The sequence below is a fragment of the Polyodon spathula genome, chromosome 13 (assembly GCF_017654505.1).
Source record: "Polyodon spathula isolate WHYD16114869_AA chromosome 13, ASM1765450v1, whole genome shotgun sequence".
In the NCBI taxonomy this organism is placed as follows: Eukaryota; Metazoa; Chordata; class Actinopteri; order Acipenseriformes; family Polyodontidae; genus Polyodon; species Polyodon spathula.
Window position 1 is genome coordinate 4107549 of NC_054546.1, and position 288358 is coordinate 4395906.

The following is a 288358-nucleotide window of genomic DNA, read 5'->3' on the forward strand; positions in this document are numbered from 1 at the left end:
TAATGACCAACTGTAACCATGCAAGGTGCACCATCCCTTTTATAAAACAGCCAAGAGACTAAACATTTAGTACCTACAGTACAGCTCTGTAATGTAAAAAGTGCTAATCCTTACCATATGTGCAATATACGTTTATATTATCACATGCTTAAATTAAAAATTATGATGAATTGCTACACAAAAGATTACCCTACCATGTGCTGACCCTTGTTACACGTGATGTTTAAAAAGTCCCACGAAGCTAAAAATTGTGTTTCCCAGGCTACACAAAATACCCAGAGCGGAATACAGAACAAATAGTTCTACTTAAATATTTATCATAACTAAATTGCTGATGATATTAAACGTTTTTCTTTGCACTTCATATTTGTATATTTCAAATGTTAATTTATATATATTTATATATATATATATATATATATATATATATATATATATATATATATATATATTTTAAAGCATTTTGTATGTAATGACCTTTAATGATTAACATTTGTAATAGTGATTGAAATATAGGCTATCAATCCATAACCCTGGCTATGAAGAAAAAGGTGCTTAGTTAAGGCATTTATCAGGGAAACTTGTGTTACTACAAAACGAAATCCCATACTCTAACTTGCTTTTATAAATTTAACAAAAAGTTGAACGCACTTTCTTTTGTTATATTTTTGTGTTGTTTAGGGGTAGGTAACTTAACTGAAGTTTCTACAGAATGAACTGTGCAACAAAGCTACCTGACAACTGTGCTTTATACGTTTACGAAGTGCTTACAATTGTGCTTTACTTTATAATACAATTAGTAAAGAAAATAAACAAGCTAATCAATATTGCCAATTATTGCATGTATGATTTATTTATATATATATATATATATATATATATATATATATATATATACACACACACACACACACACACACACATACATACACACATATACACACACATACATACACACTCACTCCAAAAGCATTCTTTAAGTGTTTTATATCATACTCATGTGGGCATATATGAGCCTTTTAAATAACTGAAATGTGCTAAATTGTGTATAATGTTGCATGTAAATTAAACTAAACATAAAATGTTCAGCTTGGAATGCACTCCATGACTGTTCCGGGGCCTACTGCTGTAGCTCTTGCCTGTCGCACCCTTCTTTCTGCTTACAGGCCCATCTCCGTTAAATACATTCTGAAATTAATCTACTTAATCATTGAATATAAACCCTTACTTTTTGCTAGAGTTCAGCAATATTCCGGTATAGCTGTGGTCTCCGTGGCTGAGGGTCACCACTAGCGTGTCGTTGATAATCTGATCGATGAACACTGGGATCCTGTAGCCGGCTCGCAGCTCCTGTGCCGCAGCCTCCATATTTTCTGGGGTGAGGTGTCCGGCTTGGCGCTGCTCAATCCCGGCTACGGCTGCCACGCTCGCCTCGGTCTGTACTCCGTCTCCCTTCTTCTCAGCACGGGAGGCTACACCAGGGCACGGAATGACGCCATCACCTCAACCAAGGCAATTACACCACGACTGCCAGTGGTGACATCACAAAGAAAACAACACTTAAACGATAGCTCACGCAAATGAAGAGATAAAGAACTAAAGTTTAATAATGAGGTTTGTTACAAAACTTCAGAATAATGTTAACATTTCGATCATGTATGTATCAGTGCAGTACGAAACAATGGCGGTGGCATGGATTGTGCTTTTACTATCTTTTTACTTTTGATATTACCCATGTCTTAAAAAAATAAATACTTGACGGGGCCAGTTGTTACAACGTATTTCTTTTTTCCATCAGAATTAAGTTGGTAATGCTATTGGCCTACTAATACCTAAACAGTTTGAAAGATGTATTTATATTTTTAATCACAAAAGGGTAACAATGAACAAACCCAGCAATTAATATTAATAATTCAAAATGAACGTGGAGTGAAACATCCACATGCTCAAAAGCATCCGTGGAGGACTCCAGTGATTTGCTCATTTTCGGCTCATTTTATTTGTCCTGAAGGCTTGGTACAGGTTAAAGTAGCTGGTTAAGATGGTACAAAACAAAAAAAAAGTCCTTTAAAACCAATTTTACTGTAAAGTTCTAGTTAACTGTTTGCTGTCTACACTCTTAAATCTGTTTGCTGTCTTCCTTGTCTACGATTGTCCATACCTGCTGGACGTCAAGAGACTAGTAAACAATGTGTTTACAACTCCCAAGTCTCAACTGTTCCAAGCTAAGCAACAGTTGCATGGTCAAAAGATAGACGCTACCCCAGAATATACTGTACATGTAGCCACATTGGGCCACTGCATATGTTTATAGATGTGGCAGGGAAGCGGTCTGCTTCAGCACGAAATCGAACTGTAGATAATCCCAACGAAACAATACATGCTGCCTCTTTAAGTATTGACTAAACAGTAACAGATGGGTCTCAGTGTTCAGTGCTGCAGCTTTTTGAAGAAGAAAGATTCACAAGTGAAAAAATCCTCTGTAGGTCAAAGGATGCATAAGCGCAAATCGCCTTTAAATAAGAATACGTTAAGAATATGCTATGCAATTGTACAATTGCCGTTCATTACCCCAGTAGCTAATACAACGTTATTCTACATGCTGCTGTTAACACACGCTAACTATTTCTTCCATACAAAATAGTAGTTGTTATACATTTCTAAAAGATAAAAAAACAACACAACAACAACAAAAAAAACACGGTTTAAATACAAGAAAGTGAACGATCACGGCGTTATACAATTCTGAGTATGTTGTCCTTATAATAACATCACAAAGTGGAAATACAAATATGACAATAAAGAAGAAAGAAAACTAAAAAAAAGATTACCAGTTCCATCACGAGCTTCATATCAGAGAAGCTGAATAACCACATCCAGAAACAAGGGCCCTGAGTTTACAGAAAACGCCCCATAGTGGTCGGATTACAAAGGTCCTTGACTGAGACTGTACAGAAGGTTGAGTGACTTTTTCATATTGGGAGGCTTTTTTTTTTTTCTTCAGTTGTATATCTCTGAATAAAATGTAGTTGAATCTACTCGGTATTAGAATAGTAATAAGCTTTTAGGCAAGCACAGATGAAGGTCATCTTATTTACACTTCTATAGTACTTATTTATTAGTGACATAAAGGTCATCTTATTTACACTTCTATAGTACTTATTTATTAGTGGCATAACCTATTATAATTGTGTCAAGTTAAGTGTGCATTTTTTATCAATTAAGCAAGAAGAGTTTAATTACATTGGAATAATAAGTGCATTCTTTTTCATTAGTTAGTAAATGCTACACGTACACATAGCACATCATTAAAACTTCATTCACTCTCATGTTTCAGTTCCCCGAATGAAGTATATAGAATCTGGTAATACAAAAATGAAAAGAAATTCAATGCTGTAAAGAGTTCTAAAGAAAGAATTTTAAAGAAGGTAGAATGTTAACTAAACCAGACCCATTTCTCAATGTGGTTAAGTGGGATCATTGAACTGGCAGTGCAATTACATCTCATGTTTATCACATACAAAACACACTAAGCAGAAAATAATTGAATTAGTTTTCTTTCTTTTTTTTTATTTACAACTGGGAAAAAATAACACAAAACTGGTCTGGTACCTGTAACTATAACAAGAAACAAACATTCTTTACACAAACAATAAAATTGCAGTTTATGAGGATTTTGCATTAGAAAACACAAGGATATCAACTTTAAATTTCACGAGGATTGCTCGCCAGTAAAAGCAGTAAAACGATACTCCAGTGGAACGTCTCTCCAGTTTTCTCTGAACAACATTAGACTGCAGCTTTTGAGCATACACAGAGAAAAATATATATTATAGATATATAATATATATATATATATATATATATATATATATATATATATATATATATATATATATATATATATATATATATATATATATATATATATATATATATATATATATATAGATATAGATATAGATATAGATTAGTTCAATGTTAATGTTGTTCCTTTTCTGTTCTTGTTAAATTAATTTCCTCTTGGGCTGTTCCTTTTGATTTCCTTCTTCTTTTCTGCATCATTTTGATGCGTGCTCTAATCTCACGCTCTAATTATATATCTCAGGCAGCTCTGTAGGCCAACAGGTAAAAACAAACAGTATAGGACTGTTAATCTATAACAGTGTTTGGTTCATCCATTAAAGGGGCATGTCCTGTCAACAGAATTCTCAATAGTTTTTTCAGTGGTATAATATTTACTTATTGCTCAAGTATAAAGAAGCTATGAGGGCTGCAATTTAATATATTAACCCTTACCTCGCTTCTTCAATTTCCTTTAAATAATTCCTAGTAAGGAGTTTCTTAATGTGGACATGCTCTTCAAGTGAACCTTGTTTGATGCATTAACAACTGTCTAACATATGATAAAAATCTGGATCCATTGCATATGGAGTGTTTTTTAAAACCTGTAAGAAGGCAACATACAAAATACAGTAATGTTTAAACCCCAAAGCCTTACTGTTTATATTCTATCACACTAGTTTGTTTAGTTATTTGGTACTTTTCATAATTAAAATATAATACTAGGGTACATAACATCATGCAATCCAAATAAATCTACTCACTCTCTTTGTTGCTCAATTAATGCTTACTTTTCCTTTAGATCCTTTAATAATAATATACGTTCCTGTGCTTTTGTATGACTTTATCAAAAAGTGGAAAGTATATAAAGTGGAAGTTCTGGAAATGTATGTTTTAGTGGAATCTTTTTCCTGAAAGATGAGTTCATAATTTAATAATTAAGAAAATCTAAATATTTGACTGTATACTAGGCATCAGTTAGACAGAAGACCAATGTCAGTAGCATTAAACTTGAGGGCTTATTACACAATTAACCGACTGACTGGGTCATTTTTTGACTCTGACTTTATATTGGAATACAGAATAGCAACACCAAAAGTATTAAGGCATACTGCACTAAACTTACTTGCTGCAGTTTTACTTCACTCTATGAAGAGCACGCATTTTGGTTATCCATATGATGTATCTGAATGTGTGGTAATTCACATTGACTGTTGCCACAGGCAGAATTAATCAGCTTTTTAACTTGAAAAACAATTTAAAATACTTTGTTCAAAACATAAGATAAATTCACAGCAGCCTTGCATGCTAACAAAACATTTAAAACCTTAAATAGCCATGTGGAGGTCTTTCTTTTAAATCTTTATATAAAAAGGTTATTACTGTAACTGTTGAGGCAGATCCACAACACGCTCCATATAGACTTTCATCTCTGTAAGCTTTGTATCTGGCCCATAGAAGTGGTTTCTATATCCTGAAACTGCATATATTAACTTACTGCTGCTAACTATCACTTTTCCATATGAATGCAGCAATACAATCTCCATCTCCTTTATGAATGAGTAAGTAGCCTCACATATCATTTTAATTGCTTTTTTACACTTCCTTTACTACTTTTTTTTCCTTAGCTGTTCTGGTATCTGTTGCTCCCATATTTAATTATGAATGTGTTTTTCTAAATCTTTCTGGAACTGAGCAGGGATCCTCATTACATTCATATCATGTGATAATTTATCCTTATTCTACACATATATAGAAATGCTAAACGCAAGTTCAAAACCAGGTAAAGGCAGTGTTAAAGAACAATTATAAATCCACTCAATTCTGCCTGGAAGTTCACCTACACATGGAAAAAAAAAAAAAAAAAACAGCAAATCACAATATTGAGGAGTGCTTGGTTGTGTTTTGTCTTTTCCTTAATCATTTGCCAAAGATTATTAAGGTCAAACAGATGGAATGTCAGAAGCGTCGCACATTTTTGTGCTCTGAGCCCACCTACTGGATATTTTACACATTACACATGGAAGAACAAATAGGTCATTTTAAAACTTAAAAACCACCTACACTGTAGTTCTAAAATTATACTACACTCAAAGTACAGTAACAACTACGCATTTAAGCAATGCAAACTGGCAACGGGGGCAGGTATAAAAGACAACAGAAAGTACAGTAAATCTACTGGTATTCATTGAGATCAAATGGAAATTGTTTATTTCTATTTGAAGTAACTGAATCAAAAACAAAAACACTCAACAGTAAGAAAAAGATTAATGCCTGAAATAATTTACTTTCTAAGTGGTAGGTGGTGCTGTGAGCTCCTGAAATACTGAAAGTGACAATTGCTGCACTGATCTTTGCTTTATTATAACAAGCCTGATGTTATGGGAGGTTGCAGAAAGCTTGCAATGTTTAAAGATGCATTTTTGTGTTTAGGTTGCTTTCTTTACCCGTGTAATATGATTGTACTCTCAATTTGCTGATGCTGTAGAATTATAATGAGAGAAACATAGAATAGTCCAAAGAGAATCCAAATTAGTGAGCTACAGTTTAAACAAATGCTTTGCAGTCCATTCTAAATCTCAACTTCAACTTTGGGCCCCTACTAATATTTCATAAACCACCGATACTGTATTGCTGTCACTAAACAGACCTTTTTGGTAAACTGACAATAACAGTCTATCTGGGGCCTTTGCTTTGGTACAAGTTGACCCCACTTAAATCCACCTGAATTTTTAAATAAAGGAGGTCAGGATATTCTACTTAACCTTCTATTTTTTGTGTAAAAATGTTTCATCTTACACCTTTATCTCAACACATGTGGTATTAGTGGAAACCCTGAATGTATGTGTTTGTGGTTGTAGATAAATAATCTCTTGCTGCCAGTAATAACATTACAGTGAATTTAATTTGTAAAAACAACCAGCTCAATACACATGACTTTAAGGGATACTGTTTAAGCTATACAATACAGCATCAGTCCAATAATGGCAATTGCATTTCTATCACCTTTAACTACTTGGTGTTTTATCAAAAAACTCATTTAAACTCACTAGTCTGTTTCCAGAGTTCGCTGACTGCTTTTCTGGGTGAGGGATGCTTGTCAATCTGTCTCCTGTAATTTCTAAAATAGCACAGGCCTCTTTCTGCGCCTTATAAGCAAACCCTGTATCAAGATAAAGCAGGGCTGTGAGGTCTGATATGGAAGAATGAACTGCATACTGAGTTAAAAAAATCTGACAAAGAAAATATACTGACATTATGTAAATCCATTCTGAAACTGTTCCAGGAAATGTACTACAAAAACACCTTTTGTCCTGTCATCAGTCTGTATCACTTCTTCATCATTTCACACGAAGCTGCTATAATAAATAATTCTACTGCAGCAATGACATACACACCTTACAGAAATAGTCTCTCCATTGACCCACCCAGGCTCTTGGGAGATTTTCTCTGCTTCAGAGAGAATACAGTAGCTGGTTGATGAGGGATAGCTAATGGATAGATGCATTAGGACTCGGATTACTGAACTTGTGTAGTTAGATATAAATCTAAATAATATAAAAGTTATGTTCATACATACCTGGAAAGGATTTTCTTGTATAAATAGGTTTTCCTGCCATGGCGCATCTTAAATTGAAGAATAGCTTGCAGTCCTTGATGTACAACATTTTCAGGAGAGAACTCAATAGGACATTGTCTCAAGCTCAAAGTGTAATCAAATTACTTTAAAAGACAATAAACATGTTTTTGTATAGTAGTAAAATATTTTTAAATAGTATTAATTCAAATATTACAGTTTCTCACCTACTTTGAATGATGATTAAAAAAAAAAAAACTTTTATCCACCCCGATTCGGAACGGAGCTGCAGACGCGTTTCGGCGAACTGCCTCCCTCTATACCTAACATAGCTATGTTTAACTTAAGTGTGTTTTGCAATTAACATGGTGCTGTTCTACAATGTTTAGGCATGTGCGTGAGGTACAGATAGGGTGAGGGTCTAGATCAGTGATTCCTGAATCCCAGCCCTGGTCCTGGGAACCCCTGTGTCTGCTGGCTTTCATTCTAACCATGCTCTAAATTACTTAACTTGACCCTTACTTGAACTGATAATTTGCTTAATTAGACCCTTTTAATTGTTTTCAGCTCTTAAATTGTTGCAGATTTCAAGTTAGTTACAACATTGTATAAGTAACGAACTCTGCAAATATTTAAGAGCTGAAAACAATTAAAAAGGTAAAATTAGGCAAATTATCAGTTCAATTAAGTAATTGAGAGCTCAGGGTTGGGAATGACTGGTCTAGATACCTGCATAACATTTCATAACAACTCACCCAGTTCTACAGGTAGTTCATTAATGGGATTCCCTTCCAAAAGTAAGGTTTTCAGGCAGCTTTAAAATGATCAGAAACACATAGACATGGGGTCATATCATTATCATAACAAAGTATTAGTATTAATTAATCATTTAGCAGATACTTTTATCCAAAGCAACTTACTTACAGACTTGGGGTGAACTAACTAAGCATCATCAGTTTTGCAAAAAATAGCCTTTCATTCAGGTTGGACAGTTAAGAAAATAAGTGATCTGATGATCTGATCTAATTTTCCTTCGACGTACAAACTAGGGCAAAAGAAAGGGAATTATTAATATTGAGATTTATATCATGCTAAAATATTGTGTTTTTGGCTAAATTGATGTTGTTAAGTCTATCCTCATCCATTTGTTTTCAGTGTTCCTGTTGGTATCCCGTTTATAATGGTATTATTAGAGAAAGACATGTTCAGCTAAGTAGAACTGTTAAGCTGTTGAAAGCTTGTGATTATTTATTGTTTAGTTAGTCCAATAAAAGGTATCACATCTCCTTCTCTTTGAAAACGGACTGAAACGCATTACATGAGAAAACAAAAATAGCTATAGCACCTTACAGGAATACTGTCTATTTTGTGTTCTACACCCACATATTCTTACATTCAAATATGAATTAACCTATTATTTAACTTTTTCTTAACTACATTTATCTGCCTTAAAAATAAACCTAGTTCTGACCTCAGCGAAACTCAAACGATATAGGCTCCTGATATTAAAACGTACTTATTGGTATTTTCCTTTTGCAATTTTAAATTCACCAGAGTAGGACCCCAGCGCACGAACTGCAGCGCCATACATGCGGCCACTACCGCCTGAAATGTAATAAAAATGAAAACAATTTAAATATGACTTCAATTGTTAAAGTTAACGCATGTAGACACTCGTTTCTATGGTGACATCGCTGGCTAGTGAAAACGTTTAACTACGGCGTCAGGAGCAGACCAAAATAGGCAATATGCGCACACGTAACAATGGTGATTCCTACGTGGCGGAAGGCTTACTGTACTACAAATCAGACACATTTGGTGTACATTATTTAAAAACAATTTAAAAACACGAAAAAACGGAAAAAACAACAACAATTTGAGAATGTAGGAACAAAATCAAATCAAAAGTGACTTGGTTCCTGTTTATCTATGTTTCAACTGATTCTATAAAACAAACAAAAAAGTCAATAGACTGTTCATAAAGCACTGGCGTTAAACACTGCCGTATAATTTCTGTGCTGATTGTTACAAATACAGTCCAGTAGTATTATTTTAAGTGAGAAGAATATAATCGAATAACCAAATCACGTTTTTTTTTTTTTTTTTTTTTTGTGATAATTATAAGACAATAGCGATACCTGTTGAAATGAGGTAGGATACAATCTGAATTACTGGCACCGCACACTGGCAGCTACATTGATACACATGCGTAAGAGGTGCAATTATAAGTGCGAAAGGTATTATCATTGTTCAAAATTAAATAATTAATTAAAAACGTTCGACCAGCTCCGGGTTCACGGGCCCGTGCGCAGCTGTATCACCTGCTATTGCTCCACCACTGTCCACAGAAGGAGGACTTTGAGCAACATGGTGCATTCGACCACATTTCATTTTTTTTTGTCTACACAAAGACATGTACGCGGTAAAGTTACATAATTTTCTGTCCATTATTTACCATTTTTAATGTTACCAACTGACCTATATTGCACAGGTTGTGCTGTTTAATTATTTGCCAGTGCATTACAGTATTGATAGTGCATATTCTGAAACTGGCCATTTACAACCACAATACTTTATGCTGCATGAACAGAATGTCAAAACCCTGCATTGTGGTTATTACAAAAACACTGCCGTTTATTTTCAAGGAATTATTAAAACCCAGGTGGTGACCAATAATAAATACAATAATTCTGTTGTTTTATTTGTATCATATTTTTCAAAGCGTTGAAAACCAAACAATAGACATGTATAAAGATTAGTTCAATGTTAATTAAAATCTGAGATGTTTAATATTCATACATTCACGGTTAAGTCAGAAGATTTAAGGGTTAACGCGTTTCCAGGATCTGGCGCCACCTATCCCCAAGCTGCACAGTGTACAGTATTACAGACAGGTGGCATGCTTCCCCACTCATACGTACACGCGATCATTAAAGCATCTGCTCTAAAGAAAAGGGCTGTTGTTTTTGTTACGCTGCTGAAGCATTCACTCTTGGAACAAGAAAGAAAATCTATTTCAATCGGCACTGCCCTGTAAACGTGTGAGCAGCATATATAGAAAGAATAAAGCCAATAAAAAGACGTCTCTTAGAGCGTCCCCTTTACTGTTATTTTCTTGGAAAGCACTCAAAGGTTTTTTTTTTTTTTTTTTTTTAATTCAATTCCGGCAAGCAGAGTAGCTCAAATGGAAAAATGACTTTGGTGATGACTGGCTTAAAGCAATGCTATTTTTAAAGGTGTACTGCACAGCTCTGCTAGTTCTTTATGAAGTAAGGAATGCCATCTGAGCTGCATAAATGTTTCACTGGAGCAAGTGGAAAAAAAGGATGGGAGCTAATAGTTCTTCCAAGAGGCCAGTCTTTGATGAAAAGGAGGATGGTATGTTCAAGCTATGTCTTTATCTTTTTTTGTTTAAGTTTATAGCTGAAAACATTTGAACTTTTCACTTTAGGAAAAGTAATGCATGTTGGTCATGGCAAGTAAATCAATACTACCTATGTTATTTAATATTATATCCTTGATATGGCACAGTAAAAAGGGTTTTAAAACATGCCATAGTACATCCCTGTATTGTTTTTAAATTTAAAAAGTAAAGTCTGCCAAATTGTGGGCCTTGTTTCCTTCAATCTTTTCTTTTAAACCTAAAATGTTATTGTATAGTACACAATGCATAACTCAAGTATAGGCAGTTATTTTTGCATCCATGCAAAGCTACACTGTGTTAAAACCATGTTTTAAACTTAATATCAATATTATATCAATATAAATATCAATGTTAAATACTGCACTGTTTTTGCTAAGAAAGCTTGTCTTACTGCACATCTGCATTTGATGTAACTGTCAACATGACACACATGAGAATCTACAATGTACCTGGTTTGGAGGCTGGCAGTGCTACTCTTAAAACTGCATCACAGGTTAAATGTTAACACCCATACAGCAGGGGAGAATGCAGTTATAACAGGTTTTAAACACACATTAATATTTCTGTCCATGTATTAATGAGCCACTGCTGTCACTGCTGTAGAGCAACATCTCGTTACTGCCATTGCCTGGAACCCTCGTAATAAAGAACAAAGGAGGGTTCGTCATTTGCTGCATCAAGTGAGGAGCCCTTAATGTTAACATTTACCCAAATAAAAGAAGACGTATGGAAACACAACAGGTGAGATAGCACACAAGTGCTTGACTTATTGGAGGCATTAGTTTAGTACCTTTAAACACTTTAGAAGTAGGTTATATCAATGAAACTCCCACCTTAGTAAAGAAAATATAAACCCAATAGAATAGAGGAACCTTGTTTTCTAAGAGTGTAGCTTCACTTTGTCATAACAAGTTTTTTTTTTTCTGATATTCGTTCTTAGCTTTCTAAGTAATGCATAAAGTAGTCTGATTTATGTCATTGTCTAATTTGCTATATATGCTTGGCATAGTCTCTGTTTGTTTACTGAAGGCCTGTCAAGTAACACATTTGTTTTAAGTGCGTCTCTGTCATTACAGAAGAAGCTAAACAATAGTGAACAGCAGGCCAGACTGAATGGGGTTGACACAGAGCTATATTTTCTATGTTAAAATAAGCTTTGAACCATGTGTTACTGTAACTAGCTATCATGACAGCTTGTATGGTTTACTAAAATATCCATGTTTTATATAAAAAGGGCTAATTCTGCAGTGAAAAGACAAATGCTTGATATCAGTGTGCATATATTTTTCTTTCCTGTTTTAATCCCTGTCCCATATTTGGTTTCTGTACATGTTTACTTGTGATTTGAAACTTTAAAAGAAGTCATATAGTATATTTGCATGTTTATGGAACTAGAGATCAGTTAAGGACCCTGCATGAATCGTGTTACACAGCAATGCACACCTGGAAACAGGTGTGTCTCGTCCAGGTTTGAAGGTGAGGTCCCTCAGCTGATATAGGTCTAGTGGACTCCTCAAGTGGAAACACACATTTTACATATATTTTACTCTAAGAGATTTTCTAATTTTGCTTACATTCTTCATTTTATTTGGCCAGTCAATACTGTAAAAGTACTTCTGTGTTTCGGGATCTAGAACAATGCGCCAGTCTGCTTGTTATTGCAGACTGTAATTTTTCTTTGAGTTCAGTTTGGGCTCTGTCATCTGTTTTTGAAAAATTTTTGAGATGCTACTTTAAAATACAAATCCAATTAAACTGTGACCTAGAAAGGCACCCTGAGCCCGGCTCTTATCTTCAGCAGAGACAGACTTTGTTCTGCAATAAATCAGCGAGGGTTTGTTAACAATGCCTCAAAGGAAGTAACAAACAGCAGCGCTATTGAGCATATGGTACGAAAACCCCCCATATGAATATTGCAAATAAAAATAAAATACATGATTCATTTATTTTTCATCACACAAACGACAGGTTATTAGAGAGGACATTAAAAAGAAAGATTGGATCTGAGAGATCTGAAAAAAATGTATTTCTTTTAGATCAAATTGCAGCCTGCCTTCAGTTCCAGAAATGATATTAGTTTAGCTTTTAGGAAAGCAGCATATGGCGTACATTAGAGGCAGTATTATTATAGTATCACTTGGCAAGAATAGTCATAATCAAGTTGTCAGATTTATGGCTCGCAGAGCTGCCAAATGGCTGATTTAGCAGATTGTTTGATTAATGCTGAGAACCAATATCAAATTGATTAGGATACTATATCATTAGTCACTATATGGACATTTATAATATCTCCGAGTGGGGGTATATGGACGGGTCTAGTTTTCCTTTCATTGAAGAATTGATCCCAGTTAAGATCACTGTCCCACTTGCTGTAATGAAAGAGGTACTTTAAATCAGCAGTGGAATCTTTGTAGAGAACCATAATGCAATTATTAATGGACTGGTGTCTTAGAATAATGAGGAAATCATTTAGCAACAATGGACCTCTGTTCTTTAGTCTCTTTTCAATTTTAAGAAACTAAAACACACACAAATAAGTGTTGTTATAATTCCTTCAGCTTGACTAGCCTGTTTTTGTACTGTAGAAGGAAAATAGTTTTCATTAACTGAAGGTGTTTTGTTTTTTTTGTCCAAATGACCCAGAATCACTTCACCAAATGAGCCAAGACCCACTGGGAGTGATTTTTGGAGGGTTGTTTGTGTCTTTTTTGCATCTCTCCAAACAATATTCTCAATATTCAGTTATACATCTATTTACTCAGCTGGTTAAAGCAAGGACATTATTATTATTAAGAAAACACCAAGAGATCTATTCATAGGGTCTTTTTTAGCAGATCTGAACAGCAAAGGTGTTAAAGTTAGTTGTCAAGAAAAGAAAATCATTAAAAACCATCCTGGTGTTTTTCATAAACAGACAGAAATACACTTAAGACTTGCACTGTTAGATGGCTGATTTTAGTAACCTTGGCACACAAATAGCTTAGCACACAATTATGTAAGCGTGGGAAATTTAGATTGACTACTGCTTACATAAATTGAGAAGACACCTGGTAGTGTGTATTTAGAACCTCACCACAGACTCCATGGTTAAAGTACATCACATTCATAGAGTGAATACAGAAGTTCTTCAGTGTTGAGCCTCAGAGGAGCAATATCTTAATAATTTCAACTCCCCACTGTTTTACTCCACTATAAGTACATTTCCAGTACAGGATTGGTTCTCTGGGAGCTATTGCTTTCAAATCTGTCATTTGACAGGGCCACATTTCAAAGCCATTATCCACTTTGCTTCAGCCGTACCCAGTGGTGAAAGGTCTCTCCTTCACGGAATGTAGCAGTGGTTTTGGTGACCATTGGGATCTATTCACTATTTCTCCATAAAGAGTCTATTTGCTATGGAATGCTTCCTTGCGTTTCCTTCTTATGCTCTTGACTCTTTTACATACGTGTCATAGAAGATGCTAATTGTGAATATGCTTGGATTGCCAGTTGTGAAATGTAGGATTTCACACATCTCCCGAATCATCCTGTTAAGAAATACTGAGATATACCGTTAATTCTTTGTGGCATTGTTCAGTTTCTTAGAACCATTTCTATAAATGAATCATGTTACATCATCAATCAGGTTCTTGCTTCTTTTGTGTTTTATATTAAGTCTCTATGATTTAGCCTGGGCCTGTGGTTACATCACCTGTGTTGTGGATTAAATGAAAACATGCTGGTTCTACAGGTGGCATCGTCCATAACTGTAAAACAATCAACAATTGAATTCTAAGATGTGTTGTGATACTAAAAGAAACTAATACAAATCACAAGTATCTCTTTCAACGAGGTTTGTCATTTTACTAGTTTCCATTAGTATTTTATACACCTAGAGAAAATACTATGCTGTTACATTGCACACAGATGAATCCTGGCTCCACATTGAACGTCAGCAATGGATAATATTTAAAGAAAAAACAACTAAGATTGATTGGGTTGAGGCATAGCATTTTACAAGATGAGATATATATATATATATATATATATATATATATATATATATATATATATATATATATATATATATACACACACACACACAATATTATGGTAAAATAAATAAATAAATAAAAACCTTACATACAAAAAGAAATGTAGAAAAAGTTAATACATTCAGTTAATATAACTATAAATGGATTGCAAAATAAATATATCCATTCCTTTTGTCTGTTTTAGAATATTTTGATTGATTCTAGTTCTATCCGAAACATCTGTTACTTTTGGTCTCTAAAGTGTTGCACAACTAACATTTCACTCTGTGTGCAATTAAAATAGAGGTCAAACAAGTAAACTTTTAGCTTCTTGGTCAGAAGTAACAACATATACCCCAGACCTTTTACAAAGCTTAAGCTTGTGAGTTATTTGAAGAATGTGTTTTTGATTTTTGAATACAGTTTAATCTTAATTAAACAATTTTAGACTGTTGTTAAAGACATTTTTAAATAACTCCCAAGTTCAAGCATTGTATGTAAAAGCAACCTTACTGCTGTCTGTTTGTACAGTGTCAATGTTTAAAAAATCCCCTTAGGTAAAGCATGATACAGATACATAGGGAGTACAATTTGTGTCAACACAGCATGTCGTTATTGTACCTGTCGGACTCCAGTTTCACACAATTGCTGCTTCTGGAGCCTTACCAAGCTATTCCCTAATCGTGTCTTCCAAGATGCACAATCGTGAACATGCTAGCTTACAACTGTAGCTCTTTCTGCTCCAGAACTCAGCTTTTATGCTAAATGTATAAATATAAATAGCATGCTTCAACAAACATTTCCTTTGTTATTCTGTAATAATGAGGTTCCAATTTCAGTTCCGTAAACTATATTCTACTACCTAGTGAATAATCACATATACAGTAGAAAAGCCGTAGCTTATGCAAGACCGTAGAAAAGGGTGGGGATCAAAATTTCTTCTCAGTTACACAGTTATTTTTTTCTATGCACAGACAAAGAATGCACACAACTCAGTGGAAAGAAAACAAACACAGAACTAAGTAACAGATTAAGTATTGATTTAAAAAAAAAAGAAAAAAGTATTTTAAATTGACCACAGTGGATTTCAGTTTTAAGATATGTTGATGAACATAGCAGTCTTGAAGACCAATACTGATTTAAAAATAATGTCCAATAGCTAAAGGACAGTATGATAATCTGTGTGAGATGTGGGTACTGTACTGTATAATAGTAATCAAGACCACTTTGAGTTGTTCACCTCAATGCACTTCTCTCTACACTTCTTTCCACTCTTCTCTCCACTCATAAGCAGTACTAGTTTTGCAATTGCATGACTTCCACATACAGAACTCATGCACTAGCAAAACTAGCAATGCTTATGTTGAGAGCATTAGTAAATCTACACCAGTTCCTGAATAACTGGGCCATGAAATGTTGACAAGGGAGGTTTGAAAATTCATTTATTGAACCCATATGAGATTTGGTTTGATTTACAGGCTAAATCTGACTGTTCCAGAAAATCATGTGTATAGTTATGCTCTGTGCTCTATGAGATATATATATTATATATATATATATATATATATATACTATATTATATATATATATATATAGATATATATATATATATATACCGAATTAGGTTGACTGGTGTATGTTTCAACTGGCTGGAATCCATCTTAAGAAAAGAAATTCGGAATTCGGAAGTCACTGAAACATACATAGAAAGAGTATGAGGTTTTCTACTTGAGGAAAATGTATGTGCATGTACAGCATAAACGATTGAATGTGTGGGTTTGTGTACTAGGGATGTGTGTCAAGTTACATCGTTTAAGAATGATTACTATTGAAATACAAAATATACCTTTAAAAGTACCTTTTTTATATATATATGGGCAGGGCGTGTGGCCCCTGTGTGTGTGTGTGTGTGTGCCTTTATTTTATAGCAAGTCATTAAAATCTGTAACACGTTAAAGTAGAAAAATATCCCAGGAGTAAAGAATATGTTGTGTAGGCCTTGCTTTACCCCAGTGAATTAACTACAAAACAAGGGATGACAAATAGCAGTTCAAGTTAAACATTGTTTTTGTTTATTCCCAGTTTCTAAATAGCACATAAAGTTGACACTGCATTTTTTTTTATTTTTTACTTTTTCATTGGCCAGTGGCCATAAACACGTTTTCAGAAAGTAATTACTTGAGGTTTTCTTGTACCTTTTTGTACTGTAGATGAAGAAGGAAACGAAAACTGAAATTGAACTTTGAATACTTCAAATAAAACAAACGTGGAAATGATGTTGTAAAATGAATGGGATACAACTCACCATGTTGGTTCTCGTTTATTACATTCACCATAACAAAAAGGCGCAACAAAAAATATGTAATATATAAAATCTATATAAACTTTCGCACGTTCAAGTTCTGGTGAGGTGGTAAATAAGTGTAAGGTACTGTCATTCCTAGTGAATATGAATTACATTTTTGTATCCAAATACATGTCAAAAAATATTTCATTCAAATATATATATATATATATATATATATATATATATATATATATATATATATATATATATATATATAAACAGAACGTATTTGTTAAACAATAGTCTCGGTTAGGTGTTATGCCACAATACGGCATCTAAAGATCTCCAGGTACATAGTTATGGTACCAGACACCAAGCAGTAGATGTCATCTTGGGTTTCGTAGTTCCAAAGCATAAGGTCAGGAAGGAGAGGGGAGCCTCTCCCCTCGGATGGAATTACCACAAAGTACAGACATGGTATTAGATTATATCTATATATATATATATAATATATAAATATCTATATATATATATATAGATTATATATATACACAACACACACACACACACACACACACACACACACACACACACACACACACACACATATATATATATATATATATATATATATATATATATATATATATATAGTTCTTGTAGTTTTAAGTTCTGCTCCCAGGCCGACCCCGTGTGTGTTTGTTTTGGCCTCTATAAAGCATTTGCGGATATGGGTCACTGCGGTTTGAGTACTACTGAAGAGCTTGCTAGTGTTGTTCAAATGTCCTCCTCAGTGTGCTCTTGATGACTCAGGGGTCTTTGTCAGGTCTTTTCCCTGTTCCTTTGGGAGGACTCACATGGTCTTGAATCGCTTTGACTTTGAATATTATTGCTGCCAAAGTGACATGGAGTAGTCAACCTTTAGCTCTGAGCTTGATGCCAGGCAGACACATGGAACTCAGTCTGGTTATGTGATTTTTGGCTTGGTTCTGGTGAGGACCTGGTCAGGATCATGTATTTTCATATTCATGAACATGTTCTGCAGTGGGCATCCTTGTCTTTTTTTTAAAGAACCATAGGCCTTGTGTCAGCAGTCTTGCATGAAGTGAATTTTGAAAGTGGAGGTGTCATCCTTAATAATCACATTGTTTTTTTTTATATTCAAGTCTTATCAAATTAAGTTTATTAATAAATACAAAGTGATACATTTAAAAAAAAAATTCCCTGTCTTGCCTGACCACAGACAGCATCAGTTTGCATTGATGTAAAGTCAACATATAGATGACTTAGAAGCTGTATCTGTTGTCTCTGACGTGGGCATCAGTTTCCATTTCAATTATGTTTTTCCCAGGACATTCTTAAAAGGGTTTATCTGGTAGAAATACAGTTCCTCTTGGGTCCCATTAAGCTACACTTTCTAGAAAGTACTATGAAGACTGAACAGCCATGTCTCATCGCCACAATAACAATAGGGGTTTTTCATTCGTCCACTGCTTCCCATATGTCCACAATCCACAGAGAAAAATAAATACTAATGATACATAGTGATATACAGTATACAACTATTATGTGTATAAAAAGAAAAAAAAATCTAGCAATATTTATTTATTTATTTATTTATTTATTTATCTCTGTTAAAATAACAGTATTTATGGTTGCACTTTATTTTTCTCTCTGGTGTGAAATCAACATTATTATGTTAGGGAGGCAAAACCGCTAGGGACTGTTTCTCTTTATCACAATACAGCGGACCCTACTGACTAGGCGCCTAAAAGAGGAATCTGGCTTGATTGTGGAATCGGAGGACGCCCACTGAACCTTCTGTTCTCCTGAGCTGTGTGGGGAACTGCTGCAGTGAGAGGAAAAAATAGTTGGACATTCTAAATCGGGGAGAAAATTAGGGGTAAAATAATTGGGCACTCTAAATAAAAAATAAAGACCAAGCAGAAAATGAAATGTGAAAAGGGGCTCTTATACTCCTGCTGCTAAAGCCTGATACAATGTAATAAAATGTATTTAAAAAGCCTGATCAGCACTCTCTTAAAAGTGCCCCTATTTATCACTAATGGTGTCTCATCACTAATTTTCACACCCTTTATCTTGACCCATGCCATGACTTCAAGTTTTCACAGTAATTATTCTTATTATTGTACTCTTTTAGGTTTTGACATACACACCATAATTATAGGGGGATTGGCTATGGTGTGTTGTTGTGTATTATATACATGTTGTGATTCTGAGCACCAGACAGTGTTCTTATATACCACTTACTGCCAAGCTTGTTAGCTCTTGAACTCCAGCCAGGACAGCTGGCACTTACCTAGAGTGATGCTTGTGAGTTTACCAGTTGCTTGTTTGGAACGTAAAAGAAAGTAGAGTATGGACTGTGAGTGTGTGTAATAGAACAAGACCTTGTGTCAACTTTTGATATTGCTGCAACAAAAAATAAATGATGCAGAAATAAAAATATAAAAGTTACATAACTGCATAAGAGTCCTCAGAAGACATCGGACAAAAAAACAAACAAACAAACAAAATAATTGTATGGAAGTCACTGTGTACTCTTGATAAACATACTCTTATTAAATGTGTTTGTATCTGATTAGTAACTGAACCAAAGCAAAACAAATGCCTTTGAGGTGGAGCTGTGTCCTGAATGTCCTGCTGTAATCACTGGGCTACAGAAAATGAAATAAAGCCTGTGCCAAAGAAGCGTACAAATAATATTCACTTTGCTTGTAACTACCAGAACAGGAAATAATTTCCTATTACTGAAACATATTGTGAGGACAGCAAAGACACTACCAGTTCCTATAGTATGTAAGTAAGGTTTTGCTAATAGTATATTCTATGTGAAGAAGCTCGCTAAGGAATATGTTTTGTTAGAAACTCTTATTATACATTGTAAGCTATGCGAAAAAATACATATAAGATACATACAGTATACCAGTAATGCTTAATATGTAGGGTGAGCCTACATATTAAATATATAAAACATCTACTAAAATAAGTTGGACATACTGTATATGTTAACTTGTAATATATAATCCTATATGTAATCCTACAGTATTTTCTTGCTTTGGATTTTTCCTGGTACCCCACTTGTGCAATTTACAGTGACAGGCAAAAAAAAAAACCTTAGCATATTCCTTTGCTGTGTGAAATATTGAAATTATCAGTGCTTATAATTAAATCCATTGATGCAAGTACATGTCATTTTAGCTTACCAAAGTATTTTAAGTAAGTGGCTTATACTGAAGGTGTAGAATTTAAATTTCATGTGTCAAAGTACTAAACTCTCTGAGCAGTACTGATGGTACCTAGTCAAAGCAAGAACCTGTTTCCTCCTAATACAATCACAGCCATTTCTTCCAGGCTTCAAAAGAGTTAGACTTTTCTAATATAGCCTCATATAATAAATGGCTCTATGTGCATTATAGAACCTTGTCTGTTAAAGTGGCATCTTTGCTGGCAGATTGCATTTGGAAATGTAATTTCAACCTTTTTACACAAGTGTGCATGAAAGCAAGTCCTGGCTTTAAATGTAACCCAGTTTTTGAAGCTTCATCCATCTGAAATGTGCATTTGAGCCAGATTCCCCTGTCTAGCTTTATTTGTGTTGTGGCTATGAGGCAACAAGGAAGAAACAATAGGGAGAGTGCATTCTTTCAGGATTCATTACTTTCAGAGTCTTGGCAGTGCGATTGTCATGACCCCAATACAGAACAGCTGTATTGATTACTCTTCAGGGCTAGCAGTAATGATTTAAAGGTTAGTTACTGTTTGAAACACCTTGACAACATCCTTGACAAAAGCAATAAAGATTGTATGGATTATGACTGTAGCATACGCATATAAATAAAAAACTAAATGAATAAATTACACACAGTACTAATGTTCACACTGGCTGTATGAATCAATATGAATTAGTAATGTCAGCAAAGATAATGCATAAATCTTGAGAGTCTACAGTGTGGTATCCAGTGTTTTGGAGGCAAAATATTTTCATGGTTACGCAGTGCTCTCAAATATTTTTCATTGTCTCGTTTAAGTGTGTTCTGTGTCGGCTAGAGTTAGAGCTCTAATTCCGATTGTACTAATACACGATGTACATGAGTTTGATTTCCTAGACAGTACAAGAGCACTGTAAACATTTTGTCAAGGGCAAAGAAACGTAGATCAGTAGGTTGAAAGACAGTGTCTTCTACAGTTTTTAAAGTATTTTGTTTTACATGTTTTTAGGAAGGTTAACTTATAAGCCCTTGCTAAGAAAATTATCTCTAGGGTTGAATATGGGGTGATCCCTTTTTCCATTTCTGTATTGCTTTCTTAGCTATAACAGATTGAAGATGTGTTGTAGTGTATAACCTTCTACTGTTAGTAGTTACAGGAACATGCCTTTTGGGCTCAGCTAATAAATAAACTGGCTCAATACAAAGGATGCCATGCATTTGAGACCCTATTCCATAACTAACCAGACAGTGCGCGGAAGCAATCAAAAAGGCAAACGAACGCTTGGGTATATAGCCAAAACTTTACATCCAAGAAGGTTATGATGTTGAGGTTGAATAATGCAAAAAAGAGCAACCAGACTAATCCCAGGGTTTAAAGGAATGAGCTGTGAAGATGAATCTATTTAGCCTGAAACCAAAGAATTAGTGGGGACATAACTGAAGTCTTCAAAATCAAAACAAATGCCTTAACCACAATACAGAAACCAGGACCAGAGGACACAGCTGGAAATTAAACAGGGTTAGACTTAGGACAGAGGGAAGGATACACTTCTACACACAAAGAGCAGTGAGAGTATAGAATGGGTTACCGAGTCATGTTGTTGAGGCAGAATCAGTTGGATCCTTTAAAACCCAAGTTGATAAAGTTTTGAGATCAATCAGTTACTTGGAACAGGGCAAGCTTATATATGGACCGAAAGGCCTCCTCTCGTTCGTACATTTTCTTATGTTTTTAAATAGATTGAGACAGATTAGTTTCTGTGGATATACAGATGAACCTGTTCATCTGTTAGTGTATCTGTATATAACAATGATGTTGTGAGTGATATGTCACTGTAAAAGCAGGTTGTATCTCTAAGCTGTAACAGTCAATAGCCATTGTATGTCACTCACAGGATATATATTTCCGGTTATTTTTAAGATAACTGTTCTTAAATTATAGCACAGACGACTTATTTGACAGCAGATATATTATTAGCCTGTCAATTAATGACACCCACTGGGATAAATAATAACAGGCTTAAACTTAATGTTTAGTTAATGAGCAAAAACACTTCCAGTCGGGATAGTCAAGGAGGAATGTTGGAAGAAAATACTGACTTAAAAATGAGCAATGGAAATGTGACTAGTGAAACACCAGGAGCATTCTCATCAATTGGCATTTGTTGTAACCAAAAAAAAAAACAAAAGGCTTGTTCTTTAATTTCTTTTCAAGTAGGTCAAAGGGAGAAGTAACATGAATTACTACCATTTTGTTTCATATACAGTAGAAATAAAATATAATTTCCCCCCACGCTATTCCATTACCACAAAATAACAAAGACAGTTACTATCAGTTGAAGCACCAACCCATTTTGATCCATCCTCCTCCACAGGACTTTCTCTTTTGTACCCACCATGCTTGCTTTTATTTCCGAATGCTAAGGGAAGTCTTTATGTCCTCTTCAGAAACTGTTTGACCATGACCTATCCTTAAAAGTGTGGGAAATGCTTTACTATGCCAGTTCTTGCTATATTATGTCATATACCGGGTTTCCTTGGACTGCAGCACTTATTGGGATGTTTTGTATGTATTCCACATAAAGGTTTATACCACTTCTTAGAGTATTGGATGGTACAGAGGTTAATCTGACTAGCTTTATAACCACAGGCACATGTGACCAATTGTACAGGCTGTCAAACCCTCTCGTGGCCCTTTGTGAGTGACCTGAAGATAAAGGACCAGATTCTCAAGTGTGTTTTATAATAATAATAATAATAAAAAAAGTGCTTATGACAAATTCAAGTGTTAAGAGCTTGTAGCCCAAACTGTGATCTGAACGGAGCAAGGTGAAGTGATGCTGAGTGGTGCAACTTTGCTAGCCAAGGATAGAGACTCACTGATGACTTCCCACTGCTTGGCATTAAGGTTATCAGAGTAGTACTGCAGCATTTTCAGTAATGGCATTCAGACTGAGTTAAACTATGACACTGAACAAGTCATTTCACCCTCTGGTGCCTCAGGGACAGGGTCACTCAGCTGTAAAACCACATAAGTGCAGGATGTCAAGAAAATGAGACAAGGAGTTCCAATTAAGCTATTGGAAATCATAAAATTATGATAGGAAAAGCACAATTAAAACAATAACAACATACTATTACTACTACTACCAGTACTACTACTACTACCACTACCACTACCACTACTACTACTACTACTACTACTACCACTACTACTACCACTACTACTACTACTACTACTACTACTACTACTACTACTACTACTACTACTACTACTACTACTACTACTACTACTACTACTACTACTACTACTACTACTACTACCACTACCACTACTACTACTACCACTACTACTACCTACTACTACCACTACTACTACTACTACTACTACTACTACTACTACTACTACTACTACTACTACTACTACTACTACTACTACTACTACTACTACTACTACTACTACCACTACTACTACCACTACTACTACTACTACTACTACTACTACTACCACTACCACTACTACTACTACCACTACTACTACCACTACCACTACTGTTCAGTGGCTGAACAGATATACAGCCCTTTGTGGTGGAGTCAATTCCTGAATGCATTTTGAGCGATTCATGCTTTTTATTGTTTTTTATCTTTTTCAAAAAGGCATGGACAGTACTTTTAAGAGCACAAAAATCAATTCAACAAAGTAATGGCTGACAGCCATGGTAAACCAATCAGAATGCAGGTGTTGCTCCTTTTGTCTATATGTTTGGAACTCTATAGGGGCAACAGGCATAACATGAACTGGAATTGGGTGAATGAGACAGTCAGGCTTGATTACTGTATATGAAAGAACTGCAAGATGCTTTTGTCTTTTTGAACATCGTTCCCCTTGATGTTGCCTTTGAACATGCAAGATCAAAATAACAATAATACAAAGGCTAAATGTTATGTTTTCAGTCTACACGGTCAGGAAGTCATGAATGGGGATGGAATTATAACGTTGCAACCTTTTGTATTTGTATCCAGAATGCAAAATCTTTTTTTTTTCTGACTTAATATTGTGAGGTTCAGCATATTGAAATTGATTTAAAAGTGATGGAGAACAACAATATTGGTCTTCCACTGAAGAACAAGGCATTTCTAAAAAGAAGACCTACGTAAGAACTGTTTGGCCATGGATAGTGATCCTCCCTTATCTCTCAGAGGATGCAGCATCAAGAATAGGCATCAAATATGCCTGCACAGCAATGAGGATGAGCTTGTATTACCACTGCATGTGCTATTACTACACTGTAGACACGTTCTTACAAGCCAGTATCAGTAACTGTCCTGTGTGCCCCTCTGTGAAACAGAAAGATATCCATTCTTGGTTTTTCATGATAGGGTTTAAATGGCCTGTTCTGCTCTAGTCTGTATAAGATCAAGAGTCCTGAAGGATACAGAGCTGAAACCTCAGTACGCACCAGCCCCTTCGTTTCTATTTCTGGCTTCCTCCTTCTGTTGTGACACCCAGTGGATAGTGAGACCAGCCCCATCCAGATGTCTGAAGAAAACCAGGCTAAGATACGCTAGCTTGATTAGCTATTCCGCCCTTGTCTGAAGCACTCAAGGTATTTATAGCAGCACATGTCTTCTACTGCTGGGAAGATGGATGAAGGCACACTTTTACTGCTCGGACACAGGGAAATATAAACGAAGAATTACTTTAAAGTAGTTCATTCATTTAGGCTGCCTGTGTTTTTGGTTTAATTGTGATTTTTGTTTAAAAATCTTCATTGTTGAAACTTTACTGTGGGGGAATGTTTATTATTCCAGATAAGAGTCAGAACTGAAGGTAAATTGAAATCATTCCGCCGAACGAGCTAGGTAACCGTACCAGGACCATTTAGTCAAACCTAGGGCATGGTGGCAGGATTGTATACTGTAAATGATTGTTCACTGAATGGTAGTTTATGCTTGATGGATCAAGCGTACAGTATATGTATCCATATCCTTATATTGACAAAAATGAGTATGAAAACTAGGGCTGGACGATAGTGTTTTTTTTTTTTACTATCAATGCATCGTTTTCATAAAGACCCGATGCATCGATGCATCATTTTTTCATAACGCAAAAGAAACGTCAATAATTAGTACATATATTTTTGTTCAAACATATAATAAACTGTGTTCCACCTTGTTTGTACATCCTGTATTAACTTGAGTGGTGCTATTTCTGTGTTCAGAATTTTGGTTTGTTTCCTATTTAAAGCGCTTGGCCATGTTGTCATGAGCACAAGCTTTTGTAGCCACTTCAAACTCTGTGTTTAACTGATTAATCGCTTTTGCTAAATTCACAGCTGTGTGTCTCTCGTGTAATTTTCATGTTGCTAATACTTTTGACTCAAGTTCCCAGTTTTGCTTAATGTAATGGCAGGTGACTGTTAAAAATGCTTCTTGTGCCATGCTTGTCCATACACTCCTGACTTAAATCCTGTCAAAGCTTTTCCTTTGCACGTTTGTGATCCAGAGTAATGAATTTGGAGATTGTCTTTCGACATGGCATTTCATAGCCCGGAGCAGGATTTTTAAATGCAGCTCCCTCTACTATACTAACAGGTCTGATATCTTGTGTGACAAAGGCCACTATCAGGCCTGTTATTTCTTTTGCTGTGACACTTTTTGGATCAACTTTCTTTCCAAAATAAGCTCTCACTGAAGGTGTTGCTTCCTTTTGTTTTTTACTTGTGTTCCCACTGTCATGTTTTGTCAGATGCTGTTTTACATTTTACCTTTCCATTTAGTTTTTTGTAAGAAACTTCCAAACGTCTAACGGAATTATTCAAAATTAAATTAAATCGACATTTAACTAGACCTCTAGTCTCTTCTCTAGGTTTTTTTTTTTTTTTTTTTTTGTCATGCTTACTCTGAAAACTGCATAGTGGACAATAATTATTATTATTTAAAGGAACTAAAGGAAAGGCAAGGAATAAGAGTGTAGATTTAAATTTTGCCGGTCCCAATAAAAAACGGTCTATTAGAACTGATAGATGCATTTTTTTTTCCATCGATGGTTATTCCAACAATTCAATGCATCGATACATTGTCCCAGCCCTAATCAAAACTGACATTTATACAGTTCATGTGTGTATTGTGCATATTGAAAGGAATAAGCACAATAAAAAGCCCCTTGTGAATTTGTATTGGAATCCTATGACTTTTTCATGTGACTATTTCTCTCCACAACTGTGTGACATGCCTTGAGCCTGCAGTTCACATAAATAATATATGTGCATCTTGGGAAAGCAGTAAGCTGACAGGTTCTGAAATTATTTGTAAGTGTTTGTGTGTGGCTATGTGTAAATACATGTGCTTGAATTAGTAAAGAACTGTGTGCATTCATTTCTTCCTCTCATCTTGAATATGCAAAACAAAACAAAAAAAAGAGTGCTACCTGTAGTTGCCTTTTATGTTTTATGTTTTATGTTATTTTTTTTTTTACAATTCCCAAAGCAAGGCACATAGAATATTTACAATTAATGCTTCTTTGGTGCAAATTGTAATTAACACTCTCCAGTATCATTGAGTTGTACTGTATCCTGTAAATAGGAGAGCCAGTGGTTTCTTTTTTATACACATTTACATAGAGATTGCAATCAATCCACTGTTGCACACATTTTGTTATTTTGTTTTAATTAGTGTGCGTTGTATGTGCTTATAGTAGGTATGGTTCTTTCAGCAGAGTTTTAGCAAAGGGATGCATTGGTATAGAAATCAGATGTTTTCATGGACGGGTGAATCCATGAGATGCATAGTCTGACAGATTTGGATGTAAAGAATGAGGGATGATGTAGGAGAATGTGAATATTCTGACATAGGGTTAAGGATGAATGGATGGCAGGCAGAGTGGATATGGAAATTATATTGTGCAAAAAGTAGAAATGCTTTGTAAATGTGTCACATAATATTACAGCGTAATAGTAAAATGTCTTTGACATGTATTTAAAATGCAAATATACGAAAGGCCTCAAGTTTCCAGTAGGTCACATAACCATGAAATAAAGAAGAAATATAAAGAAATATTTTATCAGCCTCAGTTTCAGACAACAGGTGAGCAGTTTCTCATTTACAGAGGTCACACATTAGCTGTTAATGCACCCTTCAAAGAGCAGACAACAGTATGAACCAGATCTCGCTCTGGGGCTGCTACGGGCAAACAAAACATTTCAAAAGTGACAGGCTTTTCTGGCTAATTTAAAAAAAAAACAAACAAACAAAAAAAAAAAAAAAAAGTGCTATGGATTTATTTGCCTAAACTATTATGTCAAATTGGCCTATTGTGATGAGAGCTTGTTGAACTTTCTTGTTAACATGATCACATTTAATAATGCTGGAACACAACAGTCACCCCTGTGTTTACCATCTGTTCAGAAAGTAGGGTTACATAACACAATCGAGTCCCCTGAAGCCAAACCTTGCAGTGCTGGACACTTTGTAGAGTCATTAGAATTGAAGTGTGTCATTAAGATTGCTGTCAAACATGTCGGTACAACGTTTACCTGTCAGTAAAATTGGGCACATTAGTGTTTGATAAATAATGACTAACAATAGGAGCAGGTAAGTATTCTACTTGAATCTAAAGACCACACACTGTACCATGGACAGTGTAACCTTGGCAATCCTGTGTAGTATTGTTTGATCTTAATACAAGAGTGAGAAGCTGGTGTACTGGACTATTATAGAGTCCATGTACTGTTGTTCCCTAAAGGTTTGGGCTTTGACATACATATTCTTTTGTAAAATTACTGACAAAAAAGAGGTGAAATGTCCCCTGCAGCTATGTTACTATATTCAGTGGCGAAAACAAGATGTGTTACTTGCAGGAGGTCAAAGTCAGTATTTAGAACAGTTTCAGTGTGAGGTTGTTAATTACCACCACCACGCCACATTAGTTAGGAGGCTAATCATGATTTTCTTGCTTCATTTTATGGTACAATCGAAACATGAACAAGTTAACTTACTGAGTTATATGAATAAGTTATGATTAATTATTAACATATCTGGAATCTGGTGAAAAAGGCTAGATTCACTCTACATTTGTTGGTCTCTTTTGGGACGTGTTAGGAGTGCGCCCAAGAATGGAGTGTAATGTAAAGTTGTAAAAACTAATATAGTTGTGCATACAAGGATAAGTGTCAAATCTAAAATGAATATGTGCTGAAATATTTAGCTTTTTCAAAAAATGTAAGGGTGCATTAAAAATGAATTAATATACACTAAGACCTCAGTAAGAGCAGATGTAGAAAGAATTTTATTTTATTCATTTCAGGGATATATAGATAGGTATCTGCACTGTACTAAAAAAAGTAATATTCTGAGCCATAATAATAAGAAAGGCCAGTTGATCTGTACAATATCCAGTGTCTGATCTTTGTCTGTTACAGCATCTAGTTTGGCTCGGTTCCTGAGTGTGGCATTTGTATGTTCCAGGTATTACTGTAATCATATCATGTGCTCCTCATTGACATCAGTTGACATCAATATGTCTATGAAATTAGTGCGCTGATGTAATGCTTTCCAAATAGCCACAGCCAAATGAGCAGTAATCCAATCACAATCCTAATGAGATTAAGGTTGTAATCTGAGCAGTAACATCTCATTATACAATGTGAGTCAGTGAACTACCCCATTCAGTAATAAATAAATAAATAATGTTAAAAATCACACATTTGTAGAAAACATAAACCAATATGAAAATCCATCAGTATTTTACGAAACATGAAAGTGGTGGATCTGCTGATACTGTTGCACCTAAACAACAAAATCCATAACATGTGTTAGAAATGATTGGACTGCATGTAATTGTTATGAAAAGTTGCCTATAGCATTGAATTGGCAGTGCCGTAACTTAATTTTCAGAAAAGGGAATCACTCTGAATAAAGTTACCAATCTAGATATAAATAGACTTTTATCTTAAGAACTTGTAAGTAATCTTAAGCTGTTTCTTTCTCATTTTAGAATTGTAATGGTGTTTGTTTCCTTTCAGATGCAAATTGTGTTAGTGACGATTTGGAGCAAATTGCTTTGAGTATCGAGACCAAAGTTTATTTTAAGCATTCTCTAGATGAATAAAGTACAGTTCAGGAGAACTACTGTAGCTGGAGAACATTAAGTCAAAATCTGATTTTGGAAAAAGAGCAAAAGTGACACAAATAATTTAACATTTAATTATTTTAAATAAAAGCCTCTTGATATTTTCATTCAGTGTTCCAGTACAGCTGTGACGGGGCATGTCCCTTCTTGTTGCTTCAGGACTCATTATTTTATCGAGCTCATAGATGTTGTCTGTGATTTCTAAGATGCATTTGCCCATATATTCTAATTTGTGGAATGAATACAGAGGGGCAGCCTTAATATTGAAGGTGGCTTAATATTGCCATCAAGTGGAGCAAATGGGGTCTGTAAAAAAAGGTGTAATTTTTACTGAGGTGGCTTTAAAGAAAGGTTTTGAATTAGCTTGGTGGAACATGTTAATGGAACTGCAAATAGTCGGAAGAACAACCATTGGGTGAAACAGCTAAAGAGGAACAGCTAGTCTGGTTTTGAAAATAAATTGCTGCTAATGAAAATCAAGTACTGCAGAAAGAGAATTTGGGCTTCATCTAACCTTCCAATTGATTGTGTATTCATTCTGCATTGTGAACCGTTGGTAAGTGATATTTAACATGGCAACCCCAATTCTGAGAAGCATCTGTTTGAATAAATTAGAATAAAAGCTAGGGATGGATCAACTGCAGTCGTTCTTTTAGAAAAATATCCATTAACTATATCGATATATGAGAGAGAGAGAGAAGGAACTATTATATTTTTCTAATTCTACTCCCTAATTGGAAAACTGAACCTGGGTACAACCCCAATTGCAGCATCTCAGTGTGCACGTCTCGGTTTGTTAACATGCCTTCCTCAGCACTCCACAGAGACCAGCAATACACCACAATTTAATTTAAGATTCACTGGATTGCCTCAAAGCAATTATGAGAATCCAATTCTATATTGAGACCTCTAATATATGCTGTCCTATTTTTCTAAATTAATTTAATATTAGCCACTTGTGGGTTTATTATTATTATTTATTTATTGGGTTATTTTTTGGTGTCCTGTCCTGAAGATGGCTTACACAGTAATACAAAAAATATGCACACAGTGTGAATTCTGTTCTAAAATAAAGAAGAACTAGGAATACAAAGTTAATAGTGGCATTGCACTGTGCTATCATAAATACTTGAATTTTTCACTGCGACTCTGAAACCACACATTGCACATCATTCCAGTTTGTGTTCACCTATAACATGATAAATGTGATATCACAATATCCAGTAGATGTTATAACAATCCATAATGTAGGATTGTTATTAAGTTCTTTAATAACTGATAAGCTTCAACACATCTCCCGCTGCTTGAAAAATGAAATGCAATCTTCATCAGAAATTGAACCAGCTTCTGCTGTGATTATTGAATTTCTGAACAGAGCAAAGGTTAATGAAATGGAAATAAACTATATAGAGCATTTCAAGGTGTCGTTGAAATCTTAATGTAAAACACCTTTTGTGCCCTGTGGGGAAGATCCGGTTGCTTTTAATTAACAGTTAATTATCAGTCTTAAGTAACCCAGTATTCTTTTTTTAATCAATTCTGAAGTTATCCCTATGCACTTTGTTGTTCTACCTGTGGAGTAGAACAGCTGTAGCTTATATTAATGACTCCTCATGAAGACATTTGTGCCTTGTCTTCAGATCTCTGTGGGACATACGATTTCTCTTTGTTGACCACCACTTCATTATCCACCTGAGAAGCCGTACCGTACACCAAAACTGTCTCAAAATGAGCTTTGCTGATGTACAATCTAAACCCTTTTCTACATGTTCAAGTCCGAAATGAAAAAGTTTATCACTCCTTGAGAGTGAATAATTTAATAATTTAATAGGAAAGTTGTAAAGAAATATTTGCAGGGGAATTGTAGGTCAGCCTGCTTTATTGCTATCTTATGATTAATAGATTACAGTGGTAGCTGCATTGCAGATACCCTAGTTTTAAAGTTTCCAGAAGAAGGGAATACAACTAAAGCTGTTAATGCTTTTGGTCACGAATGATCCTTCAAAAGCAATATGTGTCCCACATAAGGTGGCACATTTTACTTCTTCAAATGTCTTAGCCATTCACTTACCATGTAAACTAAACTCAGAGACATTAATCAAAGTTATTTCTTTAGTTTATTTGCACAATTACTACATTACAATCACATTGTTTAAGTGTGCAAGACAGTCCCTAGAAAAAAAAAAAAATTATAGTTTTGACACAATCATTAAATGCCTGCGTTTGTATTTATTTTCTTTATTTAGTGAATATGAGAGAAAACTACAAGAGCTGTCTGAGCCTGACATTTTCATGTTAAAATCTGCAGTTTGTGGTTTCTCATGTACAACATCAAATGAAACCATTCCTCAAATGTAAGGCGCTGTAAAATAGGATAAGAGATGTAACACGGGATGTTTTACCATGTGGGAGGGAACTGAAATTACCATTACCACGAACCAGACCAACTTTAACTGAAAAAAAGAAGGATTTGGAACCACAAAAATATCTGTGTTAGGAGCATGAAAGCAACAGAAGGGAAGAAAAGGTGTATTTCCTATTTTAGTAACTGAAGCATCTCACCTAGATATTTACATATTTCAAAGCATATCGAAGTATACAAGTCCTTCTCGTTATTGGGGATATGATCTGTTACTGTGATATATATAGATAGTGCTCCCTCGCTATAAGGCTCTCCCTCGATTATAACACGCCTCGGATATAACACTTCTACAGCATGTCCCCCAATTCCCTATACTAGTGATTCATGCAATATGTACAGTAAATACAGTACCAGTGTTCAAACTATAAACAATTTCTCAGTCTAACTTCCGTTTCTGTTTCTCCCTTTTGATACAGTATGTGTACTGAAACTGTTGCACTGGCACTTTATAACACAGCCACCTTATTCAGCATTCATTCTCTAACTAAATATTAGATTAGGTCTATTACGTGGTTATCTTTCCTAATGTATTTACTTTTGCTGCAAGAGGAGGTGCAGCTTTCTCCGAGAGACGAGATGCTTCAGCTTTGCTTCAGCCCCTCTCCGGCAGCCAAACTTGGGGCGAGCTCATTCTCTCTTCCCCTCTCCTGACCCGCTCTCCTTGTCGCACTTGGTTTGCTTGTCTGTCGTTTCGAACTGAACTCCCGACCGCCATTTAGCCAGGCTATTTATAGTTTAAAAACTGCAAATTAAAATGAGCCAGTATTTTTTGTTGTGTTTTGTTGGTAAAAAATATAGCGTTGATTACATGGTGCTTTCATAGAAAGTTACATTTTTGCTTCACTATATGTGCATTATAGAGAGAGGGTTATTTTTTTTGTGTTTTAGTTAGATGTGTGTTGTTATTTGTCTCGCAGTGTCCCCCACTCCTTCCCCTGTTTATAATGCTCTTCTGCCCTTCTGTTATAACACTAATATTGTGTCCCCCGCAAGACCGGCGTTATAGCGAGGGGCCACTGTGTGTGTGTGTGTGTGTGTGTGTGTGTGTGTGTGTGTGTGTGTGTGTGTGTGTGTGTGTGTGTGTGTGTGTATATATATATATATATATATATATATATATATATATATATATATATATATATATATATATATATATATATATATATAAATCAGGTGCTATTGACCAGTATAAAACTAATAAAATGAATTGGTGTTTTGTTTTCTTGCAGTGAATTTTGACCATTTCCAAATTCTTCGGGCCATTGGAAAAGGAAGCTTTGGGAAGGTAAGAATATCATTGACTTACTGCATTATGCATTTGATGTTGCCATATTTTCAATATTAACATTCTTTACAATAATGCCTCATATCAAGGCTGATATCAAGCCTTGACTGATCCTTGCCGAATGGAAATATTTATGCAGACTATATACAGCTACAAAGTGAAAATCTAACTACATTAACTTTGGACCCAAGGTAATTTTACAGCACTAATTAACTAGCATATTCATTATATAAAAAAGGAAGCATAAATAGCTTTATTAAGTAGGCCCTAAGTAATTACATTTTAATTTAAATTAGTCATAAATACTGTTGCTTCACCGGTTAATTATTTTCTAGTGTTTTTTTTTTTAATTGTTCATGTCCAATTGGGTCTTGGGAGATTTAAATCTGCCCTAAAATAGCATTTTGAATAGTGTTACAGATTTCATTACACATTCTGGGTCTCATTTATTTAATAATAATGCTAAAAGTGACTCACTAAGAGATCTGCCATGGGCTTTGAACATTACATATACTGTAAGTAAAATGCCGTGTGAATTGAGTAACTTAAGCAATAATAGCTTAAATTCCATTGAATGTTTTATTCCTGCAGAAACGTAGACTTGCCATGACCACCCAATTCCGTCTGCTATATAACAGTATTATACCCCACTGTGTGTTTTTTTTACAACAAATTGGAAAACATGTAAGAAAATGAAGATTTTTTTTTTAGGTGCTGTATACCCTAATCATTTTAAAAATCTTTTTAGTGAATTGTTGATTGTCTGTTGCGCTCCCATACTGGTGTTTATTGAATTTGCAAATAGTAAATACATACAGTACGCTGAGATTATGCAAAAGTATTGTTGTAATGTAAATTACAGCGTTGTTTGTCCTGAAGTTGTGTTTGACAAACTTGTACTACAGGGGTCAAACGAAGGGTGCAGAACTATGAGAAACAGACCACTTCAGTTCAAACATGATGATAGTAAGGAAAAATAGCCCAGTATAAAACACACGTCTTACAAGACTTGCTAAAGAGATTCTGTATGTAGCTGAATTACAAAGCATTGCCATAAAAGGGGCTGACTGCCATTAATTTAGCATTTCTGGGCTTTATTCAAATAATTCCCTTTAAGGAAAGGCTTCTTTCAGCAACACATCAGAGTCTGCTGCAGAATATATTACCATCTGAATGTCTGTTATTTTTAGCCATTAACCATTTGCCTGGAGCCATTGCCTTTTTTCACTTTTTTTTTTTTTTTTTCACAGAGTTGCTCCCAAAACGTGACCGTATTTGTTTTCCTTTAATGTGTGTTTAACCAAAACTCTTTGTATCTGTTTCCAACACTGTTGCATTTTTCCAAAGTAAGCCCATTGTGAACAGGTTTCGATTCAGTTATTTTAGCTGCTTGGACCTGCACACTCCACATTTTCCTTTTGCCATGTCTAAATATGAAGAATACAAAAACAGTCTGCATTGTGTTTCACCTTCAGCTCCTAGGCTAACCAGTTACACTGCAGGTAATGAGTTCCTTATAGCACTGCGGCTTCTTAATTCCAGTAGCCTATGGCAAATGAGTCTTAATTAAGAAAGCCTCGCCATTCTCATATATATTGAAATGCAACTGCAAAAGATGTTGGTATGACTGTAAGATTGCCTTGAATTCTGCCATTTATTGTGATAATAAGGCTTCAATTGCACCAACACTGCAGGGCTTCATCTTAACTGTGCAATCAATGCACCACTGACACAACCTTTAAAGGCCAATTACCACTCTGTCAGGCTGGCATAAGATCTCTGATTCTTTCCATCCTCTTCATGCTGCTTGTGAAGAACAAGGTGGCAATGTGGTGCCAATGGTTCTGCTTTGCTGAGATCGCTGTGGACTGGAATGACCTTCACCCTTGCAACTCACTTTAGCACAGTTTGCAGTGTCCTGTGTATGTTAAAGGTATTGTCCTGCCCCAGGGTTTCTTTCCAATTAGTCAAATCATCCAGTCTCATTAAAGTTCACCAGCCAGCAGCGTAGCCAAACTACTTGAGCGACATGATATAACCAGGGCCCGTTGCTTCTATGAAGCAGTCTGCAGTGGCACAAGCAGATCACAAGTTTTATGTCACTGTTATACCAAGAAGATAGACGGTACTGTAAACCCATTTAAATTATTGAGTGGGAGTAATGAAACAGTTCATATTTGACATTCAGCTTCAATTAAGTTCGAATTAGCTCTCTGTGGTGAAATAGAAAAGGAATTAGATACAGCAACACTACACGATAAACTCTTTAACGGGGTTCTGGAGGGCACAAAGTTACTAAATTTAACCATGGAGAACTTAATTCAGACTTAATGGATTTGATAGGAAATTAGTGGTGTCAGCGTATCCCAATTAGATTGGGCAGCTCCTGAATGCCTCAAAGCATTCCACTTGGAAACTCTGACAGACACACAATATGCCCAGGTGTCCTGGTCAGGCTCCCATGAGACTAATTTTCTCAATCCCACCAAACATGTTTAGTTTGCATTCACGATTGACAGTTTAGCTGGAGGCTGAGAGAAGAAGACAGCCTTTTCATAATAATAGCAGACAGTTATTGATCACCAGCCTTGGTCATTCACTAGATATTTTTCTAATTGGTCTGATGCCCTGGACTCTGGCAGTATAAGTAATTTAATGGGAACAGGACTGAGTTTGTGCTGAAATTGAAATTCTTGTACCAACTCCTTATAGTGGGAGGAATTGATTAGCTCCCAATGGGAAGTCCTTGACTGTACAAATCACTCACTGTTCCATCTAAGTTGTTTCAAGATCGGATGCACACTGGCAGTAATCAAATAACAGCAGATTACCTGGAAAATATAAAACTGACTGTAAACTTTGATGGAGATTTATTAGAACACCATTTCAGTGTGGTTACTGTTTCAGTGCCCCTCAAATTTAGTTTTACATAAAAAAAAACTTTAATTAAAATCTGACCAATTTGGTGAATTATCAAAAGGGGAACTAACCATGGAGCCTTATTATCAGCTGTCAAGATCTTCAATGTCTTGTATTTATATTCAAGCAGTAATTATTCATTTTTTAGCATTAAATTACACCTTAGTTCTGCGCATAGTCATAATACAGCAATTTCCTAATGACCGCCTTATTTATCTGGAGATGGGCCTTTTAGATAGAACTAGAATTGGATTACATGCTTGTGATTTGTCCTGGGAGCAGTTTTTTTCTCTTTCACTTACTGCAGAGTCAAAGTCTCTCTTCATCAAACCAAACCATAGATCAAATAATCCATAGCAGCCCTTTTTTGTTATTTCTCTATAACATGCTCTACTGAACTGGATAATACAACTACCGTACGTGACCCAGTTTCTATTCTTTGACGTGATTATATTATATACTGTACCTTATGCATACTGAAGTTTTGTAAGTGGAGGTGCACTGCAAAATCAGTGACCTACAGATTGGTCCTCAGCTCTCCACACAGGGGAGAACTAGCTGTATTTATTATTTACCGATCCCCTTCAATAGCCTATAACCCCCTTTGACATGCCTTTCCCTGTCTGTTTCACTCTAGTAAAGACTGAATAGTGCTTGATTAAAGACACTGAGCACATCCCTGTTGTCCAGCCTGCAACATAAAGCAATGGCTAACAGCATCTCAGGTATGCTGTACAGCTTTGCCCAAGGACTACAAAACTCCAATAACACATTATGACATGTTTCACTGGTTGGCACATATGCTGTGTGTGCTTTGAATCAGTGATACTCAGTTAGAAGTATTTATGGTCCACCTAGGAATTACATAAGGAATTAGATAAGAAGATGTAGACAGACAATTGTTAATTCAGGATTTGTCCTGAATTATTCAATGGAATTTAAATGATCGATTAAGGCTTACACATTACAACCCAATGTATTCCGTACGTGGAGAATGACCACAAAATGATAGTTGCTTCCAGGCAAACTCTGTTGTACATGCTAAATTCAGCTCTTCGGAATTTAAAAATGCTTCTATTTTTTCAGGGCATAACCTTATGATTTTGAACCTAAGGCTGTTTTTTAAGCTCATGCCTTATTTCGGTTATATCAGCAGTCTTGTAAATGAGAGTTAACTCACAAATGTCAGTGGATTAAAAGAATAACAGAAAATCTTGATTTTTCTGAATGACAGAAGGATTTGACAATCAGTAAAAATGACTCACTCACAAAACGCTGCAGTAGGGTAATGTAACTAATGGTGTAATACATTTCCTGTATGCTACGGGCTGCATGGATTTTACAGCAAGCTTACTCCTGACTGAGCTCAAATATTTGAATTGAAAACACTGATATTTTATTGCAGAGATTCAGAAATATTTAGAGGTACAAACATTATAGATATAGGGTGTTTGTAATTTGTTTTTTAAATCTCATAAGCAGACACTGTTTTCACTGTTTGGAATTCCTGTCTATAGTAACTTCTAGCAGGCTGTGTGCAGGCTAACCATAATTAATTCGACAGAAATGCATAACTCTCATTCCAGCAGTCTGGGAAGTGAAATCCCTATTCATGTATTTTTGCACTTAAAAAAAAATTACATTAATTAAAGCTGAGCTGAAATTCAAGGATGGGAGTAAAACCTACTCCTGCAATTTATTTATTTATTTATTAGTTGGTGCCCATGTCCCGTTCTTTTCTAATATTTTGCTTACCGTACTTCAGTTTGTGATCTGCCGGGACCAGCTGGAGTCTTTCAATCTCCTCCTTTTGTTTCACCACCATATTGCAGGCTGTCTCCCTGAGACAAATGAGGGGTGGGGGCAGTTCATCCTGCTCTTTAAGGTTTTGGGGCTACCTGTCTCCCTGAACATGCAAGTCCAGTTGCACATGTATTAAAACTATGTCATGTGTCATGTTCAATCAATTAACAATAAGAAAATCCATTATACTTTAAATACAGAGAAATGCATAATACAGTAAAAAACAATGCATAATACATTAAATAGTGAAAAATGCATGATACATGAAATAGTAGCAACAGCACAGCAGCTAATAGCAGACAACAGGCTAAAAGAACATGGAAAGCAAGAGAGAACAGGTGGGTCTTGAGAGTTGATTTAAAGCAAGCGACGGTGGGAGCATCACACACCAAAGCTGGGAGAGAATTCCAAAGAGTTGGAACCATGAAGAGTGGTGCACTTTTGCTTGGGGATGACAAGCAGGCCAGAGTCAGAGGACCTCACCTTGCTGGCAGGGACATAGCAGATTAGCAGGTTGAGGCGGTACTCAGGATCTGTGCAGCTTGGCAAAACTGGGGGGAATGTGATCACGTTTTTTACATCTGGTAAGGATTCTGGCAGCGGCATTCTGAACCAGCTGCAGTTGGTTTATGATGCTTGCCGACCACCAGGGCAGCTATATTTAGATTCTTAAGTTGAGTTTTGGATCCTACTAGAAGGAGTTCCGATTTGCTAGAGCTCAGCTGAAGAAAAGGCCTTGATGTCTTGAATGCAAGCCACGAGCCGGACCATGGCATAAGGGCTTTCAGGGTTGAGTTTTAAGTAGAGCTGGGTATCGTCAGCATAGGAGTTAAACTTGAGACTGTGTTGGTGGATGAGGTGACCCAAGGGAAGCTATTGAAGAGAAGCAGCCCAAGAACAGATCCTTGGGGGACACCACAACACTACAACACTACTGCATCCAGCATAGAAAACAGACTGCATGCGTCTGGATAGGTAAAAGGACATTCAGGAGAGACAGGTTCCAGAGATCCCAGCACACTTCTGAAGGCGGTCAAGAAGAATGCCATGATCTAATGGTGTCAAAAGCGGCTGTAGTTCAAGGATTACAAGCACAGAGGGAGCACCAGCATCAGCATTAAGCAGGAGATCATTCACAATCCGGAAAAGAACAGTTTCACTACTGTGATGTTGAGTAAAGTTACTGAAGACAGCACTGCCCTGGAGTGTTGACCATGTTACTGAATGCATATACTTAACAATTAACTTGCCTTGAAAATGCTAGCTTAATGGCTTATCATTTTTCAGAATCTTTTTTTTTTTTCTTCTGGTTGACATCCTAGGGTAGTATAAAATTAAACAAACTTAAACATGTAAAGCTATAGTAAACTAAAGTCTCAATTTAATTTTAAAATGAGTTCAGTCAGTTTATTAATTGATAGCACTAGCTCACCCTGCTGAACAACAGAGGCAGCTTTACTGCAACACAGCTTTATTTAGTCCGTGGTTATTGCATACAAAGCATGTTATTGCACACAAAGTTGTGCTGAAGCTGCTGGTACTTTTAGCAATGACCTGACCTAGAAAATAAAACTTACTGTTCCTGGCTGCACTCAATATAAACCCTGAATACCTTCTCCTTCGCCAGGCAAATCCCAGGAGTGCCGTTCTGTGACAACAATTGATATGGGTTCTAACTGTAGTGTAATAATGTAGGGATGAGAATGCTTTAAAAAGTAACAGTCTCTACGACCTTGGCAAAACTATAATCCATTACAATGACAGCTACAGTTAAGGGAAAATTGGGGGGAATATGAGGAATATTTAAATGAGTTTGGAATTTATTTAAGACAGGTAAATTGGAATTGACAGTGGTCTTTAAGAAATATCGAATACATTTGTAAACTAAACTAAACTTAAATATTAGCTTTGCCATGAGAAAACAACCACATTTAAAATTAAATAAACACTTTTTAAATGGGCAGAGCTGAACGGAGCAGAAAGAAAGCCGTTGCTGAATCTCTGAAATGAACTTCCCCTCGGCCCCATTATTTTCTTTCCACTCTAATGAGAATCGTGCAGCGAATAGCACTCTACTGCAATGGGTTTCAGCCTGTGGTACGCACAGCACCACTGGTGCACACCGGCAGTGTTACAGAGACATTATAAATGATGGTGAGGGGTATTCGTTGTGAACTTTCAAAGTTACTGATGATGATCTGTGCTGTTGATTGTGGTGAACTCTTGTCAAATAATTGTTAGTGATAATCCAGGTTGTAATGCGGCAGGTCTCTGTTTTACAACAGCTGTTTAAAATTGTTACTGGTACACGGGTGGTCCCAGCAGGAGGCACTGGTCCCTGAGATGAAAATGTTGAAAATCACTGCTCTATTGTATATCAGAAAAGCACATTGTTTTGGGATTTCGCATAGAAAAAAAGTATGTCATTATCATTTTGAAAGGGAAACATAGACTTCATGCTTGTCTGACAAGACAGGTTGGGTGTTTAATGTAGAGGAATATATTCAAAATAGCAGTTGTCGTCAAATAGATGCTATCAAGCCAGCTATGTGTCTTGTACATATTTACCAGCATCCTATAATATCTGTCATCTCAGACTTGGAGTGCAGGTAAACAGAGATAGATGCATCCTTAAATTGTGATTCACTGACATTATGCCAGAGCTGGATGGTTGAGAGAAGAGCAGGCTGACCTTGATAGTCACAGGCCGAGTTTAACTCCGAGTTGTGATTAGCACAATTTATTCACAAAGGAAAGCAAACCCATTGAAGTTACCAAACCAAAAATAAACAACTAAGACATTTAATTTCTGGGGCTTTCTAGTAATTATAAATCGTTTAGTATTTGTTTGAGGCAACTTTGCTGTATCAAACCCCAAGTCACCCCTGGTGTGCCATGCAGTGGCCTAAAACCAAGTTCCAAGCCAAAGTGGCTTCGAGTTCCCTCAGCTTAAGCCTTACAAACTTGTAGTTAGTCTCTCTAATATACAATAATATAGATGAAGGTAGAGAAGTTATGGGTGTACAAACCTGCATTTAAAGGCTATGTGTAGATTCATCATTTGACTTGCAATAGCTTTGATTTGTTGTATCTGCTTACGTTGTACAGCAGATCAGTGGTCCTCAAAGCTGTGCCTGTCGGTTCCCTTGACAGCAGCTGACACAATCTGGAACACTGCAGTACTGATCTAGCAGTAGAGGAACGAAAGCCATTACAATCTATGACTCTGGGCTCTCCATCTCTGCTTTTATTCCATTTGATAAATGTGTTGTTTTTTAACATAGTTTATATATTTTGGAATAAGTGCAGTAGTTTGTTTAATGTAGAGAAAAAGAGAAATGATTATTCCCTGGACCTTCTGACAAATACACAGATGCCCCATTGGCCAGAAAACTGTGAGGACCACAGACTGTTGTGCATTAGAGGGTTATCGTTAATAATCGTTATCTGAGTTAATAATCCCCATGGGCTGTTAAACAATTGCTTGTCATCTGTATCTGCTGGTATTGTTAAATAAAGATCACCAATACAAAGATTCAATAATAATCCCCTGTGATAAGAAGCAGCTGAAAATGGGGTATGTTCTCACTATTGCAGTAGTAAATAAATTGTGTATTCATCACAAAGCTTCTTATTGTGAGAGGTTGCAATTAATTGTTGAAATTAAGAGTAAGCTCATTGGTTTTTGTGCTCAGTGAGACAGAAAAAAAAAACAAATCTCAATTGAGTCTCTCCTCACTGGTTGTGGTTTACACAAATCTCACTGAAGCATTATTCTGTAGAACAGCAGGAGGTTTTCAGTGAGAAGAAGTTAATGGAGGGTTTATCTCAGATAGCGGTATTTACATTTCAAAGACCAGACTGTGTAAATAATCCTCTTTTACATGTTCGAAATGACTGCGAGCGCTTCCCATTCGCAGATATACAGAACTGTTACTTCAGCAGCAGCTAGCATGGTATCCACTGAATAGCTGAGATAAATAAATACCTACAGTAATTATTTTGGTATTTTGTTTACTGAGCACATTAATTTAAAGAAACAGCCATATGTCAATAATATAGTAATGTATACAAACATATACTGGCATGTGAATACCTTGTATGTGCTCAGAATCTGCATCTGCAGTGAATTCCCTACACAGCTTGTTAAAATAATGAAGTATATGGAATCATAATACTAATGCTGCAGGTTCAGTTTTTATTAGGATTTTTACCAATCCAAATTAATTACACTTTTATTTTTTGGTAACATTCAAACCCCAGGGGTAGAAGTCAAGTAAATAGGACAGCTCATTATTCCATGGTGGTCCGTTGGCTTTTGCTCTATCACTTTGTAGCTCTCTGTGCTCTTAGTGTGCTTATAGTTGTCACGTCAAAGGTGTGGACTGTGCAAATTCATATGCTAATACCTTTGCAGGGCAATTTGATTGTATTTAAATTCATGCTGGTAGCATTTTATAGCTAGCTATATTCAAAGTAGTCCAATAACATGCATTTATGCAATTAAATTTCTGCTCTGGTTGTGTATTCATTTCCAGAAACCATATCGTGTTTGTGTGTGTTTTTTTTGTTTTGTTTTTTTTACTTGAGATTTAAGTTATTACTAGTAAGGGGGTGATTTGAAGTAAAATAAATAAGAATGATAATCAAATGGGTTGTTTAAAAAAGTGCAAGACATTTTTAAGACTTTAAAAGCAAATTAATTGGTTTTGTCTTAGAGTGGTTATCCCTCAGCCAGTCTCACTGTCTCCTTTGCTTTCAATGGGAAATGTTTTACTGACAAATTAATCAGTAAAATGATGATCCTTGATGACTGTAATGATAGTAACAATACATGCTATATATATATATACACACACACACACACACACACACACACACACACACATATATATATATATATATATATGCTCAGACTTGTACTATGTTCATAAAGCTAATATAGTAACCATTACATTCAGTTTAATAAATGCATATTAATGCTAAAGCTTTATAAATGTATTGCTTTAAAACTGGTACGTTCAATAAATTAGCAGAAGGGAGATGTTGGACCTTTTGTACAATGGTTAAAGGCATACATCTACATTTTCTTACTTGTGTGTTTTATAATATTCCCAATTGTCTTTTCTGCTTATTTACCAGAAACTAGCATCCTCTTTCAACCACAGCCTTGCTTTAAGGCACTGATATCCCCTTAAGACATGCTCATTTTACCCACCAATATCCTTTGTTCTTGTTTTTAGGTCTGCATTGTGCAGAAGAGAGACACTGAGAAGATGTACGCTATGAAGTATATGAACAAACAGCAGTGCATCGAGAGAGACGAGGTCCGGAATGTCTTTAGAGAGCTGGAGATCCTACAGGAAATTGAACATGTATTTTTAGTAAATCTCTGGTGACTATCCTGTGTTTTTAAACTTTGTTGTATTGCCTGCTGTGAAAGAAGTTAGATGACCAAGGTGATAGAAACAATGCACACTTGGACAACACAAACCCTCAAAACTTTACAATAACATTATATTCAGATTCAGTGTGTTCATTTAATATTATCAGCTCCTGTACCATCTATTTAAAATGAATCAAAATCAACCACCGAAGCTTTGAGCTAGCTTGCAGTATTTTTAGTGGTTCAGCCCTTTTCAAACAAAAATAAATACATAAATGACTTTCTCACATAGTCCACTATAAATGGATATCATTACTGTTTGGTGGTTGTATGGAACTTCTATTATCTTTAGTGAATAGAGAGCACATCCATCCCATTTTACCAATAATGAACAATGAATGCTAAGTTTTAAAACACTGCTGTAGTCCATTACAGTGTTGTTCTTCTCATTCATTTCCAGCCATTCTGCACCTGAAACTCTTACACAAAAATAGATGCCTAGCACCCCCATTTTCTAACAACAGTATTATTACCTGAAGTGTGTGGCTTGGTAATGCTCTTCTTTATAGTCAACTGCCCAAGTGGGTCATTACCCGCTTCATTGAGTTGTGCTGCTAAATTCAGTTTGGCTCCCTCTGCTCTGGGAGTCTGTAGGGCAGAGTGTATACTGTGCCATTATATGCAGCTGATGCAGTGATGGGTGGTATGCAAACTTTGCTGCAAGTGCTCCAAAAATCTGCAGAGGGCTTCATTTTCAGGTCAGATGCTGTTCTCACCCTACAGCACCTTGATTCCATAGTGACTAGAGAGTGTGGCGACAATGTTTAAATTATACAAATAAATTTGTTGCATATTATTATTATTATTATTTTTATTAGCTGGATTATACAATATCTTTTGAACTGCTTACGTAGTTTTTTAGGAGCAAAGATACCATCCATATACTGTATCTACTTTACCTGCAGAAACATTTCTGAAATGAATATGAGAGCTTGTGAAATGTCCCTTTTAAAGAAGCCATTCTACAGTATGCCTTTTGAATTTGCCAACCAAAGTCCTTGGTTTTTTAAGCCAGTAGCCTTCACAGCATTGTTAACAAATTCTGTTTGTCTTTTCAAATGCAAAACTGCATTTGCAGAGAGATATGACAAATTAAGACTCTCAAAATGCGTTTTTCACTCTATGCTAGGTTAAAAACATGCCAGCTATTACTTAGGATGGGCTGACCCAATTGAATAATGAAATGCATCCCCAGTGTATTTATATGATAGATCATACTGTATGCACAGTGCTATTTATATGACAATGGTAAACACCACAGAATTGCATGTTAGCACTATTCACAGAGGAACTCTGGTGTTGCATTCTAAGTTTCAAAACTCGAAATATATATTATATATAATATATTATATATATATATATATATATATATATATATATATATATATATATATGTGTGTGTGTGTGTATATATATATATATATATATATATATATATATATATATATATATATATATATATATAAACACTCTGTATGCAGCAAACACACTGACGTTTTCGTGATTAGATTCAGTGTGTGAACTGATTTCATTTCATTAATAATGTATTTGACTTAGTGTTATGAATCATCCAGCATTCTAAGTTGCAACATTCATAAATAATAAAGCCCTTGTCTTCTAATGGGGGCTTTTATAGCTATCCTTTCCTACATATTCAGTGTTGTCAGACAAGTTGAACATTACTTCAAGAACTGTTCAGATTATGATCCTGGGCTTGTTACCGGACCAAGCTTGAAAGGTATATGTGGAAATGAAATGTTCTGTTGAACTAAGTATTTGTGACATTTTAGTGGAAATGGAGAGGGGAAAGAGGATTACATTTAGGGTGCATTGAGGCGTTACTCAGGGCTGTGAATCTCTATGCATGGTGATGTATCTGTGAATCTCTGTGCATGGTGATGTATCTGTGAATCTCTATGCATGGTGATGTATCTGTGTGATTTAAAGGGCATTGGGGAAACAACTGGCCTTTTCTCTTTCGTACTTTCATTACTTGAGCACCCATCCTTGTCATTGTAGTGTTACCATTTGCATCTACAAACACCTATTTGTGCAGTGTATTAAACTGGAGTAGTTACAGGAGGTGTTTAAGAACAGGGCATGGAGCATGTCTGAATTGTGCTATCAGAAACCAAAACATAGCAAGTGAGAAAGAAATGTTTTTACTCCCTACTCCTTGCTTACCTTTTTTTAGAGAAATTAATGAATTCAGTCCTAGGGAAACTTGCCTTACATAGTATAATGTACTGTATACGTTGACATCTCCCTGAATCCTTGATTAATTTAATTTTGAATATCTGGGATGTGCCATTTATTATTCTGTTCATTCTAGACCAAAACCTTGTGCAAGATCCTCCGCCAGTGAGCTAGATGCTTCTAGAAAGCACTTAAAGAAATGTACTATAATACTTTTTTCCTTGTGATTGAGGTGCATTGTTTTAAAAAATGCTCCCTTAAAATGATCTTTTCCATACTTGTACCTTTCTTTTACTAAGAACTCACACTGGAATACGCAGAAACAGGAGAGTGTACAAGGACCAGCTCCTGCATGATGACAGTACAATAAAAAGCCCATGGAGCATCTGGTATTCAACCAAGCCAGACCATTTAAAGGATTACAGAGTGGTTATAGACATTAGCCAATGTTAACCTCATCCTGCTTTAGCAGTAGGTGGCAGGATATAGTTTAAACCAAATGAGATTATAACCTTCCTGTAGGTAATTAGGTCCACATCCTTGTTGGTAATGGTGGATATGGAATTGTGGCTATTAAATAATAAAATAAGAATAGTGATAAGTGTTGTTCCAAATAACATACAATTGCATCAACAGCTTATTCCTATCAAAAACCACAAAAAAAAGGGGGCTGGGGGTTCTTTTGACTTGAGTTAATGCTTTGAAGAACTTCAAGTACAGTTTTATCATCAGATCTTAATACTGTATAATTTTCAGGGCATATATTTTAGCCAGTTGCAACTCTGCTACTGTATCAATATTACAGTCAGCATACCGGAAAGCATACTGTACAGAGTCTCCCTCTATACAGTATGTACGGTACAGTGTATGTACAGTATGCACAATACAGTATGTACAGTATGTATGGTACAGTGTATGTACAGTATGCACGGTACAGTGTATGTACCGTATGCACGGTACAGTATATACAGCATGCACGGTACAGTGTATGTACAGTATGCACGGTACAGTGTATATACAGTATGCATGGTACAGTGCTCTCTTTTTAGGTCATGTTGCATGGGGCTCTGTGGCGGAGATGGCTGCAAGGGTGACGTCAGACCAGGGAAATGAAACAGAACACAGGTACTACAGGGCGAAACTGCCACAGCAGATTATTCAGTAAATTATAAAACAAAACATTTTAAACAAAATACACAAAATAAATGTGCACATTGGCCAAAACAAAATAAACACTAACAAATGATATTATACAAAAAACGAGTGCCTTGGTTCTCTTACAAAAACGAGTGCCTTGGTTCTCTTACAAAAACGAGTGCCTTGGTTCTCTTACAAAAACGAGTGCCTTGGTTCTCTTACAGAAACGAGTGCCTTGGTTCTCTTACTGGTAGCATTTACTCTCGCTCTCAACTCTATACACTCCTCCTCTAATGAGCCTGGAATGGGTCTTTTATTCTGTGACTGGAGCCTTAATTACCCATTAAACAATTACCTTATTAAGGCTCCAACCACATTCCCATTAGCTTATCTGGATGGGGATTCAACCTCATCCACGCCAACTACATTTTACAAGAACGGCTTTTCACCGGTCTCAAATAATAAATACTAATGTCGAACGGCCTTCATCCACCCACACACAAACACAATATAATAATAATAATAATAATAATAATAATAATAATACAAACAGATACACAATACACACAAGGGGTGGGCATGATTAATTTATGTGTAAAAATCATAACGCAAGTGGCTTCACGTGTAATCTTCCTGTCTATTTCTCTACAGCTTGACTCAGTGTTTCACATACTGAGCGATATACCAGCATGTCTGTCAGAATGTGTCTCCTCTTCCCTCTTGCAGAATTTGTGAGAGTGAAGTGGTCATTTCAGCTCTTTTCTCTACCTAATTAGAAGCTAGTTCCCTCCATTGACAGACAAACCACCACCAATACAAGGTTATACACAAACTTTTGGTTTTACTTACTGTACATAAGGTTATATACAGTCTATTGGTTTTATATACTGTATACAAGGTTATACACAGTCTTTTGTGTTTGGACAGACTCGTGTCTACAGCATAAATATTTTTTTCTGTGAGCTGCTGACAGATACTGAATCTTCACTGTAGCTTCGCTATAGCTAATAATATATTCTAATCAGTACACCATTTGGCAGGTTTTATGTTGAGTAGTCAATATACAGTAGCTTGTGCTACAGTTACAGTAATGGTATAAGGCTACTGTATAGCAACAAAAGTGCAAAAAACAACATAGTAACCATGAGGGTTCTGGAACCAGAGCACACTCCCTCTAGAAATGGGAACACATAATGAAAGAAAAGAATGCGTTGTATCTACACAAACTCCACACACCTGTTTTTTGGTCTGATACAAATCTAGTTATAAATAGAACTACAGTATTTTCTTCCATACACAGACCCTGGTATTAAAAAAATTCAAACTTCCATCTAAGTCTACCCTGAGATGGTTCTAATTTGTATTCCACTGCTGTTGGCTCCCACATTTGAAGCATTACAAACCCAGAAAACTGTCACCACTCCATGATTATGTTTTGCACAGTGAGCAGGCTGGAGAATACATACTTTAATCCCCCCTCCCTTTGTAACAATGCAGATGAAAAACCGTGGGGAGATTTCCACGTTTCAGTTCTACATATAGTCTGTGAATCTGTGCTTGGGGCAAAATTGAGGGTTGTAATGTTGTGACTGTAGGTCTGGGGTGAGTATTTCTAGTAATGTAGTCATTGACATATTTCTTATCTCCTTGTAGGTACTCATTCCAGGATGAGGAAGACATGTTCATAGTGGTTGATTTGCTCTTAGGCGGTGACCTGCGCTATCATTTACAGCAAAACATCCAATTTACAGAAGAAGCAGTCAAGCTGTACATCTGTGAAATGACCCTGGCTTTAGACTATTTACAGAGTCAGCACATAATCCACAGGTAGCATAATGGTGTTTATTATTTACCCAAGATTAGCTAACCATGGTTTTACAGTACTGGCTACCTTAGGAATGCCAGTCTTCTCTTTTACATCATACATTACGTGAAACATCTAGTTGATGGGCACGTGTGGAGTTCATTTTTAGTGGCATGCATGCTGCCTAAGTTTTGCGTTACAGTCCAAGACACCCACACAAGTCTATATCTTTTGAGGTTTTGGTATTGAATAAACTAGAGTTAGATTTTAACAATTAATACAGCAGTATTTTGATGGACAGAGCAGTGATCAGGTAAATAGGTTTAGGGAAGTTGTACAGCATGTGGTTGTGATCTGTCCCATTCAGTGGTTATCTAAAGTATGTTCTGTACCATCAGTACTGACTGTTTTTTGTATGTGTCTTCAGTAACAATGGTTCTGCAGCATACTTGCTTTGCTGAGCCCTGCGTGAAGCTTTTTTAACTTCCTGCTGAGAGGACAATGACTCATGACCATGATCCCTGCTAGTGTGAGATATTGGGGTCTGTTTTAATGATCTAAACAGTGACAGATATTAATACCTTTGCTCTTTATATGAATACATCTGATATTTCATCCTGACTGATTTATTGATCCATTTATTACCATTACATCCATAAAGTAAAAAAGAAAAATAAATCGGATTTGTGCACTGCCACTGTTTAGTTGACCATTGCAATACACCTCAATACCTCTGCAAGAAGAAAAAAAAAAGTCATGCAGTGAATGAATTACACCTGTGTTCTACATCAATCCACCAGCCCTAATTACTGCAAAACTTGACACATTTGAATCTGTTAGACTGCTGGTTTTAGTACCTAGACCTTCTTCGTTCCCTATAGACCTTCATTATTTATTAAAATAGATGAAAGTATAATAAACACCCAGTGTACGTAGAGTATAGTCCTTCCTTTTTTCTTTGTTTGTTACATCAGTACATGCCCTCTATTGCAATAATCCAATATCCTAGAAGATCAGCAGGAAGCCTCCAGGTCAGTGTTTTCTGTTCCATATTATAGTTGTTGACAAGCAGATAGCATGCAATGATTTGGTTGCACCAACTTAGATAAAGTGTAACCTAGCAACACTCTGTCATACAGCTTGTGAGGAAACGTAATGCAGAACCAAGCATTCTGAATACATACGTCGACTTTGCTTCTAGGGTTTGAAAAAAATCTATATATATATATATATATATATATATATATATATATATATATATATATATATATATATATATATATATATATATCATACTCCTGCTTTATAAAAATTATATGGTGCTTATTTGCTTGAACAGTATGAATTATTGCATTTTTGTGAAATGTGAAAAAAAACCCTAAAACATTTTGACACTAACAAGCCTAGTCGTGACAACAGAGACAAATTTCCTTTAACAGAGATTGGCATGTACTGTATACACTTTCAAAAACACTGCTTTTTTATCTTGTGATAATTAAAAAAAAATTCTAATCAGGTACTCAATTAAGTCCTCAACTGGTCTGTTCATAACTCAAAGCTGTTTTCTTTTAATTATATTTGGTTCTTGTGTTTTTTCTTTAGGGATCTGAAACCAGACAATATCCTTCTGGATGAACAAGGTGAGACTGTACTCTCTCTCTCTCTCTCTCTCTCTCTCTCTCTCTCTCTCTCTCTCTCTCTCTCTCTCTCTCTCTCTCTCTCTCTCTCTCTATATATATATATATATATATATATATATATATATATATATATATATATATAGTATACAATGTTTGTCAGGAACGCTGTCCTATTTTCTCAGGACACATTTCTTTCCCAAAATGTTTTAGGCAATCCAGGTCATTTTGAAAGAATCAGCTCAGGTCTGTAGACTCATGAGCCAGAAATAAACGGTCCAAGGTGACACACTGGACGTCAATGAGTAGAGAAAATATCCAGCTACCTTTACTTTTCTCTATCAATGTTTCCCTGCAAATGACAGATTCAGTTTAATGGCTGATGCGTGACTTGCAACAAATTTCAGCACTACTTGCTCCTAGCAAGTGTAGCCAGCTGTCATTCCCCATATTACAACCTGCCTTTAGGCAATCATTGCTTTTCTCAATTGTCAAAACAGTTTGCCAAAAAAAGAAATATGTTTTCCTTCTTTCTAATATATTATAAGGGATCCAAATCTGCAGTAAGCCCCAGTAGAACTGTTTACATATGGGATTGACAAAAGAAGAAAAATACTTATTGCTTTTGAACGGAGAGGAGTTATTTTAGTCTTTACTAAATGAAGGTGACATGGCTTTAACAGATCTTCAGTTGGAGGGTGTGATGTCTGCAGACAGGAGTACATGTTCTTCTAGATTTCTAAGACCCCACAGCTGTGTGTACACACTGCCTCGCCGAACAGCACAGTATTGCAGCATTTTTTGCTTAATAAAAATAAATTGATGCCTTTTGAGAGATCAGTGATGAAGCCAGACAGACAACACTCAATAAACTAACATGCTCTTCAAGGTACAGTATAAATTAAAGAATTAATATGGTATGATTCAGTACATTGTTTGCAAACATCTGTTTATCAATTCTGTCTGTGCAAAATGTGCACCATCACTGTACAGTGCATAGATTGAGAAAAAAACAAAATGCTAGAAACTATTGTTTATGATACATGTTTATAATTTTAATCACATATCAATGGCTAAAATAACGTGCCTTGAGACCTCATCACCAGACACTGTAATTGTGTATTCTTTAAGAACATTTTTTAGTTTTTGTAGAGGTATTTGTAAATAGTTGGCTGATGATTTAGTAATTCTTTGTCATTAAAAATGGTTGTGGTTTCACATAATGCAAAAGGCTTTTCTTTTTTTAGGCCATGCACACCTCACTGACTTCAACATAGCAACAATAATAAAAGATGGTGAAAGAGCAACTGCTTTAGCTGGAACAAAACCATATATGGGTAAGACACAAATCCAGTTAATTAGCCTGCCTTTTTATAGACATCAAAATAAATGGGTTTTAGCTACAGAGCTTTGGTTGCAAATCATTGTCTAGCTTTTTCCTTTCTGCCTGACAGCATATGCCTCAACATCATAGCTCAAGTGACATTTATTCCTGGCAGCACCTGTCTGCTGTCCAGCAAGTTACAGGAATTCTTGATTGGTGGCTTTTTTTATAACCTCGGGTTGTTTCTCAGTTGGTATTTCAGGATGTTTTAGTTATAAATGTGTAAACCTTAGTAACCTACTTGGTACTACCCCAAGCTAAAAGCACTATAGAAACCTGAGGAAATGGAACTCTGGTTATCCCCCTTTATAGTTATGCTGCTTTATAACTGGCTCCAAGGTATTAAGGCCAACCTTAACCTTATAAAGGCGTGGGGGCACTTTGTTTCCTTGAATGAAAACCTTGCAGTTAGAATTACCAGAAGTATAGACTTGTTTGGAAAATTCATATAGCTGGAAACTTCCCTTGATAATTTCCATTGTATCTGGTTTTATAGTTCACTGTTCTTAGGCAGTTAGATTCTTTAAATCTACTTAGCATGTTTACTTCTATATGAGACGATTTGTTAAAATCAAGTTAATATGAAAATAGCTGTTTCTATTTATTGTGTCTGTCTGTGGTTGTTTATAAAAACACCAATCTCACATTTATACATCTGGCTGCAGTGCTGCTTTGAAAACTAAAATTTAGGCTGAATAAGACATCCTTTTTGGGAGTTTCTCAAGTGGCTTGAGAACCTTTGTATTCCACTTTCCCATTCACAAAGGGATTTCATTACTGGATTTTTATGTATTCTTAAGTTTATTAATAGATTTTTTTTCCACTTGGAAGAAAAAAAGAAAATGGTTCTAATGACTTGTTGGAGTAAAAGTCTTTGTAAATGTTTTTTTTAAGCACCTGAAATATTCCACTCCTTTGTGAACGGGGGCACTGGATATGCTTTCCAAGTGGACTGGTGGTCTCTTGGAGTCACCGCTTATGAAGTTCTTCGGGGATGGGTAATGTATCTTACAGCTGAAAGTAGATGCACTTTGATACCAAGGGTTGGTAGGCAGAACTGACTAAAACTATTGACTTGTTTGTGTAATCTCTCCCTCCCAGAGACCCTATGATATCCATTCCAATAGCACAGTGGAGTCTCTGCTGCAGTTATTCAGCACAGTGAGTGTGCAATATGCGTCCGTTTGGTCTAAAGACATGGTGGCACTGCTGAGGAAGGTAATTATTATCAGTTACTAGCAGTAATAATACTACTAGTATAATTAAAGCTTGTGGGTTTACTAGGCACATTTAAGAGATTTTATGGTTGACATTGAGGCAAGAGAGTCAACAGATCACCGTTTCACCATTTTCTTTTTTTTTTTTTTTTGCACAGGCACATGGTCAAATAACATGGCCTACCAGCAGGCAATTTAAAAATATTTCATTCATCATAAAAAGGAAGAGAAGGATACACAATTGCATTCCCATGATCATTTGGTGTGTTGTTTGTTTCTGTCATTCTGTTTATTCTGTTATGACCTAGTATACCTCAGGCACAGCAACATCACATGTTTTGTAACCTCCACTGTTCACTCACAAATAGAGCACTGTTACCTGCATTGCCTCACAATGCTGCCCGTTCAGAATTAAAAAAAATGTAGTTATCATTATCATTGCACTGTTACTAAAATGTTATGAAAAAATGCCATACTAAATCTAAGTGCCCCACATTACTTACAGTTAGGTATGTATTTGTTTCCTTGTTTCTATTAACATTTATGTTTGTATCCATTGTTTATCACCCAAGATTGATCCCATTCAGTGTCCTTACCTCATCGCCGAGTGGAACTATAAAGCTGGCTGACTAGCACCCTCTCATGGTTTAATAATCTCAGATGACCTAAAGTCTAGTTGAACAATAAAGCAATCCTGTATGTGTTTGTAATTAGAATTGAAGTAGACACATTATTGGAAGATGCTTTTGCTTTTATAAGTTGAGCCCTTGAATACAATAAGTACAGTAATGAAAATATATTAACACATGTATACACCAGTAGTATGTTCATAATCATGGTGAATCAGTTCACCACTGTCAGTATTTATACTCCTTGATATTTAGAATACTTTACAACACTGGTATATTGAGACTGGAACAATACAAACACATGTGTCCCTAGCCAACAGTCAAAACAAGACACATCTCATGTCAAGCGTATAATGAAAAAGCCCTCAAATCGGATTACACTGTACTTTAATTCTATTACTGCTTTTGTATGAGAAGTGCATGAGAAATCAAATGTTCATTAAGAAGCTTCTGCCTTTGTGTTTTTCAGTTACTTACTGTGAACCCTGAGCACCGCTTCTCCTGCCTCACGGATATGCAGAGCTCTCCGCTCCTGTCAGACGTGAACTGGGATGCTGTGTATGAAAAGAAGGAGGAAGCTGGCTTTGTACCAAATGTAAGAATGTAAACAATGCAGATACATACACTATCCTGGCTCCAACAAGTATAAGGACTGAGAAATAAACACCTTTATTGATCCTTTTAGTCAACTCTTTTCCTTTTAGAGAAAGTGGTAATACACAATGGCACACATAGAGACTCAGTGGAAGCCAAGATCTTTTTTAAGATGTTACATGTCTTCACAATATCCACAGCAGAAACCCAAATATTGTATGTGTTAAAGTGTTGTTATGAGAAGATAAAGTAGCTAAAGTGATATAAGATTGTTAAGTATGGTGAAGTAATTTTTTTATTGATGGGGTTTTAGGTTTCAGTCTTCAAAAGCCTTTTGTTCAGTTTTGCTCTGCTGTTTTCACAGAAAGGCCGGCTTCATTGTGATCCTACCTTTGAACTTGAAGAGATGATCCTGGAGTCCAGACCCCTTCATAAGAAAAAAAAGAGGCTAGCGAAGAACAAGTCAAGGGAAAACAGCAAGGACAGCTCCCAGTCAGTGAGTCAGACGTGTCTTATATCAAAACTACATGAAACACTCAACAATGCTTCACGCAGAAATCACATTTTCAACTTCTTTCAACTGCTAAATTATGAATTTGTTTCTTGTAAAATACCCATTGGCTTTAATTGTGAATAATGTACTTGTGCTTGTTTTTAATATGTGTTGATTGCACATTATTTAGGTAGGTGGTCTAAATAGGGTATAAATGCCTGCATGTTTGTAGAAGTGGAACATTGCAAGTAAGAATGAGTTTATCAGCACCACCTACTGAAACTTTTCCTGATCATAATCTGATGATTTTAAAATGAGAACTTCATCATACACTAATACAGCTGTGAGTGGTTTTTGGAGGAGTGTGTAAAACATTTAAAGTAATAAACAAATGAGTTGTGCAGCTGACTTAAAGCACTTGTACTAAGACAGACACATTATGAAATCCTTGTCCTTTTTTTAAAGGAAAACGATTATCTTCAGGAGTGTCTAGAGGTTGTACAACAAGAATTTATGATCTTCAATAGAGAAAAGTAAGTATTGACAAATAAATAACTGTCTGCAGATGTCAGATCACCAGACTACAACATAAAAAATTTAATGAGACCTACTGAATCTTACATTGAAAACACGTGTAGCACACAACCAGTTTATTACCCCTTACAGTGAAAAATATAATTGGGATACCATTTATTTACCAATGCATTTCTTAAATAAACCATTGGCAGACCACAGCATTCATCATAATGCAATAGCAAACTGGTACTGCATGGTACTGCAATTTCCGCATGCTTGCATTCTAGGACAACATAAATGGCTGTGCTCCTAACAAAAGTCAATTTTGTGGTCTTTCTCTTTGCAATTCCCCCAAAACAGGTTGAAAAGGGGACAGGAAGAGTCGAGTCAGTCGGAATGCCAGCCGGAAGCTGAGGGAGCTGCTGCAGATGACAGGGAGGCTGAGAGCTCCACTCTGAACATGTGCAGCTCTGTGTGTTCATCCTCAAGCTAGAACCAGAGTCACCTGCCTTTACCCAGGCTGCACGCTAGAATAATGTCCTTGCCAATACAATTCTCAGCCTTTCTTTTTGCAGCTGTTATTAGAATTAACCATGACTGCCTTTAAATCTAACTTTGTAGCAACAACAAAAAAGTAGTCTTCGAACAATTACATTTGTGAGGTCAAAAGAGCAACAGCTGTCTATGCAGCATCAAGCATGGTGGTGAAACGGGCTTGCCAAGACACACAGGGCGTAGCCAACCTGAAACATGTTAATAAGAGCTCCAGGGTTCATGAGAGACACTGTAGAAGACCTCTCTGTGTTCTTTGATTATTACCCACTTGTTTAGGTCAGCATGGTTTAGAACAAGGGCAGGGGAATTGTACATCCCAGAAGCCACTGGCGTGTTGCTCTTGTGTGTCAGTAATCCATAAGAACATAAGGAATTCTAGAACGAGAAAAAAGCCATTTGGCCCACTTATGCTCACTTGCTTAATGCAAGTGTGGTCCATTAACACTCAGGAGAGGAAAAACAAAACCCCCCTAACCATTTAGTTAGTAGGGGAAATGAAACCTCTTGGAGTCCGTGGCTAGATGGACCGCCCTTCCTCCAAACGGCTAGCTAAAGGTCTTATTATGGTCACAGAGAGGGTTATACAGTATTGTTCATGACAGCATCCATAGGCTCTGCTTCAACAACTGTGTCTGGGAGCCTTTTCCGGTGGTTCAGCACCTGTCTGTGAAAAAGCTCCTTCTCCCCTCAGTTCTGAATATGCCCTTCTTCAGCTTCCACCTGTGGCCTCTGGTTCTGTTCTCTGTGACCTGTGTCGACAGTTACTTTGTTAAACCCCTTGACAATTTGAAATACCTCTATTAAGTTGCCTCTGGCTCTCCTTATTTCTAGGCTGTACAGATTTAGCTCCTTCAGTCTATCTTCATATGACATACCCTTCAGTCCTGGAATTAATCATGTTGCTCTCCTATGTACTCTCTCCAATGCCTCAATGTCTTTCTTATGATATGGGGACCAGAACTGGACACAATATTCTAGGTGTGGTCGTACCAGTGCATTGTATCATTTTAATATAAATGTGTGTGCATGGTCCCCTCTACTCGAGTTCGCTGTTTTACAGCCAGGCCATTTACAAATCAGTGCCATTGAAGTACCCATTTGAGATGACTGTTGAAAAAAAAATTCTCTTAATGAACTGGTTCAGAAAAAAAAAGAAAAAAAAGAAAAAAGAAAACATAAAATATATCCCTTTTAAATTGTTGGTCCCTATTGCCAAAACTTTGAGGACAATTTAAAGGAATGCATCAGTAATGACTGTTTTTAAAATATTTTGCATTAATATTAATCAAGCCTGACATTCATGAAAGTCATTTTAGTCTGTTTTAGATCATTTTTCAAAGAAAATCTTTAATCTACTGGTCCTTAAAAAAATAGTCCTTAAAGTTCTGTGACTAGGGCCTTTTAAACAAATATTGTGTAACATTGATATTTTAAAAAAAAGTGGTGTTTGGTTTGCTTTTTATATAAAATAAATTCCATTATTGTTGCACTTTATTATATGCAGGTACTTTCTAAAATTCCTTATCAATTGCAATATCTTAATTCTTTGATCCCATGGAAAAGACATAGGTCTATGAAATATTATGAAAACTTTTTTAGTCAGGTAGAAAGGTGAATAAGCTTTTATTTTACTTTCTCTGGCCACTAGAGGGCGCCATGGAGTGTGGTGCTGTCATCTAATGATATCTACATTTTATGGTTCATTGGCATGGGTAAAAGAGAAAATAAAATCTATACAGAGATGTCTTCAAAGCGCACATGAGTAGCTGGTTGCAGTTAACAGGATATTGATCATCTTCATGGAGAGTATGCTTGAGTAAAGCAGGACTGACCTTTTTATAATACCACACTTTCTCTGGGATCAAAGAATGATTATTAATTATTAATAACATCTGGATCTAAAGATGTTTGGAGATCTCTAAACTTGATATTGCTCAAGAATGATCTTACCTTTCTCATGTCACACATATTTACAATATAAAGCGTCTTGTTTTTAGAACTTGGCAATGGCTTATTTCACTAGTTGTTTTTTGGGTAGAAATGTTTCTGCTACCGTCAGATCTCAGATGAAAGTAATTGAATAGTCTATAATTTCTAGATATTATATTATTACAGCAACAGTAGTTTAAGTTAACTAAACAGGTTTGCTTGTTTCCAAAATTTGTCAGAGTTACCATGATGTGTTTAGTTAATATTATATTGCACTGCTCTTCAAGAGCTCACTTGGGTTATGTATAACTTTGTATGTAATATCATAGTTAATGTATTGCTTAAATGAATCAAAATCTGCTTTGTAATCTTGTTATAGAAAAGGTGGAAGTGGCTTTTTGCCAGCAATCAGGTAGATGGTGTTGTAGATAAGGGTCTTGTTTAGTATTGTTGATCTCAGATAGACCTCTCCCTTTGAAATACAAAGGGTTTATATTCAAACATAACATAACTTTGCTAAGAAATGGATAGTGCAACTTAAAAATAATCAGTCCTGATTTTGGATAAGTTGCAAAAAGTGTTTAAGGAGGTGTGAGCTGGTTATTTCTGGATTTTCAGAATCACTCAGCATCACGCACCTTAAATTTCAATCCTAACGACATTATATGTAAATATTAAGAGCATCATTTTTCCTCCACAGTTTTATGTGGAAAACATTCTTATATAGGTTTAACAAATAAAGGCGTATGAAGCCAAATTTTCATACAATCTTGTTTTCAAACTTTTTCAAGTGTGCAGGCACAACTTGCAGGCAACAAACGCCAAAGCTTTTTTACCATTTACATAATCATTTCTAAGGAAAATCAAGTATGTGTCTGTCTTGTGGGCAGCATAGCCAATGTTTATTTCTGCAAGTATATACATTTGCGTTTGTTCAAACCTGCATGTATTGTGAGAACCTCGAAAAGGGGCCATGGAGAATATAAGAAAATGTAGACTTTGCAAGAAAATAGTTGTGGTTCATGCAAAAGGATGCCATTATCAGGAATAGACTTATATGAAAGAGAATTGACAGACTGGTTGTGTAATTCAGTAAAATACAGTTTGGCTGCACAAATAATGTCCCTTTTACAGTATTTTACCTGCAATCCGTTATTGGACTAGACAAATCCCATATTGCATGCAACGTACACCAGCGAGCAGTACGTTTCCTTGTAGTTGGGAAACTTTGAACTGGCATTTTGGCATGGCATAGGCAACAACATTGTGCGCATATGAGCACAGACTGTCATACATTATCTCGCACAATTATAGAAAAGCCTACACAATTAATTATCTGTCCATCAGAGGTCAACTAGGGTTTTAAACACATTGCTTACAATTTATGTACAATGTTCCCAATATTGTGTTGAGTACATGGCATGGTATTTAGATGTTTACAGTTCATTGTGGCATCTAGCATTAGTCTGTTTCAAACCAACACTGTTGGAATAAAAGTACCTCTTAACTGAGATTAAATAATTATAAGACAATGATGAAATGCTGACAATTTAGCAATGCAAGGAATGTATGTACTTCAGTGTAATTATGTAAGTATATTTACTGTTTGTACTTTTTAATGCATGACGGGATTGGTACTTGCAATGTAAACAATTTTTGAAAACAATGTATTTATGTATCAATGAATGTGAGATTTTTAATACTGAAACACAATATAGATACAGTATTATATATATATATATATATATATATATATATATATATATATATATATATATATATATATATAGACACACACACACACACACACATACACACACATTGATATCCTTGCTGTAATGAGAAAGTAAACTAGCTCTTGTAACATGTTAACTGTGGTGTCGTATTTTCTGTATAAATTACATCAGTTTCAGTTAAACAAAGGGACTGGAAAAAAAAAAAGAAAAATGTGGAAAGAATCAATTTAATACTAATCACAGGTCGAACTAAAAGAACTGAGCAACACAAAGAAGCTGGTCACATCCATATATTAATTTGTTTATAAAACAGCTATGCATGTGTTATGAGATATTCTGAATATATTTAACAAGGACTATGAATTACAATACAGTTACAAGATTGTGTCATGTTGGAAAGTAATTATAAGGTTTCTTTTAAATGCCTTAGTTATATTAATATATACAGTTATTTAGTAAAGTGAAGAGCGTCATTTATAACACATTATAGATTGCATTATTTTTTGTTTTTGAGATCCTTAAACTCAAATTATTTTGGCATCAGTAATGTGCTTTGGAACGGAAAGCACAGTCTGGCACTGAAACATAATTTGAGCACGTGGTTAATTGTGCTTGTCTGACATCCTTACATAATGACACTTGATTAGTTTGCAGGCTTTAATTACAGGCTGTTTGTGATGAGATAGCCCCATTGATTCATCCTCGTCACTTACTTAATGGAGAAAAATATAGTCTACTTTGAACTGGTCCTTGATCCCTTTGATTGCAAGGATGCATCTTAGGAAACATGCTTCACGACCAGCTTGGGTAAAGCAGAATGGAAGCAGATTGTTAAAGAGCCTCATTAAAATCAGTTTTGTTTTATCTCTGCTAGTAAAGAACAAGCATTGGGAAATCACAGTGTTCCCTGTTAGTGCTTTTGCAATGCCTTTGTGAACAAAATTATTTGCATTTGCACAGCACTGTTGGAGCATCAATTATATACAGCTATTCCTATAAAGTACTCAGACCCTCCTATCTATATTCTTGCCTGAAAGTAGAAGTTATTATACAATATGCAGTAATGAGTTCAAACACAAACAACAAAGTGATTAATTCACTGCGTCTTGATACAATATTTAGAAGGTATAAAAAAAAGACAGCAAATGACGTCATCAGTTTCTGTGCACAGATGTGGTAGTAGTTCATTTCTCTGTTATTACATAGTGCTCAGGAGTTTTATATATATATATATATATATATATATATATATATATATATATATATATATATATATATATATCCACTAGATATATTACAGAAACTTACCAGGTACTTCAGTGTGAATTGTGACATTATTGTTGCTATGTTCAAGACAACCACAAGATGGTAGTGTTATAATAATATCTATTATTCACTTTCAAAGTTCTGTTTAAAGTGTTAAATGTCATCGGGCCCCAGTTCAAAAAATTTTTATGATGCTCTGAAACAATCTCGGTACTCTATATTGTTAGTGGAGAACTGCCTTTCATTTCCGGACACGTAACCCTAACTCTAATGCACAAACCTGAACAATTAACACTACATCTTTTCTCTCCTGCTAAACATGTTGTGACATTTTTAGATTTTGTATTCTTTGCTTGTGTAGACATTCAGTTTCTTTCTTTGTTATCCTTTTGGTGTGTAGAGATGTTCTTCTGTGTTCTGGTCTCAGATATTAACATGTGGACTATTGTCGTATGCTGGTAGATGTATTCCTCCTTCCAGCCTGTGTAGAAATGGTTCTGGTGACCTTGGCTCGTATCATTTAGTCATAACAGCTTCTGTATTGCTTCTCCTTCTCCTCATCTGTCTTAAACTTCACTGCCTGATATTATTCTTCTGGATAGTAACCTATAACCTATAATGCACAACTTCAGCCTTTATCTGCCCTGGTATCATATTGAAGAGCAAGAGACAATGTTCATATTCTATAGCTGCATGTCGCCTAGTAAAGAACTGTTTTGATAGTTATGTTCTTTTCTGAAGTGGCTGATCCTTTTCTGTTCTGTGTACTCCCTGGGACCTGTTCTTGAAACATTTACCATGTTAATATGAGTACTGTATCTGGTTTGGTGGGGAAATTGTCTTTTATTTCTTGTCCCTAATTCCTTAACCCTAACCCTAACCTTACCCCATTTCATGAATTCATTTCACTGTGCTATCTGCTCACACAGCATACACACTATGGAAGATACGGCACTGGACATTCACATATCCTTACAGATATTTCTATGTCATGGAGAGAACCTGTTGAACACGTTGCGTTGAATCCAAGTGCATTTAAATTAATGCATTAAATACATACCCATTTATTTTAATTTAATTTAATTAATTATTTTTATTTAGTGTCCAATTATAATTTCCCCCCCAATTATGAATGCCCAATCGCTTTTCTCCTCACCTCAGAAATTCCCCACATGGCTCAGGAGACCTGAAGATTCAGTGGGCGTCCTCCAATCCCATGACCAAGCCAGCTTCCTTTTTCATCCATGAACTCGAGAGCGGATGTCAGCGACCTACTGACCTCTGGAGGACAAAGGCCAGCCCTGCAGGTGTCCTCTCTGATTTTACTGGCACCTGGCCAGCAGGGAGAAACAATCTCTGCCAGTTTTGCTCCCCTAACCCACAGGAGTGCCAGAGCCAATGTGACGCTCCCTTCGGCGTCCACAGCGAAGACGGTCCTGCTTCGCACAGCCAGGACGCAAACCTGCGTTGTATGACTGACCCTGCACACCACGTGGCTGTGCTTCTAAAAGGTGAGCCACTTGGGATCCCTCATGCCCATTTATTTTAGCCCCTTTTCATAGTTACTGCATGTATAACATGCACCGCTGTTGCAGATCTGCCCCCTGCTGATGACATCCAGTTAAAAAGTATTAATACTCATGCAATCAAGATAGAAAGCATAATGAAGCCAGGAATGGCAAAGCACAAAGTAGAAGAATGGTAAAACAAAATTAAACATGGGTCCTTTATGGTATACTATAGAAACTGAGCTGGTTAAGTAAGGTGCAAAATCACTCTACAGATTTCCTATGGTATACTTTTCAATTGTAATGTTGTTCTCTAACTAAAAATATATACAGTGTAAAGAATACAAAACTATGAATTGCAAGTACTGGCAGTTATTTTTAAAGCCTTTAATTGATAGTTTACATGTAACGTCAAATGAAATGGTCATATGAGATAAACAAAGTGACAGAGAGACTGGAAGGTAGAGTAGTTTAAGTACATTGGTTTTTGTCATACCAGTAAACACCAGCCCATTTGGATCCTAGTTTAAAAGGTAAACATGTTTGTAAAATACAGCTTTCGAAAGAAAACAAGGAAACTTAGTAGTGGTATGTTGGTTTTAAAAACTGTTACTTTAGTAGGAAGTTGCAGAGTACAAATTTCAAATTTATAAAGGTAGAAGAACAAGAACAACTTACATTTAAAACGACAAATAATGTTCAAGACGACAGTCGTTCAATGCATTGACTGTATGTTTTTTTACAGCACCAATTTAAAAATCTATTTAAAAAAAAAAAAAAAAAAATCAAAACATCATGTCCACAGAACAAAGGGGGTTTGTTTTCCTTGTGATAATGCACTTTGCAGCCAGGAGCAAGGACTGGTTCTAAAATCTAGACAAGACTACCATCAAGAAGCTCCAAATGTACATGGGGAACATAAATACAATCTACAATACAATCACAATGTAAACAGGGAGACGTTCCAGTGCTACAACTTGGGACATACGTTCATTTTATGTTTACCACTAATATCATATAATGCATGGTGTGACTCATGGACAGATACAAACATACTGACAACTGTTTTCCTGAAACATTTTTTTAACTTTAGTCCTCAGACTTGGGGGTTAACCTGGAGCTAATACCAAGATGAGCAATTAAAGCTTGAATCTAATAATGTTAAACCTTTCAATTAAGTTTGGCCTGGATGAAATAAAAATCATAGCAGTACTATGGCCATTTAAAAAACATGTTGCTATAGCGACACTATCATTTTGATTTAATTCTGCACCTAGACATTTTAGCTAGGAAAAAAAGTATTTTAAGAAAATTCAAACTCATGAAAAAATAAAATAAAAAAATAACTATAATTATAGATAACGCATTAATCCCAACTGATTATTGTAAATCATTTGTGATAATTAACCTGTTAGTCTTTTACAGCAGAGGGTACACGTCTGTTAACAAACAACACAGTAAGTGGAGTACATTAAAGCTATTATCGTTTAGCTTAGCATCTAACTGTGTTCTGAAATCTATGCATATGAATAAAGTTAGCATTAAAGCACACCAGAATATTTATACCAAGTACTATAATTATGTATATACTGTAACTATGAGCAGTTCTTTCTACATGCATGCCGTTATACAATTGCAAAAATCATACTGCTTTGGGTTATAGGCTACAACGTTATATAAAAATGAATGTTTGCCTGGAGACTTTTGGCAGTTGATATGAGTATTGCACGAGCAAGCAGAGGTGGCAGTGGGGGGTGGGGGGTCTTTTTGCTTTTCCTGATAATAATCTTGGCAGTGTTTTCATACTGGAAATGACTAGCCAATATATTGTACGAGCTGTTGGTCTGAAGAAATGAATATCAAAGATCATGAAAGCGAGGTAATATTAGATCGGCCTCCAGGGGGAGCAACAATCCGCTGTGTAGTGCGTCTGGGAATATGGTCATCCATCTGATTTCCTGCAACACACATCATTTAGCAATAACATAATGAGTTGAACATAATTGTATTACAGCTATGTTCTTTAAAGCTGCATGAACACATACCCTGTGAATAAATGTGTATGAATATACAGTATAGCCAGATGAAAATATCATTTTCACTTCCAATGATAACTTGTGTTGGTGCATTTTGAAAAAGAAAGATGTGTAGTCCAATGTATAAAGATCCTTGTTTAACATCAATGTGTTCTATTCAGTGGTCAGTGACTCTTTGTTAACCCACAGCTGTGGAAGAACAGCAGCCTGCTTGTCTTATAAACCACTGTTTTGCTATTATTTTATTCTTTTGTCTACACGTTTGTGCCTAGGAGGTGTGCATTTCTTTAAGTTCTAATAAATTTTACAGACTTTACAATAGACGATGATTAGGTAATGTTGTGGCGATTCTGGTGTCAGTAATATTATTACTTTTAATTATTTTAAAATCTGCTTTCACGGACAGTAGCTTGAAAGAGAGGAGCAGCTGGACCAGGACTATTTCTTCCAGTTGTGTTGGTTGTCCATGTATGCACTGTTTAGTTAGAAGGAGATTGCGACTCTGTTCTAGAATCTATGTAAGTAACAAGTTTCAATCCACGCTCACCTCCTTTACTGCCTTTGGGGTTTTGCTGAGAGTTAGATATCGCTACTTTCGAGAAAGTAAAGTACAGTGTGGTCAGACACATTCTACAGATAAATATGAGACATCTAAGGAACTATTGTGGAACAACTGTATTACATACTTATTTAATTACTGGTACCTTAACTCTTGCATGTATTGTTGCAGTGTGGTCAAGCAGCTTTAAAGAGCAACTAGTTATCTACAGTAAGGTAAACATTTTAAGCTCTATGTATCTTGTTTCATGTACTATTGGAGCAGGATTGGAAATTAGACCCCTATTGCATATCAGTTTGATCCATTCCAGGTTTGACACAGTCTATCTGGACCTGGCCTTAAATAAAGTAAAATCTGGAATGGTTGAAACTGCTATGTAATAGAAGAGAGGGCACTACCTAAAAAAAAAAAAAAAAAAAAAAAAAAAAAAAAAAAAAAAAAAAAACAACCTCCAATACTTACGACGTTACCAGGTTTATTTACCACAAAAATGTCATTTAGTGTTGTTGCAGAGTGGACAGATCTTTCAGAAATCCACGACAGAACTTCACATATTACATTCACAAATACAATCACAAATGCATTATCCATGTAAAGTATGAATACCAGATAAAGTAAATCCAGACTGATGCAGGTTCCGCAGGGGAGCCATCTGGGCCTTGCCAGGGCACGATGACCCTCTGCATGACGGAGTGGATGCCACGGCTTTGGTTGCCATAGTGACGTCATGGACTGGCCCGTCATAAAGGCCTCTTGGTACACCGCGGATGTCAGCCATCTTTCAAAGGTAAACAAGAAAGCATAAGATTTATACAATTGTGCAACTTTAGCCTTTGTACTGCGAATGATGAAAATCATTTATCATCTATCCATCCATCCATCCATTATCAATAACCGCTTAATCCTTTACAGGGTCGTGGTGAGCTGGAGCCTAAACCATTTATCATCTAGGAGTCATTAAAATATCCGACAGGCCTGTAGACTCCTTGGTCAATTACAAATTGTTGGGTGTATTTTTTTTTTCTAACACTTCATTTAGTGATAACTCAGCAACCAGGCTTCAAGAATGGAATGACCATTTATACGTGGGTAGAAGGTCTGGCAGTATAGACACTGACCAGTTCTGGTAACCATGTGACCGGGCAGAGCACAATTCATTATTACAAGTAGAGACAACTCACTGTTATCCAGCAGTGGTACTGCATGCTAGCAGATTCAAAAAGTAAATATAGGACAGAGATCTATTTATATTCTTGCCCCACCTCTGTTTTCTTTGTATATACTGCCTATGGGCAATATTATGCGTAGCTATGGGGTTAATTTTCATTGTCACGCTGATGATACACAGCTATATTTATCCTTGAAACAGGGTGACACCTCGGTTGTCTTGCTGAGATAAAAAAAAAAAAAAAAAAAAAAAGGATGCTGAAAATGTTTTAATGGTAAACTCAGATAAAACAGAAGTGATGGTTCTGGAACCTCAGAAGCAATTAAATAATATGTCTGATTTACTCTTTGGTGGCTTCTGTTATGAACTTACAGACAAAATGAGAAATTTGATCTTTCCATTGAGGCACACATCAGGAATATTACAAAAATGTATCATCAAAGAAATACCAAATTGAGAAGTATAGGACAATAATTCTTGCCCTATTCTCTGGTACCCATTAGCAATGTTATATCTCGACTGCATCAGGGCTGATTCAGGATACATTTTAAGGTGTTGCCTTTAACTTATAAGGTTTTAAATGGCGTTGCACCATCACATTTAAACAACCTTTTAATATCATATATTCTTAGACGCCCACTGAGATCACAGAATGTCAGGTTGCTTACTGTCCAACAAATAAAAAATAAAATTAAAAAAATAAATAAAATCAAATACAGGTGGTAGAGCATTCAGTTATAGGGCCCAATACTCTGGAATGATCTGCTTAGCTCTGTAAGGGAAGCACCGAGTTCATTGCTTTTAAAACAAGATTAAAAACACACTTTTATAATGTAGCGTTTTTATACTAAAATTATGTTCCTTTCATTCTCTGCCTTATTTTACTGTTCTATGTGTTTTTATTGCTTTTCTTCTTTTTTATTGCTTTTATTTTATTCATATTTGTCAACATTTTTTTATTGTGAAAATAATAAAGATTATTATTATTATTATTATTATATTATTATTATTATTATTATTATTATTATTATTATTATTCTATTGTTGAGTCTACAGAGATTTCAACAGTTGACATAAAACAAGAACCTATATAAAAACACATTTCAAATCATTTAGCTTTCACCCCACAGTCTAATAATCTTCACAATGAGAAGCATCTGTCAAATATCAAAGATCCCCTTCAAGATCCTCTTACCCTGTTCCTTGCTTTTATTCTTTTGTAAACAAAGTCTGGGAAGGTCTTTCTAGGGATAAAACGTCCAGACCCTTCTGTGACACGGAGTTTCCCATCTTCTAAGACTATTTTGCCTTGACTCATTACAACCACTGGAGCCCCAAGGCACTCCATCCCTTCAAAGATATTGTATTCAATTGCCTGGAAAAAAGAAGACAGACAACTTGTCCTGAAATTCTGATTGTAGCCATACACAGGTTTTTGCATCTTTTAAACAGTAATATTATGAAAAAATATGGGCTAACAGTGATGGCTTATCTATCCACCGTTATCATCATATTAACAATATTATTTTTTTATTTTATTTAAGCAGAGTTCATGAATGCAAAAATATAAAAAGCAAACGGCGTACCAAGTGATGTGTTTTTGCTGAGATGATCTTGGTTTCTTTGGGATTCCAGATGACCAGGTCAGCGTCTGAGCCGAGTGCGACCCGCCCTTTCCGGGGGTACAGGTTAAAGATCTTGGCCGCGTTGGTACTCGTTACCGCTACAAACTCATTTTCATCCATCTTCCCCGTTGTCTTAGAAATGGAGCAGAAATGTGTTGAGTGCAGAGTCTGCAAGTGTGTTGTATAATGCATGTACTGGACACACACTTGCCAAAGTAGTCACCAGTTTAACCTCACTTACCAGTCCCTGTTTGATTATATTTTGTAGACAAACTGTTACCAGTGGTGTTTAAGCAAGGCATATACCTGTAAAGGCTTGCCTGTAACTCACCTAGTCTATAACATTGGCTTTACTGGTCTTGTCATTTTTCTTGTGTTGATCATACGAAGAAACATCTGTAATGCCTGGTAACCTACTGATGACCTAAACTCCAGGAGGAGTACCAGATATATCCCAATGCACCCCAGGTTATGTATGCAATACAGTCTGACAGGGTGTCCGTATACGTTGAATATACAGATGCCTCTGGGCATTGTGCGGCACAAAACGAAGTAGACTGCTTCCAACCACCAAGAAGTTTGCATATTCAACATATATGGGGCCTGAAAGGCCTCATTGCATTTATAATCCAGTTATTTTTTTCCCTGAGCAGAACAGATGGGAAGAATAAAAATAAATTCATTGCTGTCTTGGATTTAAATAATTGACAGATTGACAGATTCCCCAGTTTTGTTTTCATTTAGACAGTGGTTTATTCCAGCTCGGAGACGAATGTAGCTTGAAATGTTATATTCTTCTCCATGAGCATGTCTTATATTTCCATATAAATCCCTTAGTATTTCATAAAAATGTTCTTAAGATGTGCATATTTTGTAACATTTATTTTTTATTTTTTTGCTGGTAATTGGTCACTCAGTTTTATAGTTACTGTACATCTGTAACTGTAAACAAGATGGGTACCGATACTTTAAATTCTGTGAGGTAGCGCAGTCATTTCGAATATGTGAAAAGACTCCAGCCTTCCACATCCATCCAACATACGGACAGCTGGAACCTTGCTCAACCAATCACATTTGATTGTTTCACGTTCCATTGCCAGCCCTGGATTATAAATCTGCATAATCTACAAGTAAAACACATGAGAAATAAGCATCCTTTTACTTAACTAGTGGACAAAATAAATACAACACACTTTTAATATGGCATACAGTGATTGCAGTGCAAATATGGGTTGGGCATGATTGATTAAATAACATACCACAGATCTGTCCCAGATTATCGACATCCTTTCTTCAATCCCATTAGTCCCCTCAGGAATGAGTGTGAAGTTATCTTTGCCTACTGCTTTCTGGGCTGTTGAAAATGTGCAGTGGGCGCTGCCAGTTACTTGAAGATCTCCACTATTGAAAAGTAAGTGTAATACAATACAGGTCAATATATAATTCTGTACAGTCTGTAATGGAACCTATAATAAAAACATATTTATTACTAAAAAGTATTCCCCGTACAGTGCTTGTACTTGGTCAAGTAAAGACCCCTTAAAGCGAGGCATCTCTTCTGTGTTCACCACCTTACTGCAGACAGAAAACCTTCTGTACTATACATGTGCTAAATTCTATAATGCCCAGAATTAGGGGGAAAATGGATGCTACAGTAGTTTAACCAATCCAATTAAATAAGGGAAATTGAAGGAAACCAGCTTGTGATAGAAAGACAATGATTCTTGTTGGTAAATCTCCCTCCCGACCTGTGAGGTTTCTAAATAACGGGAACAGAATACCCTGGACAGCTTGGCCTGACACTTTGTTCATAGGGTTAAAAGGAAGTCTGCATTTAGAAAAAGGGGCGGAACATCGTTACATTAACTCACTGACCCGGAAGGGGAATGATGTGGCAGCAGCAGATTGGAGGAGCGGCTGCAATCATTTACCAAGGGGTCATGAGTGACGGTTTAAGTAGGATGAAGCGACGTAATCTGTTCCTTCGTTTTGGTTAGAGAAAAGAACCCGGAAGGACCTGTTTTGTGTATCTTGAGTGTTTGTTTGTTTGTCTTTAATTTTGTATTGTTATTAGTAGAGAGATAACACGTTCCGGAGCTGTCATCAAAGGGCCAGCACAAACCTGGAACAGCACTGCACTTGTATCACAAATGACTGTATTTGCAACACGAGCACTAATTCACATTCTAACATACTTGTGTATGTGTTTCGTGTCGTTGTATAAAGAACAGGACCATTATTTCGGGACACACCCGGGGATTACAATTTAAGTAATACATGCCACTGATTTACTATAATTTATTATTTACTGTTTGTTTTGCCGTCAGGCACTGGACATACAAGCCCATTAAACAACTTTGTACCTGAATTATGATTGTCTGTCTGTACATTGATCACCTGCACTTGCTCACTGTTAACCACTTTGCCACAGTGCTTTACCAGGGAATGTTAGAAAAGCTAACACATAATAACAAATATAGGGAAGTTATAGAAACATGACATGGATATACAGTAGGTAGTTATTTTTCAATGACAGTTGATAGGAAATACCGACCAGGACAGCAATGAGTTCAGGTAGTCTGGAGTCGTGGTGTCTTGGCTCAGTGGAGGGGATGTGACGAAGGCAGCAGCTTTCGCCCAGTTCTTACTCCAGTAGTGGGATCCATCAGTACCAAGACTAGCTGAGATTGCTTCTCCATAAACGACCATGCCTGAGGTACCATTGACAAAAGAGAATAGGACAGTATTACCATGTATTGTACAGTATGGTTCAGACCTCATATTTTAAGCGCTGGATGCCTTTTTGCTTTGGTCTAAAGATATAACGCATTCACCCAGAAACAAAAATAACTGAATTGTTATCCCCTGCTTTAATAAATGGAAACACAGACCTTAACTACCATGAAAAATATGATAAATAACCCAGAGCACATTATACCTTTCCTTTTGGCCTGGGCTATGGTATCTGCAGCACCTTTGCTCATAACTTTTGTGACATACAGTGGACAGTTGGCTTGCTTAGCGATGGTTATTGCACGATACACAGCTTCAGTCTCAACCTAGAGAAGAAAACACCAGAGCACACATAAGAGCAATGTCCTCTTGAGTAAAATACTGTACATGTCCTTCTGTACATCCTTAACTGCTTTCCTTTCAGCTGTACAACAGAGCCCCTACCTCCTCTGGTCGGCTAAGAACATGCCCTTCAGGACCAGTGATCCCAGACTCGAGCAATCGCTTCTGCTCCTGGAGAGACAGAACAGAAGTGTGATCCAATCAGAAAGAGCAACAAAAAGCAACCTTTCAAAGCACAGCCAGGTGTCAGGTCTTTGCAGCTGGTTTATAATGAATGTGATGGTGCTTTAATCAGCTGATTGAAAACCATGCAGGTAATAAAACGTTCACCTCAATGCAAGGCCTGTTAAATCTGGGTTTCAAAAACGACATAACACAAACTGTGGTCAATTACATTTGCATCTGTTAACATCAACCAAGGTGTAAAGAATCAACTGGAAGGGCCTGTATACTTAATCTGATCATGTCTTTTTCTGTTTGCATCCCTCCATATATTGTGGTCCTTTATACTACAGACAGCATATAAGACATTATTGTTATGGATCCCGTTTGCTGCATTAATGTCATTCTGCTACCATTTGTGATATAGGACACATATAGCACGGCATCTTAACTATGGTCCTGGCTACTGCTTATGAAAGGACAGCACTGTACTTTTCTGTACAGGGTATATTTATGAATGGCAGTTTCTGACATGTCACCCTCCCCTGAGGCTCCAAGGGCTCACTAATAACTGTCACATTTTGCACTTCAATAGTTTTACTTTCTAACACAGCTCCAAGCCTTTTATACACAAGTCTGCTGCGGAGTTCTGTTGCCATGTGAAACTTTGCATTGGTCACATCTCTCAGCAAATCTCACCAATTGTTTTTTTTTTTTTTTTTTTTTTTTAATCCAAATATGTTCAAAGTCAAATAAATAAATAAATAAATAAATAATAAATAATTTTCAAATAAATATAACATACAATCAGAAAGGATCTTTTTAAGGAAAGCTGAAACATACCTCCTCAATGATGTCCCCATTTTCTGCATGCACCTGAGCAATGGCCCCCAGGTCTCTGATAATTCCAAATATCTCGTACATCTGTTTGTAGGAAACAAAACAGAACACTTTATTTACATATATAGCTCACTTTATATAAAGTGTGCACAATGTTCAAAGTAGAGTTCCTTGTACCTGGGAATCAGTGCACTGGTATTTGTCTTTGTAGGCCATGAACACAAGAAAGGAATTCACCCCTGTTAAATAACAAAGACAGAACAAGACCATGAATCCAAACACACATAAGTCTATGTGCTGAAGTGGAAAGCATTCTCTATGCTATTTTACACAAAAGGCGTATTTGTAATTGTACTAAGAAACGGCAACTCTGCTGTTTTCTGTTTCCTATATTGATATTTAATATTTAATGCAAAACTGTGCTGGATTGATGCCTACAAACCACTAGCAGGCTGCAATGCTGTATGGGAAGATGGGGGTTCTTTGCTGTCTTTGTGAATTAATTAGTATGGGCTTCATGGAAATAACCTTTGGGGCTGTGCAAAAGTCAGTCTCTTCAAGTGAACATGCTCAATAGCAAAGACAGAGTTGAGCAGGCAGAAGGCAATCCAAGTAAAAAAAAAACCTAATAAAACACTGCATGACTTTAAATCATTGTGGAAAACACAGCTCTCCAAGGTTAATCAAATTGTTCCACACTATTTAAATGGATAATGTTTTAAATCTATATCACAAGCTGGAAAAATACCTAGCATTTCTTAAATTATATTTCAAGCCAGAATAATCCTAATTGTATTTTTCTCCTCTCAGTACTTTTTATCACTACAAAAATAATAATAATAATAATAATAATAATAATAATAATAATAATAATATTATATAATAATAATAATAATAATAATTTACAGAAAGCCAGCCTTCATTTACATTTAGAGGCCATTGCCTGTCCTGCAATTCCTCTAACAGTAGCTTGTCTGATATTCAGGGAACTTAATAAGAAGAAACCCTGAAAAATGCCAACCGTGTACTTCAGCCTTCTATTATTCATACTGAACCCTCTCCATACTTACTATTACTGCTGCAGTCTTTGCTAATATATATATATAAACAAAATGGCTACATCTGTATTTAGAACTGCCAGAGTCCAGATCAGTTAAAATGATCCTAGTTTATTTTTTCCAAATTTTATTTTCAAGACCATAACATTTTCAAAAAGACCATTTTTTTCCTTTTACATAATTCTTAATCTATGTACTCCAAAGAAATATAATACCGCTTACTTTTACATTTCAGAAGACAGCGGTGCGTACCAATCTAGCATACCTTTGTCCTTGATTAAAGCTTCAAGTTCTTCTGTGAGGTTTTCATGCCAGCGTGTGATATCTACATGCAGAGAATAATCACAGCAGGATTTGCTATCAGCCAGCTCTCGCCACTGATCATAAGCAACAAGGAGACTTGTTCCAGGCTCTGGGAGGACGTGGTCAACTGTAGGAACAGGAACACATTCAGTACAGTCTCAGCCACAGTACACAATGTATTACATTTAATAGTGCACTGTCCCATAAGGATATTACAATAGTTTTTTTTGTATTATATTTCAGAAGGTTGTTTATATGGCCTGCAGTTATACCACACTGGGGCTTGATCTTATCAACTTTCAGAAGCAACTCAATTATGTGTGACCTACAAAGGGTGACTGCCAAGAAATATCAAGTACAGAAGGCAGTGTTGGAAGCACTCTTCCTTCTAGGTCACGGCTCAGTCATTGTCCTATCAGCTATTAGAGACCACTGTGCAGTGATAGGAGCCATTTGCTGGGTAAGACATTAAGCTGGGGTCTCGTATATTGCCCTCTTTCTTGGAATAGCAGGTGTCATGGTTATTTTCCAGTATAGGTCCATGCATTGCAGTAATAAAAGCATTTCACATCTACCCTAGCTAATTTTAAAACAGATCTTTAATTCCACCACCACTGTGAATGGAGGCAAGGCAGCTTGTAAACACAATGCTACACCTCAAGATCTATCCACCTTAGATGTCTTCAAATACAATATAAATGATGATGAACAAGACAAGACTTTAGAAATAAAGACAGTTTTGGAGATCATTAAACTGACAAGCAGTCTCTGGTTTTGGAGCAGTCATGGTACAGTAGATGCCCTGTATCCTCATGCCTTCTGCATGGGAACAGTATCTGGTGAAGTGATGAATTACTTATCAGGTACAGCCCACTATAGTGATTATTAATGCTTAAATACAAAATGTATTGTAGCAAGTGAAGACCAAGGAATCCTATTTGTAACATTGAACATGAGTAACTGTACTTTGATAGGGTCTTGATCAATGACATTTTAAGAAATAAATTAAGTTGTTGTTTGTGGAATAAAATACAAACTGTGGCATATTTAGCAGTTCTTTAATAAAAACTATCTGACAGCCCATGGAGACCCATTATAAATTGATTTAACAATAAAAGACATGTTTTCCTTAAGGCTTTTTATCAGCTTGAATGAACTGGTCAAGTATCACCTTATCCTCTCTCTCTCTCCAAGCAATGCTTGCTATGGAGATGATGAATTAGCTTTCAGTCTACATTGCAGCACAGAATTTGTTTTCCTGATTATTTATTACATACTGATCATGGTGGTTCCTCCTGCCAGCGCTGCCTTTGTTCCGTGGTAGAAGCCATCGGCTGGGGTCATTCCCAGGTACGGCATGTGAAGACTGGTGTTGACATCTATTCCACCTGGGATCACCAAGTGACCATAGGCATCTATTGACTTCACCCCTCCAGGAACAACAAGGTTTTCTCCTATTTGTCTGAAAATCAAATCCATTAATTCTTCAGTTGCTTTGGTTCACTATTCTTGTTAAGTTAGATCAACACAATTCTGGTATCTGTTTATTTGTATGCAGTTTACTTGAATATTGACCTACAGCAGAGCTGACGCCATCCACATGTCAAACTGTATGTATATGTAGGGCATACCTGAACATAGGTATAGGAGAAGTGATGTTCAGTACTGCCAAATCAAAAAAAAAAAAAAAAAAAAAAAAGAAAAAGAACAAGCCATACCAATTATATTAGTTTCATGCATGGTTATGTGCAGTATGCATTCCTTGTAGAGGCCAGAGCTTGAATTCAGCTTAGATGACAAGCAAAATTAGTCTGGAGGTTACAACCTCTCATATAAACAAAAGAAAAACACAAAATTGAAGTTTCAGTTAGTTTCTGTGGTCAAATTGACTTACTGACAAGGACAACACAGAAAAAAAGTTGGCTTCTCTCAGTGACTTGCTTACAGAAATATCAATCTTTTTTCTAACAAGACATGGTTTGTATGGTTCTATAGGAAGCATGGAAGACATATTATATTGCTGATGAATACTTACTTTATTATCCCATCTTCTATGTATATATCTGCATGAAAAGACTGGTCATCGTTGACTATCTTCCCACCCTTGATAATCAGCCGGTCACTCTAGGTAAAATACAAAATTACGTGAAGTTTGGACCAAGTGTCATTTAGCTACTGTTTTGAACACAGTATTGTGGAGTCTCTTTAGTACATATGTAAAACTATGTAAACTGTCAGGATGACCCCATTTTAACGATTTAAGATCCACTGCTATTTTGGTCAGTTCAATACACTTCATTTTAAACCAGTTTAACAGTGTAGGTGTGTTTAAAGGGCCTATTACTACCAAGGACTAGTTAAAAAGCACAATGTAATTCAAAATGACACCCATCCAGCATGTCACAAAGCCACCTAAAAGGAGACTTGCCTCTGACTCAAAGACACTGCCGGGGCACTGCAGTCACTGTGCACAGTGAGCTCCCAGACAGCTAGCAACACAAAGGGAACATATTTCATGTCTTGCTGGGGATGATGGCACTAATTTGAAATGCTGCACATTCAAATTCTTTGAAGCAAATTCGATACAAACAATGGCAAGAAGAAGAGAAACAACGATGTTCTGTGCCCCCATTTAACTTCAACGAAGAACAAACCTTGTACAATTGTTGCCATATAAAATGTCAGAAAATATCAATGTTTGGTGCATTTAATTATTAAATTATGGACATGTTTGATCCCTCCTTTCCTAGCTCTTGGCATTCAAACTCTTTAAAATCAGACTGCCAACTGTGCCAAATTGGGCGGAAGTGAGATGGTTTTGTTTTGTCAAGTTAACAACAATCCATTAGGGAGATGGGCAGACTCTGCATGAAAACACACCGACACCCTGTTTTCATGTTTTAGTCTCTAATATATATATATATATATATATATATATATATATATATATATATATATATATATATATATATATATATATATATATGCATGGGCTGTCTTTTATTTTGCTTCAGCAGGAAAAAATGTATTTAGGAAAAGATATCTTCTTACGCCCATCACGCAGCCCATCTAAGAAATTAAAATATTAGGTGGGATCTATTTTTTAAGCAAACGGTCAAATACACATCAGTGGAGCCGAAAAAACAAAACAAACAAACAAACAAAAAAAACATGTAATTGCACATTTGTTAAGTTACTGAATATCAAGTAACTTTCATTTAGCCTTATTAGTTTCAATTTAAATGACATTATACAAATCAGGTTTCAATACCAGTTTAGCTTATCCCTGAGATGTGTTTTATGCAGTATTGAAACAATAATTCCACGGTGAACTATAATATGTATTTCATTTTACACTTGTGTATTATATTAAATAGCTACACAATACTACCGTCCTCGGCATGTTTAAGAATCGATGGTGGTATTGTTTAAAGTTCACATGCTGTTGAATTAATCACACCCGACCATGAAGTATTCACTACAATAAACACTTGCTTACTGTAAATGAGGAATTACATAACATTATTGAGGGGAATCTTTATACAACGACACTCATATTTGTCTATCTTCAATCTGGTATTAGGGTATCTTGATGAAGAATAAAGAGTAACACATCTCCGTATTAAATCCCTAAATCATGGCTGTCACTGTTTTCAATGGCTTCCTACCGTTATCCGAGGAATGTTCTTCTTTCCTTGGTAAGACATGCCGGTCGGTTAGAGAACAACACCGATTTCAGTATCAGAGATTTAGTAAAAATAAGACAACAACTCAGTTTATTTTGTGTATAAAAATGAGTATAACGCGATATATCGGCTACAATATTTCTTCGTTTTTCGTGTTCTTCGTCTGCTCGCCGAAATAGCGATGTTATGTACAGTATATGTGCGCTGTTGTTGGTTGTGAGTAAATGGTTCTGAGCTCCCCCCTCTTCTCACAATGCTGGCTCGCTTACCATCTGTCTGATTAACATTCCAGACTCGCCCCAGCGGTTAATAGCAGGCAGCCAGGCCTTTCACATGGATTTTCTTTTAGCTAACTGCAAACAAAAAGAAGGTCCGCACGTCTCAAACACAGCCAAATCTAGGGCTATATACCATTATCCATTCAAACATAAAAGCATATCGCGTCATGATTTAGTATGTTCCATATTTATGCGGTAGCAATTGCACATTATTATCGTTATTATTACAGCTCAGCAGATTCATGCACTTGTGTGTGTGTGTGTGTGTGTGTGTGTGTGTGTGTGTGTGTGTGTTATATATATATATATATATATATATATATATATATATATATATATATATATATATATATATATATATTCCTGTAAATTCTGTGTTTTCAGTGTACTAAACGTGTGAGATGAACAAGGCTCATTTCTTGTTCATTTTATATAGAGTAATGCACTTTACATACACCATCCACTGACCAAGATTTAATCTTCCTAATTGTAATAATAATATCACCTGCTGATACACGTTTTATTATGAATCATTTATTAAGGCAAAAGGTATTGGCCACAAAAAGCAAGACCAATCAAATACATTGAGTGTTCCGGGTTTAAGTTTGATTCTATTGGTTATGCTTCCATTGGGGAAATATAGGTGATTATAGGGATACTCCAGTCTTCCTCTGCATAACCATTCATGTTCCAAAATCTGTATTTCAATAGCAGTCACACTGTGGTATCAGTTGGAGCCAGGCAGAGGGAGCCATAGGGCAAACTTAAGATCTTCTGCTAGGTACAGTATCTGGCTGTGATTATTAGCTAAAGAACAAACATTTGCATGCGACAGGGGAACCAGACGGGACAGAACAGCTGGCGGTTAGTCAGTGATGAGGGGGTCATCTGTATTCTGTACGCAGGTGAAGAGATGCAGCGTTTTGAGGATAACGGTTTAATGTGAAAGGAATAATTTAAAGGCATTCTATGAGGAACAAAAATGTAATGCAAACTTGGAAGCACTGAAAAAGACTTCTAGTCAGCATGTTTGTCGTTTAGTAGAGTTTTCGCATTTCTTAATCCAGCACTATTGTTTATAATTATGGATGAACCAGCAGATGTACAATGTTCTTTATTTTGTATATTTTTGAAACTTTAATCAACACTCGGGTGCACTTGCAGCAACGTGTCATTATTTACATATATTTAGATTACGCTTCAATTAGCTGAGTGGAATAATGAGGCTTAAAGTGGCTCACAGATATTAATGAAATTAAGAGGTCCAACATGTTTTTAAACATGTAGTATTCCATAATAACAGTTACAATGTGTATATTTGTGTTGGCATGCAAGCAATATTTCACCTTAATTATGAATTAATTTATTTTTTAATACAAATAATCGAGTCGACAAATAGCTCCACACATGGAATTTGGCTAGACTGATAACACAATAAATTGTAACTAATACCCAAGAAGCTATAGAGCCTATTCAATTCCCATTTGGCTCAAAAGTCAATAAACAGCCATCTGATCTGCTTCTAATACTGGCTGCTGTAAGACACCATTGATAACATAATAATAGATAACCTACCTGGAGTTTACACAGTCCATATACAATGCCACATCCAGCCCTAAATTCATTAGCTTTATTGCTCATTACTTCACATTAACTCCTAAATAAAACATTGTACATTTAATGTGTACTACTTGCAGATACATGATATATTACACCATTTTAAACTCAGATGGTATATACAGTAACACGTTTCGGAAGCCTTCTTAACCAATATATATATATATTATATATAATATATATATATATCTATATATATCTATATTATATATATATATATATATATATATATAATGATTCTGACTTTTAGAAAATTTTATGTATTATTTCCCTTGGAATCGACGAGCCCCCATGATCTCCTCCACTCCCTATAACACCATTTCAAGGTGAAGTGTGCGTTTGTCCCTCGGGGGTAAGGACTGGTTCCGCTCGACCTGGAGGTTCACTGAAGCTGGAAGCCTCACTGACATCACCGCCAGTTTCACTCACAGCATCCATCCGACTCTATGGAAAATGCTTGGCTGTTGTCCTTACGATTAAGTTTCTTGGCACCTCTTCTCTCGACACTAAACGAATCAAAGTCGATGGATTTGTTCTCAAAAGCTCCCTCCACGTTACAGAACATGCCACCAAATTTAATTCTTGGTTTTGGACTGCTGGTCCCAAGTTTTGACAACAATGATCCATCTTTTTCTCTTGCTTGCGGTTTTCTTTCGCCATTTTCTTGTTGTGATGTTGTTAAATTTCGCTATGCTTGGGATTAACTTGATTTAAAGCGGCGAGCATGTACAGTATATTAACACGCAGGAGACGCCTTCCTTACAAGAGCTGGTGATGAACTGTCCAAGGGGTGTGGTGCTGAACCCACTGTACTCGGAATTCGAGAGAGAGAGAGCTGTCCCGAAAATCAGGGCGGGGGCGTAAAGGTCGTGTGCACAATACAGCTGTGAAAAGTTTACTGAATTTCTTATACGAGTAAACCCTGTTGTCTTGTTAAATTAATGCTTAAGGAATCATCCAATGTTTTAAAACTTTCTTACCAAAGTGAGACACGAATCAACCAAAAATAAAACGAACACCTTTTAACATGTTGGTCAAATTTCAACTAAAGGAGCGAATATTCTTCTTGAGGAAAATTGTTTTTTACGAATAGAGTTTAGATTAACGTTGTTTCTTAACAGTTCATTACAATCTGATCTCCCGGGGCAAATTGAAAATGTACTATTTAGCCTCAGTGAGCAACATCGCGGTATAAATACATACAAAATAGAATACATTAAAATAAAAGTAATAGTCTTTGTTGAAAGATATTCACATAAACAAATGTCCAGGCTGAGCTGATGAGTTGGCATGCATACTATCATTTTACTTATATATTAACAAAAACCCCCCAAAAAACTAAAAAAACATGCTTTAAATAACACACTGAAATACATCCAAAGTGTCATGAAGCAATAAAATGATTAAGTTTTATTAAAAATGTACAATATAATATATATATATATATATATATATATATAGATCTATTATATATATATCATATATATATATATATATTACAAATGAATAGAAAGAGCTAATATACATGGATCACAATACAAAAATATATGTAAAATTTGCAGTTGATCAACAAATAATCCTGGTTTTAGGGCTGAAAATTACTGCTTTATCACTTAACCATACATTACATATTTAGGATTAAGGAGTATTAAGAGGTTAATACTATAGATAATATATATCACATAAACACATTACTTCTGGCCTGTTCTGGCCAAAAGTGAACACTTCTTTGTTGTGTATATAACTCTTGCAGAAATTTACAATAGACCCTTTTTATAAAATGTACAAGAAATAAACATGATTTAATATAAATATTCATTATATGGTTTCCTGAGTCTAAACTAAATCCATAAACACGTAGCATGTAAATTAACCTTTTAAGTGCTGACACTGCGTTGTCAAAGTGTGGCTTCCTTTGACCAAAACATGCAGGGGATCTGGCACAACAGCATGTTTTGAAAGTTGAATGTTTTTGTTCTCAAGCTGTGTAAGGCACTCACAGGGTTTAGTGAAGGCTTTTAATTATTGTGTAGAATACTTCAAAGAACAGCTTCTGTCTTTTAACAGCTTCAACAATATGTTTACACTTGCCAACACACACCATTGAGTACATTGATGTTAGCTATTGGAGTCTGAAGCTTAAATGGATTTTAGTTTAGACACACTCAGAGACACTTGTTTATCTTTAGGTTTAAATGATGACTTTTCTGTTGTACTTTTACGTTGTACATATACCAATTTTAAGTTATGTCACAACGCAGGACATGGAATCTAAACAACCCTTTTTTGGTAAATCAAATCCACATGTGGATGTGATGCTGTTTCACTAGACTCTTCAGTCATCTTTAGAACACATTTGGTGCTTGTGAGTGCCACATGACTAGTGGAAATAATGGAAAACAACACATTTGTCCTTTAAATGATCTCTGTGCAAATATCATCCTGTAAACAAATAAACATATTTCTGTACCAATCACCACTTCATGTTAAATGCCTGCATTTTTTAAAAATTTCTTTAGTTTTTTTCTTCTCAATCAAATGCTTATTCAACTTGGTAGTCAAGAACATTCATTTTGTTCTGCGCAAAATACTGTCGAATGACACCATGATAAACACATATATACAACATGCAAAAGCACGGCCTGAGTATTAAATGAAATGTGTTACATTTATATTACTTGCCTTCTCATCATATGCATATAAAAATGCACCCTATGCTGAAGTATATCATAGAAAAACATATCAAAACATTCGCAACACTGTTAGTATTTTCCAAGCAGGCCAATAACTTAAGGTCCCCATGAGAAGAATTTAAATTAAGGCAGTTTTAGAAGTACTTGCATCACTACATTCAATCATTCTATTAACCAGCAAGCTTATAGAGCACACATAGAGTACATGTTTATAGGCAACAAAACCCAAACCTTGTGTTGTTTGACAAACAGACACATGGACATGTATCACAGCCTATAATACAAAGTAAGATACATCTACAATAATAATGCAATGAGAATTCAGGTACCATAGTTTAAAACAACATAGCCACTGTAAATAAATGTGTAGATCATTTGCTAAATTAGTATTGTTTTTAATTGGACTAAATGGCCTTTTGATTACAAATTATACCCACAGAGACGTCACATGTATTATTTACCAGACTATGGCAGGTTTCATTACAACCCTCTTGGACGTTCTAACTTTTATGTTCTCAAGTGATTGATGAGACTGTTGGGGCTGGAACAACACATAATAGCCCGCTGCTTCAGACTGATAATGCTTCTTAGAGAGATGGTAATCTTCACTGTCCAACAGTCCACAACAAGTTTGTTTTATTATATAATCAGACCCAGTGAATGACCTGGTTGGTAAGATTTCAGTGTTGATGGGGGAACTGGCAGTTTTCCACAGCTGGTAAGAAAGTAAGACAGCAGACCGGTCTAAAGTAGTATTCTCCTAGAAGAGACATTAAGTACAATGTCACACAGAGAATTACATGATACACTAGGATATGTATATTACAATGATCTAATAAGCCACATTATATGTTACTTTTTTCAGTTGTAAATATTATTGCTGAATTTAACTGAACTTCAAGTTCATTGATTGCATATCTATCAATCTGTCATTTGCCACACTCAAGCTAAATTTATTGAAAGTCTATATATGTGGGATGAGATCTATTGCATTCTTGTGATGTAATTGTTGATAAAGAGAAAACTTCAGTTGATTCAGTGCCCTGGGGAGCAGGATTACACTTTTCATACATTTCAGTGGATGTGGCTGGAGTTCAGTGCTTGATTACAATCCTCAGCTTCATGAGCAAAATTTTAGGATCTATAGTAATGTCTCTCTCTCTCTCTCTCTCTCTCTCTCTCTCTCTCTCTCTCTCTCTCTCTCTCTCTCTCTATATATATATATATATATATATATATATATATTTATTATTCTGATTGAAAGTGAACCATGTATTGTATATAATAACAGTGAAATCCCTCTACAGTCCAATCACATATTAATTAAGTTTCAAGCATATTCAAATTAATGTTAAAAAGTATTATGATAAGTAATCTGCATGCACTGGTCAAGATGGATTGTGTATAGTACATCATTTTAAAATTTCCTCTCCGCTGATTCACCTCTTGTTAGTCCACTAAAGGACTCACCCCACCATTAAGGAAGCTGTAACACTATACTGCTATAGAACATGCCATTTTGTCAGAGAGATTACATTTCACAGTATTCCACAGGCTCCTGTAGTGGATAATTTATAATACATCAAGCATTGTCTATGCAATTTCCAATTCACATATTCCCATTCACCAGATGGGAACAGACTGGCTGTCACAGTCCATCTCTGTCCATTCTGCTGGACCGGTTTAGGCCATAGGCATTGCCAGCACAATGTGAGTAAATTAAGAGTGATTTCATTGTACATTATTTAATTCTGTTTCAGAGAATGAAGACATTGAACTTTTTAAATAAAATGTGGCACTACTTTCGGCAAATGTTCTGCAAAGTCCTTAAGGGTTTCTTAGATTTACAGCTTGCTGCAGAACTGCAATAAAATGAGGAGAGATGGGCACATAGCATCACCAGATGTACTGGCCTCCTTTCAATGGCATCAGATGTAGACATCCAACAAATGATTCATAGATGTTTTTAAAACAGACTTGTGATGTCATCTACAACACCTGCAATTGTAATACTGAATACTGTTTGAGTTACACCCTCAAGCAAGTTGTTATATTAAATTATTCCATGACTATATCAAGGGCTTGTCCTCTTAATTACTTGTATCTATTCTGTTTCAGTGCTTTTGGGTCATGCTATCTGACGGTCAAAAGCTAATTCTAACACTAATTCTTTATAATTATGAAAGTGGGAGACTTTTACATTTAATTTACCAGAAAATATTATCTGTATGTGATTGGGAATAAAAGACGTCTATGTCTAGGTTTCTATAACAATTGTATCCCATTTGCTGTTAAACTGATGCCTTTATAAATTTTACAGCATATCTAATTTAACGGAGCTCAGGTGGATACTGCAAGCTGACAATTTTGAATCTCAGTATAGACAGTATTGAGAGTTCAATCAATTCTCCTTCAGTAAATGTGACACTGCTCTAAACACAACAGCTGTCATGGGATTGAATAGAAATGTCTTTTTTATGTTAATAACAGTGTTTAACCCTGAATGGTTAGTAAGGCACCCAAACACAAAATCATCTTCATTTTACAATTGTAATTGTTTGTTTGTTTCTTTTTTTATTTATTTATTTTTTATTTTTTACAATTTTTTTCTTCAGATTTTATAATTGGATGGAACGAATAACCATTTGGATTAAAAAGCTTTAAGAATAAGTTTTCCTTATATTGGACAGCATAATAATTTAAGTACTGTTTACTTGACCAGTTAACATACCGGTACCTTTTATGGGTATATTCTACTGGTAATTTTCTTCACAGGGCTTTATAGACGTCAGATTCAAATTTCCAGAAGTTTAAATGCCCTATTACCATATTATTATTATATTACCATATAATAATATGCCATATTACACCATAATGAACAGTAAGTGCATCAAACACATTATCCTCAATGTTTTAGGACTGAAAAAGAAACTTGAAAAAAAAAAAAAAAAATCAAGGAGTGTCATGGCCAATCAGCTTCTAAGCTGTGTTAACCTTCTAAAGATGGCCAAAAAATCTTAAAGCACACTTTAAACAAAAAACAAAATTCCAAGCAACCTTCAGCAACCCAGTCAATAATAATAATAATAATAATAATAATAATAATAATAATAATAATAATAATAATAATAATAATGTTGTAAATATGTTGATGTTAAGCTACTTGATTTTATGCTACAGCTGCTGACAAGCCTTTAATAAAATGACTTAAATGTATATTTCATGCATGTGTTTGTTGAGAGTATGTGCCTGAAATCACATACCAATCTAAGGCAGGAACTCCACCTGGTGGACAATACTGATAGACTTTAACCTCCCATGTAAGAGCCTACACTCTATAAGCAATGTGAATCTGGCAGAATTTGCACATTTTTTCATTTCTTATTTTTTTAAATTAACGAAACAGTGGATGATAGAAATCCCACCGTCCTAACATGTATAAACTCCAAACAACAATATGTGGTTAATAATAAGTGGGGCAAAAGCCATGCAGGATTAAACAGATGTAAAGAGCAGCTGTATTTTATCTTACCTTGAAGGATAATCTTCTGTCAGGTGTACTTATATCATGACAGACAGTCATCCAGTATAAGCAGAAAGCCTGCATGATTTGGTTTCAGTAGAAAAGTAATTCTTCTGATTCATTTACTGATTTACATTACATATAAATTCTGTTACAGTCCTGATTTCATCATTTACATTTTTCTCAACTGGAGGCCCTTGCCTTTTGTCGATGAGCGAGACCTAACTGATTTTCCTTTTGCTAGTTCTTTGATCTTAGTTTCAGAAACACCACACAACTGAGGTAAAGATCTCCATATTGAGCCTTCTCTGCTTCAGAATCCTGTGAAATGCTGCTGTACAGTCACTCAGAGGAACACATACACCTCTTTGATAAAAATCTTCTGATATATTTATTAAAAATGTGTTCAATATCCTGTTTTTCGAGCTCTACTTTGACTGTTGGTCGGCTTATTGTCAGATGAAAGAGACTTGCTTAGATGACTCATTCATCTTGTCATTCTTTCAATAAAATCAACTGTTTTCAAGCTGAGGAAGGCTGTCATCATTAGCTTTACATGCTTACTGAGATTACTCTGGGTAAACAGGTTGGAAATAGGGTATGTCTATTTTATTTGTTCATGCTTCTATACAAAAGCAGCTGTATTTACTATCCTGCTCAGCAGGGAAAATCATCAATTTAAGAGTTCTTAAATTGCATTCACTAAAAGCCAAGATTTCTTAATCAGCACCTTCATACTGTTATTGCTTTCCTGGTCTTTGATATAAAAAAAAATGTTTCATCACAACATCAGCTTCTCTGGTCCTGTCTCTTCCAAAGCCACAATTGTTTTTCAAGGTAAACACACACTCCATTGTCGCTGTGTATACAGAGTTTGCCTCTTCTTTTGTAAGAGTAACAAAAAAGCCCCATGGCTCTCCTGGCTTCTCTCCATCTGATTTTTCTTCTTTGAAGATCACAAGTGTCTTTCCAAATTTTGATATTTTCCTCTTTGCCAATGAGTTGCAACTTTAGTAAGAGACACACATGTCTATGTTCACCTGTTGGCTAAAAAAACAACAACACTGCTTTAATACAGACAGATACATATGTAGCATACTCTTACTCTGTATGTGAAAATGGACTGTCCCTCACATGCCTAACTGATATGTGTTCTGTAATAAATACAAGCTGCAACTCCCTGTTGCTTGTCACAATAAACAAGACAGCAAGAAGTTTGCTAGTGGATGCTGGAGAACAGAGTTTTACCCTCAACTGCTCTAAAAGATTCTGACGGCAAGAATCATTAAGGAATGGTCAAATCTATTAACATATAGTAAACTTCATTGGAGGCTTGATGGGGCAGACCTACACTAAAGCTTTGCAGTGGACTGGGAAGCTCTACTGCAGAGAGGTAACAATGAGTTAATTTCGGAATCTGATAACTTCATCTTTAACCCACTATGAAGAACCGGTAATGTGTTCTTTTAGAAATGGAAGACATACCTTCTCTGGCAGAGTGGAAGAACTATGACCAAAGAATGAAAGCTAAAGAAAAAAACAAAAATAAAAATAAAAACTGAAAAATGAACGTGAAAATGAAAGGAAAGAACAGAGAGAAAATAAGAGTTTAGAAAAGGAAGTAAAAGGCTTGATTAAAAATGTACAGAGGGATAGTTAAGCAGTGTGGTGGTAGCAAGTTTTTACATTTTTAAAATCACAATTTTATTGCATGTTGCACATATAAAACTATAATTACCACTGTATTTCTCAAAATACATATGTAATCACATTTAAAAAAATGCTAATATAACACTGTAACTACCTTGTTAAGAATCATAGCATGCAATATATTTAATTTATATCATTTGTCTCACTACCCCTGGTAGTTTATTACATTCCAATCCCACCCCATTTAGCACTGTAGATAATTCTTCTCACATCTTATTTTTCAAAGTTACACACAAAGCTAATGTGCATACATATGCAGGATAAAATATTTTCATTACTGTATCCAAGACCCAACATGGGTTGAAAGGGTCTGGATTCATTGATGAAACCTGGGGCAGTGTATAATTTGAAAGCGTATACCATTTAAAATGAAAAGACAATCTGTGTTTCTGCCAGTACATCTATCAGTAAAAGCTAGGCAGCCCAAATTCCATTCCATCAACTACACACGTGAAAAGTGAAGGGTGGTACTCAGTAACATGTTGATATTTACAAATATGCTTTTTAATCAGTGTAATATATTTACCTTTTCTTCCAGTTCCTTTATCTGTCGTTTCTGTGCTTCTATTCTTTCTTCAAGTTCTTTAGTTTTCTGCAAAATGTTAACAAAGGTACTTTTATAGCGGTTATTCAGAGAGTGGGAGCTTATTCTTCATAGAAATCGGACCTATTTTATTTATCTTATTTATTTTATCTCTCTAATTTTGGACGTTTAGAAGACTGCACAGCACTTAAGGTGACATTCAACAAATTATTAAATAAACAATGTATTGATTCCTTACTACAAACTCCCTTGTGTTATTTATACTACAAGTTATCAACAAATGGGTATACGATGCTCTTCTGCCTAATATGTTTGCTCACAGGGATGAACACGTCATCATAGAGTTATTACTTTATTGTTTGTTTTTTTAGCAGATGGTACCGGGACGCTCCGAAGGATGAGGCTGTGCTCCCAACTATTTTTACTCAAATTATTTTTCTTCAACCATTGTTTGGGTTCAATGTTTTTTGAAATCTGTAAGATTGTATTAAAAACAAAGGTAGTTATTTAACAGAAGATTGTTCTGATAGAAAGCATTGTCTTCTCAATGTGTGAGATTGATTGGTGTGAGTCAGGAGGCATGTGTCTTTCTGTCTTTCTGCACAGGGGTAATGGCTGTCTGGATTATATATGGCCCTTGCACTGTATGCTGTTGAAGTGAAACAGACATTGATAGGCAAAATCTTAAATAATGTATAAGAGTTAGTTTGGAGAGCTGATCCCAGACAGAGGGACTGTCTATGGCCTTCTGGTATTAGCAGTGCTTATCAGAACAACAACTAAAAAAGTCAACATTCTAACGCAGATACTGTGGTCCTGAAAGTGACTATAACCTCCAGGCAGGCAGCACCAGGTCACATTTCATATTACAAACTTCAGGATTCCTTTCAGAAATTCAGAGAGATGGTAGAACCTTACATACGATTAGATTGCAATTCTGGAACGTTGCAATCTAATCGTATGTAAGGTGCGACAGGGGAAGTGCACCTGTTGTGCGTGATGAACCAGCTCCATCCTCTCCCTCAGGATCTGAGCGTCCCGCTCTCTCAGCTCACTCATGACCTGCCGCTTCCACTGCTCCACCGCTCTTTTCAGAGTCCCCCTCTCCTCTTCGGACAGGATCTCAGACATCTTAGCACCATCCTCCTGTTGCAGTGCATCGTACAGCATGGCCTCCAACTCAAGGATCCGCTAACACAGCATTCATTGAACGATAAAAAACAAATACTGTAAGTGTCTCACATCTCTATCATCCTATTCATTGTCACTTAAAAAGCTTAGCCGCTTATTGTAAATTAGGGTGTTTAAATCATAAATGTAAGCTTGTTTCTTTGTTAAGCATGCAGATCATTTCAAATATCGTCATGAGTTAAGAATGTCTAATGTCTACCATGTCTCTCTAAAAATACTGCTCTGATCTATGTGGCATATTTGTACAGTGCAACCAAGGACAATAAGTTTAGTACAGCAGTAGGAATGCATTTCATAACCACACTGTACCTTAGCAGGAAGAGTTTATGACGTACAAATGAAGCTGCAGCAATTATCTAAACTCAGTGAATTAAATGAAGACGAATGGGAACACATGGGGAATAAATAAAGCCTATTAAAAGACAACCCTAATTGGGAAAAATGCTAATATTTTCTTCACCTTGTGAGCCTGATCCATCGATTGCTTCCTGTAGTCTAGTTCTTCATCCAAATATCCTTTCTGTTTACTGAAGAGCGCCTTAGACATGAAAAGGAATTCAATTGCTTACTAATTCAAATTAAGAACAAAACCGAATGAAGATAAGGATTTTACAAAGTCAAATACTTTTTCATTTTCAAGATCCAGCATTTTTTGTTGCAAAGCCGATTTAATGACTTCTATTTGTTGGAGCCACTACAAAAAAAAAAAAAAAAAAAAAAGAAGAAAAAAATTAAAACCAGAGGATTAGGCTTTTCAAAGCCTTTATCAGCAATGTGTAAAAGAATACCCCCATGAAAACTGACTAATCTGTTTGATGGGCTTATATTGTTTCTACCTTTAATAATTTTTTAATAAAAAAAAATATTGAAGAGGAAAAAAATGCTTCTATATTTTCCAAACAAAAAAAGTAACATGACTTTCCTTATGCAACCAAATACAAAATGCATTACTGACATGTAATGAGACAGTTTGTTTAAAATTTCCCAGCAGTTTCTTAAAGTTTTTTTTCTATGCATTTTAAATCCCAATCATATCATACATATTGAAATTGAATTGAAATTGAAATGATTAAAATGAGTGTTACCTTCTCAGCTAAGGTCAAGATCGTTCTTGCTTGAATGACGACTACTTGCTCTTCATTGGTCAAGTTCTGCATGTAAGGCACAGAAATATTACACATGATCAATTTAATTATTTATTAAATATATTCATAAAAATACTGCTACTATTAGAAATATGCACAATATATAAATGCAACATACACTTACTGCGTTATCTCCTAAAATATCCAACTTTTTCATCAGATCAGCTACTACAATATCCTAATAGAAGAGAGAAAAAAAGAATCTAACTTCTATACTTCATTTAAACATTAATTTCTTTAATAGCTGATACTGACATTGCTCACTTACCATAAGCCCCTCTGCCTCACAGTACACCTGGAGCGGACTCCTCCCCTCTGTGAATGGAATGTGGTGAAAGTTGATCCCAGGTGATCTTCTCTCTCGTTCCTATAATAAAACGGTGGCTTTCATTTATACAGAAATGCAGTTGTGGATTGGCATCTCTAAAGCCAGGTGTGCACAGTAGGATTTTTGTTTCTCATATCATATACAATGCCTGCATAATGCCTTGTTCTAATGAAATAAAAATAAAGGCATATTGAAATGCAGGATGGACGTGAGCCTTCAGTACAAATAGACCAATTCGAAATTCAACAGAACAAGGATCATGAAAGAACAGTGTCTTTATCTTACTTCAAGTTCTAGGATACGGAACTCTAAAAGTTCGTTTTGGTCTTTAACATCCTGGATGTCATGTTTTAGGCGTGTCTCCTCCGTCTCCGTTTGCTTAATCTACAAGAAAAAAAAGAGAAAGAAAAGAAGATCACCGCCTGTCAAAGTGCTGCTATAGCACATAATGCGATGAGTCAAAATATCTCAGATTTAACTTGTAAAGGAATGAATAACATACTGTAAGACAATACATGCTTAACATTACTGTGACTGACCTTCTCCACAAGCTCTTGATTTCTTTGATACAGAGCTTGCTTCTCCTCAATCCATTTCATGTCCTTTTAAACAACAAATGTGCATGTTTGTTAATTAATATACTTATTTCAGATTAATAATGGGTCTGGTATGCAATGATCTTAATTCTTGGCCATTGCAGTGATTATGAAAATATGAAAACAGAACAATTATAATGCGCTTCAAACTGATTAAAAGGGGAGATGACACAGACTAACTAGCGGGTCCCAAAAAATATAGAGTTTTACGTCCCAATGTGTTGCTACAACTGGTAAAATAATGTCGTTTTTCTTTTTATTGTTAACATCCTGGCAACTTTTTACACTTACAACTTTACAGTCCGTTTCAAAGCTTTTTTCAAAATGGACGATATAGTGCTCTGGGGTTTGAGATCTATCCTAAATAAAAAAAAAAAAAAAAAAAAAAAAAAAAACTTAACATAACAAGTGCTTTGTCTGTTTTGTTCCGTACCCCATCATGGATTGATATTGCTGTGGGTAATAATCCTGACATTATCAGTGACCAGTGTCTAAAATGTATTTGGCTATGAAGTGTTTATTTTATTTGAAAGATCATGTTTTGACTAGACATGCATTCCTAATAATTCAAGCTTTCAAGGAAAAAATAAAATTAAAAATTCATTACCTGCCCTTGCTCTGCCAATGTTTTCTCAAGATCTTCTATTTTGGTTTGAAATCGAACTATTTCAGCTTGCAGTTGTTCGCGTGTCTTATAGACAAAAAGGAAAGATTTATAAATTATGGTATGACTGTGTAACTTGAATTGGCAGATGCATACATAGTTACAGAATAGAAATAAATATGCATGCTTTATCCCTGCTATCACACCTTTTTTTTCAATTTGAGAACCTAGGACACTGATTGGTGACATCTGGAAACAAAAACATATCTCAGGTGGGATACCGCAAACTCTCCACCCAGGTTAAAACACAGTAAGTTAAGTTACCTTAACTTCTCTTTCTGCATCTAATGTTCCTCCAACCTGTTCTTGCAATAGTGCATATGCCCGCTGGAGAGCCTGGTACTCCATAGTTAACTGGCGGAAACGCAGTTCAGTTTCTTCTTTGGCCATGCCCTGTCATATTGAACAGAAACAGGGGCTGCAGATCTCGTGACAATATTAAAGCCCTATTAAAAGTATTAGAATTACTTCACAGCATGGATATAATAGATGTAACACAGTGAGAGCTATTACTTCTTCAATGTCATCATCAGGGGTACAGGGTGTCCTGTCGGTTTGACATGAGATTGAAGAACCATCAGAATCCAAGGAGCCGTCTTCATCATACCCAAAGAATGTCTCCACCACTGGCTTCACAGGGCAACAGAGAATGTTAGTGGCTTTGGAAGTTAGTGTTCTCACATCAATTAGTGCTAACTGCAAAAATATTTTGTTTCAATTTGTTTTTATTTAACAATATCATTCATATAGATTAAAAAAAAAATCTGGTACTGTATATTTTGTTCTAATTAACATTAACATTAACATTTATTAATGGACAGTTTCTTCTCACCTTAAATGGCTTTACAATTTTCTTTCTCTGTCTTCGGTACCTCAGTATCTTGTCACGCTCCTATTAGGGAATACGATGCTCTTAAGACATTCAGAATAAGAATTTAAAAGGTCATGCTTAGACAGTTTTCAGTGTATAACAGATGAAAACACAAGTAACATAATGCAGGTGTAGAGTATCAGGTCACCACAACCAACACCCAGACACTCACAGTTTCTTATGTTTACTGGCTGATCAATTAGATGTTGTTACTTTATAAATATAGACTTAGATCTTTGGTAATACAATTCAAACTTACTATGACACTCTTGACATACCCAGCAGTTTCCATTGCCTGAAATAAATTCAAACAAAATTGATCTTCATGATCTCCCTCATTTAAATATCAGATGAGTTTTGAATACACATCTACCTTGCAGCTGTAAATACTTGCCCAGTGAGAGATGTTGTTTTCTAAAAGATATCACAATGAAATTTTACGAAGCAGACTTTTTTTTATTCGGTTTGTGTGATATGTCCTAGCATGCATGCACAGACAGCATGTGCAGTGTACACTGTAATTACAATTAGTTTACAAGTCATTTGTTTTGCAGTTAGGTTTTATTCCATCTTCAGTTTAGATAAATGTATTGATCTGTGGCTGCACTTCAATCAAGGTTCTAACAAATGACAAGTAAGAAAGAATAAGAATAATTTTAAAAGACAATAAATAATAAGTCATGTCATTTAGATACCTTAGAAAGATCATCAATGATATTCTGCTGTTCAATAACCTGCAGCCTCAGAAATTCAATCTCTTGCTCTTCTTGACTTTGATCGAGGTCATTCAAGGAGCTTGGACGTCTAATCGTTCCCACTCTCTCCCTCTGGACAGGTAATCAAACCATTGCATTATAAATCCATTCACATAATGCTTGCTCCATTATTACAGGATGCTTTTGAATGCAGTATCAGTATATGTATATTATTGATGATTAAATTGGGTATTTGAAACTACAGGCAGTCATTCTAAAGAAATTGGTACTCTAGGTGGGTAATGTGACACAATGTTAGTTTTCATGATACAAATTGAGCAACTGTTAAACACAAACACAAACACACATCCATTTCCCAGGTATAGTGTATATAGGCCACAAGAACAAATGCTTTTGTCAATGCTTGCCACATACCATAACTTACACTGGATCAGATGAGCCATTTTATTTTTAAATCTACATACTACATGTAGGCCTGCAACCTAAAAATATACCAAGTATGGAAACAACTGTAGCTTAGTATTGTGCAATGTGAATAATTAGATCACTTCTGAGAAAAAAAAACAAAAATCCTGCAGTTTGGCCCTATTTACAGCCAGTCAGCTTACCATTTCCATATTCTCCTGGGTGACAAATTTCAGTTTGTTCTCCACACGACGTAAGGCAAGGGTGAACTCTTCATTCTTTCTGCTCAGTCGTTTGTTTTTATCCAGGATCGGTTTGTATTGACTCTCTGCTTCACGCAGCCGTTTGAGCTAAAACATCAAGAAAGAGTTAGGAATGAAAACAGAGGCAGCAGCTCGGCTCAGAACTGAACACAAATGAACCGGCAGTTTCATGTGTGACATATAAATACATACACTGATGCAGCACTCAAAACAAACATTTATACTGGACGTGCGTCAATCATAATCGTACCGTTTTCAGCTACTGTTATATTTCCTTATGCATTCTATTTTAAACATTCTATTGTCTTGCGCAGCAAATAAAGTTTTTAAATAATTTTTGCACATTTCATCAGGAAAAGGTACTCCAAAAAATTTTTGAACACAGAATATGTTTCTTCAGTACTACTGTACCATTGCAATATTTTAATGGCTGTGTCATATTACCATCAGATTGATTTCATAGAATGATGTCATTCTGCTGTATAATTTCACACTTGGTGCAGTATTATAAAGGTTGTTCTGAGCTAGTATGTCATGTTCACACCAAGTGACCAGAAGGCCCATATTCAAACTGACGTTACTCCTGGTCAAACGGTCCTGTCTGCCCTTCTAAGAGTTTCCCGTAGTAGATGTATAGCAAAGTGTAATAAAGCACAGTGAAAGCACAGTAAAGCATAGTGTAGGCAATTGTAAAGCCCAAAGAGGTATGCTAAAGCAATTTTTTTAAAAATATGGTAAGCTATGGTAAATGCATAGTCTAACCATTGAAAAAGTAAGGGAAAACTGCAAAAGTTCTGTGTAAATGTACAGTGGTAAACTTTTATAAGGGTATACTATGTCCAGGAACCTGTATATTTAAAATATATAAACACCAGTAATCACTTTCCACTTATACTTTCACTCTTTGATTTTGCAAACAATACGTAGGCACATTAAATACTCCCCCTTACGTTTGAATGCAAATGAAGACATGTCCCAATTCGGTATAATGATGATATCACCCAAAGGCAAGAATATGCTCACCTTAAAGTAAAGTGACTATTATTATATTTCAATTATTCAGAACATCATTTTAGTTTTTAGTGTTTTTAATCTGAAGCTGACATTTTGTTACAGAGAGAATGAAAAGGTCACAAAGATTTGCCATTGAGATTTGCTAGATCTACATATTCTATGAGCTGATTGAAACTTTAAACACACATTACTATTCAAATGGGCTATTCAGCATTGGCAGCCATTACAGAAAACATTTTTAATGAAAAACATAATTAATTGTTTTGGTTGGAACAGATAGCTACCCACTATGGTGTCATTTTTACAACACTAAATGAAAGACAGCTGATGGTTCAAATGTCTGGGGTTTCTTGTAATTAGTTTAAGAAGAAATAATACAGTCAGTTTAATTAAGAATATATTCAACAAATTTGTTAATTCCAAAAAAAAAGTCCAGTAACCTTTTAACCTTTTAAATCATTACGCAGAAGGCACTGAAAATTGCAATCCCAGTGCAAAAAAGCACTTTTCACCAACACACTTAACCACATGTAAAAGGCTATATATTTGTATATGCAATACTCTGAAATTACCAGTTTCATAATAAAATAAAAATCATTTTATTTAATCAGTTAAAAACAAAGGGTCCTGCAGCCCCTTTCTAAGTGCCACTGTATTGACTGCCTAGTATGGGCACCATTTGTCTCATGGAAGGTTTCCATTGTCAAGAACCTACTCAAGGGGACACACAATACATCATGGCAGTTGGCTTCTTTCAAATGTCTTTTAAATGGGCCAGTATTGGAGGACTGTTTACCAAACCACAAGTAGACTGTAAACACAATGAATGTCACCGAGGAGCCTCATGCTTACAAGTTCGTTTCTTTCCTCCGACAGCAGTGTGTTTCGATCTTCCAGCTTTCTGATGATTGAGCTCAATTCAGCAATTTTAAGCTGGAATCTCCGTGCATCTTTTTCATCCAACTGTTGTTCCTGAAATAAAGATCAACTGCAAATAACTGAGCATCGGTTCGTTTCCCAATGGACTGTCCACTGACCCCGACCAAAGAGGCTGCAGTGCTAGTCCGTGCAAGTATTTGACACAGTCAAATGTTAACTATGCCTTTATTTGATGGTTTTGTGAACAAAAGAAAAAAAAAAAAAAGAAAGAATATAACATGCATAAACAGAAATGCCAAAATGACATGTGATCTAATTTAAAGAACTTAATATGGTCGGCCCGCCCAGATGTCACTGTTACACAAACTACTTTAAGTAGTTCAAATATCTTGTTAAAAATGGCCCAGTCATGATTTTCTGTGAGAAGGAATTTTTCTTCTTGTTATTCGCATGTTGGGGAGGGCTAAGATTGGATGTGTGACTAGGCCTGCTTTTAAAATATGTAAATGTGCTTAATGAGTCTGGAAAGAGACTAGAAGTTAGGAGATTCAAATGCCACCTACTGCTAATGTGATCATGCAGTTTTTTTTTTTTGTTATAGAGATATTTCTATATTCTAAGCATTAACATTTGCAGCAAACATAAATCAAATTAATGAAAGGCTTCGTGAATTTAAGTAGAGGAAAAGGCCACAGATAACATTTAAATAATGTCTTATACTGAAGGCATGACAGAGTGTAGATTCAGAGTACAGATTAAGCTTACTGTTTTAATGCTACCATGTTAAAATAGTGACTTATGGCATTTATATATTTACTTTCAAAAATATACATTTAGTTTGAGCTGCTGTATTCTAAAAAAATGAAAATAACTAATAATGGGTAAATCTATGATCCTAATAAATAAATACAAATAATAATTATACAAAAAAATAAAGAATTCCTTATTCAACCGGTGCAGGAGAGCCTGTCTAATTCATTAAGAAAAAATAATTACTATTGGAAAGAAATCTTGATGAGGCAACATGAGAACAGTTATCATATGTCACAGACATATGAGTGTTAGTTAAAAACTAAAGAGCTTTTTATAGTAGCAGCAAATGAATGCAGAAGGAGCAATATGGCACAGTTTCACATAGCTTTTCTACAGACCACAATGTGTCTTTGAATAATAACACACTTCACTGGAGCTTGTCAAGTCTTTTGCCCTGGTGTTTAATTGCAACAGTTTTGTGAACTGAGACTTTTTTTTTTATTGTAAAAGGATGGTAAAAAAAAAAAAAAAACAATATCAGAACCTGACTATTCAACACATGGGGGTTTACATTGAACATGTATTAGAATCGAAAATGGAACCCTGAGCATTATTAATAAAGCATATAGCAGATTTACCATTATTCTACAGTTCAATTAGTATGATTACAAAATGCAATAATACTGAAAGAAAAAATATGATAAGGTTAGGCTTCCCTAGCCATTTTATTGTAAGATAAATGCTCTAGCTTTGCTGGCTCCTCCTCATCAAGATTTTTGCGGCTGGTTTAGTGGAAGATCAGGTGAAAGTGCTTACAGGACTTCCTGAGTGATCTGAGGCGTCTCCTGCACCACTTGTATAAGGAACCTCTCGTTTCGGGCTACTCAGATGTCGATCAGCCTCTCTGAATTGGACAAGTTGTTCATCTAAAGCCTCTTTTTGGAGCTGGAGTCTCTGAGCTTGCCCAGCTTGAACCCCCAGCTCTTTTTCCAGCACGTAGACTGCTCTGTCTTTTAATTTAATCTCATCCATCTATAAGGAGAACAGAACAGAATCACAAATGCATGCACTGTAAAGCTCTTACAGTTACCATGGAAACCGTAAAGGTAAGCATACTACTGTAGATCACAATGCTAAAGATAGTAACACCTTCCATCTATACAGCTCTGAAGCACATATAGAAACACATTATTATTATTATTATTATTATTATTATATAGTAAGGAATGGTAGACAGTGAATGGTTTGGATAAGGAAAGATATCCTGTTTTGGATATGTGTCACCAAAGGCCAGCACTAAGATGGTCAGAGCTTCTCATGCTGGTTCTGGTTCTAGACATATGAAGATGGGGATGAGGTGAAAGGAAACTTTCAATTCAGTAATGGGTACAATTTTCTCTTTCATAAATAGAAACAGTTTTATGTGGTTTAACATCATGTTGGTAAATTTGAACAAACAATCATTTTCACTTGTATTGGCCTTTGGTTCATGTAAAACTAAGCAGGGATTGGTCTAAAAAAATAAATCTCTAGTCATCAATAATAAAGAGTCACACTGATATCATAGGAAAGTTACTAACATGCATAATATTACTAAATGACTGCACTGTAATTGTATGATCTGTACAATTCAATCACAGCCTTAATTTTGAAAACTGTTGGAAGGAAATGAGTGTATGTGTAAACACCTATATAGAAACTGATCTGTTGAGAAGGGTGACAAAACATATCCACAACATCTGTGTAAGCTTATGTGTGCTACTGGTTGTTGTCTAGAAGCTGTAATAAATCCACATTGGATTACATACCCTGAATGGGTGACAGTACTTATGATAGGTTTTCTTTCTTTAGCAACTGTACTTTAAAAAATAAACAGCTCAAAGAACTCCTATATTGAGCTGCATTCACAAAATTATATCCTAAAGCTACTGGATCTAAAAAAAAAAAAAAAAACTGTTCAGTTTCAAATGTAATCAGCTCTTCTTCATCTAATGCTGTTAAGGAAATGTTATTTGCAGACCTTTCTAGTCATAAACAAGCAACAGAGTGCTCATAAAAACATACTTTCATCAAAAGCATTTACTTTCTTATGAATCGGAAATGCTTTCAGTAAATAGAAATTCAATTTGGAATTGTGGTTAGAACAAGCAATTATCGTACTGCCATACCACATTCCAGGAACTGCACAAAAAGCATCTTTTACGTTTAAATATGACTGTCTACCGGTGAAAGGCAGTCTATTCACCCAGCAGTTGAAACATTTACTTGTAAACTTTTCACCTCTGTTTTGAATGTTTCAGAGACTCATAAGAGAATCATTCATTATAAGGTAGATGGAGTCAAGGCAGCGATGACATTTTAAAACGTGCTTTAAAACTTACAGTAATGTTACTTTAAATTTATTGAAATGGAGTTATAGAAAATAACATGTAGTGCTTCCAGAGAAGATAAAATATTACAACATACTGATGATCAATTAATGATTTTTTTGTAAAAACAAGTTTTAGTGAAATGGTTTCCCAAGGCAATTAAAAATCATGCCGTTTACATTTAGAAAAGGTTTATCTCTTTAAAAACAAAAAAAGACAGTAAAACAGCAGTACTGACTTCTCATGTGACACCATTCATTCATTTTTCAAGAATGAAATACCCACTTAAATATTCAGCTCAGCATTTGAGTAAATATTCAAACCAGTCAATGTGACATGTACTGTATCATGTGTACAAATTCCTTAAAACACTGAAGACAGTTCATCATCTTGTAGCACCAATTATAATTAATATTAATGGAAAAAGACAACTTATTCAGAATGTCACTCACCCATCAAAGTGAAATTTCTCATTCCATTGTAAGCAATGTGTCACCACTTACTGTATGTAAAGCTTTTTAATGTTCAGGTGCCAAGGCACGAGAGGGAAGGTGCTACCAAACCAAAAGTTTCATTATAGAGAAGAGTCTTCTTCTTCTTCTTCTTCTTCTTCTTCTTCTTCTTCTTCTTCTTCTTCTTCTTCTTCTGTGTGCGCACTGCATTTCCACTTGTTTTCTCATGGTTCTTTTCACTTTTATTATTTGCACTTCTACTGAAATGCTGTATTAAAATGGTTGAGTAATGTTCAATTGTTCTGGCGTGTTCCTTCTAAACCAGTTTCCACTGTGTTGTTCCTACTTTTTCTACAGCCTTATCTTTTTTTTTTAACTAACTTTGCAACATGTAAATTAATTAAATAGTTTCAGTGTCTCACTGTACATATAACAATTATATAGGGGGCCCAAGACCAGGCCCACTTAACTGGTCTTTTGTTATTAACATAAATATGTCCTTGATGTAATGTCATGGCATATGCAGAGATGGAAATAAGACTCCCAATGCATAGCAGTTTGCTCCGATCCTGGTTTTTCTATGAGTTTAATAAGACACACCTGAGCTTGTTACCTACACACTGTGGCTAGTCAAGCTCATAGTAAAACCTGGAATTTCCATCTCTGCATAGGTATTGAATTTATGGATCCAATGTTTGAGTGCTGTTTGTTTTCAGTTTCAAATTTAACCGATTTGTGATAGTTCAGAGACAACAGCCTCACAGAAAATCCAGCCAAACCTTTTATTATCAGCAGGCTACTTCTCAAAAGCTTTTCTATAGAAATCTGTCATCACAGACAGCGGATCTTTGCTCCAGTTGTTATCTTGATGATTATCCCAGGGTTTGTTCGATTGTACCGCGTCTTGTTTCTTGAACATGCAATGATACAGAACATATTAGGGACTCTATCCACAAAAAACCCAGTTATCCTCCACCACGTTTCCTAAGCTTTCTTCCAGTTAATAAAAACGTACTAGATTTTCACACTGGAGTCATGATGTGTGATCCCTTAGCAGGCTTCCTTGAATCAAAAGTGCTGCATGTGGAGTTCTTTCAGTGAAATTTTTATATTTGATGAAATACATGCATGTGTGTTATTGATTTGACAATGGATTTGTTACATTATTGCTGTAATACGGACCTTTTGTAAAGATGTTGCATTACAGAGGTTTATCATGGAAATTGCAATTTGAATGAATTAATGAGTGATGTAGAAAGGTGTGCGATAAAACAGAATACACTGTAATGCTAATCAGATGTAATTGTCCTTATCCTGTGGTCCACAAACCCTTCTGTTTTTAATTTAACAAAATCAGTACACAGTACATGCACTTATAATTTAGCTTATTCAGCAGTTCAAGCAACCCAGTTAAGGTTCATAAATTAAGTGTAAGGCTCGACGCAGTCAACATGCTAATATAATTAATGACACTCTGGACTGTCATTCATGTATTTAAGTGGGGCAATGTGGAGAGCATGGGTGGACTTGGAGGTTCTTCATAAAAATTACAGAAATATATAATAAAATGAAATAGAAAAATAAAATGCATTATTATTATTATTATTATTATTATTATTATTATTATTATTATTATTATTATTATTATTAAATGGCTTTTTAACAATTGTATGCCAAATTATAGAATTTCATAAGAATGAACCCCCTTTCATTTATCCAGTCCTGTGTTAGCAAATTGTGATAAACCACACGGATTACTGTGTGCCTGAAAATGTTCTACTGAACTAATATTATTTATGAAGTAAAAAAGGATGTCACTGCAGACATAGAACCGATGCCGTGATCAAACAGAAAGCACTTGACAACAGCAATGATTTTTTCAAGCAATAAATACAAAAATAATCCAGAAGCCTTGAAAATCCAGGAAACAGATCTTATTTCAGGGATTTTGCTGCATCTACACCACTATAAATCATCCTCTGCTGTGCACACTACACTACTTCATGCTCAGCAGTTCTCTCTGGCAGTTCAGGGTAGATAGTACAGTGGAAAATAACACAGTACAGCTAACAGAATGCAGTCTAGGCTTTACAAAATATATATGAATGAGGATACCTGACTATACTATGGTGTTTTGTCAATAGTATGGAATATGATATGAACTTTGCATAGGGGAAACAGGAGTGTATTCTAAAAAGGTTTTTCTTATAGCAGATAGTCTCCATTTTATAAAATATAAAGAATAAAACAAGCTTAAAATGTTTAATAGCCCTGGTAGTCATGTATTGCACAAAGCAGCAATTATTTGTGCTGTTTGATCCTTCCTTTCTGCAAATGAATGTCCAATTAGCTCTGTGAAAGTTTATGAAGTAAACATTTGAATGCACAGAATATTTGAAATGGTGTTTATATACCATAACAATTTCTGAACAGTCACAATGTATTAAGCAATGTTTAAATTTAACAATATGTAGAGAAGCCCAGGCTGGTTAAAAAGACGTTCAACCATGTGACCCAAATAGCTCTTGTAAAAAAGAAAATCAATATGTTCTGCAGAATTTACAATAATATTTCAGAGCAGACATAACTAAGTCTTGGACTTAAACTTACTACTAAAACCCACTCTAAAACATATTACAGTTGATTATCCACAAGTAGCCATGTTTTGTCAGCTTTTCTAAGAACAGTTGAAGCAATCAGCTGAATAAGTAGAGAAGTGAGGTAAAGAAAGATGTATATTATTAAGCGTTCTTCTGCAATTAATGGGCTATTCCCCTATTGATCTACTTCAATACTTTAATACAATACATACAAGTACCAATTTGTTTTTCAAATCAACACTGTTACTGTATGGACATACAATTGGAAGATTACCACCTCCCCCCATTGAGCACACACACGATATGGTTTCTCTTACATTGAAATTCAACACATCACTTATTGTCCAGTTCTGCATGATCTGCCAGCAAGTCAATACATCACATGAGTGGTTAAGCAGAGTTCTCCATAGAAACATCTAACGGCTGTGTGCTGTTCTTAGGCAAGCATTGAGGGTTGTATTATTTTTCAAATAAAGCAATTTTAATTGTATTATGTGTTCCCTACACTCATTAAAAGTGATGGGTCATTAGCCTGGCTTGTGCGATACGACAGTACATTTAAGAGTGAGTGTGGAGGGATGAGTAATCATATCTAATGTTATTTAAAACACAACTACTAAAGTACATTAATAAAAGTAAAGAAATCAACACATACCAGTCTCCGGATTTCCCTTTCACATTCCCTTTTGATTCTGGAGATCTCCTCCTGGTGCAGATGGTAGACACTCCTTATCTCTACAGCCTTCATTTTGTCAGCTTGAATTGCCAGAGTCAAAGTCTCCTCCATTTGTTTCTTAACTCCCTTGAGCTCAGAAATCTCCTGCTGCATTCGAATCTTCTCAAACTCAAACAGCTTCTTGGCCTCCTCCTTAGCCTCAATGAAAAGCACCGTTTTCACCTTGTCAGTGGTTCCATCCCGTAAGGCATTGACAAGCGCTTGCAGCCGCTGGATCTCGCTGTCCTTGATTTTGATGACCCGGAGAAGCTCGGATTCATGCTGTCTTAACAATGTCTCTCTAACAGAGTACAGTTCCTTCATTTTATCTTCGTGAAGTTTGGCTTTGAGTTCCGTCACGACCACTGTAAACTTGTGTTGCTCATGCTTCACTTCCTGTGTTTTCTCTCTTTCCAACTTGCTCACCTAAAAAATGAAACATCATAATAAGTGTGACAAGTCACACACACACACACACACACACACACACACACACACACACACACACACACACACACACACACGTCTTCTTCAATGTATTCCTGGTGACGAAACACCACATACAATACATTACAATTCCAAAGCAGCAAGATAGGGCAGAAGATGAAAATTACCAGAAAACTAAAACTAAAAAAGCAATTTCAAGTACGGTACCTGGCATACTTTTACTGATATTTAACATATGTCATGTCTATAGAATTTAGCATCTCAGTCTTGTGAATGCATCTGGTGAAATGTAACACATCTGATCTACCTCTAAATTGAATATCTCTCAAGCAGAGCCTGTATGCCTTCCTTTTATAAGGTGAGTTTTCTCACCGGGGTCCTAACCCCTTATTCATTTCATCTTTATCTACCACTTTTGATGCCATCTTCATGTAAACTGTATGCATTTCTATTTCTGACATAAACTGGATCCTCTGCAGGAAAAAAAAAAAGTTCCAAGTTATTTTCCATGTATGTAATCACTGTGCCTAAATTGAAGGGCTTAGATGGCCCTTCACAAATCGAATGTGTGAACATGGCTGAAATACAGCTACTGCTTCAGTTACTGCATGGTTCAGCATTAGGATCTTCCACACAGTATCACAAGGTCTACACTAAGAACCAGTGAGCACTGGGATACAGGGTGGTGCAGATCCAGAACTGTGAAATTAGTCCAACATAATACGTGGTTAGTTTTGCAATGAAACACCGTTAAGAAACTATCGTCTCAATGTACTGTAAACATCCATGTATATTCTAATAAACCTTGTAAAACTGAGCTCTGTAGATGTACACATGAAGTTACACATGGCCAAGATAGTATATACACACAATGGAGCGTATCTCATGTCAAGAGTTGCACTGTGTAAAAACAATGTAGAAAAAAAATGTAGAAACAACACAGGATCTTTACTTTGTAAGCCAATAGCCAATCCCTCTTTCCTTTCTATACTTGTATTGCTTCCTACTTGTTGTTTGGGGCTGTTGTTGTAATGCTGTTATAAACAATCATTACAATATTAAAAGACATCTTACAGTACTTGGTTAAAAAAAAAAAAAAAAAAAACAAGTATACTTAAGACTTATAATTCAGCAGCGGGGAACAACATATGTCAAATTCATCCCTTTGTGTTTGTGTTTCATGAATTCTTTATCCTTTTTACTGCATTTTGCTACAAATCTCCAATGGGATTATGGGACTTGTGATAATGTTAGTAATGCTAAAAAACAAGAAATAAAATACAATAGATTGTAAATCCTTCTCCATCATTCCATTAGAAGCACTTGCTCATTTTACCAGGATAATTTCCTGAGTACGGTGGAAACAACAGATTTCCAAATGTCTAGAAAAAGCAATTACTGTAAACTTACTGTGACTTTATTGCTTGTTTCCTGCATCACTCATCCTTGCTTTACTACCCCAGTTATCAGAGTTCTAATTTAGTCTTGGCTGCAGTTCTAGGGAGTTTTGATTGCTTGTCGCTCTGCTTTGAAATATTACAGCAACTTGTCACAAAATGGTTATAAATCAGGGATATCAGCAGTGCTTTTGATCAAGTGTGCTGTGCATCAGCCTCTTCTAGTTCATCAACAGATGACAACAAAGTACATATTTATTCACCTTTGTATATGTACTAGAATTTAGGAAGGTATACTTTACATAAAGAAACAGTTTCACCTCTATATTTTGTTAAGATTTTATTCAAGATTTAGGTTTGGAGCCTCAAGAAACAGCGTGTGAATATTAATCCAATTCAGCTGCTGCAGTTTGTCTATTGCCACAGGGAATGTGCCCGGGATGTTTATTGAATACAAAACGAGTTGCTCTGTTAAGGTGCTGTGCAGCAACGCAAGTGTCTAAACCCTTACAAACTAGTTGTACATATTAAAAATGTATTCTTGATTATAAAGGCAGTCTTCATAATCATAGCATATTGATAATGCACAAATTCATTGTGAATGTTTCATGCATAAATGAGTGACTCTGAACAAGTCTAGAATGTAATCCACTGCTAACTGCTAACCAAACAAACAGGGTTCCAAAACAAGTTGCACTTGATTGGGAGTAGTGAAGGATATTTCAATTAAGCATTCATGTTTATTACTACATATGTTAATATTCCTCTTGAAGAATATTAAGTGATGTAGAAAAGTTGCATCTAACCTTACAGTATCTGTACTACATTATGATGATCTATACTAACCTCAATTAAAGCCAATAAAGCCAATAAAACACAATTGGCGATCAATATATTGTATACTTAATAAGTGGGGTAATTCAACTGACCTAACATATTATAAAGGTCTTACTTAAAATCTCTCTGAATATCAAAATGTTCATCCCCCTAGATCAAGGATAGATGCTTGTGTTTATCCTTTATTAACAGATGGCCTATTCAACCTGCAGCCTCAAAAGGTTTAAGCTGATATTTCAATGCTGGATGTGTGTGTATTTTGGAGAGTATAACAACATGTTTACAGCACCATTTTAAAACTATTGATTTATGTATTATTCAGGTAAATGTGTATTTTTAACTTACCGGACTACCTTCAACAAAAATAAAAACGTTGCTTCCGCTTTATGGATAGACAGATGATTTATCAATGGAACATTACATTATGACATGTGAACATTTCTTCTCCACAGCATGATTGAACAGAATGCTATTTGCTGGTATAACAGAACAATGGGTGTAATTGATCATTTTACTGCAGCGTAAAAACAGTCTAACTCTAGAAGTAAGTCTATAGGGTAACATTAAGTCATCTGAAAAACACTATGCTCTGCCTAAATGATGTCACCTGAGAGTCACTTATAAAGCAAGTTTGATGTGAGAGGCTGGAAATTAATGCAATGATTGTTGTATTTTTATAAAAATGCCCCATTAGACATTACAACGTGTTTTCAGCTGAAGAACTACATGCTGCATCTGAAATTGAAATTCAGTTTATTTTCTTATCATTGTGCAAGCGATCCTTATTTCTACTTTGCATTGACAAATATTTCATAAATCAGTGGTGCAACTGAAAAACTCTTCTATAAACTCTTCCATAATCAACACCTAGAGACTTCAGTGATGCATTGTATTTATTAGCTAGTGCATATGTGACACAGAGATTTTCTTTTATCATTACACACAGCTTGCCCCTCAAATGCTAATAGAATACTGTAGCTATTTCACAAGTGAGGGTGGCTAAATAACCCCGAATCCCTGGAGGGGTTTATAATAACGTATTGCTCACGTAATGCTGGGATAATATAATATATTCTTAATATCATTTCCAAATCAGGACTGTTTGTGGTAGTAAAATATATGGTGCTATTTGTAAAAGAAAAGAAAAAAAGACAAATAGTGAAAACAGCGAATTGGTGAAGCCAATTAACTGTCAACATGGCTGTGGCGGGAATTAAGCAAATCCATGAATCGAACTGTCTTTCGGGGCTGTGTAAGATAAGGGGATTGGTATTGGAATGTGGAAAGCCTTTCATTTATAAAGCAGATATCAAAGCGGGCTTGTTAAACAAAACAATGTGCCAGCTGTAAACAGACAGGCTCATGATAGACCTCCATCAGCAATATCAAGCACCTTTGCCATACATATTTTGTTCCTATAGGATTATCTGTTATCATAAGATTGAGAGGGATCACAGCATCTGTAAAGCATGACCTGACTTGTGACAGTAACTATGGATGACATTTAAACCTTTGTAAAGATACACACAGTTTTATCTTGCACTAGAGATTATAAAAACTTACTTTCTTAAGGAGGTATTGTCTATACCTTTCCAGTATAATTTAGTTACATCTTCATTGCTGGTCTTTTATCCTTCACCATCAACTTTAAAGCAAACTGAAAGTCTGGCTTATAACAGGCGGTACGGCAGCAGTTCAAAGCAGAGGAATAAAGAAGAAAAAGATGCGCACCTTACTCTTTTCATGCTGGAGTTCGATTTGAATGTCTGTCAGTTTGGCCCTGAGCTCTTCATTGGCAGCTTGTAAAGCAGCTAAGGCATCAGGTTTGTCTCCCTTAGCTCGGCTGCCTGCACCCTTCTTTGACATGGTGAGATGGTGTGATCCCCAGCAGAGAGAACCCTCCGTTCTGAGGCTTGAGGTTTCTCTTCCCTGCTGCTTTTCATCTACATTTTCTTTCCCACCTAAAATACGGCAAGGATAAAATCACAGGGATTAGCAATTAACTAACTATGGACATGGTAATGAGAGCAGTGGTTTTATATATAATTATATGGTATTAGCAGTTAGGAAAGTCTACTCACTAATTGCAACACATTTTATACCACAGACAATCAATGTGGCTTTGAAATAAATCCAAATGGTCAGGCCCTGTTCAATGCAGGTAAACAGATATGTAATAGAAAATGAGTTATGAGGTAGAATGTAAAAGAGCTGCTGGCAGATTGATCACTGAGTTCTGTCTGAGAATTGTCTGTGAATTTTAATTGGAAAGATAGTAGATTTGCAAAACTAACAGAAGTATATCTGTATATAGTGGGATGACTGGTAAATATATATATATATATATATCTATATATATATATATATATATAATAATATAATATATATATATATATATATATATATACTATAATTTTAGCTTTATAGCAAGTAGCAAAACAACAACAAAAAAAACTGAGTACAACATTTACATGAACAGTATAGGAATATACCAGTAAGGTTCTATTGGCTGGTTCATTTACTTGAATTGTTTGCTTATTACACTCACTAACCCTAACCTTAAAACACTATCTAGTTTCATACATACTTAGTATGTAGGTCTTCAACAGAATACTAAATCAGACAATTTCAACGTGCTTACACTATGTGCTAGTGCCTTGACCTCAGTATATCCCACTAACCCTTTCTAACTGAAAATCCGACAAAGCCAAGGAAAGGTTTTACCAGTGGATTAGCAGGTTCAGTGCCACCAATTGGGCTTATTCTTTGCAGCAACAAGAAAAATAATCTGATCTGTTTTATTTTAAATGATCTATTTATCTGTCGACAAAATAATACTGGGCATTGTACAGGCTTTCATTTAGTAATAAAGACGGTCATTAGGTGTAAGCATTTGCAACTGACCTTAAGACAAAATGCATAAATAAAACAAATATAATAGTGCAGTTTCTGTGCTTGCTGTTAACCACATAGATTTTCTATAATCAGGGTGTGCTGGAACTTGCACTACAGGGGATTTTATTTCATTTCCCCAATAACTTCTCCAATAAGTTCACAGATTTTTATACTGAACACTTGGTCTCTTTATCAGTCTAGTGCATTAGCAGAAATGGTGAATGATTCCCAGAAAGTGCAGTGACATGCTCTCTTGGAAATGTATTATGGATGCACCCTTGTAAGTCAATGCAAAAAACAACCTAATAATGTAACAGTATTTAGTATAATATAGAATATCAAAATAGCTTGTGTTTTAAAACACCCACTGTATGTTCTATAATATTTAGTTAAAAAAGACATGGCTATGCCCCAAGACAATCAATGTCTACTATAGGATAACTTACAGTAGAAGCAAATAAACGCTATTGCTGTACATGCCAGAAGTTACCTGGCTTAACCTTAAAAGCAGTAACTGACTTTAAAAAAAGATGATGTTAACATATATTTATTTGATATATGTTAGCCTGAAAATCTGCATCAGGATTTAAAATGTTAGTATTTATATATTTTGCAGGTATGATACTATTTATTATTTGTCCAACATCAATGACCTTTTTGTACCAAAGAGGACTGACATTCCAAGTCTGACTGGGGACATCAATAAAGGTTACTTGCTGTCTAATGCAGCCACAATTGATATATTTAACTGAAAGGTCCTGCTAGTGTAAGAATGCCATGTTAGTGTTTATTAGAAATATAGTGATACTGATGTGTGTTCTGTGACCCTGTCTAGGAATTTATCATTAAGATCCATGCAAATTTAGTTTGCATTACCATGTTTCAAAATGAGCCAATGCATCTCTGTACTGCTTGTAAACAATCTAATATTGCGTTTTCATGTAATGCAAATTAATCCAATGTGCAGTATTGCACACATCTGTGCCATTTCTGGATATAATATGTAAAGTACTTTGTGAATATTTGAGAAGGTCACTGAATGCATTATCAAATGGCCTTGGATCCAACGACTGAAACTAGAGGATGAAGGTGTATGAACAAAACAGCAGGAACCCAAGAGAACACAGTCCTGCTTAATTAGGCTTACAGTATATTGAAACAGATAACAGTAATCTTTCATTATACATTATACAGTATGCAATTAATCACAAATGATATATTAAGACACAGGCGGGCATCAAAGTCTTAACACCGCTAATGTTACAAAATGAAAGGTTAATTAAAGGTCACATAATGTAAGTGTGCTTACACGTTATATATTATATATATATATATATATTATATATATAGTATATATATATACTACTAATAATATATCTTTATATATATTATATATATTTTTGAATTAGACTGGAAATGTGCTGTACAGTACATGCATAGATATTCTGTAAACGACAAAATTGTAGTTAAAACATAAATATGATTACATTTATAATCAATGTAAGATAGTGTAACATTTTTGGAAAAAAAGGATGCTTCTATAGATAGTATTCCAAGGTCCATGACTGTAGCTTAATGCCAATGCCGGTCTCACATATATATCTATATATATTCTATATATATATAATATATATTATATATATATATATATATATATATATATATATGTGACTGCATTATGAAACGCAAAAACTTTTGCTCAGAACAAACTGCTAACATTGTATAGCACTATATCAAGATATATTTAGTGACAAATGCCATAATTAATCAATATGCTGTTTATTGGAAAACATGGATTGAGAATTGATTAGCAGTTTGCTATGCATGTGGACTGGCAGAGCTATACTGGTATTTTTTTCTGAAAAGAGACTAATATTGCAGATAGCAGACTGTTTGGTTCAAATTGCATGTACTGCTTACAATTGATAGAGACATTGCGTCTACAAGTTTCTTGCCCAGCATTGACTGCAAGCTAAAAAGATAACAATGCTGTGGACCAGAAGGGGCCAGGCTGTAAGACTTTGGAATGCAAAGCATAAAGGGGCTAAAAGGCTCCCAGGGACTGGCATTGGACCCAGAGGTTCTCAGAGAGATCGAAAGAGATAATGCCACTGGGATCAAAGGGGCAGATTTATGGACCTTTTTTCTCCAGGAGTGTGAAGAATGCACTGAGTTCAGAGGTTGTCACACTAGACTACACACACACACACACATACATACAGACACACACACACACACTAAATTAACAGAATAATGTGTTGTACCTTGACCATTGGTTAAGTGTCAGAGAAAGGGGTATTTAATGTCATGCAAACATTGTAATGATGAGTATTCTGTTTGTCCTGTACCTGGGACCAGACTCCCTGCATATTTCAATAAACCTGGCAACTGACTGAAGAAAAGGACTCTGTGCATTTTCTTGAATCTACTTACTCACCATCTATTTTTTTTGTAAGTTACTTCACTGTTCATATACATTAATCTCATACCACATACGAAACAAGATTAAGAAAACCACATCTTTGAAATATGGCTTACCTTAACTAGAACAAAATAAGGGAGTAGATGGATGACCAATTGTATAGTGTAATGCTGAATAAATGTAGAATTGTTTTTAGAGTCCTCGGCAACACCACTAGCATTGAACATGAACGATCCATGGCTTTGTGTGTGTTTGTGTGTCTGTGTGTGTGTGTGTGTGTGTGTGTGTATATATATATATATATATATATATATATATATATATATATATATATATATATATATATACACACACACACAGACACACACACACACACAAACACACACAAATAACCTAATTATATTTAATTTTAGTTGTTGTTCTACTTATATTTAATTTTAGTTGTTGTTCTACTTGTAATTATTTTCCCTATGCAAAAGAAATTGTCTAGCAAGTTCCTAGTGATGTCTTATTGGTTAATTTAGACTAAAATTAGATTTTTACTTAAGTAAATTGACCTATTTAAATTACTAAATTGTATAAGCAGTCAAACGAATAAGCTTCTCTGAGTGTTATTGAGAACTTAAACCCTGAAGTGCAATAGACCTGACATTTTGTCTTGGCAGTACAATTTGTAATAAATTCTTGGTATCTTGTCAGTCTTCTGAGTGGAGTGTAACCATCACTCTACACATAGCAGACGTCGCTTTTATTTTTCAAACCCTGACCTTTAACAAAAAAACAAAAATGACTGAGTAGATGTGGGTTGCACATTAATGGTAACATCTAAAAATAACTTTTTTTTTATTAGCAGTACTGCAGTACAAAATTATATGGTGTTTAACAGTTTAATTATTTTATAAGTGATTACACAACAATTTAGATTGTAACTTTGCATGAAGGTAATATTCATTTACAGATTTTAAAGTAGGTCTGTTAATTCTATCTGTACACTTGAAAGTAGGCTTTCTATTATAAATGTGTTAATTAAAAAATGTGTTAAAGAAATGTTTGTGCTGAGAATGTAAATTACCTAATGATTTACCGAGTTAGATGTTACAGTTGGCACAGATTACCTTGAAAAAAATAATACAATGGCAAAAGTTTTTGTACTCTAAACATGCATGGCTGGGGTTATGGCTATGTAAAACAGATGACTTTGTTAATTTGGCCCCTCCTTACTAAAGAAGTCTGACACAAGTCCACCACTGATACAGTGTTACAGCTCAGCTCTTAAATGCAATCAATCCTGTTACTGGTTTCATCCTGTTACCAAGACCTTTATAAAAACGCACCTCATTAAAACACAGAGATCTGCAGGCTACCCAGGGTAACAATGTGTCACGTCTACTATGCATTCACATACTGATCTTTATGTATAGGGACTGACTGATAACTATACTACTGTACTCCAACCCTCCAGGTTCTTCACTAGAGCGCTAGAGTGCTCTACAGTAAATAGGGTTATCTGTTAAAGTTATCTATAAAGTATAGCCTAATTTTGGATGTCATTTTACCATTAACCATTGAATGTCATTAATACCTGTAGCCATACACAGCCTTGATGTCAGATCTCAGAATCAAGATAGGGTCTCTAGGTAGAACTTGGGTGGGGATTCTCAAAGGAAAATATGGTTGGTGGCTCAATCAGAGACAGAGTGCCCCATTATGGTGCACAGAGGCACTGTGTTGTATGAGGGCTGTATTGTCTTTCTGACATTATTATTAGTCTGTGTTAGGGTTAGGCTCTAAAAGAACTAACAGTGTGAGAGTCTTTAGTCTACATGTTAGTAGAAATATATACAGTAAAATCTCAGTGAGGGCCTTTTTTTAAAGATTTAAATGTCAGCTGTATTTAGTTCTGCCACCATTTCTGGAGGTCTATTTGTTAAACGCCAGAATGTCAACAGTTAGGACAAAATGAATATTATTATTCAATGTGATAAGTAAAGTTTACATAAGCTATGTGTATAAATAACTACTGTATATCTAATTCAATGGCAAATGGTTGCAATAACTGATTGCATGGTTGTGTTTTTTTTTATTCAGATTCCCTCTAACTCCCCTTTATATTTGACTAGGACTGAGCTATTGTTTCTTGATAATTATGCACAGATATTTTCACTGTGGTAATTAATGACTTGCACAAATGACTGGAAAAGTAAAATGGACACTGTGACATGTTACTGTTCTGTTAAACATTCTAAAGCAAATGTGTTTATTGGCAGAATGCACCTGGCATCTATCACATTAAGAGTAGAATTAGATTTAAATGTCATTGATGACACCCTTGCATTCATTTGGATTTCTGCAACTACTGCAGTACTTTAATTTTAAAATGCAGGGCTTGGGGGGTCAGTGCTGACTCTACAGATACAGATACTCTCCTGTACAGGGTATGCCAACATCAGCACATATTTTAACAATATTATTGTCTTAAAAGTTCCTTTTAGCTTTTCATTTTACCTTTGAATTCGTCTACCATTTCACTGCTGGTGCAATATAATGTCAGATTTGAACAATACACCTGTCTCTGTGCTTTAATGTTATATTGATGCACTGTAGGACATTTGATCCATATCAGGCTATTGAACCAAAATGCAAAATGCAAAATGCAAAAAAAACAAAAAAAAAACAAATGTGCAAAACAAACAAACAAACAGCAAAGCGTGGATATATAACAAAATATTAGATGTTGGTCCAAAATAACATCAATACGAGGTACATATTTTTATCATAATATGCTTTATCCTTTTGTAGATTGTAAATTCATGCCACTCTAACACTAATGGAAAAAGTGAAAGAAAAAAAAATATTGAAATAGAAACCTCTGTTCCAGAGCGACTTGGAAAAGATGCAGCTCCACAAGTTAACCAAAAATGTCATGTCATTCACAAAGCAAAACAAACAATGTATTATGGGTGAGCAACAACAACACGGAAAACTAGGCACTGCTTTACTGTATAACCATGACATGCCATTTGCCAAGCTGTAAAACTGTCTATAAAAATGTTGTTGGAGGAGTTTCCACAATACTTCACACAGTATATGCAGTTTGCATCTGCAGAAGTCTATGAGATGGTATCAGGCGGTATTATTAAGACAGTAACACAATAACACATATAGATGTCAGTTAGTGTGCACTCTATAACCCATGGCTATCATTTGGTGTCTCCATCTGACAAGCTTCATTACTGAATGGTTTTCCCACAACAGCAATGATAAGTTTCTTAGTTGTGTCATATTCACTGTGTTCATACACACCCACACATCTTCAAACATCTAGAGTTTATAGTACATTATAAACTATCAGCTATCATTGCCATAGAAGTTGGGAACAGTATTAACAGTAAAAGAGGAAGTAGACTGTCTCTAACGTAAAGAACAAATAATTAAAAATGTATTCAGTCAAGCTTAATCATATTCTTCGATAGACGTCTTCCATTTAGAAAAAAATGGTTTGGTAATAAAACTAATTATCTGATATTAACTGGAACAATTTGACTACTTTGATCATATTAAAACACTTGATTGATTGAAAAGAATTGATTGATATCGTTAATTTACAAGAGTGAAATGTCAATCACGGCTATTAAAATGACAATCACTATTTTAGTGGTTTCATTATGCATTTAAATACTGTAATTCCAGTAGGTTAAACATAATGCTATATAAAGGCAAAGCCTATTTTTTTTTAATTTTTTATTTTTTAGAATAAGAACTGGTTTCAGATAACTATGTTATACTGTATGTTGTAACTATGATATATAACTTACGGTATATATCATATATGACAACAGTCTAGTGGATATGGTGCCTGTGAAAAGTAGTAGTTATACTGTTTTTCTATAGCTTGCCTAAATATAATATTTTTTTTTACAAACTGAGATTAAACCAAATGATCTCTTTCAGTTCAGTTTTTTCAGGTACACTGACTCAAGGAATGACAACACTTAAACAATACCTAAACAATAATTAATATTAAATATAAATAAAGCCATGCTCCTTCTTTGTGTCCAGTTTTGTAATCAAGTTACGAAAGCAGCAAATGGCTACTGTACTAATGTGGATTTGTAAATGTGGACATTGATTTTTATATATACACTAGTTCCATTTATATAGTCCACATGTGATTAACGTTAAGGTATTGGAAGATATTGGAAATTTGATTACATGGTCCACTGATTTGATCCTCCTTGTATTTTCCATTTTTCTTGCATGGTTCATATGTACTTTGACCACTTTTGCTACAGGGTATGCAAACATGGTTGAGAGTCGGCACTTGCATTGAAGTCTAAGTTTCCATCAAACTTTTGCAGTAATCTCTACTGGCTTGATCTTCAACTTTGTTTCATTTGAGATATGTCAAGCCCTGTAAAGATTTTTCAAAAACAGTGCAACTGATCAAACTTCTATTGAACTCCTGAGCATTGCGTGAAATAAAAGTTGTTTAGTAACATATTATAACATCTTAATTATTGTGTACAGCACAGTATTTCCAGTTTGTACACATCACTTACTAAAGTACACTGTGTTTGCAAATAGGCTCTAAGTATCTATTGTCTAGACAGAACACATTATCAAAAAAGAATAATTGAAAATGACAGGCTTAACAGAAACAGCTGCATGAGAAACAATTTCTTTTTTTATGGATTTTGTTTACCACAGACCATAAAAGCAGATCTATAAAGCCGGAAAACCAAGACAAGTTTGATGTTTTGATTACCATCTGTAAAAATCTTTATAGTACTACTCAGCCTTGAATTAGTGCCTAAAAATAAGTTTCCCAAACCTGTTATAGCAGCCGATGGGAGGCAGGACTATTATGTCTGATTTCAGCTTCCTTCACGTTCTAGAATACTGAACAGCAGTGTGGAACTGGCCAGTAAACCTGCTAGGGTCTTTGTATAATGTACCATGAAGCTGTATCTCTATCAAAAACATTTATGAAATGTGACATTGTGTATTGTATTGTCCCCAAAACAATTCTACAATCAGAGTTGATCTTATATGAATAAAATACTACTACTACTACTAATAATAATAATAATAATAATAAAATAAAATAAAAGTCTTTGATTCAGCTATGTAACACATACAGTAAGTATACAGTAATGTGTTATAAATGATAAATGGGTGAAACAATTACTAGGTCTTTACTTACTGTTGGGTAAGGACACAGTGTTTAATTGCATTGGTTTACAGAAGAGCAACAGGCATGGCATTGTTCATGGTAGATGAATAAAAATATTCAAACTGTATTTGGTTTATGGGTTTTGGTGCTTTCCTGTCCAAAATATATAGTAAGCTTGATTTAAAAAAAACAAACAAACTAATAACATAATTTATAAGTATCATGTATCAGTTGAAAATAATATTTTGTATGTGTTTTTTTTTTTTAATAAGCAATAAAAAATTAAATTACATAGCATAAAAAAAAAAAAAAAACATACTGTAAATTAAAACTGTGATATACAATCCCATTTCCCTGTTCAAAATATCACATTTGTATTTTAAATAATTAGGTAAAATGAACCATACAAAGTTGGCAAAGTCCTTCTTTTCTCTTCTTTTCATTATCGAAACAGTGGCTGATCTACATACTGCTGTTCTGAAACTCATTAATAAGTGGTGGAGAGGAAGGAGGGTGTCTAATCATTAAAATAGACTATAATGTGTTAAAAGGCATTATTTGATCAAGGTAACTACAGAAGCAATTTTTCAGAACCAATTTCAAACCATCTATTTTTAGGCGGTTCAAAATAAAGCAGTAATTGTCTGACATGGGCTGACTGACCCACTATCCTAAATCTAATTAAACCAAAAAGGGTCTTCGGAATGCTGTATATTATTATTATTATATTATTATTATTATTATTATTATTATTATTATTATTATTATTATTATTATTATTATTATTTTTGACATACTCATACAAACCAATGTTTGACATGGAGTGATAACATAGTCTAACATGCCCATGCTCTCATCAGCATCTCCTCTGGTGCTAATGTATGCTCAATGTTGCCGATTACAAATTAAAGCTGTAACCCAACATCAATCAGAGTGTCACATGACAAGCTTGCATGCCAGAGAGTAATGGCTTCTGCTCTTCATTGTTGCACAGGAAGGAGGTTACTGATGCTGTATTTATTCTGAGCTTCAGTTTATAATATGTAACTGGAAATTAATTACATTCCTTTTATCTTCACTTTTGTTCAATCTAATGCTATTTCAAGCCTATACCTGTACTATTAGTATTGGAAAAAATACAACTTATAATATTCATTTTTTATAATGTTTTGGTTAACAAGTCATACTCAATTGAGAGTTCAGCTTTGTTCCAATCAACTTGCATAGTTTAATTTAACCTAAGTATTCAATTAAGTATTTAAGGACCTGGTTGGAACAAGGTCCTGGATTAAAATGGACAAGAGAACCACAAGTGAGTACCATTGCCAGGGGTTTTCCAAAAAGTTCAGTACAAAAAAAATAAACACCAATAAGGCGGTACCTGTTGTATGCTTAAAAACAAATTAGTTACATATTTAAAAATAAATATAATATTGCTCAGGAATAAAGGAAGACATTCACAACACAATACAGCACAACAGGATATAACACTACTGATTTAGATTACATTACTTTACTACTCAGAAGATACAGAGGTTAAGATGGACAAGCAGCTCTTTCTATGGCCTGCAAGTGTTTTCCATATTCAACATCACTGGAACACAATACGGTCCCTGACAGTACTTACTGTGTTTTAGGCATGAACCAATTAAACATTACATACTGCCCACATAATCTGAGTTTGAATTTACTTAGATCCCTTGCAAAAATACTGTACTGTAGTGCTGTAGGCAGAATCACAATTAGAATTGGGCAAAAGCCTCATCACACAGCTTTAAGACGGTAAGTCTTTTGTGAATTATTAAACCCTGTCTGTATTGATATGATACATTATTAGACACCCATCTTATTCTGGAAGACCTCATAAAAGATAAATCATTATTTAATACGACTTAAATGTAAGTTATTTTGTATCGATTCTTCCCTATTATTCCCCGGTGACTTTCATTGGGAGTCACTAACTGTTACAGCTGTCCTGCAGATGAGATGAGTTCTCAATGGCAACATTCAAGCCTTGTTTCCACTGAAGAAGCGAACAATAACCCATCTCATTTATGTGAATTCTGTACCAACTCTGAGAGCTTCTGCCCAACATTATATATTTATATAATTATATTATGTTCTTTAGAAGTCGTTTGCAAGCTGCGTGTTACTAAGATGCAAACTTATGCAACCTATGACAGATAGAAGAAAACTCAATTATATGAATGTATTTTGATGCAGGTTTTCATCAGTAAAAACAAAACCATTTTACGTATAAATCCTCATTGGTATGAGATGCACTCTTACAAAACTGAACATACTGAAAAATACACACATTGCAATGAATGTGTAGTGTGAATGATCCACTAATTATTTACTTATATGATTCAAATAAAGTATTATATAAATATGATTCAAATAAAGTATTATATGCAGTTGAACTGGTGGCATAGCAAAGCAACATACTTCAGAGGCATGACTGTGTACAAAGGCTCTTTTTGCGGTCTAATGCTTCCTTTTGCAATGCTGCAGTCTGCACTTTGGCAGTCATCTACATACATTAGGAAGAAAATGAAGCTTAATGACAATAAATGACATTTATAAACTGCAAGGGAGAACACAGCTGCAGCACAGACACTTTCCCTTGAATGTAACAGGTTAAAGATTTGCTAACTACTAACTGACAGATGCAAAACGGCATATATATATATATATATATATATATATAGATATATATATATATATATATATATAGAACAGTATTTTTTTCTGTTTTTCAAATAGTTAATGATTAGATATATATGTACTGTAGTATATATACGATCTAACACATAAAACCAGGGAATACAAAATAAATAAAAATAATAATATTATGTATTACATACAATTTTGTCCAACAAAAAGAAAATCATGTTTAAAAACTGTTCTAATGCTTAAAGAATATTTACAGTAGAAGATGCTGTAGCTGATTCAGCCAGGTATAATAACACATAGAAAGGCCTGGATCCGTAACAGGTTTTCAAAGCACTGCAGACCACACATCTCAGATTAAATCAGCAACATCACTTAGACATTTTTAAAGCATTTTAACATTAACAATCTTTTTATTATTATTATTATTATTATTATTATTATTATTATTATTATTATTTTTTTTTCTGAAAACCAAAAATGCAAAGACCAACCTTAAAGCCATGATGCTGTTATGCTGTCTGCCTGCTTTATCTGGGCAGCTGTTCTAATATTTGAAGTAGTGCCATTGGTTGTGTGCAGCAATATACATTCTAAAAAAAAAAAAACAAACCTGTAGGCTGTTCCTACCAGATACATTTAAAGGGACTTTAACCATTCACAACGAGCATCACATTAAAAATAAAACAATCCATTACAGCAGCATAAAATTTAATGCTGCATTTCAAATTGCTTGAATAATGCAAGGACTGGATAATGATTCATAAAAAAAAAAAAAAACAGCCCAGGGTAGCATTTCAAATCAACCAAACCGGGTAATCTGCTTACCATGTACACCCCCCCAAAAGTAAAGAATTAGGCCAGCAGAAGCGCAGACAGACTGAGGACGTATTTCACGCACAGGCTGCAGTTTCCCAGTGATGCACTGTGAGCCCTGCTCCCTCCTGGGAGAATGAGCTCATTGCTCGCTTCCAACAGCCGCTCCTCAGCCATTGCAGTGTCACTGCAGCGAGCAGCCGAGTGCTGGCACGTCATCAGAAAAACACCCAGCAAAAAAAAAAAAAAAGTCTGATACCACAGATAACCAGGATTAGGGAAATCTTGAGAATGCCATACATGAGAAAAATGAGGCTTATCATCTGTATTCAAATGGATGCGCAGAATATTTTACTATACATGCGACTGTGCCCGTGTGTGGCTTGTAGATGTGCAAGAGTACAGCGTGCTACCATGCTTTTGCAATATTATTATTAATATTATTAAGTGCAATTAGTGTGATTTTTAAAATTTTATATATATATATATATGGACACACAACTGATTGTTACCAATTTCACGCATAGTTAATAAGTGCCATACAATCATTTGCAAGGTAATAAAGACAACAAAGCCTAATTTCAAAATTTAGTCTTTGTTAACATAATTTGTGTAACACACTAATATTGGGTTTGCCTTGCAAGGCGAGTCAGTAGAATAGTACAATAGTTTTTTTTTTTTTTTTTTTTTTTTTTAAATCAAAACAATACTACAGTTATAATGTTCCATCAACATGGTTTTTGTACTGTTTTCCACCATGGCCTCACTGTTTTGCTCATCTGAAATGGTCAACATTAAACAATGGGCTACTGTTGCAGCGGCTATATTTGGAATAGCTCAATAAATACACTGATGCTCAAATTTTTTTAGTCCACAAAATGAAGTGTGTGTCATTTTAATCTGGTATCTACCGTAGATCACTGACATACATTTGAATCTAATTATCTAAGGCCACATGATGATTTGCGAAAAAGTCAAGCTGTTTCTATCTCGTCCCATGCATTCTGCCTTCTTGTGTATTTTAAATGAGTGGGTTGGTTGTATTTCATACATTTCCTAGTTGTAATCTAGACTGCCACCTGGACTTCAAATCACTTTCAACTCCCTCTGCTGTTGAAATCAGAGAATGTTTTGAAAGGACAACCCAGGCGTGACGGAACTCTTCCTGGGCCAATCAAAACACGCGTTTCCGCATGTCAACAGTAACTGCATCACTGTGTTTACGTTGAGCATTCCTTTTTGATTTCTTCTAGAGAGAAGGGTTATTATTAACATTATTATTAATTAGATTTATATGTGTCGCTTTTCCATTCTTTAATTACTATTGTTGTTATTATTTGTTCTTCTGAATTGTACGAAGGGCTGATGTAAACATGTCTGCGGACAAGCTAAGTAGCCAGGAGGAGAATCTGCAGGGTAAGTGAAGTGAGCAGGCAGTGCTTCCCTTCTATTGCTCGCTCACTGTGCTGTAAGCAGAATGAGGCCTCGAGCTGCAATGTGGACCTATTGGAATTGTTTAATGACACGTTTTAATTGCATATATTTGTGTCTCTGTGTGATCACGAAACAGCATGAAAAACTTTCGCGTTATTAATATTTGGGTTGTATGCGTTATATGGGTTTATTCAGGAGAACATACGAGTTAATGTATTCAGCCTGGAAACATGATAACCTGTATTTTAAGTATTTATTAAATTACAAGTCAAGTTCTTGTTTAAAATAAACCATGTTTTAAAGGGTACAATTACATTACGAAGTCGTGTCGTGTGTTTTACTTGTAGGACATTCAGTCTTATTTTTTATTGAAGTCTTTGACGTCATTATTAGTGCAGCAACATATAGGATCAGCCCTATTGAGGGACAAGTTTGAATGACATTTTGACGGCCTGAAAAATATGTAGAAACGAGAACAATACCTGATCCTGCATAAAGTTGTTCAAAGCACGCTTATATATATATATATATATATATATATTAATACCCCAGCCTGGTCTTAGATCTTTAAAACGGACTGCTGCAGTGTCATGGAAAGATTGATGCGGCAGTTTGCAAAGTACAGATGGTGCTATTATTACAGTATGCTCAGCATTGTACCAGTGCTTGTCTTTAGAGGGGCCTTTGGATACACAGTGCCAATAATAAACTGATTACGAAACAGTGTTCTGAAATTTCAGGGTAAGCACAGTAGTGTGCAGTTATTATTGCTTGACCATTCATGACACTAGTTTCCTACAGAATGGGGTTTAATTGTTTCAGTCGTTACTTTATTGATTAAAAGCAAGAAGTAACTATTTATGAAATCACAAGATGTTAAGAATATAGTTTGCATTTTAGGTGCTAGTTACTGTGAATAACTTAGTCTGTTGTTTTTTTAAAAGTACTTCTAAATACAGTAGATATACAAAAATGCAGGACTATGCCTATTTAAGAAGTTTGATGCAATATCAGCAGTGCATTTAAATTTACAAATGAACAGGTTCACAGAAAGGTTTGTTGGGTGGACTGGAGGAAGTGTATGGCTTTGAACCTTTTGTTTTTAGCAAACATCTGCCCCAGTAATGAAGCAGAGTATTTAAAAATGTACTGTAGCAGCGGATTGGGCATTATGTAAACTGCACAACAGAAGCTGCCATTCCAGTGTATTGTAATGGTGGGTCAATCTGAGACTGTTTGGGACTGGACGGTGTGGAGTGCGGGGTGGGCTGTTTGTGCAGGACCGACAGTTGGACCATGTGTATGTAAATGTACCCCAGTGTGTGTGAGGCAGTAGGGCTGGGGTGGGTCACTAGTTAGGAGTTGACTGCGTGCAGCTTGGTGTCATTTTGTTGCTGCTGGGGAGTGTAAAGGAGCTAAATCCATTTTCAGAAAGATCAAGTATTGAACAACACTTAAGAGCCAAAAATAATTCCTAGTAGTGTCGTGAGTACCGCTGCTGAGAACCCGCTACACGCTGCCGGCACAGAATTTTACACAATTTTATGATGGCTTATATAATGCAATTTTATTACTTTGGAAAGGAACATGCCTGAGAACAAATGTTAATGGTGCATATTTAGTAAAAGTGCTCTATATAGATTAACAATATTCTTATTTGTTTAGTGTTCTCTGTTATTTACGGTTTTTGCAAATATGTTTTTGTATGAAGGATCAGCAAAACACATACGGTTGTTTTGACCTTGCAAATTCTAACTTGTTTCCTATTTGATGCAGAACAAAAATAACCTTGGCTTTTATTTCTCCAGCAGGGTGTTTATGAGGATGTAATAGGAGGGAGTGGTTTCCATTTCTCATTCCAGTTGGTTGTCAAAGTGCCTTGATGTAGAAAGGCATATGATTGTCAACTCAGTCTAACTGCACACAGAGGTAGCAAATAATTTACCAAAGAGACATATAACAAGTAAACATGTTTTGATTTTCCCCAGCCATGCTTTATATACAATTTCACATTCATAGCAACCTCTTCATATATTCATTGTAAAGGGGTGTAGCTGTTATTGCAACAGCATCTTGTATTTGTAATGTTGTTTTCATGTTCAAACAGGCTCTTGGGTGGAACTGCACTTCAGTGGAAATGCCAATGGCAATGGCAGCCCTGCAGAAAATGGAGGGCAGGAGCAGGTGCAGGCTTCCATTCACAATGGTGATCTGGAAAAAATGCTTCTAGATGCTCAGCATGAATCTGGCAGAAGCAGTTCCAGAGGAAGTTCTCACAGTGACAGGTACAAAAAAAGCGGTCATAATGTTTTGTAGGCAGAAGGGTAGAGTGCAAAGATTTGATGATACACTTAGATGAACGAATGTATGTAACTCCGATTAGATGTAGATTCACATTACGTAAAAGCTTATACCATTACAGAAATCCAGGTGTTACTGTGAACAATTTTTTGTACATCACTGCCTAAAGCTGAGAGGTTATATAACACAAATAGTTCTAAAATTAGTCAACAAGAAACACCAATAGCATACTATGATGGGATGCGTCAGCAAGGAGACTCAAAGACCAGAAACACTGTAGTTTAACACTGGTTAATAATACTGTTTTGTATTATTCTAGATGCTGCTTTTTAGGGTTTGAAGATTTACACTGTCAATATCAAATTGGACTTAAAGCAATATTTAATTAAGTAACTAAAGTGAAATATTTGGGAGAAAATTACATGTCAGCTTTGCATCTCCTATACATAGTGTTAGCTGTGCAAGTAGCTTTGCATAATATGTAGATTTCCTTGAATTAAATATTTAATCTTTCTTTTATTTATTTAGTCCACCAAGATCACAGACTCCACTCCACCTGCGCAGATGTTCAGAGGTCCCCAGTGTAGAAAAGAACAGCTTTCAGGTAGAACAAGAATAGCTTATATATTGTGCTGGGTGAAGCCTGTTGATGCATCATTGTCATTGTTCTTACACACACACACACATATGCAAAAGAGGTATTACTGTTTATTCTTAAAAAATACTGAAATATTTTACTTTGTGTCAGTCCGAAGAGGATTATCTTGAAAGAAGGAAAGAAGTAGAAAATCTTATGAAGAAAAATGCTGATTGGATTTGGGACTGGTCAAGCCGACCAGAAAATATTGCACCAAAGTAAGTTGCTTATCAGTCACAATAAGCTTATTGCTTATTGTGACTTGAATGAACTTGTTCTCTGATTCTGAGGTCACCCTTGGCCTGCCTGACCTTGTTCGGTCCTCATGAGTGCCAGTTTCTTCAAATTGTTTGATGGTCTTGGCCACAGCAGTTACAGACACTTGCAAAGTTCTTGCGATTTGTCTTAAAGATTGACCTTCATTTCTTAAAGTAATTACGGTCTTTTTTCTTTGCTTAACTGAGCATATTTTGCCATTTTCTGCTCCCTTACATTCAGGAATGACAAACTTGTGCCTATGCTACCTATATTTATAGTAATCATGGACCCTCACCTGTTAACAATAATTGGTGACAAAAGGTTAATTAGGTAACATGCTAGTTAACTCAGAGAACATCTAACAAAGACACTTTTATACTTAGGCCAGTGTTCTAACACCGTGTTATACACATTTCAGACTTTTAACTGACTTGGGCTTCAGACTGAAATCCCCTTGCTTTGGGTGACCATTTCATTAAAATTGACAAGGTTTACATTTTCATTTAAAAATAAAATTTTTGAATGCAATTCACTTATGATTATCAGCTTATATAAGTACATGTATCATATAATGACATATTAAGTGTTTATAGACAAGTTTATACAGTTAAAAGCATAGATAATCATGAAAAACCTGGTTTCAAGCAGGTGTACTCAAACTTTTGACTGGTTTTATGTATATATATATATATATATATATATATATATATATATATATATATATATATATATATATATATATATATATGTGTATGTGTGTGTGTGTGTGTGTGTGTGTGTGTGTGTGTGTGTATATATATATATATATATATATATATATATATATATATATATAATATATATAAATTTCTAAATTTGATAATTCCAGAAATGTCCTGTTGATGGCAGCAAAGAGAATACTCATATACAGGGATTGGACAATAAAATAGAAACAACTATATTGTCAATAGGGTGTGTGCCACTGTGGACACCCAGGATAGGACTGGTCTAATGTGATGACACTTGCACGGTGTAAATTGTTCTAAAGGCATATGACCATGATTATCACACTTCTCAAATGAGGACCTGCCTATACTGTATATTTGGTACTACAGCTACAGGTTTTTCAGATTTGCTATAAGCTAGATAAGCATTCATTTTAAGACTCTTGTTTGAGAATTGTAACATAACTGGCATATCTTTCTTGAAGTCAGGCTGTGTTAATACAGCTGATCAGTTAAGGGCAGTACATTGAAAATTATCACATTAACAACTACTTTCACATAACACCAATTATAATCATGGACTGCTTAATGTTACCATAGTACCCTGGTTTAGTGTTAATCAGAGTATGAGAAACAAGCTGCACATTTTAGGGTTGTTTCAATTATTACAGTATTTAAGAAAAAAAAGAGAAAATAATACAACTTTACTTTTCTTATTTCTCTTCACAAAAAAAGGGAATTCCTGTTCAAACATCCAAAACGGCCAGTGACCTTGAGTATGAGGAACACCAGTATTATGAAGAAAGGAGGAATTTTTTCTGCAGAATTTTTGAAGGTGTTCCTTCCTTCTTTGATTATTTCTCACATACTTGCTGTTGGCCTGGGGTAAGTAAAAATTCAAAAAATCATGTGTTACTCTACACGTATTTGTGAATAGAGAAATCATGCACAGCTGTTTCTTTATTTAAATAGGATTTTACCTTTTACATTGAATGTTTTGAAAAGATAAAAAAATGAGGAGTTGCGAAATCAAATTACTGTTACATTTTTATTTTTTATTTTTTATGAAGGATCTTCATTGGGAGACGTTTAAGAACCTCCACGAGTACCTTCTAAATGTGACCTGTTGTCAGACTTCATTTACCACTGAGAGCTTGGCATGCCTTCGTGTAACGCTTTGTAGACATGGGTACAAGTGCTTCTGTGAATTACAGAAACGTGCTTGCTGACTGCTGCACTGCTTGTGTTCCTTCGTGAATGCTATTTACTAATTACTAGCCTAACATCTGGACTCAGTTGATGTCCATGTGATACATCTTTAATTGTGACTGTGAATATCATTTTATATATATATATATATTTTTTTTTTTTAAATAGTGATCTCATTTAATAAAGTAGTGCACATGTCAAGCACTGAGGTATTTACATAGTGTTCATTGTGCTGGGTGTTGGTGACTATATAAGCTCTGTCATCAGTACAACCATTTATGTAATTTCTTTGAATACAGGTGAAAAATCAAAGGGGTGTGTGTTTGTATGTTGCCAGATATGTTCAGACCTAAAAAAAATCAAGGACAAGGGAGGACCCAAACAAGGGCAAGTATTTAATGTTGCATTTAAAAAAAAAAAAAAAAAAAAAAGGTTTATTTCTCACAAATGAACAGTGCTGTGACTTGAAACCGTGTGATTCAATGTGTCTGACGAGATGTGCAACTAAATACTGGCTGTTATAATGCTTTATTATTTAGTTACTCAGATTGTTGCTTTTACCAGTTTTATAAATATTACTGTACCAACAGCTGGCATGAACTTGAATATAGAACTATTAAAGAACAAAAATACTGTGAGATACTTGGATCCAGTGTTGAAAGTGGGATTTCCTACATCCATATCCACACAGTAGAAGAGTACAATGTAATGTTTGTTTGAATGATTTTTTCCTGCCAGAACTGGAACTTGGTGACTGCTGCCATGTTTATGTATCTATTAAAATATAAAAAAGTAAAAAAAAAAAAAAAAAGATCATAATCTCAATTAAGCAAAAGTACATATCTATCTAAAACTACTGTATAAGGGTAAACCCCTGACATGCATTGTGCATTAAAATAATTAATTATAATGAATGAATCATGAATGAATCAGAAAAAAAAAAAAAAGCAGTTGATTTTTTTTTTTTTTTAAATCCTGAAGCAGGTTATTAAGATTATGGAAAGTTTTAGGGAAAACATGTACTACTGTTGCTTTAGCTATTTTTATTGTTTCTTTTTTTGTTAAATATCAGCATCTTGATATTCCTGCTATTGACACAATATTGTTAAATGGTATAATTTTATGTAATACAGATACATGTTTAAAAGCAGGATTGTTAAAGGTATTGTACTCCGATTTATCTTAAGTTTAGGTTTTTATTTTTTTAAAGATCAGTCAGAAAGGGAAACGTTACTGATTTATGAAATATACAAAAAAGTCAAAGATGACAATTTTGAAAGCATTTTGCCAAATGTACATTTTTATTTATAAAAGCAAAGAATATACCTACAGTGTGTCACCTTTTAAACTGCAACTTTTGAATTACTTTAAAATGTATATTACACATTTGTTTTTAATAGCTATTTTATGTCTGATATTGACAATTATGCTATTAAGCAAAGTGGTTTAAAAACCATGCCCAATGCAAGCTATTACATATAAAGTTAAACCCCAGAGATAAGAGCAAGGCATTTAGCTGTGGCCAAATGATCTCTGATTCAAATATCACTTTGCTGTTGACAGATACAAATGATAATATTCTTGTTCATGAGACATTTACAGAATGATTGCCTTATATTTAGTAATATACAAATATACACATTGTTCTGCAACCAGACTGCTAGTCCTTTGGCTTTCCAAAAAGGACAGCAAGTTGCATTTATTTCAATGTTATGATATAAAATAAGAAAGTGGCGCAAACATCATGAATATTATTTCTAAACCAGTGTAATGTAATTCATGTTATAGAAATAATTACAAATAACAATTGGTGTTTAATCATTTTGGAGCATTTATGTATTATTTTTTTGTGTTTGTTAAAAATAAAAACAAATTCAAGGAGATCGCCAGGTTTAGTTTTTAACCCATTTTACTGAGACAAAAAGCTGTATAAATGTATTAAATGTTACACATTTATTATATTCAGCTACTGGCATGGTAATCCAATTTAAACTGAAGAATACTCAACTAAAATGCATTTGTTGTCAGTTTTTACTGTTTTATGACAAGGACTGCTTTGTTGTTCCAATGCTTATTAGAAACTATTTATAACAATTTAACACCATCTGCTTACAACTGTTTGTACAAAAACACAACCAAGTTGGATACTGATACTTGTAATTGAAAATAATACTTATTTATATAATTTACATGAAATATACCATTCATTTTAAACAAGTACATTCTTGACATATAAGAACTGTTCACTATGTATCCACAAGATGGCATAACATACAGTTTGTGCATCACATAGAAATACAGTAATACCACATTCAGTAACTTGGTCAGCACTATGCTGTACTGAAAGGATAGACTGGACAGTAATATGGTCTTTATTTTTATCAAGTGACTAATTTCCATTACGTTTCGAGGCGTAAATGACAACTGACATGTTAAAGGTGTGTCCTAAGGTGGAGCTTTGGATAGCTTGACTAATTAGGCATAGTTATTCACAGAATATGGGCAAAGATTTATGAAGTTTGGCCACTACTGGATGAGTGGTTTCCACCCTACTGCAATATAATTCACACAGAATGTGCAGCGGTTTGTATCTGAATTCAGCAAATTATTAATGTGTTTATTGACTTTTTTATTGGCTTTAATTTATATTTTTCAGTTAACTGCTTATGGGTGAACTATAGGGGACAACGTAAGGTAACAATCAACTATTTTGATAATATTAATCTTAATATAATTTCCTGGTTTTGGTACCACATTCTTAGTTTTTAAGGCATGTTCTTAAGTGTTTGCTACCGTTATCACAAAACATTTCAGCAGCAGTGACAATGGGAGTTGTGGCCCTTTCCCCTGAAACAACAGAAACACTTAAAAATGAAGGTTCAACCCAATAAAATAATTAACATGATTCTGGTTAAAGCCATCTGGTCGAATTTGGAGATTGCAAACATAAGATCTACATGAGCCCCAGCACAATATTCCCCTGGAGACATGCCATCGCTCTTTCTATACAGTAGTGTTATATGCAAAAAATAACAACACACAATGCTACAGTAGTGCATTTAGTGCAGAATGCTGTTCATGTAGCATAACCACACTCCTCACCATGGAGATGTGCTCCATTCAATACTCAATCCCCATTCCGCTGCTCTGGAATCCTATTCATAGTACTATTCCAAAGCAGTACTAAACCCCTTTCACACCAACATGCTCTACCTGCATCAGGACCCGGTGTTTTGCAGGTCAGCTACATGATTTCACACACTTTTGATAAATCAGGGTTGATTTGGGTGACAGACACAAGTAAACAATACCTGCATCAATGTCCCGGAAGCAGCTTGTTACAGACGCTTCTATCCAAGCTTCTCTGGATTGAACTGTTGGCCCAAATGTTGATTAGAGCAAATGTTTTTTTCATTACTGCTGCAATCTGGCTCATGGTGGTGTCTCAAGCAACACAAATATGGCAAAACAGAATAAACAAAAAATGTTCCTTGCAGAAGTGAAACCTTCACGCAGGCGTGGCTGTTTGTTATTTCGTTGACCTACATGCATTTTGTCTCGCTCAACCCGTGTCAAAGCATGTCAGCCCACATCCTGAGGTGGGTTCCTGGGACTCTGGCAAGACCCAGGTATGTGGTTTCACACTACACAGGATTGTGACCTGGGTAGCTAGAACCCTGGTGGAAGTGCTAGTGTGAAAGGGGCTCTAGATACCCGATTTCAGCATGGGAACACATTCAACTGAACATGTTGCAATAATATCTACATAATATCAGAGTATGAACACAGAATGGATTTGTACAACCTTCCTGTCCCCCCCCCCCTTTTGTCTTCATCTAAGGGTTTTTTTTTTTTGTCCCAGTATGTGCAGCATCAGCCAACCAGTATTTTATGGTAAATGCTTTTTAAATAAATTTTCATTGAAAAGAGTTAATACCACCACTGATAAGACCTCCACAAGCATACAGTTAACAGCTTCAGTATTGAAATAAGTTAACAGATGGCTTAATATTTTAATGGCTTTCTGTTATAAAATGACACTCCAAATTTACAAGTAACATTCTCTGTCAGCACACTTTACATACTTTCTGTGGAGTCCAGGGAAAAAAAAAAAGGTAATCTTGTTTAATGCTGGTTTCCAAATACTACTGTTAAGTCCTAGTTAAGCAGACAAGTTCAAATAAACAGTTCTAAGTTCAGGTAAACACAATCAAATTTATTTAAACTTTGGTCAAAATAATAAAAACAAGTGTATACAATTTCACCATGTTAGTTTAGCATCATCATTAAATCAGGGAACAAGGTCAATGAGAATGCTTAATTGACCAAAAACTTCCCGAACTTAGATTTAAAAAATAGTGTCACAACCAATATACAATATATTGACAACTTATCTGTACCCTCAAATAACTAATTTTAAAAACCTAAAAATGTGCACTTGCAAAGCACAATGTTAACCACAGTGGCACCCTATTGGCAACAATTAAGGGGCACATATTGTTCATTACTAGCAATATTCCATTTCAAATTAGTCATCATAAAGGCTATCACTATTTTATAAATGAAAATGTATTACTTTCACAACTTCTTTGAACAGGGAGGCACTCAGCACTTAACTCTTACATTTTTAAATAGACTGCCTGTTGAAGAGCCACTAATAGCAGCAGTTCAATGTTCTGGAGAGGAAACAAAAACAGTTTATTAAAAAGAAAAAAAAAATGTATACAAATAATGCACAAAAGGTATGTCACAGAGTCAAACATTTAAGTGGCAACTTGGACTTTTAACTTAAGTTATGGTAGTCTTATAAATTGTTTTGTAACTTGGTGGAGTCTATTTTAATAATCTAAATGCAATGAAGTTAAATATTGCCACCCCTTTACTCTTTATTAATCTCACTAGTGTTTTTTTTTTTTTTTTTTTTTTTTTTTAACCCAGCTTATTAACAGCATTATATAGTAAAAACAAAGGGAAATGGGGTTCACAAAAGAACATTTTACAAATTTGAGACCATATTATTATCTTCCACAGTTCAGATCATTAAAATAGACCCACATGAAGGCATTAAGGCTGCTGATTCCTTTTTTGTTTTCTACAGCTCATTCAGCCTCCACCTAGATTTACAACTACGGATACGCAATTATTGTTATTATTTACACTTAAACTGACAATCAGCTTATAATGGCACAACTGCAGCTTCAAGTAGTTCATTATATGACTTTCCTACATGCTACCAAAATAGACAGCGTAGGGTAACTTTTTTTTGTTATTGTTTTACCCCATTGAAATTTGCATTCACAATGTCAACACATGCAAAGAAATAAAATAGATGTAAGAATGTAATACATTTTATTTTAAAATCACACCTCATTAGTTTGTTATTTTTATTAAGTGGTTGACATCAGATGGTGTGGTTACAGATCATCAGTGAGTAAATGTTACTAACTCTCTATAAGCTATATATATATATATATATATATATATATATATATATATATATATATATATATATATATATATATATATATAAACCTGTACACTGACCAAACTGGAGACCAGTCTGAACTGCTTAAAATGTAGAACACCTAGGCCTATAAGGAAAACCAAGGAGGAATGTTAACAGGCATCAAATACAACAAGTTTTAGAAAGGCCCATAATTACAGTAAAGAGACTACACTTTTGACAATACAATGTCATTCCTTGGGCATTTCATAATTTGGTCTGTAAATCATAAAAAGGCTCAGACTTGAATAAATACATTATTTTATTTATTTATTTTGTTTACCTCTGAGTACTGTCCATCAATTCTGCTTCTGTTGGGCCTCTCCTGTTTTGAGAACACATAACTATGTCCTCCACTGAATGCAGAAATAAACCATTGACTCAAAGAAATAGGCCAGCTTTTCTCCATTAGCTACAAAAGGAGATGAGTGCGTTGAATTCTTCACTAGGAGGACAAGATGATCTTTTCTTTTAGATAAACAAATAGGCTTAACTATGCAAGAACGAAACTGTGCCCTCATGACTTTCCAAGCCAATTTTAATTCATTTTATCCTGGAATATATACAGGTTGTTGGTGGCAGCTACAGCAATGACATTTTCTTTAGGGTGCCAGGCTGTGTGGAGGATCTTCTTGTTGAAGTCCAGACTGTCAACGCTTATCTCATCCTTCTTCCTCTTGCCACCAGTACACACTTTGCGTGGCTTCAAGATGCCGCGGGGTTTGCTGCTCTCTCGGGATGCCTCAAGAGTCATATCCCTCCTGGTGTTTCTATCAAACATTCTGAAGAAGTTATTGTAAGAGCCAGTCATAATAGCACTGCAAGAAGAAAAAAAGAAAACACATTTGAGATTTTATGAGATAACACTTCTATCACTCACGTACAAAAAAATGTATATTGTTTTCCAATTTTTAATTTTTAACTATGTCCATCAACGTGTAAATGTCTCCAAAATGTGTAACGTATAGTAAAACTTGCAACACACACACAAAAATAAAAAAATGATTTAAAGGGTTTATTGTGTTTAATATGACTCACAGGAATATATTGTATATGTTTTTTTTTTCTTCTTACCTATCAGTTCCATTCCAACAGCATTCAAATTTGTCAAAAATGCAGTCGTTTTCATACAGTGAACAGAGTTTGCTGCGAAGGTATTCATGGACCTGTAAAAATACAATCATGGTAAAAAAAATAACTTGTATTAAAATACTTATCAATTATAAAAGTGTTTTCAGAGCAAAATAAAAATATCAATAAGCACAACTGAATACAAAATTATTTTAAAATGAGAAATACAATTACAGAAGTAAGCTTGTTTACAGCATGAACAATTTTACCAGAGAATACTGAAACATACATAGACAGATGACAGTTGAGTGTTTATTAAAATAATCCTACCTGGTATGTTTCTACTGGTCTACTTTCCATGTTCAGATCCCACACCTTGACCGAGAGATAGTCTCTTGTCATCATGTATCGGCCACTATGACTGAACTTTACATCAGATATTGATGAGATGATTTCAGAAAAGAATGATCTGCTGCTTGGATCTTCTGGTTCCTCAAAAACTAAAATACATTTTTTTTATAACATTTTAATTTCTATCACTGTATTCTACGTATACAGTAACAAGGTAAAATAGCAAATAAATAGCTGTTGTAAGCTTTAAGACCAAAGAATAAACCATTTTACAAGACAAAAACAATTCTATTGGAATGTGAACGGCTAAATTCAGCCATGGTCCCATGTTCCAGAAATGTTGACCAATAATATTTATAGCCAAATGCAGTATAATCCCCTACTTCCTGAACCAGTTGTTGGTCTGTATTTTCACTATAATTTAGTGAAATTCATGATATTATAACAATAAAAAACAACAGGATCCTTCAAAAATCCTTTGTCTTTTGATGCTAAACATCTGTTGAAAAGGATATCTACAAAACTGAAACACAGTACACAGGCAGTGTTCAGGGCGCATTACCTGGAAGGGGGGGGGGGGGGCTCAAGGATCGTTAAGCTTCCAAACACTTACATTTTGTATGCCGGTCACAGAGGGCTGCTGCACGCATGTCACACAGTCGTATAGTTCCCTTGCTACTGCTGTAGACAAATACATTGCATTGATTCGGATGACACTCTGCTGCTGTTATGACTTCTGTCAATTCTTCCATGTTGGCAGGCTTAATGTCTACAATGTCTAAAGGTCATTCTGTAAGGACAAAACTATTCAAGATGTCAAGTTTCCTTTTTAAAATACACAATATATATGGACAAAGCAATGTTGAATGCTCCGATACATGTTCAGATATCGGTACTGTATACTAAATTAAATATGTACTGTGAAAGTACATGAAGCCGGTTTGCAACAAAGTACATTCCGCAAAAACCTACTAAACCATTACATCCAGCGCTTGGGTACCAAAACTCCCCCGCACCCCAAATGTTCACTTTCTTTTAAAAATGTAAACTGCTCTCCTTTATTAGAAGACAGAACCCTTTGTTTAGCTGCAAGTTTCCCCACTAGGTGGCTAATGGAGAACACCATCAAGAGGTATTCAGTTAGAAAATCCCAGACAATATACAAAGTTAAATAAACATATACATATTCATATATGTTACTTTACATAACATACATAATATAGTATTATTACTATTTGTGTCAGCTTATTTTGTATTTATTATAGAGAGGTAGATTATACAATTTCTACTGCAAAGTTCACAAGTTCCAAAGAAATCTCTACCTCTTATTGAAACCTGTATAATTTGTCCTCATCTCAGAAGAAATTAATGAGCATTTATGTCTAAATCACGCATTACTAGCTAAAACGAGAAGTGACCAATTAAAAAAAAAAAAAAAAAAAAGACATTTTAAAATGGGTTAACCAGAAAAGGATACTAAAACTTCGATCTGTGATTTCTAAGTGCCAGAGGTTTATTCTTAGGTCATCTGCAGAAAGGTAAGTTTCATGATCACTATTTACTGAAATCGAGTTAATATGATATGTGTGTGCATTTGCAAATATTCTTCGGGGACTTGCTTCTACCATCAAGTCCATGGGCTGCAAAACAGGCACCTGGAACAGAAAGAAAGGAAAAAGTATTTTAGTAACACATATTCTCAGTCATGGCAGTAAAAACAGGATTAAGTAGATTACTATGGCCTACATCCACCACCATCTGTACAAGACAAACATAAATACTTCCCTACGGTCTTCTCCACAAAATCCCAGTTCTGTTTTTCAATACATACTAAAAATGTTAAGTTAAAAAATAAAAAAAACACAAGGTAAAACTATTTTGAACAACATGTAGACATATCATCCCTTAACTAAAAAGTATTATTCAAGGTCTTAAATTTCTTGGATTAAACCTTAACTAATCTATGCCTACTGTCTCTATCCATGGTCATGTTGTATAGTATTGTTTCTCCAGGTAAAAGAAAACATGGACTTACACGTAGTGATGTAATTCTAAAGGGATCTCTAAGTCTGCCATCTTCCTCTTTCAAGTTATAACCCTCTGCCTTTTTGTCCCTTTCACTGATTTTCCACAATTTAATAGTTTTGTCTGAAAAATAAATATATATAATTAGTAGTCTCCGCATATAGGAACACCTCATAAGAGAACACCCTCGTGGTTATTTTCCCCATTGTAAATGCTCCATCTAAAAGGAACTTCATTTAAAATAACCTCTTTTTGGAACCTCTAGTGATTCGTTCACAACTGATACAGTACTGTTTTGTAACTTGAAACTCACTGTCACCATTAAAACAAATTCAAATGGTTTATTAAATCTTTTTAAATGTGACTTATCGCCAGAGTGTCTTCAAGCTTTCTGATTGGTTTATTCAATCTTTCCAGAACCGCTGTCATATCACTGCCTCGTTTTGTATTTTGATTTCCACAAGTGCACTTCATCGCTACAAAATTGCATTTAAAAAAATGGCAAAAAGCACCGCTGTTTCTCTTGCTACCAAAGCTGGAAATTGTTCGATCTCCATAAAAAAAGCCAAAAGAATCAGACTCAAGTCGCAGAGCAATTTGGCGTTTTCTGTTCTGGTGAGTTGCTTCACCATTCTGTTAAATAATTTTGTGCATGTCTTGAATATTGCTCCTGTACAGGTATTCATAACTAATCTAGAGCTGCTGCATTTTTTAAGATGTGTAGGGGTGCTGTGTTAATTTAGGTATGACTTATGTTTATTAACGTTAGTTTGTCTGTTACTTTAATATTATAGTTTATTAACATACACTTGTCTTGATTTTCTTTTACTTATTCTGCTCATTTCATATGTTGATGCACATGCGTCATGACATGCAATACATATGTATTTATTCATTCATATTGTGCCTGGTGGTCAACTCCATCTTAAAGAACACTTTGGTTCTGAGAAAACTCTGCTTGCTTGAACCCGAGGGGTGCTCTCTTAGCTGGAGACTAAATAATAACAACTATATATATAATTTCAGTAGTAGAATCCTTAATTTATTATGTCCACGAAAAATGCAGGTGCTATGGTTGTAAACTCTGACATACACTAGATACCAAACAATTTAAAATAACTACAATTTATATCAGACACATATCACAGCCCAAACCATATGCTGCATGGGGTGTGGAGATCGACAGAAACATGCTCCTAATGTGTGTCGACATAAAACCGTGTAAAATAACTAAGAAGTTGTAAAACAACAACAGTGGTTTATTTAAATCAAGGATTAATATTATTCTTATTGTTGTTGTTATTATTATTATTGTCATCATCATCATCATTCAGCACTGTCCAAATCTATCAATGTTTTGACGAATTAGAAAGTACTAAAAACCCAAATATCAATACAAAATAAAATAAAAAAAAACAACAAGTGTTGAAATCTCTTACCATTAGTAGACAGCAGGGAGTGAGCAGCATTTTGTTGGGGTAACCACCTAATTTTATTAATTTTTTCCTCAATTTCTAGACTTTTCAAATAGTCAAATTCAGGTTCATGACTCTGGAAAGTGCTGTAAACATTGTATTCACCTCTGGAATGAGGACGGTTTTTACTCTACAAGACAAAATACATATTGGTAAAAAAAAAAAAAAAAAAAACACACACAAACATCTACAGGTATACTTCACACAAGCGAGAACAATACCTATATAGTACCACTTTATTATTGTTTTACTATTTCCTTACCATTGACTTTGTATCTGCCTGTGTGACCAAACAGGTAAACACTATGAAACATCAAGAGGTCAAATTAATCATGTGCTATAACTGCACTGCACTTCCCCCCCCCCCCCCCAACCCCCAATGGGACTGATCTCGGAATATTAACGAAATCACCATAGGGAGGCAACATCAATGAAATAAATCTGTTCAAAAACACAATATAAACAGACGATCAAGCCTTGTCTAAATACACAAAGTTAATAAACTCTAAACCAAGATCACACTCCACATACAGATGACAGTCTGACTAGATTTAGAGTACAGCACCTTCATGGAATGAATACTAACCTCCTGTTCTCTTTGAAATATGACAACTCTACCCCCCTTGTCTCCAGTTGCAAGCAGGTCTCCAGAGTAGTTGAATTCAACTGTTGAAATAATATCAGCTGTAGAGAAGAAAAAACAAAAAAGATTATTAATATACTATTAAAATTGACTAACAAAAGCATTCCTGTTATTGCAAAATTTAAGTCAGGTGCATTTTTCCAATCCAACCCCACTGATACCAACACCAAGCGATGCAGTCATTTACTGAACAGCTTCCGTTATTTATTTTCCTGTTCATAATCATTTTGATATAGCTTTTTTTTTTGAGGTATGGACTTCTCAAAAAGTTACAGTATCTGCAGTACACTCCGATATCTAGACAGACCGAAGAAAATCTAGTAGGAAACAGGTTTGCAACTATAACGATAATTAAATTATTTATTGATTGGGATCCCACAATAACAAATCAATAACATTTTAATTAAATCAAGTATTCCATTAAATTAAAAAATAATTTACTGTCGAGAATGTAATCTGTGTTGTTGCTTCTAAAAGTTACTGAGAATATATGTCTGTGAACAAATACTGGATGACGATGCAGAGATCAACATTAACCTGTAGAAAAAAAGTTCTAGGGGAATAACTAGACTTTCTACATTAAAACCATACCATGCATTAAAAGGGAAAGGGGCCTTTTCAAAAATGCATTGCGTATTTCATTTACACAGTCCATGGTCAACCTCTACATTATGACAACAAAAATCTCAAACGACAACACCAATAAAACACACCAATTTAATTTTACTGGACAACAGTGAGTCTAACTTCACCTAAGTATGCAAGTTTGAACTACACACCAGTGTCAAATTTCAGCCCATTCTAACATAAAACGTCTGCAGCGACAAAGTAAAATACTTTTATAATACGTCATTTTTCTTCAATAGTTTTGTGTTAAGCATTAATCAAGCTAGAGAGTTATTTGATACTACAGTTTACTTTCTCATTTTCTGGGTATTTTATTTTCTCAGAAACAAAATAGCCCCAGGTAAATCATAAATCAGTGAGTCTACTATACAGCAAAAAGGGAGGGAATTGTGAAGCTAAAAATATAACCATTTGTCACCAATTCTGACCTCCTTGTCCTCATTTCGTAGATTACTACGTTGTAGTTAAAATAATAATAATAATAATAATAATAATAATAATAATAATAATAAATCATGCAACAGAGCCCTCATTTTTTAGTTTCTGCCTTGTACTGTATGCAGCAAAAGTGCTAAAATGCTTGCTAATTCATGGGAAATTTCAGGGAGAAAAAAAGACAAAAACAAGCACAGTATACCCCCCACACCAAGAATATGTTCATACAAATGTTACAATCCCATGCATACACTTTACTGGTTTAGCCAACTGGTTGTCAATACAGAGAAAAAAAAGAGATCACATCCACAATTTATGGAATAACTTCTTGTGCAAACACTTTATCAAATTAAGTTATATGTCTAAGCTAAAAATGGTAGGTTTAAAATTCTTATGCATACAAGTGTTTGTCTGAGAAACTATCATTCATATACTGACAGGACCTGCAAATGTTTTATAACGGTAGTGGCTTCTGCTTTAGGAATGGCAAAATGGAATCAGCTGATCGGCCCTGGGACATGGAAGTACTCCGCAAAACACATGTACAAGTCCCCACCTCAAATGGTTGCAGTAGTGAACAGAAGAGTTCACATTTCTTGCACAATACCCAAAACAATTTACCTAGAGTCAAATAATACACTTGCGTAAGGAGTATAAGGGCGTCTGCTAATAAATATATAATAACAAATACCCCTTGTTAGGTCTTTATCACCAGGACACCAAAAAGTCACATAACCACTGGGTCATCATGATCTCGATCTCTAATTATTATATATAATCTCTCCTCACAGGGGATTACTAAGAATAACCATCCATCCAGTACTGCAACTGATAACACATTCTGTAAACAATGTGGACAAACTAACCTGGGTTTAAAACAGTATGGTTCAACAACAGATGGAAAACCCTTGTAGTTTTGACAGACTAGGATTGAGAGGTGTTGGTTTATAAAGGTCAGTGTGAGTGTGTGTAATAAATTGAAGATAACCACTAAATAAAGAAATAGGCTAAATAAATACATGAACACTAAATAAATCTGTACAATATTTTAACTGATTAAATAAATCAAATTAAAAAAAGCTAAACATGCAGGGAATTCTAACAGAAAGCTACAGCAACGGCACCAACTACAAGACCACACAAACATTGACCCTTACATTAGGCACTCTCTGCATTTGGCATTTATGAAATGTTTACTGGTAATACCATCTGCTTAAAAAAAAAAATCAATATTCAAGTCTACCCAAAATATTAAATCAAATTTAATATTGATCTTACTTTAAGTTAACTGTTAGAAATGAAATATAAGAAAGCATGCTTCAAAAAAGTTGGATAATAGTTCCATAATTTTATTTTCCAATACTTCATCTTTGTGCCTTTCAGTTTGCTCTTTTACCTTGGTCAAAAGATGAGGCTGACATCAGTGTGCTAGCACCAGCAGTGGAAGATTTAAATGCCTGCAAGAAACTGCAGGGAAAGCATTTCATCTTCTGCAGAATGCAAACGTAGTTTGGATTTCCTCATTTGATAAAGCCACAATATGGGTGGGCCAGCAGCCCTTCCTTTTGCAAGATTTCCTTCTGCTCCACAGTGTGGAGGCATCTAGGCAAACTGTACCAAATAAATGATCAAAACCAGAAAAAAAAGGGCATGACAAGGCTGAATTTCACATTGACAGTGAGGTGTCAGTCCACATCGCTATTCCCAAGATGCTGCCTGTACAGAGAGCGTACACTGATCTGAGCTAGCTAGCCGATTCTCTGCCAATAAATCACACTTGGTGGGAAAAAAACAGTGCAGGTACAGGCTTGGCAGGCTGCATTTAGCTGTACTGAGATATCACACAATTGATGCATAAAGTTCACAGAAGTGCATTACTATAGGTCATTCCTAACAAAGGAAGCAATCAATTTTCTTGAACCAAACCCTCCGTGTTGTGTCGTCGTCTCTCACTCTCCCAGGACAGTTGTGGTAGCTCTTCTTTATTCCCCCCCCAGGTCGAGCAAGAAAGCTTGAATTAGAAATAGCCTTATCCATATCTAGCACCTGCTGTTCCTCAGAAGCTAGCTGGACATTTCAAGCCATCTGTGTCATACATCGTTCTCCAAATCGCACAGCAGAAATCAATTTTTCTCACACCATACAGTGACAACTAGATGTATGGTTTTTTATTGGCTTATAATGACAAGATCACTCCAATCTGTGTTTTTTTTTTCTTTTTTACAGATAATCAAATACATATATATTGTATAGATAGTAAGATCTGAAAAATAATAATAAAACACAGTGTGTTCATATTTGTGTACATATTTATATGTTTACACAATAGTACTACTAAACATTTTCTGTTTCATTGTTGGAAATCATGATGAAGACTAAGCTAAATTAGAGTCATACTGTACATCAGACAAATCTATTATTGCAGGCTCAGTTTTCTGCCAGCGTGTACTGGACTATTCAGTGTTAACAAAAAATAGTAAAATACACTGAATCTTTTGATCACATATGAATATTGGTGTACTGAAGTCAAAAGCTCATTATAGACATAAGTGTCGATGTTTTTTTCATCCGACTTACTACACTTGGACATCATCACCCATTATGCAAAGTTATATATTCAAAATAATGTAAAAGGTGAGTGATTTAGTATTGTGTGTGCTCCTCTGAGAGAAACATCAAAAACTCTTGAAGACCTCGAAATATTTATCTTAACAATCTGATTTAAATCCTGACTGTAAACCAGTGGAGGACATAGAACAAGCTGCGAAAAAGACTGTGTGATTATTTATTTATTTTTTTTAAAAGGTGAAAAAAGTAAAGGGACACAGTAAAATACATTTTACGCAGTGTTTAAATAACTGGAGAGTAGATTACACAATGACCCATGCAGAACTCTAAAATGGCGTGCAAAAAGACAAATCTGACAGTCTGCTATCAGATCCAGACATCAATAAACATAAACATCTCTGGAGCACATTTGTACACAAAAGTAGTAACACAAACCACAAATTGGATGCGTTTTATATACTGTATTGTGTATTATAGTGGACAGTGTTAAAAAAAAAAAAACTATTTCAATAGTTACTGCTACAAGTCGTTACATCTCTAGAAACGCCCTGTACTAAACATATGATTCAAAGCATTTAGTCATAAAACAAAAAGATCAAATGTTTGAAAACGGGGGTTATTTTTTATTTTATTTATTTATTTAAAGACAACCTAAATAATAACAAACAACCCTAGCAGAGGGCAGGGAAACGTATCATTGACTTTGCCTCCAGGCCACCAACTTTCCCAGCTGGTCATTAATTGTTTGAGAACTGCGGTTCTCAAACAATTTTCTTTGGTGGCCACACTGCAGTTTTTTCCGATAATGAGTTAGCTAATCGTTTAACATCTACATAGTTTTCAATCATTTCTGTAATAAAGCTAAATCACAACACTCCCTGTCTACTCGATCTTAATTCCAAGACCCTTCTAACAATAAACTGGAGATATAAAACAGGTAGTTGCAAGCTTTATGTATTATTATTATTATTATTATTATTATTATACTGGGTGTCTGTCAGCAGACAAAATAAAACAATCAATCACTTGCTGCACAATTCAGAGCTAAATTGAAAACATACTTTTGCATAGTAAAACTCCATAACAAATCATAAATATACCCTTGTTAAACAAAGGCATAGAACTATGCAAACAAGCCCAGAATTACTGGCTCACACAGAAATATAGCAACAAACCAAAAAAAACAAACAAAACTAACAGTAACCTAAACCTTTCCAAAACGTTTACATTTACGAAGACTTTTTGCACAAAACTTGAACAGTAAAAAGAACCAGTTAGTATAACACACTTTTCAGATAAAAAAAATAATTTTGATTAAACCTGTGATCACTTGACACCCCAGAACATCTTGAAAACATAACCTACACATTCCACAATGGATCTCGAGATTAAAACATTCAGAATTACAATATAGTAATTAAAGTTAACTTTAACCCCATGAAATAGTGCCAAAAGTTGTTAGTGGACTGCGTGTGGATCTGACTCGCTACTTGCAAAGGTTCAGCAGTTCTTTAAATGGTAAGTCTGCAGGCTCAACTAAAGCACCTTTCACACTGGCACTTCTACCCGGGTTCTGGCTACCTGGGTCACAATCCCGCGTAGTTTAAACCATGTGCCTGGGTCATACCCAGGTTAACCCAGGTCCCAGCAACCCACCTCAGGGTGTGGGTAGACACGCTTTGACCGGGGTTGAACAAGACAAAATCCATGACGGCATATGAAATAACAAACAGCCACGTCTGCGTGAAAGTTTCACTTCTGCAAGGAATGTTTTTATTCTGTTTTGCCATTTCATCTAATCAACATTTGGGCCGACTGTTCAATCCACAGAATCTTGGATGGAAGCGTGTGTAACAAGCTGCTTCCAGGGTTCTGATATGTGTATTGTTTACTTGCGTCTGTCACCCAGGTCAACCCGGCTTTATCAAAAGCAGTGCTAAATCGTGTAGCCGAATTGCATGACACCAGATTCTGACCTGAGTACAGCATGCCAGCTTGCTTCACTTTGGCAGTTTCAGCACCATAGTAGGGAACAGGGACAAGAAAAGAAAATCAACTTCAGCCAGGGTCTTGCAGTCCTCTGCAAACTGGTACACGGCTAGTGTTGATAGGGTTAATATTCTTTTTCACAGTGGATTCAACCTCATCCATGGTTTTCACGGAAGCCTTACTGGCAAGAACTTATTGGTTGCCAAAACAGTGAGACATAAAAAGCTTTGCATAGCTGCTGCTCTGTCGGCTGTCAAGCCACACCAAATTTAACGAGGCATTCGTACATTCTGGCTCCAACAGACTTAAAAATGTGCTTGCCACTTGGACAATCAGAAAGGGTTGCCAAACCTAAAATTCTCTCACAAAAACAAGGGTCATCAAAATAAAAAAGCAAACACATACGACTACATGGGCATTCTTAGTGACACTGGTGCTCTTAAGACACAGGTTGCAAAGGGTGGCAAGTGACTTTTTCAGCTTTTTCATATTGGATGAAATTAGCCAAAATGTGTGTGCTCCTCTGTAACGTGTCCTCGCTCAGTGGCGCTTCTCTGAAAAGTGTATTGTCAGGTTGTACAGTCAGAACATTTTTTTTTCCCCCTCAAGTTCTCTGTTGCTGGCTTTGCCCCAAAAGAAAAGTAGCCATCCACATTAGACCCGCCTGACTCAATCTGTTGGCTCTTTTGTTTTTGCAGTTCAGTTTTTGCTCCATTTAACAACTGCTTACGTTTCTGAAAGTCATTATCATAGTTCTTTGGAACTTCACCCACATGTGTGTTAACACTTACGAATATCAATTTTTATTTATTTATTTTTTTAAAACTTTGTTGACTTGCTTTCTCATTTTTTACATAAAAAGCTGCACATCATTTTAATTCGTACTGTGGAAGGTAATTGCTTCTCATCAGCTTGTATCCAACTAATTTCAAGAGTCTTCCTCTCCTTTCTCAAATGCAAACACCCGCTGAAATTGCCTATAGGTATATTGCAGCTAAGGCTTAAACTCTGATTATTCTTTAGTAATGTGCTGCCCACTATGCATATTAGGTTACACTAGATAAGGGGCCCGTGATAAAAGTTTAGTTGCACACCTTTGGATTAAGTAGTTGAAGGTGGGCTGCGTGGGAGCTGTGGTAGTTGCACAACATCACGTGGTGGCTTCATTTGAGAAAAGTTGCACTAGAATACAGCATCACTAACTGGCATTATGTGCAGAACTTAAAACACCTGTCATAGCATTAGTTAACAGAGTGTAGGGCTATCACACTAGAGTCGGGTAGCAATGATTGTGACTGCTAAGTGCAAAGTGTGTTGTGCAGCATTTCTCACTTTTACCAACTGTAACCGTCTTAACTCTTTCAGGGCTAGTTTCGGGTAGGAAATAGATAGCACAGGTTCATACTTTATACAGTACTAGATAGAAGCCATTTTCAACCAAAAACCTTGACATCCTCTCTTACCGTTTGTTCAAATTACAAAGGTCCCCTGCCCCAATCAATGTTCGTTTTTAATTCCGATTGAATTGTTCACTACCCGCTAAAGTGATGAGCAGTAATCTATTATTACAAATGGTAACCTCACATTTTACCAGACCGTTTCCTCTGTTGTGTGGCCTTTCCAATCCAGGAACCAGACAATACCAAACTAACAGTATACTAAATACTATAGGGTCACTGGCTGGTAACAGAAACAAAAACAGGTTACAATGGTAGCTAGCCAAACTAAATTCTGTGCACAACTTTGTGAACATGTTAAGGGCCTTTCCTCCACATTTCATAAACGAACATGTGGTATTTATTTAAAAAAAAAAAAAAACTAAAAAAAAAACTACCACACGATAGAAAATAATATCTATGCCTTTGCTTAAAAAGCCATACACAAAACACACAGGAAAGTTAGTTAGTAACGAGCAGACATAGTTATTTTGTGTGCTTTATTTCACAGAATGGACGCAGCACTTAGACGTCATGAGAATTACGAGAAACTTGCCATGGTTATATAAAGATCTTCCAAAGCTAGCATTGGCATTTATCTGAGGGATGCAATCTGCAACAGAACCGCAAGAGTTCAGGAATTTGCAAAAATCTGACCCTCGGGAACCCACACCCGACCTTTGACAGTGACCACGCCAATGCCCTAATTCAACAGCAAAGGTAACACTGACGAATGTCTGAAAACACACAAAGCTTACCTTCTGCCACATCTTCGTCTATGGCACCTTTCACTTGTGAGAAACACCACTGGAAATCATTCCCTCCTCCAACTCCTAAAATACAAGCAATGGAAATCATACCGATTAGATAATGTTTCGTAACAGTGCCCTTTTGCAGCTCTCTCCCCGTGTACACAGACAGCGCTGCCGGTTAGGCCCTGCAAATAGTAAAAGGCCTTTCCCGCTCGGGTGTTAAAGTTAACAGCTTACCTGCCATTGCTTCCTCCGGGAGCAGATCTGGCGTCGCCTGGGGTTCTGCGGAACTGTACTTAGGAGTTTACTTTGGGTTTGCAACAGGGCTAAAGCTGCAGGGGAAAGCGATTAAAGAACCAGGCATCCGAGCCGCCAGAGCTCTCTGTGATTTTTTTTTTTTTTTTTTTTTCAAAATGGCGCACATTGCAAGTCGACATGATACGATGACGTCATTTAATAGACACTTTAAAAAGCCAGCTTCAGATAAATGATGCTTCCTGAGACAACAGGAAAGCTGTGTGTGGGAAGACAGATTCCTGGAAAATATATATTATATATTATATATATATATATATATAATATAATATATATATATATATATATATATATATATATATATCCCACGCGCGTACTCCTTGGAAGGGTTCGAGTCATGAGTGGACTTGTTATTTGTACAAAATACATGGGCTGTACGGTTTTTTACGTAAATACGCAGTTTAAAAAAAAAAGAAAAAAAAAAAAATAGTTACATACATGTGCTATGCTTTTGGACTTTTTGTGCCCTAACAAAAGAATAATCAGCACAGCAAAATAACTGGAATCTTTGGGTCTTGATCATGAGGCGATTTATACCTATTGGTGAAGTGTTTCAAAGTACTGCATGTTTGGTTTCGTAAATTTTAGAAAACCGAAACACCGGTTGGCATCGCATGATGCAATTGCGCCATCTGGTGGATTAGACTGACACTATAAAAGTTTAATGAGCTTTCTCTTTCCTGTTGCAGAACTGTAGCGCTGCGGGCAACATGAGTTCAAAACTAATACCGTTTACTCTTTCTCGTAATCTTAGATATACACAAAAAAAAAAAAAAAAAAAAAATTTGAAGGGCGTCTTTTTATTGTTTTGTTTGGAACGTAAATGGAACGTCTTCTTATTTATGCGTCATACAGTTCTGCGGGACTTGTGTGCTATCTGGATTTGTGCGTGTGAGGGCTGGAAAGTAAGAGTAAATCTGGCTTTAGAAACATATTACGCCAGGAACAAAGGATATTATTAAAATCTACGCATGCGTAGTATTCATGTGTGTGGGGTTGCACTTTCAGATGTAGCTGCACAATTGAATTAAATGTGACCCACACAAAACACAAGAATGTATTTTAAACCCCATTATAATACCTTTCTGTCTGACTATACTTAATTCAAACCATCAAGATGACAAGCAAAAACTGCTTGTTATTGAAAGAATTCTAATTTTAGCGTTTCAGCAATTTTGTTTATCAGGTCAGTTGAAAGGATTTTTTTATTATTTTTTCTCATTTGAGAAGTGAGTGTATTTTCATTTGAGCTGAGTATTTTCATGCTACAATACTAGACAGTTTGTCTTTTGGCTCCTACAGCCAAGACTGACAGCAGCTGTCAAAAGATAATCAAGGCTAGGGGATAGAACACCAACCCATCCTATTTTGAAATAATAATAAATATTATTATTTAAATCCTAAAATAAATATTAATACAAACCTAATAATACAAATCTGAAAATGTAATCACTAGCATAACTGTGAACTGTCAGACCTTAACATTCAAAAGAATATGAATATGTCTCTTTTGGGTATTACATTTATATCTTTGGTCTCAAATGAACTGGAAATTTACAATTGTATACAAATAAAATAATCTACATAAAAATTGTTCTCTTGGATATTTTAATTTTGGGTTTTATATCACAGAGACAGGAATACGGTCTTTACTTCAAACTGCAGTAATCAATCAGATTTCCCCAGCATTAAGCAACACATATTGATGCACTGATGGCTTTGTGTTTTAATGTAGCAACCTCATAATGAACTGATGTTACCGCCACTGTTTTAGGATTGTTTATTATATCATGTCCTATTATATGTCCATTTTTGTGTTGGCTTTGAAATAGGGCCCCGATTTATTCAGTTCAATTAACTTTCCACCTGAGAAATACTGTACATAGAGGGAAAATGCATGTGGGTTGCATACACTTTGAATTGACCTCACTTTACCTGCTTGTAATAGGTTAATTCAGTAGGGCCTGGTTGCTAACATATCCAAGATCATCTTTATATATTTATCTTAGGGCTGAGGCTCGTTTTCACCCTTTTAAACACAGCACACCCAGACACAGAACTCCACTTAGCACTTGCGTGCACTTTTATTAACACAAAACAAAGATAAACAAAACAAAACACAACTCCCATATGGAGTACTAAACTATACTTTTTCCCATGTTTATAACTAGATCGGGTGGCTAAGCTGTTTACCGATAACATAAGAACATAAGAAAGTTTACAAACGAGAGGAGGCCATTCGGCCCATCTTGCTCGTTTGGTTGTTAGTAGCTTATTGATCCCCAAATCTCATCAAGCAGCTTCTTGAAGGATCCCAGGGTGTCAGCTTCAACAACATTACTGGGGAGTTGATTCCAGACCCTCACAATTCTCTGTGTAAAAAAGTGCCTCCTATTTTCTGTTCTGAATGCCCCTTTGTCTAAACTCCATTTGTGACCCCTGGTCCTTGTTTCTTTTTTCAGGCTGAAAAAGTCCCTTGGGTCGACACTGTCAATACCTTTTAGAATTTTGAATGCTTGAATTAGGTTGCCACGTAGTCTTCTTTGTTCAAGACTGAACAGATTCAATTTTTTAGCCTGTCTGCATATGACATGCCTTTTAAGCCCGGAATAATTCTGGTCGCTCTTCTTTGCACTCTTTCTAGAGCAGCAATATCTTTTTTATAAACGAGGTGACCAGAACTGCACACAATATTCAAGATGAGGTCTTACTAGTGCATTGTACAGTTTTAACATTACTTCCCTTGATTTAAATTCAACACTTTTCACAATGTATCCGAGCATCTTGTTAGCCTTTTTTATAGCTTCCCCACATTGTCTAGATGAAGACATTTCTGAGTCAACAAAAACTCCTAGGTCTTTTTCATAGATTCCTTCTCCAATTTCAGTATCTCCCATATGATATTTATAATGTACATTTTTATTTCCTGCGTGCAGTACCTTACACTTTTCTCTGTTAAATGTCATTTGCCATGTGTCTGCCCAGTTCTGAATCTTGTCTAGATCATTTTGAATGACCTTTGCTGCTGCAACAGTGTTTGCCACTCCTCCTACTTTTGTGTCGTCTGCAAATTTAACAAGTTTGCTTACTATACCAGAATCTAAATCATTAATGTAGATTAGGAATAGCAGAGGACCTAATACTGATCCCTGTGGTACACCGCTGGTTACCACACTCCATTCTGAGGTTTTTCCTCTAATCAGTACTTTCTGTTTTCTACATGTTAACCACTCCCTAATCCATGTACATGTGTTTCCTTGAATCCCAACTGCGTTCAGTTTGAGAATTAATCTTTTGTGCGGGACTTTGTCAAAAGCTTTCTGGAAATCTAAATAAACCATGTCATATGCTTTGCAATTATCCATTATCGATGTTGCATCCTCAAAAAAATCAAGCAAGTTAGTTAGACACGATCTCCCTTTCCTAAAACCATGTTGACTGTCTCCCAGGACCCTGTTACCATATAGGTAATTTTCCATTTTGGATCTTATTATAGTTTCCATAAGTTTGCATATAATAGAAGTCAGGCTTACTGGTCTGTAGTTACCTGGTTCAGTTTTGTTTCCCTTTTTGTGGATCGGTATTACGTTTGCAATTTTCCAGTCTGTCGGTACCACCCCTGTGTCAAGAGACTGCTGCATGATCTTGGTTAGCGGTTTGTAAATTACTTCTTTCATTTCTTTGAGTACTACTGGGAGGATCTCATCCGGCCCAGGGGATTTGTTTATTTTAAGAGCTCCTAGTCCCTTTAACACTTCTGCCTCAGTTATGCTAAAGTTATTTAAAACTGGATAGGAACTGGATGACATGTGGGGCATGTTGTCAGTATCTTCCTTTGTAAAAACTTGTGAAAAGTAATCATTTAATATATTTGCTATTTTTTTTTTTCTTCCTCTACGATTTTGCCATTTGTATCTCTTAAACATTTAATCTCCTCTTTGAATGTTCGCTTGCTGTTGTAATATTGGAAAAACATTTTGGAATTGGTTTTAGCTCCCTTAGCAATGTTCATTTCTATTTCTCTCTTGGCCTTTCTAACTTCCTTTTTGACTTGCGTTTGCAGTTCTGTGTACTCTTTCTGCGTACTTTCTTTTTGGTCCTTTTTTAATGCTCTGTAAAGTGCCTTTTTTCGCTGAATATTTTTTTTAATTGATCTATTAAACCATTTTGGCAATTTAGTTTTACATTTAGATTTGTCTACTTTAGGGATATAATTGTTTTGCGCCTCTAGTACTACATTTTTGAAGAACAACCATCCTTCTTCTGTGGGTGTTTTCTGTATTTTACTCCAGTCTACTTCTGTTAGTCTCTGTTTCATACCTTCATAGTTTGCTTTTCTAAAATTGTAAACCTTAGCTTTAGTCATTACTTTTGGGGATTTAAAAAACACTTCAAATGAGACCATGTTGTGGTCTGAGTTTGCCAGTGGTTCTCTGACCTCTGTTGTAGTTATTTTATCTTTGTTATTTGAAAAGACTAAATCAAGGCATGCCTCCCCTCTAGTCGGTGCCTTGACAAATTGTGTTAGGAAGCAGTCATTTGTCATTTCCACCATTTCTATTTCATCCTTCGCGCTACCCACCGGGTTTTCCCATTTTATTTGGGGGAAGTTGAAATCCCCCATTAGTATGGCTTCTCCTTTGCTACACGCATTTCTAATGTCATTGTATAACAGATTATTGTGCTCACCGTCTGAATCTGGCGATCTATAGCATGCTCCTATTATTATGCCCTTTGAAATTTTGTCCGTTATTCTGACCCATATTGATTCGGTTTTATTTTCTTTGTCCAAGTTTAACACCTGGGCTTCAAGACTGTTTCTTATGTATAGCGCTACCCCTCCTCCTCTTCTGTCCTGCCTGTCTTTCCTATACAGTGTATACCCACAAATATTATATTTGTCCCCATCGCTCTCAGATAACCACGTTTCTTTAACACCTATCACATCATAATTACCTGTTAGTGCAGTAGCTTCAAGTTCTAGAATTTTGTTTCTGATACTTCTAGCATTTAGATAAATACATTTAATGGTTGTCTTACCCGAGTTGTTGTTCTTGTTTTGATGCGGTCTCCCTTCTGTTTTTTTGTTGATTTCTCCCCCCTTCCTTTCTAATTTAAATGCTTCTGAACCTGCTCGAGGATCTTTTCTCCGAGTAGACTGGTTCCCTTGTTATTTAAATGCAGTCCGTCCCGTCTATACAGATAGTCCTCGTTGTAGAATGTGGTCCAATGATCAAGATAGGTGAAGCCTTCCCGTGTGCACCACGTCTTCAGCCATGCGTTTTGATTAATTATTTCCAGCTGTCCATATGGTCCTTTGCAAGGTGCCGGTAGTATACCAGAAAATACCACAGTTTTGGTTTTCTCTTTTAATTTCCTTCCTAGCTCTCTGAATTTGTTTTGCAGGGATTTTGGTCTGTCTCTTCCAATGTTGTTTGTACCGATGTGGACGACTACTATCGGGTCGTCTCCTGTTCGTTCTAGGAGCCTGTCCACGTTCGCAGTGATGTGCTTGACCGAGGCTCCCGGAAGGCAGCACACTGTTGTAGTAAGGGGGTCCAAACTGCGAATTGAACTTGCTGTGTTTCTCAATATGGAGTCCCCAACAATCATGACCTCCCTTCTTTTTGCTGTCTGGTCACCACTGTCAATGGGATCCTGGATGTTGTTCCTTTCATTCTCTTGTTGTTGGTTCTGTTCATCAAAATTCTGAAGTGACTCAAATCTGTTGGTTGTTTTGATTTCTGGTGGTTGTGTTTGACGAAGTTTCTTTTTTTCCCTGCTTCTGCCTACCTGAACCCAGCTGTTCTGACCTTCTATCTCCCTGGTGGCTTTCAGTCTGTTAGGAGTGATGCAGACTTCCATGAATTGTGGGTGTGCCAGTTCCTCAAGATCCTGTTGCTGTCTCACTTCTTCCAGCTCCATTTCTAGCATACTTACTAGTTTATGCAAATCCTGGATCGCGCGGCACTTTACGCACACTTGGTTTAGCTCTGCTGGGTTTTCTCGGATTTCCCACACTTATTACTCATTATTGCACACACAAAATGTTTACACAGCCTCTTGCCTGCCCACAGACTGCCCTGAACAAACATTTTTCCTGTTTATATACCTTCCTGCAAATTACAGGCAGGTAATATTCATTAAATATTTGAGCCAGGTGAATCTCATCCTGGCTCCCTCCTGTGGCATTCTGGGAGATATAGTCCTTTAGCCCCTCCTGGACAACATTTTTAATCTCCACCAAGTCTGTCACACTACATAAATCAAAACACATTACCAGGATGACCAAAGACAGCCTTAAAGATGTACTGGCCTTGGGCAAACAACTAAGTTGCTAAAGAAAGCCAAATAAAGTTTATCAAGTTAAAGCAACATTGATTTACTATCTAGTATTTCAGCGCAATCTGTTAGTGTTTTTTTTTTTTTTTTTTACTTATGAACAGATGGCCAGTCAAAGCTTGCGTTTTCTTGTAAAGACCTTTTTTTTTTTTTTCCTAAGCAAAGTCAGAAAATTTGTTGTGTATTTTGTTGACTGTTTTGTAAGGTAACACATGCTTAAACAAATCATGTCATTGTGGCTTTATGGTACATATTGGCTCCAATGTAAAATCTTAGCTTAAAACAAAAACAATATGTCTTTGACGAATTGGCAAGAAAAGTATAAGAGTCTAGACGAATGTTCTTTGAGCCATGGCTGATGTACTTGATGATTCAATATTTTACAAGTTTGGTTGACTAACAATTAGGCCATGTTGGCAGAAAATTGTAGTTGTGCTATTTGGGGGACCTTTTATGCTTCTCAGTGAGAGCATTATACAACTAAAGAACCATTGTACTTGTAGTAGCTCCGTCTTCAACTGTGTTGATTTTTGATATATGCCTAGTTCAAAATACTTTTTATAAATAGTCTCCACATGGTCTTCAAAGCTTTCTCTCCTCTCGTCTATGCAAAATCACAGGTCTGGTAGATCCAAGTTATACATTTTAGAATGCAGTTTAAATAATGAATGTTCCTAATTATTGGAATAAATTGCTGCATTATTTTTCTTGTCGTTCTCAAGGGGAGAGTTATGACTGCTGCTTTTTTCGTCTTTCTTCCCAGCACTTGGTCTTATTAGAAAAAATAATGATGTAAATCCATGTAGCAGAGGTCATTCCTTATGAAGATTCACAATGCAGCATCTTACATTGATTGGAAAATGATCTAATATTCGGCTGTTTTTTGTTATTAGAATTTCTTAAAGAGCCAAATGGCGATAGTCAACATTAAGGATGTTATATTGGTGAGAGAGACAGTTGTCTCCAAATATTCTAAATGCATCCTCTAGTTATAGACGTTGCTACTGTATATGACAAGTCACTGCTTCGTCTTTGTGAATCGGTCACGCAGTCATTCAGTGACAGGCTCCTTTTTCTTTGCTATCAATGGACTGTACTGTGTTGTGTTTATCCTTTTGGACCCAAATGAAATCAACTGTCAGCAAATACAATGATCATCTAGAGGCTGATGTGAGTATAGGCGTAGTGCAAAGAATTCTAGCTGCACAATTCAAATTGTCTAGCGGCTAGGCAATCATTTTGCACTGCTTCCTATGTATACTTAAGAGTAAATTACTCAACACACACAAATAATGAGCTGCAATCATGATAATGAGGATCACAATGTGCACCTCCTGTGCATCGGGGTATTTAGCGGCCACACTTGGAGAAAGTGTTAATGCTGTCGATGTTACCGGGAGGACAGTCAATCAGGTGATTGAAAGGTGAAATTCAGCTATTGCTCAGTGCTAGACAGAATAAGCCAGCGAGCTGAGCTGCTGGAGTGCCATGATATATTGACCTTTTAATAATAGTATGGATGTAGGGATCTCAAAACATGCAAAATATATGCAGTACTTTTAGATTAAAAGGTGGAAACTGTTCTCCGAAATAATTTTAAATAAATGGACTTAATTACTAGCATGCACTATTTATAACATTTTAGCAGTACAATCTAGTTCAGGTTAAACAATGTCCTGGAAATGACAATAATATTAATAATACTATTTGACTTCCATTTAAGGTCAGCTGTGATTACTACTTCAGTGAACTGACACCACTGTACACTGTGTTCTTGGCTACCACATGCAGTTAAATACAAATGTGGTAATGTCAATGAGGAAATGGTTTTAGCCATTGAATTTAAGCTTTGTATTACAACTTTTAATGCTTTATTTAGCTAAAACATTAATTATAACATTAAATGTTGATGAGCAACACTGCTGTGAACCATTATCTAACAATATCACAGTAAATCTTTTTTGTGACCTGCGTCTAGGTAAAAATAAATAAATAAATAAATAAATACAACTGGAGTTTGCTTTAATTGAATTTAACTAATTTAATAAATTGAATCTAATGAGTACAAAATATATACCAATTATGTATTTAACTAGATCTGGTATTGTTAATGCCTCAGTCATACCATTTGTTGGAATGACCTGCTCTAAAAAATAGCTAACTTTAATTATACTTATGCAGCATCTTTGCTGTCTTAGACAACTGCAGGAATGGGGGTTGTTAACCACCTTTGCATTGTTGAATGACAAAGTAGAGAGGACATCTTCACAAACTCTGGAATCTGAGAAAAAGGACAGGCTTGAAGGCGGGCATAATATGAAGCAATTGCACATGATTGGTTCACCAAACAACTCTACAGACCCAGGCACAACACAGTAGGAAACACAGTGACTCAGAATTGAGCAGGTATGAAGATAAAGCATTTTCCACATCTGTCCCAGAAGTAGTGAACCTGGTTCTGGGGTCAGCATGAGAAGTACATACTTCCCTGAAAATCATCTTTGCAGTTTACTGTCAGTGAGCCAATTTGACATCCCAAAGCTTTGCAGGGAGCACAGTGACTGCATACATCATGTAGAATGAGATTAGGGTCCTTAAACTAAAGTCTAAAGTAAAGTACTAACTCAGCTTGATGCAGTTTCTCTAAAAGAAGAGCGGTAAGAGGTTTCCCAGGGATATGAAAATACAGCCACTGTTCCCCTTGCATCTTTATTTTTAGGTTAATACCGTACAAAGCTGTCCAACCATTTTGTCTAAAAGGGTTATTCCGATGACCAAGGAGTTTTTAAAGTGACATACTCGGAAAAAACTATTTGAGAGACTAATTGTAAATTTCGCTTACTAAAACAAAAAAAAAATCTGCCTAAAGTGTAGCAAAGAAAAAATAAACGATTAAAGAGAAAGAAAAATGAGGGTTTACCACATTATAGTATAACATTTATAATGTGTATTGTGTGAATTATTTTAGTATTTTTTTAAATGTAGGTAATTGTGATGGGATTGCCATCCCCTTGGGGTTGTTATGTGTGTGTGTTATTTGTATTTATTATATATATATTTGTGTTTGTGTGCAGATAGACAAAAGGTGTCCAAGATTATTTATTATTTGAGACCGGCTGGAGCCTTAATATGGTAATTGTTTGATTAATAGGTAATTAAGGTGCCAGCCACAAAATATAAAAGACCCACTCTGGGCTCATGATGGAGAGAGTGTCGGAGGAGAGACAAGACAGGAGTCTATGAAATATAAATCAATAAATCATATAAAGTCTGTGAAGTATAAATCAATTGCTGTAGTAATATTAGTAATATGTAATAATATGTTTGTCTATTTTGTTAATTATTGTGTTCTTGTTTAAACTGTTTATTTTGTTATTTGATAAAGATATGGCGTCCGTTTTAGCCGTTTTTAGTGCTGTTTATACTCCTTCCTGAACCTGACGTCACCACCCACATGCACCACTCTAGCAATCCTGCCACAGTAATGTATTATAACAACTTGATAAAGACTTGCTAGATTCTACTCGGAACATATTCCCCAAGTTTCCACATGAACTGCTATTTCAAGGAGTGCTCACAGATATATTATATTCAAATCAAAAACATTTAGGATGAATCCGATTGTTTAGTTGAAGCAGAGACAGTGACGTGGGGGTAGCTTCACATGAATAATGTATTGTTTTATTACAGGAATAAACTGAACACAAGCTGTGTGTATGTATATTTTCATACTGTGCGTGTATATGATTATCTCTAGAGAACTTTATACAATTGACACAGCATTAGAGCAGGTTATATAACAATGTGTCTTTGTACTTGGCTTTTTGATTTAGACAAATAATGCATTAGAAGTTCAGTATGACAGTAGTAGCATATTTAATGAACCTCTATGTACTGTGAATGAGACAGCTGTATCTACATTTAATAATATCAGTATACCTGCATATACAACTATGAGCTTTGTAAAATATGGGCATTTATGTACAGAGTAAATAATAATTCTCTAAGCTTCAGACATGTGTAGCTGGGAGTGATACATATCAAGCTGTATGAATATGGTTTAATAAGAATGATATTGCTTACATATTATGCGCCCTTGCTAGTCTGGTCAATATCCTTTATCATTCAAGAGAAGAGGAATGACCTGTTAATGCCCAGTTTTACAAACATCAGTATCTGTATGAAAGTGGAGGAAGTTGAGTATTGTCCTGTGATGTACTGCTCTGTGGCTGGCCTACATACCCAGCATGCAGCACTGTCCAGATTCCCTTACATTATCTGAAGTGTTGAAACATCGGAACTCTATGGAAAGTATATAACAAAAAATAGTGAATTGATGTATTTTTAAAGGAAATATTATTTCTGTAGACACATTTAAAAAGATACTAATAATACTGTCAATAATAATAACAGTAATATCCACAAAAACATAAAATCCAATTTTGCACACACTTGCAAAATAAAAAAAGAACAAAATGTTAACAACAGATGGCAGTATTCAGACAAAAATGGAAATATCTGGTGTAAAACACACCTTTCAATTCTGTCTGTTGCTTCATTACAGACCACAATGACTTTTTCTTAGGGCTTCAACAACAATTTAAGCAGTAGTTTAAATATAGTTCCTCAAAGGGCATGTTTGAAGGAGACAAAGTTTAATCTGTATTTCTATCATAAAGAATTATGACAACAGCTTCACATAATTGTTATTTATGCTGACAGGTATATTTATGCAGGAGTTTGTTTGCTCAATTAATTATATATACATCGTGCAACTTGCATTTTTTTCCCCCTAAAAGCCCAATACATTCCCTACTGAATAATGAAATAAACCTTGTGTTTCTGTAATGGCAGTGTAACAGGAGAAATGAGTAGAAATATTAATAAATATTCACTATATAAAGTAAATCAATATGCCATTACAATAGAATAGATGGACCTTAATCATGATGGAAATATGAAGTGAAGATATTTAAAAGAGATGGGTGTATATCGAAATAAATAATGGGAAGAAAAATATAAATTAAATTTCTTGCTCTGGGAAGTGATGGGAGATTAGAAATGTCTAGACTTTTTAAAGTTAAAATGTCTGTTGCAGTATAACAAATTATATTGATACTCATTAGTATTCAGCAGTGAGTGTTTGCAACTGGAAGGGGCCTTTATGCATTTGTACAGTTTATGTATATCAACATCACCCTCATGCTCTCCGTACATTTAAATGTTGTGAATATTAACTGATAGGCAAACTGTCCTGATCCAAAAAAACAACACCTTGCTGGTAACACTATGCATATGGTGGAGGTTGAAGAGGTTTGAATGACAAGAGGGGGCGTTTGCAATGAATAGCTCCTATAAAGCAGATACATTATATGGAATCATGAGTGTGGAAGGAGCAAGAGTTCAACCACAAAGCTGTACATTTGAAATGTAACACAGTTGAATACCATGCATTCATGTTCATTTGCAATAAACAATCCCATTTTGATTCAAGATTCAAGAGAATACCAACATTGATCCCAAGGCTGACAATGGTTGGAATTTGTCAGATATATACTGTGTGTGTGTGTGTGTGTGTGTGTGTGTGTGTATGTATGTATATATATATATATATATATATATATATATATATATATATATATATATATATATATATATATATATATATATATATATATATAATGGTTTGCAGAAGTATCCACTCCCTACCAATAATGTCATATTTTGTTGAATTACAAATAATCTATGCACAGTTTTTCAAACAAACTTTTTTTATTCAAAGCTGTAGTAGTTAAACTGTTATATGAGGAGGAGTTTAAATGTCAGCAAAACTTGCAAAGAAAATGTACAAAATTAAATTTACTGGTTGCATAAGTATTCAGCCCCTTAAGTCAGTACTTGGTAGAAGCACCTTTTGCAGCAATTACTGCTATGGACAGGTTGCTACTAGCTTTGCACAGTAGGATTATGACATTTTTGCCCATTCTTCATGGGAAAATTAATCCAGTTCTAATAAGTTTGTTGGGGATCATCAATGGACTGCAATCTTCAAGCCTCGCTATCAGTTTGATTGGATTCAAGTCAGGACTTTGACTGGGCCACTCAAGAACATTAATTCTAGTCTTGTTCAACCACTCCAGTGTGGCTTTGGCTTTGTGTTTCAGGTCATTGTCCTGCTGAAATGTGAATTTCCTCCCCAGTTTCAGAATCTTGGCTGACTCAAACAGGTTTTCCTCAAGAATTTGCCTGTACTTTGCACCATCCATTCTCCCCTCTATCCTGACAAGCTTCCCAGTCTTTGCTGAAGAGAAGCATCTACATAACACAATGCTGCTACCACCATGCTTGACAGCTGGGATGGTGATGACTGGGTGATGTGTAGTGTTGGGCTTGCACCAGACAATGCTTGGAATTTAGACCAGAAAGTTACATTTTTGTCTTGTTTGACCGCAAAACCTTTTTCCACATGTCTGCAGTATCATCTACATGCTTTTTCACAAACTCCATACATGCTTTAAAATGAGGTATTTTGAGTAAAGGCTTCTTTCTTTCCACCTGTCCATACAGGTCAGCTTTGTGTAGGGACCGGCTTATTGTTGACCGACTCCAATCTCAGACACACAACTTTGCGATCGCTCAGGGTTGTTGGCTTCAGAGTGACATCCCAAACCAGTTTGACCGGCTGCTCAGTTTGGGAGGGTGACCTGATCTGGGTAATGTCTGGGTAGTATGATGCATCTTCCACTTCTTAATGATGGACTTCACTGTGCTGAGGGGGTTAATCAGCACATTTTAAACTTTCTTTTACCCTTCTACTGCTCTGTGCATCTCTACCACGTTATCCCTGACTTGTTTTGAAAGTTCCTTGGTCTTCATGGTTGCTTTGTTGGATCACTATGTGAGTTGCACCATTAAAGTCTTTATATACCTGTGGGAAATTATCTACAAGTTAAACCACTTTGAGTACACACTCGCTGAAACAGTTTCACAAATTTCGTGACATTTCAAACAAATCATTTGCACCTGAGCTGATTTAGGGCAGCAGTAGCAAAGGGGTTGAATACTTATGCAACTGAGGTTAATCTGTTTTTCTCTGTAAATCTTAATTATTAATGTAGAACAACTCAATCATATACCGTATTCTTTTTTTTTTTCTTTACAAAGCTTTTTACTGCCGGTATTAAAAAGTGCGAAAGCAATAACAAATACATTATCAAATATATATAATAAAATATTTATTTGGAATATACTGTAGCTCATTATTGAAGTGTCTCATTTCAATGTTTTCTTTTCACTTGGGAGTGGTAGTACAGTATACACATCCAATATGATAGCTGGTGCCGTGGTACCAAACTCCACCATGAGAGACTGACTGGAAAACTGCCTTAAAGTCACGCTATGTGGACACTGATGGATGATCAATCAGACAGCAATGTCTAACCACCAGCAACATTTTTCTTATGTTCCTGACTGAGAGAGCAGTTTGGGTGTTTGTGAAGAAATGCTCAGGACTTGTAAGTAAAATCTTGGCTGCTAATTTGCGAGCTGCATGCTTCACTTCAAGCTCTGACTGGTACCAATAATCTGGGAAATAAGAGAACCTGATGGTGATCATCCACTATTTATACTTGACAGTTTTGTAATCAATACTTCTAGCATCTACATCAGATGCCACCATGCGATTGCATTAGTTGTGTAACATGAAAATATGCTGTGGCATGTATAATCATTCAATAATGACTTATCTGGTTTAGACTAAAAAATAAGCTACAAATAGAAGTTGTAGCCTGAGAGCACATTCAGGAAACTGGGATCACTGGCGTGACATGATGAATGTGCATCCGGCCCGATGCCCCACTTCAGGATGGTGTCCTCAGCATGGTCTGTTTTAAGTAACTGTTTTGACAGTGGTGATCCAACTTTGAGAAGAATTGCTACCACTGTCCAGCATGAACTATTGTTGAGTTTTCCAATTTCTGATTGTAAAGAAATGCAATTCATACACCTTAAAAATTTGCATCTAAATAGGTATATACAAATGTGTAGCATAGCATTAAAGTGCATTGTATTGGGCCACTTACTTGGGACACATTTGCTCATGCTACTGCTGTACTTAATAACCAAGGCTTCAGTACTCTGTGGTACAGTATATTGTATGTTTAAACATCCAGTACAGTACATGTTGAACTAGTATTATGTATTTGAAAATGCTTAATGGTTAATGGCGTCTTCAAGTCACGGTCCAGGCAATTAGCCTCGTGTGAATTGGTGTTGAAACATAAATGGTGCATTGCAATATAACAATATAACAAACTGAGAGATGCGCTTCCCCAACGTCCAAAAGAATATAGTGTTATGTCAAATGATCAATTCCACTATTACACTAGTGTAGCATTTAAAAAATAAAGTTGTGTTTGAAACCTTGTGCAGCATTATTAATTGTTAATTTACCAAATGTGATGATATATACGTGGTATAAGTATCCTTGTTTATAGACTTTGCCATAGTCCTTTGGTACACCTTCAGAAAATGAGCCTTAGGGTACAAAACATAAGAAATGCTGGGACCGAGGAGAGGCCATGGCCTATGAAAGATCATTCCTTTACAGTTCATCATTTTTACCAGAATAGCATTTAATTCTTTGAACCCAGTATCTGAACCCTTCAGTCCTCCCATTTTATTACCAGAGTAAAAATATTACCCTCTAATTTAGTATTCTGTGAAGAATCTGAAGTAATAACTTCACATGGTAGCTATACGCTAGTATTTTTAGATTGCAATCTGTGGTTTTAATACAAATTTCTTTTATTTTGTACTTGTCCTCATAGCTCATACCTTAGATGAGCTGAATTCACTGGTTCTCGATTCAAGATTGCTCATTGAGTAGACAGGAATGTTCACCTGAACAAGGGGAACGCCTTGCAGGGCTAGAACATGGAACTGTTTCACCATGTCAGATTGGTCAGGTCTGTCCGTTCTGCTCGTCTCACAAAATGAATCCTATAGCTGAAATCAATATTATTTTTAGGTACTAAAAATACTGTACTATTACATACTGTATCGTGGTAAATGTGTTTGAGGCTGTGTAACCAATGGTTCAAGGGCAAAAAGCTGCTTTTAATACTCTTTTGCCTTGCAGTCTAATCAAGGCCTCTTCATCATGATTGAGTTTCTATCTATATTATCGTGTATAAGATACAATTTAAATAATTTGGGGCTGCTGGTTTCTAGCCAATTTGCTTACTGCTGGAGCCATTAAGAAGCAGTATGTGGTGCAAATATGAACAGCACTTAATGTCATTTTCCATGTTCTTGAAACTGATGCCCAGAAATCATAGGGGATCATTATCAAATAAAATGAGCTTTAACCCAACTTGCATTAGTGTTTCAGGAATGTTCTTTTGCTACCTTTTATCGCCAGTTTCCTAGCTACCTAAAAAAAGTTACATGATTTTTTTTTTCTTTGCTTTTGAACTGTTGGCAAAACCACGAATAATGTAGCTGAAATGGTTGGAATTGATTAAAAAGGAAAACTGAGCAATTCTTTCTGCAAGATGATTGTACTGGATAGGATTGTTGGAACTTTGTTTTTATAATTCAAATAGGAGAATAGCATCAAACCTCCATCTTGCAAAGTAAACACATATTTAAGCCACATCAAGCATGTGTATGACGCAGGGCTTTGGACACTGTAGCAGTCTGCTGGGCTAAATCTCCAGAAGTCAAGTAAACCACCTCCGAAAGAGGCTGGAGAAACACAATCATCATTAAGAGAAGTATAAACCAAACAATGAAAGCAGTGTGCAGTCAATCAGGGCTGTTCTATTAAGAAAGTGCCTCTTCAAAACATGAAGGAAAATAAAATGGTTTGGCTGTTTGGATCATTAAGTAACAAGTCCTCTAGAGACCTCTGTCTTAACATTTCTGAGAGCTAAAACCACAGCAAAAAAACTATATTGCAAGCTTTATGCCTTTTCTCACATGATTGAAGTTATTCCATTTCAAAACAGAACATTGACACCAAATGGCCCATGGGAGTAAGTATAGCACGCCATTTAATGGGCATGTCACCCTTTCGGTAACACTTAACAAAATGGAAAATCATTGATGTTGCTGTATACAGTGCTCATAAACAGATTCCTAAAAGGGCCTGCAGAGCCTTCTGGGATGTCACGTTGATCAAGCAAAAAAAGTTACACCTGTTCCCTGATCCGGGGTCACTGTAATCTCATTGGCTCCAGATCATCTCTAATATCTGCCTCATTGTAATCTCATTGGCTCCAGATCTTCTCAGGGTTGACGTGGTTTGAAATTCTCTGATTTAGAATGTTTTTGTTAACAACAACCGCTACCCACAGTGACAGCACAGTTTTAAGGTAAGGGGTTGAAACTAGACTGGGCAGAGATTTGTGCTCCTCTAATTGAGTTGTTCTTATTTCGGTATTGATATGGCAAGCCTTTAAATATTTTACAATTCACTAGTTGTTTCTAAAGTTGAGAAAACATATAACTATGTAAAGCAGAAGAGGAAATGAAATGTACAAATGGGGGTGTGCTACTCATACAATTGTATTTGATAGATGTGAGATTGAAGTGGGGGGGCTGTTCTAATAGTCTAAACAGGAATCTAAATAATACTGATATTGCTGTTTTTTTTTTTTTCTACAAGCGGTGATTAAAAGTAATGACTATTATAATGCATTAAAGACCAAGGTAGCACCAGCTTACTGTGTACTGCATGTATTTGACATCCTCGCTGATAAAGACTATACACATTGTATGTTTTGTTTGTTTTGTTTTTTTTTTGTATAAATTTAGCGTGCCCAATTATTTTACCCCCAATTTGCTCCCCAATGTGGAATGTCTAATATTTTTTTCCCCCTCACTGCAGCAATTCCCCACACAGCTCACGAGAATTGAAGGTTCAGTGGGCATCCTCTGATCCCACAACTGAGCCAGTTTCCTCTTTAGAAATGTGAGCTAAGTCGATGTCAGCAAGCTACCGACCTCTGGAGGACAAAGGCCAGCCCTGCAGGTGTCCACTGTTGAGTTCATTGGATGTCTGGCCAGCAGGGTTCGCTGTAGCGCGATGAGTAGAAACAGTCCTTGCTGGTTTTCCCTCTCTAGTCCATGGGAGTGCCAGGGCCAATTCAACGCACCATTCGGAATCCCCAACATTTTTTAAAGTAAAATTTGATTAAAATGTGCCTTATTTTAGAGGTAGAGGACTTCAATCATAGTAGAAAATTGCATACTGTATGAGTACACATTGCTTTGAGCAACAACAAGAAAGAAAGAAAAAAACATTACTGCAGAAGCAATCTGTATCCTGAAAATATAAATGAGCAATCATACAGAAGAAGGGAGAATGAAAATCCATATCCAAAAAGCATGCTGTTATATAGCTAGAGGGGATATTTCTGCCATGAAAAAATAATATTGATTAGTCTTCATATCTTATCCTGATTGTATTAAAGAACTGTAAACTCTCAAAAATGATATTATTTTGCAAAGTATTTCTGCATATTTCTCTGTTGAATATGGTGGATAACTCAAGACATGATTTGATTGTTTTTTCTATATTGTTTTTTTTTTGTTTTTGTTTTTTACCAGTAGATGAGAAAAGTATGTGGCATTTAGTAGTTATGTGTTACCAATGACTGGATCTATTGTTTCATGTTAGAAAATTGTTGAATGATAGCATGATTGAGAATTGCCATGCATAGTATCCTTACAGACAAACACACTGTATGTTGCAATTACAAAGTAAAGCATTAGGGACATACTGTATAGCATTAGTATGTCTGAACTGAATTTTGTAATCACTGTTATTGAAAGTATATACAATATCTTCATCCTACATAGATTTTTTTTTTTTTTTATGGACGTTGGTGTCATACATTTTGTGTAATATGCATTTTGTGCTTAAAACATAATTACCTGTTTAATTGGTATTTCTTAAACCTTAGTGTAAAAAAGGAAATGCCAACAAGTTGTGTCTTGTTGATCAACATGAGGCCATTATAACAGATGTACTGTAATATTCATCTGGACAATTCTCTAAAATGTGTCTCTTGTAGAAGTAACGGCTTATTTTGCAGAAAGGATATATTAAGTGATGAAGAAGAAGAGCAATTGCCCAGACAAACAGATGCATCATACTGCCACTTCTCATCCCCTGAAAGCTCATGGTTTTCTGCTTGGGATGCTGTTTACTTGCAGTCCAAACTGAAGAAGATGGTAATCTTTTCTTTTGTGAGCAGTTCTTTGGCTGCACTGTGGCTTTTCAAGTCAGTAGCATTTCCCATTCTCTTTTTACTTTTGCTTTGTTGCATTGTTCCCTTTCATACGCCAGATTTTCAAACAGGTATTTCTGTTTACTATTCAGGGATTTGAGTCTTTTTTTTATAAACTGTGTACATGTTTATGTAGAAGTATGTGTCAGTCAATACATCAAAAGTCAGTGGCTTGCAATTGGAATTATGTTTGGATTTGAACAATCGATACAGGGCATTGAATAAAATGCTTTTGCCTGCAACAATAAAATAAGACTTGCAATAGGGGTGAAACAACTGTATTTTAACTTGAATATTTAATTGCATGGAAATTAAGGAGAAACATAAAAACAGCACTGTATCGTTAACCTAGGGTTTCAACTACAGGTGAAATGATCTTTCAAGTGATTTATATATCATTTAGGAGCATAAGGGAATTAGTGTGATTATAACATAGCACAGCCCAAACCTGTTGTTGCCAACAGCATTTATTCATTGTGTCAGGCTATTATGGCTACATGTATTAAAATTTCAAATGTGTACTACAGTATATCGTTTAATGACTTATAAAGAATATTATAAAGAAGGCCAAAAATATAACTCAATATTCTGTCCTTTCCTCTGAATAATTATCAGAACAGTCCATATATTTCCATGAGCTTCTATAAGGCTAGCAACTCTATAATTGTAGCAAGTCCACATGATCTTTGACCCAGACCTTAAACCCAATTAAATATTACAATGAAACAGGTCATTACTGTCCTGTTAGTTTACTGAGAGGCAATGATTGCAGTACAAATACATTACCTAAGGCTTCTTTATATGTATGTTCTGCAACATACACATACAAATACCTATATAACTTATCTGCAAAGAGAGCTGTTGGTATAGCAATATCTTTTTAAATCGGTGATCCAGCCAAATAGTTTTAAGACATAAACTGACCCTTTTGTTCAATAGCTGGACCTTCATCAAGATAAATATGTGCCCTGGACTAATTCAAATATTATTACTTTATTCTGTACTGACTTTATTTCCAAAGTAATAATTATGACTTATAAATGTATAAACAGTGCTAGTCCTCAAAGGAGTATCTAAATGTCCCTAGCTTTATAACATGGCACATTCCGCATTTTATCACCGCTGCAGATGGGAATACGTTTCTAAGGTGGCTTCCGTAACTCTCCATTTGAATCAAATGTACTTTTAAACCTATAAGATACAAATGGAATTTGCACAGGTTATATCTGTTACATTAAATAAAATGAGACATTCTGTGTTTACTGAGGATAATATATATTTTTAGAAGTTCAAAATGAATGACTTTCAACTACAACACAGGAAATGATTAGGAATCAGAATCAGTAACTTTTCAACTATCGATCTGAATTTGAAATGGCTCTATAGCCTGAATTTCAAATTCAAAATATATAATTTATATTAACACACCTACAAAAACCCACACCATTTACAGTACCTGTACAGGTATATTGTAAGAACAGCTGAAAAACAGTCTAAAGCTTTTTTTTTCTGCATGCATTCACAGTAAAAGGGTAATGCGTTGGGAGAGATTAATCACAATTATTTGGTAACACATAAACTGGTACAATTTTGGCAGCTATCAGTGTCTATTTTTATTTAACAGTACTTGCAGCATCCATGTGAAGTATCAGTCACATTTCTATTTTCTTTGTTTCAATAATGAGGGTCTTACACAGAAGCATGTCACAATATATGATTCAGAAGGTGGCCAGCAACAAACTGCCTTTTAATCTTTTAAATAAGGAACCTAGTCACAAGGATGAAAATAACACTATCTTTACTGTGCAACAATATGTAATGCTTTGACAATAACTATCGTACCATAATGAGAATGGTTGAAAAGACAGCTGCTGTCTTTAGATCTGAATACGAAGCATCTGAATACTGCTTCTTTTCTGAGTAAGCGATTCAATGAAATTTATGTTTCACAGTTTTTTTTGTAATTGTCCCACATGCCTGTGTGGCATTATAAGATAAGAACAGAGACATGGGTCTTATAGCAGCAATTAATCTGTATGCTCCTGTTAACGGGAGCAGCAGAAGATGTGTCACTCTGGTTTGAGAGATTTATGACTGTTTATGTGAAGGCAGTTTCTCTGCATTTTGTGTTTTTAGATGCTTTCCCTTTATTTATTTTTTTCTTATTATATTAGTTCTCTGTCTCAGTTAACAGACTCACAATCAAGCATTTGCATTGTTGTGATTAAATACATGTTTGTGTGGAATAAGGCTTCATTTTTGATACCTAGCATTGTGATAAACTCTGCAAATTGATAACATCGTAAAATGTGAGACATTCCCTAGTGGCTATTACAGACTGCAACCCATTAAAGGGCATACACAAGTTATAATAAACCAGCTAAGTTACGTGCTACCTGAAAATCCTAAAAATATATTTTTTTAACTCGGGACGCTGCAGCAGTGCAGGAAAAATAATTAAAGTAAGGATGCAGTGTAGGTAGATTAAAATATTTAACAAACTGAATTCAATGTTGCAGAAGTTAGCTGATATGGCAGTGAAGAATGAATTACCCTATTTGAGTCATTTCACCAGCTTGTCTATGAATCTGTATGTGTGTGTGTGTGTATTTATGTATGTGTATATATATATATATATATATATATATATATATATATATATATATATATATATATATACACACACATATATATATATATATATATATATATATATATATATATATATATATATATATATATATATATATATATATATATATATATATATATGTGTGTATTACACACAGTAAATCTATAAACCCTTTTCATGCTTCAGATGGCTCTAATCTTGAATTTACAGTATGGGATGGGATGAAATGAATGTCATTGATATGCTTGTTACCATATGGATGAAATTGCAAGTGGCAAAAAACCCCAAAATATCTGCATGTATAACCTTCCAAGTGTGCCTTTCAGAGTCCTCTCTAATGAAATATGAAATCTATATCGCAACTATGCAAAACAAGAGGATCCATTTGGCTGTTGTAAAATCACTCTTCTAATCAAGCACCTGCCAGCTCTTCACGGTTCGAAAAAATACGAACACTGAATACATTATTGAGATGAAATGCACATGAATTTTATTTGCAAATTAGGAATTTGTTTGGTTCATTTTAGGATCTTCTGACATCCTTTTGATTACAACATGTCCACATACCTCTACAGCAATTCATTATTTTCTGGACCTAAATGATACGTTAATGTGAAATGCATGTCTTATATTAAAATGAACATATTTATTAATGGTTATTAATAAAATAATGAGGGCATGTTTTGACTGACGTGAGAGATTGTACTTCATACATGAAACCCTTAAGAAAAAGCATGCGACTGTAGTTAGTTATCGGTAGTATAATTACCATGGTATCAACACACAACAATCCTATTCCTGTATGCTTTGTCTTACTTGCTGGTCCTGTACTTATTCCTGCTTGCAAACAATATGTGTCATATATTGCATAAGGCTGTATGTACAGCAACTATAACAAATCAGTGCACACCCAATAAAGGGTTGAAGCCAATCATTATCACACTTCTTTACATCAAATAGCATATCAAAGTTACATCCAAGTGTTGTTCTCTTAGGATACAACAGAAGTCTGAAGCAACTCAGCCAGTATCAGGGTGGTATTTCTAATGTTGAATATGTGCAAGAGTTGTTGGATGTAGTGCCCATATTACCAGACCACAGACAATCCCTGTCAGTTTATTAGTGCACGATGCAGAAATTACCATTCATCAGAGCTCCTTAGATGATTATAATGAATACTTTGGGAAGACTATAGCAGCTGGATGATAATTCCAAGGGCTGCATTTTGAAAATCAATATCACTGGTACATAAAGAAAGATAATTAAAAAAATGAATCGAGATACATGATAAATATACTAAATACAGAAGAAACATCCCCCATTAGCTTTTAACTTAGCGTTCTACTGTAAATCTCCCATATTTTTCTATATGTAACATAATTTTTCAACTCCTTCATTCGCACCCTCTCAAATACATTAAAAAGCCTCTTGGTTGTCCTAGTTCCAATCGATTGTTACATTTTTTATCACCATGTATAATGTAACTCTTTGGCAATTTTTTTTTTTACTCTCATAAAAAAAGAACAGATCGAACACAGCAAATTTTTCAATACACTCATTTTATAATCGATTTTGACATCATTATCTTTGCTACAAATACTTAATTGGCAGGAAATGTAAATCAATTAATAACATCATCTGAATGGAAGCCAGCCACCTTCCAGAATGATTACTGTGAAACTGGTACTACTCAATTATATTCTCATCCCATCTGTCTAGAGACATACAGTATTTGGAAAAGTAGTTGTATTTCTGAAAGGAGTAAACGGCCTTAATTAAATATGTAATTATCGAACCGTTTATAAATACAAACTACATCTGCAGCCCTTATCGTTCGTCGTTTGTTTGGTCCCTCTCCTCCCATGCCTCAACCTTGCAGCATGCCTGGTCTAGTGCCACTTGTCCTGCCCGCTGGCATTAGACATTCGTCTAATTCATATACTTCATTCATCATAGTTTGTCAGCATAAGGATGGCTAACGAGCACCAAATATCAATGTCATCTTTCATAGGCATGTTTATCTGTCAGATCAATACATTGTTCATTAATTCCATTGGCGTGTCTCCTTTCTGAAATGCTTTATTCAATTGAAATGCAATGTGCCTGGCAACCAGAATGTGTTAATATTTGGCTTTTCCTGATTTTATAGTGAGTCCCAGTTATGAACAATCTTCCTCCAACTATCTACTCTGAATCATCATGGTGACCAAGACATCTCTGATCAAGGTCACTGAAAAAAAAACATTACTGTAAAAAAAATAACTTGGTAAAGGAATAAGATATTTCAATACTCAATACAAAAACTACTGAGACAAACATTTGCTGTTTTAAACCATCTACATACAGTACATATGTATTATAGTTTAGTGGTGTCCCTTATAAACGTTTACCATGTTGTATTTGCATGGCAATGGTGCAGTTTACTCTTCCTTCCCTATGCTGTTTAATATAATAATGTGGTGTGCTTTACCAGATGTGATGTTAAAGTATTTAAAATGAATACCTCTGGTGGAAATGTAGTTTTTTAATTCAAAGCGAACGACATCTAATAATTGGTAATTAGCACTGGCAGCCTTCTCTCACTTCCTCTTACACTTTCTTTCTCAGTTGCCTCTCTTTATAGGAAATCTCCATTGTATATTCTAATTATAGGCAGATGTTTCATTAACCCCCTAATAAGCACTGATGAAGCTGTCAGCTCTTTCTCTCTCAGCAAGTGAGATACTTTTTTTTTTAAATGATATGATGGTTGATACAAGTGTAAGTTTGACCATACTCATATAACAAAACCTAAAGAGAGAACAAATACATCTTTGGTTAATTTTCCATAAACCATGGCATACACATCTAAAAGCAAAATATTTAAATTGCAGTTAGTGGTACAAAGATTTCTTATGCAGACAGGTAGAACGATATGAAAGACGAATATATAATTTTAATTAGGTTGAGAAATTAAAATAGAAATACTGAGATTATAATTGAAAATCCTTTTTTCATCAGCAGTACAAATTTCGATTTAAAAGGACAGTAAAAACTTACAAACTTCCCACATTTCTAATAATCATTTGCCTGTCTGGATGTCTTGATACACAATATCATGGATGATATGATTGGGGGGGGGGCATTTATATACATTTAGGACATATACAAATACAAAGCAAGCATCAAAGACTGAACATAATATGCTTTCAATATGACATCACTGAACACATGGTCATTAAAAAAGGGAAAAGAAAGATAACAAACTCTTTCATTGAATATCAATTGGAATTATACAAGAACGTCTGTTATTCTCATTCCACTGGATAATATGCAGGGCATTATTTCCCATTGTCTGATTGTCCATCAAAAAAATAAAAGCAAAAAAAACAACAACTTCAGATTGGTAAAGAACAGTTATCCCATCATTCTATATGACAATGATCTTAGTCATGCTGCTGAGAATGTGTCTGTCTATAGATTCTACCAACTAAAAGTGCATGTATAGGAGTAATGTCAATGTGAAATGAAGGTGGCTATATGAACACAGATTTACTGTCCTTGCTGCATTTTATTAACTCTGGCATTTTGCACAGTGCTGTCCTTCACAATTATTTCACAGAATCTGATGTAAAGTGACATGTTCCATTGAATCTGTTTGATTTTTGTTTTGTCACTCAAGACATATAATTCAAGACACATCTATCTATTTTTGTGCATATTCTCCTTTATCAAATAACTCATCTGGACATATGAAGAGGTGGACAGAAGTGGACAGCAAGTGCTACACCAAACAAACCATTAATGCTGGAGTGCAACTTTAAAGAAGAGCTGACAGGGTTAGATGATGAATGTTGTTTCATGCATAATAATAATAAAAACATTATTCAAGAAAATCCATACAGGTTCAGTAACCAGGGATGTATTTGGATTTGCAAGTCAGTTTCAAACAGCATTAATCATAACCTTAAAAGTTCTTCCAACACTATAATTAAACATTTTATCCAACACTTGATAAATTCAGTTTTCTTGCTACATCTTTTGTTTCATTCCTCCTGTGGAGGACAAACAGCTATTAGCATAACTAATCCACTAACTAATCCTCTTCTGGTTAGTTGTTCAAGAATGGGGTGGCAGATGGCATTTCCAAACCCAAGCTCTTTGTTGGGAAGACTTCAAATCATTGTCTTTGTTCATTTGTATCCTAGAGGAAAATGTTTTGAAGATTCCTCCAGGAGAAAAGGAACATGTGAATTAAACACGTGATTCAATATAGACACACCTCATCTCCTTGTCGTTAATGTTCTTCCTTATGGATGAAAAGGCTAATCGCTGGTGTTTAGAAAATGAGTGTGCTCGTCATTCAATGTGAAAATGCATGCTAGCAGATTTAAAATGCAACTGCAGGCCCACTTGCTTCACTGAACTGAGATTGTTTTTTATTATCTGCGCTGAGTAATTCTGTCCATTCTGATCTATCATTACTGAAGGAATCAGATGCAGTATTGAATTGGGGTCATTGACTTAAAAAGTTAACTGACATATCCTGATTAGTTTGATTTCTTGCAGTGCAGTACAAAAATGTATTTACTGCATGAAGGTTATATTATTTCCTTGAAAAAAAATGATCATGTTAAGATGTAAATATAAATTTTTCTTTATAGTTTGTAGGTTGTTTGGGTATCAGCACTTGTCTGACGAGGTGATCCAGTAAGATGTAGTAGTTACTACGTGCAGTACCATTACCAGATGGTGTACTTTAGGTATGTAGAAGCTTTATCATAATGTAAGTAGGGTTACTGAAATAAAGCTCATGGCTTTAAGAAAACCTAGTTAAGGGGTGCCCATCCATTGTTTACTTGTTGGGGTCTCCCTGTTTAGACATCAGGGGCTTAATTGTATAGCAAGTTCCAGACTTTGACTTATTTTTGAAAACTCACATTGATTTATAATCTATACAGTGCATTTGATTCATGGCACAAGTGTATCTCTTTTTTTATTTATTTATTTATTTATTTATTTTTTACCAAGCAAAACAGGACTAAAAACTACAAGCAAACAATTGCTGTAAATATTTGGATGTGACACTTTTGACTAACTGTATTTTGTCTCTTTCAGCTACTTTAAAGATACTGCACTTTTTCCCTCCCTGTTTTCTCTCCTGTTTATTTTAGTAATATTCTGTTTGTTATGACTAATTATAAAATGGATTGGATAAATTAAGTGTTTTGATTGACTGAACAAGATCACATGACCTGCGGTAATAATTGTCTTACCGCACAGCTATGACATCATAGACCATCTTACTTACCTGATCTATTAATATTACTATGCCTTAACAGTAACAATTAAAATTTATAAACTCTATTTCCTCATTCAACCAAGTATACACAATTTATATAAAGTGTTCTGTTTTCACTGATTATGAAGGTTTGAAATCTAACACATTTTATATGTACAGCTGCCATCCTCAGAACAAGTAATGCCCAGATGATTTACTTTCTAAAAGACCTAACAGTCAGCAAATTCCTCTCTACAAGATTGAAATAACAGAACAGAATGCAGGTTAAACTTTTAAAAGCTTATGAAGTTTGATGTTTCAGCTTAAATTGATCTAGCTATCTAGTGACATTGATGAGGAACAAGCTATTGATGCACAGATATAATGATGAATACAATTCACAATTAGGATTATAGGGTTAAATGACTGAAATCACATGTTTGTTTTGCATTTTGTTATCATAGAGAATGCATCAAACATTGTGTATGCTGTTCTACAGAATATGCCAATCTGGTGTGTGTTGGTGGATTTATTAATGCAAGAGCATAGGGAATAAATTACTTCATTATTCAAATGTAAATACTTGCGATATTTAAAATATGCAATTCTGATTCAAGATGGGTTTTCTGATATTATGATACATCTTTTGTAGTGAATGTACTGCCTATGGTGATGTTTAATGCATTAAATGAAGAAAAAAAATAAAAATTCTGACCACTAAACAATGTCTTTAAAATCCTACACAGCTGGGTGGGGGTTTTCATGACAAGTCTCTTTATGATGTAGTCCCTCTATAGATGTACTGCAGTACTAAAGAAAACTAAAGATATATTCTTGGCATAAATATTTGATAGCACTGCGCTTAGGGATAATAAAGTCAGCATCCAGGACAGCTGTCGTGCTGATCAAACCCTATTCAAGTCAATTGATCTTTTTAATTAAATTTGCTGCAATGAAAGTCTAAGCCGTCTTACACAAATTCTCACAGATCTGACTTTAAAGATGCATAAAACAGGCTGAACTCACAGAGGATCTGCCATTGCTGCTGTCGAGAAGAATCAATAGAGTACCAGATGGATTTGTGGCATAAGGCAGATACTGAGGTTACTAAATGGTACAATCGTCTTTATCGTATTATTTAACCCACAATTACCTAAATGTCTTTAAGGTTTCTTAAGCCTTTACACTAATTTAATAGGTGGAGCTACAAGCAAAAAATAAATGCATGTTGTTTTCACACTAGGCTGTAATACAGCAGCGAGACCTCCCTCGGGCTAGTCTCGCTACTATTTGTCTTCGCATTACAGGAATATGGAGTGATTCCCCAGACTCCTGAATTAACCAATGCTACCCCAAAGGTAGCATTTCTACTAAATTAAGCCTGAAGTATTGTATTGTATTTTAAGGCAAGAAAAGTGCAGTAAAAGTACAGCTAGCCATTGTCTGCACTGCACACACTTGTTCCTACAAAACAAGAACAAAAACACAAGAGGGAGAAGGATTGACTACAGCAAAAACTACAGGAAAGACTTCTTCTTCAGAGGGAATTGAACTAGTGGGGACATGACCGCCAAACTGCATCTTCTGGGTTAAATGGGTATTGTCCCTTATGGAAAAAACAAAAACAAAACATATATATTTTAATATATGGTAGAAAAGTATGATCCTTATATTTTTCATATATAGAAATTGGCCCCTTTTTAAATATTTAAAATATATGGGATACATTTAAAATATGTTTTAGTCTGTAATCCATATATTTATTCTATATGTTCAAAATATATGGTGCACCATATATTTTCATTAGTTTGTAATCCATATAAAATAAATATATGCATTACAGGCTAAAATATATTTGAAATATATCAAAATGGGCCAATTTCTATATATGACAAATATAAGGATCATACTTTTCTACCATATCTAAAAAATATATTATTTTATATAATTTTTTTTTATTTTTAGATCTAACTCACATGTAAAAATTATATATACATTTTATATATATATATATATATATATATATATATATATATATATATATATATATATATATTGTTTTGTTCGTTTTTTAAATGCTTCCTGTTGTTCAATAATATGTATTGTTTGTGCCATCAGGGTGTAGTCATAACTTGCACCCTGTGTCTGCTGGGTTAGCTCACCATAACCCTGTAAAGGATTAAGCAGTTAATGATAATGGATGGATGAATAAGCAGTGAATCATGGATGTGGCCTACATACAGTGACACTCTTTTGTCAGACCATCAGAATGACTGTGGGGCCTTGATCTGATAAGCAGGCACAAACAGCTTTCACTTCCCTAGTGGGAGTACAGTACAGTACAGGCCTTATCTGTCTTGTTTTGGAGCTTTCATAAAACATCTGTAATGTTTTCCAATCACTGGCCATTGTATAGATACCAGAGATTTATGGCTATTTTTAGCGTGCTCCCATTATAGTGGTAAAAATACACAGTATCAAAAATGTGAAATGCTATTAAGGCACTGTTGGTCACAGAGTGCCAGGCACTTTAAGATTTTTAGCCACAGCGTTTTTCTAGTACAATCCAAGTACTGTACACAAGTAAGAGGAAATACATGAGTGGCTCCTCGGCGCACTGCTAATCATCAACTCTTCTTCTGTTTTTACCAGTTTTTAAAGTGCATAGTGAGTAGTTCAGGGCAACCCTGAAAAACTATTTCATAAATTACTTTTTAATTTGCTTAAGCTATTGCTGTTATTTGCTTTTATTGCATTTTTTTTTTTTTTCTTGGTTTCGGTCCAGTTTGCAATGAAGAAAAGCACCGATTTACACAGCTGTGTTTACAAACTAAGTTTCAACAGCATCCTCCTGTTTGATTATCATAGTGTTCTTTGTTCTTCAGTCATAACACCTGTCTGCTGTTTTCATTCTCACTATTTTTCTTTTGTCAGAATTGATGATAAGGCCTTTGACGAACTCCCTCCAGTGTTCCATGTCATTCTCCATGCTCAAAACCTGTTGCAGCTGATCTCACATCTTTTCAGATGTGTTTATCTCATCTTTTGCACTCTAATTCACTGTCCATTCATACAGCACTGGAGAGCCAGCTTTGGCATATTTGGTTCATGTGCAAAAATACTCCTCATTTTCTGTCTTCCTTTTGACCTTCACAGCCTTTAACAGAATGCTAGTACTGTGTGCAACATAATCCACTACCATCCACTAACACTGCAATTCATAAGGTCTAACTTTCATTTTTGATTTGAATATTTCAGTTTTGTCAAACACAACTATAACCCAGCCAATTGTGTCCTTGAGTTTTCCATTTCCAAGAGTCCCAAGAAAATGAATTCATCCATCTGGTCTACGTTTTACCCATTCAACCTGCAATACGAGTTCCCTATAATAAGCTTTCTTCATTACCATGATTGACCTGCACAGAATGACAAAAATAGACAGCTGGTATTTTGAAAATGATTGTAATGTTCAGCATGGTTACAGAATAGGTACATTTATTGATCTGGGACCTAAAATAAAATATCACAACTGAGTTTTATTTCACAGGTTTGACCCACAAAAAACACTGGCCTTCATTTAATCAGTTTGGGTGTTTTCTGGTCCTGTAATAAAGGTATTCCCTTACAAGTAGCTGACTGAATGATACTCTTTTCTTCTGTTATAAACTGAATGTTGGTATGAGAGGGACATTGGTAGAATTGCCTCTCAACACCAAAGATTAGAGCGTCAAACTTTAATGCAAATGCCTACAGCAGCACACACTGGATTGTTTTATTTTTTGTGGCACTTTCCGAGTCTGTATAATCAACTTTATTACCATTGTTCAGATCTAACTTATACTATATATATTATTGGTAGAAATGTACTTGTTTATACCACATATTCAACAATCTTACTGTGAAAGAACAGTCATATGATATTCTTCAGTTACAATTAAAGGTCAACAAGTGGTAATCATCATGAAGACAAGACACTCAATTTGGCCCTTGTGACTGATTTGTCACTTATGTGCAGATTTACTTGCTGTAAGTACATGCTAAATGAGACATACTTTTGTTCCAGATCTGCTTATGCAGATGTAAGTAAAGATGACCCACATAAATTGTGCCAATTAAACATTTGTATGGCTGCATGCAAGCTTTAATCACCATTAATATTAATATTTTGAAGTAGGGCTCAAAGACATGACCCATGTTAGCATTTATGTTACTGCACAGTTGAATGAATACAAAGAAAAAGGCCAAGTGTAATAACAGCTGACTTGGTGGACTCTTACTCAGGGCAGAAGGCTTTATATGTTTACCATTAAAAACATTGTACCATTTGGGTACAGCATTACAAAGCAAACCCTACTTGGCAACTGTTCATTTTATGTGTCAATAATAAGTAACACATTTAATCTAAGTAGATTCTATTGTACTATAAGTTAATAATTCAGGTTTAGGGTGTCTCTCATTGTACAAGAGATGTCCTCTCATGCAATTTGGGTGAGAACCAAGTTGAATGGTTCTGGCTGCTGTTGTTGTTTTAACTTTGGAATTATGCTGTAGTGTTATATGTATCAGATTATACTATATCTGTTCAGACATTTTATGTGATAAATACAGTAGATGATTATCAAAATTTTTCATTTTTGAACTTGGTACTACTTGGCGACTCTCTTTATTTTTTGGGAAAATAAATAGATTAACGACTGCTTTATTTCACAAATGGGTGAACACCACAGAAGTCGTATCATAAAGGTGCATTGTGCTATGTATGTATTGTCATTATAAGGTCATCTTTTTAATCTTTTCAGTTGTACAAAATAGGGATTGGAAAGTCATCAGTGAACCAGCATTAGAATTTTTCTTTGAATAGAACATGCATAAAATAATACAAGACATTTCACAAGAATATAACAGCAGGGATTGGAACAGATTGCAAATGAATGTTTTTCCATTCACCCCTCACTCACCTACTTGTCAGTAGCATCTTGCTTTCACTCTGCCAAACACAGCAACTGTCAAAAGAACCATAGTTAATGTTCCATCTATTTTTGTTTCATCATGAGTCCTAAAGTACGTACAACACAGGTGCTGCTTTGCATTGTTACTGTTATAAAATTGAAGTTTGACTGCTGCAGTTCCCTTTCTGTAGATCAGCCACCTGCTTTATCCCACTGCCACCTAGTTATATCCATCATTTGGGTGTATGTAGCCAACTCAATTCAAGTGGAAACATATAATTTTATGCACAGCTGTGTTTCAACCTTACATCATTCTGTTTTAAATTAGTATATTTGCACACGAGTTTTACCTGAAGATAATTATTTCCCCAGTAGCACAGAAAGAAAAGAGAACACAGTTTTATGTTGAATGTAATAGTTACCCGTCCCTGCTAGTTTTGTCTCCCAAACCATGTGGGAGTGCCAGAGCCGATGCGACTTTGCACAGCCAGGACGCAAACCTGCGCTCACCTGACTGTATGACTGTAAACTATGGAGCCACTCGGGGACCCTGAGGATTGAATCTTTGTCTCCAGATTCAGTGACCAAAGCATGCTTTGCCAAAAGAGCTGGGCACCATTTGCATACAGCAGTGACAGATGCATCTTTATATTGCTCAACTCAAGTCAGCTACTGCAGATAATTCATTATATTGCAGCCTGTAGTTTTGCATGTATGTATGTATGTATGTATTTATTTATTTCCTGAACAAGTTGAGTCTGCTGATGAAATGACCAATGTGTGAACCAATGGTGATGACTCAGGTTTCTCCAGAACTGGCATTGTAATGAAAAGAAGGAAAGGCATGTTTTTGGCTAGGTCAGGAAAAGTCCCTTGGAGTCACAGTGACTTGTCATTTTACATTTCAGCTACATTGAAGGAGAGAACTGATAGGTTCAAACAATGTCATCTATACCACACTTCGCTATGTAACTAATAATCTGCCACCATCTTTTTATTTTACTAAATTGCAGGCATTTCTATGTGTTTTAATGTCTTGATTGCAGTCTTACTGTATGTGTCAACTTATTAATCCACTGCTAATACAAATCGAAATAATTTAAACGCTTCTTTTAGTGGAGCAGTTTTAAGCCTACAATATACTGTAGGTTTATACTTAACTCCAGATGCTTAGTGTGATATAAAAGCAGCATATTTCTAATGACTCATTAACTAAAACCATGTGCCATAGAGCTACCGATTGATAGAACAAAATGAAGGTTTTTCAGGTAAGCCTAGATGCTTTCTGTTGAAAAACTATAACCACAAAACACCAGCTATATCCGAACTGAATTTCCAAAAACTGGTTCTGTACTGATTCCTACTGCAGATGAAACTCAGGCTTTCTGTTGACCTTGCAATTTTAAAAGCCACCTGTAAAGGACATCTGTTTTTTTGAATGTTGCTGATGTTTTGCTTACTAAGCTGTTATCTTCAGATTCACAGCTGTAACAATTAGGACTTATTCGGGGTGCTGTTGCTAGTGATTTCCAGCACTCACAATTGGAATGAGTTGAAACCACAGTTAAGTTTGTTCCAGCTTTCATTGAAGAAATTAAATCTCTTCATCCTTTTGTACTGCGTAATTCTATTGATTTTGCTGTAAAATATATTGATGATGACATTTATGTTGTCACGGTAGCTTTAAAACTGTCTGTTCTTCATAATTTCTACTTTCTGTCCTAATAACAGTCAATGCACACAAAGAGAGGAGTTTACATTTTTGCATTTACATTTACAGGCTAAAGTACAAGGGTATAGTTATTTCTATCATTGCCTTTAACAGGTATCATCATTTCACCTATTTAACATCACCTATTTAAATCTGTTGGTTGCATTTTCTGATGCAATTGAAGTAGCCACATGTAACCACTAGTAGTAAAAGATGTTGTGAAATTGCAATGTTGACCACCCCGTCACAAAGACCTGCTTGTCATATTCGAATATATAAAGTTGCTTATTTGGGGTATCCAGGGGCAATGCTTTCCTGAGGTTTATCTGTGCAAGAGGATTGAGATAGAACTGTTGTGGTTTGTGGAGGTATCACAGTTAATGTGTTGCTGATGGTGACATTAACTACACCCTTCAAGCCATACTATAATACAGTAGAACACAGATACACACATTCAAAGATTTCCCTGTCTTGTTCCAGAGACTTTAGACACAATCACAGAGATGAATTAGCTACAGCATGAAGGGAGCAGAAAAGCACTCCTCAAGACAATATGCAATGACTGTTCAAGGCTTTCATGAATGCTCAGGCTGAATATAGCATGCCTAAGCCTTAATAACTATATTTATCTCATTAGAAGTATTTTTTTACCACAAGACGATATGCACTTTGAGGAAATATAGATGACCCCAAATTCAGTGAAGGACATATTTTTGTAAAGTGATAAATTGTACTTAAAGATGGTCAAGTATGAGATAATCATAACAGTTAAAAGAGGTAACAGGCAAACAAAACATGACTACAAACGTCAGGTTACATAAAAGTGACCCTGGGTTCCGCTATTGTGTCTAAGTGCATTACATTGCCTACAACATCGCTAACACTTTCTTCAGAATTTCCACAGCATATGGATTCAATGGATAATGCATGGTGCACATGTTTGTAACACATTTGCAAGAATATTGTAATATGTTTTCAATTCTTTGCTCTATCACCCCTTCAGTACCTTTAAAGATAATGTCATTGTTTATTTAAAGTGTTTCCAGTATTACATCTAATTTTATATTTATTATTTGTTTATTTAGTAGTTTTTATCCATGGGAACTTATAGAGACTAGGGTGTGTGAATTATGCATCAGCTGCAGAGTCACTTACAGCAACGTCTCACCCGAAACACAGAGCACAAGGAGGCTAAATGACTCGCTCAAGGTCACACAGCGAGTCAGGGAGTGAGCAGGGATTTGAACCGGGGACCTCATGATTACAAGATCTTTTCTTTAACCACTGGACCACACTTCTTCCTCTTTGTAAGTCAGAAGTGAGCTATTTAAGAATTTATTATTACTGAAACCCTTGGTATACCAGCTGCAGAAATAATTCTTTGTCTCCTGATGATTTAAAATATTCCTTTTGAAGAAACATGAAGTTAAAACGAATTAGTTCCAGATCAAAAGTGGCACTTGGTTTGTAGGCTGATGAGCAGTTCCAATATAATAATTTGAAAAGTTCTAGACAGGGAAGAATTATGTTAATGATAATGATAATTAACACTGTGATGTACATGAATGGCTAGGATCAGATACAGAAATGACCTTTTCACTAAGGGTTACAATACATTTGACCAATTCAAAATAATTGGAAATCCACTTGTTAGAGTTTTATGTTGGTTTAATAAGGTTCTGAGAGGAAATACTTTTTCAAATAGTTATTTTTTTCCTGCTTCAAACAGGGGAAAAATATCCAAGCAAAGAAACATAATATATTGTTCTGACAGGCAGGGAGCCGAGGAAATGAAATGCTTTCAATCACAGGACTGTTCTTACATGTTTTTAGCAATGCAAAAAAGACAACAGCACTATGCAATGGTTATTTTATTTAATTGCCATTCCAACAGTCATGAAGTGCTTATTTCAAGATTCACTTCAAATTTTGATAGACAACACATTAATCCCTATTTTTGTATGATTTTCTGACCATTACTACCAATACTGGTGCCACAAATAACCTCTGACAACTAGATTCAGAAAATATTAAGGAGACGATTACATTTTTCATCAGTGCACTACGTATTTATTTTTTATGGTGCATACAATACTGAAACTGTCAGGTAGCAATATGTAATGCAGAAAATATTAAACAGACACTATTAACTCAAAGTGCAGATTGAACATATATTTGTAAATTGGTATAAAACCATGTCAGTAAGCAGATCAAATGTCTCTTTTTAATTTTCCAAACACAACCATTACACACACTGTACTCTGTACTTTTACTGAAACCAATTTGAGCTTGGACCCCGGGCAAGGTTGAGCAGTGTATCCTAATTTTGAAACATTTTGCTCGAGAGCATGAGATTCATATATAGGTTGGATGCTACAGGAAATCATGATGTGCATGATGTGCCACCTGCAAGAGCACACAGTTTGTAGTTAATCTCCAGGCAATGTCATTAATGAAAAGTGATGTGCTACAGCTATATGTCTTCCAGGATTATCTCACTTTGAGATAGCCTTCCCTATTAAAATACATTTAATACATTCTTCTGTTTTTTTTTTTTTCCGTTATGACATGTTGGTTGTTAATTTTAAATTAGTACAGGCTACAATACATCTCAGTACAGAAGTGTCCTAGTGGCAATAAAGAAAAGAAAAAAAAAAGAAAGTATCTCCTATGTAGGACTTTTTTTTAATAAAAAGTCTTACGTAGGAGAGATAAAGTCCAACATAGGAGATTTCTTTTTTTGACACTAGGACGTTTCCGTATCTGAGTGTGCGGAGAGTAATACATACATTTACAAAATGTCTTGGATAAAATAAATGCTGAGATTGGCTGAACAAGATCACATGATCGTGCAGTAAGAATTGTCATACACGGCTATGGCTAAATAGATCTATTTAGAGCTAAATAGATATTTGACATTTTAATATTCCTTTATAGTCAAACACAAACAGAAATTAAATAGAAATGTAAATAAATAAAAAACAATTAAAAGATAAAGTGACTGCAGTGAATTTATTTTCTTTACATCGTAAAATCTTCACCTCCTCTGGTGGTTGAATGTAGTCGGCCTATGGGCTATGGCCTTGTGCTTCATAGTACTCCCAGGCATGTGTAAGATATGTTTTACTGCATACCCTGTTGTAGATTATTGCTTATTGATGCAAACTGTCACACAATCATTAAAATGTATGCTAAATGATAAAGTAAATCAAATTATAAAAACAGAAAGACAATAGTTTGACAATAATAATTGTACAAACATTGTCTTTTACCTCTGTTGCTGAAAATGTTTGCTAATTCCTTATATTCATCTTCTTTTCTATTGCAGCTTTTATATTCCTTCATATTCCGTTCAATATCCATCCATTTATCACGAAAAAAAACCCAAAAATGATCAATCGCAAAGTTTTCCCATGCATCCACTTGTCTGTAGCTCTACTTCTTATTTAGCAAAATGGTGAGTGAAATCATGTGATTAGAAAATGCAATATCATTGGCTGAATGCACTTAAAAAATGGTCTATTCTAGCAACTCAGTTGTGAATTGACAGCTTGAGTTGTCAATTAGTGACAGATGGTTTTTATTGTCAATTTGAGTTGCCAAGAAAATAATGATTAAAATATTGCCTGTGTATCTCCAGTCTTATGGCTAGTTTAAGACTGTTGAATTACACAGGGAATTATTAATCAAATTCCCTAAAGGAGTTTTTTTTTCCTAAAAGGTCAGCTTACTATGCCTTAAAGTAACTCTCAATTAACACTGACTTTTGAATTCATCTTAAAGAATTGCTGTTACTCAGGATTTCGAATCTAGCAATCAGCCTGGTACACAGCAGCATACTACAGTTGTGAACTAAAGTGATTTGTCTATGGCATACATTTTTTAACTGCAGTGAAAAGACAAAAAAAAAAGTGTAAAGATAACTAGGCAAGAAGAGGTTTCATATAGACGCACTTCAATACAGTATGTTGTGAGTCATATCTTATTTTATGAAACACCCTGTCTTGTCTACAAAGAACTAAGAAACTTAACAAAGAATATGGGGTGAAAGCCAATCAAAAAAGGAAACAGTCTCCATAAAATGTAATCCCAATGCTCTTTTTTTTTAAGAAGAAAGAGAATATTTTATATTTGATCTCAGTAAAGAACTACCTTATCAATGATTATTCTTTATTCTTAGCACAACAAACAGTTTAAGAGATCTATGGACTGATTAAGAATAAACAATGCACTACAATCCTGATTCTGCACTCCACTCCATGGACAGCTAACTAACTCATAGCTATCAGTAGAAAAGTTATATAATAATGAAAGCTTTATATAAAAACATTTTTTACTTACCGTAACACTAGCGTAACATCCTTCTCATGAATCCCACATTGTTTTGGTATAGCTTATTTGTTTTTTATTTTTTCTTTGACTTTTGTGTACTTCATTTAGCTTCCCCCCCTGACTCAGAAAGTTTCATGTGTGCATCATTGAATCATAAATCTGTGTGGTTCTAATAATTGTGACCAGTTGGTTTCACAGACCATGATTTGCACTAGTCTTGGACTACCGCCTTACCTAAGTGAACAGTGGCTAGTATGAAAATAGTGCTAATTGTTTTTACTTGTGGTAGTAAAAACAATAAAGGATTTGTGAGAATGTCATCATACAAGCTACTAAAGGTTAGTAGCTGCGTATGTGAGTGTATTTTCATTTAATTGGGCATCACCCAAACCATTTAAACGTCTTTCTATTATTCCAAAAACTGTTCCAGATGCCTTAATACTGGAGTTTTGCCGCAATAGAGAATATCGCTCAGGATTAGAACAAACCTCTGAGGCATGTTTTGTTATGCTAAATCTTTTGCTGGTACAGAGTAATAAAGCTTGGTGCTACATTGAGACCAGGTTACATTGAAGGCTCTAAACTAATTTTTTATGCAGGGGATTTAGAAAACAAATAGTTTGTTGTATTGCTGGCAGAGGGGAAACTCAAAAGAACTGCAGACTGCGGTATTTATTTGGATGTATTTCATCTAAAGGAAGGATCAATTCTTACCCTATTTTTGAAAAAATATTTTTTTTTCTTGAATTTGAAAAATGTTCCTACCTAATTTTTTATCTTCAGTTGCATGATACACATTCCAAAAAAAAAAAAAAAAAAAAAAAAAAAAAAACAGGTCTATGAGGTCAACAAATACTGTCCTAAGTGCCCTAAAATCCTACAAATTGACCTTGGCAATGCAGAACAGCTTTCTAATAATGTGTGCTTGTGTAAATAGTTGTATGTAATGCCTCTGCCCACTGTTCCCCTTTGAGACTTCTCATAATTGCTTACCCTACACATCCTGATTTAGTTCCCTGTGTTAATTACCTTATTGATTAACTTCTATTGGGCAACACTGCACAGAAATTACTTGTTACTGGAAATGATTTAAGCTGTTAGCAATAACAGCAGTTTTCAGTTCACAGCTATGTGCTCAAGAAGAATATAAATGTTTTAGATTATACTGTATGTATGGTACTTAAAATGAACATCACATTTATAAATAAACCCTCTTGTATTTGACCATAATAAAAAGACGATTACCAGAGAAATGTTCTATGTTAAACTTAACAGTTCCCTGCACTTCCTAATATTGCTGAGACAAACTGTTACCATGCCATACTTGATGATTATTATTATTATTATATTATTATTAATATATAATAATAATAATAATAATAATAATAATAATAATAAAATACAAACAAATAAACATTTCAACTATGTGTATGTAATTGTTGGCTTCATTTCACGTATGACACTCTACAGTTCTTCATTTCCTAGTTAAAGGCTGAATTATGTTTATCAGTTTCAGCAAAATGAGAAGAGACATACTCTGTGAAGTAGGTTAGATATATGAAATGAGGGCAGTGTGTAGATGATTCAGGGAATCAGCTAGAATTTGAAGTCCCACAAGTGCAATTTCAAAAACAGAAGAGAAAATAAAACATCAGTCGCCCCCCTGTCACCCGTTAACTTTTTTTATTAAAGCACGTGTCCTGATTCGGATTGTACAATGACTTTTTTCACACTTGCTGGAATATCTGCTCTGTCTTTTGCATTGGCATTAAGGAAACATGATTTCTACAAATAATTTAATGCATGCATGATTTAGTATTAAAAGCTGCTGCCACATTTTTAGGATGCATTTTGTACATTTGCGTCCAGATGATATATAAATGATGCTACAAACCATAAAAATCAGATTGAAGACTTTTTGCCCATGGCCTCATCCTTAAGGCTACTTTTTCTTTGTTTGTTACCGAGCCAACACCTTGCAAAAAACAAGACCACCCAGAATGACGAATGCCAATTCCCCCTGGAAACGAAGACAACTCTGGGGATCCAAGGTTAGGTTTTTGTTTTTAAAGGAGAAGGAAAAGGTATTAATTAGCAATGCAAAAATGATTATTTAGGGTATGTGTAAAAAAGGTGTGGGAAACTGTGAGTGAGTGACATGGCAGTTGAAACTCCACAAAAGGACCTGGGTTTGACTTACGATATTTATAAGGGATTGCAATACACTTGCAACCAAGTGCTGCTTCCTCTCTAGGGCAGTTCCACTCCAGGGACCTCACTGACACATCCTCAGTATGTTTATTGTGAGATAAAATCCCTTAAGCTATTTCCTCTTTGGGTTTTTAAAACCAAGACCCTGGTTCCATACACAGTGGTCAAGTGGTTCTTTGATTATTCACCCTGGTTCAGCACTCCCTCCAAATTCACCTTCACCACTAATTTCTAGAAAATAAAGTAATTGCTTTCCAGCTCCTTTTTATAGCACATTGGTGGGTCTAATTGATCATCAATGAATCAATTAGCACCTGGCCACATCCCACATATGTTTTAGCAGGGAGGGAATTCTGACCCCAACCTTGACACATTTAACAAAACTTTATTTCTAAAATAAATATCAATAAACATTTTAGTCTATATCTTTTTTGGAATCTCCGCTGTCAGGTACGTCCATATCCAGTGCTGCAACAATGACTGAGTCCTCACAATTAACCATTCTGAATAATACATGGTGCTGTATATATTTTCCCACTCAATCTTCATCTAAGGCTTTATAGGTGGAAGCCTATGTTGTCTGGTGGTTAAAGAAACAGACTTGTAACCAAGAGGTCTCCGTTTCAAATCCCAGCTCAGCCACTGACTCATTGTGTGACCTTGAGCATGTCACTTAACTTCCTTGTGCTCTGTCTTTCAGGTGAGTTGTTGCTGTAAGTGACTCTGCAGCTGATGCATAGTTCACACACCCTAGTCTTTGCCACCTTGGATAAAGGTGTGTGCTAAATAAACAAATAATAAAAGTAATTGAGGAAGAGTACCCCTCTGAAATAATTTAAAGACCACACAGATTCATCCAACCAGTGTTGGCACTCATAGTGACTCTATTGCAGTGGGGGGGGGATCAACTGTATATTTATAGTACTGTACAATATTGATAATTCAAGATATTTTCTTATTTGATAAATGGTGCAGCTTTAGAAAAAGAGAGCAGACACTTTTATATTGTATTGTATGTGTGGGGGGATAGTGGATGGGGAAGAGGTATATTCAGATCTGCATAGTCTTTTTTCAATCAAACACTGTGTGACAGATTCTAGCTTTAGCTATCCAAGACACCTGAGCTGTCCAACCCGAAAATTAAAAGCTTTGTACTTTTGTTTTTGCCTGCCTTCTGAATGCCTGTTAGGGATATTTCTCACATTGAGTAAAGTATGTCTTCCAGGATGCCACTTATATGAAATCAGAGAAATATTTTTGTCGAGTCATACTTTTTATCATCTTATTAATAATAATAATAATAATAATAATAATAATAATAATAATAATAATAATAATGAAGTGTCATTGAAAGATGAGATCATAAGGATCTCGTTGTATGTTTAACTCATGTCTCTTGCTGTGATGGTCTTCTGTTGTGGTGCAGAAGATAAACAAATTACAGAAGACGAAATATGTGCAGGAATCTGCCTCAGAGTCCCACAGCTATGTGAAAGCACCTATTGTCCTTTATTGGGCTCAAGGCTTGCTATTGTAACAAAATTGATGACAATAAAACTGCAGTTTACAGCCTCCATTGTGTAAGATTTTTCATTATATTTATGACAGGGATCTATTATGGTATAGATATTAAATCTTTATTATTTTACTTTTTAAAGGATAAAGTACTACTTTTATATATGTGGTAGATATCTATCGAATTGTGGAAATAAGTTATTTTGTGTATGTTTATGATTTCAGGTAAATGTGGAATTAACTGCTTTGTTGTGCTAGAAGGATAAGACCAGAGTATGTTTCACATTTTAACTAAATTTAACCTATTATTATTTTGATCCAATACGTGCCACTAGTATTATCAGAAATAGACAACTGATCAAGTTACCTCGACTCCCGGAGAGTGCCCACGGACTGACTCACCTATCATCCATAATGATCCTAGAGGCATTAGGGGCTTATTATTCTTATCTTACCAATAGAGTTAAGCAATCTCTTTTACAAGACTGTCATGGGCGGAGTTTACATGCACAAGTCATGACAGTTTTCCTCACGACGAGTTTGCCCTACTTTCCGGGAAATGCGTTGCTATGCATTTCTGATTAAGGAAAATAATCGTCCTTATCAATGCAGATTCAATTCATAGTCATTTAGGGGAGGGGGTATTTAAATGTCCATGCCTGCTTACTAAGTAGGAAAAGAACGTCTCTGAATATCGTGAGGAGAGCTCTGTGCATTGCCATGAAGATAAAAACATTTTAAAAGAGAAATTAATTCACGTGTTGATTAATTCACCTTTCTGCTGGAGATTATGTAAGATTAAATCAGAAGAACAAGATTTGACTGCTGAAATCTTTTCTGCTCCATTTACCTGGATTTTTACAGCTATTTTTCTCGTGAAAAATCGATTCACCTTGCCCTTAAAACTGCCAAAACGACGCCCTTTTGCTGTTTCATGATGTATTCGCGTGTCAACGCCACAGAGTCATGATTGTAGAATTGATTTTCATGTGTATGTAAACCAAGCCATGGTTAATTGTTTACTCTATTTTATTCTATACATGTTTGCACATGCTTTGTCTCTTCATTCACACACAATTTAATTGCTCTTAAGGTTTGTTATGATATGTATTATTTAATATTTAATGTGTGAATGAAAAATGCCATGCTGGGTTATGAATACAAATATTAAACTCCTATATAATACTGACAATTAGACATACTTATATTACAGTTTGGATCTTTGAAAACTAAGCAAACTGTTTGAAAAATAGAATTGTATTCCTAAAAATTTTATATTTGTAATTGATTTTGTGTAATAGAACTGTGGTGGTGTCCAGTTAGGTTAATAACATTTCTGTTGTTCAATCCGACCATTAAACTTGTTTGTGCAGGACTAAATTCTTTACACCAGTGGTTTTCAGACTTTTCCTTGCACCTGTCATGTTGATGAAGGACAAGCAACTAAGCCACACAGGGGGTGATGTAAGGATATGCACACAGTAATTTGTAGGTTCAAAACCCCCATAATGCACCCGCAAAGTCTGATTTTACCGGTCGCTAATAATGCGTAGGAGGTTAAGAATGGTGTTCACATAGCATTCTGCACCCGTTAGAAAATGTTCACTTCACCATCATTAAGCCATTAAAATTATATTGAAATGCATTCAATGAAAAACAAAAGAGCATGGAATTGGGCAGGATCTGGATACTAAGCAGACACAAACATTATAATGTGATGTAAGGATATTGCCTTGCACTTAGGCAATTACTTACTTTACACCTTTTCTTACACCTCTTCTGCGCCTATACTTATATCCCCGATAGGCAGAAAGTGCTATTATTGAGCTAGTCACATTTTTTTTTTTATTATCCACTTTTGTTTTTCAAATGGCCATATCTTAAAAAACGAATGATTCAAATATTAAAATGAAATCAATACATGGAAGTTTTATAACTAATAGCCTATATAATGACATATATACAACATTGCCATTTTACAACCACTTACATGGTTTAATAGCCTCATGTAATTGCTAAATACACCTCTAGTAACCCCTTACCCCCGAGTTTCAGAATTATGTTGCTATGCAGTGCTAGTCTATAGTTTTTTGTTCTCAAAGGGCAATTAAAATTCTGGAATGCTACAAGCTTACTGCACAATTCTTAAATCATTTATCCTGTTTACAATGTTGCTTCTTCTTGGATTGAAAATAAATAATTGCCTTTATGATTAATATGATACAAATATATTTAGTTGAGTGCTTATCATGGGTTAAAACAGGGGCTCAGGTTCATCTATGTTTCTTTCATAATCAGGGCATTTACCATCAAGGGTTTTTGTCAACCAAGAGTTTTTTTTTTCTTCTGTGGTTCATTGTTTCTTTTGTCTGGGGTGTTTTTCTATAGCAGATTCAGGGAGGTATTTAAAATGATTGTGTACAGCGTGCGCTGTGAAACGAGACTTGGTCAAAAGCAAATGGAACCTATTTACCTCTTAATTGATTTCCAGTCTAACTGTCAAGGTCCTCTTAATGGGGTTGAGGTCTCTTTTGGAAGCTACAGAAAAGTGGATAAACGGTATTCATTCTGAGAGTTGAAATATGTACAGGGGCAAGGACTCTCAGGGTATAGTGTCTTGCTGAGTGATGAATTAGGTTTCTGGCATACCAGTACAAGCCATGGAGGGCACACTGAAGCTGACGTTGAAGCCCATATGGTCATATCACATGGCTGATATATTATTCTATATAGATAGGCATATACAATGTTATATTAGAGATTAATAATACATGACAAACTGAACAGGTAAAAGTAGTGTGTATGCAGTATATATTTTTTTTCTTCAGCTGCAATGTGACATTCCAAACTGCTCATATTCATTTTGTTTCAGGCTGGGATCCTCAAGGCCAAGTAGAGGCTGAGGTGAATGACAATGTTGTGAACTTCAAAGTTGAGATCAATATCAATAACTACTAATAAAAAAACAAAGTCTAACGTACACCTCTATTTATTAGGTAATTTGAGCATAAATGTCTTCAAACAGAAGTGTAAATATTATATATTGTAGCTTCTATTAACCCTTTGCTTTAGAGTTGTCTTTTCTAACTTATATATTACTCCTCTGCTTTCTAGTATTTCTAAAGAAACTTAAGAGAAGGTTACAATACTGCTGGTCATATTCTGTTAACTTAAAGAGTATATAGTGGGGTTCCAAAAAATATAGGGTTATACGTCCACAACTATTTAAATAATGTACCTGTATTTTTTTTTCTTTCCACTGTTAACATAGCTGCCAAGTCTCCTGATTTTGTTGGAAGACTCCCAATATGAAGATTGATCTCCCGTCTACTGTGTGTGTGTGTGTGTACGTTACTGCATGGGGCTCATGCACTGCACCCCCCTCCCCTTCTATGCACAACATAACATTCTGTCATAGCGATGCCTGCAAAAACTTGGATTGGATTGCAGCCGCTTTACTGTGTCAATGAGAAGCTGTAAAAACCTCTTAAGTAAAAAGTTCCTATTACAGAGTAATGAAGCAACTCCTGTTATTGCAGCACAGCAATGCAGATTGTGAAAGAGTGTTCTCCATCACAAGGAAAAACAGGACTGAGCCTCGTAGCGAACTTAATAATGAGGTGCTGAAGGGGCTTTTGTCAACCAAAGTGAAAGTGCTGTCTGAGTGCGCTTGTTTCGAGTAAAAGCCCAGTGAGGCCTTGATAAAGAAGGTCAAGTCTGCCAAGCAAACATGCTTTGCAGGGCAAACAGTAAAAAAGGTATAAATATATATTTACTATATGCTTAAGAATCCTTATACAGTACAATGTTATTGCCAGATGCTGTAGCATAGTAATTACTTCATACACATACAAATGAAAGCACACAGTATGCTGTAATAGTGAAAAACATAACATAAGTGTATGTGAAAAGCAAACCACTTTTATAATGTCTATAGCTGCTGATGCAGGAAGAAACATAAATTACAACTTGCAGATTTCACATGTATTTGTTACAATACTGTGCAATTCGTTAATACTAAAGGAATTATAGGTACTGTAAAGGCTACATTTTAATGCCGTTGTCTTGATTTTACTTAGCTTTCATATCTACTCATCATCATGGATTTTTTTTTTTTATTTGTTTGTGCTTTAAAATATTTCAGTTAAATAACCTCTCTTGTCTCTGTCTTTGGTTCAGCTCAAAACAGGACTGAGTGATGTTCATATTCCCTTACAAATTCCATAACACCTCAGGCTTTGCAGGCTTTGCAGGCTTTCTTTACTCTGCTAAGAAGTAATGATTTTGGCACATACTAAAGTTAAATGTAAAGTAAAGAAAATGGATTCCAAAACACTTGGAAGTGCACTACAGAACAGTCACATTTCATCCTTGCACAGGATAATAAGTTATATCTTCATATACACTGTTTTGTTCCTTGGCACACAGCTTGTAAATAAAAGCAATAAAAAAATCCACTGTAGTTTGACAGCACACATTTCTACAATAAAGTTGAGAACTCTATTAAATTGCTCATTCCAAAATCTATAAATTTCTACAATACAGTATGCAAATCAGAAGATTCATCTCTTAGCAGTCTGTAAAATGTGGTTATATTGTAAAAAGCCATTTCTGAAGTAGGTAACACTAAATATTTTTGACTAGAAGTCTATAAGTTTATTTTACTATTTCTGCATATATTATGATTGAGTGTTTTACAGTTCTAGATAAACTCATTTTAGAAATGTTTTCTTTTCTTATTGAAAGGATACCTTTTGAAACCACATTTTATTTGATGGCATGTTTGCTTAGCAATTTCAAGCCACTCAATACGTATCTATCAATTTAGGCACTTGAATTGAGTTGCATTAAATTCTTTTCTTTCACAAACTGTAATGGAGTTTGATTTCTCATCAGTCTAGTCAGTGTTTCATACTGACTGTCAGCAGCCTATATTGTTGATATATCGCTTGTTAATTTACTTGGTTGTCTTGTCAGTGTACCCTGTGCTTAATCATTTAGTGTAAGGGATAAAACGCTTTACATGGTTCCTAATCTGTCAAAATTGTCAATATATCATGTATATTCCTATATAACATAGACCTTTGTTGTTGCCAAGTCTAAAAAGGCCACTATGTTAATCTAGTATGTAGACTTTCTTCTGGCTATTATGATAATCTTAAAAAAAGATTACCACCAGGCTGTTTTAATTTATGCTATGGTTAGATAATAGACTAGTCTATTAGCCTGCAATGGGAAGTCATCCATCATTCTGAGTCAGTTGATTCATTTTGTGTTGGTCTACTTGCTAGCTATCCCGTCATTCGATACTATTGAAGGCTGATCAATCTATTCTGCAGTGAGTACATTTACCAGTATGTCTTTCATAGTGTACATTTTCTATTATTTTACTTATAACAGAGGGCCAATTACAATTCATATGGCAGCCTATTTGTTGAATGCATATCTTCCTAAATTATTATATTCTTTCCAAAATAACCACATGATTGCAACTCACTTCACTCATTCCTAATTACTTTTTCAAAACGTGCTGATCATGCTTTATTTAGATAGTGTGAATATGTTACATGTTACACTGTTACATGTAGAAGGTGCCTTAGGTGTATTACTAGAATTAGTTAATTATACAGTATATTCAAATTGCAGATTGACACCCTCACACTCAGCACTGGGGGTTTTAAGTTACCAGGGAATGCTTCATTTACACAGTTGCTTGACAAGACTTGGCTTGAGAGCAAAAGAGAGCCGTAGTCATTGGTCACTGTTAGAATGTGAGTCGTATGCATTTTCTGTGTGAAAGTTAGAAATGTCCAAGTGTCCTGTAACCAGCCAGAAAAATGAAAAGATGTTGATGGGAAGGTCATTCTTTGGCTGTTGTAGACGAGGGATGAATATAAGCAGCCAATGAAACAATTTTTATTAACCGGACGTGAAAGGCCACATGTGTAACGGAAGCATTAGTTCTGAATCAATTGTTACTTCGTATTTCACCTTAGTCTTCAAGTGTTAATTAATTGCAGTGTTCATGCATAAGAAACGTGAAACAAAGCTGTGGTAGTTCAGTTTAACTTCACTCCAGCTGCCTTGTACAGATGTTACACCTTAAATACTGATGAGGTTCATTTATTACTGCCTGCATCTGGGCCGCAATGCAAAAGGGATTTATTTTAGGACTCAAGCTCTTGACTGGAGCTATGTTTTAAGACTGTGCTGGCCCTCTTGAAAACCATTCAGATTTATAAATACAATTTGAAACCGTGATTAATAATACGGCAGTTTAATAAGAGAACCTTTTACCAAAATTGCATGTATCATTATTTTAGTAATTTAACCTTTATTTATATCAAAATAAATGCTGTTGCTTTTTTTTTTCTTCAAAACATTCTACTTTGGGTCTTCACTGGGTCTTCCACTTTAATTAATACAGATTTGAAATACATTCACATATATATATATATATATATATATATATATATATATATATATATATATATATATATATATATATATATATACACAAAAAGATTTTACACCATAGAGAAAATAAAAGTGCTGACCACAGCCTTGTACTGTAGCATTTCCTTACAGTTGTACAGTCATTTGTGTAACTCTTGCAGAACCCCACGGTAGTATGAGAAATTTTGAGCAGCTGGCATGAAAAAAACTTAACTGCACCAAGCAACTTTGTTTTCACTGGTATGCGCTGTCCTGTAGCTGTTTACCATTCGATGAAGACTAGTACTTCAGTGAATTAGGCAATAATACATTAGGGAGTAACACATTATGGGGTAGATGTAAGGATACCCACAAAGTGATTTGCGGGTGCAAAACCCCCAATAATTCTGCCATAAATCATGTTTAGCAGCCATAAAGTCTGATTTAGCGGCATGTGTGAAGAAAGATGTTCATCTGATTTTCTGCACCCTCTTTCAAATTTTCACTTTGCCATCATTAATCCATTAAAATGATGCTGAAATGCATTCAGATGAAGAAAAGAGCATGGAATTGGACAGGATACTAAGCTATAATGTGATGTAAGGATTTTGCCGTGGACAATGAAATTGCTGACCCTTCAAAAACTTTACACCTCTTCTTACAAGATGCAAACTGTAGGACCACGTAATTAAGAGCTGTATCAAAGCACATACGGTGCAGAGACCTGTCATTGGCTTCAGGATGGCTGCGGTGGTACACCCACCCACCTCTGTGCTTTCCCAAACAACTCTGCTTCAGCGCCTATACCTACTTCTCTCTGTACACCATAACTCCATCACTGCAAATCGCCGCAAGTGCGGCTGCTAAATAGATCGATGTGCTCATTATTGTGATTGCGGGTCAGTATTTGTGTGCGTTGAGTAATTTGCTTTGCTCTTAAGCTTACATACGAAGCAGTGCAAAATTATTTTCTGGCTGCAATGCATTCTGAATTTTGCATCTACACTTATTTGCACTGTGCCTATACTTATATCTACCCCTATATATATATATATATATATATATATATATATATATATATATATATATATATATAAAAACCCATTACTGTAATTTGATCACATTTTTCACTAACCTGTAATGCAGACATGTAACAAAATGTAGTAGCATTTTACATTGTATGTGAAAAAGTTACTTTTAGTTACTTTAAAAAAAATAGGACTACTGCTAATGGAAGATGTGAAAATTAGAAAGCACTTAAATAGTGTGTGCCAAACCATACTTATCACTTGCATACACTTTTCATATCATCTTGCTAGAAAAATCTTAAAATAGTATTTCAAGCTGCAGTCTGACCAAACCGAAAAAAAATATATCTGTAAAATATAAATTAGCCTGAGAAGTAACTACTTGTAACAATAACTGTAACTATTTATCCTTTTTTCAAAGCAATAACTTACTAAGTTTTGTTCAAGTAATGGATTCCTTTTCAAAAGTAACTTCCCCAACACTGACTATTTAGAGAATGTGGAATTTGGATTTGTATATAATAATTACTTCACAATTAGGGTATATGAAAAAGGTATATGACAAACTGGAAACTATGGACATAATATAATTAAATAAAAATAACCTACACAATTTACCTTATTTTCCCACATGTATGTATGCAGTTATGTAGCTCCACTAAGGAACTGGGCAGTAGCCATTTGTTTTGAGTGATGTGTTGTCCTTCCTGCATGTTTTAATTATGTATAAGAAATATTATTATCTGTAGTGCTATAATGAAATATGACTGTGGGACTATAAATATGGTTCAGTTATCCTGCAAAAACAGTAAAGCTGAAACTATAAAGCTTAAATATTTAACTTACAATATACAACTTCATAAATAATACAGATTTTCCTGATGAAGTGTGGGGATTGAAGAAAACAGAACGTTATCTCCCTTGGGTAACATGAGTACTGAAGAATGTTTAACATTATTGCAAAATCACCATTTATATATCCCAAGTGACACAATAATAGGTTAATTAGTAAAACTGAGATATTTTAGTTACATTTTCAAGTGTATATTATTGTTTATGCAAAATTATTGTAATGGGTTTTAAAATGAAATATTATTGGAGACTATGAAACATAGTCATATATTTAAAGTGAAACCCTGACTGTCATCATTATGGAAAGTCATTTTTGGGCTAAAAAAGGAAATTGATGCCCTAACCCTCAGTTGGCACTCATTTCTAGAAACTGAATAGCATTGTGGGTAACCACTTCTCATGTGAGAAAACTCGTCTATTAATATCCTCTGCATTTACTGTATTTGCAGAGTGGGCAATGATCTCTTCAAGGAAACCAAGATAATAAGCAAGCAATCAGTTTGAGAGGGCTGCAAGTACTCTGCATTAATTCACCTGCCCAGTGTAGACATATTGTTTATAAATAATTATTTGTGAGAGGTGTTAATGTTCCTTCTGTTTGTTTGGTTTTTTTCATGATTATTTTCTGGGACATGTTCTGTATTCTTGTCTCACTTCAGTCCCTAGTGGGGCTATTAGTGCTGGTTCTCAGGACTATTTCCCAATAACAGCAGTGCAACCTTCAAGATTAATCGCTTGAGTAAAGTGCAGCCAGTACTGATTGATCTTGAAGTGTGTTTTCCAAAAACCTAAGGGACAATTTAACATGTTTAGAGATTCACACAAGCATTTACTTTTCTTGGGAAACATCCATTTTCACATCAGCAGGTATGCGTATTCTCTCTCTGTATTGCAGTAGAATAAACTTCAGGAAACAGATTGAGAATTGTAAAGTACAATACAAGGACAATGTATGTACTGGATTGGATGTTGCTTTACAGTTTGGGAAGAAAGTGGTATGCTGCTCAGAAAGAGTGCTTTTCTACATAGGCTACAACTGTCCCCCATATGATATATTATTTTAAATGCATTGTCAGTAGAAATGCAAAACATATGTATTTCATACCATTCTTAAGATGTTTCTTATTTTAATATTGTAGAAAACTTTGGTTGAAGAATGGAGGCTGGGAGAAATGCATGGACTGTCCCACACAACCTACTGATCTATCTCCTATTGAAGTATCGTGTGATGGACAACAAAGACACCTGGAATCTAGGCAACCACACAGAGCTGAACAGCTGTGGCTATCTCTGCATGATGTGCTTGGCTTAAATTGAAAATTGACTTAAACGTTGAGTGATTGAATGGCATGTACTGTATCTGCTCATTCAAGTCAATGATACATTTGACATAGTTTGTAAATTGTTTTAATGATTTAGTCGTCTGACCTTAGAGCATAGAATTACAGATGAATAAGAGAGTATGGAGGAAATCAGCAGAAAGAATTCTAAGAAAAAATTCTAAAAGGTATTGACAATGTCGACCCAAGGGACTTTTTCGACCTGAAAAAAGAAATAAGGACCAGGGGTCACAAATTGAGATTAGACAAAGGGGCATTCAGAACAGAAAATAGGAGGCACTTTTTTACACAGAGAATCGTGAGGGTCTGGAACCAACTCCCCAGTAATGTTTTTGAAGCTGACACCCTGGGATCCTTCAAGAAGCTGCTTGATGAGATTCTGGGATCAATAAGCTACTAACAACCAAATGAGCAAGATGGGCCGAATGGCCTCCTCTCGTTTGTAAACTTTCTTGTGTTCTTATTAATTGATTTTAACAGAATCAGTTTGCATACTACTGTACTGTTAGGATTTAATCAATCTTCCCCTATATGATTGGTGTTCTGTTGTTTGAAATGCATTATCTGTAGAAATGCATTTAAAACCATTATACCGGTTATACCATTCTTGGGATGTTTCTTGTTTTACTCCAAAACTTCATATACTATATATCCCTACTATATAAGTGGGCTTCTTCTTTTATTATGGAATATATTCCCCTAATCCCCCCCCCCCCACATTTCATATTCAATTGCAAAAGAAGAAAATCAATTACCCACTTGTGAACAAAAGTTTTCAATTAAAATCTTGCTATGATATACTGTAGAAATAAACTTTGTTGTGGCTAAATACTGTATAGATGTGATAACATCTTGACTACACACTGCAAATATTGTTTTCTAAGTATTCTTAGAAAAACAATGCACAACGCGAATGTTCCTGAATAGTTCAATATTTACCCCGAAAGAGACTAAATGTTAAATTGCATAATACTTCGTTTTTTTATGTCCACCTGTCAAAGACATTCTATTTGCACCATCAGACAGGTGAAATGTCGTCTTCTTGTACTGGACAGAATGATCTTTAGCAGACATATTTCTGATCTTCGATGCAGCTGGTCTCTTTTTTGTTGCAGGCATTTTAAAGAAATCGTGCAGCTCTATGCAGTGTGTTCAATCATTTACCGGAAGCAAACTAATCAATCATTTACCCAGCTGCTAGGTTCCAAATGCAGTATAAAAAACAGGTAGTGTGTCAATAAGGCAAACGTTTCCTGTATTTCTATTTAAGCAATAAAAATATGTATATCTACACTGTTCTTTCAGGAATGGGAATTTACAAGGCAATGGATACATTGCATGGAACATGCTGCATGCTTTAAAATAAAAAGATCAAATAGAACATTTTAATTGGCTTTCCACCTGAATCAAAGGAACCCAAATGTATTTTATAACAGAAATATTGAGAAAAATAATTTGCATTTTTACATTAATTAACTCACCCTTTCATAGTGCTATGCATTAGTTATGTGGAAAGTCTGTCATGCATCTAAGTAATTCAGTCTATTTTCTACATCAGGTTCCTGCAAATCATTATGATTGATGGTGTTGAAAATCCAAGGTGAGAGTTGCTAATAATGTGTGAAACAACAGACAATTCTGAAATACTTTTTTTGACATTATCTTTTGATTAAGATCAAAGAGCTGAACCATTTAAAAAACAACTATAAAAATAACAAGTCTAATTACATTGCAGTGGCAAGGGTGTAGGGATTTGGCACAAAACCAGACCAAAGGAAATCCAGCCAAAATGATTGTGACTGAGCCATCCTACTTTCAGTGTGAGTAGGACAGTTCTCAATTCACAGCACAGTGGGTGCCTATACATTTCGAATCAATGTAAAAACCTGCTGTTATGCATATCTAGTCCCACACAAACATTTATAAAATATCATAAAATAGCTATTCATGTCCTTCTGGATCACTGCACCAGAAAAGCACATGTCTTCTGTAGGTAGTTTTATCTCTAAGTCCCCTTGATTACAATATGATTACATATGAACCAACGCACACTTTTCTACTTAATCATTTACTTCATATTGAATTTAAATGAAGCAAACATTAATACATGATTTTGTAGCGCTCTGGCTGTCTATGATAACATTGTTTCATTTTCATGAGTAATTCATTTTATGATTGGGGTATAATAATAATGTCAAAAAAATGATATATGAAATTAATTCTAGGTAATAATATTGGGATTTGATTTTTCAGAGCAGATGTCTGTAAAAGTTTAGTCTGTAAAAATATGTAAAATGCCAAGGATGGTCCTTTTTTGATGATTTAAATGACCACAGTATTTGGAAACCTCACATCGCACTGGTACAGCATATTAGAAATTGAGAATTTGTGTCACAATTTTTACGTCCCAATATCATGCATGGGTGCAAGATAAATAATTTGATTAAGGACTGTAATAATTTGATGAGGTACCATATTGCATTCTGTAGGTAGGGAACATATGTATAAAGCCTATGGCTAAAGGAATGACAATATCCTGGAAATCCCAGGTAAAATCCAGAACTAGTGTTCTGGGGTTAATTAATACATTAATACCTCACTTGATTTGTAAGTGCATCTTAGTTAAGAGTCAAGATCAGTCTCCTAATTCTTTAACTAAACTGGAGCACAGCAATTTCCCACAACAGCTCATGAGAACCTAAGGTCTGTGGGCATCCTTCCATAACACTTAGCTCTTTACACCTAGGAGCTTGACATTATCTTAATTCCCACCAATGTTTTAGCAGTGGATATGAGAAAGCCTGTCAGAAAACATAAATGTTTACGGAAATATATACGTATTCTCATTTTGTTGACCATTAATGTACTGTGGGTGTTGTCGAGTGATTGAAAACGAGACATTTTGTGTTTGAATTGAGAGTGATGGTGAAGTGATATATAGTTGTAATCAAAAGTTTACATATCCAATGGAAATTTATAATTTCTACAAATTTCTCAAAAACTAATAATTATAGGAAAAATCTTCTGTAGCAAAGGTTTTGCTTTTGTGGAGGAGGAAAAAAGTTACAAGAAATAGATGTCTGCAATTATTTATTTCAGCAATATTTTTGCAAAACTCTAAAGATTATATTTCAAAATTATTCATACCCTGACAAGGAAAATAAAATGAATAGCTAGTTGGGCACCTTTAGCAATAATCTCTTTTAAACGATTAAGATATTTGTCAATGCTTCTTTAATGAATTTTGACCATTCTTCAACGCAATATGGTTGCAGTTGATTCCAATTCAAAGGACTTCTCTTGTGCACAGTCTTCTTCAACTCATGCCAAAGATTCTCAATCAAATAGAGATCTGGACTTTGACCAGGCCATTCCAGAACCTTGATTTTATTCTTCTTTAACCATTCTGAAGTAGATTTTGATGTGTACTTTAGATCGCTGTTGTGTTGGAACGTCCAGTTGCACTTTAAACCAATATCACTTTCGATATCTTTGGCAGTCAATCTCGATTATCCTTCCTCACAATTCTTCTACTTGTTCTTGGTGAAAGAACATTTTCTTCCAGACCGAGGGAGTGTTGTGACAGTACCATGAGTCTTGCACTTGTTGATAATAGAAACAATAGTTGAAATACTCAAATGCTTGGAAATCTTCTTGTATCCTTCTCCAGCTTTATTATAATAAATAATTTTCTGCCCAAGGTCTTCAGATAACACTTTACTTTTTTCCCTTATTGACTTATTGGTAATGACAGGAATCATCCTTTGCCTAACCCTCTTATACTCACTAAGAATCTTCACCTACAATGCAGCATTTTCTAGAATTGGGTTCTGGATTATCATATTGAAATTTCTAACACATTGTAGACAATATTATCATAGCATCAAAGGATATGAATTTAGTTTTGAATTAGCATTTTTGCAGTTTTGCAAAAATATTGCTAAAATAAATAATTGTAGACATCTGTTCCTTGTAACTTTTTTCCTCATCCACAAAAGTTCCTAACTTTCTTTGTTTTCGAGAAATTTCTAAAAATTATACATTTTCATTGGGGTATGTAAAGTTTTGACTGCAACTACAAGTCTCAATCCAGTGCCTGTCTGTAAACAATCATTTGATCAAACATAACAACTCCAAAAAGCACACAAAACAAACCTATTTCCACATATAATTACACCAACACTAATCCCCCCTGTGGTATGTTTAAAAGAAAACAGTAAAGAAATGAAAAAGGAAAAAATAAACACTTAAATGCTGAATACAGTAATTACATGTCCTTTCTCTTGAAAAATCTATCCAGTGTAGATTGCTTCTCACACCCGTTGCCTGGTTGCAGTTTATGTGAAGATGACAGGCAACGATTGCATTTGTCATGCATGATTTGTACTACAATAGGTAATCTTTGAATTAGTGTGATCTTTGAATTAGTCAACCATGGTCTTTGTTTTCACTGAGAGAATAATACACTTAACACAGTGTCAGTCAGTATTGAGATCATTGTATCCTCATCGATCCTGTATGTGATCTTTCTAATAGGGCTAATTTGCATTGAAAAATCAGTTCTTGCTGTTGGGATGGTTAAAAACAGGTGTTCGTTATAAAAACGGTTTGCTATAGTGAAGTTAGCCTGTATACATATATGAAAATTAAAACATAGGGTTAAATTGTTCTGAAGGGATACCTAATCATTCCTGAGTAATTCCATTAATGGTGGAAATCTGCATTAAAGATTTGTTTTTTATAGTAACTGAATAAGTCATACAGAACTACAGTGTAGGCTACCTTACATCATCCTTCTCCAATGTTTTGTTCGACTCCTGCACTGTAAATTGGCTTGTTATTCTCTTTAAGGTATTCATTTGTGAAAGGCAAAATGTTGACAGCTGTGGAAAATTAAGATATAGATCTGCAGCCCAAGTTGGGCAATGAGAATGAACCTTGTTCTTATGTGTTTCCTTTAACCCTTCCCTGGTCTCTGAAGACACAAGCAATTCTGTAATACCTGCAGCCTTCTAAGGACAAATGATTATAAGCACCTGTTGTCTCGATTTTCACAAGTGAAATAGATGATAATGTAAGTCTATTATTAAATATACATACCCTAAGAAATTATACCACAATTTCATTCTCAGATTGTTTTCTGTCCCTTGTATACAGGGTATTGGACTCTTGTTTCTTTGGGCCATAGTCAATCAGATTTGCTAATGGCCATTAGCTAAACATTTGAAACTTATCAGGTGCACCTTACAGGTGAACTGGATTAATGGTAACAATGTTGTAACCGTGAAAGTAATATTAAAAAGAAAGGACAGTACACGTTATCAAGCCACCTTTTATAGGAAGTGGCATTTAAACCCTTTGGAATCTATACTATCTAAAATAACAATTAGTTGATACCAAGATCCCTGTGCTGTACATTATATGTAATGCTTGTTTCTGATAAGCCAAACTCACATGACTGATTGTTTGAAGTCACTGGTTTAACACCAAGGACACAGGGTGTTTAATAAAATGAACAACACTTCTAGTATTCTGCGTAATGTCCCTTGGTGATTATAGATTTTATAGTCACTAAGGGGAGTTCAGACTGAACATTCCCCTATTCAGCAATTGCATATTACCTATTGTACTCTGATGAGTTGTCTGTCACACTACAGGGGAGGTGGTCAAAGGTTAATGAATGTAATGCACACTACAAGCTACTCTGTATCCCAGACAAATCATGGAGGAGTTTGAATATATGCCACCCAAATCAAATATTGATTAAAGTGGCCTTTTAATAGTCTAATGAAATGTAAACACAAGGATTTATGAATAAAGAAACAATATACTGCAACCAAACAATACCAGAGAAACCGATTCTCCGCTTCATTGATATTTCACTCACAAAATATAATCAATTGCCAATACAATTTAGAATCATAAGGTCACCAGTTGGCAAAGTCTTAATTATTTCTCAGAATACCCCTAGGAAATTAGGTGTCCAATTACAGAAACAAATCAAGAAAGACTAAGGGAAAAATACACATAGGGACACTCTAATTGTGTCCTAAATAGTGATTGTAAGGAATACAAATAACCAGGGCATATTCTTCTATTAATCTAAGCCTGTGTTTTTAAGTATTTTAATTTCCTTGACTGTTCCCTACATGTTATTTGATAGATGACTTAATGATTGTATATGTTGTTGTATTGCTTTGTGTACTGTGGTTTGTAAGATGGAACACAATTATTGGACATATTTACCACCACCACTAAGTTAACACCAGTTTAATTTATGTTAAAAGATTTTAAAAAAGGGGTCCCTACTGGCTAGGCATCTCATGAGCTGAAGCAGACACCTGCAGCGCTGGCCATTGTCCTGCAGAGCCTCGTGTGTGGTGGGGGGGACCGGTGGATGCCCACTGATCTTCCATTCTCCTGAGCCGTTGTGTGGAATTATTGAGGTGAAGGAGCATGATTAGACAGTCTAAATTGGAAAGAAAATTGGGAATAAAATAATTGGGAACTAAAATGTAAAAACAAATAAATAAATCAATAAATAAATAAATGTTTCTTTAAAATAATTGTTTCGTTCTAGTGTTGTTACCTTTTATTTTTAATTTTACTGGTTCATAAAATATGATGCAAACAGTGTATTTAGGTTTACCCAAATGTACTGTATGTTTTTGCTGTGCTTTGCCCACAACTCCAAAAATGTGTTCTTCAATGCATTACATTTAATTTAGTTATGCCCTATGCTATATCTGTTGTATCGAGCTAACTGTCACATTCCGGCCAATGCCTGAACTCCATGGAATTGAGATTCAGAAACCCATACTGTAAAATCACAAGAGAAGCAATGACTGAATGGCTGCATGGATAATTGGTAATTTAATGGTTCAGGTTATTCATGCTTGACTACCCAGACAAGAATACAAACCCAGTGGGCAAAGGATAGGCAATGGCAACCAGGGAATGTCTGAATCATCTTCTATTTTAATTTTTAAACCACATTCTGCATCATCATTGATCAGTTAGTAAAATGTCAATGTAGTGCAATTTTAGGGCTGCCCACACTGACTGAGGAACACGATTTACACTTACTGTTTCAAGTGTACAGATGTGAGTCCTCCTGGGAAAATGTCACCTTCTATAGCAGACTAATGATGTCCCTTTCAATTCGTATTTGAATTACAAAGGCATATGTTTAAATTGTATTTAATTTTCAGCCTTACGTTTCATTACAAGTGATTAGTGGCCTGTATGTTATGACATCTGATTGCATGCACATACCCATTACCTTACCCATTAAAACCCATTAGTTGCTCACTAACTCACACATTATCACACATTAATAGAAACAAATAACACTCGTTTTCCACCTTTGCCACTTTAGCACTGACTGGACTATTATGCAAATTGAGAAGCAACCTACACATCATTTATGAATCATGTTCCAATTACCAGAGAACATGCAGGGTAGATCAGATGCCCTCTTACTTTAACATTGAGCCTCTGCTTTGTCTTATTTTGGAGAAATAATCTAGAACTTGGACCAGCTATATCATGTTAAAACCATACTATACCATGCTTTTTAATGGTTAAGACTTGATTTTTAACATCGTCAACACTCATTTTCTCTTGTAAACCATTTCCAAATCATGCCTAGAATATGGCAAAACAGCCAAACCATGATAATATTTCCCTTGTAACACTGCGCACATAAGGGCCTCACTTATGCAATAAAACACATATGATGTACACTAGACATACTGTCTGGTCACCTCACTACAAAAAGGATATTGCTGCTCTAGAGTGCAAATAAGAGCGAGCAGAATTATTCCGAGTTTAATAGGCATGTCATATGCAGACAGGGTAAAATAATTGAATCTATGCAGTCTTGAACAAAGAAGATGACTCGGCGACCTGATTCAAGCATTCAAAATTCTAAAAGGTATTGACAATGTCAACCAAAGGGACTTTTTCAACCTGAAAAAAGAAATAAGGACCAGGGGTCACAAGTGGGGATTAGATAAAAGGGCATTCAGAAAAGAAAATAGGAGGCACTTTTTTTACACAGAGAATCATGGTTATCTGGAACCAACTCCCCAGTAATGTTATTGAAGCTGATACCCTGGGATCCTTCAGTAAGCTGCTTGATAAGATTCTGGGATCAATAGACTAATAACAAACAAACGAGCAAGATGGGCTGAATGGCCTCCTTTCATTTGTAAACGTTCTTATGTACCGATTGTTTGTCATGACAATTATTTTTTATTGTTAACAAGCCATAGTAACTTTATTAACTATCCTTTCTTATATTTGATGTAATTGGATCTTACATTGTTGACAGAGTTTTGACAGAAATACTTTACCCTAATTTTTTTATTAAAAATTTGTAGATTCATAGACTGAATAAATGGAAGAATAAGCAGCAAATCCTTACAATTGGTACCAGTGACAAAAAAAGTCACAGTTTCACTATATAGATTATTATTTTTTACATAGCAATAACCTATTATAAAAAATAATAACAAAAAAAAAAACATTTAGAGTTGAACATTTCAACATGCATTACTGTCAAACGCTAAACTTGTAACCCACATTTTAACATGTTTGTTTTGTCCAGATGTGTAGCATTCAGTTTCTGAATATTTGATGTTTCAATGATCAAAGACTTGCTTGATATAGTAACAGTTTTTTTTTAAATTTGAATTTCAAACAGACTGGTTCAGTGAAAAACAGATGTTTAAAAAGAAAGATTGTATGACGCGAACATATACCAATATTTATATGGGGGGCTGGACCACCATCTGGAATTAAATTTATTTTAACTAAGGAAACCAAACACATGTAATACAATATTTTACATTGAATTTACAGTTTAAGCTCTGCTGGTATGCAAAGGGTCAGCTACTGGTATCATCACTTTGTCTAAGCACTGCAAGAACACACAAGATAGCTGAAATGCCTGGCATGAATTCACTTGGGGTATGTACAATCCAGCTGTTGCTTATCTATCCAAAGTAGAGTATTAGCAAAAACAAGCCGTGGGGAAAACAATGACACAAAACAAAGAAATGCCCACAGAGGGCACTATTGAAGCCCATATCACATGATTAATTTACAATGAGTGTAAGCATCACAGGGAACGAATGAATGAGCTAAGGCCTCACACAGATCTATAGCTTCTCAGAGTTCTTTATGTGCATATGTCCTATATGCACATATAGGATTCAACAGCAGCCCCTATGTGCAATTGTTCCATCATTGTGTTTTAGTAACAAAGTTCAGCACTCCGTGTTGCCTAAAAAAGCCACTGCGTGATGTGTGGATGTACTGTACACCATGCCAAGCAATGTATGCCAGGTCTTTGAACTTTATAATACCCTATTATGTCCATCAATAATACACAGTAATGTGTGTAAACACTAAGCATCGTGTGCTTGTTTGACAGTTCTAGGTGGCTACCTCCAGAGTGCGGCTTCTTCTCACACATCGTTTGCTGTTTTAAGCTTGCAAGCTAAACAAATCATTGTACAATTAATGAGCATGTTATTCAGGAAGGGCGTACAATTGTTTGCCGAAATGCTTTCAGGACTTTGTAAAGTACGGTTCACACAACTCCACAATAGATTATTAGCATAATAAGGTGGTTCAAGAAAAGGGTTTGATAACCAGGAGGGCCCCGGTTCAGATTCTGGCTCACTCACTTCACCTCCTTGTGCTCTGTCTTTCGGGTGAGATGGTTTTCTAAGTGACTCTGTAGCTGATGCATAGTTCACACACCCTAGTCTCTGTAAGTTGCCTTGGATAAAGGCGTCTGCTAAATAAACAAATAATAGAAAATAAACCAAAAGTGGCAGTATTTATATTAAGAAATAAACTATGTTTGCCTGTGATGCAGATACTGTTTGGGGTTAAGAGATTACTGTATATACATGTACTCATGTTTTTCATTTGGCAGCACTAGCTTTAAGTACCCTTGAGCTCCTAACAAAATTAGAGGCAGCTTTTATGTTCCATTAGAGGCTATTTTCCAGCAAATGGATCAATAAAGTACAACACTGTATTTTTTTGTCATCATCAGTTATGTGTCCCTGCTTGAAAGTTATATGAACTTTTTTCTTTAATAACTATTCATCAATTATTAAGTGCTGCATTGTTAAAATGTATCCAGCTGCTAGATAGCTGGTGTCTGCCAAAAGAAAATGGAGAACTTTAAGAGCGATCAGAAGGCTATTATACTGTAGGTATCAAAGGCTTCTTTAAGGTGAAGTACCTTTAAATGCTACTATCATGTATTATGCACTTTCCACTGTATTTAATGTATTATGCTTTTTTTTTTTTTTTTACTGTATATAATGTATTATGCATTTCTCTGTATTTGAAGTATTATGGATTTTCTTGTTGTTACTGCGTCTTATAAAGTACTTTGTGATGATGGTCCACTATGAAAGGCACTATATAAAATAAAGATTGATTGATTGATTGATTGATAAAAAGGCATGTCCTCTGGCTTATCCACATTAAGAATACTTTGGCAGAGTATACATTTATAGTTGTTGTAACAATACTTTTCTCACATTTGTAAATGTTACAGTTTTTAACCAGATGGAAAGATACAAAAAAAAAACAAAAAAAAACTTATAAGCTTCAATGAAATCACTGAAAGACAGGATGAACAAAAGATGAGTATTGCTGATCTGTTAGAAAAGGAATACCTTGTCTGGCATGTTTAGTTGAGCCATTGGGCCCTATTCACAAAACTGGAAGACTGTCCCCTTTTGATTCACTTAATAACATCTGCTGATTCATTCAACTTTTTTTTTTTAACTATATTAATTTATTAAAAACAGTACATCAAAATAAAACACTGATAAAACTTTCCTTGAAACACTCCTTATTAAAGTCCTTAAAGCCTATTGAGGTAAAGCAGAAAGGAATATCCTCTTGGGACCTATTCACAAAGCTAACTCAGAAGGTATGTGATATGCTTCTTTAGAAGCAATCTAGAACATTTTTGTATATCAAACAGGATTATTTAAAGCTTTGCGAACAATATCTAAAATGTTTATCTAAAATGTATATCTATTTTTTTTTGTTCTGTTTAGCTTTCAAAGACATGTGTTTATGTGACCTCAGCTTAACACATTTGGAGCTGTGTAGAACCAGACTATATTCACAAACTCTGTTCTCTGGAAAGATATTTGTGACACAATGTTCCTCTCACCAGCTGCCCATTGATTTATGGAGCATAAATTCACTTGGAACTCCCACACACAAGGTAAAAATGGATGCACTGTAAACCTAAAGGACTTTTATGAAAGGAACAATACCCACAGCCAATCAATCAATTAAACAATAGGACCAGGCAGTCATGTCATTGATCAGCCCTCCAAGTCCCTTTACTCCATCTTGCAACTGCCCTCAATCCAGGAGACGGGAAGCCAGGTCACCTGGCTTGCTCACATTACCTGCCTGGCACACATCACCTGCCTCGCTCACAGTCTAAGTACATCAATTTAGATTATTTAAATATTAAAAGGCTGAATTGGGTGCTCCACAAGGAATAAGGTCTTGGACTAATTGTACTGCGGCAGCTTTTAATAAATCATTCCTCATTACTAAAGAGCACTCTGGCCTTCATTCTGAAAAGGATGCTCTGACAACACAATACAAAGGTCTTTGAGTCTCATGCATATTCAGTTGCAGATTATTGTCATCTAAAGAAGCAAGACTTCAAACACACAATAATTCTCATGTGCCTGTGCAATGTGGATCTGGAATTGTAATACAAAACCCATTCCCATAACTTACTAACTGCCAAATAAGCATCTTCAAAATTCAGTTTCAAAAATGTATTTCCACTAAATCTGATATAGGGGATCATTCACTAATGGGCAGTAATGTTTTGGACATGTGATAAACTGTCCTAATGCGTGGTAAAATACTGGGTGTTAACTGGTGGTGGGGTATGCTAATGAGGTATTTTAGCACATGATCTTTTTTACCAGCAAAATTTTTGATGAATACAGCAATTAACTAGAAAAAATACCATGCAGTGTGGAAACAGTTAACACACAATAAAAAGGGAAAAATACCACCCTTTAGTGAATGAGGCCCATAGTGTCTTATTTGAAAAAACATTTTTATAACACCATAGATACACTATTTCATCATGATATCTTTTACTTAGATCGTATAATCTGATTGCAGCTGCACCACTGGAGCGAGTTTGAACTGTAACACATGAAGTGACTAGGAACCAAGAAGCAGCAGACCTTTTAATAGCATTGTCTTAACTAAAGAACCAAAACATAGCAAGATAAGATATAAGAAATCAGATTTTAAAACCTGGGTGAATACTTATTTAAGACAATTTCAGCACTGGCCCCATGTTTCTTATAGTTAATGCATTACAAAAAAAAAAAAAAAAAAAAAAAAAAACATCTTAGTGAAAGAGTATAATAGAGATGGTATAAAGACAACTGGCAGATTTTGTAATACACTATTTGATGGACCATTTGTTGGACTAAAAGGTAGTCAGTTAATCCTTTATAGCAACTCAAGTAATAGAGCGATTTGATACCTAAAAGATTTGTACCTGTCTTACCATCCCAGGGCCTTGTGTGTCCTAAAAGAACAAAGATGTAGGTGACTACTGTCCTTAAATTATTCAGTGGAAACAGAGGGGAAAGAAAACTGTTCATATGTAATTCATATTTTTTGAAGGTTAATTGCAGTGCCAGATAAAAAAAAAAAAAAAAAAAAAAAATACAGGTTTTAAAACCATGGTATATGTTTTAATCTAGGGGCTTCTTGAAAAGCATTGTATCTCTATTTTGCATATGTTATCAAAAAATACATGACTAGTCATGTTTAATACTGTTGTCCATTATAATGCAGAAAGTGACACAGACATACACTCTCTCTCTCTCTCTCTCTCTCTCTCTCTCTCTCTCTCTCTCTCTCTCTCTCTCTCTCACACACACACAGAGAATAGCTGCTTAATTTACAGGCATGTCGTTTGATCAGTATTTTGTTATTCAACTTCAATAACTTCAGTGTAAAATATTGCTGTCATATTTGTCCTGTTAAAACAAAAGGCTATCAATGGATTGCATAATGTGTGCAGTTACTGCATATCCTTCACTTATTGCACAGCAAGAATAGAACCTTTCATGCACAGCCTGAGCCTCCTGCGCACTTAGTTGCAGGGCACTGTCGAGTAAAGGCGCAATACTTACTGTAGCCTACTTCAAACAGACAGTGTATCTCATGCACCTCTATATTTAGTCTGGTTCGTACCTAAAACTATTATTATTATTATTATTATTATTATTATTATTATTATTATTATTATTATTATTATTATTATTATTATTATTATTATTATTATTATTAGTAGTAGTATTAATTAGCATTTCAACTAATTCAAATGCGTCCTCAAATGAAATAGCGGTACAGATAAATTCATCACCTGCATCAGCTTTGTGTTCTTTCCTTGCTGACGCTGGCTGTGAAGAGCGGTACAGAGTGAGAGTGGTATACTTTTGCAAGGAGGTGATCAGAAGGCAGAAGTGGGAAGTGAGAGATCGCCTGTTTATCATCACTGAATCAGGGACTGTGAGTGAACAGATACTTTGGCTGATAGCTGTAGCCTCATCTTCCCCAAAACAACAGCAGATTCTACCACGGACCTGATAAGGATATATATGGGAAATGTCTATTTTTGTTTTGTTTTTCTACATTAGAAGCATCTGATTATTGTACCATTGCGGAGTGAGTCGGGGATCGAAATCACGTTAAGAAGCAGGAGACTGGTTTTGGATGTTGATGCTTAAAATGTGCTAATTTCACAGGAGAAGCTGAGAGAAAATTAAGCATATGCAAGGATAGCTGCTTGGGCAATTGATGAAGCACATTTAAGGTAAGTTACATTTTCTTTCTATTTTTTTTTTTTAAATGCAAATTTGGCATAATTTTAATTTTATTTTGTAACTTTTTATGTTTTATGATACTGAGTTATTTTTAGATCTAATATGTTTGGGTTACACATGCTTAGGTATGTTAATATATATTTCAAACGTTAAATACTTTGCCGAGAGATATGTTTGTATGTATTTATTTAGGCAGAACGGTGGTGGAAATTGCAGCATGTTTTATTTTAAAACATTGTATTTCAAGTTTTATTAAATTTGTGGCTATATGTTTAACACTTCAAATATAATATATACTTAAACCTGAGGAATGCATTAATCAAAAATGATTATTATTATTATCATTTTGATATACACCCTTATGTGGGCTACTGCACTGACACAATCAAGTTTAAACTGTTGTTCCAAACAGTCACATTATGTTATAAAGTCACATTATGCATCTCCATGCTATTAAATAGGGTGGCAAAGTGGCAGTGGCTTTATCTGGGCACCAACCACTATGACATTGCTAGTTTACTAGGGTCTCTTCAGAATGTGTACAAAATAAGGGGTAAGCAACAAAAATGTATGTATAGCAAATGCTGCGGGCTTACTGAGTGGGAGATGCGTTTTTCTGCATACTGTATTTTGAGAAGGAATCACATTGTAAAACTAAATACATCAATTATCTTTACATGCTGGTTTTGGTTCTTCTTTTTCTTCTTCATACTTACAGCCATCCAAAGTAATACTTACATTTAGGGTTATCATCTGTGGAAGCACAACATCTGTTATATTAACCCATAGGCATGGTTTGTGTGTCCATATAAAGTAGTTTTGCTGTTGTCTGGTCTCTTCTGTGTGCACATTTTACATCTTCTTTTTGGTAATGTTCCTCAGAGGCAACCCACTGAGTCCATTCGGTGTAGGATGTAGAATGATTCCTATTCTGAGATTAAAAGAACAGCCACAGCTCTGGCAGATGAACGGAGAACCCCCTCCCTGGATTTGGAGGATCCCAGCTGCTTCTGGGCTCTACAGGATCGGTGGGGCGCCCCCTCCTTTCTTAGTCTCTTCTCGTCACCCCCCTCCTCTACTGCAAGCTGTTGCTGGTTGGCAACTTCCTTGTGATCCCTTTCTGCCTTTGATGCCAATGCCCTCTGCACCAGAAGCTGCTGTTCATCAGTTTCCTTTGCGTAATGTTCAGGTACGCTAATGCATGGCATTGCTCATCTTCTGAAAAATTATCTTTCTTTTGCATTCAATTAAGAAACACAGATTTTTAATCAGTGAGTCATACTCTACCTTACATTTCCACTTACAATAATTTACAAAACTCGTATACAGCTATTTTCTGTTTGTTTTAGAAACTTTTCATGCTTCCTTGCTCATTTAGGTGCAAGGGAAATAACGATATATAAATAAGTAATTCTACACAGTTTTTTTTTTTTTTTTTTTAACGTGCTCAATCACTGTAGACTGGTAATTGATTAATGCAGCTTGCTATTTATATAATACAGGTATAATACAATGCTATATAATGCAAGTGACTTGTCATGCCACTGATTAGCCACTAGAGGTGATCAGATTCTCCCAGTGGTCTGTCACCAAATGCAGCAATATTTCAAGGGGAAGTTGGAGATCTTTAACATCACAGTTAGAGGGAATTGGGGAAGATTAGACCTTGACATTTTACTCAATTTCTCTGATGAATAATCAACATTATTTTAAGGGTTGAGAGGGCAGTTTGTATTATATATTTCAACACTCACATATCTATAGCATTACATAGTGTAATAACATAACGAAATTCTCTCAATTGCTGTATATAATCAGGGCTCCTGATTTTCGGTTTTAACAAATAATAATAATAAAAAAAAGATAAATGATATAAAACAAAATGAAATGGGTGTATAGCCAATAAACACATGTAAAACACCGGAAAAACACTGGAAATGTTTATTCAATTAGCGTTAACTCCACCCCTTTTCCTCCTCCAGTGTCCTTCCTTCCTGACTTGTATCTATCATTGATTCATTCTGAATACTTTAAACCCACCCAAACTACTGTGGCAGCAAATTCCTACATTTCTATTGGTGACTCTGCTTGCGAGATTTAAAACGAGATTACAATTGGAAGGCTAATTTTATATATATATATATGGGGAGAATTTAAAACATAATTACAAATTGTGGCGAAATGTAGACACACTGTTGAGTTACTACTGTACATATTGTGACAGAAAAAAGTGCCCAAGCGTTTTGGAAAGTAACCGAAAACATATTGTATATTTTCATAGGTAATAAAGAGAATTACCGAGCTACTATTAATGTGACTCACTATAACACAAGGGCCAGATTGTATTTTAGCCTCACAGTGAGGTGACAACTGTACTTTCTTACTATCCCATCATTATATTTCAAAAAGTCCACTAAACACCAGTACATTTTTTATTTAGAATGAATTCTAGTATTACAACTGTGCCTGTTGTAAACCCATTAAAAAGCAGCACCAACACACAATCTAAGTCATCTATTTCACAGTGTAATGTGCACTTTATACATATTGCTGTACATGTGCAAAATTCTTATCTACCACAAACATTGCTTTAGTGATGGAATTGCTGTGAGTAATGAAATGAAAAGGATTTTATATGCTATGGCTGTTTGAGGAAAGCCTGGTAATCTACTGTTTCACTGTGCCAATGCTGGCATATGGACTTAATCATAGGATTAAGTGTATAGCAGATAAAATAAATGGAATTCCAGTATGTTAGTATTTGCTATTATAGGATTTGCAGCCTCTATCATATCCCTAAAACCTGAACAGTAGAGTTGACCCTAGAAAAGTCGAAAAGTGTAATCCTAATCCTTATAAAAGTTGTATATATATATATATTATAATATATATATATATATATATATATATATATATATATATATATATATATATATATATATATATATATTATATATATTTATATATTTATATATTTAAAATATATGGGATATATTTAAAATATATTTTAGTCTGTAATCCATATATTTATTTTATATGTTGAAAATATATGGTGCACCATATACAGTGCCTTGTAAAAGTATTCAGACCCCTGACCAATTCTCTCATATTACCAAATTACAAATGGTACATTGAAATTTCATTCTGTTTGATATTTTATTTTTAAACACTGAAACTCAGAATCAATTATTGTAAGGTGACATTGGTTTTATGTTGGGAAATATTTTTTAGAAAAAAAAAAAAACTGAAATATCTTGCTTGCATAAGTATTCAACCCCTGTGCTGTGGAAGCTCCTAGTTTGCACCGATGAAAGAAATTGCCCTAACGAGGACACAATTACCTTACTATTGGCCTCCACCTGTGAACCATTAAAGTTGCTGTCACATTTTCTGGATAAAAACCCCATTGTTGAAGGATCATAGGTAAGGCTGTGAATCTGAAGGAAAATGAAGACCAAAGAGCATTCTACAGAAGTTAGAGATAAAGTAATACAAATGAATAGATTAGGGAAAGGGTACAAAATAATATCCAAGTGTTTGGATAGATCCCAGTGAGCACAGTTGGATCAATAATCAGGAAGTGGAAGCTGCATCACACCACCCAGGCACTGCCAAGAAAAGGTCGTCCCTCAAAACTCAACACTCAAACAAGAAGGAGACTTGTGAGAGAAGCCACAGAGAGGCCAACTATCACTTTGAAGGAGCTACAGAGTTCAGTGGCTGGGAGTGGAGTAATGGTGCACCAGTCAACCATATCAAGAGCTCTGCATAACACTGGCCTGTATGGGAGGGTGGCAAGAAAGAAGCCGTTACTCAAAAAGTAACATCTGAAAGCACTTCTCGAGTTTGCCAGAAAGCATAAGAGTGATCCAACTGCGATGTGGGAAAAGTTTTTGTGGTCAGATGAGACCAAGATAGAGCTTTTTGGCCAAAACTCAAAGCGCTATGTGGGGCGCAAACCTAACACTGCCCATGCCTCAAGACACACCATCCCTACAGTGAAGTATGGTGGTGGCAGCATCATGCTGTGGGGTTGCTTCTCATCAGCAGGGAATGGGCATCTTGTTACAATTGAAGGAAGAATGGATGGAGCAAAATACAGGAAAATACTGCAAGAGAATCTGCTTCAGTCTGCTAAAAGACTGAAGCTTGGGAGAAAATTCACCTTTCAGCAGGATAATGATCCCAAGCACAAGGCCAAATCAACACTGGAGTGGCTTAAGAACAAAAAAGTGAATGTCATACAGTGGCCCAGTCAAAGTCCTGATCTCAATCCCATTGAGAATCTGTGGCACTATTTAAAAATTGCGGTCCACAAGCGTCGTCCAACCAACCTGAACAACCTGGAGCAAATCTGCTAAGAAGAATGGGCCAAAATCACTCTGACACTGTCTGCAAAGCTGGTACATACTTACCCCAAAAGACTTAAAGCTGCTATTGCAGCGAAAGGCGGCTCTACCAAATATTAATGTGTGGGGGTTGAATACTTATGCAAGCAAGATATTTCAGATAACTGATTTTGAGTTTAAGTGTTTTAAAATAAAATATCGAACAGAACGAAATTTCAATGTACTATTTGTAATTCAGTAATATGAGAGAATTGGTCAGGGGTCTGAATACTTTTGCAAGGCACTGTATATGGTGCACCATATATTTTCAACATATGAAATAAATATATGGATTACAGACTAAAATATATTTTAAATATATCCCATATATTTTAAATATATAAAAAAGGGGCCAATTTCTATATATGAAAAATATAAGGATCATCCTTTTCTACCATATATTAAAAATAGATGTTTGTTCGCTAGGGGAATAGAGTTTAGTTGATTGCCATATGCTTAAGAACCAATATCACCAATTATCACTGGCATAAAGATTACCATGAATATGGATAGTGTGTTAACATGCTGAAGTGATGTTTACTGTCTGTCAATAATTCACAAATATGTTTTCATGCATTTTTAGTGGGAAATGACTTCTGGACCACCTGTTGTGGGATTCCAACATTCTACAAACATGGATTTACTTCCCATATTCCCCCAAGTTTACACATCAGTCTTACCACCCTGTTTTCGGAAGAGATGGATAGAGAAAAGGATACCAGAATACAAGGTAAAATGACACGGTCAATTAGTAATACACAAATGCATATTTGGACACACGTGTTTTCTATCAGTATTACCTTAAACTAAAACGATTGTGTTATTACATGTTAATAATGGACTATTATCTCAGTACGGTGCAGTAAACAGATTATTTGTAGCAAAATTGACGTTTGCATACATATAATCATACTTTTGTTTGAGTGTTTGAAGACAGCTAGTTTTCAAGTATCTTTTTTGTGAATATATAGTAGATATTACATTAATATTAGGGATAATTTTATTTATTGCTGTTAAGAGATTTTATGGTTTAGGTATACATACATGTTAACTTAACTTAGAATATTGAAGCATAATAGACTATTACTGCTGCTAATTCTCTGAATGTGTTTCAGGTCTACCTAAATAATTCACTTGCAATGGATACAACATGGATACATCCTGAAGAAGTAAGACTTTTCCAGAGGCATGAGAAACCACTTCTGATAACAAATCAAGTAGCAATGAGTAGATCTCGACCAGCCACTGCCTCAGCGAATCTCCACACGATTTTGGTAACACCTCAGTCTCTATCAGGTTAGTATTCAGTCTGATTGCACTTAACATGTATACCAGTTTAGACCTGGTAAAGTTCTCTCTTTATTGTGGAATTTAATGACAATTAACATTACACATGTTAATGTTAAAATCCTTTCTTTATAATAACATACATAAAATGTATGTTGGCTGACATACATAATTTATTCTGAAAATCAAGTACATAGGGCTGCTATAATAACAAATGGAAATGCATTGTTCAGCCTTCCGTTCGTGCTATTGCAAACTTGTGCTTCCTGATTTGCTGCAATTGACAAAATCAATTACCAATAATAGTGTATGAAATAACAGCTTTTATATCCTGTCCTTGCTTTTAAAAAAATAGCAGGTTGAAATGAAATGTGTATTGGTTCTATTGGTTTCGAAACAGTTTTGTTTTGGATCGTGTAACTAATGTTTAGAGAGTGTACTATGCAGTTGTACAGTACTGTGTTGTCATCCATGACCCTTAATGATTCCCATGAGCAAGGACGCATAAGGTCCTTACAGAGCAGTCAGTTCTATTGATTTTTGTACTGTCGTTTAGACTCTTGTTGATTTTATATTAGCAGGTGTAAAACAGAACAATCCTACTGAAAAAAGAAACATCAACAGATAGCCCAGGCTTGTAGGTTTCCAGTCAAACATTGCTGTTTGCGTTGTCATTTTTAACAGAAGATCTGTATAGTCTCCCAATAGCAACTATTGTGTTTTCCAGAAGGGGTGCCAGTGTCACAAAGTTAATAAATCTTTGGTTCAGATGAGGTACAGCATTTTATTTACCCATTTGTATAGAAATGTACTCTAAAAGCCTATCTATGTGCTCCCCAGTTACCCTTTTGCTCCGAAGCACTCAGTATTGTGCATTGCCAGCTGCTTCATGTACAGCCAGAAAATGACAAATTCTTTCAAATGAAGGCACTGAGTCACCTGTAAGACAGAACTGACTTTGATCCAATAACCTTCAAATTGCTCTGTGGGGGGATTTAAACTGATCTGTTTTAATGCTCTGGTTTGAAGAAGACAGCTTGAGCTTATAAAGTCATATTGCTAGACATGGAGTGAAGCACTGATACCAGGACATGTATGTTTTACTCTCATACCAGGACATGTATGTTTTATAAAATAAGCACTAGAATTAAGTTTATTCTTTGAATTCTTGGAAGATGGTAATGCTACTTTTGGAATGATTAATCAAGTTAAAATGCTGTATCCAGCACTGGTTCAAATGGTTGAAAAAACTGTACCTGTATGCGGTATACAGCTGCTATTTGTGCACAAAATAAGCACAGTAAAATTGGTCTAGCATAAGACCACCTATTAAAACTGTTGTCCATGGTATACATTGGAATGTGTTGCATGAAGGAGTAGGTGTCTATGTGAAAAAAGCCATGTTTCAAAATTCAAAGAGAAAGTAAGTTCTTGCTGCATTTTTTTAGTTTTTATAACCATTCTCTGAACTTTGTTAATGTTTGCAATCGTTATGAGTGAATCTTATTGCAGTTACTCAGCTTTTGTGTGTTTCTTTTACTTGATAAGTCTGTCCTTTTCCCTGAGTTCTAGAGCTCTTCAGTTCTATTTACATGCCACAGACATATGTAACATAGGTGGAGTTTCCATGCGTATTGATTTTTTTAGCTCGAGACATTTGCTCGAGAAAAGTGTCCCATGTAAAATGCTTTTTTGGGTTTCCTTTTGCTCAGTTAATTTTACTCGAATAAACCAGGATTTTCACCTGAAGTCATGCAAATGAACGGGCAAGGTGGGGGTTGACATGTAAATTAGCAATGCGTAAAGTACTTGTGCTGTTTTTGAAGATTACTAGTGAAATATTGTGAAAATGTGGTTTCCATGTGCAGAGAACCCTGAATAAAGCAGAATACCTTGTGCCTGGTTGGTTAATAATGTGTTTTACTGATCTTGCTCAAATTGTTTTTCCATTAGTGGAGTATCATGTCGTTAGTAGTGAATGCTGTTTCAACTAATTTATCTTACGACTCATTAATTAAAAATTAACTTGGAGATAAAATGAAACTGATCAATAGGTATTGCAGATCACCATGGCTGAAAACCGGCAGAGGTGCATATAGGGGATCAGGTGATGCTGTGAATACTACCCTAACTTAGAAACGCTACCCATCTGAACGGCTAACAGCTGCTTAGGAAGCATTCAAGACCACACTTGGGCAAATACGGGTAGTGGGCACTTGAAAGGGAGGTGGTGGATACTGATGAAACAGACTTAAGTGCAGCATTAGTATCCTGCACAAACTCTTGTCAACAACAAAATGAGGTGTTGAATCATTGGCTGCCTGTGAAACAGATGGGGAAGGTTACCAGTGTTGCCAAGTCTCACTAGAAAAAAAGCAGCACTGCCTTTCAAGCCCAAAACAAGCGCAACCCATGTTCGAATATGGGCGTTTATGTAAATTCCAATCTGTGACTCTCAAAAGAACAAGACAGATATGCTTATTATAAGTGGACTTGGAATCTGTGAAGGTTACCTCAGCCGCCAGTTTCAATTGGACAGCAGTGATCTGAGGAGGCTCGTCTCCTTTCTTTTAAATTTTGTTGGATTTACTGTTGTGTTAAATATTAATGATGCAAACAAATAAAACACAATCAAAATGTTATTTTACAATTGTATTTGGTCAGTTCTGAGAGGGCATCAGCAACTTGTTGGATGTTGTTGCACTGTTTTGGGTGATAGAGCTGGCTCATGACCTCCAGTCTAGCAACTATATGTATTAATGTGGAGGGCAGACACGCGTTGTATTTGTACATAGCTGGCATCAAAAAAAAGGACGAGAATTAATTAATTTAGACATTTAAGCAGCTCCCTTGTTCTTCATGTTTAACTTTAGTGTAGTTTTTATAGCAAGGGTATTATCAAACAGCTGCTTTAATACTATAAGAAGGGCATAATGCAGTTCATGGTAAGTGGTTATACAGAACTGTAAACCCACAAGAGGAATACAACATGACAGGCCAAACACAGCAAAAAACAATCATAAAAAAGCATGCTGCATTATCATTAAGGTGAACTACACCACTGCTAACCATAAAACCGCCCACAAGCCACTTACTTTCTGTCATCTTGGAATCCACAGTAACAACTGACCTGCTCCCTTGCAATATTTATAGTGATGTCACTTAAGGGTAAACAAGTTCATTCACATTTACACGTGAAATGCGGTTTCCATTCAAAACTGGGCGTGGATTTTCCAATATGTTTCGTACACAATTAAATTAGATTTACCCTGTGTACCAAACGTGCATACGCATTGCCATTTCACGTGTAAATTGCCCCACATAAAAACCCCACGATTAATACAAATGTTGGTGTTTTGTTTTGTACATTCCCAACATTTGGCCATATGTACTCTGTAGCTTGTTTACATTCAAATGTCTTTCCATTCCTCAGATAGCAAGCTGGGACAAAAGATTCCTTTCTCTTTGAAGCCTAAGTATGTGCTGCTACACTGAGTGGTGTAGTGCTGTTCATGGTCCTGAAAGTCTTGCTGCTACATTGAGTGGTGTAGTGTTGTCCATGGTACTGAAAGCCTTGCTGAACACTGAGTGGTGTAGTGCTGTCCATGATCCTGAAAGCCTTTCCTCTAAAGACAGCACATTATTTGGAAGTGAGATGAATAGGAATATATTTGTTATAATAAAAACCAAAGGAAGATTGGAACAGTGATTAGATCTGCACAGAGTAAAGAGTAAAGAGCTGGACCACAGCATTTACAGCAGCGGCCATGGATATTATATGTGCACATTTTCATATGTGCCTAATTTTTTTCTTTGCCAGAATTGAAGTCTCCATTGTAATTCAATTCATGACTGCTGAATGGGGTTTAAATCTGGTGGAAATGCAGTTCAGGTCAGATCATTGATATCTGTTTGCTGCAAGAAAGCTAGGTTTTCATAAGTGGGGTATAAGATATTTCTTGTGCCTTTCACTGTGGCAATGAGAATGTATAAAAGCAATGACTTCAGCTCTATTCAGTTTGAAATAACATGTTGTAATTTCTCTACACTCCATTATTATCCAGTCTTAAATCAAATAATGGACAATGAGGAATACATTCTGCATTGTTTACACTAATAGCAGCTGATATATTATATTTAATCCTAAATGCAATAGAAATACAATGGAAAGAAGTAAAGGATGGTGGTATTAAGATATGTCATTGTTTTTGTTTTTTCAAAGCACACTTGGGTTGTAAAGCAAAGCATGGCCAATTATGATACTTGTCAAGTTGCGTATTGATTCTCACTGTCTTTGCACCTCTGGTGTAAAGTTTCTCTATCAGTCTGTTATCCAGAGCTCCACTTTGCAGTCAAGCTGACAAAATAGGCTATGTGTTATACTGTCCCATAAACCAGGACATTTTTTTCTCATTGGGTCATAAAACTAACAAATGTTGTGAAACTAAATATGTGTTTTTTGCCTTTACTCTTTTAGTATATGTTGTAGCCATTTCTATAAAAAAGAAAGTTAAAAAGTGATAGTAGAATTACTGCTAGTATGCATACATGTTTGGAATACACCCAAAGTATTTGTATTTGCCATTTCTAAGAGTCTATTTTAATGATCTAACTAGTGGCAGATCTCAACCCAGCCGTCCATTAATATCTCTAAATGCAGTACAAATACAATGGAAAAAGGTATGTTATAGAGGAGGGTTTATGGCCACTATGTACACATTTCAATTTAAAAGGGGCTATGGTATAGGTGATGGTCACAAACAGCCAACTCACACCCCAAAACCAAAAGAAAATGGAGACTGGTCTGATACCATGTCCCCTAAGAGGTTTGTCTTTTCAAGCCAGGCTAGAGGCCTAGCCCAGGGCAGTGTAGGGAAGCTTACACTGCTACTCCCAACATCAATTCAGTCTCCAGGGTTCTCAGTAGGTAGACAGTAATACATTACATTTCCTGGCAACTAATGAAACAACATGCAGGTGACATTTTAAAGCAATTTTCACAATTTGAATAGCTCAGTATCTAAACAGTCTTCATTTGAGCACATTTGTTTGCAAAGTTGCTTTAAAACATTAGAGAGGGGCCAAGTAAATAGAATGTCATATTACTTTCTCAGTATGGTGTTTCTTGCATTATAGATGGTGAGAATGTATTTGAATACATTCACTTATCTTGTGTATTGTAGTAACCTGCTAATAAGAAAGTGTCAGTGTGTAATTACTTTATTGATTATACTCCTTAATCATTTCATTTTACATTTTCCTTGCCATCAGGTTTTCAATTACTTGAAAGATAGGCATGTTATTATAGAATGGCATAATCTTGGTAAGTTATATATATATATATCATATATATATATATATATATATATATATATATATATATAGATATATAGATAGATAGATAGAGATAGATAGATAGATAACATCAACTAATGTACATACACAATATAAACAAGAAGAAATGAACATGCTTGTTTATAATGCTGCAGAACTGCAGCTTTGCAAGATTGTGCTAAGACAAGCAACTCTCCTGACAAAGATTTTTATCTATAGGCTTTGTATTACTCCAGGGGCCTGTGATATAGTTTAGATGGGTGTGATCTTTTGAAGCTTGTATGTGGTGAGTTTATACATTCAAAGAACAAAACAAAGTCTGCTCTGTAATGAGCGGGAGCAACGATTTGCATCTCTTGGATCCGTATCAAAGTTATAGCAAATAAATCACAAAACATAAAAAAGGTAATTCCTGAAAATGTCTGCTTTATTAATCCTAGTCTTTACAATCAGATGACCGTTTCTTACAAAGTGTGCTTTGCTTGATATAAATATGGTACCATTCATGCTCAGTCTTCTCTTACTTCTGTAGTAAAAGTGTGTACGTGGAATACTATATAGTATATAGTATATAGTTGTATAGTTATATAATAATAATGTTATAATAATCAATTAAAAGTATTATATATGGTATATTGAAAGGTAATAAATTATGTGTTGTGTCATTGGTGCAAAATGTCACTAACAATATGTTTCTGTATTATACCGGCCTTGAATATTGGAATGAAATTTGTTACATATGTGTGCAGTACAGTGTATGAGGTGACAGGAATAGGTTTGGATGTTTGACTGAAAACTATCTCTTTTGCAGGGGGCTGTCCAATTGCTATCAGACAGGTTGGAAGCAACAAGAGGTTTGCATTAGCTGCTGCGGCAGCCAGAGCGGCCATGGTGGCAGTCGAATCAGAAGCATCTCAGGGCCCATCTTCTGCCAGCACCCAACCTTATCATGTACTAACACTGGCTCCAATCAAGATACCACTTCTGTCTACTCCTGTAATGTCAGGTAACGTCTTGCACCTTCAAGTGCTAAATAGGCAATTCTTTTCAATGATGATGAATAACTGTGAGGAAGCTCTACACTATTTCACATGAAAACTGACACTGACACTGATCAAAATTAATACAAAGAGAAGCAGCACGAATCATGCACCTACACACTTGATATAGGCTGTTGTACTTTAACAAGAACTATGTTACTTATCGTTAATTTCTGTAAGGCTGTACAATGGATAAATATTAATTGGATCATTTGAAATGTTACATTCTGTTTCATGTGTACCACAGCCAGCTAATGAGACTTCCCAAGTCACCAACCGCACTGTGTATTTTCAATTAAGAATAACAGGTATGTTAAAATGTAAAATATAAAAAAGAGCATTGCACTGTAACTCATTATTGCCAGTGTCCTTGGCCTGCTCCAAAACTATAACACCTCTAACAAATGATAGCAACATGTAATACCACAGCGCGCCTTGCTGATTTGATACAGATGTGCCTTTTTTCACTCCCTTATAAAAACAGTAAGCTTTTCCTTTAAAATATAGCAAATTTAATTGTTACCTGACAGCAGGTAATATAATAAGAACATAAGAACATAAGAAAGATTACATACGAGAGGAGGCCATTCGGCCCATCTTGCTCGTTTGGTTGTTAGTAGCTTATTGATCCCAGAATCTCATCAAGCAGCTTCTTGAAGGATCCCAGGGTGTCAGCTTCAACAACATTACTGGAGAGTTGGTTCCAGACCCTCACGATTCTCTGTGTAAAAAAGTGCCTCCTATTTTCTGTTCTGAATGCCCCTTTGTGACCCCTGGTCCTTGATTCTTTTTTCAGGTCGAAAAAGCCCCTTGGGTTGACATTGTCAATACGTTTTAGAATTTGGAATGATGAATTAGGTCGCCGCGTAGTCTTCTTTGTTCAAGACTGAATAGATTCAATTCTTTTAGCCTGTCTGCATATGACATACCTTTTAAACCCAGAATAATTGTGGGCGCTCTTCTTTGCACTCTTTCTAGAGCAGCAATATCCTTTTCGTAGCGAGGTGACCAGAACTGAACACAATGTTCAAGATGAGGTCTTGAAACACAAATTTATAACACAAATTACATTAATGGAAAAACTTGTGTTTTAAATGATTTTGAAGGACCTTACATACTACCATGTATACATGTGCTCTTTTTTTAAGTTGTGTGTGTGTGTATGTACTGTGATACACAGTCATGGCTTTGTTGCAAACATATTCAAAGTAAATTATTGAGTAGACATGTCAGAAATCACATTAACTTTAGAGATAAACAACCCTGCTTAGATTTGCTGCTGTCTATTGATTGGTAAAGGTGACCATTTTTTTTTTAAATAAATTAATTGCACCTTCATCATTGGTGTTCTTCTCATTCAAAATTACAAAGTACCTTCACTATTAGCCTTATCCTTGCTTCCACAAAAAAAAAAAATGTAAAATTGCAAATGTAATCAAAAACAGCAGCTTTCTCCTGCAGCTAAGGCGTGGAATCAGTTAGTCTTATCTTGTCAATTAGTTGGTTGGAGAAGCCAATATCCTGTATATATATACACACACACACACACACACACACACACACACACACACACATATACTTTTTTTTTGTAAACAAGCCTTGTGGCTCAGGTTCATTTTGCCCTTTAAATTACAGACCAATACACAACATGGATGATTTTAAGCATGTTTGCACACTTTTATTATTTACAATAATAATATAATTAAAACAGAAACAAAAACCTAACTCATACAAGAGCACTAACTAAACTTTTCTTCAAACCCTAAACTAACAAACTGGACAGCTAAGCTGTTTACCAGTTTTAAAAACACCAAAATAAATTCAAACCCTAAATTATAAACACAAAAACACAGGTTCACACAGTAGCTTTTCTTTTTCTTTTTTGTTCTTCACTGTCACACAGACCTCAGACTGCCTTGAATAAACATTTCTCTTGGCTTAATTACTAATTTTGCAGGCAGGTGATAATAATTACAGATTGGAGCCAGGTGACTCTCATCCTGGCTCCCTTCTGTAGCATTCTGGGGAATGTAATCTTTTGAGACCCCTCCTGGACTACATGTTATTCCTTTTATATATTTTACATATATATGCACTACATTATGTTGTGGATTAGGTGTTATTTTCATTTGTCATTTTAAGAAAATTAAACATAATAAATGATTATTGCATTGTTATTGATCAGTCTTATTTCAAGACACCTGTGCATAACTTGAACATCTAGCACCCAAACATGTTTAATACCTTCACTTTTTGGAATTCCTGGAATCATTTAAGGGACATAAATTCCCAGTGGGCAACTTCTACATTTCTTTCAAAGGCACTCCATCTGTTTTGTAAATAAACAGTAAACACCTTGGGCCAGATGTGTTATGTTGGCAAGATTGGGAAATAATGAGGTTATCCTGAATGGCAGTAGTTAATTATATTGGCAGTTTGAGCTATTGCACTGCCATGAAAGGCAAAGCCATGCAACACATGAACTTTGTGGGAGGCAATTAGATTAATGAGCAACACATGTTTCCTACTTTTGAGTTCAATGTAAACATCTTATTGCATTGTTTTACAGATTTTAAAATGTTGGCCTCATTCAATTAAATTATAGTGCAGTTTAGATAAAGAAACACCTTTAATGTACTTGTTTATTTTACTTTATAAACTTACTCACAATAGTTTGCAACTTCATAATAATTGCAGTCTCTTGTCAAAAAATGTCATAATCAGAGGGATATGTGAAATATTCAATTAATTAATACAAAAGGCAATAGAATCATTCATATATGTATTTATTGCAATAAACATGGCTGACGACATTTATGTAAATGTTGAACTTTTGGGAAACTGAAGTTTCCATCAGATATTTAAATGCTTTATTTTGATTCATATATTTTAACACCGTGCTCTCTATACACGCCTGAGGATTTCTGAACATACTCAAGATAAGCTTGCTGTCAATAACCATATACCTGCCCCGCTGCCCCTAGTGGCTATAGTAATGCATCAGCAAGAATTTTACTGTTACAAGAATCTTAGGGTGTGACAGGTTAGGGGTGTTCCATTTATACCTGGAGGCTAGACATGATTATGAAACTGCTATGGAGGGCCACAAAGGACTTTTGAAAAGTCGTCAGGATTTGTTGCCGGCAACTGGAAATGACGAAAGTGAATCTAAACTAGTTAAGAAAACTATTCCATACCTACACCAAGTTGCTTTTCAATGAAAATGCAGAAGATATATGTATATACACATGGATTATATTTGTATTTTTGCACTTGCATTGGAAAATAAGATTTGTCAATAAGCAACTGCATTTCAGTTATTACTAGAAGAGAATACCCTTTATTAGTAGGTCTTGATTTTGTATTAAGTCGCTGTTTCTTTGTCATAGCTTTGACCAAAAAAGCTGATTGTTTTGAGTATTAAGCACAGTGGCGACGCATAGGGAGGGCATGCCTGGTCACGTGCCCCCTCACATTTCTGCCAGGTGGCCTCAATACGCTTCAATCAGTACCTCTTTCAATATTATACACATGAACCGCCACTCACAACTGACCAATGACATGCTTGCTGTCTGCCAAAGCACGCATTTCAAATTTCTGTTTGTAATTGGGCTATTTAATGTCATTCGTGAGAGGTTCAACCTTGAACTCTTCTGATTGGACAAAGCTTTTACACTTTACTGTCCAATCGGACGCAGAACGTGACATAACACTGAATGAGAGACGTGACGTGTGATGATATATATTATATATATATATATATTGTATATAATTATATAATCTTATATATATATATGACACTGTATATTATAATTATAAATATATCACCGGAAAGTTTGTCACCTGGTGGTAGTGTTTCGCAGAAATGTTCTATCCTCTGATCCACAGACTTGATATGTGGATATGTCCGTCTCAGTGAGAGTTGTTTGCAGAGGTGGGTTTCTGCCTCAAAAGACGGAGCACAAGGAGGTTAGTGACTTGCTCAGGTGTCCCACAGTTAGTCAGTGGCTGAGCTGGGAATGGACCCCTGGTGACCAAGGACCATGCCCAATGTAAATCGTTAACCACTGGACCACACAGCCTCTTATAGACAATATGTAATTAAGCAGGAATAAAGTAATCTATTTTAAATTAAATTAGAAATAAATATTGACCTGTTACAAGTATTTCAATCTATGATAAGCTTAAAGATTATGAGTCAACTTAATGACATCTATACGGATACCTTTACATTCAGGAAAACTCAATGCTGACAAAACAGAGATGCTTATGAGTTGATAACATTGACAAATTGACAAATGCTACATAATCATATTGAAATCGAAACCACCCCAATCTAAATGGAATCTTAATATAAAATAGAGCCATTCAGTAAATCTATCACCAGTTTAATTAACCTCTCATTGATTAGATGGTTCATGCACTTGGTTACAACATGTTCCAGTTCAAAACCATTTCAGCCACTGTTTTAAATAATCCTAGTTTTTTATTTTTTCAACTTTTCAACATTTCAAACTGTATTTAAAATATTGATACAATTATAGCACGTTCTGAAAAGCTCAATTCAATCTAAGGGCTAGATTCTCAAAGTTATTTATTCCATGTTTTGTACCAGGTTGTGTAATAAGCACTTTCTATTTATCCTCTGTCTTTATGAGATCTCCCTTTACCTTGTTTCCCCTGTCTGCTGAAATACTGTGTCCTGTCTGATTAATAAGTGGAGGCACTTGAGTTTCAAAATGTTTGCTAAAGACACATCGGTTCTCTTACTGACAGCTTTCTGCAACTGCAATTGATTGTTTGGTTGAGCTTTTGTAAGAGCAGTGTTGAATGCGCACATGAGTGCATGAGTCTCATTATTTTGCATTCTTCCACCCTTTTTCCAGCTGATACCCACATTAGAAACAGTGACTCACTGATGCTCACCAGCGTCCAGTGAACCTCGGGTACAGGCGTGTAACACACATAATATAAAACATATTTATACAAACAGTTACCATCCTCAACTCTACATCAGTGCCATTATTAAGGTAAGGCTGTATACAAAAATCAATGTTATGTATTGCATAATGCTGAGTATTTTTTTTTCCTCGCAAATGACCCACAATACGTCAAATGCCACTGGAGTTAAATGCTCCTGATATCTATTACACTATAAAGGTTCACATGCAGTCGAAATCATAGAGTTATTGCACTGGCGACTAGTTGCTGCATGTGCTATTTACTCAGTATACTCAGTATATTTGAGTTCAAGGAAGCCTGTCCCCATCAAGAGTCAAAGAGTTGAGGAACGTTTCAACCAAAACAACCAAAACTAAATCTGTGTCATAAGAAACATCTTTTTTTTTTGGCTCTTCTGGGCCCATTTTATTTACCCCTGGATTTATAAGGCATTTATTTATTTCTGTTTTGAATATAGCATTTACAGGTATAATGATTATCTCTGTTGGATGAATTATATACATTGTAATCTGATAGTATTCCAAGTACAGTAGTTTACAGTATGTTAACATGGTTGCCTTATTTGTAGTATTCAGAATACCCAACACTTTTGCACTTTCCTGTTTTTATTTTCTCATTTTGTAATTTTGTCATGCGAGTACCAGTTTAGATGTAATGGCAGATACCAGTATCCGATCTTTCCACACATGCTATAAATTCAGTGTTGTGTATATACAGTTATTTCCAGCCCTGTCTGTTTCATGAACTTGGGTTGAGATTTAGCTGAGGCATGCAGTAGTAGATACAGAGCACAATAATTAACAATCCATTACCCAAGGACAGCTAATTACATCGTGGTTACACAGTGTCAGATACAATACATTATATTTATGAGCACCCAGTAACCCTTTACCATTGACACAGTGTGAAACAGGCTTGAGATGCCATGCCACAGTGCATCAAAACAACACAATTAGCTGTGAACTGCATGGGTCAATGAAAGGGCATCACCATTCTTAGGAACATGGGGCATTTTTAACAGCTCGAATCCTGAATTGAAATTGGTAACCAATTAAGAAGAAAGGACAATAGACTTACACCGTGCTGAGACCCATCACTGGTCAACGAAAGGTCAGAGCACAAAGAGACTACATGAAGTTCAAATTGACATCAGGGTTAAGTAATGGGACATTGTTGAAACACTTTTCTCACCTTGATTATTTTTTGTTATTCATTTTAAACTTTTGAAATACAGTGGTTAGGGGAATAGAAATAGCTCAGATGGATGTTATAATTTGAAAACGTACGAGTGTGGTTTGTTCCTATGCTGCCAGTCTATTATTTCATGTATGGATAATAATATATTTTTTAGTGTGTTCATAAACATTAAAGGTGCAGTATCTTTACCTTTCTAACTGCAGGTACCATGCTCATACAAGTATTACCTATATTCCCAATTTCATACATTTTCCTGAATGATTATTGGTTTTAAAAAGAAAATAAAGATTGTAGAAATGTGTATTATTTTGTTTATAGGTTCAGGGTAAACACTTGAAAAGTGGAAAACTACCAGAAAAGCTATAAAAAAGTGAGAATTTGTATTTCTATCCATTAGCTTTTGATTGATGATGTGGTGAATTGGAATACCTTCTTTTAATGCTTTTTAAGTTTCTGTAGCCTTGTGGCAAAGTGGTTTGTAGTGCGCAGGTGTAGAGGTGATGCAGTACTCAAACAATGATAAACAACAAAGTTCATGGTCCAAACAATCATTTACTTTTTTATAATCCGGGTCGTTTAGTGACCATAAATAATAATAACTGGCAATACACAACAATATGTACTGCACAGTTAAAACCACGGGCTTTAGTCCTGAAATAATAAACAGAGTATAAACACACACACACAGAACACAAACACAATCACAAGTCCAGAGTGAGCGTTATAGGTGCAAGTGGTGAAATACAACGTATAGTGAACAGTAGTGCAGAGCTGTCCGGGTTTGGTGCTGGCCTTTAGCCACAGCTCCCAGATCGTGTTAGCTGCCTAATAATGACAAATGAGTACAATTAGAATGACAAACAAACACAAAACACTCACGGTTACTCTACACTCCTTCAGCAGATCTCTCGCAACCATAACAAAGGAGCAGTTCGCTCGGCCACATCCCCTTTTTGTTCCTTCAGCCACTCCCCCTTGGTTAGCAAGTGCAATCACTTTTCCTCCAATCGGTGATTGCCACAATGCCGTCCATCTGGAGCGATGACTTGGTGTACTGAGGCTCCGTCTCCTTTCTAGATGGCTGACTTCCACCTTTCCCTGGAATGAATTGCCAAACCATCCAGTCCGGGGCACACTGTTCTTTACAGAGCACCCTCACAGGTCGGGAGGGAGATTTATAACCAAGATTAATTCTTTCTCTGTCACAAGCCTGCATATGCTAATTTAAACCATCAGCTGCCAATGAGAAACAATAATTAAAAGTCCCAGTATCCTGTGGTGAAAGACCGCTGAAAGACCGCTTAACCGTGTTAGCAGACTGCTTGATTATTGCTTCATACTCTAAGTCATGTTAATAGCTGGGGATGGTTTTGGATGGTACTCTGCTTCACTTGATTGCTTCCCAGCATGTACAGTTGGCTAGAGCAACAATATGACATTTGAGCCTTTCTGTATTAATTACTATTTTATCCAAATTCGTATGGCTCAAAAAACCACAGTACTTTATGTAAACTGCTTCTAACTTGACCCTGTGTTTTTTTTCTTGCTGGTGTTATAATATAAAGATATCAAATTGAGGCAGTGGTGCAAATAGAACAACAATAGGGCCTAGTGGAATCACAGTACAGTCTGTGTCATCAGTGATGCACATGTCTATTATATTGTAAATGATGCCCAATTCATAGGCTTCTGGTAGCAGTGCCATAATGTTGCTTCCTCCTGCTAAACTGTTACTGTAAGCGCTTCATATAAATGTACTATTATGGGTAATTGAGATAAGCAAATATAGCTGGCTATCTTATAGAGCGGTTTTCATCTTTGTGCACCTGTTCCAAATTACACTGCACCTACACCTAACCCTAACCCTAACCCTGTCTACAAGTCAACATCATCTAACCCTAACCCTGTCTACAAGTCAACAATACCACTCATGCAAAGCATGGCCACAGGATTTTGTTCAGGTTTATTTTTTGTATGCGTGCCCAAATTATTGGTGGAATGTATTCTTTTTTTTTTGTCATTCTTCATTGAAACTTAACGGAAGCTATTAATTGTGTTTACATGATTCGGAGACTGTCATTTAATGGGATAACGTTCAAAATGTTCTTTGTTTTGGGTCAGCGGCTACAATAAACATGAACTTCGAGCATTTGGATGCCAATCAAATGTTCAGGCCCATCTTTTCGGCACAATTCTCCAAAAAGTTTAGCTTGCTAATAGCGCTCCCTCAATCATTATAAATGAACTGTAAGTCCCAGATGCCAGACCATCTGAACACCGAATGACCTGGAGATGTGCCCACGAAACAGATGGTGCTTCTCATATATACTGTGATTGGGTGTGGCTCATGTCACATCCACCAGAGGGGTGAACTTACCCTTTCATTCCTAGGCACAGGGTTTCAATAAAGGTTCATATTGAACTTTGCATACCACGTGTCTCTGGAATCCAGAGCTGTTTTTTATTAAGTAGATATTGTTATTTAAATGTATTTGGAATTCAGCAAGGAGGTTCCTTTAGGCAAAGAATTGAGCTTTAAAAACAACCTGCTAACTTATTCATGTATAATATTCTTTAGTTTAATTTGTATTTCAGAAAACCACTTGAAAGGCCTTTGTAGAAATGAAACAATCAGTGTGTACAATTTCAATCTCATTTGCTAAAGAAAAAAAAACAAAAAAAAAACTGTGCTACTATTCCCCATGTCAATTATCATTTTCATCTTTTGGACTTGCCCTTTCTTCATGCCTTTACAGTCTGTTTTATTGTTCAGTGGAGGCATTGGTCTTTTATTGATGAGCTCTATGGCGATATGTTTTGTAATAATGCAGCCAAAGAAACTACATGTTATGTTATAATAGTGTAATAATGCATGAAAATGTGGATGGAAAAGTCCGTTATGAGTGTTTGTAGGGAACTGTAGACTCATTATCTCTATAGTAGTTTCTTTCAGTGGAGGATTCTCACTAAATTTTACAGAGCACACCAAGGACACATCGGGAGGCTCGTAGAGTCAGCAAACACAGAATCACAGTCTAGAATTTTCCTCAAAAGCAAGCAGTGTTTATGTCCCTGTTCAATTCTAGTGGTAATGAGTATGCCTGTGTAAGGGGTTATTTGGAAAATGACAGAAAAACACAAACATTGATTATACTTTTTCTGTTACCACACTATATTCAGTATACACTGCGGACCCTCTCCATAGATTTCCACATCTCATCTCTAAATATGCTCATCCAACTCTGTGAGGGGTAAAGACTGTCCAGGTCATGCCAACGAATGGAAACAAAACTAAATAGATGTAAGAAAGCAAGCTGTTTTCTGAATACGGTCCCTTGTGTTTTAGACATTAGAATTACAATGTTCATGTATTGTGTCCAGAACAATATGATAGATAGCTGTAGGCTTTACATTAAGTATAGTATTCATTTACATGGGTTTATTTATATTGTTTTTTTTCTTGCACATATTCCATTTGCACACACAATGTCTGCCATTTGTTATTTCACTGTGAGTGTTTGAAGGTGCTGGTTAAATCATATTATTGTCTGCAGAGCAAATTAACTACAGTACCCCAAAAGCAAGTTTTAATTAAAACATCTGTTCAGAAAGATCACCTATTTTATGAATTTTTGTTTTGTTTTAGTTATGTGTTTATACAACAGATCTGAACAGGATAGTTAACATAGATCATATGATCAACAGCTTAATATGTACAATTTTTTGTTTATCAAAATGTGTTTTACCAAGGGAATAGTAGGAATGTTATAATACAGTAGGTAGTAGCTAACAGAGTAACACAAATGTATATTTGGAAAGAATCAGCATAGATATTGAGTAAAGTAGAAAAACTAGAAAAAAGAGAAAACAATTACTATAAACAGAAAAATAACATTTTTTACAACTGGATGTGTGTGTTCTGTTTTTGTAATATTTACTATCTTGTGGAAAAGAGCAAACATATTTGAAAAAATATTAATCTCAAACCCACATTTTACTTGTGTGCATGCTGATTGAGTGTTTTTGGCAGGAAAGTACTGTAATTAAATTAATGAGGTAAATTAGCGCACTGCGTATAGAAACAGAACATATTCTCTGTCGCAAATGAAACCCACACATAATAATTGAATAAAAATAAAAGTAGATAAGTAAAAAACAGGAGTTGTTTATTGCTAGTTTTGAAGTACCATTATTTTTATTTTTCATTGGAGGTATAAACTTTGCATGGGAGTATAATTTAAGGAAAGCTGGCCCTTGGAGATTAATGAGATTAGCGCCCAGGAAATTATTACAGTAAGCAGTTCCTAATTTGGATATTGTCAATTACAACATGTCAGCCATTCCAAGATTAATTCTATGCTGAAGCATACTAGCATTAATTTAACAATTTGTAGTTAACAGCCAGTGCCTGAGGGATTTCTGCTTTTATTGATATCCAAATGGCCAGATAAATAGGCCCAATATATAAAATGGATTCTGTAGGATCAGCATTTCTTTGGAAACTTGTTGTTTTTCTGAATAGGACAATCCACCCATTAATCAATAATGTATCATCAGCCCTATAAAAGCCTAGTTTGTCTACACCCTCTTGTTTTTTTTTTATTGTTTGACAACTTTTGACATACCTTGCATAATGACAACTTCTCCAAGCATTAACCTAATGTTTCAAACACCAAGAATGCTTTATCTCCAGTTCCAAAAAAACGGCAAGCGGAAAAGTCCACGGCTAGCTTCCCAGCAGGATTCCAATAAAGGATACACATCTTGGTCAATTCCACATATTCTGAATACATTGTTCAAAAGGAAAGTATCCTACAATGCCAGCGCCTCCTGTAAAGATCTAATTGCTATGCTGCTTCGTTCCAATGCTTCCACGTCCAAAGCTGTTCATCTAGCTGCTTCATCACCGTTGCGGATTCAAGATGATCACAATCCTTCATTACAATCCCCTCAATCAGTTCGGATTCTCCTGTATCTGTCCCAGATAGTCCAATTCATACTGACTCCACCGGCGACATTTCCAACATGATTTTTTAAGCTCTCCAATCACTACAATCCACTGTTTCTGATTTAGATGTAGAAGTGCCTTTCCACTATTTGGCTCTGGTGGTGCTTTCCAGTCTACAGCAATTCCATATTCAAGTACCCTGCCTGGTCCCAGCAATGCTAACAGTGCCCCTCCCTCCTATAACCTTTCTACGGCAAGCTGCAGTACTGAATCTCAATCATCAGTTTCTCTGTTGCCCCGTCTGTCCCTGGTTTCCAGTAAAATTTGTGCACAAATCCAGGAAGGTAAGAACGTTAATCTCATCCTTCTGTTACTCTCATCTCTAGAAGCCTATGACAATAGAATTTTGGATTGTGGCGGTGAAGTTTGTGTCGTACTGAAAAGGAAAGACCCATGCCTGTTAAAAAAAAATGAACCGTCTCAGAATTTGTTACTGCCTTCAGTCTACAGGATCTTCAGTCTCTCTGTGATGCATATCCAATGCGCCATCAGCAACTAGACGCCTATCTCAGTGTGATTACTGATTTATCAATGAGATATGGAGTACAGCTTTTTATGACGACAGTAAGCAGAGTTGGGGGCAACATGTTACTTAAGTAATGCGCAATGGTAATAATATTATTATTGATAATAACAAGATAATATAACATGTTACAGTTTTAATGTGGGATAATAATATTACAGTTAGTTTCTGCAGAAAAGAAACAAGTTTTTTCTCACCTCATTATCTAAATGATGTGGTGTTTAGCCAAGAAATAGGACAAGTAAAACTCAGAAGCTGGATGCTTCTCCCCTTACAAGGATATCCTTCTAAAAGCAATGTTCGTCTATGCCTTCTGCGGGTTCCTTCAGTGCGGCGAGAATACCTGCCGGAATCAATCCTTTGATCCATCTAAGGACCTCTGCATCAGCGGTCTCAAACTCCAATCTCAGGTCATGTATTCTTTATTTTTGAAACATTCTAAAAAGGATTGGGAAAGAAAGGGAGTATGTGTTCATTTATTTAATATTAATTAAATTATTCGTCCTTTTTCTGCTCTATTCAGCTACCTATCAACGTGACTGACTGCTGATTCAGACATACCCCTCTTCTGCACCCCAGAAGGAACGATCGCCTCAAGGAATTGATTTGTCAAATCCCCATGTCTGTCTCTTCTCCGCGCTGGATTTTTGCCCGACAGTTATTCTGGACATTCTTTCAGAATCAGCGTAGCTACTTCTGCTGCTTCACGAAAAAATTCAGGAGTATATGAACTATAAATTCCAAAAAAATGACAATGACATGTTAACTGCACAAAAAACCCCCCCAAAAAACACATTATGTAGTTAATTAAATTTAGCTTAAGAAGTTTTCTTTTGGAGCTACCCTTGGCTACCCTTGGGTATGTATTCCCTAAGGTTTCCCCTTACCGTTTGAGTAGGCTTTTTTTTCCTTATCTGAGCATGAGGTGGTTTTATTCTGGGAGGTGGTGGAGGTAGAGGTGTTCTTGTCCTTTTTTTATTTTATATATTCTGCTGGCATAGGGGCGGCTAACAAGCTCCTATGGACAAGGCCATAGGCCAAAAGTTTCATACTGTATATTGTATGGGTATGTTTTTTTTAAATCAATAAATTATCATTCTACATCAGTCATGGATTGTCGTTTCTGAATAATACAGTGTAATGAAGAGTGATTTCTTAGTAACGGACATTTTGTATATAAAGAGGTTTTTCATCAAAAGGGGTGGAGAGGTGGGGAAGCATGGATTCAGTGCTGACCCAGTACACTTCTACTAAGAATGCATACATCCCCTCCAAAACTCTGATTTAGTGTAAATTGACATCCAGTTTGCCTGTTCTCCTTTAGTGTGTGGTAAACTGTATCTATATATATATATATATACACATATATATATATATACTTATATATATATATATATATATATATATAATATATATAGATATATATATATATATATACATATACACACACACACACACACACACACACACACACACACTTTCCACAGAAAGTAGAAGGGAAATGGCTTTGTAGTTCTGTATAATAAGTTGAAAGAGGAGTGATGAAAGAAAGTAATTGATTTTCTAAGCCTGTTGGTGCTTGAACTCACTATTGTACCTGGCATTATAACTTGTATATTCTTTTAGGGGAACACAGTTTCACTGCTCATGCTCACCATCTGCTGTTACCTTCCTATTCTCTGCAATATAATGTGTTTTTCTTTTTTCCCTTAGGGGTGACAGCAATGGAGGTTGTTAATATTTAGTAAAATGCAGTTCTGTCTTCAACTTTAGATACTTTTATTCACAGGCCTGTCATATTTCTTCTCTGAGAAAATAAGATCACTCAGAATAACTGTGTCCCCTTACCCAGGAAAGTGAATAATAATATTAGTTTAGAAATAAATTACCTTTCTGAAGTGAACAATACTACAACATCTGTGCAGAATTATATTTTCTAAAATGTATCAGGGAAATAATAGATTGTACAGTGATTTAGAGATGGGAGGAATTTACTACTGTGACTTGAATTGCTACAGTTCTGGGGCCATATTACAAAAGCATCCTAAGTGACATTCTTATCTTATTGTCAGAGATACAATGTCCTAACTACTAAGTTTAGGAGTGTTGATATTACAGAAAATGCCCTCCAAAGTTATTTTCCTGTATTAATTTCAGATAGCAAATAGCATATTACAGAACGTTCCTAACTTGGTAATTTCCTGTCTATACTAACATTTAGGACTTAGGAGAGCCTTTCCTATCTGTCAGTTAGAAAAAGAACATTGTTAATTTGCAAGATCTGAACAAACATGTATTATTGTTGTTATGCTTTAGGTTTTCAGTTTTGTATTGCACAAATATTTCTTGACATTTATCTCTTATTATATGCAACATGTTCTATAGTGAACCATAATGATCCATTAGTATATTTTGGGATGTATACCTTTAACAGTGAGCTACGTGTAACGTCTAGATCCAGCCCTATCACCCGTGAGAGAAGGTGGCTAATCATGTTATGTACAGAACAGCATGGAGTTGGAGTTAGACATGCTCACAACTTACTGTCCGCTATTAGGATAATTATGATTATTAATATTTTAAACTTTATTTAGGAATAAGATATGAAGTGGTCTGTGTTAATCCTGGCGTGTTATTATATTACTCAGCAAGACGCTCCATTTAACCATGACCAGTGGCTCATTTATGTAATGTACACAATTATATTACACACTTTCTTTCACAATGGAGACACGAACTTCACAGTACAATTCTAATTTTTAGCTTGTGAGATAGTGTTGTACATTGGCATTCTTAATTAAAATCAAATGGTGTTTATAACTGAAATTTAAAAAGTATTGCTTATTTTTTTTTTTTTTTTTGAATAACTGTATTAATTTCTTTTTGTTAACTAGATTTTATTGTAGATTTTTCTGCGATCAAAACCTTATTCTCTTCCAGAGTACAATTTAGAACTCTGCGTTTCTTTGCCACAACTGAATCGAGTTTAGACACTAATTTAAAGACATGTATATTCTGGTGACAGTTACCTGAAGCTTGAGCTGTTACCTGCTCTATTCAAACTCGATCAGTCGTTTATGGTTAAGATTGCCGTTAGATAGGATTTGCTAAATAATTTAATACCAAGTTAAGAAAAATCCTATCATAGCCATGAAAGATAAGATAGGAAAGAAAGTTAGGAAATTGTTCTGTAATATGGCCCCTGGTTTGGGTTGGGGCTAGGATGTGTTCCTCACGGCATTCAGTGTCATCATTTCAGTATTCTGCTGCCATAATTGGACTGCTGTGCCATTCAAGTGCGTCATTGAAGCTCCTGCTGAACACAGCAAGCACACACTCTGCCTGTTAAGATGTCCATCAACACAAGGTTAGATAACAAGGTTAATGTCGAGGATCTTCATCTTGGTTTAATCCAGCAGTATAGAACAGATCTTCATTTTAATTCTCAAGATAGACACACTGAAAGGCAATGCACTTGAAAACATTCATGTAAAGTAGTTCAGGAATTCATCCAGTTAGTCAGGAAACTTTAATACCACATGGTGGACTGAACCGTAGTCAACATTTCATTCAAAGGAAGGCACATCCTAATGTAAGGACATTGTTGCGCTGTGAACCAAAAATCACTTCCAACAACTTTGGGCGGATGTCCAGTACCTGCACGTTTCTCCAATAGACAGATAGCATTCAATCCCAACGTGTTTAACATAAAGAACTATGGACTCCAAAGCAGAAGTTCCGGAATGTATCACAGCATTTAAAATATGTGTCAGACTCTGTCCAACTTGATTACATGTGTATTTATTGTGGAAATAGCTTTACTGTTCATGTTTACTTCCTGAAATGCCCACTATTTTCCAGGGGCCATTACAGATCAGCCAGTAACATATCATCCTATCACTAAATTCTTTCTTCTTCCAGGGTACTTAATAATCCAGTGCTTTTTCTTTGAATGTATAGCAGTATTCATTTTTTATTTGTGCAGTAAATTAACTTTTTTTTTTTTCCTTTTACATTTAATGTATTGTTATATATTATCTGTGAGATTTTAATGTTAAGCTATGCAAATAAACAAACAAAAAAAAAATCAGACTTAATTGAATCTATTAACAATAAAGTAAGGGTTATCAGTGACTGGCAGCTGAATAGCCTTTTATTACTGGAGGCTTTGGATTAAAATGTCATTACCATTTTTAAAGAAATTGGATTGTTGGACTATTTTACAGGATATTGTGTCTTATAACACAGATAAGTAATTTTCTTTTTATGATGCCTGAAGGAACTCACTGTATCCATTACTTATCTTCATGTATGTGACTGATTATAAAATAGCAAATAATAATAATAATAATAATAATAATAATAATAATAATAATAATAATAATAATAATAATAATAGCCATCAAAGCCATTTCTTAGACTTGTGATAGAAAAATAACTTACTGTTTATAAATCATAGTACGCTAAAACAAACAAACAAACACACAAACAAACAAACAAACAAACAAATAAATAAATAAATAAATTAATAGCAAACTCAAATAAAACAAAAGTGCTAATTTCCCCTTCTGTGCAGGTATGTTATACTGTAACCCACCTTTTCTTTGCTTGTCATTGATTTTTGAGTTTCTAATTTAAAATAAAATAAATAAATAAATAAATAAATAAAAAAATAAAACACTAATATACACTGCATGGACACTTTTTTGTAAATTATACCTAAGGGTTGTTAATTAATATTTCACACAACCAGTGCAGAGAGGTAGACAAAGGATCATGAAGACAAATGAGTCATTGGGTGAAAATGATCTGCAACAATGCAAATAATTGTAGCTAATACAATTCTATAAATGTTCTCTGCCACGCACATAAATCCATTATATAGGTTTCAAATATGCAGTTTGGAAAGAAACATGTTTTTAAGAGATATGTATTTTAAACACAATAGCGGTACTTAACAAGGTAAAGACATCTCTGTTTGCAAGCCATGACTTTAGACGGTCTTGCATTTCATAAGTCATTTTACCTGGAGGATGACATTGTCCCCACCCCTTCACTGGCTTCTTTACTGTTAAGAACCAACCAGCTGCTTCCCTTATTAACTGACACGCTTTCTTCCAGTAACGTGCTTTAACCCAGGAGACACTGCGGTTCCCAGGGGGCGGTGCACAATTGGCTGAGCGCCGCCCAGGTAGGGAGGGTCTAGGTCAGCAGGGCAATCCATGGTTCACCATGCACCCGCGACCCCTGTGGCTGATAGGGCGCCTGCAGGTCTGTAGTGGAGCCAATCAGATCTGTGTTGTCCTCTGACACTATAGGTCGCTGAGCATCGCAAGTGTGTGTAACAGTTTTAGGTATTTGATATGTGCATGAGACCTGAATTCTGGTAGCAGGTCTCCAATCTTTGCATTCCAGCTTTCCCAGATGAGCCCACTTTATTTGGTGAGCTGAATCACACCACATACATTCAATTATCTTTACATTGTCTGTTTTAAGCTTCAAATGATAAAGTGATAATCCTTGTGGAGCATTACATAATGATTCTACAATGTTTTTCCATATGAGTACATGCAAGACATGTTTTTGGTTCTGCTTATGGCAGCCAAATTCTACATCTTTGACATCCACATATTAGTCTAGACCAACAGTTTTCAAAAATCCTGTAATGGCGGACAACATTTTTTTTACCACGTTGTTGTACCTTGAAACTTAGCAATCGAATCAACAGTGTTGAATCTCCTTTCAAGTAAAATCACAGCCTCACTGGTGGACTTTTCCTTTCGGTTGGGTGAGGTTAACTATAAAGACCCAGCTGTCTGCTGACAAAGGGTGTTGGTTATTGCAGTCTGTGGGCTGAGAAAAAAAAAAAAAATAAAGATTCTCATTGTATGATATTGCGTCTTTAAAAAATTTTAAAAAGTATTATTTACTCCGTAAGTTTAATGTTCAGTGTTAGTAGTTTAATCAGTTTAGTGTTTTATCTACTTTACGTTTTTAAATAACAGTATTGAGTTATTATTATTTAGCCATTTACCAGACACTTTTATCTAAAGCGACTTACAGAAACTTGGTTGTGAACTACGCATCACAACTGCTGCTGCAGAGTGACTTACAATAGGACCTTGGTTTTATGTCTTATCCAAAGGACAGAGCACAAGGACGTGAAGTGACTTGCTCAGGGTCACACACAGTGAGACAGTGGCTGGGATTGAATCTGGAACCTCCTGGTAACAAGCCCCTTTCTTTATTGAGCCACCCTGGAACGACACGACTGTTATCTTTACTTACAATGCTTTATGTGTTTTTTCATTATTAATTAATTAGTTGAAGAACTACTTTGTCATGTGAGTGCATTACCCTATAATTTCGGCACTTATTGGGATTTTGAAATTATTTTACAAAGCATTTTCAGTTGGTGCGTTTGCACCATGGTTAACTGATTGTATTTTATTTCATTAACCTTTAACAGCAGTTTTCTATTTACTTAATTTTTCCTGTTTTTGTAGGTATATTTTGACCCTATCTCAGATGGGGGTACGCGGTAGACTAGATTATTTGGAAAGGGGTATATTGTCTAAAAAGTTTGATAACCACTGGTCTAGACACATGCCTGTCTATCCACCTTTTCACAGAGTTTCCCACGGGGAGTAATGGCTCTGGACTGATAACTATTTTGTCCATACATTTCAATTAGATCACAGAGGGCTATTCTATTAGGTATCCCTTCAATCCAAAATATCAGAGTTGGCAATAATTCACAATTTTTCATATCAGTTAGTTCTGCAGCCTCATTATCATCTCCATCCTCAGTGGGGAACACCCTGAGAAATAAAGTTGGTTCTATCAAAGGCCCAGCAACATAAGCCTTCCATTCAAAAGGAGCAAATACCTTATACAGTAAAGAAGGGATTTGAGGGTCACTTGTGACATGATGCTTATATGGATTTATAACCTTAAAAAAAAAGAATAGACAAACACGAATCTGTTCTACATTTAGTTAATAAATCAGTCTACAGAGTGGCAATTATCTTATTGACAATCATACTATAGCTTTATTTATTATCTAATAGACTGATACTTGACATTAGCAAGATGGAATTTTGTATACTGTTTATCAAGCATCTTTTTTTAGCTATCACTGTGGTTATTTAGATTATGTACGTGTATGGCAACATTTAGGCAGAAATGTTTCACCAAGACCATTTGGCACGTCACTGTAATTGCCCATAACATAGATGTTATGACTTCAAATCTATTTTGCTTTTGTTATCTCTTTTTTGAATGAATGTTGTTAATGTTGTTTTTAGTGTTGTTCTTGTTAGATTATCTATTCTAAGCCTCCTGTTTCACTGTCACATATGCAGTACACACACTTACACCTATCACAGATGTCTGCCTTTGCACATCCAGTCATTGTATACATTTTTGTGTTTTGACGTTTTTCATTGATATGTGCTTTGTGATAGTCTAATCGCATTTCTACAAAAAAAAAAAAAAGCACTTTGCATTCAAGGTTTGAAAGATTTTGGCTCCAGATATATAGGAGAACCTGCTTTGTGTATTGAAACCAATTATAAATCATTCAGGAGAATCAACTTGGGCGACATTTGTCTCTCACGCTTCTTATTAGTAAAGACATCAAAAATCAATGAATAAAACAGTTGAAAATATTAAACATTTACAGATGTATCATCAAAGCTCAAAGTGAAAGGGGTACACTTAAATAGCAGTAGATTTTATACTGATGAAATCACAAGGCTGTCTTTGACAAAATCAGTCTATGATGATGCACTCAGTATTGTTAGATTTGTTATGAAGACAGAAACACAAAGGGCTTTGATTTGTGGATTTGAACTATACCCCTTACTCTGTCAATAAAGGCTTACCACACTTGTTTTCTAGATTTGATCTGCTTTTCTCAGGCAGAACATGCTCTTGTGAGCTTGATGCATATGGTAATGTGAAAATGAAAGAACGAAAATAATAATAATGGCTTTCCATCTAAACTAGTTAGGTAATCAAGCTTCTATACTGACCATCTTCAGAAAGAATTACATTTCCTAATTGTTGTACCCAGTCATAAAGCAACATGATATAAATTAAAGTGCAAGACTTGAGCTACCTGTTTTCTGCGCACCATGGAAATCCTGCACTTGGTATCACAATTATTTAAGCAATGGTTCGTTTTTAGATCTGCATGTTGCAGGGGTAGACACTTCATGTAATTGTATTTACTATGTAATGAAAAGGATCTGCAGGAATGGGGTTCCCTATCTCTGTTCTATAGTATGAGAGTCTGAGTTAGGAAATCAGGAAACATGTTTGTAAACAATTAACATGTAATCTTACACAATTCATAGCACCTCCTCTCCTTTGAACAATGGGAATAGTACAGTTGAATTTCCATGCTCAAGATCACACTTATGTCAAAATGTCTTATAATGGAATGTTTGGGAATCCAATGCTTTTTTAGACTGAGAATGAATATATACACACACACACACATATATATACAGTACTGTGCAAAAGTTTTAGGCAGGTGTGAAAAAATGCTGTAAGTAAGAATGCTTTCAAAAATAGAGATGTTAATAGATTATATTTATCAATTAAATGCAAAGTGAGTGAACAGAAGAAAAATCTACATCAAATCCATATTTGGTGTGACCACCCTTTTCCTTCAAAACATCATCAATTCTTCTAGGTACACTTGCACAAAGTCAGGGATTTTGTATGCATATAGTCAAGTGTATGATTAAACAATTATACCAAACAGGTGCTAATGATCATCAATTCAATACGTAGGTTGAAACACAATCATTAACTGAAACAGAAACAGCTGTGTAGGAGGCATAAAACTGGGTGAGGAACAGCCAAACTCACCTAACAAGGTGAGGTTGCTGAAGACAGTTTACTGTCAAAAGTCATACACCATGGCAAGACTGAGCACAGCAACAAGACACAAGGTAGTTATACTGCATCAGCATGGTCTCTCCCAGGCAGAAATTTCAAGGCAGACAGGGGTTTCCAGATGTGCTGTCCAAGCTCTTTTGAAGAAGCACAAAGAAACAGGCAACGTTGAGGACCGTAGACGCAGTGGTCGGCCAAGGAAACTTACTGCAGCAGTTGAAAGACACATCATGCTTACTTCTCTTCGCAATCGGAAGATGTCCAGCAATGCCATCAGCTCAGAATTGGCAGAAAACAGTGGCACCCTGGTACACCCATCTACTGTCCGGAGAAGTCTGGTCAGAAGTGGCCTTCATGGAAGACTTGAGGCCAAAAAGCCATACCTCCGACATGGAAACAAGGCCAAGCGACTCAACTATGCATGAAAACACAGGAACTGGGGTGCAGAAAAATGGCAGCAGGTGCTCTGGACTGACGAGTCACAATTTGAAATGTTTGGCTATAGCAGAAGGCAGTTTGTTTCCGAAGGGCTGGAGAGTGGTACACGAATGAGTGTCTGCAGGCAACAGTGAAGCATGGTGGAGGTTTCTTGCAAGTTTGGGGCTGCATTTCTGCAAATGGAGTTGGGGATTTGGTCAGAATTAATGGTCTCCTCAATGCTGAGAAGTACAGGCAGATACTTATCCATCATACAATACCATCAAGGAGGAATCTGATTGGCCCTGAATTTATTCTGCAGCATGACAACGACCCCAAACATACAGTGAAAGTCATTAAGAACTATCTTCAGCGTAAATAAGAACAAGGAGTCCTGGAAGTGATGGTATGGCCCCCACAGAGCCCTGATCTCAACATCGTTGAGTCTGTCTGGGATTACATAAAGAGAGAGAAGCAACTGAGGCTGCCTAAATCCACAGAAGAACTGTGGTTAGTTCTCCAAGATGTTTGGGCCAACCTACCTGCTGGGTTCCTTCAAAAACTGTGTGCAAGTGTACCTAGAAGAATTGATGCTGTTTTGAAGGCAAAGGGTGGTAACACCAAATACTGATTTGATGTAGATTTTTCTTCTGTTCAGTCACTTTGCATTTTGTTAATTAATAAATATAAACATGTCTATTTTTTGAAGCATTCTTACTTTACAGCATTTTTTCACACCTGCCTAAAACTTTTGCACAGTACTGTGTATATATATATATATATATATATATATATATATATATATATATATATATATATATATATATATATATATATATATACTATATAGTATAAATATAGTCATAAGTATGGTAAATTTGAACTCTTCGCACTGAAGGAATTAGCTATACATCATGGTCAGAAGTAAACTGACTAAGTGCCTTTTTTTTTTTTTTAGTTCATAACATCATTGGACTGCAATATGAACTGAAATATGTCACAGTTTTGCAGTCTAGATGTGATTATGTGTCTAGAATGCCTAGGTTTTGCAGATATAACTCATATATAAACTCTTATCACATCCTAAATTAATATTCTTAAATCTCTTGATGGCTGTAAAGTATGTCTTTGTTCATTTTCTTATTACTGGCCCTCTCTATTTTAGATTTGAATGCATTAGCAATGTTAATGTAATCTGTTTCCAAATATCCACTGGGGCAGACAACCCTCAAATACCCTTATTGTACCATATAATAAGAGAGAGAAAAAAAAAAAACTTTTAAAAACAAATGACTTACTAAATGAGCAGAATTGCAGTTTATACGCTCCAGTGCACTTTCAGCCTTTTAAGTATTGACATAAAGTAGAGCAAGTACAGTAATAAATGAACACTGACATGCATTGTGAATTCTGATAGCCCTGCAGTTTCCAATTCTTTTTTAAAATTACATCATGAGTACAATTTGAGATTTCTTGGCAAAGAGAGGATATATAGGTGAAGGATGTTGGAATTTTCCGTCTAAAGACAATTGTTTCAGTAGTCTGAATGTGAAATTGGATTTTAGAACCTGTCTGAGTGACCATATATAAAGCCGTTACCATATTGCCCTCAGACCTCACACCTTTTTTACATATGCTGAATCTTAACAGTAATAAATTACATAGATGGGAGGTGGAATACAATTTCAGAAAATCATAACCATTGCACATCATGTTACCAGCAGCCATAACATGAATAATACTGTTTAATGTCTGGACAGTGTGCAACTCTTTAAAAGATCTTAGGTGCAGGAATGCACTGAGAAATGCACTGAGGTATCAGAACATTTGTGTAAATCTGCTATTGGATAAACTTTTTTTTTTTTTTTTCTTGATTTATTGTATAAAACTAATAGACTCAATCTATAATGGAGGAAATATCGTGGCATCTACTGTGTCAGGCAGTTTAACAGATCAGTACACAGCACTCAAACTTGCAATTTAACCCCTGCTTGCTTTCATTTTATTGCCATTAGACAGTTCAGTGTTTGGATTTATTGCTATTTTAATATTGAGCACTTGTCTTTCGGATGTACTTCATGTACATCTCAAAAATTATACACATTTCTATTTCAGATAGTAGTTCCAAAAGCACAGTCCAAAGCTCTAAGGATCAGTGTATCTAAATTCTCAACAGTGGCGATCCAGCAACTTAAGGTTAGAAATCTGTGTATAATATTCTCCTGTCTCCTTTTGTCAAGTCGCTTCAGTTTTTAACAGTGCTCCAAAATCCTTTAATCTTCTTTGAGGAATATTTGCTGTTTATTGACCCTAAGCTCTTGTGTTGGTCCTCCCTTATGATGCTTGGGTTACGGCAGTAGAAAGGTTTAAAACTGCTGCTAAGGAACATTTAAGGAAAACTTTTTTTTTTTTTTTTTTTGCTGTTATGGATCAGTCACTTGACAAAGATGTTAGCAATCAGTCGAGACAGAAAATATTCTGTCTTTTGTTAAGCTTCAGTCACTGGGAAGAGTATGCACAACACTTATATTGACAGAAGAGCATATATTAGCAACACCTTAGCCCTGTCAATTGTATGGGTCCTTGTGGGCAGACAGGGCTGCAACTGATTCGACATAATGAGTCTGCAAGGCCTCAATATTTTATTCAAAGCTTCTAATCTAACAGGCCAGGCAAGTCTCTATCTGTGGCACCAAAGTAGGGGTTACCACTCGGTCTCCGTTGGACCTCAGTGAGAAATATCAATTAAGGCTGCTGTAAGGTTGTTGGCCATGTGTATTCTAAACAATCAAGAAACAGATGCAGTGTTAAGACTCACACTGCCAGAGCCGAAAACATTAACAACAATCTTAAATCAGCCAGAAAAAAAAACAAAAAAAACATCTGGAAATGTTTCAGACTTAATTGCGCCCCTAGTTTTTAATCAGTGCTTTTTTGTCTGAGTACCTGAGGGTGAACTATTAGATCCAACTGAGACGACAGCTGCTTCCAACAGCTACTAGTAAAAACCTACTGTCCCTTAATGTCTTTGTTCCAGCTGGTATAACTGAGAATTAATCGGGTTCAACATGCTTGTTGCTGTTTCCAAAATGTCGTCTACAGAGAACTCCAATCAATCAACACCTCTAATAAAAAGGTGGACCTCACAGAATTATTATTGCAGTTATTAGTAATAGAGTCACTGTTTTGTTAATGTGATTTAATAATGTTTCTTGCTTCCTTTGAATGAAATATTTCTATCTTACTGTATAAATTACTTTGCAGTACTAATGTTTATTAAACCTAATTAAACAAATTCATCAGAAGATGTATGCTGAATTTATAGAGAAGAACAAAGCTTTGAATAATTTCATCATCACTCAAAAACTGTCACTTTGTGCTTAAAGACCAGACAGTTATTATATTCATTTTAATCTCCTTTTTTTTTGCTATGGTAACAGCTGCTTATTAAAGATTCACTCCTAGACCTTTTGTATGAATGACATCTCATCATTGTACAGTTGTTTACACAAGACCGTCTGCCCTAAAAGGCTAATTAATAAATTCATATTCTAAAATAGCTTAAATTGCATGATATTTACTTTAGTTCTGATAACCTTTATTAAAACATCGCAAACTTTACTTATCTGTAATGATTTCATGTTCATCAAAAGACAACAGAATGTAAAAAAGGTTTTATGTTTTCTCATAGTGTGCAAACAATAAATAAACTTACAGTGCCTTTGACATTTATCATTCTGTAAGAGGACCACCAGGGGAGAGCAACTGTAATGTCTGCCCCTTCTGCAACTGTGGCTACTGCAAGTGAATAAATGGAATACCTCTTTCCAGCAGAGAATGATTGAGATTCATTGGAAGTGTGGCATTTAATCAATATACATACAGTACAGTTTATGCAAATGTGTTATTTAAATGATGGTTTTAAAGTAAAATGTAAATGATGGATTCTCTGTTTAACTTTGTAGGAGACTTGGGCAATGTGAATTATGACATGCAAATTCATTTTATGAAGGCACAATCAAGGACAAATGTGGATACAGTCTATTGATCCCAAGAGGTGTTGTAAAAACAAAGATCATATCATTACACAGCAAAATATTTCATTTTTGTTTGAATCTTTTGAAACGTCAGTGTCATGTTATTTGAAGACAGAGGGGAGCTGTATGATAAACAAGGCATCAGTTCATACATACTGTACAGTGACCTGTGGTGATGAATCTGTAAAGCTGGTGGCTACATCACTCAAACTGCGGTTGGTGATTTGGTTAAAGTTGATTAAACTTTCAGTTGACAAATTGCTGCAGTTTTGACACGAATACACTCAACAAGAGAATATGAATTCGCAGGTCATTTCCATGATTATACCTGGTGTATATACAGTATAATGCAAATGTCACTTTATCAAAGAAACTTTCAATTCCAAGTGCTTTTTATTCGACAAATAGATACCAGGGTAAACAGCAACTTGACATGTAGTTACAGTGGACAATACCTGAAAGATTACATTACTCGCTCAGCTGTGTGAAAATCAATTTCTTTTTGTTAGCATTGTCTGTGGTATTTCTTAAACGTAAAAAAAATTGACATGAAAAAAAAAAATGGCATTGTTTTTAACTGCTGTTCTTGGATTGTGATTTTACGTTAATAAAAAGAGACTTGACAAAAGGTCCTAAAAATAGTTTATACCATTAAATCGATTTTAAAATAGAGAAACAATTTGGAAAATGGCATATTAGAGAGTTTGAAATATGAACATACTATAGATGACTAAAAAAAAGAAAAAGTACGATTACTAGCACTTGGTTGTTGAGAGTGTCTTAACCTCTCACAAAAAATGTAGCTAAAAGCATGAATTTAAAACTTTGTGGTCAAGACATTCTTTTTATTAAAAATGAAAGATTGAACTTTTCTTATATTGTCTGTATGCAGCAGCTCTTTCTGGAATGGATGGGCAGTTGCCAGCACAAGTCGCCAGGGTAACAGCAGTCTCAGCTCCAGCTATGTCTTTCATGGCTAGTGACTGGATAGATAAAACACCAGCAGGTAAAACATTATTAAGCACATTGACAAAATACAGTCTCTTTGATCAAAGAAAACAGAATATGCCTGACTCATAGACCTTTGTCTACTCAGAAGGTTGAGTTGGGTAACAGATAGATGTTTAAAACAAAATATATAATAGCTTGAGACAAAACGCACAGTGAGTTTAAATTAAAAAGAAATACAATTATGGTCTTTAAAGTAATGTTTTAATTTCCCTAACTAAAGTTTTCAAAAAAAAAAAAAAAAAAGTCATCTTGTAATGCCCTGGGCATTTAATTCGTTTTCAACTGATAGTATCATCTTTGATTTGTGCTTGAGGATACCTGCTGAAAGGAATGCCTGTTATTCGAAACCTTAAAGTCTGAAGTGATTTGGGGGAACATGTTAGCGTTACACAAGTTATTTAAAAGTGAGATCAGCACCAACCAGGGAACACTGCAATTGAACCTTGTTGTAAACAAGAACGTTAATGGAATGGGAGATGAACGAGTGTGTCAATTTATTAGACAGGTAGTTCAAAAGAAAGTGTTTTTTTTTTGTTTGTTTGCATTCATTTTAGTGTTATATTTTTCTCCCTAAAACAGAATGACCTTTATCTGAAATGAAACCTATTAAATGACCAATGTCAAAACGGTTGACATATTTTGGGACTCAATAACTTTCAGCTGTCACCCTCTCCATTAGAACTATAGTACATTAATTAACTGGCACTGCAGTTGAGAGAGCAATGAAGAATTTTCTTGTTTCCATTTACTGAGCTGTTTGATATTCTTTTACCTCACTGAAGATTTTACATGTATCCAGGTATCAATATTGGAGCAGTTCACCATCTAATCCCCTTTCCTGGTAGAGGCCTTTCTTCTTCTTTGTTTAACTCCATCCATCCAGCTGAGATCAATTAAGTACTCAAGGGTTTTACAGAACTTAAAAGTAAATGAAAGTTTTGGTGTTTCTCCCCTGCTTAAAGCAAGACTATTTACAAGCAGAACATGACCAATGCTTTTTATAAATGCACAACATTCAGATAATCACTTGCTGAAAAAAATGTCTCTGTATCACTTTTTATAATCCAATTCACATAGTATTAATTATTCTAGATATAGGCTTTACTCATAAGGCTTTATTTGGATAGCCTGACACTCACACAAAACTGTTCCGATAGGTTATTAGGTCTGTTTCAAGCAGTTAACTGAATATGAAATATTGTTGAACTATCGATTTAACTTGTACTGGGTTTGTATAAGTAGTGGTCCTTTTTGTTTAACTTTTATAATGATTTATGTAGCCATTATAGCATTCTCTTCGTTACAAGTCCCCTGTGGCACGTGTGTACACTTAGTAGAATTGATTTGTGTTGCCTCTGGTTTAAAACACTGACACAGTCAAATGCCATATTCATCATTTCCTTTTCCTCCAAACCTAAATATTAATCAATATCTTGTTGATAGCTGACATACATAATATTTTGTTGTCAACTTGTTATTATTTTGTGGGAAAAAAATCTCCACCCCCCAAAGCAAGTGATAAGTTCATATGTCATGCTTTGTGAAAAGAACCAAATGAACTTTATTTTTTTTTGTCACTCAGAATAGTTTTGCATGGTTGTTGCTTTGCTTTCAGGTCTATTTAACAAGGGTTAAAAAGCAAATGCCAAATGCACATTGCATATTCCCTTCAGGTTCAAAGCCTGCAGTATGATTAATCTGTCAGAATAATGAGCAATTCACAATGCAAGTGTTGGCCAATGTTTCCGAGACCTTTGTAAAATAATTCAGAAAACATTATTGTACTAGTATGCAGGCCTGCTTCATGAATCACCCCAAGTGTCACTGAAGACTTCAACATATATGTCAATAGCTTCATAAAAAATAAACCATTCAGCCAAAACCAACAGTCCCATTCAGTATAACCTTGTACCAGTCCTAAGCAAAGCCTGCTGAACACCCGCAGGACTGAAACATGCATCCATCACTTGAAACAAGTTGAAATGAAGGCCTGTTGTGGGTTATTCATTGTGGTGGTTATTTGTAGAATCAACTCAGGTCAAATAGAATTCTGGTTTAGATTTATATTTAATCAGACAAATCAAAGGGTTTTAGAACAACTTCAAATTAAAGGCAGAAACTTGTCCAGAAGTTAGGCATTGTTCAATTATTAAAAAATAAAACTAACTAAATAACAACTTTGTATGAGCTGTACTGTGACAAGCATTTCTTAGTGTGCCCAAGTAGTTTAGTATTGTTTTCAGGTTGTTTGTGTTTGTTTTGTCTTCTGTTTAAGTAGTTAATATTTCCTCCATTTCCATTTACAGATAAGAGCATTGAGGATACTCGAACTTTGTGCACAGGGACACTCATTTTCCATACGGATCAGCAGACTAAATCAACTGAAAGCAAAAATGAGGTGGGTGAGATCAGTATGGATTCAAAGTTGGTGATTAGATGGCTTAGTGGATTGGCTGAGGGATATGAAGCAGTTGAACCTTTAAGTCCAAAGCATGTGACACTAATTCTGGTGCATTTAGCCCATTTCGAAGTGTACAGGTTTTTATGACACAAGTCTACACCCAGTTCAGACCAGGAGGTAAAGACATGCTTATTTAATAGGAGACTTCAGATTGAAGAAACAATGTCTTACTGAATTTCCATGTGACCCATATTATAACATTTTCATTTCAATATGCCATTTCTTTTTATATATGGTTTCTGGCCATTTCATTTCAACAGGGCCCCAATGGAAATAAGTCGACTTAGTTGACTTTTTGGGTCATCCTGGGTATTAGGTCTATTGATTTTTATGTACATTTTTGGACTTTGTAAGACTTTGTAAGAATTGTCTCACTGCTGATCAGTTTTATTGAGGTTTGAACTTTGTACATTTTATTTAATATTATGTTTTTTTATAACAACATATGTAGACTTTTACCAAATAAAAACAAACAAACAAACACATTTCTAAAATGACATGAAAACGTGCTGCTCACACCTCTGTCAGGGATGTTGAGAAAACCACCCTGTGCTGCTGCCTGGCAGCAGACAGCTGGATGAGCTAACATTTGATCAAATGTGACAGATACATCTGTGATTCAATTTGGTTTTTTTCAGTACTTTATCGGTCTAACACTAGAGTGATGTGTTATCCCCAGGTGCTCACCATGTAGTCTCCAACTGTATATCCTACCATGAAACACCACATATTTCATGCCGTGGCCAGCCTAATCTCCTGACCTGTCCCTAATGAAACACTTGTGTGATGTTTTGGAGATGCGCTTGAGAGAGCCATCCTGACGTATCTACATTCTGTGAACTGAGGCTTGCACTGCAGTTGAAGTGTAAGGCCATTTTTCTTCCTAGGATCCTGGACATCTTCTTGATGATTAAAAAAAAAAAAAAAATACAAAAAATGCATCAAATGTGTTAAGTTGGTCCCATATTTTCGCTTTGTCCATCCTCTGTGTTTATTTTCACTTAGCAACCTTGAGAACTTGTAAAATGTGATGTAATAGGTCTATCAAGGAAATACATGCTTTTTGTAGTTTTGGTTTTAAAGAACAATTGGTAAAATCAAAACAAACACATTAGTTTGCTAATGTTTCCAATAAATACAATGAATCAGTCACATCTGAAAACTCCACGGAAGCAGCAGCATGCTGACAATCACCAAGTTATTAAAAAAAAAAAAAAAAAAACATTCTGAAAAGACAGATTGTTTACATTCTCTAATTTCCTGCAGCGAAGTGTGTTTTTCAAAGACTGAGACTGTTTCGTTTGAAACATGAGTTATTTGTTTTATGTGGGAATAACTTTTCTCCCACTGCTAGCCTTCCGCCAAGTCTGCTCTCCTGCCCGTTCAGCTACCTTGAATTCAGGAGATCAGAGCGGCAGCAGACCTTCAAAAATTTAAGTCCAGTACCTTCAAAAAAAAAAAAACTTGTAATATTATAGCAAGAACTACAGATCACATCTAGTAACTCTATGGCAACTGTCTCCCTGGCAAGTATGAAGACCTTGATTTTATCATTTTGAAGGACTGTTCCCTCGCATACCCAATGAGCCATGTAGGTTATTCTAGCTGCATTCTGATTATTTAGTTAAATATACATAAACTGCTGGTCATCAACATTTGTTTGAGTGATTTTTTTACACCTTGAGTTTGCCCTATTGCATAACAGTAGTTTCAATGGGAACACAACAGGCAAACAAATGTGGTCAAGACAGGAAGAAAGGGGGGTATTCGGCAATGTGTATGTTTTAATTTAACTGTAAAGGACTGGAATATTAGTGATGTACTGTACTTGTGGATGTATAATGTCATTGCTAAAACTCTGAATAGATTAATTACGGTACTAATTTACAGTGGTTTCATCACTGCATTACTCCACAAGCTTAAAATGACTACAACATTGTTTTAACTACAGTTTTACAACTATTTTCCCCTATGTCTGTTCTATGCAGATGTTTACACTGCTGGGTGGTCATTGATTCGTAGTTCAGTCCTAACTGACTTTTGAAATCCCCTGCCATTTTAGGAGGATTCTAGCAAGATGACTGTTGAAGAAGAAATCACTCCCAAGGATAACAGGCCTGTGGCATCTACTCCTGTTCCTGGATCACAATGGTACATTACTGTATCTTTCATTGAGCTTTATTTCCTTCTAAATGGCTGTGCCATCAAGGAGAGCATTTACATATTCAATGTTTAATTAGAATGACATTTTGTTAACAGTGTTTTGCAAAGGTCATAATTGTCATGCATCACTTTTGAAAGAAAGTCAACTTCCCCCTTTGCGTAGTTAGATGTTGTATGTTTCTGGACCATTTGGTCATATAAACATACACACACAGAGCCTGGTGTGTGGGCGTTCTTTATTGCCGTAGGTGCCATCTCTCTGATTAGATACAACTTAACTGTTGTCTGCTTTGTAGAGGCCAACATTCTCATCATATGTGTCTGCAGCTTCAGTGTCTCTCATTGAAAATAATTAAACAGTATATATAAACAAATCTGTAAACCATCTGTCTGTGGCTGCTGAGAGTGGAGACAAGGGTAGGAGATACTGTATATTAGAACAAGGATAGGAGATATATTAGAACAAGAGTAGGTTGTTTATCACTGAGAACAAATCCACTTTCAAGAAATCCATGCCACTGTTTTCTAACTTTTTGTCATGGTGGGCTATGTTCACAAAGCTTTAACTCATAACAGTTTTATAAATTGAAAAAATTATACAATAGAAAGAAACAACTCTGATGTACAGGTAAATAAGCTGGGCTGAGCTGAGTGGGGGATGGAGGGTGGTGATGCTGGGATGCCAGAATCACTGTTGAGCCCTCTTGAGGTGTCGTAGGCTAGTCAACGAAACATCGAGGATGGAAGGTACCCACTTGAAGACCCCAGAGATGTACTCTACTTAGCTCAATCCAGACGGTTGTCATGCTGATTCACTGGGGAGACCGCACTGGGTTGATCCCCGGAGCCAGCTGTTGTGTGTGCTGATGCGTTGGGGAGGCAAAATGAGCTGATCTCTGGAGCCTGCATTACACTTCAGCAATCAACACCAGACAGAAGGATATCTACATCATCAGATGGAAAACAATGCAAATGTATGGAGACGCAGATGGATCACATTAGTTTACTGCAAAGCTATGTCTTAGTTGGTGCTTATCTTGGCGAGGGACGAGTTAAAATCAGAATGAAGTTCAACATCTACTCTCATGTAATGGATATCATTCCATTACCACCTGGCCACATTCCACAATTACTCAACTAAACACAATTAAGCACAACTTCCATCACCACACACCCAAACACACGTGCACCCATGTGCATAGCCATTATAAAGTAGTTGGTTAGATTATAATACAAATTAATGTTTGATTCAGAGTCACATATTTCATTTTTAAATTACATCTAAGGCTTCAATGATAACCCTTTATGTGTTGAGCAGCCTGTGGAAATGCGAGAGGAATCTAACTAACACTTCATAGCATGTTTTTGCAAACCCAACAAGTTACAATACTTAGTGTTGTCAGCAGTGCTATAAATACATGTTGGCTATACAGTGGAAGCCATGCCATGAGGTGATGAGAAAATGTTTGCTGTGAAAATGTCCTTGCGAGTCAAGTGATGCATGAAATAATGATCAGAGGTACTGGCTCCTCCCTTTGGTCTTGACTTCATATCCACCCGATATGTTCATAGTTTTAATGTTTTTTGGGGAGAGTATTTATTAATTTATACATTCATATGCATTATTTATTTATTTATTTAGCAGACTTTATTCACAGCACTGATACTAATTATTAATTGCAAACCCCCCCCCCCCCCACCCTGTAGATTTAATTAAATTAGACCCTTAAAGTTTTATGCATATATCTTATTTTAGAAAATATTTTTTTGTATATTTTTTTGTTCATATACACAGGTGTGTGGTCTGGACTGGGGATGATCGAGTCTTCTTCTTCAATCCCACAATGCAGCTGTCTGTATGGGACAAGCCAATTGACCTTAAAAGTCGAGGAGACCTCAACAGGATTATTGAAGACCCACCACACAAGCGCAAAAAAGAAGCATCAACAAGTGAATGACATTAGAATTATTTTTTTGTTACAAAAACCGTAAACCAAACATGTTGTTTATTTAATGATATAATTATATATGTATTTACTGTTGTAAAATGCAGTAAGCTTATCAAAATTATTAATAATAACAACAGATTTGGCCAGATTTTCCAGTAAGAACCTTAGGCTCATATATAACTTGATATCTTGATAACAAACAATTTAAAAGATTCCTGAAGATTTTTAGGAATTTCTCAATGTATCTCAGCCAGACATGGCAGGTGGTAGATAGGCTTGTTTCCTTGCTCTCAGTATTGGGTATCTCTGCCCCAGTCAGTCACAACGTTAAATGCAGCTGGTCAGAAAGGAGAATAAATTAGCAAAGCATTAAGGACCTGAGTAATCCAAAAAATAATAAAAAAAATTAAACTGTATATATATAAGTATTTAAACTAGACTTTTCAAACAGTCATTTTCAAAAGTGTATTTGCTGCCTTCAACATGGTGTTGCCAACAAATGGTCCACATCGCTTAACTGAATTGATCAAGAATGAACAAGGACAGAGAGTGTGCAATGACAGTACAGATTGAAAGAAGCAATAGAAACATTAGCTCCTGGGAGCTGAATAGTCAGGGCTTTAGTCAATAACAGCACTTCATAGCAGGTGCCACTTTCATTGTCTCATTTTTTCATGAGTCCGATGAGAAGCAATTCATGAATTTTAAATATATGTAATGCTACTTCACAGGATTGCAATGTATTATAATACAATTATAAATATGTACACTAACCGTTTATACACACTGTAAACTATAAGCTTTTTTATGCCATTAATGGTTTATAATATGTACACTACGGATGTTATGAAGTGTGTAAACCATTGCTGTATCAGTTTACTAGATTCCATAACAAATAATGATATTCTTAATAAGTGAATGCATTTTATTTGCCATTTTTACAGCAGATGAAAGCTCTAATTATCATACAGAAGACAGAAATGAGGAGCACACCACCAAAACAAAAAGAAACAAGTACGTACAATGTATTTGCTTGATCTCATCAGCATATCAGAAAATGTGTAAAATAATATTACTAATACTACCTGTTACCTGGTTACTTTCACTCACACCATCTCCATTTTACCTGCCAGGCAAATCGAGAGATCCATTAAACGTAGGATTTGATTGATAGCGTATGAACATTAATTATTAATCTGTTAAAAAAATAATGATGTTTGCTAGCACTGTTTGTAATGACGTGCGATTAAGAGAAATTCAGAGTGTGAGATGACATTCACAGCAATATGATATATGTAGTTGCCACTCACATGTTCTAAAAAGGACATGGCAGATAATTACTACAATTGATTGCTTTACCTGCTGTTCATAACATGTACTTTCTTGGAGTAACTAGTTCATCATATGTACTGCTGCTTGCTCATATAAACCCAGCTAGAACAATAAATGACGTTTTTGGCAAGTTGATAACAGGCGATTATAAGCAAACATGAATGTCACAAAGATGTTTGTAAAAGAGATGGCTATAAAATACACAAATCTGATGGATAATGTACAGTTATCATTCAGTATTTGCTTTTTCTTTATAAGACTTGAGGAGCCTGTAGAGCCGAAGCAAGAGAAGGAAGATACAGAGGAGAAAACCCTCAAAGTGTCCCCTCACCGGACCATCCTTCCTTTGGAAGTGCGCACCGGTCACTTCAGAGATATGCTTCTTGAGAGAGGGGTCGGTCAAAGCTAACTAATCTTGGAAGAATCATGTAATATGATCATGTCAGGTCTACTGTGATATGTAGCTCAATATGTACAGCCATCTGACATAGTAGAGAAATTACAATCCAAAGAGTAAAATATCTGCTAATTAATACAAATCAATTCAAGATTTACATGTGCATTTGCAAAAAAAAAAAACTTTAATAAAAGATATTGGACAATGCTGCTGTGTGTTTGCACCACAAAGGAGTTGTTATAAAAATGATCATGTGTAAATATATATATTTACACATGATCATTTTTATGACTATAAAAATGATCATGACCCACATCAGATGGGTCATATGACCCTGGATATGACCCAGGGATGTGGCTTCACATTGTGACCCGGGTAGGCGTGCCAGTGTGAAAGGTGCTTAATACATGTGTCATGTTGGAATGTAACACATATTTCTAAAATATATATTAACATTTTTGTATGTGTTTATTTATTTAACTATTTAAATTATAGGTTTCAGCATTTTCCACTTGGGAAAAAGAGTTGCACAAAATAGTTTTTGACCCTCGCTATCTCCTGCTAAATTCAGAAGAAAGGAAACAGGTAATAGCCATTAAACAGGGGTCTCCAACCCTGGTGCTGGAGGGCCGTTGTTCCTCCTGTTTTTTGTTCTACTGTACACTAAATAATTCATTTGACTAATTAAGCTTCTATTAAGCACTTACTTGGTCAATTTAAGTAATTTAGGGTACAGTTGGAACAAAAACCAGGAGGACAGCTGCCCTTCAGGACCAGGGTTGGAAACCCCTGAATTGAAGCATTCATTACTGTTAATCTATGACAGTGATTTTTTGCTTCAATATAATTTTGTTTTAATTATAATGATTAATTTGTCATATGTTTTAAAATGTATATGTTATTTATTTATTAACTTGGTTACTGTATATTCTGCAGTCATCCAATAATACTTTTAGTTATATAAATATATGTGTGTCCACTCTGCAAATTGAGCTTGGCTCTTCTGGGGCAATGTACTTCACATTGAGTTTAAATACCCATTCACTGCCTCAATACTTATAATGTATCAGGGACACTCAGGTGTGTTGACAGTAAAATCGAACAAAAAATAGGTTAGCCAGTGAAATGACTAAACAGTCAAATGTAAAGTTGTCCCCTAACCCTAAACCAGAACACATAAACATCTCAGATTGTTTTTATAGCATGTGATTACTGGTGTTTCATTTTGTTGTATACTGTAGATAATTCAGAATAATTTTGCATAGGTGCAACCTGACTTCAGCCAAGCTCACTGATGTTAAATGTTCTGAGAATTCTCTCACAATACCCATTCTGTGCAGGTACAGTATGCATATATTTATAACATATGAGCAAAACATGTTTTTTTTTTCATTCACACTCAAGGTATTTGAACAGTTTGTCAAGACCAGAATAAAAGAAGAATATAAGGAGAAAAAAAGCAAATTACAGCAGGCCAAAGAAGAATTCCGAAAACTTCTTGAGGAATCTAAGATAACATCCAGGTAGTAATAAATGCAGTCACGTGTCTGTATAAAATGAACTGTAGTTAAACATTTATATCATTGTTTCCTGTTGATTTTGATAAATATTTGTTTCACTGATACAGAAATAAACTTAATAATGATACTAAGATATGTGTGAACAACCTGCCTAATCTTCAACTGTGCTTTGGCAAGTGTTTGTGATGGATTTTAGACAAAGAGAAGGAGAAGTGATATATTTTATTGGACTAACTAAATAATAATTATTTACAAGCTTTCAAGCTCTCAAAAGTCTCTTCTTCAGATGAAAGTAGGAAAGAGAATACATTATTCTCTACAAATACAGAATATATTGGACTGCTACGGTATCTTTCTCCACTATATCCAAAGCTGATGATCAGACAACTTGTTCAAAGCATTTGTTTTTTTTTTTGTTTTGTCTTTAGGTCCACATTCAAGGAATTTGCAGAGAAATACGGCAGAGACCAACGTTTTAAAAATGTTCAGAAGAAGAAAGATCAGGAACATTTCTTCAATCAGTTTATAAACAGTTTGAAAAAGAGAGATAAGGAAAACAGACTAAGACTGAGGAAGATGAGATGAAAAGGACATCAACTTTGCAACAGAGGATTCCAAATACTGTGACAGAATTGCAGAACACTAAATCCAATCGTCTGTCTGTAAGATCCAAATTGAAATTCCAGTGAATGGTACAACTGGTCATAGTACTTTCAAACTTCTAGAAATTCCACTATGTTTTCAGTTTTCTAATGTTAATGTGTGATTCAGTTGTACATGTTATGAAGTAAATCAGTTCTCAGATTTAATCTGTTTCATATTGAAGCTCTTTATAAAGTCGGTGTTATGCATTCAAATCACTATAAATTATATATCCGTTATGCAAATCGCATTGTAATATATGAACCTAAAAATTATAGGTTCATATGTAGTTATAGGTATAGGTTAGGCAGACACTATCGACGTTTTTAAAAAATAAATAACAATTGATCTTTAATTCTCTGAGAAAACAACAGCATTTTGATTTACCCATGTTGGTCTCTGCCAATACAAAGTTTTGCCTCTTTTTTTTTGGTGTGTGGACAAGAAGAAACTGTTGGTCATAATATCCACCATAAATGTTCAAACATCAACCAGTGTGTATGTAATAGAAAGGGGTTATTAATTCTAGTAATTGTAGTAATGTTTTGAACTTTCAGTGATGAGTGTTTCTTTGTTTAACTCACAGGTATGATATAAACTACTTGTGTTGTTTAGTAGTAAAATAACTTTATTCAAATGCAAAGTTGTTGTGGAATCTCACAGTTGACTGATTAAAAGTAACAGATAACCTAAAAGTGTTTTTAATATCAAAACATATTTATTTGTTTAACTCTTCCGGTATTCAGCAAACATATTGTCACCCAAACAGGTGAAAGCAAAGCAATCATAAAAACAATCTGTAAACAATTGACATTTCACAATTTACAGATTTTGGGGTGAATATTGTTTCCTTCAGAATAAAGGATACTAGATGAAGGTTCATAGAGTAGTGTGACTTGTAAGCACACGTTCAAGTAGATTTATGATGTATTCTTTTTCTATAACAAATAGAATTTATGGAAAAGAAACTATGTTTAAATGAAAAAAAGGCTGAAATCAGAGAATGTTTTTGATTCGCAATGCAGTGTTATTTTTCCAGAAAAAACGACATCAACAAGGTTTGAAATGAACAGTTCTTTATTGCATTTGACAAATGACCATGCCCATAATGAAACGTAATATAACTTGGCCCATGGCCTTGTCTATTGGAGCTCAATAGCCACCCCTATTTGCTGGCCGAACTATGATGCAATGTGTATTGATTGAATGATAACTAGTGCCAGCGGGCAGAACTAGTGGCTCTCTGGGCCACCTTCCCCCTAGACAAGGCAGGGGAGGAGGAAGAGAACAAATAAACCACAAGGAGGCGCAGACCATCGTGCTATTTAAAGGAACAGTTTGATTACTTATGTGATTAGCGGGTGGATTCATAGTTTCCAAGGCAAAATGTGATTCACCTAGTCATTCCAAAAAAGGAATTCACTCTATAGTGTTGAATACGGCAAGATATCTTTCAGCACTTGTTGTATATTGAGAGATATTCTCTGTTCTTTGACCTTCAAATCAGCTGTAGTGAGAACAAGTTACCAGGCCAGGAAGAGCAAGTAAGTTACAGAAAATGTGTGTAATGAGCAACGTTCTTTGAGAAATATGAATAATTTTGAGACAGTATAGGGTACATCCTGATATGCATGGTGGTGTCTTATCAAAAAAAAAAAAGGGTCACATGACCTCAACAAAATGGTGGAAAAACATCTGCAACTAACAGTATTTTGAATGATTGGTAATTTAAAGAATAAGAAAGAGAAAATCTATTTCCTCAAGTTCATTGTACAGCCATTTATCATCAGTGATGTTTGATAGGAATGACAAGGACTTTAGGTACTGTACTTTTATACTCTGGGAGGACACGTGAATAAAAAGCTGGATTCAGGTAGGTGGTGAATACACAGTGTATTGGGAAATGTACACACAAAGACAAGAGTGTATTCTAACCAATGTAAGGTGTCTGCACGGACTTTATTAAGCCTCCTTTAAAATCAATCATTCTGTATTACCTTTTCAATAAATCAACGCACTGAAAAGATAATGCATGATATGACTTTAAAACAAAACATACTGTCAACAATTTCAAATGAACAAAACCCCCATGCCTCTGTGTCTCCAAATTTTCAGATCATCAAAACATGAATTCTCAGATTGATTCAGGGTATAACAAAGCCAGCCATGCTTTTATTTTATTATGAATAATTATTATTGGCAACATGTCTGAAATGGATGGCCTCAAGTATCGCTTTTAAAACTAATACAACTGAAAACAGCATTAAAATGTTGAAGCCTAGAGCCCCTCGTGATGCAAATTAAATTAGAATATGGCTGGAAATTATGACCATATCTTAGTGTTCCTGTTAAACACAGTCAGAGCTCAAGGGACAGGTTAGGGCAGAAGGAACCCCATAGATCTATTGTTCTCTTGTATGTATACTGGAGACTGTGCCTCAAGGAAGAAACTGTCACTTTAAAAAGTATTGAACCATCTCTGAGAAATCTTCAAATGCTGAAAAAAAGCACATTAAAGACTAAAGTGCTACCCCAGAGTTTCTTCAGCAGCGGCTGTACCTGTACCAGAGGAACTAGACTACATTTCCTGACTTGCATATTACCCTGGACGCGTTTATTAGTAATGCAGCATTTCCCAGCTACAGCCCATTATGCAAATTCAAACAATTAGATGTAGCTAGGTATATGCAGAATGGTAGCATACTTCCATTTATCCTTCTCAGTATTATTGTGTCAGTTAAACAGTAATTTTGCTGCATGCCTGAATGTACTATATCAACTTTAACCTACCAAGAGTTCTGTTTTTTGTAACAGTGATTGCAGTTGTGAGTGGGACTAAAAGTGGGTTTGAAAGGATTGTTTTCTAGCTTGTGCATTTTACAGGTCTTTTAGTTCTGAACAGGTTTATATTCCTTCCTGGTCTGTTTGCTACCTCCATTATCAAGTGCATGAGCTGTTGTGCAGAGCGCGTTGTTTTTATTTTGGTAGGATTTCTGAATGCTTGTTTGTTTGTTAATATGTGAGTCTTCAGAACATTTTGTTGGATTGAATTGAAAATATGCAGACAACAAAATACAAAACCATAAAAACCTAGACATTGATATTTAATAAACGCATGTACATTATCATCTGTGAGTGCACATTGGTGTAATTTGCTACATTAAGAAACACCCTCTTTAAAGAAAATGTCACAGGTGAATTAAGCTAGCACATAACTTCCTTCAAATGGCATTTTAATGTTCCTTCCTCCCACTTTAATCAACCTTTTCTGTGACCAACACTAGAGGAGTGCTTTGAAACCTTAAGGTTTAGTACTCACACCAGTGTCACTGACTACAAATGAATACACTAAAAGTTGACATTCTTAAACTGAGTAAAGAAGTATGACAAAGGAGATGTGCAAGAAGATAGTTGGCATCATGGAAGCTTGTGACTGAACATTATATAGGAGACTTAGGGGCTGTTGATTGTATATGGCATGGAACTAAGCTTTGGTTTCAGTGTGAAAGCTGTATGGTACTTAAAATGCTGTGCAGCACCAAGAATATAACAATGGGGGAGGGATTACATGCATTGGTAGTTCAAAGGTATGAGACATGGCAAGCAACATGACACATCCTAAAAGCAAAGAGGATTTTTATCAGTGCTAGCGAGAAAATAAAACTGAACTGACACAATTCTGATGGCGTAGACAGAATTGTGATGTTGATATTGAATGAAGCCCAGTGTAGTTACAGTAAAATTGACAAGTTACCAATTCTGGTCAAAAAGACAATATTTCATCAGATGGGCTGGCATGCAGTGCCTTGTTTTGTTTACATATTAGGTGAAACTGTGAGCTTTTTTTCTGAGTATTGACTAAGATAAAAAAACAAAAATGAGTATTTGTAAAACATATTTTTTTACAATGGAAAATCATTTGCCATTATATAAAAGATATTATCCATTCTTATCTGTTGTATGCATAACTGTGTAACAACATGCTGGTCGTAGGGTGTGCATGTTGTTCTCAATCCATCAATTACACAGCAGTAATCATGCAAGCGAGTTAAACGTGTAATTACCCACTTATTACAATGTAATTCATTATCTATTTGTTCCTCATACAAAGAGGTGTATATCCAGATGACATCAGCCCCATGTACACCTTCTGTGAATTCATCATTTATTCATTCAGCAAATATCAGTAAAGATTTTCCACTAACAGTTTATTTATATCTGGAGCACAAATGCAAGACCATTTGTCCTAAGGTTGGTAGAATGTATGGCTTATTTTTGCTAGGTAGGTACAGCTAAAATTTCATGTTTTATACATGGTTCATTATAATAAGAGATGGAGAGGATTGACACATACTCAAGGTATATTTGGAGACTGTTGAGATACATTTGATTTGAATTGATTCTGCTCCCAGCATTCCTGCTATACAGATATTATTCTTGTAAACCCACCCTTCCCAACCTTATCTTCATTATATCACTACCAGGCACCAAGCAGAAATCTTTATTTACTATTGAGGACATTCTTAATTGCCAATTAATCCACTGTGGAACTGGCTAGAGAATCAGATGATGACTTCTACGAGATCAAAGGCTTTTTAGAAGGTATGTTTTTAATTAAACTTGCATCTTACAGGCTCTATTTAAAGATACACATGTTCGGAGAAGAGGTGTGTGAACAGGATGGCTGCAGGGTTGACGTCAGACCAAAGACAGATACCAAAACAGTGAATGGTGGGGCAAAACTGTAACGCTACGGCTTTATTAAACAAAACAAAGATTTAAACAAAAACACTACAAACAAAAAGGCACTTTGGCCAAACAAATAAACAAATAACCAGAAACAAAACAAGGATTGTGCTGGTTTTCAGCCAGCAAGTACAGCAATTGTTTACTCTTTTTCTACACTTACATCTCTCCTGACACTCTCAACCTTGAGCACAGACAGCTGCAGGCTTTTACATTCTGGCCGAGGGGTTAACTAGCTATTAATTAATTACCTTATTACCCCTTGGCCATAGTCTTCACGAGATTAATAAGGATGTGTGACTGTGAGCTAGTTAAATAATCAGTAGCTGATTAGTCACGCATTCTTGAGGTTTTAAAATAAAAAATACAAAACAATAACATGACAAATACTGGCGGTGGCTTCATCTGCCTGCATAAAAATACAATAATAATAATAATAAAGGGGCAGAACATTCCACAACAGGTGTCGTGAAAGGTTACCACTTGTGTCTTTTCCCTTTGAGATTTTCTTTTTTTTTAGGTGACTACCAAGGCTAAGAAATACAAACATTACATGGTCAAAACAGAGGAATGATTTATGGTTTGTCAAATATATAATGGTTTCCTATTGAGCAGCATCACAATTCATTGATAAAGGTGGAAAAGATGCAATTATTAGAAATTATAATCTTTTTTTTTTTTTTTTTTTTTTTTTAATCTTTTACTTATAAGTGAATTCTGAGCCTCTGTCAAAGTAACGTATTTGATATTTCCTACTAAATTGATGGCACAAGTCTTCAAATTAGAGTAAATAATCCATGAAATATATGACCAGGTTTATCAGCACTTCTTTTCAGCTTTTTATGGAACTTTGCTAACTCATTTTAATAGGAAGGGGTGCGTATATTTATCCCAAAACTGGCAGGAGTATAATGACCAATTTTATTTGCAAGATGATAATGCTCTTAATGTTGAAATTATAAAGAAGTGCTAACCAAAACTTGCAATATTATACGAGGAAAGCTTAGCACTCCTTTGACATCTAAAAAATCCCTTTCTGCAATCATACATTTAACATGGACATGCATTTAACATAACAAATTGAACTTTGAACATGTTGCACTGCTGTGATCAACTTACCGCTTTAATTACTTATTTACAAAATAGAAGATGCTGTTACTATCACAAGTAAACCAATCAGTTAACTGGTGCAGTGGCACTGGAACTGTGCATTTGTGTTAAGCAGTCTCCTTTACCTAATACTTGACTTTCCCGTGCTGTAACTTTTAATCCAGAGAAGCTATTAAGATTGAATTTGATAAGTCACCCTCCATGCTTCATTAATATTCCAATTAGCATGACTGAAGTTTACACAGAAAATAAATTTATATTCACTGTTAACACATATCTGCCATCTACTGAGAATGTCATCCGATATTGCGTGAGTAGAGTTCTATAACACCATAAATATTAAAATATTGATCTGACATCACCCCAAATCTCAAAATATGACTGGTTATTTTAAGGTAGCACTTTAAAATAGTCATATTCTGATAATTCATACTAATAATAATAATAATAATAATAATAATAAAGTAAAAAACATGATTTGCATATGTTAGCATTTATGAGTTCATGAATCTATGTGTAACATTCTACTAGTGTGCCATGAATCAGACCATTTGAGAGTAAAGCTCCAGTTCTGGCAAAGCCCAGTTGCTGCTAGTAATTTTCATGACGACCCTGAATGTTTTTCATCTTTCTCTTTAAATTCTTCACAGTCTGCTACGGATATGCTATAGCTCAGTGGTTTGATTGTGGCTTCACTCCCACACTACCCTTTCATTCCTCTGACCTCATGCTACTTGTTGTTTTTTTGTCTAAGTGTCACACTGAAGGTACAGTAGTCGGAACTTCAGTCATTGTGCTCATATGATCTGGAATTCTCTGCTTATGAGCCGTGTGAATCTTATGAGCTGTGTGTTCAGCTCACTGCACCTTTTTACATTGCTTTGGAACACAAAAGATAATAAACCATTCAAAACCGACTGTCACAACTCACAAGAGGGCCAGGATATTTTATAAATCGCATAATTGCGAGAGTCGGTTAGTACTTGGAACTCATTAGAAGCTTGTATACAGTACACCGGTTATTGAAACTGTCCCAAAAAAATGAATGTGGGCCGAGTTACTGAATTGTATACAGCTGGAACTAATATGTAATTGAGTAAGAAAGGCTTCATTTCCAAATGTCTTTTCATTAAAATAGTTTCTGTAAGTATTACCGAAGATGTGCTTGAATTCATAGCTAAACTCCCCTTTATTGTGATTAGAATTTACTCTTACTTGAAGAGTTAAGCAATCAGCAGAGACAGCTGATAACATTTCAATTAGAAACAAAGATGAGAGGACAGATATATACAAGTGTGCTCTGTGACCAGTCACTGTGTACTATTGTGTTGATTATTAAATCTGTGAGGGTCCATTTATATATATATATATATATATATATATATATATATATATATATATATATAATATTGTTGATGGAAAGAGGCAATTGCCCTCTTATGTAAAATCTATGGCGCCAGACTAAACAAAATGTCAACACTATATGCACTTTGCCTACTGTACTCTAAGTAAAGGTTTGTGAATTTGCATTGGTTTGCTTTGCTAGCATGTATTTTTCTTCAGTGTTTATGTAAGCAATATTGTCATACTGCAGTGTGCATGCCACTGCCTTTAAAATGATTAAATACTCCTCTGACATAGCAGGTTTATCCTGAAGACCATTATTTACAACAGGCCACAGCGAGTATACCCTCAGGGTTAGTTTTCTTCTGATGACAAAATTGATTTCTGAGCTACTTTTTTTCATTATTTATTATCCAAAAAAAGGGTATACATAACGCACAAAAAATAAACCACAGTGCTTCTTTGTATTAATTTGAGGTCTATTCTTTTTTCTCTTTTTTTAATGTTTAAAATGTAAAAGATGACCAGCGCGTGGGAGCTATGACATTATTTCACTTGATGGGATTAGATTCAGAGTGAGAATTCCTAATAAGCAAATATTCTGGTCTGCACACTATGGTCACTGATGAAAGCTGCGTGGTAGCGCTTGGTACAAACAAGGAAATGAGCACAGCATTCAGTGGGTTATTTCACTGCGCTTCTTTTGCTAGAACATCCTAGTTAAATTTGAATAGATTTAAAATGCAATTTACAATCTGAGAGCCATCTCCCAATTGTATGAATGTGTTATACTTTCTCAAGTGTCTAAAGCTTGCATTATCAATTGAAAGTAATGTTTATAATGACAGTGATACAAATTAAACTGGACTTGACTAATTAATAAGTATTAATTTAGCGTTAAACATAAATGTGTTGAACATAATTAATGGAACCAGAGATGATTAAGATTAGATATACATGTAGTTGCATTCTACTTTATTACAGCACTGCTATTGAGCACCTAATTATTTTAATCATACCCACAAGCACCATCCTCATTTCATCCCTTTAGAAAAACAAAATGGATAGTATTTGTTTGGGTAAAGAACAAAACAAAACAAAGCGGAATCAGGAGTCCCCCTAACCTAATTGTTAAGCATTCAGTGCCACACTGATAAAACATTAAAAGACTGCAATATAATGTGGATCTAAAATGTAAATAACATTCATGCAGGTCACAAATGCATTTCAAGGCTGGTCAAATTGGATCCGAGTAAAGCAGGCTTGAATAAAAGTGGATCCCAATTGAGGAACACATTGTTAACTGTCTGCTACATTCCTACAATGAACTAAAGTCCAAATGCTTGAGCATCATCTTATCAATCCAGTTCAAGTAATAGTGTCTTCCCTCAGGAGTTACGAGCAAATGGGAGGATTTTACTTGGTATGGATGAGCAGTATACCTCAAGGCGTGTGTGGATCCAAGACTAGGCATTGTGCCTCAAGGCTCGAGTTAACCGAAGGTAAGATGGTGCACCTCAGAGATTTGTGGATCGAAGAAAAGATGGGTTTCCTTAATGGCACCTGGAAGGTGAGTGGCCTCTTTTGCCTCACTGGGTGTCCGAGGTAAGTCTGCCTGCAGGTTTTACCCTTAAAGGTAGTTACAAAGAAGACCTTCCCCAATGTTACCGGTGTAGAAGGGATGCCTTTTGTAGATTCACCCTTCCAAAAGGCCTAGTCATTTGAAGCAGCCATTGTGCAGTTCAAGATAGAATGATTGCCATTATTAATGGCCAGAATCAACCTTATAAGTCTGGCCTCTTCCAGTTTTCTATTGTTCAAGATGGGTACTGCTTAAAAATTGAATATGACAGTAAACTGTGCCTCTGTGCCTGCCTCAGGCCCTCCTCCAGTCAGTCATTAACAGACCTGTAAAAGACTCTGAAAGTCACGCATCAGTGCCTAATATGCATGTTCATGTTGGAATAATATATCATAAGAAAAGTAAAATTAACATTTTAATTGTTTCATACTTATCCCTTTTTAAACTAAGCCAGCAGTACTCATTAATTTGCTATACAGAGCCTCCTACTTCCCTGCTTTAACAGGTTGTCAAATCAAGGGGGTAATCACTTGCTGGGAATCTGAAAAGGACGAGTTGTATCTGCTGATAAGAAACAGGTTTAAGTGTTTCTTATATAAAGGCCACATGAAGGTCACCTTTGCTGATATAGGATGGCCTTGATAATTAACACATTAGCAGAACAAAATAGTTGTACCAGTACCTTATTCCATCACACACTGCAAAGGGTTCCAACTTCCAGAGCTCATCTCTTACACTACAATGGCTGCATACAAATTCAAAGGGGCAGAGCTGAAATACATAATAAAATATCATGACTAAATAGCCATCATGTTCATTAACTTTCTCTGTATGGTTCAGCAACAAGTCCTGTTATCGCCTTGAAACAACAGCTTTACATGCATTCAAGGTGTCCCATAAATCCTCGTTGCAGCTGACATCTTGTGACTCTGCTGGTGATCCTGATGGCTGAGCATCATGTCATGTCCTGCATGACACTTTTTGCATGTTTTACTCCCTCTTTAGCATGCCATCATCTTTGGGGTATGAACTGTTGCAGCTACACAAAGATGGACAATCATTCTCGGAGAGCTGGAAATATCAGAATGCATTTACACAGAGACGGGTTTCCATTCCCTGAGGTGGCCTCTTCTGATTTCGTGTGGCAGGTCCTACTGTTTATCTGGTTACACTGTTCTTCAGGGTAAGAAATTATGTTATCACTAAACAACAAACTGTACTGAGTTTACTGTTTGAAAGATTACCTTGGACAGGGTTTACTGAGTTCATTTAAAGTATGCTGTCAACTAAATTAGTGGGTTTGTGGTTTTGCATTATGTGCTCTGTTACAGTGCCTGCAGTAAACTCCTTGGAAAACCACTGCATAACATTGCATGCATCTGTGCCATTTTAGGTATCTGATTGAGTTAACTTTACAATTGTAACACAAAACAAGTTTAAAAATGCAGTTTAATCCATTCAAGGATGGTAGGTGAAATGTACATTTAGAAGCTCCTGGATTACTACAACATAGTAAAATGCTTGCAGATTTACATTTTACAAAAATGAATTAAAGGTGTTGTTATATACTATGTGGCTTGCCGTACTTGTAATGCTAGTAAATTATGGGATGGCAAGGGCCATCTGTTTTTGTTGCTGTTCTGCTGCAGTAGGTTAATAAAAGAAACTGCTGTGAATTCACACCTGTTTCAAGTTTGTTGAGTTTGCAATTAAAAATACAGTATAGTATTGTCTCCTTGAACATAATAAATTGGCGACAAGCAGTGGTGTAGTGCTATATTTAGAAGTGTGGGGTCGCTTTGTTTATTTGTATGGGTTATACACATGTATATCTCCATATAGTAATAGTAGAATATTGGACTGTTTTGCTCCAAGTACAGTGCTCTCGCTGCCAAAGAGAAGTGGGAGTGTGGCGTCCACCTGTGACCCCCCCCCCCCCCCCCCCCCCCCAGCACTACATCCCTGGCGACAAGGACAATGAACCTTTGCCTACACTGCCACTCAAAGAATGAAAAAAGGAAAGCTTTTACTGTGTGGCTGGAGCTGTTTCTGCTGGCAGGGGAAAGTGGGAGTAAAACTGAATAGGGAAAGCAAAATGTGTTGCTTATAGAGTACATTTAGCAGAACTTGGAGCATGCATGGGTCAGAAACTGAGAACTCAGCAGCTGTGTGTTAGTAAAGCACAATTCTAATGAAAAACTGGATTGCCACTGTGACTGACCAAAGAAGTATACTGTTCATTAAGAACTGTTAATTAGGAGGAGGATATTGGATTGACGTTACCAGTGAAACATATTGAGTAACTAAATCAGTCATGATAACAGCTGCAGTAATAGGGCCAATGGGACATTTTGTCAGAAATGTGGAGCTCATACTGAATGTTTTGAGTACTTTGTAGTTGCAAATGCTATTGCAGATGATAATAAGGTCACAGAGTGTGATGGGAGTTAGGTAAAACCTTTGATTTGCTATGGAGTGATTGGGCAATGCCTATTCTTCGAGTGCTAAAGAAGGACATCTCCATCAGACTCTTAGATAATTTCAAGGTTACCATTAAGCTGGTATTGTGTATGGAACAAAACCTACTTCCTCAGAAGTTCAGTAAGACTGATCTGTGTCAGGTATATTTACAGATGCATGTTGATGAGAAATCACAGGAATTGCACCCTACCTTCAATCTACCAACATTGAGATTTGTTCAGACCCTGAAACAACCTTTAAGTTCAGCACAGGGAAACTTGTCCATTCAAAACTGATTGGGTAACTTCTTCTACAGAAATATACCTCATGCTACTAACAAAGTGTCTCCGGCATTTCTAATTCTGCCTATGTTGTTGTGACTCTTTTGGGATTGCAGCATTACTTGAACACCTGCAATACAGTCATTTCTGAAAAAAATTGAAGCAATATCTCTAGCTTTTATGTACCTTGTCTCCTGTACCAAATATGATATTCACTACAGAGAACGTACAAAGTGATATGCCATTAATTTGCCTTCCAGGGTTTACGGCATTTGATATCACTTGGGAAGACTTTCCTGAGAAAAGGGTTATGCAGAAAAAACATAAACTCAGTGTAGAATGAAAGTATTTATCTATCTACTATGTTGCAGTGAACTGTTGATTCTGTATTATTCATGGCCATAAACAACTAAGGGAAAAACATTTGAAGTTAGTCTGAAGGAATAATTAATTTAAAATATGCAGATACTGTAAAACGTGTTTATGCTTTGAATACATATGGCTGTCTACTTACACTTAAGTTTTATACTGAGAGCAAGAATAATATACTGTATTACAATTACAATTTAGAAGATAACAGATCATGATGTACCATCCAACTACCCAACTGAAGGTGGCCAGTCTTGAGAAAGAAAACTGGGAAAATGTAGTGTCACATTTTTTCACGGCATATTCCCTCAGCTTTGTAAATAGGTTCCACAAATGAACAGGATTATTATCAGTCAAGTAAATTGGGAAAAAAAAGAAAAAAAAACTGCTAGTGAGCATACCAAGAGACAGCTGTAATGATTAGAATGACTAAAACATGCAATGCTACAGGTACAGTTACGTAGAATACATTCAGGTGATGAGACAAGGCAGTTGTTTGTGAAGTTTTGTGGGAACACTTATTTGTCTTTGATGGTGGTAGCTGCATGAGTGTGTCCCCTTAATGCACAGTTTACTGTGCTGTTATATTCAAAATATAACACATATACTGTATGACACACCACCCTGGGTTATATCCCTTGTATAACACCACCCCCCATACAATATACTTTGTATGTTCCACAATTCTTCTAATATTTGAGTGTGCATCTGTATTCATCCACTGGCAGAAAAGTACAATATTAAATCTTATCACTAGAACTAAATACAACTGAAAAAGTCTTATATTTTTTAAATTGTTACTAAATGTGGAACTCCCTTCTTATTACACTCATTGGGGTACAGCTCGTCAAACTTATCACCATAAGGCTTAAATACAATTTCAAGTATGATGTACTTTTACTTAAAAGTTTTAGTTCTAGTTGTATCAGGAGACTATCTAACTCCTTTTCAGGCCATCTATTTCAGAGCAGATTAGCACACCTTAGAGCCCCCTAACGCAACTTTAGCTCCAATTTCACTGCTGCACTGCAACACTAAATAGAATATCATACTGCATGTTGAGCATTTTTAGTATCATATCAATCTTTCCTTTGTACTGGTTTTCATTTAAAGGCTTCTACAATTTTTTTTTTTTTTAAGGCATAAATACCCAACTCTAAAGCTTTAGAGTAAATACTTTTTTGTTTATTTAATTATTTAACCATTAAGTCAATTGGAGCATACCAGTGATTTAGTCCACATCAAGGCGACTAACTTAATCCCGATTGCAGTGTACCAAACAGATTATCCCCGTAATTGGTTTAACTGATCGAAAACATGAGGACAAAGTTAAACCGATAATGAGGACTAACCTACAGCTGTGACCAAAAGTTTTGCATTATCCTAAAGAATCAATACATTCTGCTTCTTAAAATCAAATGAAACCTGCTGAATAAAGCAGACTTATCGGTAGACTTTTGCAATATCATTTTGTAGCTTCTTTGATTACATGGTGTTAAATGAAAGTTCTAAATCTAAGTTCTCGATACTAAAATCACTGGTGGTGATGCAAAACTTTTGGCCATAGCTGTATAAACCCTTCTATACTAATTGGATATGTGGAATTCAGTGTCACAAATATATAAAGGAATCCCTGTACAAAAAGAAAGACATTTTTATTACATCAAATATATTTAAGCAAAAAATAATGTAATGTCTTTTTGAGGACATTTCAAACTGGCAGACCATACATGACATTGCTGTAAGGCCAAAAAAAAAGTTGAACTGCGTGATTACTGACCATTAGCAGCTTATAGTTAAAGCATATTATTTGAAATTGCATTGTGTTAAACTGTAAACGGTAGCAAAGGTACATGCATAAAAAGTATTTTAAAATGTAGGGACTTATGTGTGTGTGTGTTTGTGTAATATATATATATATATATATATATATATATATATATATATATATATATACACACACACACACACTGTGTATTTTATATATATATCAAAACCTTATTGTGTGAGGTTTTATTCTCACAGATCTGACCACCCGAATATGACGGACATAAGAAACCTACAGAAAAGTTTTCAGATATACTAGTCATTTCAGGAGAAAAATGATGTCTCTGCAAAATACTGTAAGCAGTAAATGCGTAGGACGAGCAATCAGGCGCCGATCTCTACTGAAGGGGGAGAGTGGGACGGGGGACGAAACGTGTGGCAGTTTAGGAAAATAAGGCGTGACGTCACGACAAATTCTTATGTTAACCTCTCAAATTTCGACCCTCAACCCCCCCACCGACTTGTTTGTTGCGTAAACGACAACTATGTATTAGTTTGATTTATCATGCCTTCGCACAGAACAAGCACAGTACTGTACTCCCTTAATCGAGTCCTCGCAGTGTAACCTGGGATAACGTGTGAAACCGGTCGGCTTGAAAACACTGTTTTACTGCTAAAATCGGTATAATGCTTGTAAACGGCGTAGGCTGTTTGGGATTTTGTAGCAAAACGATGCTCGCATTCCCTTTGCTACCAACGTCTTCATTACTTCAATCTACAGCAGCAGGCTTCTAAGAAGTCGATTTAGCCGAACTTGTATTACAATAAATACATATACTCTGTCTCCTGCTTTATACAGTTCTTTATTACACAGTTTATCACCACTATCTCTGCATAGGCTTCATATGTGTTGTTGCTAGCTCGATAATACAAGTTGGAAACAAGTTGTGTATCGAGTCAAAATTACACTTGTCTCTGCGATTACCTTCAAAACGATAAGCTACATTTCATCAAAACATTTCTCTATCTCATTTTTGTTTTCATTTTGCGTTTTTTCACTCGTCCCCTTAATTAAACATATTCATTTCAAAGCGTTTCTGGTAAATAACAGAAGTTTCATTAAGTTTCCCAAAATAATTTGTGTGTACGATTAGCCGTTATATTTTACAGAAAATAAAATAAAAATCCTACCTCACTAAAGTCTGTCGGTTTTTCACTGCTACCACAGAGTTGTTGCACTCTATTTTCTGTCTGTTTATTTTGCAGGTCGCTTCCTAAAACAAAACCGAATTTCCATTTCTAAAACCCAAAACATTATTGCACGCATCAACTTCATGAGCGACACGTGTGCAAGCAATGAGGCAAGTGAGGTTCAATTGCTCGGACTAATTCATTGTGTAAAATAGGGAGGGGTGAGTGAGAGTCTCTTGCGTTCCAGTCCCAACAAAATAAGTTAACCATCATAAAAGCGTTTAAAAATATTGCTAAGGGGTCTTAAACGTGTGTGTGTGGTGAGGGGGACAAATACATGTACTGCCCCCCCGTCCCCCCTACGAAGAGTGGGTGGGACTTGTCCCCGTCCCCCTTCCCTCCCTCCTCGTGATCTGCGCCTATGCTTTAGCCTCATTTAGCAGATCATAATAGCAACTAACCGTTTTTGTTTAGTGCGGTGCTGCTGTATGGTATATTACTAAAAACACATCACTCAAAGATTGATTGTAATGTCTGTAAAATGCTAATTAAGCCAGATTCATCCAGGTCTACAGTAAGTATGATCAAATTGTGCTCTCCGTTTGCATGCATTGCCCTATCAAGCACATCTAACAGGCTGTTACACAGCAGGGAAGCATACATGGTTCTGTACAATTGATTTCTCCACTCAAGGCGGGATTGCAGGGTAATCAGAAGTTAAATATTCTCAGTGTAGTATCTGCAAAGCTTTGAGAATTACACTATAGACTATAATTGATTATCAGTGAAGCGAATAAGGGAAAAAAAAAAAAAAAAAAAAAAACAGCCATGTACCTCCAAGGAAAAGCAACTGCTACTGAGCATGTCAAGAATCAGCAGTGATGCTATGTGATAGTTCATTAAACACGTAATGCAACAGGTACAGTCAAGTGGAATATTGGTTGTGTCTGTCAGTCAGAAGGAAACCAGTTAAGGCAGTTCAATAACATTAGTCAGCTATGGATGTGGACCTTACCATCAACAAAGGTTTACTCAAACCAGCATATATATTGCATTTTACTGCGCTGAGGGCTTTAAATCCTTGATTCCTATAGCTACATGAGTGTGCCACCCCCCATCTAACAGGTTATGGTACTGTCCATATACAAAAGGAAAGCTCTGTCTCCTTTAACTCTACCCTATAGATACTTGCAGGACTGGCATGGTAAATTGCTTTCTTGTCATTTCAGCTTTCTTACTGAAGCTTATTTTCTTCATAATACTAGCTGCATCTTTCTCTGATCAGGATAGGCTATTGTACTGTACATAATGTAAACCGAAGTGGTGCTAAACAAGGAGTAATGCTTGCTCATAGCCCATCTCATTAGCATTGAAAGAGTTTTGCCTGGAATGTCTACAACTAATTGCGAGCTATTGAAAATTATTCCCATAAGATTCTCAGTCATCTCTATACTATGTTAGATACGAGTGCCATATACATTAATATGGCTTCAGTAGTTAGATGTAAATGATTTACAGAAATAGAAACCTAATTTGGTCCCAGGATAGAACATAGAATTCAGAAAGTAGGACACTTCTGTGAATAATAAATTATATGAAGCATAGTAATAAACATGGCAAACCAGGAGTACACTGTAGTAAATGCATGGGGTATATAAAATAAAAAGATAAAACTGCAAAAATGGCATGCAAAAACACTGTGATTAACTTTTATAAGGGATTGTCCATAGGAACCTACTTGTCTCATATGACTAAATTGGCCCCATAATTGTATTAAATATATTAGTGAACAAATGGATCCAGAAAGCCCTTCAAATCCAAGCTCTACTTAGATTGAGCAGATTTCCCTGATTAGCTGTGGGATTCAACAAATTCCCTTCAACACTTCTTCCATTTTCAATCACTATCTCCTAACAGTTGTTAATCCTCAGGAGATACACAACTCTCCGGATCTCATTTTTAAAAGTATTTTGGGAAATGTCTCTACCCCTCTCCTACTTCCGCTGCTGCTATCTTTGGAATTGCTAAAAGGTTGTGTCAGACAGCACTGGTAAGCTAAGCAGCAAAGTCAGTAGCACACCCTCGCACTATTGGATGTAAAAAATGGCATTTTGTATAAATTAATTGTTGAAGATTGCTAATGAGGATTTTATTTAAATACTAAGAATTTGTTAGTGCTATTTTTTTGTTTCAATAACACGTCAACAGGTCCTTTCGATGCAGTTAGAAATGGAATGCTGCAGGCTACACTGTTCATAATTTAAAGCTCCCTCTTGTTAGCTGATCTCTTGAACTTCATCAATGTTGGAATTATGTAAGCATGTTTCTTAACTTGATGTTATGGATGTCGGTGCATGAACTTTGTTTATTAAAACTCCATGATGAATTAAGTATTTGGTCATTATTCATTGTTCTGTCATCTAATATGCCCTAATTTTAGTATCTGAAATATGGCTCAAAATTATTAATTATTGCTTCTACCGTAGATTTGTAAGTCTCCATCTGAGGATTTTATTTTTTATTTTTAACATTGTCTTGTTTAGAGTCTGTAAAGGTTTGGCACAAGCTATCAGACAAATTTTCTAAGCAAGTTGACACTTTTGATTGCTACCCACTAATGCTCCTTCCTAAGCTGCATCTTCAATAAGACTGACCAAACAGCCTCGTTGCAGCCCTTTCTATACACTTGCATCCTTTAAACCAAATTTAATCATTTATTCCAACCACATTCTCACATGGAAATTGTATTTAAAATCAAGACAAACTTAACCCTTCCCTTAGTTCAGTTGATAAACACATGTAACAACAAAGACTATTTCACTCAATGTTTTTCTTTCTTTCCTTGTAAGTCAAGGTTGTTATAACAGTAGAAAACACTAGTGGAGGCGTTGAGTAAATTGTTGATGCTCATAATACATCAGAGTAGAAAAATGAAACATGTTTAAGACTTTTGCACAGCAGTGTAGGTCTTAGTGTACAATGATTTTACAGCAGCTATGTCCTTCAGCAGTGCAAAGGGGGCTTAAATCAGTGTTGTGGGCTGATTACATCTATTCAGAAGTACAAGGTTGTCTAAAAAATTAGAAGGTTTGTCACCCCTTTAGAAAAGCACAGTACAACTCAGCCATTTCGAGTTTACAACTGGCATACCAGTTATTTTGATTATATACACTTTTTAAACAATATAAAATCATTGAACAAACTTATAGAACATATGTTATGTTGCTCAAACCTCTTAAATATGATTTGATGCACAATACAAACAAGTTATGAAAATGATGAACATTTCAAAAACTGTACAGAGAGACAATTTAGAAAGAAAGACAGTAAGGGCAACATAAACACTTGATATATAACTGTGCACCACAGAGTCAACCAGTCGAATTGAAATTGTAAGATAACTGCACCAATCTTACAATTTAAATTCGAGAGAGATGTGGGTTCAATTTATTTAATCTTTCTTACCATAAAAGTGGATGGAATGCATAGATATATTAGCAAATTATTTGTTTTTGTTTGTCTTTTGTTATCTCATGAAAACGTTTGAACACCGGTGCACCTACAGTACAGCGTTGTCAATGCATGTTTGGGTACTGAGGAAGGTGCGGTAAGTGTAGATATAGATTTTTCTGTTCAAATGCATTGACTACATTTGTGAAAAATCTCCCCAAAGAACCACCAGGTGGCACATTTCTCTTTAGAACTTGACTCTCATGTTATTACTATATGTTAACAACATATGTCATTAATACATTGTGATGACAGAGGTGGAGATGTGTTCATTTTGGCAGTGCTGAATGGAAGTCACTGCTTAGTGTGTCTTAAATTCTTGGGCAAGTGCAGCTTTGATTCTGCATTTCCTTCACACAATGGGCAAGGTAACTCTAGAGGAACCCTGCAGGAGTCCATTTTGCTTTCTTGACTGCCTCACACTGACAGAAAGTTCAATTCAGCCCTATAAAGTCCACTCCACCATACATACGTATCTCTCAACTTCTCTAACCCAACCTGATCAACAGCCAAGCCACCTACAGTTATTCTACTCAGCTATGCAACCCAGATTCTCAGTCTAAGTGATAGTTTAACAACCACATTGACTATGATTAATAACATGATGGTGCGCTACCCTGAATCCAGCAGATACAAATCCATCAACAAGGTCATATATATGCATCTCTCAAAAAAATGAAAACAAAAAGGTCAAATCCAGGGGCCCAATGTAGGAGTCATTTTGTGCCAGCTCACCACAAGCTACTTTAGTTTTGAATGCACAGATTATTTAGAGGTAAACGTAGCGGAACATATCCCAGAAACCCTGCATTGGGTGTACTTGTGATCTGCTTTCCAGAGTGAAAGAGCCCCAGATATCACCTTGAGAGAAGCAGAACCAAAATTAATGAGTAGCAAGAAAACCAGCTGCAGGCAGAATGTACCCAACTCTCGACAGTATACAGGATAATAGTACTACATAATTGCATGCTTTTACGATTTAATATTTAGTCTAGCAAAGAAGAAGAAGAAAAAAAGACCGAGAAGCAAGTGAGCATTTTTGTCTGACGTAAACAACAAGATTTACTTTTCACAAGCAAACATGTTTATTCCCCAGGAAAGGACTAGATGAAAATCAGAAAAATATAAACTTATTTTACAAACTCCTAATCTCAAAGTAAAGACTTGCAACACAGGGATGTATATGAGAAATGATTTTATTAAATGCCATCTGAGTTTCTTCCCAGCTGTTTTAATGACAGGTCACAAATGCATACTGCTCAAGGGCTGTCCGGATTGGACTCAAATGTCACAGATTTCTTGTTTTTTATTCAGAAATAGAACTGAGGGAAGCTGTCATTTTTGTCTCCTACCTGAGCCTTTGGATTGTGCTGGGCCAGGATAATTGGCAAGAAATATCAAGTTCAGTGTGCCTTGCAATACTAGAAATGTAGCTGCGCCAAATTTTCATCCAACAAATACAGAGATAATAATAGTGGGTCAGTTTTGTTTTATAGTTCTGTGTTATTATTATTTCACAATATGTTTAGCCCGAATATGTAGCATTAAAGTATTTGAGCAAATCTGTATCAGATCAAAAGCTTATTCTATCTTTAGATACTGCAGACAAGTATACAAATATGTAATAACATAGATTGTGAATTACAGACTTGATGTAATTAATCAAAATTGTCTTTAAGAAACTAGTTCTTAAAAAGACAATCCATGTATGAAGAATTAATGTCCAATGCAGCAGTCATTACCTGCTGGATAATTGTCTGTAGCGACTGTCCAAGGGTGAAGAGAGTGGCACTAAACTAACAGATAATGGTTGCTGTGGAGGGTATTAATGTTATTATAATCCAAACAAATGTTTTTTTCTTTTTTTTGTGTATGCAAGCATTGTTAAATGTGTTTGAGGTTATATTTTGGATTAGTAAAGACAGCTTTTATAGAACGTCTACAGTATAGGATAATGACCGCTCTATTCACTGAGAGTATCAGGGAGATCCATAATAGTTATGTGATTATTAAAAAAAGTAGAATAGAATAGATTTAAACTGTCTTTTGGGTTACTGTGCACTTCTGATTTCTTTAAAGTAAGCACACGCACAGCTTCAGTTGTGTTATCCCTTTTGCACATATATACTACTCCTGGTTTTTATTAAGATAATTTCTAAAGTGTAACAGTAAAGCGCTGTTTTATTGCATAGAAATGGTAACTCTCCATGTCATTTTGTCTCTTTGCACAACAGAAAGCTACACATCTTTGATGACATGTGTCACTATGAATGTGCATTTTATATAAGATCCCAGTTCAGTGGGGAGTGATGCTGACACAATTTACAGTTCATAGATTTAGTATTTTTATTTTGTTATTATTAAAATGTTTGAATAACCATGGCCGAACCGAAATACATTTAAAGAAATCCATTACACACACACACACACACACACACACACACACACACACACACACACACACACACACACACACACACACACACACATATATATATTTTCATGTGAGAAATGATTACAATATTTTCATGTGAGAAATGATTACAAGTGCATTTACCCATTGCAAACCCCATGTCTGCAGTAACCAATTCATATTGCTTTAAATAAATTGAGCAGTTCTGTATATTGTGTAAAACAAAGAAGAAGGATAAATACTATACTTAAATTTGGTTTCAGAAATAAAAATAAAAGTGGCTTAGTGCTTAATGTTCCTTAAAATGAAGGCTTCATACAACCTAATGGCTTTATTGTTCTAGTTCTGCATTGGTCATTTAATGAAGCTACATGCATTTTTCTGGAATGCTATCATGAAATAAAATAGGATTTTTTTTTTTTCAATTAAACTGATGCATTTTGATTAGAAAATAAACAATCCAGAATAACATGCAATTTGTGGTTTACTCAGCAGACAATGTTAACAATTAATGATATTGTCTTTTTAAAACGATAGCCATGATTTAAATTATGTTTTCATTTGAATAGGGCTGCAATGTGAATAAAGGCTTCTTTTTAAAGGTTTTGTTCATTATAAGGAATGGCCAAACAGATTTGATTATTTGTTGACCTGGCAGACAGATGATTGATCAAGTCAACCCAGAGCTAATTATACCCAAGAACTTGTCTGATTAAACAGTTTGAATATTAACTGCTGATGGTAATTTAAGTTACATAATTTGAGATACCAGGGATGATGCAATGTTATCCAACGGTGATACAATGTTGTCAGAATTTCCGATATATACATATAGATGTATTATATATTATTTGTGGACTTTGTCTGTTGAGGAGACTCTGTATGACAGGCAGCACAGTAGAGATACTGATTCCAAATTACTATGGGCAGTTTGGTACTAGGTGAGGTAATTACCCTAGTATCTATACATCTATTCATTTGAGAAAAAAATAAGTCATATGCTCCTTGGAGCTTTATTAAGAAAAACAACAGTAAATAAAACAAAGAAACTTGCTGGGCACAAAGGAATCTTGGCAGTTTCAAGTTCAAGAACAACACCGACTTCCCCTGTGAAGCGTGTAAATTGAAATCAGCACACTGGACAGAAATCAATGCAGAGAGCTCTTTCAGGATTACAGGCTTTCGTATTGCAGATTATAGGTTGCTATGCTCGGCTGCCACGCTGGGCAATGACATGCATCACACTTGCAGGTCTGTCAGCTCAAATAAAGCATAATGAACAAATATATGATACAGTCAGCAAAAAGACACCAACACATGAAACAATGAAGCTTTACAAAAACAAAACTAGACATCAATAGCTATGATGGAAACAGTCAACAAAATCGAAATTTGCTATAATAGTAAAACAAGGAGCACAGTATAATTCTTAATTTCTGCTTCCAGTTTGGTTCAGATAGAATACAGTCTCAATTACTAGTCCACATAAACTCCTAGATACCTTCTGCAGTATCAAGTGTGTGTATTGGAGTTGTTTTCTGTTACTTTCAAACAACAATTGGCATTCAAAGGACACAGAATTTAAACTTGCTTTTTTCTGAACAGGTTCATTTTCTTCCATTTACTTATACAGGAAGTTAAATGGTCTTCACTTAAATTGCAATTACCTAATTCATTTAACATTCATTTTGTAATCAATATGTCACATATACTTATTTACAAATCTTGGAAAATATTGTAAAGAAAGAAATGCCTATAAAAAATAATGACGGCTGGCAACAAATACACAAGATACTCAGAATCAAACATCCATTTGAAGGATTTAAAACAGAAAAAAGAGAAAACTAATGTGAGTTGAAAAACATTATAGGTGGAAAGTCCAAATAAAACCTATAAACCTAATGAATGTCGACAGGATGCATTATGTTTTCTTTAAGTTTGTTTGATGTGCTTTAAAGTACAGAATATTCATTGTATGTGGAATATAAGTTACTAGTAATCTTAATGTTTACCTGAGAGCCCACAGTTTGGTATCTTTTTAGCAATTCAATTGTTTTTTGTGCTGCTGTGGTTAGCATCCTTCCCCATATAGCATCTCATAGTCAGTCACAAAGAAATGCTGACAAGTGACACACATTCATGGAGTACTTCCAAGCAATCAGTACAAATTCTGAAAATGGTAACGGCAGGCTAAGGGATGAGACTCACCCTGCTGTAAGCTCATGTCTCTAACTTGTAATTGAATAGCCTTCTTTGATGAGAAAAAACTTTGTATTATAATCTCGAATAACAACATGCCTTCATCTATTGCATTTTAATGACATTTTCTGTGTCACTTCACGAAACCATTACGTGTGACACGTTATAGCTGAGTTGCCAATCAATGATCTGTGTTATGTATTTATTAAATTTTTTACCTGTGCTTTGTAGATGAAAGAACAATTGGTTTTCAGTCTTTTTGTTTAGTTGAATCATGATACGCTTCCTCGACCCTTTATTAAACCTTTTGCTATGATGTAATGAACACATGGGTGTGTAGTTTTAGATTTGATTTATATTAGAATTGACATTTAGATTTTCTTTGCTGATCTTTAATTGCTCATACACAGGAAAGGCTGGCATTTACTTATCTGAAAGAAAAGCATTTATTTCAAACTTGAATTGTGTGAGGATGCTAAACAGCATGGGTATTGTACCAGGAGGTCAAGAAGGTATGGGACATGTGCTCAAAGCCCAAAGAAAATGAATACAGTTGGGACCAATGATCTTTGAAAATATAAATATGCCAATGGAAGACACAAACAATTAAGATATACAATGCTAATCTCTGATCTCTGTTAAAGTTAAAAAGTAGAGATTGCAAGAATAACACATTGTTAACACATCCAACTCGAAATCGTTTTAACACAAGTGTAAGAAAGTAGTGTATATTTGCATAATAGGGACTGACCTATAAAAATTTGTGCTGCTCTGAATTATAACGCTGTTTGTCCTGCACAGCAAAGGGAATCATACCACCTTTAGAACAGGCTCACCTTTGCCAAAGTACAAAAGTTGATTTTGATTAATTAGCTGCTTGTTCTCTTGAGAACTCAAGTTCTAAAGTTAGTTTCTAATTTCATGTGAAAGTTCTGCTTTGATTGATTCAGTCTGCACCTGTTCTAATTATATTCCAGAGCACTGCACACTGCACCTTGGTTTAGCTGTTGGGGTCTCACTAATGCCATGTCCCACAATCATTTTCAGTTTTTAAATACTATACGGTATGTCTTTGATGTCTGATTCACAACAGATTACTCCATAGAGTGATTGCTTTTAAGCTAGTCTAGGCCAAATTCTCAAAACTCTTTACAACAAAAAAGAAAGAGAAAAAAACCACACCTAATAATACAAACTAATGTAGATGTAACATCAATTGGTATTGGCTGATACTGTGGAAAAGCTCTGGAAATCCAGAAAGGAAAGCAAGGATAGGATGAAGAAGATGCCAGTTTGTTGGAAGTTAATGCAAAAACAGTCATAGCAAGGCCACAATATACACTTTATTTTAAGAAGTGGCCTGAATTACTCACCCTTGAGGAGGTGGCTACATCAGGGCAGGAAGAAAGCATGCTTGTCCTCCACCTTCAGAGAAGCCAATTAACAGCATTTATGAGCATCAGTAAAATAAGTCAATCGATAAATAAATGTGCTTTGCTCATTTGTTAGAATAATAGACATTACTGGGTTAAAGTAATGCAACTACAAAATGCTGAATGTGCTTATCAAGTATCACATACTCTGTTGGTGATGTAGCCACAGTGGGTTAGTGGATTTTAATAGTATTTGTATTAACAATATGTGACAATTAATCAGCTCAGAATTAATGGATGTAACTGTGCAATGCAAATAAATGAGGTGTGAAATGTATTCAATACTTTTGTCACTGTCAGTTTTAAATGGTCATTATTGTCTCTGTGTTCCACCAAAGATTATTATTATTTTGAGTGACTGGATTATCTCACAAACTAGATTATTATTATTTTGAGTGACTGGATTATCTCACCAACTGAGTGGAGATGTAGCGATAAAGTTGTGGTCCTGTACATCATTTAGAGAAACTACCATTCCAAGGTAACCTTAATGAACATTGCTAAAATGTATTTTGAAACAATTACATATACTTTGGGGCATTATTATTATTATTATTATTATTATTATTATTATTATTATTATTATTATTATTATTATTATTATTATTATTATTCAGAGTAGTCGTAGTTCTAGATTTGCCATTGAGGTAAGTAAATAGAAACAGCCACTTCCACATGTTTCTGAATTTCAGATGGGAGAGCTGTAGTAATAGGGTTTTTTAAATTTAAATATATAAAACCAGGATAGCTCAATTGAGTCTGCTTTCAGCAGCTGGGGAATAAAGACTTGTTTTGCCAGGATAGCATTTTTTCTTGAAGTGAAATTTAGTTAACACCCTTTCTCTTAAATGAAAGATGTAATGAGTTATTTAATATACACAAAGTAAACAGGACTTTGCTTTAATGTGTACCCTAATGATAGCACCTCCTACACCACAGCCCCCAAACGCCAAACTGATCTTAAAACAATGTGTCCTACCGGTATGAAGTTGCTTATGCCGTGTTTTTGAAAAACAATTTAATTTTAATGAGCTAGAGAAAAATAGCCTCTATAGACATTTTATGAAAATGGAATTGGTGCAAGACCAGACTGTTTGTAGTCTTGGGCAGTGTTATCTGAGAGGGGCTGCATTGTAATTTGCTAGAGGGAAATTGCATGGACTCTGTCTTTCAATTCTTATAGCACATCAACCAGAGATTCAAATGCTAAACCAATTAGTTATGCATGCTGCAACCTCACTTTCCTGCTAAAACAGAAAACAAATCAGTCTCACCAGACATGCTATAATGAGGTGCACAACACACACAGCTTTTGTTTGCAAGTATGTACGTTATTACGGCTGTCCAAACACCTGTCCTTCCCAGTCAGTTTGCACCTTAGTATTAATATGTATTCTTTTGTTTTTTTTAAGTAGGCGTTGCGTATTCTATCACATCACCACACATCGTCATCAAAGGGAGAGCTAGTTTATCCAAGCTTGAGCCTTCTTCCTTGGAAATAAACAGGTATTACTACTGTTAATAACCATGTAATATTGTTTATAACATCCTTTATTACACATGTATATATGCATCATTGACAATGTAGTAGTATATTTCTTGATGGTCTCTGTTAAGCCATGTCTGGCTAGAATTGAACAGAGGGGACCACATGTGGATATAGAGGACTCAAGGGTTAGGGTTACGTATTGCATTTCTAAATAAATAATCATTACAATTGTTCAACTTTTTAAGGTCACTTATTTGATTTATTTTGGCAGTTACAACCTGCTGTACTACTGTTCTTTTGCATTGTTGCATTGTTTGTAACATGCTGTTTTATTTGCATTCAAAAGAAATATCCAATATCAGAGTTTAGTATCTGGGGATTAAGTTACTTGATTTTAATTTGATTTGACCAGAGAAATGTGGAAATTAATATGTAATAACACTTTCAGGGATTGTTTACTGTATCAGAGCATAAGCGTATCTTGACACTTTTAAAAGAACAGGCTAATACACTTGAACAGGAAGCTTCTCTCACACTTATATTGCAAATTTGGGCCTGACGGATTGAACAAATTCTCCACTCAAAATGTAAGATGTAGATAATGTAAGTACAAAATCTCTCAGTTTTGCAAGTGGCAAAAGATGAAATGTGTCATGAACTGCAGTTCATGTCATGACCTGCTATTCCACTTTACCTAGCACTGTACAAAGGCCAATTTCTTTATGATCTTCATTACACAATCAAGGGCAGGGACAATTGAAATATAATATCAGTTTTGAGATGCATATGATATCAGTTTTAAAATAGTTTAGAAACCATGGGTTTCAAGTTGTGTGCTTGTAAATAATAAATGGTGTATATGGGCCCCTCAGCATGGTATTAGGTTATTACTGGATGAACACATGGTTAAGGCTTAAGAATTATGATGTAAAAAAAAACAGAAACAAAATTAGGAATCATGAAACATCCAGATCATAAAATTATCTGTCAAACTGCAAGCTATGAAATGTCATTATCCTGTATTTTTTATTATTTAATGTCAGCCATTCATTCCACTCTATTGATTATTTTTTAGCAATTGTAATCAGGTCAATATGGTTCCCAACAGTCTTGTAGAATATTATGATATTCTAACTGCTGCTTTATTATTTTTTATGAAGTTTGAAGAAATACATCAGTCACAAAACAATTGTTCTGACACCATTTGATGAGTAGAAACCCCTAGTGGCAATATTTACACTATGCTTTACAGCAAAACTATCAAAAGTCATCAGCAAGGGTCTCTCTACAGTCTGGTACTTAATGGGGTGATAGATATAAAAATAATTCATTTCAATTATTCACTTCCATGTGCTTTGCAAAATCCATACTCTGTGAGCAGTTTTGAATGAAGCAAACCTTTCATTCAGGCTGTACTTCTGTCATTTCATCTAAAAGCATCTCACGAGCTCTAGCAGCCAAGTGTTCCAGTCATTATGGGAAGAAACTGGTTGATTACTGAAGGGAAGCAGGTGTGAAAGGAGGGGGTGAAAACTGAGAGCTAGTGTTGTACCTTTTTGAAAAGGAACATGTGATACCTAATAACTAGTTACTGAAAATATATATGATTTTAGATGTGCTAACTCCAGTTACTTTGTATATTCAATAAGACTTTGTTGGGTGAACCCCTATTCAGCGCAGCTTGTAATCAAGTGTCTTGTCATTGCCATATTGTTTCTGACAACCATTTGTGGTCACTGGATTCCTTTCTAAACTCCAGTTTTGTTTTGTATTCTCAATTTCAATATTGTGTGAGCAATGCAAGGATGTCAACCTGTCTTCTTTTGAAATAGCAGAAACAGGCTAGGACTCGTGGTTCAGGAGATTCAGTAAGATGTTGTTGTCTCTCTTTAATAATACATGAGATTTCAAGTGCAACCCAAGAAAGGTACTTCCAAACCTATTATCCAGTAGAACAAATGCTGCCCATGGGAATCCTCTGGGGGTGAATGTTTTAACCTTTTATCCAGCATGTCAGTTCACATTTCTCTTCCTCTCCATCTAGAAAACATCCTGGTAATAACTTTAGGGACCGAAAAAAATATATATACATATTAATCGCAGAAGCTTAAGAGTATGCCTTTTAAGAATATTAATACTGCTGTCAAAGCCTCTGGGGAGAGTGGTAATGCAAAATAGACTGAGTCATGCATCTTTTTCAAAGTAAAGCAGTCACTAACAGAGGAACTTTTACAGCAAATTTCAATATTGTGACTTTAGATTTGATTAACTGTGCATTTCTGACACAAACTACAGCTGGTGCTCTGAGGCTTTTTTAGTTTTGTCATATGAGGTCTGAGTTTAATACTGAGGCAGATTTGCACATCTAAAGGTCCATTGCATTAATTATTGGAGAGGTCAGCTTTATAATTTGAAAATACAATATGGTACAGGAGGTATTAGTGTTTCCACCCGTTCAGAACATTCTGAAATAGCTGGTAAATTATATCTTTTTCTTTGTTGATGGTTGTAGAAATTAGCATATAAACTATTCCGTTGAAGCAAAAAAACATTCTCTCACCATTCCTGCATCAGTAAAGATATTTTCTACAGTATGGCAATTAAAGCAATTAAAATGATGCTTCCCTGTGGCACTCTAATATTTTAACTTGTTTTGATCATTGGTTGTGCTTCTCATCAAAACTTCCATATAAATACTACCCTGTACAATGTGCACAATGTAAAAATTGAATCTTTTATAAAAAGCAAAGCATATATTTTAATCTGCGGTGAGCTATCGTGTCTCTTTGTTTTTTTTTTCTATTTATTAGAAAAAGAGGTCGAATCTGGGCAATTTTACAATGTGGACGAGAGAGCGAATATGACCTCATGCTATTGACAAAATGAGGCAATTAGGTCCCATATACACCTTTATAATTTGTCAGTGACTGAAATGTGGAGAAGGAGGCTTGCTATAGAGGCTGCAGAAATTTGAGTGACTAATTAATCACATTTTGGCTCTTATACAGCAACCAAAGAAAACTAATCTCAAGTCTTCAGGGAATCTGTGCAAAATGTTCATAGCAGACCAAGGACTAATCAATCATGTTCAGATGCTCCATAAAAGGACTGAGTACAGAGAAAGAGGAGTGCGGGATTTCAAATACACCGTTAGAGTATTATATGAGATTGAAGCAGTAGTTCATTATTAAATAAGCCACAAGTTTATAGGCAAGACAGAATCTGTATAGTATCAATATTAACTGCACGATGCAATATTTATATACTGCATTAGTTATATTGTTTGTTGCATTCATTTAGAAAAAAAAACAAAAAAAAATGTTAAAAACTTCATGTATGTTGTATCATATGTGTAGTAAATAGCAAAACATGGTGAAGAAACTCTAAATATGGTCACAGCTTTTGCAAGACCAGTGTTCAATATTTTGAAAACTCACCCCAACAAGCAAGAATTTCATTTTTGTTTCTTTTAGTATTTCTTAATTTTAGCAATATTGTGAGTTTAATAGCTATGGATCATTTTCTCAGAACCACCGTGGTAGAACCTTTACAGTACAATTACATTATTGTACAGAGGTTAGCCTATACCCAGCTCAGGTCAAGACAAAGTGATATAACCAATCCACTTGTGTGAACTCCCCCCTAGAATCTGGAAGTCTGGGTCCCGGCCCAGCGGTTATGATCTGACCAACGAGGCACTCGGAGCACAGCATTCCTAAAGTAACATTTGTAAACAATACCTTCTGCAGGATCTAGTTGGAATGTAACAGCTGCAGATACCAGGCTACGTGCTTCTTGTTTCTTATTGTGATGACAAGACTCAATGTATATAAGGGGGGAAAAAAAATGCTATCCATTTTCTTCACTCTTTGGCAGCATCATGTCATTAATCATAAAGTTTACTGCTGAAATCTGGACTACACATCTTTTTGTATTAGCCACAGGAGTCAAAGGTTATCAAACTGTGTGAACAACTGAAGTACACAGGTAATTTGATAAGATAAGAATCATACCATTTGTATTTTCTTATTAAAAAATAATTAAGAAATATTTTAGTCATATTAAGCTGTGTATGTTTTCTCTGTTTGCACATGTTTTCATTACTTTTTATTGTGTACAGCCTCCAAAACTATGTAATAAAAATTCTAAACCAAGGTTCTGAATGTGTTAAACTTCTTTAAACAGATTCAGAGAAACCCCTAATTACGCCCCTTGGAATACAGCATGTGCATAGGATTGCAGCCAGGAAATCTTGACAGAAGCAAATGGGTTATAGTACAGCAGTTACAAAAATATTTTGTTATCCATGAATTATAGAAATTATTTATTTAATTTATGGAGAGAGAGAGAGAGAGAGAGAGAGAGAGAGAGAGAGAGAGAGAGAGAGAGAGAGAGAGAGAGAGAGAAATAAATGAGAATGGGTGTATTATAACACTGTAGAGTTCAATCAAGGCTATTATGAAATATTCAAGTTATGAATACCCATCAGATATTTGAGATGGAATTAAGGCATACAAGCCTGTCATTACTTATGTTTTAAAAGTTCACATGTAGTGCAGAGAACAATACCAGTTTCAAATGTACCAGAGACGCTAGGATGCTTGAATCAATGACATCTATTTAAATTGTTTTTTGTAGCCCTTATTGTAAAATGTTGGTTTTAATGAGATCAGTATAAACAGAGACCTCACTCCCACCATCACCTCACACATGACAGCTGAGCATTATACATTCTTATTACAAATGTACAGATTGTATGCAAACATTTTTATTGCTATGCCTTAGAGAATACTTATGATTTCTTGTGGCTGTTCATAATTATTTCATACAGTGCACCCTTTAGTAGA

General features: G+C 35.4%; 7 protein-coding genes across 10 annotated transcripts in view; 3 read left to right on the plus strand and 4 right to left on the minus strand.

Moving 5' to 3' along the window:
- Positions 1 to 2906, minus strand: part of LOC121326002 (PWWP domain-containing protein 2B-like) — a 13722-nt gene extending 10816 nt beyond the window's left edge. For both annotated transcript variants that reach the window (XM_041269129.1, XM_041269130.1), the window contains exons 1-2: positions 2832 to 2906; positions 1229 to 1527 (exon numbers count right to left, since the gene is read on the minus strand). In XM_041269129.1, the coding sequence (XP_041125063.1) occupies positions 1229 to 1368 (140 nt within the window). In that variant the 5' untranslated portion in view covers positions 1369 to 1527; positions 2832 to 2906. The remainder of the gene's footprint in view (positions 1 to 1228; positions 1528 to 2831) is intronic.
- A 7444-nt stretch (positions 2907 to 10350) lies between these two features.
- LOC121325444 (serine/threonine-protein kinase 32C-like) lies at positions 10351 to 56284 on the plus strand. The gene is made up of 12 exons (XM_041267919.1): positions 10351 to 10798; positions 33159 to 33214; positions 43180 to 43331; positions 48369 to 48542; positions 50122 to 50159; positions 51404 to 51493; positions 52435 to 52538; positions 52642 to 52758; positions 53856 to 53981; positions 54345 to 54476; positions 54939 to 55006; positions 55350 to 56284. Exons 1-12 carry the CDS (start codon positions 10717 to 10719, stop codon positions 55480 to 55482), a joined length of 1272 nt encoding a protein of 423 aa, XP_041123853.1. The 5' UTR covers positions 10351 to 10716; the 3' UTR covers positions 55483 to 56284.
- Positions 56285 to 62356: 6072 nt separating this feature from the next.
- Positions 62357 to 76747, minus strand: LOC121325154 (dihydropyrimidinase-related protein 4-like). The gene is made up of 14 exons (XM_041267470.1): positions 76478 to 76747; positions 74845 to 74933; positions 74087 to 74271; positions 72772 to 72936; positions 71626 to 71687; positions 71452 to 71532; positions 70549 to 70617; positions 70310 to 70430; positions 69926 to 70082; positions 68631 to 68772; positions 67333 to 67503; positions 66942 to 67121; positions 65185 to 65356; positions 62357 to 63941 (listed from the first exon to the last, which is right to left on the minus strand). The coding sequence occupies exons 1-14, from the start codon at positions 76514 to 76516 to the stop codon at positions 63850 to 63852; spliced, it is 1725 nt and encodes a 574-aa protein (XP_041123404.1). The 5' UTR covers positions 76517 to 76747; the 3' UTR covers positions 62357 to 63849.
- Positions 76748 to 79948: 3201 nt separating this feature from the next.
- On the minus strand, positions 79949 to 118372 carry LOC121325813 (janus kinase and microtubule-interacting protein 3-like). 2 transcript variants are annotated; one of them, XM_041268887.1, is made up of 24 exons: positions 118160 to 118372; positions 106234 to 106463; positions 101762 to 102247; positions 96502 to 96717; positions 94906 to 95025; positions 92980 to 93126; positions 92351 to 92482; positions 91915 to 91950; positions 91617 to 91676; positions 91298 to 91414; positions 91049 to 91177; positions 90728 to 90811; positions 90064 to 90126; positions 89810 to 89908; positions 89465 to 89563; positions 89321 to 89374; positions 89137 to 89202; positions 88677 to 88745; positions 88512 to 88589; positions 87848 to 88051; positions 86843 to 86908; positions 86092 to 86164; positions 84616 to 85653; positions 79949 to 81843 (listed from the first exon to the last, which is right to left on the minus strand). In XM_041268887.1, the coding sequence occupies exons 2-22, from the start codon at positions 106366 to 106368 to the stop codon at positions 86114 to 86116; spliced, it is 2511 nt and encodes an 836-aa protein (XP_041124821.1). In that variant the 5' UTR covers positions 106369 to 106463; positions 118160 to 118372; the 3' UTR covers positions 79949 to 81843; positions 84616 to 85653; positions 86092 to 86113. The 2 variants fall into 2 exon arrangements, with proteins under 2 accessions (XP_041124821.1, XP_041124822.1); XM_041268888.1 differs by lacking the exon at positions 96502 to 96717 and having other exon boundaries at positions 118160 to 118371.
- Positions 118373 to 119672: 1300 nt separating this feature from the next.
- LOC121325815 (BCL2/adenovirus E1B 19 kDa protein-interacting protein 3-like) lies at positions 119673 to 125835 on the plus strand. The gene is made up of 6 exons (XM_041268889.1): positions 119673 to 119897; positions 122023 to 122200; positions 122745 to 122820; positions 122965 to 123071; positions 124551 to 124700; positions 124886 to 125835. The coding sequence occupies exons 1-6, from the start codon at positions 119855 to 119857 to the stop codon at positions 124929 to 124931; spliced, it is 600 nt and encodes a 199-aa protein (XP_041124823.1). The 5' UTR covers positions 119673 to 119854; the 3' UTR covers positions 124932 to 125835.
- A 3384-nt stretch (positions 125836 to 129219) lies between these two features.
- Positions 129220 to 144322, minus strand: LOC121325782 (serine/threonine-protein phosphatase 2A 55 kDa regulatory subunit B delta isoform-like). The gene is made up of 10 exons (XM_041268781.1): positions 144137 to 144322; positions 143906 to 143980; positions 136036 to 136133; positions 135414 to 135579; positions 133985 to 134097; positions 133427 to 133604; positions 132563 to 132727; positions 131929 to 132098; positions 131602 to 131693; positions 129220 to 131345 (listed from the first exon to the last, which is right to left on the minus strand). Exons 1-10 carry the CDS (start codon positions 144141 to 144143, stop codon positions 131066 to 131068), a joined length of 1344 nt encoding a protein of 447 aa, XP_041124715.1. The 5' UTR covers positions 144144 to 144322; the 3' UTR covers positions 129220 to 131065.
- Positions 144323 to 208530: 64208 nt separating this feature from the next.
- LOC121326082 (transcription elongation regulator 1-like protein) lies at positions 208531 to 258330 on the plus strand. Of its 2 annotated transcripts, none has more exons than XM_041269241.1 (14): positions 208531 to 209032; positions 209925 to 210231; positions 214014 to 214160; positions 214546 to 214726; positions 220863 to 221057; positions 247035 to 247148; positions 249460 to 249551; positions 251677 to 251765; positions 253573 to 253727; positions 254671 to 254740; positions 255317 to 255452; positions 255951 to 256040; positions 256860 to 256978; positions 257404 to 258330. In XM_041269241.1, exons 2-14 carry the CDS (start codon positions 209962 to 209964, stop codon positions 257558 to 257560), a joined length of 1815 nt encoding a protein of 604 aa, XP_041125175.1. In that variant the 5' UTR covers positions 208531 to 209032; positions 209925 to 209961; the 3' UTR covers positions 257561 to 258330. The 2 variants fall into 2 exon arrangements, with proteins under 2 accessions (XP_041125175.1, XP_041125174.1); XM_041269240.1 differs by having other exon boundaries at positions 254674 to 254740.
- The last annotated feature ends 30028 nt before the right edge of the window (positions 258331 to 288358 follow it).

Excerpts from the sequence above, each read along its gene's own strand:
- LOC121326082 (XM_041269241.1), top strand. The coding sequence starts at position 209,962 with ATGATTCCTATTCTGAGATTAAAAGAACAGCCACAGCTCTGGCAGATG. Across the intron at positions 214,727-220,862 it reads AACACCTCAGTCTCTATCAG|GGGGCTGTCCAATTGCTATC; the intron begins GTTAGTATTCAG and ends TCTCTTTTGCAG. Across the intron at positions 254,741-255,316 it reads ACCAAAACAAAAAGAAACAA|ACTTGAGGAGCCTGTAGAGC; the intron begins GTACGTACAATG and ends TTTCTTTATAAG.
- LOC121325154 (XM_041267470.1), bottom strand. The coding sequence starts at position 76,516 with ATGTCTTACCAAGGAAAGAAGAACATTCCTCGGATAACG. Across the intron at positions 71,688-72,771 it reads AGCTTTAATCAAGGACAAAG|GGGTGAATTCCTTTCTTGTG; the intron begins GTATGCTAGATT and ends GTTATTTAACAG. Across the intron at positions 67,504-68,630 it reads TAATCTGGGACAGATCTGTG|ACAACGGGGAAGATGGATGA; the intron begins GTATGTTATTTA and ends TCCATTTCTAAG.
- LOC121325444 (XM_041267919.1), top strand. The coding sequence starts at position 10,717 with ATGTTTCACTGGAGCAAGTGGAAAAAAAGGATGGGAGCTAATAGTTCT. Across the intron at positions 43,332-48,368 it reads GTATTTTTAGTAAATCTCTG|GTACTCATTCCAGGATGAGG; the intron begins GTGACTATCCTG and ends ATCTCCTTGTAG. Across the intron at positions 51,494-52,434 it reads TGGAACAAAACCATATATGG|CACCTGAAATATTCCACTCC; the intron begins GTAAGACACAAA and ends GTTTTTTTTAAG.
- LOC121325815 (XM_041268889.1), top strand. The coding sequence starts at position 119,855 with ATGTCTGCGGACAAGCTAAGTAGCCAGGAGGAGAATCTGCAGG. Across the intron at positions 122,821-122,964 it reads TAGAAAAGAACAGCTTTCAG|TCCGAAGAGGATTATCTTGA; the intron begins GTAGAACAAGAA and ends ACTTTGTGTCAG. Across the intron at positions 123,072-124,550 it reads CCAGAAAATATTGCACCAAA|GGAATTCCTGTTCAAACATC; the intron begins GTAAGTTGCTTA and ends TCACAAAAAAAG.
- LOC121325782 (XM_041268781.1), bottom strand. Across the intron at positions 135,580-136,035 it reads TATTTCAAAGAGAACAGGAG|AGTAAAAACCGTCCTCATTC; the intron begins GTTAGTATTCAT and ends TTTGTCTTGTAG. Across the intron at positions 134,098-135,413 it reads CTCCCTGCTGTCTACTAATG|ACAAAACTATTAAATTGTGG; the intron begins GTAAGAGATTTC and ends TTTATTTTTCAG.
- LOC121325813 (XM_041268887.1), bottom strand. The coding sequence starts at position 106,368 with ATGTCAAAGAAGGGTGCAGGCAGCCGAGCTAAGGGAGACAAACCTGAT. Across the intron at positions 102,248-106,233 it reads TCCAGCATGAAAAGAGTAAG|GTGAGCAAGTTGGAAAGAGA; the intron begins GTGCGCATCTTT and ends TTCATTTTTTAG. Across the intron at positions 86,165-86,842 it reads TAAAGGAACTGGAAGAAAAG|TTTTTATTTTTATTTTTGTT; the intron begins GTAAATATATTA and ends TTCATTTTTCAG.